The sequence below is a fragment of the Labrus bergylta genome, chromosome 6, assembly GCF_963930695.1.
Source record: "Labrus bergylta chromosome 6, fLabBer1.1, whole genome shotgun sequence".
Taxonomy (NCBI): Eukaryota; Metazoa; Chordata; class Actinopteri; order Labriformes; family Labridae; genus Labrus; species Labrus bergylta.
In genome coordinates, this window is record NC_089200.1 from 19,653,762 (window position 1) to 19,893,788 (window position 240,027).

General features: G+C 40.2%; 12 protein-coding genes across 18 annotated transcripts; 6 read left to right on the forward strand and 6 right to left on the reverse strand.

Annotated features, from left to right (window-relative positions):
• Positions 1 to 14,599: 14,599 nt before the first annotated feature.
• On the reverse strand, positions 14,600 to 27,812 carry tmem59l (transmembrane protein 59-like). The gene is made up of 8 exons (XM_020632171.3): positions 27,492 to 27,812; positions 26,085 to 26,190; positions 25,255 to 25,349; positions 24,942 to 25,094; positions 19,769 to 19,874; positions 18,302 to 18,416; positions 17,828 to 17,945; positions 14,600 to 16,454 (listed from the first exon to the last, which is right to left on the reverse strand). Exons 1-8 carry the CDS (start codon positions 27,801 to 27,803, stop codon positions 16,296 to 16,298), a joined length of 1,164 nt encoding a protein of 387 aa, XP_020487827.1. The 5' UTR covers positions 27,804 to 27,812; the 3' UTR covers positions 14,600 to 16,295.
• Positions 27,813 to 29,107: 1,295 nt separating this feature from the next.
• crlf1b (cytokine receptor-like factor 1b) lies at positions 29,108 to 40,987 on the forward strand. 2 transcript variants are annotated; one of them, XM_020632045.2, is made up of 8 exons: positions 29,108 to 29,498; positions 31,569 to 31,847; positions 32,694 to 32,823; positions 33,032 to 33,207; positions 34,569 to 34,726; positions 35,800 to 35,968; positions 38,840 to 39,025; positions 39,854 to 40,987. In XM_020632045.2, the coding sequence occupies exons 1-8, from the start codon at positions 29,438 to 29,440 to the stop codon at positions 39,868 to 39,870; spliced, it is 1,176 nt and encodes a 391-aa protein (XP_020487701.1). In that variant the 5' UTR covers positions 29,108 to 29,437; the 3' UTR covers positions 39,871 to 40,987. The 2 variants fall into 2 exon arrangements, with proteins under 2 accessions (XP_020487701.1, XP_065812012.1); XM_065955940.1 differs by having other exon boundaries at positions 38,840 to 39,021; positions 39,854 to 40,986.
• A 7-nt stretch (positions 40,988 to 40,994) lies between these two features.
• Positions 40,995 to 44,815, reverse strand: rex1bd (required for excision 1-B domain containing). The gene is made up of 5 exons (XM_020632146.3): positions 44,655 to 44,815; positions 44,066 to 44,148; positions 43,673 to 43,877; positions 41,571 to 41,659; positions 40,995 to 41,413 (listed from the first exon to the last, which is right to left on the reverse strand). Exons 1-5 carry the CDS (start codon positions 44,655 to 44,657, stop codon positions 41,341 to 41,343), a joined length of 453 nt encoding a protein of 150 aa, XP_020487802.1. The 5' UTR covers positions 44,658 to 44,815; the 3' UTR covers positions 40,995 to 41,340.
• A 239-nt stretch (positions 44,816 to 45,054) lies between these two features.
• Positions 45,055 to 52,527, forward strand: fam78bb (family with sequence similarity 78 member Bb). The gene is made up of 2 exons (XM_020632120.3): positions 45,055 to 47,843; positions 48,930 to 52,527. Exons 1-2 carry the CDS (start codon positions 47,467 to 47,469, stop codon positions 49,450 to 49,452), a joined length of 900 nt encoding a protein of 299 aa, XP_020487776.1. The 5' UTR covers positions 45,055 to 47,466; the 3' UTR covers positions 49,453 to 52,527.
• Positions 52,528 to 53,096: 569 nt separating this feature from the next.
• On the reverse strand, positions 53,097 to 62,392 carry slc35a3a (solute carrier family 35 member A3a). Its single transcript, XM_020632119.3, has 8 exons — positions 61,980 to 62,392; positions 61,643 to 61,870; positions 60,101 to 60,255; positions 59,831 to 59,953; positions 56,908 to 57,082; positions 55,132 to 55,250; positions 54,836 to 54,969; positions 53,097 to 54,726 (listed from the first exon to the last, which is right to left on the reverse strand). The coding sequence occupies exons 2-8, from the start codon at positions 61,830 to 61,832 to the stop codon at positions 54,636 to 54,638; spliced, it is 987 nt and encodes a 328-aa protein (XP_020487775.1). The 5' UTR covers positions 61,833 to 61,870; positions 61,980 to 62,392; the 3' UTR covers positions 53,097 to 54,635.
• Positions 62,393 to 63,539: 1,147 nt separating this feature from the next.
• Positions 63,540 to 106,534, reverse strand: notch2 (notch receptor 2). Of its 2 annotated transcripts, none has more exons than XM_065955942.1 (35): positions 106,197 to 106,534; positions 93,304 to 93,385; positions 82,512 to 82,777; positions 81,759 to 81,966; positions 81,443 to 81,576; positions 80,875 to 80,997; positions 80,261 to 80,494; positions 79,972 to 80,127; positions 79,709 to 79,894; positions 79,139 to 79,252; positions 78,873 to 78,986; positions 78,488 to 78,721; positions 77,137 to 77,247; positions 76,765 to 76,957; positions 76,278 to 76,423; positions 76,045 to 76,158; positions 75,764 to 75,883; positions 75,490 to 75,642; positions 74,983 to 75,211; positions 74,379 to 74,580; positions 73,896 to 74,049; positions 73,430 to 73,614; positions 73,159 to 73,291; positions 72,809 to 73,060; positions 72,522 to 72,634; positions 71,214 to 71,743; positions 70,759 to 71,100; positions 70,500 to 70,642; positions 70,204 to 70,405; positions 69,889 to 69,976; positions 69,584 to 69,737; positions 69,162 to 69,481; positions 68,788 to 68,935; positions 68,540 to 68,637; positions 63,540 to 67,030 (listed from the first exon to the last, which is right to left on the reverse strand). In XM_065955942.1, exons 1-35 carry the CDS (start codon positions 106,267 to 106,269, stop codon positions 65,588 to 65,590), a joined length of 7,497 nt encoding a protein of 2,498 aa, XP_065812014.1. In that variant the 5' UTR covers positions 106,270 to 106,534; the 3' UTR covers positions 63,540 to 65,587. The 2 variants fall into 2 exon arrangements, with proteins under 2 accessions (XP_065812014.1, XP_065812013.1); XM_065955941.1 differs by having other exon boundaries at positions 70,204 to 70,417.
• An 11,470-nt stretch (positions 106,535 to 118,004) lies between these two features.
• Positions 118,005 to 125,034, reverse strand: sec22bb (SEC22 homolog B, vesicle trafficking protein b). The gene is made up of 5 exons (XM_065955945.1): positions 124,818 to 125,034; positions 122,271 to 122,380; positions 121,206 to 121,366; positions 119,821 to 119,967; positions 118,005 to 119,557 (listed from the first exon to the last, which is right to left on the reverse strand). Exons 1-5 carry the CDS (start codon positions 124,890 to 124,892, stop codon positions 119,403 to 119,405), a joined length of 648 nt encoding a protein of 215 aa, XP_065812017.1. The 5' UTR covers positions 124,893 to 125,034; the 3' UTR covers positions 118,005 to 119,402.
• Positions 125,035 to 126,383: 1,349 nt separating this feature from the next.
• On the reverse strand, positions 126,384 to 132,855 carry npl (N-acetylneuraminate pyruvate lyase (dihydrodipicolinate synthase)). Of its 3 annotated transcripts, XM_065955943.1 has the most exons (13): positions 132,697 to 132,855; positions 132,338 to 132,416; positions 132,019 to 132,092; positions 130,848 to 130,895; positions 130,123 to 130,210; positions 129,948 to 130,005; positions 129,549 to 129,624; positions 129,287 to 129,379; positions 129,030 to 129,175; positions 128,866 to 128,912; positions 128,709 to 128,793; positions 128,581 to 128,620; positions 126,384 to 127,413 (listed from the first exon to the last, which is right to left on the reverse strand). In XM_065955943.1, the coding sequence occupies exons 2-13, from the start codon at positions 132,400 to 132,402 to the stop codon at positions 127,247 to 127,249; spliced, it is 987 nt and encodes a 328-aa protein (XP_065812015.1). In that variant the 5' UTR covers positions 132,403 to 132,416; positions 132,697 to 132,855; the 3' UTR covers positions 126,384 to 127,246. The 3 variants fall into 3 exon arrangements, with proteins under 3 accessions (XP_065812015.1, XP_020487844.1, XP_065812016.1); XM_020632188.3 differs by lacking the exon at positions 130,848 to 130,895; XM_065955944.1 differs by lacking the exons at positions 130,848 to 130,895; positions 132,019 to 132,092; positions 132,697 to 132,855 and having other exon boundaries at positions 132,338 to 132,396.
• A 638-nt stretch (positions 132,856 to 133,493) lies between these two features.
• On the forward strand, positions 133,494 to 145,950 carry edem3 (ER degradation enhancer, mannosidase alpha-like 3). The gene is made up of 20 exons (XM_020632115.2): positions 133,494 to 134,702; positions 134,806 to 134,851; positions 135,417 to 135,517; positions 135,719 to 135,758; positions 136,207 to 136,319; positions 136,513 to 136,666; positions 137,319 to 137,453; positions 138,842 to 138,947; positions 139,184 to 139,281; positions 139,633 to 139,758; positions 139,852 to 139,935; positions 140,201 to 140,284; positions 140,722 to 140,846; positions 141,343 to 141,514; positions 141,632 to 141,777; positions 141,859 to 142,003; positions 142,177 to 142,368; positions 142,574 to 142,739; positions 143,150 to 143,329; positions 144,685 to 145,950. Exons 1-20 carry the CDS (start codon positions 134,614 to 134,616, stop codon positions 145,065 to 145,067), a joined length of 2,685 nt encoding a protein of 894 aa, XP_020487771.2. The 5' UTR covers positions 133,494 to 134,613; the 3' UTR covers positions 145,068 to 145,950.
• Positions 145,951 to 146,734: 784 nt separating this feature from the next.
• On the forward strand, positions 146,735 to 174,133 carry zgc:92140 (uncharacterized protein LOC447854 homolog). 2 transcript variants are annotated; one of them, XM_020632118.3, is made up of 7 exons: positions 146,735 to 147,047; positions 148,712 to 148,791; positions 160,738 to 160,867; positions 169,002 to 169,087; positions 170,714 to 170,781; positions 171,175 to 171,235; positions 172,650 to 174,133. In XM_020632118.3, exons 3-7 carry the CDS (start codon positions 160,777 to 160,779, stop codon positions 172,701 to 172,703), a joined length of 360 nt encoding a protein of 119 aa, XP_020487774.1. In that variant the 5' UTR covers positions 146,735 to 147,047; positions 148,712 to 148,791; positions 160,738 to 160,776; the 3' UTR covers positions 172,704 to 174,133. The 2 variants fall into 2 exon arrangements, with proteins under 2 accessions (XP_020487774.1, XP_020487772.1); XM_020632116.3 differs by lacking the exon at positions 148,712 to 148,791 and having other exon boundaries at positions 146,738 to 147,047.
• Positions 174,134 to 181,391: 7,258 nt separating this feature from the next.
• Positions 181,392 to 206,546, forward strand: colgalt2b (collagen beta(1-O)galactosyltransferase 2b). The gene is made up of 12 exons (XM_029277036.2): positions 181,392 to 181,735; positions 197,046 to 197,156; positions 197,316 to 197,433; positions 198,426 to 198,560; positions 198,642 to 198,846; positions 199,630 to 199,749; positions 200,119 to 200,192; positions 200,437 to 200,543; positions 200,999 to 201,131; positions 201,271 to 201,398; positions 201,508 to 201,714; positions 205,426 to 206,546. Exons 1-12 carry the CDS (start codon positions 181,500 to 181,502, stop codon positions 205,697 to 205,699), a joined length of 1,848 nt encoding a protein of 615 aa, XP_029132869.2. The 5' UTR covers positions 181,392 to 181,499; the 3' UTR covers positions 205,700 to 206,546.
• A 7,852-nt stretch (positions 206,547 to 214,398) lies between these two features.
• On the forward strand, positions 214,399 to 236,289 carry rgl1 (ral guanine nucleotide dissociation stimulator-like 1). 2 transcript variants are annotated; one of them, XM_020632127.3, is made up of 18 exons: positions 214,399 to 214,937; positions 227,358 to 227,468; positions 229,253 to 229,461; positions 229,558 to 229,632; positions 229,762 to 229,952; positions 230,067 to 230,191; positions 230,315 to 230,530; positions 230,626 to 230,729; positions 230,872 to 230,956; positions 231,144 to 231,233; positions 231,570 to 231,656; positions 231,920 to 231,952; positions 232,052 to 232,173; positions 232,461 to 232,550; positions 232,718 to 232,901; positions 233,646 to 233,897; positions 234,017 to 234,131; positions 234,459 to 236,289. In XM_020632127.3, the coding sequence occupies exons 1-18, from the start codon at positions 214,776 to 214,778 to the stop codon at positions 234,644 to 234,646; spliced, it is 2,439 nt and encodes an 812-aa protein (XP_020487783.1). In that variant the 5' UTR covers positions 214,399 to 214,775; the 3' UTR covers positions 234,647 to 236,289. The 2 variants fall into 2 exon arrangements, with proteins under 2 accessions (XP_020487783.1, XP_020487784.1); XM_020632128.3 differs by lacking the exon at positions 214,399 to 214,937 and adding an exon at positions 224,783 to 225,018.
• Positions 236,290 to 240,027: the final 3,738 nt, after the last annotated feature.

Sequence of the window (240,027 nt, forward strand, 5' to 3'; positions counted from 1 at the left end):
CAGTTGATTGATTGCCTACATGAGCCTGGTTCCAAAAGCCAAGGAATCCCCATTAGGTCCCATTAAAAGTAGAGTCAGTAACAATGTTGCACAGCATTCATACTGGGCCTCTCCTCCTGGGTTTATCACCACCAGAAGCACTTGCCCACTGCATGATTAGCGTTTATGTTTGCTGCTTGTACTTACAGTGCAAGCTACCTGAGAATATTACATTTATTGTAATGGAAAAGCCAATAATTCAGCAAGCTAGCACAAGCTAACCACCAGCGTTTGGCATCTACCATCTACCGTTTGGCAACAGCTGTTCTTGAGAGTTCTAATCAGCATTAACACCATCCTAAATATCGTCATCGTCATTATCAAACAAAACTATCATCAACATCATCATCATCATCAATACCATTCATTGTGTAGGTGTTCATGAGAGAGCTCGGTCTAAGGCTGCATTAAGACAAACTGCATAAAAAAACCTTATATTTCGCAATTGAACTCATCTTTTAGAGGACAATATTACCAAACGTTGCAACAGTTTTTCAGTAAAATAATTTAACTTAGCTCCACTTTTCCAACAATAGCATAGAATCACTTTACTAATTAAAAAAACATACTTTCCTGGTATGAATCTGTAACGAAGACACAATATACTATTTAGCCCATGTATCCAGAGATAAAATGACTGACATCAATTACTTTAATATTTATAAGCATCTTCTGAGGATTTAACACGTGACTGGATGCTCTGGTTTGTATTTCATTTGGTTGGTGTTGCCTGAAACAAGACACTTCCACTAACCCATGCATTTATTAAATACAGGGACAAAGACAGTGTAAAGCTAAAGCCCATCACAGATTGTAGTTTTGCCACAGCGCGGTAACAAATTCCGCTGTCATTGCACCTTTGCACGTTAAATTCATCAGTAATGGGGTAATATTGGTCTCCCTTGACGAGAGAAGCATGACGACAGAACCATAGACTGTCTATGGTCTGAACACACAAAATCAAAAAATGATTCTTGCCCAGAAATAACTCTATGAAAGAGAGACTGAATGTGAAGATATAGAAACAGGGCAGGGCTGCTTACATGCATCACAGCTGAAAGACAACCATATTTCGTCTGCAGTCTCTGCACTGATTGGCTAAGAGTATCCACTGGGCCAAATGGGGCAGGGGCTTCACATGAATACAACCTAAATATGTGGAACTGCAGACAATATCTCTCAAAGCTAGGATTTGACATAAAAATAAAAATATGTAAATCTGTGAGCTTATCAACACTGTAAGAGTTTGTTCATTAACCCTCTGTCGACGCTGTCGTATACGACTGAACAGGTCGTGTTGACATCCTCAACACTAAAAACAGAACGGAACGACAGAGCAGCTTACTGTCAAATCCACTTGCTTTGTCAGATCGGCAGCTTTCCGCTGATAAACTCTGTGTGTTTTTGCGACATCCAGAAGCTTTTCTTTCCCTCTGAGAAGATCAGTGTATATTCAGTGACTGTCCGGATCCAACCTCCCAAAATGAATGTAATCTGTGATGATTTATGTATATATTTTAATGCAATAGTGTATCTTCTGTTAGCTCACTCGGGTAACAAGGACGCTGCCATCTTGTTTTGGTCTGTTGACCAATCAAAGCTTTATCTGCGATCAGCTGACATGTAAGGGCCAATGAGAAGCCAGTGCAGCCTGAAACAGATAAAGGTGTTGTCTTGTTTCATGCCCTCTTGTCTGGTGCCCTCTCGGCCTGGTGTCTTGAAGCCACACCCCCTGGAGCTACGTGAACTTCTGATTACCAAAATTGTACTACAGGGTAACGCTATTGAAGAATCCCCAATAGAACACTTAAAAAATATACGTCTAACATAATACAGATGATTAACTGGTTTTAGATAGATAGATAGATAGATCTACAACAGCATCTGGAACCTGAAATGAATTACTTATTACTGTAATAGCGTGACATCTTTACACAAATCTTTACACTAAATGGGTACCCTAGCTGTTTTTGTGCTGTATTTTTGAATGTAATGCTATAGAGAGAGAGCACGGTAAGATTCCTAACCCTAACCTGCTCAATAGGTATACAGAGAAGGCTGCAGATACCTAAACAGACTTGGAAGTTTATCCAAACTGAATATTTTACCAGTCCTAAGTAAGGACCTCCTCATCAGTTTATAGCCCCATCCCACCAGTCTATGTAAAAGCAAAATATCAGACTCCAGTTAATTGAATTGCCAATTTCAATGAGGCCTCAATACAACAAATGCAAATTGGCTGTAAAGAGGCTGTATATCGAAACACTTTCCACAGTGCACTGACTTTTGAGTTGCATTACAAGATGCATTAAAAGTGACATTGTTCTAATATCCACCCATCCATCCTTCTAAAATCCATATCTCTTATCCTGTTAGAGGTCAGAGTGGAATGGAGCAGATCCCAGCTGTCATTGGATGAGAGGTGGGTTATATCCTAGACAAGTTGCCAGTCTATCACAAACAGCCATATACACTCACATTCACACTTTAGAGTTACAAATATTAACTAAACAAGAATGCTTTGGATTGTTGGAGGAGGCTGGAGTACCTGGACAGAACCCATGTATGCAAGGAGAAAACATTGAGGCCCACACAATAAGGCTCCTGTCCATCTGGGTAATAAAAATCCAGGATCCAGAAAATTTGGTCATAGGGGACATATATTTTATGAAAATGTATCCTGGATAACATAAAAGACTGCAGCCCTGGAAATGATATAGCTACTGTTTTGTGTTTTTTTACGTAAAGTAGAATAAGTGATTCACAAGGACAACATCACAGACTGAATAATAAAACCAAAAATATTCAAGTTGTATTATCTTTATGTGATGCTATTGTGGAACAGAAAGAATAGATGCTACTAAAGCATTTTCGGCAGCCTTTTTTACCATGACTGCAAAGTCATCATAGCATAGTGGTAAGTGGGTTATCGTAACAGTGACATATGTTGGAGAGGCACCAAATGTTCCCTGTTCACGTGTCATCACAACCTCTCATCACTTCTGATTATATCAGCCTCGGGATCATGCCAGGCTCGTGTAATATAAACCCTGCCTTGTGCCTTGTTCGAGAGCCGCAATTCATTAATGAACGAGATAGTAAGAGCCTGTGTGTGTGTGTGTGTGTGTGTGTGTGTGTGTGTGTGTGTGTGTGTGTGTGTGTGTAGAAGCATTTCTATACCTTGAAAGTTAAAGATAAAGTTCATGTCTGCATACGTGTGTAACTGTGGGTATTCTGAGGCAGTTAAATGCTTTCCTCTGTTCTCTTCTGCCTGTGTCTGAAAAAACAGCACAGCTCGTAGTCATCCTTCACTATTGAACAAAACCAAAACAGAAAACACCTCTCCAGCTTTATTTCTTCTGATGCAACAAACCAAAATACTGTACAAGCAGCCACCTACCATGATGATTTCATTTCAGTATTTTCTGTTAATGTCCCGCTCGTTATCTTTACGTCAAACCCTCTTGTTCCAGTTTCATGAAATGATCATCTTATTCGTATGATTAGCATACACAATAGTCTGGTTTGAATTCATATGCATCATGTGCCGTTTCCTGCAGGGAAAAGGCCAGCTAACTACCTTCAGCTTTTCTGTCTTCTCCCTTACAGGGCCCCTTCAACCCCCACCCCCTGTTCTTACACACAAACACACTAAATCTCTCGCTCCCTCATTCCCTCACTCTCTACCTCCCTCTCTCTCTCTCTCCCTCTCTCTCTCTCTCACTCTCTCTTTCTCCCTCTCTCTCACTCTCTCTCTCTCTCTCTCTCTCTCTCTCTCTCTCTCTCGCTCTCACTCTCTCTCACACACATAAATGCACACATTTCTTTGCACACAATCTATATGATACATGAGAACACAGAAATGCTTCTACACACACAAGCGCACACACACACACACACACACACACACACACACACACACACACACACACACACACACACGCACACACACACACACATTCCTACTTGCTTGGCTGAGACGGTATGTGAACAAACCACATGCAGGGAGAGGTAGAGAAGGCTGGGCCTCCACTCTTACTGATTACTGCAGGAGAGACGAAGAAAGACGAGGCTGCTCACAACGACCTGCAAACACAAACACACACATTACATGCTCACACACACACGTTAGAAAAACTATAAATCTATCTGCTGGCTGCTACACTTCAGACTACAGAATATGCATGTTAATACACATAACAGAAGTCATATGCTCAGTCAAAGAGATAGAATTAAAAGAACTGTTACACACCCACACACACCCTTTCAGACGACAGACTCACTCAAACCCACATGTGTGCACCTGGTTCAGTCCTAAAAGCCACACAGTGTGATTTACAATAATCCTTTAACTGCTAATACTTTTGCACAAACATTTACACTGTCTCCCCTTCTTCCACACCTCTGCACCCCCTCTTTAGGTTCTGTTCCAACACCCCTGTGTTTATAGAGCCATGCTCACACACTCATGCTAACATGCAAACAATACAGTCCCTGTCATACAGACATACATTCATACCCAACACAACAGTTTACATCCTCACAGAACAGGTTTTGCTCTATGATGCAAATGCTGAGCACGTCATTTGTGTATAGCGGCCTTAACAGAATTTGAGATTGAATCTAAAACAGACATAATTAAACATTTTATTGTTTTATTCTGAGATTAAGAAGAGTCGTGAGGGGGAAACAAATGTTTCTTTATGTTAACAGTAGTTTGAAATGTAAAATCGCTCTGAAAAGGGAGCAAAGTACTCTCATGCATCTCTTTATTGGAACTGGATCCATAAATAACTGTCTTGCCAATTTAATTTGGTATTGAACAGTTAAAGGTCTGGTAAGTTATAGGCACCAAGATTGGTAAGGGAAAGAAAAAGCACTCATTTAATCCCATTGAAATAAATACTATTCAAATGTAACGTATTCCATTTTAATTATATTCCGAGAGATAGTTTTTTAAAGCATTGATAAATGCAGAGGCGTATCATGCAACACACTGTGTAGACTGAACTCACATCCATTGAAAGAGGGAGGATTTAAATGATAAAGAGATGGATGAAATGCATGGTAGTGTAAGTCACATAATTGTACAGATTTCATCTTAATTGAAATTGAACAGGTCTAACATCCTAACATTAGCCCTACATGAACAGGGCTTTATCGCAAAAGAGTGAAGTTCAAGAGCACACATACACACTTCTTTACAAACCTAGAATTACTGCTTTTGTCCTGTTGCTGGACCATTTTATTGACATGAAGTGGACAGTAACTCATTTGTCCAAATAAAACATCTGCTGCACACAGGTTCTTCCTTCACCCAGCACCCCAAAACAGAGGTTTTGTGTCTCCCTGTGTTTTCCAACTTTACAGTGGTGCTCCTTTGTAGATCTGTGAGCTCTGTGCAAAAATCATAACAAGGTTTGCATTCTCATGAGAACCAGGGGCTATTTGTCTGTCCCTTAGTTTTAGTGTCTCTCTCCAGCTCTACATCTTATTCTTTTCCAAGTTCTGTCAGTTAAAAAAAAGTCTTCAAACACAAGAAATTACTTCAGTTTCAGTCGTTTGTATAGATTTAATAAAACAATACAGATTGGAATTAACAGAGATTAGAGAGAAGAAAGATGAACAGGGAAAATGCCGAATTCAAGAGTTAAATTGTCCAACGTCGTCTGCAGTTCTGTGTGTTTTGTGTTGATGGGTGGAGGTAGGCTGGAGCTTGGCACTGTTCAGGGTAATGTGGCTCTGAAAAAAAAAAGAGAAACATTTTTGCTCCTTGCTTTCCTATCGCTCCTGCATGCAGCCATTTGCATGTATATTGCACACATAGAAATTCATACGGTTGAGAGGTTTCTAAAAATCCTAAACCCTCATCCATCTTCTTTCTTTTTCTTTCACTCCACTCCACATCACCTCATCCCATACAGCTCAAAATCTTTGCAAAATCGCTCCACCGCCATTTTGTCTGATATCTATTTCCCCCCCTTTTGTCTGAAATATATTAACAAACTCCATGTCGTTCTTCCTGTTCTGTCTTGCTTTCCGGCTTGCTTAATGTCTCTCTCTCTCTCTTTACCCCTTTTAGTGTGGGCTATGTTCTTTTTTTATTAGCAGTCTAGAAAGCGTGACAGTTATATGAACCGCTCTTGGAGTTTCTTTTTTCCTTTTGTCTGTCATTAGAGCTGCAGACCCCCTCTTCACCACGACTCAATGCAGGGTCAGCTTCTGCCCTCTGTTGCCATTCATAAATCTCATATCAGCCAGCAATGAAACTTCATATCTTCGTATCAACGGTATGACAAATCCTTTTAATAAGACGGGAAATTGCTGGTCTAGGTAGCTGCTTGCAATGAATATTCCAGCTGGATTCATTAAATCAGAAGAAATTAAGGCGGAAAAAATCTTGTTAACTATTGTTTTATGAAAATATTAAATCAGTGATGTTTCATTTCTCCAGGTACATTTTGCCAACAACAAAACACCTTCATGAAGTGATTTCTCTCACTGTCTCCCTTCTTTTTTTACACAGACTTACACGTGGAACAATGAAGATGAGCCTACAGGAGCATCTTATGACCACTAAATGATCCCCTCCCTTTGCTTAGTCTTCTCATGAGTAAAACCTGGGCGCTGAACATGTATCTGTATGTGTGTGAGTACGTACACGCTTGCTTTAGCAGACACAGCTCCTGATCTGTTTAAAGACACACCAGCCTCTCTGATTACGGTCTCCATAGCCGGCCATAAATAATGAGATTTGGCTCAATTAGAATCCTCTCAAGGTGTAAAACAAGCGAGGAGGCTACAGTTAGCCTCCAGTAATCCACACAGCCCCTGCTCGGCCTGCCAGTGGATTACAACCCTGAGGTCACTGTTTATCCTTTACGTAAACTAGCCGCTGTGTGCAGAGCCCGTCCTGTAGAGCAGACACCTCTTGGCCCGATAGCATCTGATCTATCAGCTACTTGACGAACAACAGGACACTCCCGGCTTCCACCTCCCCCCCCCCAGCAGCAGTACCATCACCGCCGATGCTCCATCCATCTTCCAGCTCTTACATCGGATCTCTATCTCTACTATCCAGACATGAGGACTCGAAGGGCAATTCAATCTAAGTCATATCTGCTGAGAAATGGTGATGCTGCTTCTGCTGCTGTCTTATAAAACGGGGTGGTATAGGCCACAAGTAAAAAGGGGGTAACCCCACAGAGGAAGTACCTCACATGAAGGAACTTTTTGATAAAGTTGTGTGTTTTGGGCTTTTTGCCTTTATTTGGTAGGACAGCTGAAAAGAGACAGGACACATTGAGAATAGAGAGTGTGCGAGGACATGCAGCAGAGGGCTGAGGTCGGATTCAAACCGACAGCCGCTGTGTTGAGGATTGTTAAGTCCTCCATACATGGGGGGGGGGGGGGGGGGGGTGCGGTACAACCACTAGGCCATTTTTAATTAAATAAATATCATAGACTACTTTTTAATTATACACTTTGACCTAAATTACATAGTTTGAAAGGTTTTGGGATTTTATGTGTTTTAATTGGCTTTAAATTGGTCCAATGTGGAATATGGGGGTTACATGTAAAGAGTTTTAAGAGTTAAAATTGTTACTGATCTGCCTGAAGCAAATCTTCCATAGTCCCTGAAGATCATTGTAGCCTCTTCCATAACTTGAAAACACATTTTCAAAGCCAAAACCATGTTTAAGAGATCTATGTGTTGGTATTCTTATAGGTTAGTGGAATGCTGGTCTGGACATAATCTGAGTGTAAGTTATCCACGCTTGGTTCCAACTGGAAGTCAGCATTGTTTTTCATCATTGGCAGACGATGAGCACATTTAATAAGTCAACTAAGGACACCAGGTATGTAACATTACTCTATGTGCAGAACAGACAATCCATGTATTTAGGCAAGAAGGTAGTGCAATAAACAAGAGTATTCGATGTCTTATGAGAATGCCAAAATGATGACCAAATAAGACAGTGGTATTTTTTTCAGGACAAACACTGAAACTTGTAGTTCAACAAATGGCTTGCCAATCATGCTCTTTTCTGATGATTGACAGCTGCAAGCCTTTCTTGGTTAAAAGGCTGCAAACCTCAGACCTCAAAGGTTTGTGCACACCCCAACCAAAATGAAACATTTTTTTAGTCTGTAGTTCGACAGGGGGAGACTGGAATGTCTCCCAGAGAATCGTGGTCTGTCTGTCCTTTGGTCCGTCTGTCCATCCTCCGTCTGTCTGTCCGTCCTCTCGGTCTCTTGGCTTCCATTTTACGGCGTGCTGGTGAGGCCGATACAGATATGGTTTCACTCCCCTTGGCAGAGCCAGGCCCCGCTGCTGACAGCAGGTTTTATTTGATATGGACGTCCCGTGTTGGGTTTCAGAGCTGGCTTCAACATATGATCTTCATTATGACCGGAGGAGCAACGCATGGATGACTGTTGATTCTTGGTGGACAGGAGAGGGTGGTGGAGAAAGAGATGGAGGAATTCCAACAGATGGAGAATGGTGTTGTAGGGAAGAACAATTGGCTCAGGTGGACGTGGCAAGAGAGAAGAAGATAGATGGAAACATTTTAAAAGTGTAAAGGAATGAATCGGACAAGTAAATGGAGTTTGTTAACTTCAATAGCAGCTAGGTCCTGACTTTTCTATGTTTACTTTCACACAATTAAACCTGTGTCATGTCGTCGTTTACATACAGATTTTCCCTCACAACAAACATTTACAAAGATATATTTAAAAAAATGATCATGGCCTTTGCTTTGGTATGGAGTTTAAGGTCTTACATTCGCCCAAACAACAGATGTTAATGACGCCAAAGGAAATGTATATTTTCTCTTAGATATGCAGATTATGAATTTACATCTTCCCACGTCGACATCATACACCATCTGTTCACTTATTACATAAAGTTCGGATATTAATGCCGATGGTGTTCTTGATATTATGCTTAGCATGTCTTTGAAAACGTATACGCTTTGCAATATCACTCTACTTCAATTATTAGTAGCTTACTTCCTTAATAAAGTAAATTAGGCAAGAAATTTGAAGATGTAAACACCCATTACAGTAAAAGTTAAATATGAGAGCAGTTTAGCTAAATGAAATTACATTTGCGTATTCAGTTTAATTAATTTAATTCAGTAATTTTCTGATTATAAGTGACTGATCTTTTTTGATGCCGTTGCCTCTGCTGAATATCCACTGATGCCGTTTTTAGCAGCCGTCTTTATAGGTCACATTTTATAAAACATAGTCTCTAACGTACACTGGCCCTGTGCTCAAATTAAAGCTTATCATTTCACAGGTCTCACAGTAAACTTTATGAACTTTCAGCATTAGTTTCACTGTACTACAATGAGCTGGATGTAATACAGTTGATTTAAGAATGAAATGAAAACAAGAAACAGCTCAGGATACAACATGTTCATCTTTTATGATTCATTTGTAGAATTGTTATTAATTTTACTCAGATTATACACTGGATGACCTTCAGGGGCCTAAAATTTCATTAAAACTAATAAATATATTTACACCATGATATGTGCATTTAAATAACATCCCTTTAAAACAAGGCTTCAAGGTTTTTTATCGCAACCACATATGACAACCTTGAAAATGTTATTCTTCATTATAGTTGTTGCGTATGTTATCCTACAGTCCCCCATCTTTCCTTGTGTTGATAATAAGTTGGCCTAACTCTAACACCATGTGTTTAATAATTTGATGTAGCAGGAGGGGGAAATCATATTTATTGGATTTAAATGTTTTGGGGGCTCTCTCTCCGCCAAATTGTGCCTGCACACTATTCTATAATTCCTTCTTATCGGCCAGAGGCTTTAGTTATTTACTTTAAAATGGACTAATTTCTTATTCCAGCGGAGGGGGGACAGGCTGCTGACTTGAACAGCTGCTTCATGACCCAAAAAACTGTCAGTCTTTCCCTGGAATAAATTGTGGGATGTTCCATTTTGCAGCGCGGGGGTGGCGGATCCTCGGTGACACCACGAATTCCTCTGAAGAATTAGTCATTTATCTCGTTTCAGGAAGTACAAACACTAAGACGAACATTTGAAGATACGTGTTCCTAAATGTGTGAAAATATGTGAGTTTCGTAGCCGGATTAGACTCGCTCTTTGTTTATGTTCACCCCTGCTTCTTAGAGGAGAGCTTCGTGTAGGCTCATAGTAGAATCAATTCACAGAGAGGGCAACTTGAAACCGTTCGCTCATGCCTGTGCGCCTAGTTTGGAGAGAGTGGCGTGTCGGGCAGCTTGGAGTTTAATAGTCCGGGTAGCATCCGTGCTGTATGTACATGTCTGCCTCCCCATGTGTACGTGCATGGATGTTACGGCTGTAAAAGAGCGAGAGAGACAGAAAGAAGGATGGAGAGAGAGAGAGAGAGCGAGAAATGTGCTCGGAATTTTGATTTAACATGCTAAAGCTGTGATTGAATCTTTGTTTTAGGCGCAGCGGAGGTTTATGACAGATGTGGTGAAATAAAGTTAGTCCGCTCTGGTGGATGCTCTCCTTTCCCTCTCTTTCTGTGTGTGTGTGTGTGTGTGTGTGTGTGTGTGTGTGTGTGTGTGTGTGTGTGTGTGTGTGTGTGTGTGTGTGTGTGTGTGTGTGTGTGTGTGTGTGTGAGATAAACAAAGCGACTGTCAAAGAGATGAAGAGTGTGTGAACGTTTCCCCTCCCATAAAACCACCAAACTTTTCACCGAGGGAAAGCAGAGCTGACACAGACTCACATTCATTGTGACACTTGTCACACACTAGGCATGACTCAGATGGCTGCAAAGTTGACAGGTTTCATGCCTGGCTACCTCTGTTATTTGTTCTGCTGTGGGCACAAAGAGTCATGGGAAAAAAATACCCCTTAAAGTTGCATTCAAGATTTTGATTTCAAGACTTGGACAAACTATGGAAATAGATAATCGTTACTAGCATCGTCATATAGTTTTAATATCTTGTATGTAAATTAAATGCATTGGCTAAATATATTTTGGTTTTGGTGTAAGGTTGAAAATAAATGTTCTACTGAAGGTATAACTTCACACTTAGCCATCCTTAATGTTAACATTGTTAAGGCCATTTGTCTTGTGCAGCTGTGTTAATCTTCTCAACCTCAGGTCACTTTCTTGCACAGGCTCCACAGAGCAGGAATACATTACATTTTCATCATTTTCTCATGGTGTAATCTCTAAGATAAAGCATTCACAAATACACACTACAATAGATTGTCCAATCAATCCCCCTGATGAACTCTCCTCCTTCCTTTTACTGTCTCTCTGACTGTCGCTCCTCTCTCATTATTCAGTTCGTATCCACGCAGTCAGTCACACACACACACACACTCACACACACACACACACACACACACACACACACACACACACACCTTCACTTGCAGCTCTGTGTGTATTTGTGTGTGTGTGTGTGTGTGTGTGTGTGTGTGTGTGTGTGTGTGTGTGTGGTGGCTTGTTTAATGCACTGCAGGTTGGCTCCTGCAGCATGTCTGGCCAGATAAGAGCAGCACACAGTTTTCTGCTGGGAGGGAGGGAGAAGGAGAGGAACATTGCCTCTTCACTCACATAAACCATTAAATTGTAATAATGGGGCCACCAGCACTCTTACTTAGAGCCAGAGCGCCCCCTGTGGGTGGCTAGCTGAGTGACAGCCAAAGAGCCAGGGTCTTGTTGCTGGCTTTTGTACCCCTCTTTCCGGCCAAATTTGGCATTTAAAAAACATTTATATATATTTTGAGTTCATTATAATGACAGAAAGATGATTAAACTATAACATTTCGCACTGTGGCATGCATTCAAATACAGACTTTGAATGATGGCTGATTTTTATGGTGTTTCTAAAAGTTCTAGTCTATTTTCTTACATTTTCTCAAAATAAAAAAGATTTTAAAACATTTAATGTCAAAACATTGTAGTGGTTATGTTGGGGGATTTCGGGCTGGTTGGTATTGATGCATTCATTTATGGGTTCAAATCAGAATCAGGATCGGTTTTTATTTCCAAGTACATTTACACATACAAGGAATTTGTCTTGGTGTTAAGCTCTAAACAAAACATGCAAAAGATCCTTCCAGCCAATACCATACTCTGAAAACAGATTTTCTTTGTTTAATTGCATCTAAGGTAGGGATAGACCTCTGTCAGGTCATAAATGTCAGCTTGTGTGTGCTTTCCTGAAGGTGAGGCTGCAAGGACCATAAAACCTGCATTTGTCTTTCCCTTCGTCAACATTGAAAGTCTGATTGTGGGAGACAGAGAAAGACTGAGACAACAGTGTTCATTTGCATTAAATGAGTCAACATGTCAGTGTGAAAAGTACAATCTTTTGCTCTTTTTTTAAAATCTTTTTTGCTCTTTTTTTTAAGCTCTTGCTCCTCCACCATGTCTTCACAAATACAGGATCTATCTTTTGCAAGATCACTTAGAAACACACACACACACACACACACACCACACACACACACACACAAACAAGCTCCCTCTCCTTTTTTTTCTCATTGGAAGCCTAACTGCTGCCAAACTCATTCACTGCACACACACACAGGCCGGGTCAAGTTACTAAAGTGGCACTACATGCAGGCAATTTTTTTCTCTTTACCTAAAGTGTGTGAACGTATGGCAGACATAAAAGAGCACTGATCCAGTGTTCACCCTTCGGTGTGGGTAGGAGAGGAAGTAAAAGACACAAATTTGCTCCCTCTGCCCGTACAACAGCTCCAGGAATTGAAATTATGAGAGAAAAAGGATATTTTTTTTTTATTCCGAAGTGTGAAGAGAAACTGAAACTGAAAATAGAGTGTCTTTTCCGATTTTTTGCATTCCAATAAAGTCAGGACAATAAATTCTGGACAATCTCCACTTCATTTTTCTCTTGTCCAAACATCACAGTGTAACATATCATAATGTAATGTAATGTAATGTAACAGCGCCAGCTTCTATCCTTTGATTATATGTCATAGCTGACAAGAAATAGGCTTTTTTTTTCATATTTCCTTCTGTCTGTCTCTCTTTCACACAGCCAGCATGTTATGCTAATTGGACACATGCACTGGATCGCTGTTGTGTTGCCCCTGTTTTGTAATGTTTGATTACATATTCATCATATCTGGTCTGTTTTTGATGCAACAGAAGAGAAGCCAAAGCAAATTTCCATCAATTTTATTTGAACTCTTTTTTTAGTTGTTGCATTTTCTCTTGTTTTGAGTGAATCATGTTTGAGAAGAATCAGTCAGAAACAAAGTATAGTGCTGTGTAATGATGTACACTGATTCCTTTAGCCACAGTACCAGGTTGTATCACAAATGAATCTCTTCTTTGCAGTCTCAGCACATGTTGAGGATCGTTCAGCTGCAGTAAACACAGTTTGAGACTTTGTGAATGACAAACAAATGCATCTGAAGATGCTCTTAGTGTAATATTCATATAACATTTTGTCTCCTGCAGGTGAAGGCAGACATTTGATTCATTTAGTCGATCAACAGTCCCACAATCAAATTTCTTATGATGCAACTCTCATTGTCATGTTTTGGTGACCATTCATAAAATAGCTTTCATCTCATTTATTTTGTAAAGTGAATATCTCAGATGATTTTTTTTTTTAACCATTTCAGCCTATCGGCTCTTTCTGTCCGTAATAGTTTTGTAGTGTAAAGAAGATTTCCTTCAGTGCAAATAAGTAAACAGCAAAGAGCCACACGACCTAGGTATACAGCCATATAACCTTCAATCATTGATATGTTATTATCGTAAATATAACATGAAACACTCCTCTTTCATGCATTAAAGTGTAAAAAATATGACTTTCACTGTCGCTCAGGTGAGCTCTACATCAAGCCACAGCATTCTTCAGCATTAAACGAATCATCATGGTAGCTTAAGGGAAATGCCAAATCTGTGCTGCCACCAAGTGGACCGAAACACTAATTACACATTTAGGATTTGCCATCCAAACTGTAGAGCAGAACGGGGTTGAGAAGAGTTGCTCAAGATAATTTAAAATGTAATGCTAAATTATCCAGGAACATATAGGCCTATGTGTTGTTTTTTTTTTAAACTAAATGGCAAAAGTTTGATGAGGGTAAATGTCTGTTTTGCAGTGACAGAAGAGGGCAGGGGGATGTTATTTTTTTATTTTAGTTTGGTTAAGAAGCACTTTACGGATCTGCACAGAGCCTTGACCTCAACCACAGCAAACACCTATGAGATTACTTCAAGTGCATACAGTGATGTGATGTCTCTAAATCCTGATGCCAGTGTACAAGGTGTTGTGGAAATCTTTCCCTGAAGAGCGGCTTAGGGATAAGGTGTTCAACGATCTACTACACACAAAGATGTGATATTCTGATGTCCCAACATTGCTTTTATATCCAAATACTATTGGAAATATGTTTTTAAATTTTCAGTAAGCTAGTAGTTAAGTTATCCTAAATGCTTTTAATGCTGTAATTCTTTTTTTAATGGTTGCTCATAATGCAAACAGAAGCATTTTTATTTCCTATTTTATGTGAATAAAAAACACGTAGGCCCAACCATCTTATTTACAATGAAAACACTTTATTTCATCATGTTGTAAGTATCATTTCATTGAAAAGAAACAGACGGCGTAAAAAGGAAACAACACATCATATTCCTTGTATTATCAGTTTGAACCAGCACAGATATTGATTGAATGGCTTTTTAATTATTCAGAGTCCTTCCTGTAAATCATGGGAGCGATTTCTCAATCATCGTCACGTCTTCTATTCAGTGTTTACAGTAAATAGTAACACAAAAAAATCACAAGTCTACAGCAGAGGCTTGCCGTACGGGCATGGCGGGCGGTTAAAGATAAACTATCGAAGCGTCACTTGCATGCACGGTTTATTGTCTACACAGCTTGGATGAAAAGAGAGCATTACACACATCAAAAGCATCGAGAGGAAAAGAAAAATCTTCTCTATAAGACTGTGCAATTATCTGGCCGATAACAAAATAATCAAAGCTTTGCAGTACACATTGTTACAGAGGTTATCGTTCAGTGTGTGCTCCTAGGACATACAAAATAGGCAGCTGTTAGAAAGCACATGGCACATATCACAGCTAAGAACTCTTCAATTGATATAAGAGCAATAATATAATTATAGTAGTAATAATACAGTAATAGGTGCAATATCCCCTCTATGCAATCTGTGTTACAATGTATTTTACATACAGAGCGGTTACATTTGTATGATGGTTATATGTACAGTACATGGCACTTCAATAACACTTGAACAGATAACTCATGTGGATGACTGAATAAATACAAAGACAATAAATAAAAGTTTATTTTGGATCAGCATCAAGAAGAGCGCGCAGTTATCTGTCTAGTTCCAGTTATAGGAGTGTTGAGTATTGGCTCCCCTTAAATACATATTGTGTTGTGTTGAAGATGCACGCACACACGCACGCACGCACGCACGCACGCACGCACGCACGCACGCACGCACACACACACACACACACACACCCAGACATACACACAGTGGAATAACGTGACAAAAGACACTATTTTAGTTTGTTTGAGTTAGTGTGCTCTCGTTTAATAATGTGAAGCTCACTAGAAAGTAGTTTCACCTCGTGAGGGGGGAAATATGGTCGTGAATTTCTAGAGCAGTTCATCATTTCATTCTGAGTAAGTAAACAGCCCATAATGCCGATTATGTAAACAGATCATAAACTACTGTGAGCTACATTATCTGCTTCCTGCAGCACTCACAAGCTGAAGTACTTAACCCACCTTCCATTAATCTTCTCAGCTTATTAATGAATCCAAACTTTTATGTGGGAATGTGGAAAAATTTGAGCTAAAATGAACTGACTTGTGTCTCTTTTTTTAGAAAAGAAAAAACATGTTCGAAAATCTCTTACATTAATCTGTCCTCCCTGCTCGTCTCCATTGTAGCTCTGAGACATGCACACCAAGTTATTAATAAGCACTGAGCAGGCTGTGAGTGTTTGTAATCATCTAAAGATGGACTTGGAACAAATCTGGAACAAGGAAGTAAAGTAGCATCAGACCAACAGGAAAAAGCTAGAGGTTTCATTATTGTAATTTTAAATGACAGGAGGGTGCCATGCTCTTAAAAAGATGACTTACAAAAACTCTGGTGACTCAGTGAGTCCTGTGTTGTGTTTGTTTCACACACAGGCCAAGGACTGTGGACAAAGTGACCATGGGAAACAAAACGGCAGCTCCCCATTGGTCCATTCTAAACGCATGTTTTGTTGAGGTCAACCTTCACCGGCAAAGGCCCCGCCTCTTGACTTTCCTCCGATTGTTTGACAGCCACGGCGATCACAGGACTCAGGTGGTATGGGTTGACTTTGACGGAGTTATCCAGAAACTCTTTGTCTCCGTTGATGCTCAACTGGAGAGACAAGAAGAAGAAACAAGTGAAGAAGACTTACAACACCCCACCTTGTCTTTACATATATGCTGAGTTAGATTTGGATTAGAGAGAGGCGTTTGTTTCAGGTGTCATGTTTTATTTTTACACCAAATACCCTGAATGCCAGGATTCAAAACTTACAATCCCTTGATATGGAATTGATGGACTCTAACCAACTTTGGCCCAAATCAACCAAGAAACTGTGGGACGACCAACAAACACAGTGCCAACACTAACTTTCAACACAATTTTGCTTTTTTTTTAATTGAAAGTTAAGATTCATTAAAAAGTATACTTTTTTTTTGTTAAGTTCTTTTTTTGGGCCTCTTGTGAATTTTGCGTTATTTATTTTCATAAGAAAGGACAGCTGGAGAGAGACATGAAATGTCGGGAGGAGAGAGTGGGTGATGACAAGAAACAAAGGGCAGAGCTCGGATTCAAACCCCCGGCCACTGTGATGAGGACTATGGCCTCCGTACATGGGGTGTGCAACATAACCACTGGGCTATCCAGTACCCCCATAAATATATATTTCAAAAAGACTAAATTGACTTCCTATTTGTACAGTGGATTGATCTGAGGATCACATACGGCCCAAACCGAGGGGAATTATCCGAACAGATTATAGACCTGCTGTGATCTGTTTTTTTACCACTACTTGTTAGCATGCTCCTTTTTCCCTGGGTTCAAATAATAAGACGGCTTCATGTTGGTATTTCTGATTATCTGTAAATGTGATACATTATGACAACTAATTCAAGTTTGAATGTCACATTTCTAGCACACATAAAATGCTTTTCACCTGGCTCTTCTCTCATTGGGAAACATTATTATAAGACTCCAAATGTCCAGATTAACTCAAATATGTTACTGACAATGACATTCATTCAATGCTGGTTTCAATTATATAACAGTTTTTACAGTGTTGCAATCTAAAAGGCCTGTTGTTAGTTTGAAGAAAGGAAGAGGATGCACACAACTGTTGCCCTGGTAACTCTGAGTCTTTGATTTAAACAAGATGAACACAAGTGAATCCAGGCTGCATAAACCAGATGTGTCACTCAAACTAGAGACTTCAGACACCAGCAGATGGTTACAAAGGGAGTTTGAATAACACAAAAGAAGAACATTATACCGCGGCTTGCTATTTGTTGCGGATGGAAAATGCTGGTAAGAATCCTATAACACAGAGAAATGTCTCAGTTTAAGTGACATCTTCTCAGGTGGTTGGTGCAGTAGTGTCTTCAGTTTGGGAATAAATGAGGAAAGGTGCATCAGAAAAAGTCTTTGCTTCCCTCACGTGTGCATGTGTCTTTGATGGTGTGGGTACTTTCTGTTTGTGTGATTTGTACCTGTGTCTTGATGTGCTGCTCTGGTGCAGTGACCAGGCTGGCACAGCTGAGCCACAACATGACCATAATGGACAGGAAGAGACAGGCTGCTAAGATCCACCGTGGAAGGCCTGAGCGTCTGTAGAAAAAGAGGGGTTGGGAAAAAAGAGGGAGAAAAGAGTTTGGCGGGATACCGTGATTAAACTTTTCCTACCATACACATCACTTTTAATTTCCTTAATTCACATATAAAATGAGCACCAAGAGGTATGAAACTGTGAGTTAGATAATCTTGGATGCATCTCAATCCAGCATATTTTTGATTGTAATTCGATCATCATGATAATTGTTGAAAGAAATAGATATGAGGTTTGGTGATGACTTAGCTCAGTTTAAAGTCTCTGCAGGTTGATTTTCATAATAACATTAGACTGTGTGTAAAGAATAAAGTTTATCTAAGGAGAAAAGGTTGGTAGGAAGTAAGCTTCATCTCACCTTGACATGCAACCGAGGAAGTCGTGCTCAGCTGTGGGGTCCTCTGGGTGCTGGACGGGGTGTTTGCCTTTCCCCCCTGCTTTGGATGATCCCCTCTCCCCATGTCCCCTCACACCTGAAAAACAATCATTGTAAAAAAAAAAAAAAAATCTGAAAAATATATATAATTGCTGCAAAGGGACAATAAGCAGGTTCCAGCCATTTTTATGTTGCAAACAGCAGTGAGCAGGTTTCAAGTCTCAACACGTTGAAAAGAGTCACTTTCAGCTGATTTCATTCTGATTTCAAAAACAGAAAGAATCACACACTACTTCTGTCACACTAAGCCTGCAGGATTTCAATATATATATATTTTTTAACGATCCACCTTTAAACCCTTGATTTGAATGAGGCTCAGTGTGTGTCATTTGAGGTTTTTTAGTTCAATTCCTGACCAATGAAAAGACTTGCTTCATCTTTAAAGGATGCATGGCTCGGGACAATCCCTCTTCTTTTGCCTCTTTTATTTTCAACACTTAATCTTGTTATGCTCAACAGATAACAGTCCAGTTTGTTTCAGTGAACAAAAAAATCGAGAGTTTTTTAGATTCATAACCTTCAAACAAAGAAAATAATGTATACACAATATCATCAACTTTAAATTAAATACATTACCTATTCTAATTGTTAATTCTAATGAATTATTATTATTTTTAATTAAATATTGACAGTCTCTTATATACATACCTATTCATTCTAAACAGGGTTTAAATCTAATCAACTCTCTGATCCCAAACACAGACAACAAACTTGAATCAACATTAATTAAGTCCAGCTCATACACCACAGCCCTCTGAATCCCTGCTGCCCCAGAAGAATTTGATTTCCTTTTTTTTTTTTTTTTTTTTAACAAAGCAGTGTGTATGTTCAGGGAATAGCCAAAGATGTCTCCAGTCAGTTTCATCAAAACTGATTAAAGGCATCTTGAGTTAGTTAGCAGAAAGGTGATAGGCCGCGCCTCCTTTCATATAACACATGGGATATTGACTATAGCTCACCCCCAGAGCATACACACCAATTTTAGTGAAAATCTGCCCACCCAATTTTGGGGTACACATTTTTGGCGCCCCCTATGGGCCAGAATCAAAATGCTTTGGTAGGCCTATTTACAGACACGCCCTGAAAATCTGCACAACAACCCTTAAAAAATATTTAATAAGCGTCGTCAAATGAGCATCAACAGCAGATTTGGACACAACTGGGCCTACGGTTTAGGAGATGTCAAAAATGTGATTTGCAAAATGAGCTGAACCTGTGTGTTAGATTTCAAGTTGATCTGCCTTAAGGAATGAAAAAAAAAAATCATGTTTTATTCCTTTTATTACAGCGCCACCGTCTGGCTGATTGGGTTGATTTTGCTTTGGAAGCTAATGTTCATCATTTACAGTTGTTGTGCCAAGTTTGGTGTATGTGTGTTGTGTATCTCACCGTGGGGCCTTTGGGTGTGAGAGTGGATCTGAGGCCAGGGTTTGTCTGCAACATTTGAGCGAGGGGCCTGAAGCTCGGGTAAAGAGTACTCCATCTCTGGCTGGCTCTGAGGATAAAATACAACAACAAAGGTGCTCAACAACCCAAACAGCAACTGACAACTTTAACTCAAAATGGATGGCAGAGATGCACAGAGAGAAACACCGCAGCAGTTAGATCAGATACAGGATGTGAAAAGTGGATACGAGATTTAATTTTGTATATTTAAAGAAATAGTTCAAAACAGTTTTTCCTCTGTTGTGAAGATTTCTCTTTAAGGATTGATACCTCTATCATGTTGGAAGAAGCTGAAGTAGTTAGCCTTGGTTAGCATAAATGACATAAGCAGGAATATAGAGCTAGCCAAAAATCTAACTGGAAAAAGGACACAGTGGGGTTTTTAATTACCTAATTGCTAAACTGGGCTAATTGCGTATGCAACCTTTGTACATGAGAGTGCTATCAAACTGATTTGAATTAATTAAATATTGCATAAACTCTGAACTACTTTCATAGTGAACAATCCCCTCATAGACTGTTACCTTCTTGATTTGTAAAATAAGTGATTAAATGTTGATTTTGGTATTTTTTCTTACCTTAGACCAATATGTCTAATAATCTTATCTGACCTTTCTTACCAACCCCAAACCGTTCTCTAAAACCTTTAACTGAGACAGCACCACTGAAAAAAATATAGAAAAAACGTATTCACAAACAGCCCGCTGTCAGTATTTGCACTATTGTGTGTTTTTTTATTATGTGCACAGTGTTCCTGGTTCCCTTGGAGAACTCATTAAACAAGGATTTAGGTTCCCCACCGCTGAGTCCCCAACAACAGCAGCTGTAGACGGTTGTAACAATACTACTGCTGGCCTCAGCACACACACACGCGCACACACACACAAAAATACCATAACATTTGCTTTTCTAAAGTTACAAAACCTTCAGTCCTCTCCTGCAGTTATTTCACAGCCGGGTTTATTCCCCTTTGCAAGCAATGTTTTCTAACAGTGCATTAAGACCAGATGCAGCACCAGGGTAAAGATCTCAGAGACTAGGGGAGATGTGAGGGGGGCGCCTCTTATTGGCTACAGACTGAAGGGATTTAACCATCAGAACAAGCGCAGCCTGATCAGCATCTGTAATGCATTATGAGGGGAATGTAAAGGTGCTTACAGAGAAACAGAATGAGGAATTTGAGCCACAGAAACATCTAGGTCATACAGAGACAAATTTAGTTGATTTTGTGTTTAAATGGTTTCTAGCTCTCAGCCTGTCGTCAGGTTGACTGAAAGTTAGGTTGAGACAGCATTTCCATCATGGTGGCTGCTGCCGATGAGCCTCCACAGCCCCGTGCTGTAACTGATGGCTGATGTCACTTAGGCTTCGTCCATTAACAGTCAGTCATGTGTAAAACATGTTTGGCTGCATGGGGTAAATATTAGGGCTGTCAGCATTAACTAGTAAATCACAATTTATGAAGGTCTGAAATAAATGCATACATTTTTTAATTCATGATTTATAGCATGCTATTTTTATACCGTTCCTTTTAGCTGCTTTGATTTAGGTTTTGATCCGTAACTACTTTCTTTTTCAGTGGTAAAGTTCACGTTGTTACCTTCAATCTACCAGAAGGTCTTGACTTTATTTCAAAATAAAAGCAAGGTTGAATTCAAACAGCAATTAAAGCATTCTCAGTTTAAGACAAAAATCAAATAAAGCCTACATTTTTTTTATTTGAAATGCAAAATAATCACTTCATCCGACACCCACTCGGCCAAAAATCTACTCACAGAGGCTTTGATGGTGTTACAATACACATATTTACACACATTTTCTGCTTTTGTTTTTCATTGTTACTGTATGCAGTTACTACATTTTTCCTACATATCTGTGTACATATTGGTTTCTGCATCTTAATTATGTTTTGTTTAGTAGTTTTTTTTAATTTGGTGATATTTTAGCATTTTTCTGCCTCTCCCTGCACTGAATGTTGTCTATTTTGTTATTTGTTTTTTTCCCTTAGTGTGCAAATAAATAAATACTAAAATACTAAATACTAATACTAAATAATCATGGCCTTCGACCTGGGTGCTTCATATTTGAACTTTACAGCACCCCCATGGTGTCACTTAAGACCGTTCCATTGATCTCTCAGGTGTGGCTTTCAGAAATCAGAAAATGAATTGCGATGACAAAAGGCACATATAAAGGCTTCAGTATCTTAGCCTGAAATTGTCTGTGGTTGGAAGACATAGCCTTTTGTATGTTAAGGAATTTTAATTATAATAAGAAACACACAGAATATTATCTTTCTTATTCAAACAAAATATGGACCAACAGACAATAAAACTGAAAAGCTGTTTTTTCTCATGTATGAGTCCATGAAGCTCACTCATTTCGGTGTAGCATCATCAGCACACTACTTTCCAACTCTACTTTTCCACCAGTACTCCCTGTTCTCTTCAGCCTTTTAGTTTCTTTAAAATTCAGCCGGGTAGAGTGACTAATACAATTGTCAGGAGAAATGGGTTGGGGATTTCTCTCTTTGTACTCAGCCTCGAACCAAGTTCAATTTGTTCTGCAGGGCCGCTTGCGAACAGAACCTCGGCTTGGTGGGAGGAATTGACTCACTTTTGCCCTGAATGCTCGCACTGTCACACTGACATGGGCGGATTTCTCAAGATAACAAGGTTACAGTGCAAAAAGAACGGCCGTGTTTTACCAATATGTCCTCATAATTACACATTTCCTTGATTTTATTTTCTCCTTCCCTGGGGACAAACCACATTTGTGGCCTTAGAGTGACTTACGCCACCTGCAAAATCTCAACTATCTGCTGCCACTGTCTGGTGGTGGTTTCTATTGTTTGAGAGATGCTCAGACTGAACATAACTAGTTATTCTTACATGTCTGGGTCCAACAAACACACATATGGACAGATGGATGTGTTTACATAGCTTATTATGGACATCTACATACATTTGTATCTTTGTTTTCCCTCTACTGCTGTCCCTCAACTTGTTCTGTTGTTTCAACGCTCAGAGAGACAATCTGTCAAGTTGGTGGCGGTTTGCCAGCTGCCCACTAAACACAGGCCTGATGGTCTCCTCACAGCCCCGTGGAGCCTCATGCAGCTCCGGCCTGCACGTCACTGCCATAAAGAGCAACCATCCATCACAAAGTCCCAAAGAAATGTTTCATGTTCTGCAGCTGCTGCATCTCAGACTCCAGTCCGCACTAAAATCTTTATAACCAAAAGAGAGTTTCAGCATATAAATGACTCCTCTGTTATACAGACACTCTTCTGTATGTGTTAGCTGGAATCATGTCCCTTTAAACCCTTTAATTACATCGCTAAAAATGTCAAAATGACTCATTATGCAAACAGGAAAACCTCTAACGAGGATGTTGGTATCTGACCAGCTTTTGAAATTTGGAGGATACGGTTAGGTCTGTCTAGACAGGTCATTTCCTTTTATAGCTTCAATGTATAGGTGGTTGCATTGACTTTGGTAATATGTTCTCTAAGAATTCAGATGTATTGTCAAGGCTGCAATAATGTCTACATCTGCCATTAAAGTAAAAGGAAAAAAAGAAAAGCAATGTTGTGATAAGGAAATCGTTTGAATGGATAACCACAGCCAAACTTAAACAAAATTAAATGTATTTTTTTTTCAACACAAGACAGACCAATGAAGCCCAAGTATAACCTGCTTGGGGGTTGGAATAATTTCATAAGTTACATGTTTAACATGTGATAACTGTTGTTGTATTTATCCAACAGTTGGAGGTTTTGCGAACAACTGTAAAAATATGCATCCTGTCAAGATTCAGGGAAAATCTCACGTGAGTCCTTCAAATCTGGGATATGGAGGAGGTTGTAAAAATGTAAAAAAAAATTGTAAAAATAAATGTTATAATTTAAAATGATTTTTTTCCTCTGTCATGATTCTTTTGATGTTGTGTGAAGCTCTTTGAATTGCCTTGTTGTTGAAATGTGCTTTATAAATAAACTTGCCTTGCATAGCAAGAACCATGACTCCTTCAGCTCCAATCAATTCGCTGTTTATATTTAAGAAATGTATTGATTAAAAGCCATAATTAAGCGCAGTCAAGGCTTTCTTCATTCCTGCATTGTTTCTGTCCTGATGTGTGTTCACCACAGCTAACCCTGCCAGGTATCAAATTTTCATATTACAGATGGCTTGTGATATAATTTAAAAGGACATTTACAAACAATTAAAGTGCTGCAATGAATGAATCTAACCACCTTGTTCCCACCCTGCTGTGTGCCCTTGCTCACTCAACCTTCACAAATGCATTGACTGGAGTATGAGCACTGAGTTATTTTGGCAGGAACCCAAGCTCTACAACACCATATAACAGTGTAGGTATATATTATCTATCATAAAAGGGAGCAGAGGTTAGCTCCACTAATCATCTATTAAGGTTCAGTGGCATGCTTTTAACCTCCAATTAAAATATAGAATGTGAAAATAAAAGCTCTGGGTATAATTTTCCAATATCAGAACTCAGTCAGCCACAATAAAGTTTATGAGACTGGTTCAATTATGGAGATTTCACAGTCAATGTGTCGACATCTTTTGCAGCAAAGCCCTCCAGATTTCAACCTTATTGTCAGTGAAGACATTAAGCATGATAAGGTGAAAATTTACAGTGCTAAGAATAACTTATAAAAGGCTTTATATGTCCGTTGTTGGTGCAGTTGACTTTGTTGCTGTTGTTGAAGTTGACTCTTCATCTTGCTTTCTTACATTTTTGGTATGGAAGTTATACAGAGGTAGGTGGAATTGTTGTACTTTTTTAGTATGGCAACTATTGCTGCTCAACAAAAACCACATATACGTTTGACTTTTTCATTTCTTGTAAAGTAGGTAGTGCTGCTTCTGCCAGAAACACATTTGAAAAAATGAAGCTTCTGTGATTGTTTAAAAAACAGCCCAGAACAATTTCCTTAAGATAACTCCTTTGTTAATTTCAACTTTGACTATTTCAACTTATAAACGTTTACCTTATCAGAGATAGATGCTTATTGCAAAGCTAAAGAATGAACCCTAACTGGGCACCCAAAGCGCAGAGCCTACTTTCCCAGGACAAACACTTAGCTTACCTGAAAAACTACAACCTTGCCATCATCGGCCTGCAGGTAGAAGGTCCAGGTAGAGGAGATGAAGCTCTGGGCAGAGCTAACGATGTCGTTGCACCAGCTGGATACGGCCTCCATCACAGAGGGGGGCTTAGGACGAAGAGTCATGGCCCTGAGCTGCAGAAGAGAGAGCATGAGACTATTAACGTGTGAATGCTTTATTGAGTACATTTTTGTATTCTGAGTTGTGATATTATTTTGTCAGTCATCCTATGTCACTTTGGCACTTGGAGCCCAGTTTGCTGTATTTGTGTGTGCAGCTGGTGGCCTTTCTCACCTTCCTCCTCTTGATCTCTGGTTCAGAGGGTTGGCTGGCACAGCCAGTGCTGCAGGCCTCCTGCTCCAGCAGCTTGATATACGCCTCCTGGCAGGCTGCAGAGAGAGAGAGAGGGGGGGGGGGGGGGGTTAGGAAGCAAAAAAAGATGTAAAAAATAATGACGATAAAAAAGAAAGAGAAGAAGTGACCATGGAGCACTACACTCAGCTGGAAGACAATAAGGGAAGAAAAAAAACAGTGAACACATTTCATGTGGGAACAAAGATAAGGATGCTGGTGAGATGTATCTTTTGGACTCCACAGAGATGATTCATCTTATGTTGTCTTTATTGAAACTGGGGGCGACGGGGCATTTGCTGTCTGGACGGTAAATCATGCATTGATTTCCAATACAGCAGTTCAAACAGGAAGTGGCGCCTTTACCCAGAAAATACTCAGAGTCTTCCAGCTTAGAGGAAACAATGCAATATTTAACAGAGATTTCAGCCTGCAATTGTTCTGCTAATCCGTGAGACAGAATGTAGCTGCTATCTTCTCTGCCTTTGAAGTAGATGTATCTATTTCATTCCACCTTAAATTATCTTTTCTCAAAGGCACCAAAAGACACACTCCTTTGGGAAACACTTAGGGTAGAAATTACTAGAATAAGAGTTTGAATCTACAGCAGGCAGACATAGGGTCCAAATGAAAAACTCTGGCTACATTTCAAATGTATTCTTATGAGGATTTGTTCCTCTGCCTTTCATTTTGACATGACATATTGAGGCCTCTGCTGCTTAAACTTTGGTCTCTGCTAGCTCAGCAGGGCTGTAAGTGACACAATCACTCACCTCCCTGACACTCCTCTCTGCTGGTGTTAAAGCCAGCGTTGCCATTGACGAACTGGCAAATAGAGTAGAGGCGGCAGCCGCGGTGGCAGGCATTCATTATGGAGTCCTAAAAGACAGACAGATACAAAATTAGAGAGGCCTCCTGAACTCAAGATAACATTGATAGAATGAGTGACAAAAAAGATTCTGGCATTTCTTAATGACACGGCGCGGCATGCTGCATTATAGCCTGCCTTTACACAGTTGTTATGATGCTTTCTGTCTCTACAAATGAGCACGCTGTTAACATTAGACCTTTGACTACAACTTTGCAGGGGGGTAAAAATGTGGTTTCAAAAGGGATTGATGCAACTGTAACTAACATTCTGACATAATGCCCTTATTCTCTGTTTAAAATGAGGAAACAGCCCCCTCTAGTGACATCTCTGGGAATAGGAGACACAAAGAGATTCCCTGACCGCCACCATGAACGCTTTATTTGAGCCTTGTGCTTGTCATCATCCTCAGTGCGTCTGCCTGTTTGCTCCATGCAGGGAGGAGAGATTACCCCCAAACCATTAAACGGCAATTTAGAGATTACATGTGCTGTACTAGACCCTAAACGTTTCAATACAAAGTCTAGTTCTCAATCACAATCTTAAAATCCAGGTGACTGTGCACCGCTTTGCAGCTCTGCTTCTCCCCCCCCCCCACCCTCTGCAGGATACTTTTAACCACACCTGAAGGCAGCAGATGAGAAGGAGGAGGAGGAGGAGGAGGCGAAAGGAAGGGGGGGGGGGGGGTATCCGAAGCTTGAAATATATAGGCTCTAAGGCACAGCAACTCCTGCTGTAATTCAAACCATAATCTACCGTCTTGCAAGGGTCCAGTTCGGCCTAGTGCAAGATGGCAGGCGCTGTGTGGTCCAATCCAGGATAATTGTTTTCTTAGATTTCAACAGTCCGGCTGATTCTTCATTTCTAACGCGCCCTCTGGTCTATAGATAGGCCAATCTTAATGTTGGCCTATAAACGATCAATTAGCCTATTGGTGCAGTTATTTGCATACCAAAGATGAGCTGGATGAAAACAGCTCACTTCTTGGACGAGTCTTCAAGGTGCACAAGAAATGCAGCTGCATCCATTTTTGGCCTAATTTTGCACGGTAGCATCTCAAAGGATGCAGCGAAATATCGGAGCACCAATGATGTTGCGCTGCGATCATTACGCACCAACCTTTCCTCGTAGCCTGCCTTTCGTTTATCTCATATCACAACAGAGGCTTTTTTTACTCGACTGCAGCTTGTTAAGAGTAATTCTGTGTGTCGATGCAGCTGCTGAAATGTCGGACAGCAGAATGTGCTCACCATCGACGTTAACGCGCCTTCTGCAGAGCCAGCCTACGCTACGGCACACAAGAATAACTTACTTTAGCAGGGCTTTTGTTTTTGATGGTGAGCTGGCATTGCTTTTTGCAGTAATTGATGTCGCCCAGTTGGTTGTCGAACAGGTCCGAAGACGCAGCCACGAGCCCGGCGAAGAGCATCGAGAGCAGGGCCGATAAGCCGCACATCGTGCCGCCGAGCCAGAGCATCTCAAACCCTGAAGAAGAGGAGTGAAGAGTCGAGCCTGAAGCAGCACTGAGCTCTCTTTGTGGCGGCGCTGCTGCTGCTGCGGATGCTGCTGCTGCTGCTACTGCTGCTGCTGCTGCTTCAGCCTGCCTCCTGTCTGCTCCACTCATCCGCTGCTGCTCGTGGCGTCACGCGCATCAATATCATCATCACGCACGAGCTGCCCCCCCCCCAACCCCCCAATACACAAACATACATAGTCTGCAGACAGAGAAGCCCTCACTGCATAGTGTGGCAGTGATGATAGTCATTTAAAGGTGGCGGACAGTTGATGAGGGCCGAGCTGTGAGGACAGATGCATATGCACAGAGCAGGAAGATACAATGTGTTTTCAATTGTTGGCTCACCGTTCAGAAACAATCAATCTCAATTAGGCTAAATATATCCTTCTATAATAATATAATAATATATTAACAACTGATATAACATTAGAGGCTAATTGTTTCCCCTTTTTCTTAAATCAACAAAAAGTGCACACTTGATAGATGTTCAGTGCCTTTTCATTGTGTCGCTGTGTGGGAGATGTTTTATTTGTTATGCACAACTTTGCTATAAAAGTAGGCTACCCCAGCAATCATTAGGTTATTTAACATGATGACGTTTTATTTGAACGAGATTCTTCTTAATGCAATAGAAGTGCGAGTTTGGCATCTTACCAGAAGTGAAAAAAAATCGGTATTTTATTTATGTTGTGAATATATAGAAAAAGAGAGTTTGCACATTGTTAAAGTAGGATATGCAGTAAGCCTGATGACAATTTGACTGTCTGTTGTGAGCAGTTTGGTTGTATAGCCTATCAGACAGCAGTAAACCATAAACTATCCTCAGATATCCTATCAAATTACCAGAATGCATAAAGGAAAAATAAATACATATCAGCTTGTTTTAGGGGTTGTGTAAGGTAAGTGCAGACCATGGTGCAAACATATAGCCTATAAGTAGACATTTTGCATTAGGCTACTGATGTATAGGAAAATCCTATCATTTAAATAGCCTACACTTGGACAGTAAGATAATATATTCACAAAGTGTTGTTGTTTGTAAATAGATTTTTCGCAAAATAATGGAATTTCAAACATGCGGTTAAAATGGGATTGATCCTGATTTGAAATTCAGTGATTCATCACAAATAAACATTTTGATCGTTTGACAGCCCTTATCATATAGTATTTAAATACATCACATCTTTATCTATTTTATTTTATTTATACAATATTAGGATGAAATTCTCCACAATTAGCTTTCAAAGATGTTTATGGGTCAGGACCTCACTTGTAGCCTTCCACTGTCTCTAATTGATAAAAGACCAGGATGTAGATTACAGAGTTGATCTCTAATTGTGCTTAATTGTTAGTTGTCGTTGTGTGTAGGTTGTGTGTAGGTTGTGTGTAGGTTGTGTGTAGGTTGTGGGCTATGTAGTGGGACTGTGTAGTGGGAGTGTCAGGGAGGGGACAGACTGAGGAGCACTGATGACTCGGGTCTGTGTGGTAAAGCGAGGGTGGAGCTGACAGTATGAACCTGAGTGTCACAGCAGTAGCAGAGAGAGAGAGGAGTTTCAAAAGGAGCATACACAGTGTTTCGTTTTGTTTTGCTGTCTGGTTTCACTGAAGAGTCACCGAGAGTCGCCTGAGAGAAGCTGCGAAATTCTTCCTACAACTTTAACCCTGCTGGTCTTCATGTCCAGGAAACACGAAAGGGACAGGGACAGAGAGAAATAAACACAAAGAAACATAGCAGAAGAACAATGTTTTCCTTCATGCCTCTCCTCCTACTACTTGTTTCAAGTGTGTTTTTGTCTTCGACACGTAAGTACCAAACTTTATTTTTAAATGACAAGCTGACAGACCGATGGGCATAACGATGATGTATGTGTCAGTGTAGAGTAGCAGAGTTAACTAAAGATATTATCAGAGCTTCCAGGAGTGAACAGCTCGAAGCTCCAAACATGGTTCATATATGAATTCAGTTATTTCACACCTACAAAAAGGTTGTGATGGCTCCAACATGAATTGCAGTTTGTGAGTCCGACCAAATGGCATTTTGTAGCCCATGTTATTCATTATATGGGCTCTGAGAGTTTACAATACTGTATGAGCCAATATTCTTTCTGATTACATAGGCCTAATAAAAAATGTCTGTGCCCTTTAAGAGACTATTTTCAATTACCTTTAAAGTATGTTTGACCTTAATGTACTGCAAATTCTTGTTATTTATTTCTTAGATATACCTTTATATCATTGCAGGAAAATAATGTCAACTGATGTATCAACAGTCTGATTTTGCCAGCTCTTCTAAAAGTACATTACTGCAAGAAGTGACCTTGTGTATCCAGGGGGATATGTATTATAGTATAAACTGAAGGGCAAAATCTCTGACACTTGACAAATGTGTATTTATGTAGCTTATAATATCATTAAATCTCGTTAAAAAAAACACAACTCCAGATATTAATGGATTTCTTTTTTTCTTGGCAAAACCTTGCTGAATGTTGTTAAAAGGTATTTTGGAAAACATTTCTTAGATGACAAATTAGGCTACCAGCGTATGACTATACCAACAAGTTATTGTCTATTACATTATCCACTTTAATAAACCCAGATGTGTTTGATACCAAAATCAGAAGACATGGTGCTGATGATGTAGCTATTGTAGCTATGCAGACAAAATACAATAAACAACGTTCATGCTGCTGTTATATGAAGGGAATGCAAAAAAGACGAGAATATTCCAAGAAACAAGTCGTCTTTATGATTTGTAACTAAAAAACACATGTATGTTTTTTATTTTTCTCCAGTTTATTTCAGACACACTTTATATTGACACCACTGACTAAGCCTTTAAGTGATCTCATCTGCTAACACTTTTATCTCTGTATGTGTTCTTCACATGAGATGTTAAAAGGACATGTGTTGGAAAGGTTGTTCACCGCACACCTGGACCAAAGTTAATAAAAATCTACACAATGAAGCACAGTTGTAACATTCAGACTCATAGCAGAAGCGTTCTCAGGGGATTCAATCATAAAGGCTGAGGCGTTATGTATATGGGAAAGTGTTCAAGGGTTTTACCGACACACCAGGGTGACCTCTGTGACTGATCCCTCTGAGGCTTCATAAATCCACTTCATTCCAGGGTCATAAATAAGTGCTGAGCTCCTGCTCTGTGCTGATGCATTACTGCTGCTGTGGTTCTCCTTCTCTTCACACAAACAAAGTTTTCTTGAGGTTTGAATGACATTTAAACACTATAGAACCTTGTCTTCAATGCCTACAAAAATGAAACTGCACACATGAGCAGTTTCCAAGGACTTAATGCATGTTACACATAAAAAAAGGGGGGGGGGGGCGAGAGTGGACCAGCTCCTCAAATCATGTAAATAGTGAAGGGGTACTAGAAACAGTTGGCACTTTAAGTGTATTTAAAAAGAAATGTGGACACTGACCTAATGAGACATCCAACATAAAACACAATAGTGGCAAAAGCTAGAGAAAGACAAAAACTTTGGGGATGCAGTAACAAAAACATAAAACAAATCCCCATTAATTAATTAGTCAAACTAGAGTTTAAACAAGTAGTGGTTCAAACATTTCCCCTTGAAATATATTTTGTAATGAATTTGTATATATTAAAGTTATTCATCAGACGAGATTAAAAAAAAAAGTGCAGGTTCTTGTGTCTTAATTTTGATGACCTTGTTTTTTGTTTTTGAGAAATGTGGTTGGACTAGACCTTAGCTTGGGCTCTGGAATTTCATTATAGACATTTTTTCAATAGAATGTAATAAAAACGTTGGGAAAAGAAAAGGCATGTTAGAAGATAAATAAGTGTACTTTAAAAATTCTTAGTGTTTTTTGATGTTTGTCTCCACCACATAGATGTAGCAGTGATCTCCCCTCAGGATCCCGTCCTGCAGATCGGCTCCTCTCTAACAGCCACCTGCACGCTGAATCCCGAGCTTGGCAGCCGCACCGGCTCGTTGTACTGGACTCTAAACGGCATGATTCTGTCCAACAGCACCTACAGCATGCTGGGCCCTGACGCATTGAGTGTCACTCTTCACAACCTCAACGGCTCCCAGCAGCAGTCTGGAGACAACCTGGTGTGTCATAGAGCAGATGGACACGTCCTGGCCGGCTCGTGTCTCTACGTGGGCAGTAAGTTTAATCTGCAAAGACTCATACGGAGATTTGTCATTCAGATTCACTTTTGCTGAGAACGCTGGCTGTTAATATGGCATAGGGCTTTTAGGAGTTTGTAGTGTGTATGTAAAAATGTAAATGAATACCATACAGTATATTCTCGCTTCTAAAGCAGTTTTTGTATATCCCTAATTAAATCCCAAATGCTGCCCTTGTTTCTAACTAACTTCAACATTTATTTCCATTTGAAACCATTAAAAGAAAATGAACTTGCATTGAAATAAACTCAATCCAAAGTGAAATCATAAAACCTTCTATAAGGGGAGATTTTCTTTTACCTGTAAGATGATATTTAAAAAATATAAAATACATTTCAGTAGAATTATTCACATGAAGAAACCTCTAAAGATTGTTATTTAATAAGTGTGTTTCTCAACGACACAGTTGTATAATGTATAAGTCTATTTATACTTTAATAATTTGTATAAAAAAACCACAAGACTTAAAATGATGTTTGTTGTTTACTTATTATAGTTTTTAAGTCTTGAAAAAGCCCTTTTCATTTGAGTCGGTCAGTGATAAAGTATGAGCTGCTTTAATGTAAAGGCTAAACAGTTTGAATACTTAAAACCAAAGAAAAGTAAACTGGCCTCATGCTGTTTTAATCACTCTTAAATTTGAGACTTAAATTATTGATTAAATCACAAGTTTATTTGACTTCCCTCTTTGGTCAACCCCACCTTTAGCTCATTTTCAACGTCCAACCAGAAGAGTTAGTTTGCCATTTTTATCTTTAAAACAATCATCTATACATACTATAAATTATATAACTCTCCAAGTTGTTTTGTATTTTAATTTCAGTGCCTCCAGAAAAGCCTGTCAATATAACATGTTGGTCCCGTAACACAAAAGACCTGAGCTGCAAGTGGAGCCCAGGGGGGCGGGGGGAGACCCACATCCAAACCAAATACATCCTCAAGTACAAATTGAGGTGAGCGCCCCCGACCCGCTGCAGCTCACAGGTGATCACCTCATCCAGCGCCACTCTGGTGGACAGGCAATAAATGCATCAGTGCCGCAACATACTACACTAACAGACTGCTGTTTCCTTTTTGTTTTTTAAGGGAATTAAACAACTGTTAAAATTGCCTTTCAGAAATGAAAGCAGAAACAAAATATGATTTTCTTTTCTGTTTTAGGTGGTATGGCAAGGAGAAGGAATGTGAAAATGACGGCACAGCAGGGAAGCTGCGTTACTCCTGTTACATCCCCCGCAACCTGGCTCTCTTCACGCCCTATGAGATCTGGGTGGAGGCAGCCAATCAGCTGGGCTCTGCCACCTCCGACATCACCACCCTGGACATCCTCAATGTAGGTGAGTAAGCAAACCTCTCCTTTCCTGTCCTTCATTTACCTGCCCTTGCTCTCATGTCTTTTCCTCTCTTTGAAATGTGTCTTTTTCTCTGCGGCTCTCCTGCATAAGGCAATCCCACTTCTCTTGGAGTGAGGGCATATATTCTTATGGTTTGCTTCCTTTGATGTGCCGCTGTAGAAACATTATGGGTTCAGGCTGAAACTCTCCAAGATAAACTGTGCTGTTTTAAAAGTTGACCGCACATCAGATGCCTCTCAGGCATTGGCTTTAAGGGCCTCTAAATGAGAAATTCAGGAAATTATAAATTAGCAAAAGCAGGTGTTCCTCACAATTTATCCAGTGGTAATTTAATAACGTACCGTAGTTCTGTGTACTACAGTGACGGCCACATTTTAAAATCAGTGTATATTGTTCCTGAGGGAGTGCTGCCTCCTTCCTGTCCTCACTGCACACTGAGGAGCGGATAACTTGGAGCTGTAAATGGGTAGGACGAGAAAGAGGAGCTCTGCCATACGTGTGATGCATTGCCTCTATGACAGAAACAATAAGCTGAAGAATATTTTGGGTTTTCCTCGCTCCCTTGGGCTGAATAGAGTGGAAGAAAAGGAGAACGTCCGCTGAATAACTGCATCTCAAACAGCAGTGAAGGACGTCTGAAGCAGGAAACACTTTTACGAGACATTTAATGAGTTGTTTAATAAGTTCCCCTCTTTGTTTTTGGTGCTGCCGTCCCCTTTATCGTTCCTCCAATCTTTCCTTCCATCTTTCTCTCCTTCAAAGAGCTGGATCAGTCAGAAGGTAAACTGTTTGGTTCTTGAGGAAGTACAGACAGACCTGAACCCAAACCTGCGATCCAGGCTGCGATCTAAGTCAAGATACATTATATACGTTTAAATTAGAATAAATAAATATTCATTATATAACTTGTTGTTTTAACAGCAAGTTAGGGCTCTATATACTTATGGTATGGGAATGTCAAAGATTTGCTGAGATTTACTTTTTTTTTGACACTTTTTGTCATTCTAAAGGGAAAGAAGGAAACAAAGACAAATCATAAAAACAAGTAAAATAGAAGAACATCTGTACTTATATATATATTTGTATTGCTTAGCTAGCTATCTAAAAATTCCATGGGAAATTGAAGGACTAAACTTACTATGCAGAGCCAGATAGCAGGTAGTCATCTTCACCATGAAGAATAATGAGATGTGATGTTCGTCTTCCATTTGTGTATTCTCAAAATATTTACTGTTAGGAGTTTAATCATTTAAAACTCTTGTATCCTTTTATCCTCGAACCACACACTGTACATCTGCTGTATACAAACCTTGTCATACTTTTTGTTTTCTTTGTGAGTGCAGTGACCACCGACCCTCCTGCCAACGTTCAGGTGAGCCGCGTCGGCGACCTCGACGACCAGCTGACAATCCGCTGGGCCAGCTCCCACGAGCTCAAGGACGTCCTATTTCAGGCCAAATATCAGATCCGCTACAGACTGGAGGAGAGCGTTGAATGGAAGGTGGTCATTATAACTATTCCAGAAATCAGCAGACTAATCTACACACATTTTCTCTGCAGTTTGGGAAATATAGGAGGTGAAAGCTGAGTGATCTATTAAATGATGAAGGCAAAAAGTATCTCCAGCTGCATCTCGAGCAAATTCTTTTTGCATTGAAGCAAATAATACTCTTGTTGAAGTCTTGACGGCTGCAAGTGATCCTTTCAGAAAGCTGGCTTTGCTGCAGAAACTGTCATTCTTTCAAAACAGCCTCTTTGATGTTTTCTACCCACTGCTTCTTTTTTCTCTTTTCTGTGTATGGACAGACAGTACATCTTTGATTTCTGTATTCACTCTTTATCTAATAATGTTAATGTAAGTGTGATGCCACTGTTATTCAGGAATCACTCAAAAGGAACTCAAAACAAAGTAAGAAGACATTCAGAAAGATGCAGCAGAAACATCTCTTTGACAATGATTTGACTAAAATGATTCTGATTTTATCACATCATCTATGTAACTATACTGGTCATAAAAGACTCCATGCATCTTACAGACGTCCACTTTTATGTTTATTTTCATTAAAGTATCATGAAAACTAGAGAGCAAAGGCAATTTCATGCACAAAACAAAAAGGAAACATATTGTGCCATATCTTTATGAAACAAAGTCTAACAGTATTTAATAAGGTAACTAAATCACTTAGAGTCGTGTTTGCCTGGTAGAAAAGCAGCGGGATCATTAAAAAGAGCTCCCCCTCATTTTCTCTCTCTCCCTGTCCATACATTACCCGACTTCAAAGCCATATGGTCATACACAAATGTCTTTCAGCATGAACATAATAAAAGCAACATAACAGAACAATGACTTTGACTGACAAAATACAGGAAATATCTGTAAACAGGTTGCCTGCATACGCTTTAAAAAACAAGAATCATCACAGGTAACAGCCATGACTTTCTTTTGTATGTCAATTAGAGCTGTAGAGGCTAATTTCAGTCTGTTTCATAACCAGCTAAAAACTCCTCACAGAAGCTTTACATTCTTTAAAAAAGTCTGATTAAACCTCTCTGTGGTTTTATTCCCTCTCACAGGTGGTGGATGATGTTGGTAACCAGACATCATGTCGGCTGGCAGGTCTTCGGTCCGGGACCGTCTATTTTGTCCAGGTGAGGTGCAATCCAGTGGGCATCTATGGCTCCAGAAAGGCTGGCATCTGGAGTGACTGGAGTCATCCGGCCGCTGCCTCTACGCCCAGCAGCCGTGAGTACATAAAAGAGGACCCAAGACTTGTTTAATGCAGAATCAAGCTGATGTTTAAAAGAACAACTGAGGTCCTTCATTTCTTTGTGTGCTCGTAACGCAAACAGCTTTCCAAATGTCTCTGGTGCCCACATATCTTGACAATTCATCCCGTCTAATAATGAACCTTTCATCATCAATTAAAGCCAGAAAAACAATGTCCTTATCCCTGTTTCAACATCCTGAACAAGCAGATCCAAACAGCATGTGAACCAGGAGAAAGCAAACATCAATAGGCCAGATATCTTGATAGAGATCTCCCAGCAGAGGATTAGAGGGGACTGCAAAGGGCTGGGGGGACATTTGATAGATTTGTGTCGTCAGCTTCAAAGATTGATCAGGTTAAAGAGCTGCTCGTCTGACTGCGCACACACAGGGCCTATAAAGCCTGAGTGGAAGCAGGTTTGGGAGCAGGAGGAGCAGATAATGAGTTACATTGGTTATGTGGTATTTACTCCCTGGAGGGAGGGAGTCGTTATCAGGCTCCGTAGTTTGCAATAAAGGATTGATTTAAAATGACTTTTAGTAGCTTTTACTGCCCAGAAAGCAGAGTTTGGAGGATCACTTCCACAGTTTTGAACTTTAAATTAAGAAATATTTCTCCATATATGACAATGTTCACTCTTTTGCTAAATGAATTATCGTTAATATGAACCGAGCATATCAGTTTTCTACATAAAACCCCTGTAGTGGAGACAGGCACTTGATGATAGAGGATTATTATTAAGGATTTGAGTATTTTATGAAAAAGTCTATGAATTCTAAGTCATAGTTGTGACTGTCATCAGTTAGTGTTTTTTGGTTTATGAATGATCAAATAAAATAAAAATCTTCAACCATGCTAACATCTCTGTGACTCTATCAGGTTTGGAGCTACTTGCTAATGTCAACCAGCTAACATGTACACAAATGTCAACGCTAACACTAATATTCTGCAGGTCCTTTTTTAACCAAGTTCATTTGGAAAACATCATACCAGTGTTCAATGTTAGCATGTTAGCATTTGCGTATTAGCACTAAACATGAAATGATGATGACGGTAATGTCTTCAGTTTTATAGACGTAACAAACAAATGGAGGACGCAAGATACAAAAGTTGTTTTATTATGTAATTGCAATTTATCCTTTTAATCTCATGGCTCCACATGGGGTAGTTTGTATTTAAAGCTATACTAATCTACATAGACATCCCATGCAGGTCTGAACACTATTTGAATACCTATCGAAGTGTAAAATAAAGACTGAACTATAAAAGTATGAAAGAGGGTAAAACTAAAATGAACTATCTGTTATTTTAAACACCAATAAGTGACTTAAGAGATAAATTAAGTTAAACAAAGGGGTCAGTAGGAATCTGATATAACTTGGAGATTTACAAAAAAATATGTTTTTTAAAAACTTAAATAAAAGGTATTTTATTTTGGTAGACTTCATTCTGTGCCTTAGTTTGTCAGAGTAAAAAAAGGTACAAAGAAGATGATTACGAGCTAGATAGTTTATGTTTCTTTCCATTTTTGATGCGTGTTCACTTCCCTTGACAACATGAGCTAAAAATGACCACAGTGTATCAGGCCTGGTATAGTGTGGGCTTTTCTGAAGCCTGCATGTAGACAGAGATGTTTGTGCAAAGTTGTGTCAAAATCTATACTTTTAACGCAGTGGTTAGTGCGCGCCCCCCATGTATGGAGGCTGTTGTCTCGAGCAGGCGGCCCAGGTTCACATCCCATGGCTTCTTTCCCGCATGTCGTTCCCCACTCTCTCTCCCTCATTTCCACCTCCACTGTCCTATCTCTCCATTAAAGGCACAAAAAGCCCAAAAATAAAAATCTTCAAAAAAATAAAAATCTATACTTTGTTACATCTCTTTCTCTTTAAAATACAAATGTGTTTAAAGATGTATACAACAACACCACATGCCCACACTTAAGACTTTTTTTTTGTAACTTGAGTTTTATAATTTTTCATTTGCACAGACAAAATGGAACAAGCAATTAAACAAACACATACATACATAGCTCATGTCAGTGGGGTACACTTTTTTGAAACATCTCCATCTTCATCCAGGTGTTTAGGTGGTGTCCCTTAAGGGTCTTGTAAGATGTCCTTTTACCCCATTTCTTTGTAAATTCTGACTGTTGAATTCTCAGAACATGTGTGACTCTCCGTGTCATTTATCTCCTCAACAATTTCCACCCAGTTTTTGAAAGTAGGAGCCATTTCCTGGTTACTGCTTTCTTTGTTGCTGCGAGCAAATTTTCACCAGATATTCGTCTTAACTATAAGCAATGTCCCGTGTCAGATTACCTAAAAATAACTCCACAAATTATTTCGGTCATTCATACCCATTGCCTTTGAGTAGTTAAAAACGTATTTTTGGTCTTTGGTGTAATGAAAAATCTAATTATGTTTTTCCGACATAATTCTTTCCACATTCTGGAGCTGGTGGATGTCCGTTGTATGTTGCATATATTATGCCAGTCTTCCGTGGATATTTTTGTTTCACATTCTTTTTACCATTTTTTTAAATATAATTTAGTATGTAGGGGTGTCTTTTTGCTTGCCAGTCCTTGAAACATCACACTAAGACTTTTTAAATGACAATGTGTTTTTTGTTGTGGTAATAAACACAAACACCAGCCTGTGCTTTAATTTATATTACACCTCAAGTAAACCCGTCCTAACTTTAACCTTCACACTGTTCTTCTATCCTCCTGCCTCTCTCCTCTCTCTTACCTCGTACTTTATACATCCTCTCCTCTCCTCTCCTCTCCTCTCCTCTCCTCTCCTCTCCTCTCCTCTCCTCTCCTCTCCTCTCCTCTCCTCCCCTCTTAGAGCAGCTGAAGAGTGGGTCCTGTGATTCAAAGCCCAGCCAACGAAACTCCACCCTGCGACGGGAACTCAAACAGTTCTTCGGCTGGGTCCGCAAGCACGCGAATGGCTGCAGTGGCATGTCGATCAAACTGTATGATCAGTGGAGGGTGTGGCTGCAGAAATCGCACAAAACACGCAACCAGGTAGGTAAGCGCAATCTCTCCCTTTCTTTTTACTATCTCTTCTGAGCTTCTCGCACAATCTGCCTCTGCTGCAGTGGAGTCCTGAAGTGATTCTCTGACCCCTCCTTTCTAAATTCATGTGGTCAGCATTTTTAAAAAACACAGAGGACTGACTTCTTCTGAGCTGGCTCTCTGTGAGGCTTCTTTCTCTGCTTTATTATAAAGGTAAAAATGTGCGGTTTTAACTTTACAGGCCCAGAAGTAGATGTGCTCTCAGTCATGCACTCTGATTTTATGACATATTTAAAACAGAGTAGACTTATGCCTTTCATCTGAGGACCACAACAAAGAGATAGAAACATGTTAATTTAGTTAAAGATGTGCTTCGTTTCTGTATTGTATGTTTCCTATTAGTATGAGAAGTCTTTACCGAAATAACTTAGGCCAAATGTCACGCTGAGCAACATCTTCTATGTGTTTGTTACTTTATGATGAGTTCCGATCTGTCAGCATAATCCTCTCAAACTCACAGAAACCTTCACTCTACCTTACTCAATCAGCTCAGTAGTATCTGTGTTTTTGTGCTTTATAGGGCACACGCTGTCTCCTGAATAATGTCTTTGTTCTCTCACCGTGACAGGTTCCCATTGATCACCTTGAGAGAAATGTAGTAAGAGGGAGTGGGGCTCAAGAGTGATGTACTGAGAATAAAAAAAGAGAGATGATGCAAAGAAGGACACTGAGAAAAAGAGAATGGGGCAGCCAGACTAAGTGATTATTGTAATGATTGTAGATTACATAGTTTGCCACTTTAGTTTATCCCAGTTTGAACCATCTGTTTTTCTCGTTTCAGATTTTTCAAGAAGATAATTCATAGCATCACCACTGAGGATCACTGTGATGCTTAATTCAAGAATAGATTAGTGGCCCCGTGGGTCCCAGCTGTGTGAGAGGTCCAATGCCTCGCCTGAAGGATACCGCAGTGTTTGGTCATAAAGCCTTAACTTGGTTTTAAAGGGCCCGGGTGGAAGATGACTGAAGATAGACAATGCAGCCTTCTTCTGCTGTTTCCGCTGGCCAAATCTGTCTTTTAAATCTGTTGCAAAAACAGTCACATGCAGTCCCTCACTAACTAAATGTGATTCTTTGAAAACGTGAAAAAGTTAGCCGAGACATTTAGACTTAATAATAACCTCCTGCAAAAATATCTCTGATGCTGTAATAATGTCACAGAGGTTAAAGCATTGATAAAGTATCCTAAAAGAAATACAGGCTTATAATGTCAGTATAAATTAATGATTAATCTGTGCAAACATTAACCCAATTTTCATGGGTCAATGTTTAAGGAATTTCCAAATGTGTGAATTCACTGCAATTACAACTATTTTTGATTATTTCTATTACCGATTTAGCTGCTACTTTTTTTTTTTTTTGTAAATCAGTTGATGAATCATTTTATACATGTTTAGATGGTAAAGAATAAATGCAAAAGTTGATATGTGCAGCAGTATTTGTATTCTGTCTCAAATGTCTAAAACCCCAATATGTTTAATTTTCAGTGATTTAAATCTGAGAAAATCAGATGAGTGAATGTCACCACTTTTCTACAAAAGCCCTTTTATCTATTTTGAAAATAGCTTAGCTAGTGAGCTATTTTTTCATCAAACAACTTATCCATTAGGTTTCGGGTCTAACTAAATTCTAACCTAAGTAGCAAACTGTTTAACACGTTGCATAAAAACCTATTCTTAGTACTACTTTAATTTCACATGTTTTTTCACTAATGTTTTTTTTTTTTTTTTTTGATACATCAGTTATTTGATACCCATGAATTAAGGACTCCTCTGTAAAATGTTCATCAAGTCCTGTGTCTAAACAGACTGTTTAATCATATTATCATACTGTTCATATCTGTGTACCTTCATATTTTAAAAATGTTTGTATTCTTTCACGGCCTCTTGTGTTCAGTGTATTAAACAGTAAAAAGTCAAAAATGTCTTGGACAGTGTTTTATTTAAAAATACAATTCATTAAGTAAACAAAAAGCTGGATGGGCCCAAGAAACTATTTACAAATCAAACATGGAAACATAATTTTTGTTTTTTCTGGCATGCATTTTCGTGAACACATGACTACAGATAAAAAACACACTGTGCCAGAATGTGAAAAGTCCCCTGGGTAAAATAACACTGCAGCATCAAGCAGGGTGGGGCCGGAGGGGGATCGATAAGTGAAGCTGAGGAGTCCCAACGTTGAAGTTGCAGCAGAGCCGAGCTGATCCGTCAGTGCTGCTGTCGGGTGATGTGAGAGGGCGGCTCTAGGCCTCTTGGGAGCTGCCCGTCAATCACACTCCTCAGAGTCATACTTAAAGTCCTGCATGATCTCACTCAGTGCCTCTTTGTTCTTGATGATCCTGGAAACAACCCCAAAACAACAATTGTTATTAAACAGTTTTATTATATTACCGTGGTAACAAAGAAAAGTCTGTTACATGAGGAGGAAGCAGGAAGTCCTGCAGCCGACAAACTGATAAACTCAGAAAACGTAGGGGTGGTAAAAGCTGCTCTTACTCATGCTTGATCTCTTGAATCTTTTCTTGACAGTCCTCCTCCTCGGGGTGATCCTGGGCCCGCTGCCTGGCCAGCTGCAGCTTGGCTGTCTGTTGAGAAGCACATCAGATAAGATTTATGCAAACCATTCATCAGCGGAGGACGGGGAGACAGAGGAAGGATTCTGAGATTATAGGGGTTTTATGACATTACTGGCAGAGGGGAAGTTGAGGTTACTTTATTAAACAAGTGTTAAACTTTATAAAACAGTGCTGCACATCACTGCTGAACACCAGATGGATGAGATGTGGACTGTTCAAGGATGTGGGAGGAACTGAAGCATAAAGATTTCAACACCAGTCTCTCTCAAACTGACTGTTCAAACATTAATGAGAATCTCAGACAGACTGCCGATTTCATGGCAGTGAATTGTAACAGGACCAGTTCAAACACAGGCACATCACTTTCTGGTTTAAAGTTAACTCAATTTTTGTTTGGCTTTAAAAAACTAAATAAACCTCTCCAGATACATTGTGCACTCTCCTGACACAAGGACGTTTCACTTCAAACAATAAAACAAAACTTAAGTTTTGATTAAAAAAAAAGAATATCTGAATCTCTCACAATGTCCTGCAGTTATTGAATGTTTTGCATCAGAAGTCTGCCCCCTTGTTGAGAAAATAGGGAACTGTATTCAATGTTAAAGAGAGTGAACTTTTAAGACAGAGCTTAATTTACATTACATTGATTTGAAACTAAAACAAGTTTCACGCCTGTGTTTACTTTCTGGCACCACATACAAAGGGGCAACAGCATGCCCGCCCTGCTGGTAGCAGCCAACAAGTGGTTGAACAGGTCAGAACATGAGATGATTGTAGGGTAAAGGTTCTTTTAACTGCAGCTTCACATTCTTGAAAAGTGTTACATTTTCAAATTGAGAGAATGATAGTCGTCTTTGGAAAGGATAACACTGTTGCACACTAAGAAATATGCAATAGTGCATGTACAAAATGACTTGTGTGTAATGATGATCAGCTTAAACAACAGCATTTACACTTTTTGGGAGTTTGAATACTTCCTCTGCTTCATAAAAGGTCCTATATACTTAAAACTTTTGTTCCTCTGTTATGGTAAAGGCATGGCTGGTCACAACAGGCCAACCTGAGAAAGTCTTCCACAATGTTGACTGGCATGCAGTCAGATGACGGTCATTTAGCAAGCGCTGTCATCAACGTCATGGTTTCATCCACAGGTCTGTGGTGATTTGCACACTCCCAAAAAGTGCCCTGCCAGCTTTGTTGATGCAGTTGGCCGCTGACACCAGCCTGACTAGCTGCACCTGTATGTTTAGCTCATATGTGAAAGCTCAAACTCAAAGTGCTTTAGTGATATTTATTCTCTTTACCACAGGGTGCATATTACTTTTGACGTGTCAACTGAGCCAGGATTTTTTAAAAAAATTTTTTTATTGTCCTTGGAAATGCTTTTTTTTCCCCCAATCACAGCCGCAGCAGGAAGACACTACAGTGGCTTAACTACAATGTGCGGAAAGGGACAAAACAGCATGCGATTAATGGGATTAATAAAGTTTGTGTTATAGTCTGACGTTAATCACGCACGAGTATTGGCTAAAAGTAACAGCCCTAGTTTTATTGCATTTGGATGACTGAATTATTCAGAACACCTTAGCCAGTAAAACTACAAGTTGTTAGAGGCAGTCTGATAGAAAACAGCATGTCCTGCATTTAGCATAATTATGACTATCAGTATCACAGATAACACGCTGAACACTGTCAGCCTGACAGCAGGGCATGAAGGCATATTCATGAAGACATATTCTGCCACAGATTAAATATAATGCCTTCCCTTCCAATAACTTCAGAAACTTCCAGAGATCTTGAGACCATGACTATCTAAAACTAAACATTTTAACACTTTGAATGATCAACACAAACCCAGTTACATACTTGGAAAAATAAAGGTGAGTAACATATTCATCGGACCATCCAACAACACAGCTAATGTAGTTTTAATTTATTAGTGCATACATGTTATTTCAGAAAAGATCCTCATCATGTACTCTGCATCCCTCTCAAAAAGAAAAGAGAAGGGTGTTTGCATACCAAATCCAGTTTCTCCTTCTCTTTGCCCTGCAGCTTGTCAATATGCTCGGTAAGGTCTGGTCGGTCAAAGTCATGATGCAGCCTCGCCTTGATCTCCAGCACCTCCGTGGAGATGCCACAGAAGGCCTGTGTTATCTCGTGGACCAGCTGCCTGTAGTGGTCAAAGTCATATTGAGGCCCTGTCCTCAAGTAGGCCTCGTGACCTCTGGAAGGAAGCCAGCAGCCAAAACAGCAACAAGAAGAAGAAGCAAAAAGACAACACAAGCTGAAGTGAATTTTGAAGGAAAGTTAAGATTACATGTTAACAGGAAACAACATGTGAGCGTACGGGAGCTTAGTTAAATGTATTTACTTATTCATAGTTTAGTAGGTCTAAAAAATATACAAACTCACTCTTCAAAGAGTCGATAGGTCTCTACCCGCTCAGACTGAAGGTGATAAAATCTCTGGATCAGACCTTTAAAGTCTGTAGGGATCTGCAGTGAGGGAGTGACATTTAATTAACAAAGAGGGTGATTTATTTCAGCATTGAGAGGACTGACACAATAGAAATTCACATAATCTACATTGAAAACTATTATAATTAAACATTACTTCATGACACCCCTTTAGTTAAAAAGGGTAAACACTTTTGATGTATCTGTATCCATATGATTACAAATGTATTATGTTTTGGCCTCTGAGTAAGCTTTTAAAAACAGTGATAAACTAACAAAAAAAATCTATAATATTGTTTACTTGAAATAGTAAGTTATACTTTACTTGATAGCCTTATTTTTTTTTTGAGTTTTGAATCAAATAAAGTCTCGTTACTTGGCTCATTTGCTTTACTAATAATTATATGACGAAATAAAAAGCAGCACAACAACTACAGCAACACTATCACGGTTAGCATTAGCCGGTCTTAGCTCAGTACGGCACATGTGGAAGTTTTGGTTTCAAGCTTCCAACATAAACTGCGGCATGAACATCAGATACTCACCATGGTAACCTCCTCTGAAATACTGTCGCTCAGTTTCTATAGTTTATAACAGTGACATGTTTGAATGGTCTGCTCAGGACGCTGTTTCTCGTGTGTTTATGTGAATCAGCAAACAGTCTTCCCTGTTCGCCGGATGTGACGAAGTGCGCAGTTCATGTTTTCAAAATAAAAGCGCTGATATAGAGATCGTGATAGGGATATTATCTATTATTATAGAAACCCGAGTAGGCTAACGAATACAAAACAAATTTAAACAAGACATTAAAAATGTTGCTCAAAATCTTAACTCTTTTAATTATACATTTTGAATGTTTGTAGCCCGCTAAAAAAAAAAAAGATAGAATAGAATAGAATAGAATAGATGTTTATTGCCATTTGCACAGGTACAGGACAGTACAGGTACATTGGAATTTTTGTGCATTTCTCCCTGAGTCAGTTCTACAAATAAGTTAAAAGTAGCCAATGTATAAAATAGGATAGCAATATAAAAAAAGAGTAGAAAAAAAAAGTTGTAGTAACATCTAAAAAAATAAACTGTACAGACGCTATACACTCTATTGAAGCAAAGATATAATACAAAAAATTACAAAGGGAAACACTGTACAATGAAACTAAAATATAAATATGTTTTCTTGTCCCTCAAATTACGTACATCTCTTACATCTGTTATTGCACCTGAGGTTATTGCACACACATTTTCTTACATTATATAATTGCACTGGTTTTTTTTGTTTATAAGGTTAATATTGCACACTTGTATTGCACTGTGAGGTGGTCAGCTGTCCATTTAGTCTGTGAGGTGAAGTACTTCCTTCCCACCTTAATGTCCTGTGCTATAGTCTCACAGCAGCAGGGAAAAAGCTGTTGTGGTAGCGGGCCTTGTGGGTGGAGATGCTCTCTGGCCTGTGGTGTCGCAGGTTATAATGCAGGTGATTGATGCAGGCTTAAAAGGCTTTGTTTGTTGCTATTCAAAAATGATAAGGTGGAGTGTAAGGAAGTTTAAAGGCAGTCAAGTTGCAAAAAAAGTAACAAAAGAAAGCTGCATATTTTGTGAAATCAATATGGCTCATCCGGTACTGTAAAAAAAACCTATACAGTATGAAATTAAGATACAGTTTCAAATATTTATCATTTATCATTCCAATCCAACAATTAAACGGTCTAAGTTAAATATTTTTTTTATCATAATTTGATATTCATAATATGTACAAGGAGAGAAAAGACACAGAAGGCTAACCTGTGTGTTTGTGTGTGTGTGTGTGTGTGTGTGTGTGTGTGTTTGCTTGGTGCATGAACACCTTCTTAGGAGAAGAATGCAAGCACTTAGTTCATTTTTATTGCAATAACTTGTGTTGCTGACAGATATAGGTTCTTTGTCCTGCTACAGGCCAGTCCTTAGAGTGTGATTATGATAAGGGGATATTAACAGGATAAACTGCTGACTTAATATTGTCATTAGAGATCGCTGGATAATCACTTTCTTGTTCTTTCTTTTATTCAATCTTAAACTTTTGTAATTTGTGGAGGGATATCATAGAGGTAGGCTACATGGAACAGTCTATGGGAGACATTGAAAGGTTTTATTTTGAAAGCGTCGTAGAGCAACTGACAGCAGACTGCAACGACCAATCAAATGTTTCTACTGTACATAGCCTACAATTAGCGACGCCTTTTTTTCTAATTAGTTACTGAAGGTGAATGTTAAAATATATGTAAAATGCTAAATCGACTGACGTGATGTTTTATAAGTAGGCTATACGACTTTACCATACGATTATTTCCCCCAAAATACTCTTAGATGTAGCAAAGGGTGGTGAGTCCCATTGAAACATTTGGTGCTTAACTGGAGCTTGTAAGATTATGTTTATGCTGTTTGAAAGTATCATCTCAACATGGAGGAAAGAGGTCGTCAAGCTACTACTGTGCTGACGCGGGCACTCCTACGCCTTAAGTCGCCCTCTGCCGCTCATTGGTCCATTCAGCATCTTCAGCACCACGCAGCTGAACAGCGACACTCAGCCATGCAGCCTTCATCCGAGGAGGATGCCGAGCGGCATACGCTGCCCTACACGGCTACTGTCACACTGTTTATTTGACATTTTTTCTGCCTTATTGCCCTTATATCATTAGTCTATAACAGATGTTGACAGTCGCTTTATTTGCAGCTCATTCTCTACCTCCTCTTCATCAGAAACGACCCGCTTGTGTCGTCTAACCCTGCAGGGGGAAGCCGTTTTTCCCGTCAGAGATGCACCCGTGTTTGGTTGGTTTCTCCGGGTTTCCATCACGTCGAGTCGGTAGGAATGACGGACTGTAACGTCGCCCGTCAAGTTACTAGCAGCAGCATCGTCTCATGTACGACAGTACCGCATCGACGAGTCTCAACGCCCGACCACAGGGTCCCCCTGCCGGCGCCCCGGTGTCCGCCGGTCCCCCGACGCCTCTTATGACATGACAGCTCGGGGAAGGAAGAAGAGGATCAAAGGTTACGGGCTTGGGTCCGAGCAGGAGCGAAGACGGGTCGGATCCTTGAGGAAGGGGCACAAGGAAACCCTGCACTGTTTGAGGATCACACCTGCATCAAAGATTCATGTGATACTTTTTTAATCCATGCAGGTTGTTTTCTCTTGGGAGATGAGAGTGCGGGGTTAGTCCCAGACCAGCGCCCGTGGAGCTGGTGTATGTTGTCCAGGGGGGACACAGGGGGATTGCATCTGGATTATATCATTGGATCCACCTGTCCCCCGCCCTGAAGCCTCTGACTTGGGCCTACAGAGTGGTAGCAACCACCTTTGCCTTACAGTTTACTCTGATGCACGGCCTCATAGTTCTGGTTCTGGTCCAGTCCCGGTCAGCAGCGCTGCTTCACAGGCCCGTAAGGCTTACTTGGCTGCTCCTGACCATCACCTTCACCTGCACCGCCATGGGCTGCATCCAGAGCATAGCCTGTAACAAGTCCCGGATCAAAAGAGAGAACATCGTGGTGTATGACCTGTCAGCCACCATAGACCATTGCTCTACTGTCATCGAGGAGAACTCGCCGATAGTGTTGCGATACAAGACGCCCTATTTTAAAGCCTCCGCGCGGATTGTGATGCCCCCTATCCCGCGCAATGAGACCTGGGTGGTTGGCTGGATCCAGGCGTGTACACAGATGGAATTTTACAACACCTACGGAGACGTCGGCATGTGAGTTCACACCTCTCTCACCTATGTCCCCATAACACCCCTGTGACGTGTGCAGACATAAAAAAAAAGTGCATGCTTGTCCACCCTTGTGCACCACACTGAGCTGCACAAGAGGAGCATTTGTGCACGCAGCAGGTTAACTGTGCTTGTCAGCCTGCTTCATTCAGACGCCCACTGGCAGATTCTGTTCCTGTGACTTTGGCACCTATATGGAAAAACTGCTATTAAGGGAGCTAAACAACAGTTGATACACTCACAGTCAACAGAGACATGTCCTCCCCCTACTCCCCCACACCCCCACATCACACACATTATCTGGAGGGCATATGTGAGGGGGTGTTTAATCCGCCTGGGTTTATAGCAAATGAGTGGGTGTAGGGGTGAGAGGATGGGATAGTGTGGTGTGGCATCAGATTGGGTTTAAAGGCACAACATGGACGAGGGCCACCAGATGACAAAAACTGCTGGGCACAACAAAGAGATGATGATAATCCTCTGCTGACACACTGAACCACTAGATATCATTTTCAGGCGGCTGTTGTGGTCTCACTGTAAGCTTGGAGATAAATTATATAGCCTATCCCGTTAGCCTACTTCTTACACCCTGTTCTTTTAAATGACAATTCATAGATTTTTAAACACATTTTTAAACAATTCTCTATCTAAATTTCAGAAAACATATAGATAATAAAACACTATGACTGTAGGCTCATTTTGTTTGTGTTGACCACTGTAGAAATGTTAAGTATGAATGATTCTTCCATTAACGCCTTTAGTCTATAAATACAAATTGAAAAACACCAGCACCTTTTCTTCAAGATGACCTTCATACAAATGATTCCTTAAAAAGGTTAGTTAAAGATAAGTTTCTGCTGACCAGAACTTTCAGAGCCATGGATACTACACTAGAAGAGTAGTCCAGGGAGTGCTGTAAACTACTTCAAGCTTCAGCTACATTGAAAATACTAGTCGGTTAGATCAATTCATTGTTAATCCATTCATTGTATTTTTTTGGTTGAAAATAAAAAAAAGAATGGCACACAGGTACTCATTGTTCCAGGTCTCATTCTGTCTGTCTAACCTCAGGTCGAGCTGGGAGCTTCCTCAGCTCCGAGAAGGCCTGGTGAGGGCCATCAGTGACTCCGACGGTGTGAGCTACCCCTGGTACGGAAACACAACAGAGACCGTCACCATAGTGGGCCCCACCTCCAAGCCATCCCGCTTCATCGTCAGCATGAATGACAATTTTTACCCCAGTGTCACCTGGGCGGTGCCGGTCAGTGAATCCAACACACCCTTGTTGACGAACATTAAAAGAGACCAGAGCTTCACCACCTGGCTGGTGGCTTTAAACACCACGTCCAGGGAAAAGATCCTGCTTCACACCATCAAGTGGAGGATGAGGGTCGATATCTCTGTGGATCCGTCCCTGCCTCTGGGCTCCAGGGCCAGGCTGGTGGGGCGGGTGCACCAGGACCAGCCGAGGGTGCTGACCCGCATGGAGCCCATCCCTCCTAATGCAATGGGGAGGCCCAACGCCAATGACGCCCAGGTTCTGATGTGGAGGCCAAGGAGAGGGCCTCCACTTGTTGTCATACCACCCAAGTAGAGCAATGAGAGAATCTGTTTGGTGGTTTACTATTTCTGCAGTGCAAACAAAATAATCAGAAGAAAAAAAATGAAGGCTGAGACTTAAACTGTCACTGGCATAAATCTTAGTTGCAGTCTTTGGTGTTGAAAATCTTGAGGTGACAATTGCCTTAATTCCAAAACGCTGCCTTTGACGATCTTGAAAGTTTGTTTGTCGCCACTTCTGGTGCTGATGAGCTGTTTGGCCTTCAACTCAACCCAGCACATCTGAGCAAAACTTTGAAAATCTGCCATTAGTGCTGGGATTTAACACAAACTTGTACTGTAGCTACTCAGGCCCAGAAAAAACAGACCCTGTTTAAGAAGGTTCTTCAGCCTTAATGATGACATAATGCTAGCCTGCTCTGTACTGTACAGTAGAGTGATGTGTAAGAGGCTAACAAAGGAGAGGTAGTAGTATTTATGTGTTAAACAGGACAACACTGCTGCACAGTTTATTTGTAAGGGACAAAGATAAGTTTCATATTAGTGGACATGTTCAAAAATGATATGAGTGTGAGTTTACAAGCATGTGTGCACCTGCTTGTGTGTTTTCTACAATTGAGCCTAAGGGTTGGGTCCTGGCTTGCTGCTTTGTCACACCAGACTGCCTCACATAAACACATATACATGTGGCATTATGCTACAAGGAAGGTAAGTTTTAGGATAACCTAAACACTGAAAGATTGTCAACATACATGCATCCTCAGAGCTACTTTACGTTTTACATATCCCAGAAAATGTAGACACATGGATTTGGTGACATGCACACAGTTTATGCATTTAGAAGAATCTTAAAAGAAGCCCTGCACTGGGATTTTTCTTTTAGAATCACAAATGTCCAGTTCATCAAAGCTGCAGAGCTTCTCCATCCCTGCCTTTTGAAAGCCATGATGCCTGTGTTGATGACAGCCTTTAAAACAATTTTGTCTATACCATGTCCAATGTAACCAGATCTATTGGGTAAAGAAACAAGAATGGTACTGTACAGATCATGAAATTAGTCAGCTTTCATTTGCAAGCAGAGCTTGCAGATTGTAGTAAAAGGGAATTGTATTAATGTGACAAGACTTAAAGAATCAGGTTGTGTGAAGTACAAAAACTTACCTCTTGCAGCATGTAGCCATGCAGATTTTTGGGACTTTATTTGTTGAAGATTTGAGTTGTGTGTCAGTGAAATTTCTGTCTCCCAAACAATACAGTTGAGATGAATTAACTTTTAACACTAGTTACTCTTTTCACTCTAAAACTGCATTTTAACAACACATCAACAAGACAGAGAATGGTTTAAACATATTGTTAACTTGTCATTGTCAACAATGCTAACACCCTCATGTTTGGTTTATTATCCATATATGCTCATATGGATGCATGCTATCAGTTATGAGCACATAAGATAATGCAGATGACACTGATGGGAATCTGCATGTTTGCAGTCTTAAACCAAAGCATTTGACAGTGACATACTGTATATCTTTGGGCAACCTTAAGGTTGGGAAAGGAAAAATGTTAGGATGCTGAGCATACATTTAGGGTAACTGACAAATCCTTATTATTTTCCTGCTCCTTGACTAAATGGCACTGAGTGAAACCCCAAGTTTTAAACAGAACAGATACTTTAAAAGCCTGTGGTGAGACAACAGCTAACATAAGCATTTAAACTTGTATTTTTCAGCCACTTCTTGGCTAACAGTTCCATTATTTGATAAGATTACATTATGGTAGTTACTCGATAAAATTGTAAAGGCCTTAAGTTACTAGCTAATATGTTAGTCAGGGATATACTGCATGGCTCATGCAAATTTAGCTAGGAACTTACTTCAGAAGTAATGTACAAAGAGCTAGGAAATTTCCTAATGCTAGCGTTAGCTGTTGCTCAATGGTAGCTAATGGGTTAAAATAGGTTGTTTGATGCTAAAATATGGCCCCATATCCATTAATTGTAATAGTCTTTCAGTAACCGAACAACCAAGAAGAAATTGTAACAACTTTGTGATAAGGTAACGACTTTTCTAACATTCACATAACTTAAAACTTGGGAGCAGTTCAGTACAACATTATAGCAGCATCTGAGCTACAGGCCCTGAGAGAGACATCAGGGGAAATGGACACTATTTGAATATGGTGAATAGATGGAAATGAAATCTTCCAAAGCTTGAGTATCACAGGTTGCTGTCCATTCATCTACATTGTATAGGACAGAGGCAGACATTTCAGGGGCGGTTGTCTCAAAACCTCAAAATACTAAGTCCAAGTTATCTACGTGGCATGGTATTGATAGAAGTCAAGAAAAGTGTTTTGTTTGTATTTTTGTTGTTGTTGTTGAAGTGATCCTTTAAAGACTGGTGTAGTATTTGGTTTACAGACATGCAGTCTCTCGTGCCATTATGATGTTTGACAAAATGTGTTTTTATGAGGACAAATGAGTGAAATTGAAAACCAGAGTGCAGCTTATAGAATATGAGCATTTCAAAATCATGTTGAATCTGAAAATGTTAATTTTGTATTTTGAGATTGTTCTATATGATGTTTTTCTGTTTGGACACACTCTGAACACATCTGGCCAGTGAAACAGGACGTGCTGAAGTGCTGAGCTGGTCCAGACAAGACAGAGATGAAGAGAGACAGAGGATGCGAACACCTCATCTTACCCATGCTGCTCATTTCTCCTGGTGCAAACCAACGAGCCTTCACACACTCACCTGATCTAGAATGACACAAGAGCTGTGATCAGCTGAAGAAGCGTTGTGCCTCTGTATTGTGCTATAGAGGGAGTACACTCTGGATATTTGAAACATGCATATTGTAGCCATGACACAGGAGCATTTTTGAGGCAGACAGCAGCTGACAATCAAGGGAAACATCCGGAGCAGCACTTTTAACTGGAAAAAAAAATAACTAGAAGATCTATATAAGTCTGTGATTTTATTCAGTGGTTTGGAGCTTTTTTAGGCTGAAACAAAGGGAAAAACTCTTTTTCACGTTGCACAGTTTAAAATAAATTGTCGGCAAAAAAAAAAAAGAATTTATTATTGACCCATGAGGCCACACAGTCTGTCTGTATGAGGACCTCATGTGTGTGTTACAAAAACAGATGTGCCTGAGGAGTGGTGGGTAGAGCAACACACAGCCCCTCATGGGGAGCGAGTCATTTATCCTACTCGTTCTGCTGATTGACTGGAGTTTAATGCAGTTATGGGTTTCAAATGGCTGGGTAATGGTGTTTTACAGTGTCATGATATAAAGACATGAATCCCTGACGTCCTTTCTCTCAGACTGTCTGGCTTTTGCATGCAGTGTTTTTAAACTCATTAAAACAAATGCCAGAAATATCAGTGTGAATTAATTCCTGTTATGTAGTTTGCAGTTCTACAGCGCTGTGCCAAGTACTAAATTAGATTAGAGGTAGACGTGTTGTTGTGCTTCAACGTATTCAAGAATCAGATGTAGGGGGATAAAATGTTGAAAGAATGACAGGTTGCTAGGACAGTTCATGAATTAGAAATGATTAGGAGAAGAATATGTTACTGCAGTCTGAGTTGAGTTTCTCAGCAAGCTAGGGCCCTTTGATTTTACAAGGTCTGACAGGACATACACAATAAACGCAACACAAAAACACATTCAGAAAGTTTTTTTTCCTTTTATAAAATATTCAAATATTGGATATTAAAACAATTAAGTTCTTAATTATACCCGCTTTATCACCAAAACCTCTGCTCTAAAGGAAAAACATTAGTAATCACACAATGCAAGGATTCTTTCTATATGAGAAATGCCTGACGGATGTCTCTTGTAATCAGAATCTAGAAATCAGAATCAGCCCGATCAGATTTCGCTGGGCCATATTCAATTGTTTAATTATTTTATCAAAAAATTTAAATTATTTATTTCTTCATGAGACCCTAACATAATGAGTTGGATGATTAACACCAATGGCTTTGAAAATGTGTTATTTCCTAATGAATGAATAAATAAGTCACAAGGACAATTCATTTGGATTTAAAGATGAAATGGTGCCATTATTTACACCCAAGAGTAACATAATTTCAAGTTTTACTAAAAACTTTTGACCATGTAATGAAAATTTAAAACAAAACAAAAAAAATATGTTCCAAATGAACCCCTGGAAAAGTAGAGAGCAGTATTTCTGACTTGAAGTAACATTTTCCTTTAAACCCAGATTAGTTTTAATCATAAAACCAGATACAGAGACCAGACTCATTCAGTAAAACATATCTGTCACTGAGACACACACTTATCAAAGACGTCCAAGTGATTATATGTTGCCTGGCAACAGAACACATTTCCAAAAATAGCTGAAACAAATGCAACATCAGAGCCATCATTAAGGGCACAATACCTTATGGTCATTATGAATTCTATATAACCAGACTGAAGGCTCCTGGTGAATTGAGTTTTGACTTCCAGGCAGAGATTAATCTTAAGAAGAGTACAAATCTTCCCTCTTCAGCATGGTCTTGATCGTGTAATGTTCACAGCTTTAGAGTATGAAATGGATTGAAGGGCTCATTACTGAGAGGAACAATTGTGCTTTCAGAGCTCAGAGTGGAACAAGAAAGACTCAGACCCATAAATACTGCAACTCTAAGGTGAACTAGCCAACAGTGTGGGCATATTTCCCCCACTTTTTCCCATTTTTAAATAACATGTCCTGCCTGTCTGCCTCTTTTGTCCACTACAGTACAGGTATGATTGATGTGGCATTTACAATGGCAGTCAATTGGGTTCTGAAAAAAACAAAAAAAACAATCAGTAGGTCCCGACCAGAAAACCACTCCAGATCTGGAGCTGTGGCAGCTAGGATTATCTCAATGGCTGCAATTATAGGAAAATGAGAAACACAATCCTATTGCCACAGTTTTCTTTTCTCATTGGTTACCCTTCTTAACGGAGGCACTATTGGTGTGTGAGACCAATCACAGCACTAATCTTGCTTATTTCATTAGCCTTCTTTTTCATTCTCCCTGTTAACAGTCTGCTTACCTCCTCTCCTCCTACTCCCCTGCTCTCTGTTAGTAATCAAAGTATACAATAAAGACCTTTCCCCTTCTTTCTCTCCAGTTCTCTGTCCTCCTTTCCCCTCCACGTCTTGACGCCTCATCAGGACCTCCTCCTGCTGCTGTAGTGTAAGCTGTGAAAGTCCTACGCCCTGCTGGGGTTGGAGGACGGCTTGAATTCGTAGCCGTACAGGAAAGTGGCCATGATAACGAAAATGGCCCCCAGGAAGAACATGCTGTGGAAGACAGAAGACAAAACGGTCAGGTAAAGAAATAATGATTATGCGACAGAAATACCAAACATTCAGAAAAGAGTGAGAGACGTAAGGTCTTATTTATTTCTACCCGGAAGGGTCGAAGTCCTGAAGCAAAAAGTATGATATCAGTGTTGACAGGATGATGGAGAGCGACGTAGCAAAGCCCTTGAGGATGTTGTCTGCATACTTGATGACCGCTGCAATGACCAGACCCCCAAGCGCCTGGAGAAACAACAAACACACAGACACAGATGGACTGAGGCATGACCTGTACTGGCCCACAGAGAGTTTGCTCCAAGAAATAAAAAGCCTGTGCTGTGAGAACTGATTATGTATTGAACATTTTTGATGGGAAACGTGTTGAATCTGTAGAGTGGGCGTTACCTGCAGTGCAACAACAGTCCAGGTGATTGTGTTGTATCCCTGGAACATTCCTGACTCCCTCACCCTCTCGCCATCGTAGGCCAGCATCCCAAAGAGTCCAAACACCAGGCCGAACATACCTGGAAAAATACACCGAAGTAAATGACTGAGCAGAAACTTGGATAAATGTTGCCCCAAAGGTTGTTTCTCTTTTAATATAGGTATGAAATTAAATCAAAAGAACTAAAGAAGGGAAACACATTTGTCAGGGGTTATTCAAAATAAAGTCAAGATTAGTCCTTCCAAAACTTTAAAGAAAATGTAGCAAAGTACAGAGACAAAAAGAAAGCGATAATTTTGAGGGGGGTGGAGACAAGCCCAAAAGTGCTGACAATAAGGAAACTAGCATGTTGATATTCACCAGGAAAGTTTTTTGCATGTTTATATTCTACAATTTGTTATTGCTTTAGTCCTGAAATAGTTAAACAAATTACCATCAAACCCTAATTTAAGGTTTACACATCTACATATTAATAAATAATGAAAAAAAACATGAATTTATGAATTTTAAACATGCTGAAAGTTGGATTCTTTTGTTACTTTTTGGGCGAAGCTAGTTGTTTCCAGAGCACTTTTCTGGCTCAAGCTTCATATTAATGATGTGAGATGTATCAACAGGGCTTTTCAGATTTTGTTATTGCAAAAGCGCCTTAACTAAGCTCAGCCATTATTTAGTCTATTTTGCATTCATACTGATTCTGCAATGGCGTGATATCTTGTTCCCAGTCTAATTCACCCTGCGTTTCGGCGTTGCGGAGCGAGGCACAGCGGGAGCTCCACATAAACACAGAGTCACACACAGCACTGTGTCCCCCGCTGTTGGTTCAGCTGATCCACTTCGTCCCTCCATTACGCCTCTATAACCTTCTTGAAGGTAAAACACCACATGGACCTAAATATGGTGCATTGAAACAGCAGTCTGAAAAGGACTAAAGTTAGCATCAAAATTGAGTAAATAAGATGTTTGTTTTTTTTTTCTTTTAGAAAAATAAAACTATTCCTTATTTGTCTTGCCAAGATGCATACTAAATACTTTGCATTTTCTTAAATTTTCCCTAGTATTATTTTCAGTTTTCATTGTGACTTTGCACTCATTTTAAATCTTGTGGAAAATGCTCACTACATATCTGAGCCCAAAGTGACATCTCCAGATTGTTTCTTTTGTCATATCAACAGCCCAAAAATGTTTAAGAATTAAATCAAATTGAGATATAGCATGTATACTCCAACAGAAATATTTTTAAATTCTTGGTCAATAAATCCATAATTTTTCCAGTATTTCCTCAGTTCCCTCATTTCACATTACTTGTCTCCACATTTACTTCTCAACTCCTATTTGCAGATCTCCAGAATATAATGCAGGTGAAAAAGCTACAATCTCACATCGGGAATCACAGAAGACGCATGGCTCAAATGTCCAGGGTAAAAATAAACTAGACAGGAACATTCATCTCTGCTGAAACATGTCAGAGGTAAAAGCCCAGCTGGCTCTCTAAGGAGAAAACTGTGCACACAGACATACTGTTAGTTTACCTCAGAAACATGGAGGTAGAGCCTTTTTCATCTGTTTTCAATGAAACTCTAAAGAGGGTTTCTTTGAGAGTTGATGTGCTTTTATAAAATTCTGTAAACTTGAACTTTACTTTGCAGTGTATTGAATCAAACTATTAGTTTAAATTGTGCCGTGTTTAAGCCCGATTGATTAATGATTGATTGATTGGATTGACTGGGACTGACCGAGCTGGATGTTGCGAACCCAGACGCTCTGTTTGCTCTCCTTGAGGATCTTCTCGAAGTAGACCCCAGCGAACCCACTGGAGCAGCACGCCACCAGCACAGCTCCCACACCCACAACCTGGGAGCCTGCAGAGAGGGCCTCCTTCTCTGGGGCCTTTTCAGACTCTGAGGGCCACTGCAAACACAAGAGAAACACTAGGATTACAACAAACCTCCACCTTTTAAATGAACCCTTGATCTTAACTGCAGTAAAAGAACAATCACTTGCGAGAACTTAAGTTAAATAACAAAACAAAAAACAACAGTTTTTGGTCATAAATGAAGCCCATTGGTTTAAAAAGAGAACAACACTAAGCTGTTACTGGTTACATGTGTCTTTTAAGAGATGATTTAACCAACGGCCTCGCAAAGAAATGGACTATGGACTAGCACATAACCCAGAATGACAACTTGTTTTTACAAATCAAACAAATGTAACACCATGTGAGGATCAGGGACATTTTTCACCATGAAAAAAAAGGGATGTCTTCTTTTTGGACAATGGCCTTTCAATCATAATGAAACCCTGTTAAATTAGCCTAAACTCTCCTCTTTCATCCTGACCCCGTGAAGACATGACCAGGTAAAGTATTTGAAGCTCTTGTAGAAGTTACCGGACAGAGTAACCCTGATGGGTTTAATACCCCCACTTGGTATCTCATTTCGGGAGACTGCAATGAATAATTGTCTGTATACAAGTATACAACAATACTACAATCATGTTCTTAGTATGACATGAACTCTCTCTCTCATGGTTAACAGAGAAAGTCTCTGAATCCAGAATACTGGATCCATGAAATTCATACAGAGGCATCTGCACATGTTTTCCGAGCAGTAAAAATGCTGCAGAGAGAGTTCATGTGCTATGTGCTGCAGTAAGCAGGAAAATGAGACTTAATGCAAAAAATAACAACAACAAAGGAACAAAAAAAGTGATGATCTCTGGTTGTGCACAGTAAGAACAAATGAAAAGTATTGAAGCTGCACTTTTCCTTGGATAGAGACAAAAATAACAGAACAAGTTAGAAAAAAAAATCCTGAAAGAAATTGGAACATGATTATATTTGTTTTCACCTCTATGTGTATATATATATTTTTTAATGCTAAACAGGCCAATTATTTTTTTTAGCAGATTCATGCTGGGTTTTCAGCTGGTTTACTTGTTAGTGGGTGATACTGTTTGCAAACACAACAGCTGCTGTGGATTTGTGTGATACATCCTTTTTTTGTTTTGTCACCATCATATTCCTGGTTACACTGTTGAAGAGTAAACATTTGCACCGGTCTGATCCTGTAGGTTTATCAAGGTGTTTCTTCATGTTCCCCACCCTCATTGTGCTTCTGTCTGAGACTTTATTGTGCTTCTGTCTGAGACTTCTGTCCACCCCCTCCTCCTCCTCCTCCTCCTCGAGAGGAGGAGGAGGAGGAGGAGGAGGAGGAAGCAACATCACAACTGTCAACACTTCATCCTTTATTAGCACATCCTGTTGAACCACTGGCAGACAGTATTTATTTAGGGTTGTGGCAACGTCTATCTCCATTCTTGCCTTTTTGTAGACTGCACTCTGCTTGGCCTGACTGCTGATCTGTTTATTCTGTTATCTCCCCGAATTCCCGCCTTAGGTTTGTCTATGAAAGTAATTCATACAGATATTTTTTTAAATGTGCTATATAAATAAAGTGGTTATTATTATGATTGTGATTATGTCAGTACCTATTTCACAGAAGCTAAAGGCAGGGTTTGTAATTTTCTCCAGATACACATCATAAGATTTTGGTTAAAATAGTCTTTAGGTCCGGGCAGACATTAATAACTCATGTGATCTGAAAAACGAACAAAGAAAATTTCATCTGTAGCAGTTGTAAGCATGTAAAAACTTTGATCAATGTCTGCCACGAGGTCCCAATCTGATGAACCAATCACGCCTCTCTGTCTCCCTGCTCATTCTCTACCCCATGCATGCACGAGCCCACACTCTGAGCGCACACTAAGGTCCGCTTCTGGACCAACAGCGCCTGTGCATGTAAGTGAGGGGCGTGGCTTTTGAAGGAGAACAGACGGGAGGGGAGGTGGGTGCAGACACAGCACTGAGGGAATGCTACTTTCCAAATCATGCTAGTTTTTTTAAATGACCAACCCTGCCTTTAATCACAAAGAATTGTTCTGTTAGAAAGGCTTCAGAGATGCTGAAAGTGCTGCAAGGACAGAACTGTTGGTTCAACCGCACATCTACTATGCTCTATTAAAACATACATATGCTAATCTAAAATACAAAGTCAACAAGTGATTTATTTTGATCAAAGAGTGCAATACTAAAAGCTTAAGATCGGTAAAATCAGGGCTTGCTGTTTAATCGGAAATATTACTATATTGCACTTTTATTTAATATTGTATTTCTACCTATTGTGTTGTATCATGGCCCCGCAGAAACAAAATTGAATTTCACTTAAGGTTGAAATGACAATAAGGAAACCTGAAATTTGAATGATCCTGTTCATACAGATGTCTATGCAGGCTTTAGCCTCTATATTTCCATTGAATTATGATTTAAAAACAAAATGTTAATTCTGTCAGATTATGAGGCTTGTAAAAAAAAAAAAAGCCTAAACTATTTTAATAATGTGTTGCTATGAAGATATCAGAAAATGTGGTACCACAAAAAACTCATGGCTTCACAAGCATTGAGAGTACTTTGGGCAGCTGAGACTGTGTCTCTTTATAGAGGATATAAACTATACGATGAAATCATCAATTCAAAGCAGCTACTCCCAAGAACAATAACTGGCTCTATGTTTCTACTATCTTCTATTTCTAAAGATGGAGAAGAGAACCACGTGATTTCCATCACCACAAGTTATGAAAATACATGAAGCTGTACTGCACCTGCACAAGAGCCACTCCGGCCATAAGAATAAGTAATGAGAGCCACTGATAGATGCCCAGTCTGCGGCCCAGCATGGACACAGAGAACAGCGCTGTGGTCAGGATCTTTAGCTGGTATGTCACCTGATGGAGAAAAAGTGTCAGGAGTTACATAATCCATGAACAAATGACCAAATGGGTCAACAAGACAGATAAGCTCCTTTGTGTTAAACACTCAGTCATGTTTTGAATCATTCAGGTTTGGATGATCTCCTCTTAGATCTTCTGTACCTGGTAGGTGGCTGCATCCAGGTTGGACAGTGCAACATACAGCAGGTTGTTCTGAAGGGTGTAGATCCCTGAGGGGATGGCCAGCTTCAGTGTTTCTATAGGTTTATGGGCAATTTCCTGACGGAGGACACTGTTGAGAGCTCGCACACTGTACTCTGAGAAGTGAAAAATAGGACAGGAGCAACCTGAATAAACTGATCGAACCCATTTAGAGACTGAGTAGAAATTCAAACCACTGCATATTGTGTTTATTTATTCAGGTAGGTTTGAAACCACGTGTCCAAAGCAATGGCAAGTAATAGAAGCTGACGCTATCCTTCTGATACTAAATAAAACATGTTTCGATTCAAATGTTGATTTAGTCTTTTTTTCTAAATATGTTAGGAAAAAAACTCACATCCAACACATCTGTATTATTTGTTTAAAACAATCCTACACCATAACTGCCATGACTCATCACATTTAAAGCGATACTTCACCCGTTGAAACATGAATCTGTATTGACATTGGGTCATATATGCAGAAGAGATGTGAAATAAATGTTGAAGTTGGTGTCTTCTTGGCTGTGAAAAAGCCGAAAGTGTCTTTTTGGCTCATGTGGATGAAAGACACCAAATCCCAGAATGCACAGCACCGCAGGCCACTCCCACTAAGGTCCTCGATTTCAGAATCAGAAATACTTTATGAATCCCAGAGGGAAATTCGATTGATACAGTTTCTCCAAAATATAGTATAAGCAGTAGAAATATAGTAATAAAAACATTTACAGACATATTTACTTCAACACATGAAGTCATTTCCTCAACAGATTTAGAGATTTCTTCCAGAATTGATCTTGGAAATTCCTGTCAGAAAACAGACTCTATGTCTGTGTCCATAGGGAAACAGTGAGAGCACCGACACTACCAGTCCGCCCCAGATCGGCGGCGGCAATATAGCTGCGAGACGGTTGCTGCCAACAGGACGGTGTTGTGTCGCAGCAAGCTTCCGGTGGCTGGGCTCGTGGCGGCCAAGACCAGCCGGTCGGCAGCAGCCGTCTCTCCGCTATATTTATAATTTTTCGCCATTATCAGCTTTCTCCATAGAGCCTGTTAGCATAGCTTCCAAGCAATATGACGGCCGTTAAGTTTCGATTCTGGGAGTGAGTTCCCACCCACCGATCTGTGATTGGTCTGTAGCTTCAGTGGTCGAAAATAACCGCAACAGCTTCCAGTGACGCAAAAATCGTCATTTTGCGTCACTGGAAGCTCCTTTTCAGACTTAGAAATACAAAGATTTCCCATCTCAGGGGAAAATGAGGGCGTGATGCACGACCATTCAAAAATACTACCAGGTTACTAATGATACAAAGCTTAACGCAAATGGGTGAAGTATCCCTTTAACATTGGTTGGTCTCTTCAAATCATATCTATGTTTCGATAAGGACTATAATTTTATTGGGAGTTTAAACGATGATTCAGTTCTTCTGATTACAACACTAAGCCTTCAATGTGAGGCTCTGCAGCTTTGAGCCACATGTGCATCGCGTCAATGTGCACTCACTGTGCTCTTTGAAGACGAGCAGCACGCAGGTGAAGATCTTCATGACCTCGGCCACCACCACAGCTGAGGAGGCGAGGTACCGCGGGCCCTCGGCCTGCAGGGTGCGGGAGTACCGCATGGTGAGCACCAGGGAGGTGGTCTGGAACACCAGCACGCCCAGGGAGAGGTACTTCAGCCGGGACGACGCCATGACCACTCACCTGCTGGAAGCTACAGGTGAAGGTAGAGCTACAGGAAAGGAAAAAAATACGAAATTGCATTTACAATAAGTGTAGGTGCTGTTGTGATATAATAAAGGAGGTTAATACAGATTCAACAAAAAGAGTTTTATACTCACAAAACAAACACTGCTCTCCTTTCTAACCTGTGAAACCAACTCTTCAGAAAGTAAAACCTTTAAGACTGAAACCCCCCCCTCAGTCTTCTCTGTTATCCACAGTTCTCTCTTCTTCTCTCTCTCAGACACTCGGACCAGGTACTGGGGGCTCAACCCAGCTGTCAAAACAGGACCACTTCAAATCCTGGCGTCCATTGACCCTCTCTGGATCTCAACCATCCGCTCATATCGTCAGATTATCTTCTCACGGTTTCCACTCCGGCTGCCCCATCACTTAGTGTCATTACGGGTTGATTTACCGTTAGAAATGAAAGAAAGGAAAAGAAAAAAGTCTACCAAGTGGAAACAAATGCATGCACGAAAAAGATCCTGGTTGACTTCCGTGTACATGCTTTCTTCCTCGTCCCTGCGTCAAGGCTTCCGGTGCTAACCAGCGCCCCCTGCTGATCTGACGACAAACTGTGAAAACCTTACACCCAGTACCCTATAAAAAGATTATATTCTCTATATTATAAGGCTCTGGTTACACCTACATGAATGGCAGTAAATGGAAAAGATAAGGGATGTTATATAATATAATACGATTTTAAAGTACTGTTTAACGGCCCCAAACCAATAACCATGTGACGTAAACATATAAATGAGGACTTTTCTGAACAGGGATCAGCATCATAAGATTCTAAACTAATTTGAAGGTGTACATGAATGTCTTTTTAGTCTCTCTCCTTCGAACTGGACAAACGACTCCATACTGGGATGAGAAGTGTCATAAACTGTCACCACATACCTGAAGTGTGTATGAACTGTGTTACCTGACGGGGAGCTTTATTTTTTTTTTTTAAGTATTTCTCAGTTGGTGTTCATAGCTCTAATGTGGTGGTACAGTGGCCGACTGGCCGTTGTTGTAAAAAGAAGAAAAGACACTAGAATACTTGAATAGGCTATATTCTGAAAAAAACAAACAAACAGGGTTATCAGTTGTTTTAGAAAGAATACAATATGTATTGTAACTTTGATGCTATTATGACATTTTTGTTATTAATACGTGATGGCCGGGAAATTATGACAAGCGAGGCTATGAGACGAGGATGAGTGAGATGTTGGCAACTTTTTTACTCTTTAGTAAGAGGATCTGGTTTAGTAATTTATCAGACTGTCAATACTTTCAAAATTAAAACAAAGTATTGTTTTCTCCCACCTGTGATGTTTCTATACATCATTGAAGGGTATTTTACTGATGTCGTTCATTAGTAGGCTATAACTTAACATTGTAGATGGGAATGAAAATATTGAAATTTTCAGTCCAAATACACCCTGAGATTGTCAATCAACCTTTCAGTTTAAGTTCAAATAGTTGTATTAGCATTTATTATTTACTCTGAGGAGTCGAGAGGTGTATTCACTGATGAAATCAACTTTTTGTCTTTGAATATTTGTCATTTCAAAACTTTCATACATCTAAGCTTTCAGCCGTTTGATGAAACAAATCAGGATCAATTGAGTCACAGCATCAACATTCAGAAAACATGAAACTTTTCAAATGAAGACACGTGCAAAAAATTCTATGACGATTTGGACTTTATTTCAGTAAGCACATTTGGATGATCATTTGGTTTTCTGCAAAAGACAACTTATTTTTATCATCAGTTTTAGTTCTTCTACCTTATAAAACATGGTGACAACTACTTCATATGACACGTAAATGTTAAGCTATTTGGTTAACAGGAAAGTAAAATAAAAAAAATAAAATATTTTATATACACAACATGGACACGTGGTCTTGCATATGAACGGAAATGACATGCTCAATTCTTTAAAAAAAAGCTGACTGACACCTCAAAGTAGAGTATTTGTATATGCTTTTGAAACATTAGAACAGGCACAATAATGACCTAATGTGTGTGTTCGATAATTGTTGTGTAATTTTCAGACTTGCCAGGGTAATTAATTTAAAAATGATTATTTTTACCAAAATTGTGTCATGTATAATCTTTCTCACCAAACACACTGGAAAGAGGGCAGAAGCTGAAAGAAATTAGGAAATGATTAACATTGTCTGAACATGTTTTATCCGGTCTTAAGGACACTGACGCTTCTTTAAGGAGAATATAAAGCCATTGAATGATTGTCTCTGTTTAAGGAGTGGTCGCACAAAGCTATGACATGTATCATCTCTAAGAAGGAAGAAAAAAAAATACTTTTCTGAACCTTACAAATACCCAGACTTAGTCAATGAATCATGACAATCAAAAAGGTGCAAAGATGCACTGATTGTAGTCGAGCAAAAGGCAAAACTGGTTAAATGATTTTGGAGGACAAAACATTAAGTAAGAGGCAGTTCAAAAGATCAAAACACGCACCTCTGTAACATTCAGAATCATCGAAGAAGTGCGAACAGGATTTATAAAAAAAGAAACATTTTTTTAAAAAAAGTCAACAAATCTTTACCATACTGAGCTCAGTAACAACAAGCAGAATGTGCTGTAAGTCTATGTACATTTCAATACAGAACAATCTAAAACTAATGTATTTATTTGCATAAAGTTTGTCAAGCTTCTGAAAGAATCCCTCCACAACAGATGAAGTATAGTATATGGTCTGTGGCAAAACATCTGCATCCAAACAATATGATTGTAACAGTAACTGCCCTCAAAACAGGGATAACACTCTGCTTTCTTTCTGCACCTATAACATCCAAATTACAAATGCACTTACTAACACTTGTGTGTGTTCAGAGAGATTACTTTAGATGGGAAACACTGATATAAAACTGTAATCAAAAAAGTAAATAAACTAAAGTTTTTTAGTAACATGCTTCTGTTTGCATCTCTTAATTATCTGTGATTTGTTGTTGTCTGTCTTTCTAGTCATGCAACAGCATTTTATAAAAATCCTGCTTTAGCACATTAAAACATAAAGCATGAATAAAAACACAAAAAAAGGGAACGACTAGGTAGTTTTGCTGAAGTAAAGCATCAACTGAAAGTGGCCCATAATTTTAAAATCGAAGAGTGAATGGTTCAACACAAAGTTAGTATTGGCAGGCTTATCACATTAAACATTAAAAAAAAGAGTACAACATATAGCAGTACAAAACGACAATGTCCTCCAAGACAGACAATATCAATGCGGACGCTTCTGTCCCGATCTCAGTGTCCATCTCAACAGTCTGTTTGTTTCAGCTGACAGCTATCCGGTCGGCAGCTCCTTGTTGATCCCACAATCAAACGTTTCCATTTTGGTGTCTAAGGTCGAAAAAGAAAAGTCTGACCTTGCCAACAATGATCATAGGAAGCTCCGCCGAGATCGAAGGAGCTACATGGAAATCTGATGTTCGTTTGTGACCGAGGGCTAACTCCACAGATTTTTGGTTCTGAGAACTTTTGAATGATAAGCTGATAATACTTAATACAGTTGAGAAACTATACACAGTTTTCTTAAGTGCAAAGAGGAGAAAGAAACATAAAAGGGAGGTGACTGATTGCTATAATAAAGAACAAACAAAGAGAATTAATGAGAGAAGAGAGAAAAGCATCAGACGAGTTACTATTTGTTGTTATTTACTCAGTACCCAAAAGTCTGTCTGTTTCTGCTTTTCTGTTTCTAGCTTACGCAAACACCTGCATGTTCCCAAGCTGAGACTGCTGAGATGCTTGCTGCATCTGCTGCGACTGTGGCTGCACCTGCTCTGGAATGTGTGTGTGGTGTGAAGACGGCAGTGCATGGTGGGGGTTCCCCAGAGGGGTGGGGCTCGTGGTGACGTCAGACCAGTCCGAGTTGGAGTGTGGGGAAGAGGACGACCAGGGGTCTGGGGACTCTGGTGAAGGGGTGAGATAGGGGTGCTCACTGGCTGGGTGGGCAGAGTGGCCAGGGGTGGTGCCCTCTGAGCCAGCGGTGGTGTAACTGTGCTGGGAGGGGGGCGTGGGGTATTTATCCACTGGGCTCTGCATGGGCGGGTAGGAGGGCAGCTGCCGAGATTGGCCCTCAATCCCACTATGGCCCCCGTGGGTGATGGTGTGGGGGTGCTGCATGGTGTGGGAGAGGCCATGCGTCATGCTCATCTGCTCTGGCATCTGGTACATCAGACTCTGGGAGCAGTGGAGGTGGCCGGGCCGCTGTTGGGAGTGACCCTGGCTCTGGTTCTGCCCCTGGGACTGTGTCACCTGAACTTGCCCGGGCTGCGGCTGCTTCATCATGGCCTGGCCTCCTCCGGGCGCCATCATCTGGAACGTGACGATCGGCGGTAGCTGCTCTCTGCTCATCGTGACGTTCATGGGGGTGAGCATGGGGCCCTGGCTGTGGTGTTGGCCCATGACAGGGTGAGACCCGCCCATCTGGTGGGGCACAAGGCCGAACATGTGGCCACTGTAGCTGTGCTTTGCCATGCCCACCCAGCCTTGCTGCTGACCCAGCATGTGGCTAACAGGGGGCAGCATGGGTCTGGAGGTGGGGCTGCTCAGGAGGGGAGGGGAGTTTGCTGTGGTGGAGACAGCGCCAGACACGTCAGTTGTGTATGAGTGCGGGGATTCAAGGGAGTCGACAGGTGACATGGTGACGGAGCTCTCTGGAAGTGCACCAGCTGCCTTGACACCATTAGCATTCCCTCCTCCAGTACCTCCTCCATTTCCTCCTCCCACTCCAGCACCCACACCTGGCCCCTCCCCTCCTGCAGGCTTCTTTCTTCTCTTTGCCTTCATGTCTTTCAGATCCTTAGCTCCCCCGCTGACTCCTCCCACCTTCGCTCCGCCTCCCCCTCTCCTGCTCTTCTTTCCCTGTGGCCCGGGACGCATGCCGATGTAACCTGTTCCATTGGCGCACATTACGGAGGAGTTTCCACCTCCGCCCATGTGGTTAGGCCCGTTGTGTGGACTGTGAACCAGGTTGTACTGGTCTAGCAGACGCACTATGTCGTGATGCATACGCTCCTGAGCTGTATCACGGGGCAGCCGATCCAGGTGGTCAGTGATATCACGGTTTGAATAGTGGTCAAGGAGAACCTGAGCCGCCTCAAAGCTGCCTTCTCTCGCTGCAAGAAACAGAGGGGTCTCCTCCTGATGAAACAAGAAGAAAAGAAAGAAAATAATGAATACGCAAATCTGTTTAATCATGATCAACTTGGATTAAATATTATTTTTCCCAAGTTACATTAGACACAGTCCATTCAGTTACTAAAAAAACTTCTTGTACTTAACTCAATATAAATGTAAATATACTTTAAATTGCATTGTATGTAAATATTAGACAGAAAAAAACATTTATAAAGATTCTATGAATTGTATGAAAGCCAATTAAAACAGACTTCATGGCTCATTATTATGATTGTCTTATATTGTTATATTCGGTTTAACAACATGGGGCCAGATTTACTAAGATCCCAATTAAAAAGTACTAAATTGCGTGTTCGTTTCAACAAATTTCATGTTTGGTTGGTGGGCGTTTTGCGGGTGATCTACTAAGAAAATTTGCGTGAATGACACCAGGTGCAAACCTTGAGGAGGCTTGCGCAAAATAGGTATCAGTGGAAGAGGTATTAAACGTACAGTATTTTTGAGTTATAGCAGATAAAACTGAATATTACAAAAAGAAAATATGGCTTAAAGAAACCCTCGGCATTAAACAGGGCTTCTCTTTTCTTCCCTCCATCTTTTGAAGATGAATTGTCATACAGGTGAGGTCCCCCCATCCAAGCGTAGCGGCAGCGGGCTGTAGAGGAAGGAGACCTTCGCACTATGGACAGGAGAGCACCAGAGTGCACGAGCTGGGGGACAGACGCGCAGCCCGAGAAAAAAGAAATCCCCAGTTTAAAATATAATGTTGGCGAAATGAGGGAAATAGGAAGAAATAAATGTCAGTGTTGAAATTCTTTAGAATGAAGAGGCTGTGAATGTTCAACTTTGTTGGCTATACATAGGCAACAATATAGTTTAATCATGGTGTTTCCTGCTCTCGTTCCAAACATATTAACATGTGTGGGGAATAACGCGATCTGTATGCCTTCTTTGATTGTGTCTCCTCCTACAATAACAGCAGCCTGTTGTGCATAACGCTGGTCTCCTGGGTTAGCACGTTCTTTTCAAAGGTGTTAAATTCAGACACCGTCACAATCTCCGCAATTTTTTGCCAGGCTTGGTAAATCGCAATGCGTGTACTAACTTAACTTCTTTGCATTTTCTCCTCCCAGTGTTTTGAACGCTAGAGCGGAAACGCCCCATATCGTATATTCATTAAGGCATTTAGGTACTAAATGGACAATGTGTGTTGTTTTGCTCATATGAAAGACGCAAACCTCACTGCCCGCCGTTAGTAGATCAGATGGTGGTATCAAGTTTGCACACGTTTTAAGACACGCAAACCTTTAGTAAATCTGGCCCATGGTGTGGGAAAAAAGGATGTTGTAAAGAAGTATCACAGAACAAAGTGTCCAGAAAACAAATGATCCTGAAATGTAATGAGGATATCTAGAAAAGGGAATTCAAAACTTAATGCGGTCATGTGAATTTTGAAACAGGGCAGAGATTGTAATGAGAACATGTCAAAAAAAGGAAAACCAAAGAACTGACCTTATTGTCTTGCATGTCACGGTTGGCTCCATTTTTCAAAAGCACAAGAGTGGCCTCCACATTATTAACGGCAGCAGCCCAGTGCAGAGCAGATTTGCCTAAAATAGTGGGACAGAGAGGAAAGACAAAGATAACATTTAGTAAGGAGGTGTATATGCGTATTTGTTTATTGATAACAAAAACACTGTGTTGTTGAGGTTTTAGATCAGAAATGACAGGAGGAGTAAGTATATGAAAAGTCTTCCTACCGTGGTCGTCTACAGCATTGATATCAGCATGGCAGTGGATCAGCTCCTCCACCATGCCCTCAACGGCGAGTCTTGCTGCCAGGATAAGAGGAGTTGTGCCATCATTCATCCGGGCGTCCAGTTCTGTCGCACGATTACGGATTAGAATCTGAGCGAAGGAAAAACAACAGACACACAATATACGATCAATAAAACAAACTATTATGATGCAAATTTCACAAGCATTTATCTCATCATAGGAATTAACTTCACCTCTCTTCATTAAATTAGTACTCCAATGCTTGAAATTGTGTCAATAAAAAGCAACCTTGTAAAAAATGTTTGGATGACCAAATGTCATATTCAGAGAACATCTGTTCAAAAATGTCTCTAACCTGGAAGACTCCCTGGGCATCTGCGGCCACAGCAGCATGCAGAGGTGTTCTACCCATGTTATCGTGCGCGTTGGGATCAGCTCCAGCATCCAGCAATCTCTTTGCTGCATCAGCTCTGGCGTAGCGGGCGGCAAGGTGGAGCGCTGTTTCTCCTGTACGGTCGGTTTGAGCAATTAAAGAAGCTCCCTGAGCGATCAGGTCTGAAATGACACTCGGTCCGGCTTCCTCTCCTCCGCTTTCTTCCTCCTCCTCTCCATGTAGGCCACAGTCCGGGCCTCCGCCGTTACGCAGGGAAGCCAACATCAAGGGTGTGAAGCCATCTGAGAGAGAAGGAAATCATTATGAAAGATATTTAAAAAAATAATAATAATAAAAAAAAAAAAATCAGATGTGAAAATTAAGAATTGCCTATTTTCCCTCACCAGGTCCTTTGACATTGACATCCAGACCGTCAGCATCCAGGTCAGCCTGAGGAGGGGTGAGGGTGATGTCAGCAGCCTTGCGATGCTGCATTGTCCACTCTCTGTGGTCAACACCTCCATCCATGGCCATAGGCAGCAAGGGTTTGTCTTCAGTCTATAGGAAGCAAAACAACATGAAATAGAATCCACAACAACCAAAAATCTTTCTTACAGTTCAAGATGCTCCAAACTAAATTTGATTTGAAATACTCCAATCCGTCCGCTTTATTTGAATCATTCTTTTTCTTCTTTCTGAATTCACTTACTCTTGGTTTCTTGGGTGGGACCTCATCTTCCAGCCATCTCTGACTCTGACCTCCGTCAATCATGGCTCCATCCTGGGTCTTAAAATTCCTGATATGCGAAAACAAAAACAAAATTTAGGGCCATTGACATCTTGGTTTTGCTAACAGGTAAGGTTTATAAAAAATAATATAGACACTACTTTACTTTCAATATTATAATTTCCCCCCAGATCATCCAAGAATCTAAATAAATTACTCTTGTACGAATGCTCATCTACTAGTTTTTCTGGTGTAAATACTCCTTATCATAAACTGATTGTCAGTGTAACCACTCACTTCATGTCAAGGTCATCTTGTCCCACAGGCTCTCTCCTCTTGTCATTTTTATTGGCCATGAAGCCATCAGGCAGCCACAGCAATCCATGTTTATGTTTCCTCTTGGCAGCTAGCATCCCCAGCACCAGGATGAGGAAAATAATAAACACAGACACTCCGACCAGGTATGGCAGCAGTGACGTTGATGGATCTGTTGGTTTACCTGGAGGCACATCTAATACCAGTTATTTGTTTGTTTGTACTTACTAACAAGCCAATTACATTTGATAATCTGCATGAATGACAGGTCGACTTACTATTAACAGACACTAGAGGGTAAGGCAATTCCCCCTTGATGTGTGCCGCTGCGATGAAGGATGCAGCTTCATCGGTGTTGGAGAAACAGTCGTCAGAGCTCTGGACACACTCACGGTTATCGATTTCCAGGTGCACAACAGATCTGCACAGACAAATGTGTTAAACGTGATGGTCAAAGGCAGCATAGCAGCATCAAGTTTTATATCAGAATTTGAAAGAAGAGAAACTATGTGTGTCCCACTCATGAACTATCCTTACCCAACAACCTCCCTCTCTAGCTCCCTCTTGGGTCTGCTCCTCTGTGCCTGTTGACCCTGTTCCTCCTCTGTACCATAGTAAGGCATCACCATTGGCTTCTTGTTTTCATCCAGTTTCACCTTAAGGTTGGTGTGCAACAGGGCTCCCAGGGCACGCAAGAAGCCCCGCAAGTCTCCAAGCAGCTCTTTAGGCTGCAGCCGGACCACGAGAACCAGCGAGCCATCCACTGGTTTGGGTGGAATGTCGGCCGAACAATCCAGACCGTCCCAGCCACAAGCCTCTGTGTAGCAACTCTGGTCACAGTTACCGTTACCATAATGGTCTGCACAGTACTTGTCATACCTGGAAATACAGAGGACAAGGCATGGGTGGTGATTTGGCTTCAGAACAATAATTATTATTTCTATTATTACTATTACTGCAGTAAAAAGGAAATTTGGAGGAGGGTGCCATACTTGCAGGAGGCTGGTTTGGACTCCTGACATTCAAAGCTGTCAAACAGACACCCGGGGTTGTCACACTCCTTATCACAGAGTCCGTTTTTAAAGCGATCCCAGCAGGGAACACTGGCGGCACAGTTCACCCAAGGCTGCTGCCAGTTCAGAGAGCAGTCTCCTCCATCCCACTGACACTCGTGGTTGTTACACTGATCGTCACACACTTTATCCCCTGACTGCCGCTCACATTGCAGATAGGGGCAGGATATAGTGCGTGGTATGACGAGTGTGTTTTCACATTGTCGTCCAGAGAAATGTGTGGGGCAGCGGCAGCTGTACTGGTTGAATTGGTCTTTGATGCAGGTTCCTCCATTTTGGCAGGCCAATGAACACCTCTGTTCATTCTCGCAGTGTGGCCCGCTGAAGCCGGGCTGGCACTGGCAGTACAGGTGCCCGACTTGTGACTCCACACAGTGCCCTCCATGCTGACATCGTAGCTTCTCACAACTGTAACCTTCGATTTCACCACAATTAAATCCAGTAAAGCCCTACAAAACAAAAGATGCTGTTTAGGTTTGAAATCCATAGTTTGGCTTTGCTACAAATATTTCAACACCAAATAAAACTTAATTGATGATGTCCCTGCAGATCAGCTGCTTGTCTACTATACCTGAGCCATGGTGTGGCCCTCTGAAGCAAGCATGAGAACAAGAGGAGGAATAAGAGGTTAGTGGAGAGAATTCCAAGCGTTTAGTATGAAAAGATTGATGTTCTCTGAAGAGAGCAAGAGAAGGAAAACCTGAGGTGGTAAAAGCACCTGTCCACCTGTATATCACTGTATTAACACACAATAAATGAGTTCCTTACTTTGACCCGAGAATAATGAATGGGTTCATTCATGTAAACATTCACTGGACATTCAAACAGACTGGCAAGAACTAGCATTGAAATGGTAGCTTTCCGGATAATTTGACAATTTAAATAAGGAGGAAAATCACTAGTATTTGAAAATTGCACCCCAATCTCTGTCAAAATAACAGTTTGGTTTTCTTGTACCTTGGCCATCTATCACGCTTTATTATTCTGACATTAAGCACAACACTACCAATCATAATGTTAGAAAACTAGTTTAAAAGCATCCACTTTACAGTTGAATAAAAGGTAGCATTCATAGCATAAATAATAAACTGTGAAAGGATGAACAAAAACAGTGAGCTTGTTTGCACTGAGGGGAAAAGTGTGATTCGGGAAGGGACCATAAGAGTCAAAAACTGCTGAAATCATGTTATGAAGCAACAAAAAAAGACAAGAATTAAGGACACTTACAGATGGACAGGAGCAGGTATAGCTGTGAACTGAACTCATGTTCATAGAGCAGACGCCATTGTTGTGACATGGCTTGGACAGACACAGATCTACCATAGACTCACAGTGACGACCTGGAGACACAAGGGGAGAAAAATGAGGAAGTTACACAGGAGAAGAGGTAATAATAATCAAAATCTGAAATATTTGTATGAATGATAACCGAAAAGTTATCGTGCTGGTTCTCTAATTTACAAAATGCTTTCAATGACTCTTGTATGCCCCTTTGACAGATAGTATGAATGTACCCGTGTATCCAAGGCGACAGCGACACTGATAATCGTTGACCAGCTGCACACAGTCAAGGCTTCCAGGGGCGTGGCAGGGCCCAGACAGGCATTCATTCAGATCGCCCTCACAGTGTTCTCCGACATATCCTGGAGGGCAGGAGCATGTGTAACGACCCACACCGTCCACGCACTGTCCTCCGTTCCTACAGCGAGGTTCTGAGGAGCCGGGCTGAGGGGCACAGTCATCCATGTTCACCTCACACTGGAGCCCTACAGAACAGAGAACAGACAAGACATCACTGTATGGGAAGGGGAGTCTCTTAAGTATCCTGTGTGTGTTCAGGAATATATTTTTTATGCAGACCTACCATGGGTTCCAGGTGGGCAGGCGCAGGTAAAGCGGTTGATGAGGTTGATGCAAGTTCCACCATGAAGGCAGGGCTTTGAGTGGCACTCATCAACATCATACTCACAGTTCACCCCCTGGAAGCCCGACTTACACTGGAGCAATGACGCAAGAGACTGATGTTAGCTCGAAAATGCTTTACTAGTTTGACATTACCATTAAAACTTTGAAATGTATGAGCCACGCACACCACTTAAAAACAAACATAAACTAACACGTGAGAAGTTACTCACAACACACTCGTATGTGCTCTGGTAGTCCTTGCATGTCGCTCCGTTGCGGCAAGGGTTTGACTTGCACTCATCGACCTTGTCTTGACAGTAGCTGCCCGTGTATCCTGGCTGGCACTGACACTTGTGAGAATTGCCCTCATTCACGCACCTCCCGGCATTCTCACACACATTCTCCACTTCAATACCTATGGGTGCATTTTTAGGAAGGCCAAAACACTGAATTAACATTATAAACATACCTAATTAAAGTCTATTTTAAGATTTTGACTGAGGAAATAGTATGCAGGATAAGAAAATAATCATTTTCAGTCCGGGGTGAATGACAAAAAAAGTTTATGTTTGTTTAGCTATAGTGCAACTCTGCTTTGATCAATCTCTTAATCCTACAAAACTCTGTCATCATATCAGGAATGATCTCAGTTTACTTTTTGTTGAAGTAACAACACAGCAGGTAAAAACTCCTCACCCTTAGTGGCAGCAAAGTCCTGGCAGGACTGGTACGGGATGTCACAGTACAATCCAGTCCATCCCCATGCACAGTGACAGGTCCAGGAGGTCGCTGTCTGTGAGCAGGAGCCACCGTTGAGACAGCGTACCTGGCTGCACAGGTTCACATAGTTCTGCAAATTAAAAAAAGAAAAAACAGGAAAGAGAGAATTTAAGGTGACTGGAAATTATGGCTGGAGATCTTAACAACTTTACAACCAAGATGGTCAAATACCTTAAGTGTTCTTCAGTTTGTGATTACTTAATTTTTTTGTGGGCTGACAAAATATATTTTTGAGTACTTATATAAACCAGAAATCCCAAATTACCATAAAAGCGGTGTTTAAATTATGCACCTTTAAAACCAGCTATATTTTGAGTTTTTGTGAAGCAAGAACATATACAACTTGTGTCGTAAATGTTACACATTTTTGACACACTGTGATCAAACAAAACACTTTACCTGGCAGTTTCGGCCATTGTATCCTACAGGGCAGGTGCAGCGGTAAGCGTCCAGGCCATCGGTGCAAGTGCCTCCATTCTTACAGGGCTGAGAGTTACACTCATTCCGCTCATACTCACAGAAGGTCCCATAAAAACCAGGACGGCAACGACAAGAGAAAGTGTTGATATCATCGATGCAAGTACCGTTATTCAGACAGGAGCTGGAGGGAAGAGAGGAGAGAGAGGGGGCAAAAGGGTTAAAGAAAAACTACCCCTGTCTAGAGTTCTTTTCTAAAAGTGTGGTGAAGAGGAAAGAAAAAAAGTATAGAAACAGTAAAAACTTAAGCCCAAAAAAATGTCATAGAACTATATTAAGTACTACAAGCACTACTGGTAATAATCCTTCAAATCAGGCATCTTTGTAAACACTAAAATTATTATTTTTTTTAATTCTACGCAGTTAAAAAGTTAACTTTAAGCCCTCTTTCACCCACATTTATTTTAGACACAGCCATGATTCATTCTCACAGGTTACTGCAGGGGAAATGGTAATTCAGGAAAAATGTATTACAAGAGACAAGAGCAATCAAGCCTGCTAATAAAATGTCGGTTTTATGGCTCACCTCTCAGTACATTCGAGGATGTTGTGTTCACACAAGATTCCATCAAACCCTGGACGACACTCGCACACAAAACTGTTGACATAGTCCCTGCAGATGGCACCGTTCCTGCAGGGCTGGCTCGCACACTCGTCTACTTCGATCTCACAGCGATCCCCTTCAAAACCCTGACGACAGTCGCAGGAGAAGCTCCAAACACCATCCACACAGGAGCCTCCGTTCAGGCAGGGGACTGCAGAGGGGAGAAGATTTAAAAGATTATTTAAATAATCATTGTCAATGAACAATGTACAAGCAGGTTTGCGGACATCAATTGAGTACATTGTTTTAAGTTTGCTTTTATCTTGAGGTATCTTGAAATCTTGCTTTGTGTAACTCCAGTATGTGATGATGAATCACAGAATATTACAAAAGTCTCATTACACATAGGTGTCATACATGCAGGGATTTAAAGTCTACATGATGTACAGCCATTAATAAGGTGTCTGAAATAGTCAATGTGAAACTCACTTGGTGAGCAGTCATCAATGTCGGTCTGACAGTTGTGTCCGCTGTATCCAGGTTGACATTTACACGTGTAGCTGCCGGGACTGTTCATGCAACGACCACCATTTTTGCATGGGCTCTTTTTGCATTCATTCACATCCTCACTGCAGCGTGGGCCTATACAATTGTTAACATATTAAATGTATGTACAGTACATTAGAAGAGAGCTTTCAGACTAAATGTAATTTAGTTTCCTTTGATCTTGTATTGACAAAAACACTCTCAGAGAGACACATACCTTGCCAGCCAGCGGGACATTGGCAGGTATAAGAGGTGTAGTCTGCAGATGGACGACACACTCCTCCTCTCTCACATGGATGAGAAGCACAGGGATCCTGTTCCACCTCACAGTGTTTACCTGTTTGACATTGCATCAAATATCAAACCAATTAATTAATATTAAAAAGACAAAGGCAACTGATTTTTTTTTCTAAAGAAACATTCAGGTAGCCTCTATAAACCCTGCAGATGCATGCTAACATGGTGATGTTGATGAGATGGAAATATGGTTTTACTAACCTGTGAATGGGGGGCTGCACTGGCAGGTGTAACTGTTGATTCCATCAATACAAAAGCCCTGATTCAGACAAGGCCCTGATGCACATTCATCTACGTTCTTCTCACAGTTCACACCTAAATGAGAAAGGGGAGTCGATTTATTTTTTATTCAGTCCTGCTTCTTCTATTTAAAAAGAGATTTGTAAGGACTGCTATTTTGAAATAATATAAAAGTAATACTTAAAAATACTAACCTCTGAATCCAGGTTGACACTGACAGGTGTAGCCTTTGTGTCGATCAACACAGTTGCCACTATTTTGGCACGGATTAGGCTGGCACTCATCTTTTTCCTCCTCACAGTGATGTCCCACCCAGCCAGCTTCACACTCACAATGATACCTTTAGACAAAATGAGGAAAAGCACAAGATTGAATGCAAAATAAGTAATGCGTTACCAATATCTGCAGGTAGTCTTTGACATATCCCCAGCATCAGCTAATCTGCTAAAAAATGACTTATCATACAGCTTTATCTGCTGATACTGCAGTTTCAGTGTTGTTCAAGGGAAAATTTTAAAAACAAGAGAGCCTGGAAGAAATTTCCCCAACCTTATGTATCTTCTTAAATTCCTTCTTGAACTATGTAACAAATATGTTCACTCATAGAGTAACATAACATGGAATAAAGACAAATTAATGTTAAAACATTAAACTTAATAGTAGCAGAATAAAATGTCATACCCGTGTTGCTGTTCAACACACTCTCCGTGCACACAGGGCTGAGTAGCACAGTGGTCTCTCCCAGAGAGGCACAGTGGCCCGTGGGTGCTGGGTGGGCACAGGCACTGAAAACTGTTGAGCTTATCCATGCAGGTTCCCCCACTCATACATGGGTTTGAGTCACATTCATTGATCTCCACCTCACATTTAGTTCCTATTAGAGAGTAATTCAGAGAGAGTCAGTTGTATCAAAAGCCTTCACTTGATAACAGTAGAGTGATTGCATCACAATCTTAGGTCAGAGTGCCTTATCTTTTTGGTACATTTCTTCCTAGTTTCTGAAACACAAGCATTTACTACATTCAACTGTCTGAGGTAGCAAACAAACAATACCTGTATATCCTGGGGCACACACACACTTGTACTCGTTGATGCCATCATGGCATTCTCCATATTCACAGGGGCTGCTTGCACAGTCATCTTCATTGATCTCACAGTTCACCCCTGAAGGGAAAAAAATGTTAAGTAACAATTGACTGGTTATATGCTCTTTTCTCATATCTAAAGTGTTTGTTAAGATTTAAAAGTAGCACCCTAAAAATGACCCTTCACATCCCTGTAGAGCTGGTGCCAGTATGGAGGTGAGTTAGAGGTGAAAGAGATCAAGTAGCTCTCACAGAATGTGTAGTTAACTCATTCACCACCAGGGGGAAGTAAGACTCCATGGAGTTCAGTATGAAGTAAGAAATGCTTACAAGTCTGACTGATTTAAACACAGCAGAGGTCTGCTACAAATGTAATGTGGCATGAATTTAGAAAAATGACAAGAATAACATTCAAGACACAGCTGTTAGGCCGGGAGAGAAAAAGAGAGAGGAAATGAACACGAAAAAGAAACAGAAAGAGAGAGAACAAGAGAAGGAACAAGGCCGTGAGGCGAGGGGAAGTGTGGGCATTCTACCAGAAAGGGAGACCTGACAGGGTGACCTGATGCCAGTTTTAGTAAAGTGAGGACAGTACAGACTCCAGTACCAGGCCATAGAGTGGTACAACGTACTCAAGTGAGTCTACTAATCCTCAAAGAAATGTCGTGTCACAGTGCTCGACCCAGACTTGTGACTTCTTCACGCGTGCACACACAAAGGAGTGCTCTACCCTTAACAGCACATTCAGTACATTGGACGCTGTACAGGAAGCTCTATATGTGGGGGATGGATGTCTTTATATTTAATTCAAGCTGTTACCTCAACTATCAAACTTTGAAAGGTCACATAATTGAAATTCAGGAGAAAAAATTAGGAGCTCATTTTATGTAAGCTGTGAGAAGGGTTCGGAATTAGATTTTTGTTTAAATATGATTGTTTAGGCCTTATTTAAACAGAACTTAAATGAAAAGGAACTAAAACTCAGCTTTTTGTGTGTTAAGAGTTCAATCTTTATGGTATCTACAGCAACCACCTGTCAAGCACAGGTTTGTTTAAAATCCTGCAAATGAAGCAACAGCACAAACCTTTGTTTAGTAGATCAAACACTTCATCAGATGAAAAAGTGTATCCGATCAGGTTCTTTATTCTCATGTAATAAAATGTTTATCTCAATTTATAAAGCTACCCCCAAATGTCTAAACAAAACTACACAACTGCTTGCTTTATTTGCATACCACATCAAAAATAATTAAGAATAAATCAGAGTCCACTCATCTGAGTATATAGTCAGTGCATTTTGTTGTACACAGTGAACATACCTGTGGTTCCTGGGGGGCAGTTACACTGGTAGGTGTTGACCCGGTCAATGCAGCGTCCTCGGTTCTGACAAGGGTTGCTGTGGCACTCGTCGACCTGGATGTTACAGATTGAGCCTGTGTATCCAAGTTGGCACTCACAGAAGAAGGTGGCGATGCCGTCTTTACACACACCGTGGTGGCAGGGCTCTGGTACGCAGTCATTGATGTTGTCCTCACAAAGTAGACCATTAAAGCCTGAGGGAAAAATATATTTTTTTAGATAAATACAAAGGCAAGGGTCCAATGTGATGTAGTCTACAGTTTAAGAAAAGTATTACAGCACAATATTAGAGCATGCAAACAAATTAAAATGACTTGAAGTTAACATAGGGTTATTCTCTCTTACCTTCAGCACATTCACAATCGTATCCGTTGGGCCGATCAATACACTTAGCTCCATTTAAACAGGGTGTGCTGGAACATTCGTCTACGTCTATTTGGCACATTTCCCCATTGAAGCCTGGAAAGAGAAGACAGTTCAGATAATAGAAGTAACAGACACTTGCAGGAAAACCAGTTTGAACACAGGCTGGAATTCATAACAAGTTCATTTTCAAGGGGGTGGAAATAAATCAGGAAAAAAAGCACAATTCTAACAGCATGTGTACCAACCTGCTGGGCACTCGCAGATGAAGCGGCTGACCTGGTCCAGACATTTCCCCTGGTTCAGACAGGGCGAACTGAGACATTCATTCACCTCGTTCTCACAGTGAATCCCCTCAAATCCTGCAGGTGGGGAAAGAAACAGGTTTTACTATTGCTCCATCTTTCCAAAGTAAAATAGGCCAAATATTTTTTTCCAATCCCATTTCTTTTTGCAGTTGCAAAGCAGTTTGTCAATCTATGAGGGCAAGATTGAAGATGCAGTAGTATAGATACTCTAACAAGTCCACAGTTACACACTGTGTGCGTGCATGTCTGACTGTGTGTTTATCTGTAGCACCCACTGCTGTGTTTCTGCATTGCTGCAAATTCACAGACTGGGACACCAAATTTACACCGTCACAGAATCAATATGAATTTACACAGACGTGAAGAAGGCTGAGCTTAGTTACAGCACATTCAGCACAGTCTGAAAAGGGCATAATAATGAGAATTGTTGTGCTTTTTCGAGAAAAAAAAATCTAGATGAGAATATCTAATAAAATTGGTTAAAAATGTACAAGAAATGATCTTATGTACCAGGCATGCAGATGCAGGTGTAGTCCCCAATGCGATCCAGGCAAGTGCCATCGTTCTGGCAGGGGTTTGAAGCACACTCGTTGATATCCTGCTCACAGCGAGGCCCATCATAACCTCTAGCACAGTTACAGGTGAAGGAGCCATCAGTGTTCACACACTGACCACCATGCTCACAGGGGTTGGTACCTGATGAAGAGGGAAGGTTTAAAAGCAGAACACATCAGAGTGTGTGTCTCGTGGGTTTAGAATTTTGTCTTGCTCACCAATGCTGCATTCATCTCTGTCAGTCTGGCAGGTGCTGCCTACATATCCTGCTGGACAGTTACAGTTGTACATGCCACTGATGGGGTTGGTGTCACACTGAGAGCCCGCTCTGCAGGGGTTACTAATACAAGCATCATCTCTATGGCAGAGCAAACCTGAAATGAACACCAAGATGACAAGAAGGTGTTTAAGAAATGAATCATTCAGCTGTTTAAATAAGAGACCAAAGTAAGAAGAAGAGCAAAATCATTGTAAAAAAAAGTATTTTGTCTCTCACTACTGGCTTACCTGTCTTTCCATGGGGACAGACACAGACAAAAGACGCAACACGGTCGATGCATGTGGAGCCGGGGCTGCACGCTGCTGTTGCACAGTCATCAATGTTTTCAGAGCAGTCAGGTCCACTCCAGCCGTTAACACACACACAGACGTAGCTGCCAATCAGGTTGCTGCAGGTTCCTCCATTCTGACACGTGTTTGGCTGCAGGCGGCACTCATTTACATCTTCTGTACAGTGCTGACCTGTGGACAATATCCAAAAGGTTTTATTTTTTGCATTTTATGAAAAATGCAGTAGGATAACATTATTTGCCCACATTGTGCCGTAACCTCCTCCTTAAACCTACTGGCCTTATTTTCTCTTGGTACGATTAGTGCTACATAAACTCAGACAGGCCCAAGGAAGCAGATGTATGCATGTTTGCTTTGTAGACAGAAAGCTTACATATGCAACACAAGTGTGCTAGTAGAGACACGCCTTGTGTGAAGTTAGGGCCTCCAGAGGATAGAGAATACAGAGAAATGTTAGAAAACCTAATATCAAGCGGGCAACATGAGGGAGGCATACCACATAGTGTAACTGTGGTCACATGACCACACTTAAGCACACACAAATCCCTTACCAGTCCACTCTGGAGGACACTGGCAGTTGTAGGTGTTCACTCCATCCATACAGGTTCCTCCATTGGCACACTGATGACCGGGACAATCGTCAATGTTGTTCTCACAGTTCGTTCCATTAAAACCTGGCACAAATACAAGAAAGAAACATTTCATTACCGTAGCTTAAACTATGTATCCTTTGGGGCAAAGCATGCACAAAAAAACATCTGCTGTAGTATGATGATCTCTGATGTACATACGTCTTATAACAAGTCCTGGTAATATAAAAACACAACCTGTGTGTTTGTTATGTCCACTGTTTAAGTGTAGCAGAGTGACAGCAGAGTGTCTAACACAACACAGCCAACAGGATGAGGCTGTTTACACTTCAAACAACATTTTGTTACAATAACTCATTATTACAGTAACGCTACATTCTTACATAAACACCAGTTACAGTGTTGCTCCCTTTTTTCCTACTTCAAATGTTCTGCCTTTTGGTGTCCCTCCTCTCCTCCATATCTCTGTTGGCATTGCTTTTGTATCATTACTTTATATTTTTTAAAACAAGTGTATAAATCCTCCTACCTGGAAGGCAGTGGCAAGAGTAGCTGGTTTCAGAGTTCTGGTGGCAGGTGCCTCCATTGAGGCAGGGTGAAGGTGAGCAAGGGATGTATGAGCTTTCACAGTTTCTGCCAGTAAACCCCAGGGCACAGATACACCTATAGCAATGAAAGAGTTTGTTTTATAAAGTCTAACCAATTCAGTCTAAAAAAAACAGATAATTCTCTACGAAGTCATACTCATTTCTAGAAAATCTATATCATAATTTTTAGAAAATATATTATTCAATAGTTGCTCCTAATATAAACTTGACATTTCTTTTCAAGAACTTGATTCTTACTTGTAGGAGCCAGGAGTATTAAGGCATAATCCTTCATTCTGGCATATGGAGGGTGTAACAGCACATTCATTGGTGTCATTAAGGCAGCGAGGACCAATGTAGCCACTCGGACAAGAACATGTGTATCTTCCACCAGACAGGGAACTGCATGTTCCCCCGTTGGCACAGGGACTAGACAGACAGCTATCCTCCTGCTCACACTGCAGCCCTGGGAATTAAAAAAAAAAAAGAGAGAAAAGCTTAGCATTAGTTCCTTACATATTTCCCTTATTTCTACAGAGAATAATATAACAGATACAAGAGGGTCAGCAATATGCATTGGTAGGTATGCATCTATTTTGTAGTGATGTAAGAACTTATTTTCACATTTTGTTTTCAGTAACAACATTTTTAATTGTTAAGAGTCCAGCTTGTTATCCGGTCAAAAAGTGCACGATGAAGTAGTACGAGTATAAACATTTACAAACCTCACAAAAAGCTATTTTTTATCATTTAAATTAATTATAACCTCCTTGATCAACGGTAATTCATCTAAATTCAGATTAGTAGAGAGTTATAGAAACATAAGCAAGATATGTTGGAGACTTTTTTGCAACTTTAGACAATTTTACAGTCATTACAAAACATTTTGATGTGCAAACAATCAGAAAAGAGTTTCAGACATATTTTAACAATAGAGTCTGTTCCTGCATTCATATAGATATGAAGTTTTGTTCCAGTGATAAATAAGTCATATCTCTGCACTTATCTCACCTGTCCATCCTCTGGCACACTCGCACTTGAACTTGTCTAGTGAAAGCAGTGTGCAGACACCTTTGTTGGCACAGGGGTTGCTGGGGTAACATGTCGAGTTCTGGGGCGTTTGGCAGTGTTGTCCGGTGTAGCCGAGAGGACAGGTGCAGACAGTGCTGCCCGCCACAGCTGACATGGACACGGAGCAGTTCCCTCCATTCAGGCAGTAACCAGGTTGACAAGGGTCCTTATGGTGGCAGTACTCACCCAGAAAGCCTGGTGCACACCTGGACACACAAACAAGCAAAAATGTCAACGATGGAGGATCTACACACACACAGTTTGCACAATAAAGATGAAAGTTAAGTTAAACAAAAAGTCATATTTGGTTGTCTGTTAGGGCTTTTTAAGGAGACAAACAAACCAAACAAAAGAGTTAGTTTCATACAGAATCAGGTGCACGTAATGCACCACATCAAACAGAAGCAATGATAGTGAGATCTTACACTGAACAATAGCCTTGTCGTACACACACATCAAGCGGGTTAACCCTACGGTTTAATACACAGTCCTGACTCTGCTATTGAGTGATCTTACCAAGTACGTGGGGAACCACATCCTAAAGTAGGTGTGCCAGTCAAACGTTTGGTTGTGTCTTAAGAGAAAGTAGTTATTCAATCACTCCAACCATCAAGCTGTATGGTTAATAGTTAATGGACTGCATTTATTTAGAGCCTTGTCCCAAGAGAGACTGAAGCTGATCACAGCACAATGCCTCACGTGTTACAGTGACCCTGCAGAAACACACAACCGGGACAGAAGTTGTGGTTTATATTGAAGACAATTTGGTGTTAAGATCAGACATGAGTTGAGCTACAAACCCTCAGCTTACAGTCAAAAACTGCTCTATACTCTTAGCTGTTAAAGGCAATAAGACAAAAGAGGGAAGCTGAGCTTGGTAACAGGGTTAAACAAGGGCCAGTGATGGCAAAGAAGAAGTAAAAATGAAGAAGGATGTGAGGTGGAGTCATCTGGAAGTTGTTGACTGAAGCCTGGCAGAAACAAAAAACAAAAAGGTGGAAAGAAGCAGAAAACATTTTTCTAATGTAATAGACCAACAACATTTGTGCAAAACAGATAAATAGTTTCATTACTTTCTAAAATAAGTCCACAGGAAAGACAAGAAACTTCTATTTCAGTAAAGTGATTCAGCAGCATGCAGAGCACCGGAGAGGAAATTACAATATTACGCAATATGTCCACCAGGATCTCAACAGAGACAATGATCCCCTCCTCGCTTTCTATTCCTCTGTTTTCTCAGCCTCTCCCACTTTCCCTCACTGTCTGACAGTATTTGGTCAGATGTGTTGTTTTTTACTGAGCAAAAAAGGTAATTAGTCAGGTAATTTCCTGTGCACTGCCTGTTGCACTGTATGTTGGGTTTGGTGTGTGTGTGTGTGTGTGTGTGTGTGAGAGTGAAGGGCACATGGCAGACACCCTGTCTAGGGACCATGGGCGACAGAGCAACCCGCTCCCTCTTAAACCAGCTTCTAAACCTGCATCCCTAGAGGGGTTCAGGTAACATAATAGGAGAGCAGAGATACAGAGGACAGCTACTTACACACACACACACACACACACACACACACACACACACACACACACACACACACACACACACACACACACACACACACACACACACACACACACACACACACACACACACACACACACACACACACACACACACAGATAAACTAATATCCTCTTTCATAACCATTTCTAATGAAAAAATTATGCTTATTTCCCAAATAAGCAGCCCCGGAGCATGTGAAAACAGAGCACTGTAGACAGAAGAACAGAGTTCGGTGTTATGAGCCATATAAAACAGTGGAAATGGGAATTATCTGACATGCAGTCCCACGCTTGCTAACTTTATTTATTATTGACCACCCCACCCCAAAGCAGCTTTAAGATATTAGGTTATGAGCGCATGGGAACGAAGGATAGTCATGAATCATGCCAGGCAGAAGTTTCACAGATCAATCACATCTGTGATACGTCTGCCTGCATGATGTGAGTCATCCAGTGTCTCTACAGAATAGACAAACAACATGAAGCAACAGAGGCCAACTCTGACTAAATTATTTGACAAAAAAGTATACAGTTTATGAAATCCACTGCAGTACACAAACAAACAAAAGACACTGAATTTGATCAATATACCATTATATTGAGCAACACATTCATGATTTTTTTTACAGGTTTTTTTAATCAGTAGGCAAGACAGGATATTTATACACAAATATCATTAGTATTTTCTTTAAATTAATGATTATTTCCCTCAAATGTTTTTCTAAAAACTAGCTCTTTCTAAAACAGTGCGGGTGGTAAACAGATAAACCAGATGGTAGATTAGTGATGTATGATCTTCAAAGAAAACACAGACTTCATGCCTCCTGACCTCTCTCAGATTAGACACGGCCACCCTCCCTCTTCTCTGTCTCCTCCCTGAATCAGCATGTCTGCAGTGCAACCCCTCTACACACCCCCAAACACAGGCCTATACACAAACACACGCACACATAAATACACAAACACAAAGACGTCCCTCCTCACTTCAAACACAAACACAGCTTGGTCATGATATCACAACAAGATGGCCGTCCTGGGAATCAGGGCCGCTCTTTTTTCTCTACAGGACGACCTATCCCCCCCCCTCATGGAGTAATGACATGGCCCTCTGCCCTGTGACATACATCATGTTAGAAGGCCGTCACACACAGAACAGCGTGTCCAGGTTAATACCAGGTTTACGTTGCACTGGGAACATTTCACACATTCTCACTTTTAAATCTATGGGACATATGAGACTCATTTTCAAAGTCAAGTATAGCTACTTTAGTGAGAGAGCAGAAACTTGAAACTGGTGCTTAGTCATAATCTTTAGCCTGATTACAAATCTTTTGAGTCTGGAATAGGTCTCTATGTTAGCTTTGTTATTGCTGTAAGGAAAAGCAACAAAAAAAAAGGGGGGGGGGGGGGGGGGGGAGTTATTCCTACACATTTGTTGAACACCACCATTCATTATGTTTTTGTTACTTTGACATTTTTGTAAATTCAATAGTGCAAACAGGAAAGATGCACAATAATCTCACGCAAATTGAGTCATTGCTATCTAGCCAGTGTTGACAGAACCACATGCCAAGGCATCAGGAAGCAATACCACCCTGTCCTTCTGGTTTCACTGCCTGATAGAGAGCTCATTATTAGTCTCTGTCTGTGTCACTAAAGCCCGAAGCAAACAGACAAGGCCATGCATGATTCACATTATTGTCAGGGAGTGGTATCTTGCTGAAGGAAGAGACAACGCAGCACCGAGGGGACAGTCTGTGACTGAAAGCAACTTCAGGAGCAGTGCAATTCTGATGAATTTCCATGCACAGTAAAAAAAAAAGAAGAAAAAAGATTAAGGATTAATGCAAATGTACACCTTGAACCAATGCAGTCAGCTGAACTTTCAAACAACGCAGTAGAGAGAGAACTTCCACAGCCAAATTAATCTATGGGATCCTTTGTGTTGCCTGACTTTTTTTCCTCCTTTTTCTCTCCATCCTTTTCTTACGCTGTGCTATTTCCCGAAGCCCTTCTTTCCCTCTCTTTCTCACTCCTCCACCTCTCATTTCTAAACCCGCTCTCGAGGTGTCAGGTTTCTACAGCTGGTTCACATTAGCGCCCCCATCTCAACTCCCCCCCCCCGCACCCCTTCTCTCTCCCACCTCCTCATACTCTTCTACCTCATGCTGACCTCTGCTTATCCTGGCTAGCCGTCGGGGCTTCACAGAGCAGAGAGGGGTGGATTGATTCTCACTCACTCATGAAATGCCTTTAAACTACATTTTATTCCCAATTCCTAGGTCCCTAACTCCCCTTCGTGCTTATTTTTCTCCTGTCCCCAATCACTACTTCCCCTTTGCCTTTGTGCTAGTTCTCTCCTCCTACTTCTCCACCTTTCTCTCCTCAACTACAACCCCACCACCACCTCCGGCCCCAGTCATTATTCTAGTCTCAGCAACGCTTAATAACTCCATCATGCTCTCACCCTGCAGCCATCACAGATAAACAGCAAGCGAGAGGAGGGGGAGGGGGGGCTCACATTTCAATACCTGGATCATTACCTGTCTTAGCTGGAGCAAAGGTGGCCTAGTCAATGTACTGTATTCCTGTGTGTGCATGCACGGACACCACCAGTCAAGTTCAGAACAAGTTTCTGGCTCTGCTATTGCTTCAATGCATGGCTGTTTGTAAGTATCGTGCTGTAAATGGAGAAATGAGGACTCCTTGGCTTATCATAAAAATGTATTTGCAAGAAGGAAGATCATTTTAAAAATGTGAAAAGCACAAACACTCATGTCTTAGATTGTACTGGCCACTTTAAAAGATCTGCAGCTCTTTAGGCTGTGTCTGCTACTTTAAATCTGCAACAAAAAAAAAAATCACAGGAAGGATGTTCTGAAACTCCGTCTAACACCCAATTCACACATACTACAAGATCCCGCGAGAATAAAGAGAAAAACATGCAAACAACATGTTGCTTTGTCTTTCTGAGGATGCATTGTTGTTAATTCGGTGCCTGTTTTGACGTAATGTTGATAAAGTGATGAAAAATACGATCGCGAGACCCTATATTGTGCTTTATTTTGAAATTGACCGGATGCTCTGTGCGTTGCCTTGTCTGACTTCCTTTCCGGGCTGTCATATTCTGTCCAGCTTGACGCGTGCCTGCAGCGTACTCCGGCGAAAATAGACTCGCTGCGTATTTGAAACGGAGCAGAGCGTAGTGCTGTTGGTGGCACACGCCGGAGAAGGACCGCAGCGCGCCCTGTGCGAACACAATGATTGACTAGAGTGGAACCTAAGTACAAGGTAGTGTGCGGCGCTGACGGACCGTGGCGCGCACAGAGTATGTGTGAATTAGGGGTAAGGCAGAGTAACTTGGTTGAAATCATTGTCACGTTTCTGATATCAATACACTTTAAAGTTTGGCAACCAAACTCTTTACATAAATCATAAACTTTCTTTAGATGTTGCAGCACCTGAATGGCTGAGATGAGCTTTGACAATCATATCAGAGCCAGACGTGACACAAACAGGAAGACACTTTCTAGACTTCAAAGCTGTAGAAGTGCATCCAGAAGCCCCAAAAGACGGGTTTCGATGTGCTCATGTGAATGTATAAATGTAGCTAAACCACGGTGTGATGTTGTTTGTTTCACCTTGACACAAAGTCCACACTGAAGGGGTCTTGCAGGAGAAACTCTGGGTGAAGTCCGTACTATAAAAATGGCTGTTTTTCAGGAGTTTGAAAGTGTGAAAGCCCTACAAGTGTGGAAGTAAGCATTTGTGAAGACAGACTTCCTTCTTCCCTCTCCTTACAGTCTCAATAGTAATTTCTTTTGTAATATACATTTTCAAAAGTGGTAAGCTTGAAAGGAGTATGATACAACCCAAGCACTAGAATATATGAAAGAGGAGTGAGGTTATGGGAGTCTGGGAAACTCTCTATGAAATTAATTTGTCCCAAAACACAATTAATGATAGTTACAGCCCATACATTAGTAGGGACACCGTTCAACATTTGAAATATTCAATGCACACTTCTAATCTACAAGTAAGTAAGTGTTTCTTTGAATTTGTTTTGGGTTTGAGGATGGAAACTATGAATCGTTTACTTAAATTGCTCGACACAGTATAGTTTTAGTGGGTTGGCTTTCTTTTTTGCACACTCCGTCACTTCTCTGAATAGTTTTTTTTTTCTCATTTTCAAAGACAAGAAGAGGTAGCAAAAAAACATCATAGAGGATGTGAGAAGAGGGAGGTGGAAGAGGGATGTCAAAGATAGAAAGAAAGGCATAAAAAAGACAGATTGAGTAAAGAGTGCAATGAGCTGGGAGTTAAAGCCAGAAACGTAATGAGAGAGATAGATGGATAGATGGAGAGAAATGGAAGCCAGACAGCCTGACTGAAAAGCATCTGTGTTGACTGAATAAAGGAGTGCAGAGCAGGGTGGAGTCCGAACTCGGGACATGTGGTAAAATCTGAGACTGTGTTTAGAAACATGTTCAAAAAGACTCATCAGCGGTGACTGTGGTACAGAGCACAGGACCCATTTTCTCTCAGAGAGACATGCACGACGAGCACTCAATGCTGTTCTGTCATTATCCTGTTTCTGTGGTTGTTTAAAGGAGTCTCCTACCATAGGTATGTCAGCCCATTAAACTTACTTACAGAGTTTTATGCTATGGATAGTTCCATCAAGACTGATTTAGAAATTAGCACAATTAACAACTGCAGCCCACCAAAGGAGATTTGCAACTTAACTGTTTCATATTCTCTCAAGTTTATTTTTTCTTTATTTCAAAAGTCTGCATGAAACTGGTATTTAATATTTGTGACAAGACACTTTTGAAATAAGTGACAAAAAAATAAAAGTTTAAGCAAATTTTCACCTTATTAGAGTCCACCTTTGGGTGCATGTCCAGAGAATATGTCAAGTTTTGACAAAGTTGAGGTACTCTTGACCCCATAGTGTCATCATCAGTGTGTGACAGAGTTCCACTTGTCACCTCACTGTATGCGGGTTTATGGTCTGGTTGCTACATTCCTCACTGTTTTGTAAGGCTTCCTCTTTCTGAGAGTGGGCTTGAATCTCAAAATGTCTTGTGTGCATCTGTGTGTTTTATCCTTTGTTTGTTTGTTTGTTTGCTTTTGGGACTATGTATTTAAGGTGGTGTAAAAAAAAAGATAGTCATATCAAAAGTTACTTAGAAGATCATTGCACATTATTTGTTGGGTTTGACCATCAGCCCAGACAATAGCTCAAAATCTGGGAAATTGTGATAATTTTCCCAAAAAAACAATAATAAAATGGTAAAAAAAATAGTTGATTAATAGCTATTGAAAAACACTCTTTAGTCAGAGTCATGACAAGCACTGATGAATGATCTACTGTACTAACCTCATAATGTTCAAAATACACATTGAGCTCCTATCTATCTCCCAAATACTGAACGTACATAAAAACTGAACTATGCCAGCATGTGAACTTGCCTTAGGCTCAAGGTACCCCTGACTTTTCAGGAGAACTTGTCAGAGCACATACACCAGCATGTGCACAAAGAAACTCTTATCATCGTTGTTCCAGTCTTGACCACATGTACAGCGTTGGTAGCTGAGCTGTGGGAAGCAGATAAGTCTTTGGAGAGTAAGGGTGGGAAATCACTGCAGAGGGTGACTATCTGTTAGTGTTAGTTGACTTTAGTTTTAATCACAAGCCAATCCCAGTTAAAATCTGTGGATGACCAGTTACTGGTTAAAACCATTTTTCCGCATCTTCTTTTCCCCCCCAACTACTTCATATACTGCCTTACTAACCAAAAGAGACTAAGATGTGGACGAGAAAACACACCACAGATTCCTGTGTCAATAACAAGAGAACACAACGTTGCTGAGACTGATAGATAACAACAGACAGAGCAAAAGAATCTTAACAAAACTCCCTAAACCTGTAGATATCAATGTGAAGAGCATGTATTGGTAGAATAACGCAAATGGGAAAAGATCTCAACAATAACAGGCTTTAGGGACAAGGATTAAGAGGCCTGGTGAGCTGTGTTTAGAGGCATCCCCCTGAAGCAGAGGCATGGATGGATGAATGACAGTTTGATGAAGGAGGCGTAGCAAGAGGGAAATTACACTCCTCTCTCTGCTCCACTTCTTTTACGCCCCCCCTCGCTGCTCTCTCATCAAGTGAAGAGCTGTGCTCTAAGGGATTCCTCCTCAAATTACCTGCAAAAAGACATCCTCTTTTCTTTTGGCCCTTTCTCTTCCTCTGTCTGCCCTGCAGACAAATTTTACCTGTCAGATCAAACAAGCAGCAGGTCTACACAACACAGTAACTGTCTTCCCTTGCCTTTATGTTTTAAATAAACACAAAGGCATGACAGTGACTGTGGGAGAAAGAGGTGAAAAAAATAGCAATGAAGGGGAAGGTGTGTTAATCATTTTCACTGTGACCACAGTAGACAAAGAGATGTTGTTCCTGAGAAAATAGGGTTTCAACGACATAGTGTTGCCTCTTTCTTGTTCCAACTGATCAGTTATTAAATCAGTGAGTCAGACTCCTTATGGTCAGGAATCCCCTGTGGCACACAAACTGGACTTCTGTTTCTACTAGCCAATACCTCATCAAGAAGTAATGCATCCCTTAACAGGGATGTCGGCTACAAAGACCAACCACATCAAACTTGTGACATGCACAAATCTACAGAGACACTCTCTTAAAACACACCTCTTTCTCACACCCAAGGCTGATGGCTTGCAGTGTCACCGGCTTGACTGCTTCTCTGCAGCCAGCCCTGCAAGTCAGCTAGTCAACCTCTCCCATAAACTCTCTCTTCTACAACATTGCTTTGTAAAAAATGACACACCTTAAGGTCCTTAGCATGAACAAAGACAGACACATTTTAAAAATAGTTTTTTTTGTCTGCATTTACCCTAGTTTTTGTTCTAAAATGTATGTAAGCACATACACCTAATAAAACATCCTACACAACCCAAACCCCTTAAAATAATTAAGTAGAAAAAAAAAAACAATGTCTGTACATATGCTCAGGGCATATATGAGTTTAAAAGATGTAAAGGAACTTTGCAGAGGGAGCGTTAGTGGCAAGTTGAAGGATGGCAACATGCACAGAAGCACGTTTGGTTGCCAATCAAAACAGTCCCTGTCTCCACTGTGGAGCTGTTTTATTGTGGAAACCAAAATATAAACTAAACAGTTCTCATTACTTAAAATTATGAACATTGTTCTCCTGTTACAACATCAGCTCGAAAACATTTATGAAACAAAGACATTTGCACTTTCTTTCCACTGTAAGCATTATTGTGAACTCCCAGGGAATCACTTAAAATTGTCCTTGCCAACAGATGTAACCGTTTTTACTGCTTTCAATGGTGTTACTGTCACTGAAAGAAAACATGAATCGTGTGTTTTAATCAAACAGTTACTCCAAGCCCCGGACCAACCCAAGGCGTGAAACCATGTGACTTAATTAGGAAGGTCCGCGCCAAAAAGCCAAAGTGACTGTTTACTTACAACCGGCTGCCTTTAATACACTGAGCAGACTAATGAACACATAATTCGATTTGAAACAATGAGCCTTTTCACCAGCAGCACAGAGCAGACTGGGCCAGACAGGGGCAAGCGCGTCCTTTGTGTGCACATATGAGTGTGTAAGTATGGGCATGTGTAGCTGTTTATGTTTGCTCAAGAAGGCAGAAAAATTGACTGACGAGTTAATGAGTCCAACAGTAGGCCTGCGCTCTGTCAGCTGACTTTTCTAAACTGAGAGGCTCCTCTCTGTGTGTCTTCAGGGCACGAAGTCTCTTTGCTATCGCTCTCTTTTATCACCAATTTCATCTTTAAATTCAGAATAAGAACCAGAAATACTTTATAAATTCCCTCCATCTTTAAGAGCTGTCTAACGTGAGCTAACTTTGAAAAGGTCATTGGAGCCAATGATTCATCACGTCTTTATTACTGACTTGAACTACACACAGCTATCCCCCACAATGCTACAGTAGTTAAAAATACAGCCGCTCCTCTGTTAGCTTTATTCAGCAAGATCACAAAATATCACATCCACTTCGAGTCAATTAAATGGTTGTCTTTAAGGTTAGACTTTCTGTCTAGAGTAAAGCAAAAGCTAACTCTGAAGAGATGAACACAGTAGGTCAAGGCTTTTCCTCATCTTGAAAAGTCTCATTAAATAACTCTTACTTTCGTACTCACTCACACACATGCACATAAACAGGGAGTCTCTTTACACCTACATTACAATCTGAAACAATGATTGAGGAACGCTTCTTTCTTGCTCTTTACACAAGTAGCAGAGTGTTGAAATTCCTAAAGCTCTGGGAACAGACGCACAGTGTGATTCACATAACATTTGATGAAATATGATCAGGTTCATGAACCAGCTATGGTGTGTTTTCGTTAGGAATTTGGCTCAGGAGTGGCAGTGCAATTATAAAGATAGCTTAGTGTTAATTACAAACTACTAGTCTAAGATGTCAGAAAGGGAAGGCATACATCAAACTGGCCACTGCGACAGCATTTTTCTTTAAAGGTCTGGCTGCACCACTGTTCAAAGAAGAGACTCACATGTAGGTTCTTTCAATTTTCCACCACAGCATGCGCCAAGAACACAAAGCCAGCACTAAAAAATCTGGAAATAATGATAAGCTTACCTGTCATTTAGATCTAATCAACCAAATTTCAGATTGTTTTTATCATCAATCTCACTGAGTAGGTTACTTTTCCGTAATAAAGTATGGTGTAAAAATGTCTTATAGCTCTATTGACATCCACCAGAAACATCACATCATTGGGCTGTAAATATGTTGACAACACGTAAGAGTGTAAGTAACAAAACCCTTGAAATGTCCTAAATAACATCATGGAGGTGGAGGTGTGTTTATTGGTTTTGTTCCCAGTACTGATGTACTTTGTCAGACAGAGGAGGCTTTTATTCCCTCTTCCGTGCCTGAGCAAACCTCATGGTCCCGTGGACAGACTGTGGTTGATATAAAAAAAAGCTATTTCTGCTCTGGCTTTCACATCCAGTAATGTCCTCATGAGGTGTTTCTGCTGTCGGTGCTGTACATAGTACATGTTGTTACACTGTGGCTGTGACAGGATGACTTTAAATCGAAAGTGTGTGTTTGATCAAAGAACAATAAATCTTACCTGCAGTACTCAGTGCCATTGCTAAAAGTCAGACATGTGGCGTTGTTCACACAAGGAGCCTTATCATCCATACATTGCAGAGCTGAAAGAGACCAAAGACAAGTTAGAGAGTAGGGAATAAGACAGGTTTTTATCTGCTCCATGTCCAGTCAAAATATCATCAATGTTTAAAGTTTGTGCATTTATTAACATGTAAAATGATTTTCCTTAATAATCATACCACTGTTTATAACCCTTTTCAAATTGTTGTCTTCAACACTGTTCCACATGATGTTATATATGGACATTGTTCAGACCATTACACCGTTACAAGGTGATACATACTCAAATGCGTCAGTTTCTTTTTTTAAATGGATGTTTTTGCTCATTGTGAAAGTCTGTGGTGTGCACAATGTTTTGTTTTTGTTCTAGTACACTTATTCTAGTACGTACTTATTCTAATGCTATGATGTTGGCTAAGCGTGGACTGCCTTAAAATGTAGATCCCAATATTGAAAAGTACCCTTTTTTGTTTTTGCTTGTATTGGTGTTTGCTTCAACCTATGACAGTTTCCCTTAAAAGAATATGCGATTTTTCACACTTAAATGTAGCAGAAATCAAATCTATCCTCTGAAAATAACTCTGTGAGTCATGACTGTCTGTGATGCTTTCCGAGCCATATCTACACTTTGTTTACGTTGCTTGGACGGCCGGCCGGCTCATTACCTTGCGTATAAAAGTTGTTTAACTGAGGGACTAGAGAAAAGAAGAATAACATACTGTACTCACTGCTTATTTGAATGTCTTTAGATCACGGTCATTTCGTGTAAATTTACATGCAGTGTGAAGATACAAGCAAAAAAATTATCGCTAGCATTAGCATGCTAACACAACAATGCAGCGTGAGTTGTTTTGGTTTCATGCTGGTGATCAAGGGCGACATCTACTGGATCAAAAAGTTGCATATTCTTCCTTTAAACTAAGATTTTATAAATGTCATACATTTCTTCTGAACAGTATTGCAATATGTATTAATCAACCCTGTATCATGATGTATATCCCATGGCCAGATTTACGGCGCTATGTAATAGTCTTCACGTTCTCCTGAAGAAGGCTTGCCACCTATCTTGCCAAATATGAAAGGCCAGCCTGAAATCACCCAGTCTTGGGGCGGCTGCATCTGAAGGCAGACAGAAATGAGTCTTGAAGAAGATAACAAAGCCCAACTATCTACCCACCACAATAGCCAAACAAATTGGCTATTGTGTGGCCTTAAAGCTGCCAGAGACACATGGCTCAAGTGGTCTTCACACACACTATGCTGACCCTACTTGCCAGCTTAAAGTGTGGTGTATCTGGGTCTTTATTAATCAATATGATATGGTAGTCAAATGAAAGACTGTTAAGAGTGTGTGATCAACTAACCAAAACTATCATTAATCCTAAGTAATGGTTGTACAATTTTCACTGTTTAAACTTTTATATTCATGGTCTCTTGTGTTTAAGTATGTAAAATGTGATGCATACCCCCACTGTAGAATAAAGCTCTTTTTTTCAAAACTGAGGTCAGCTGATTTCAAGGAAATGGCAACAATGTCTTCACAAAACAGTCATTGCATTACAAGGAAGTGCACTCAGCAATCTTGTTACTTCCTGCCTCTAGGTTATCACAGTGTCACTCAAATTCAGATTTTAATCCAATTTGATGTTGATGTTTTCTTGCAGTGTACAATTGTTGAACTCACATGTTTAATTTAAGTGTAGTGTATTCTAAGTCTAGTTTTTGAACTGGTCTGCTTAGAGAGTGAGGACAAGCTAATTCCATAAAGCCTGGCTAACAGACAGAGTCCATTAGACATGGGGATACCAAACATAAACTACTGTGAAATCCATAATCCCAACAAGCATGCACACACACACACACACACACACACACCCAAACACATGCACACAAACACGTGCTCACGCACACACACAGTCCTCTATGTGTGCAAGTGCACAACCTCCACAGTAATAAAGTATCAGATGTGTCAGACGACTGCTGCAGAATAAGAGACCACAGAAAATACTGTTCTATTTTGGGACTATTTCTATACTGAACAGACTCACTTGCCAGGAAGCTACACATGAAAATCACGCACACAATTTCACATTGTAGTCAATGTAGAATACTGATACATATTTGTACTGCTTTGAAAAAGGCAACCAAAAAACATCCAATTTGATTGCTGTCCAGTAAATCAGTGTAATGCACCATATGGTTTTGTCAGGATACTAGCATCTACTGAAGCAGCAAGAAAACATCTGCAAAATTCATAAGCAAGAGTACAGTAAATGGAAGGAGGAAGGGGTAGAAAAAGTGAATTATACAGAGGGAGGGATAAGATGGAAGTAAGAAAGCAGAGACAGGAAAGATATTTTCTCCCAAATTTGAAGAGTTTCCCATGCATGCTGTCGTAATGCCAGACACAATGATCTTGCCAGAATTGGGACAGCTTGTCTCCTATTATGCCATTTTGAGACACCCCCCCACACACACACGCACGCATGCAAGGGTCACCAATTCCCCAATACAATTTTGGAAATAATATTCTTATGATTGACCAGTGAAAAGTTTTTCTGGATCCTTTCTACCTGATGGTTCTCACACTTCATTATCAATGAGCCATGGAGAGAAAAAATTCCCAGGAATGATAGCCTTGATAAACCCAATCAACAAAGTCAACAGTGAAACTACAGACAGATAGTGTGAGCTGGGAAGCAATACGAAGCTAGCTGACCAACTAAGCAGCATTTCTTTACCCTTCCTGATCAAAAATCCACTTTCCTTTACTGCAAACTTCTACTGCATCTTCTGATCATGTGTGTGTATGTGTGTGGTGTGTGTGTGTGTATGTGTGAAGTGTAAGTGGAAAACAAAAGCTGAATAAAGGAAGTTTGTTAAACAGAATTAAATAAATACCTATGAACTGAATAGATTAGCCCAATCTGCCCCAAAATGTTGGTAAGACTTTCAATGGCATCACATCCCTCTGCTGTCCCAGGGAAACCTTGTTGACTACAAACTACATTGTATGGGCAAAGGCGCATTTAAATACAAAACAAACACTCATAAAAACCATCAAATTAATATTATAAATGCGTATAATAATGCAACAATTTAGATAAACCTGAACTCCCTGTTTTATTTAGTAACGAGTACAACTTAATGTAATATGAAGCTGCACCATCATTATTAGTAATTGTTCACTCCCATCAGGGACTTCAACTTCACAAAGGCGGAGCCTCGAAGGGTAAACCAACAACAAAGCTCATATTGATATACTATGTGGATTATATGAATTATTTCATGTTGTTTGATCCACACTATAGTTCTCGATTGAGGCTATGACCTGAAATAATCTATATTGTTATGATTAGTCATGTGACCATATGTATTTATCACACCCGTGTATGCCCATGTACTTATGCTGGGCGAACCTGAGGAAGCTACAGGCGATATGTGACGTTCGCTCACAATGAAGAGAAACTAAAGTAATTTTAAAATTGCTCCAGTAGTCACTGGTTTTTGTTTTTTTATGAAAATACAGACCTCCCGGTGGTCCTATATGTTTTTTTCAGTGTGTCACTCATCAGTACTGTGTGTCTGTAGGACAGCGGTCTTCAAATCCAAGTTCTGAATGAAGAAATGAGTGATGGTAACATAAAACTCAGTGCTGAGAGCTGTCCATGGGTTTGTAGTAACAGTGTGTGGGTGATTAAAATAAGATCAATAAGCTGATCAAAAAAGCTGGCTCTGTGACTGGCATTACCCCAGACTCACTTGAGAAGAGAACAAACCAATTCTCATTATTATTTGTGTGTGTCAGTCATTGTACAGTACTGCAGCCCTCACACACAGCAAACAGCCTGCAGGTAAGGACTGCAGGAAAACAACATGACCAGGTGACATCACTGTCTCTCTTGAGCTGGAGAGGTATTTGACATTGATATAATAAAAATGCTATGAAACAATCAAAAATTAAGTCTTGTTTCTTTCTTTTGCCATATTTACAATCACATGTATTTGCATTAGCTGTGCTGGTTTGCTCAGTTTCTCTCAATCTGATAACCATTGCTCTCATTCTTGTTGTCTTTGTAATTACAGGAATTTCAGGGAAATAAAAGGACATTTTTAATCCGTTAAATGTATAAATGTGGGATTAATGAATGGAGTCTGTGAAAACAGATATAGCTATATTTTTGCTCAGCTAGCTATGACAAGTGGTAATGAGCCAATGATTGCATGACTTAACATTGAGTGACCAATAATGTATTAATATTATATTTATAAAAATAAATACTAAATGATAAATCTTCTAATATAAAAGGTGAAAGCCAAAAGAACGAATAGTTTACAGCTGATAAAAATGAATGCAATCTTTGAGAACAAGTAACAACAGTCAATGAACACCAAAATGATCAACCCACTGAGTGCCGGATTCAAAATCACATTGAAATCAATATCTGATCCAATTGCATTCATTTCGTCATCTCATAATGCGTCTGCCGAGTCATGGTTGGCTAATCGTTTGGGGATGGTGTGTGCCAAAAATGCCATTGGTACATTTTTGTTTCAATCCAGACGTTACAATTGGTGAGTAGTAGGCCTGTCAAGTTTCAATCCAGACGTTACAATTGGTGAGTAGTAGGCCTTATGACCCTTATCCGTGTAAAATGTATTTTTCAGTTTTCAACTGAACAGCCTTCCTTTGTGTACAAACTATCTCCTTGGCACCTGACATGGCAGTAACTCAGCACATGGATTTTGCACCAGTTCATTAATTTTACACAATGACGATAAACATTACAACAGCCTGCCGATCACAAGCAGTCCCAACCATAGGGGTTGATTCAAACAGATTTACGGTACTTTTAACTGAACCAGAGAGAGATATTCTGCAGCTATATTACATGATGTTTGATATTCTGCAGCTGACCAGCTAATTACAATGCTTAATGAAGCTTTACCACTAAATTAGTTCTCATTTTTTGTGGCATTTGAGCAAGTGTGAAGGCATATCTTCTTTTTCTCTTTGCCATTTTTCAATTGCCCTGCACCTACGTGATCCAGCCCTTTCAATGATAGCCTGTTAAAGAAGCTTAGGTGCAGGACAAAATGTAGGTTGAGGTTCTTGAGTTATAGATGAGAACATTGACGTTACTGTTTTGAAGTTTGCCGGTTGTATTGATAATATGTCTCAACAGATCTGGACAGATATCCTATGAATGTTATTATAAAACAAGAAAAAGCAAAACAGTTGTGACCATACAGGTAAGAACTAAGTGTTAATCTGCAATAACCTACTCTGAGTTCAATAATACAAGACCCTCTCTAGTTAACAGTGTGTTTAAAGTTTTGACAAAACTCATCACTGGTGAGACAGCTGGCCTTCTTCCACTTCATCAGGTCGAAGAGTATGACGAAAATTGCTAAAAGTTTTAAAGGTGTATTGCCTGACCTTCAGTGTCAATTTCCAGTAGATTTTACCCTCCATCATTAGTCTCTCAGACCAAGACAAACTTTTCTTTTTCCAAAGAGGACCGTTTTTTAATAAAGTGGTTAATAACAGCAACAACATTATTAACAATTATTATTATTAATGTTATTGAACCTTTTTAAATCAGTCCAAATCCATTGAGATTGAAATCTCTTATTGTTCAAAACCAAATCTGAGAATTTTCGTTATAGTCTGTCAAAATGAATACTGAGCTGTGTGAGCAAAATACAGAAATAAAAGCCCTTATATAAAAGGCTTTATATGCGATTTTTCACACTTAAATATAATAGAAATCAAGTATATCCTCTGAAAATAACTCTGTGAGTCATGACTGTCAATGGGTGTAACACACGAGTACCACTGTCTGCGATGCTTTCCGAGTCCTATCTTCAGTTTGTTTACATCGCCAGGACGGCCGGCCGGCTCATCCCCTCGCGTATAAAAGCTGTTTAATTGAGGGACTAGAGAAGAATAACATACTGTACTCATTGCTTAATTGAATGTCACGTAAGCGTTTCTAGATCACGGTCATTTTGGGTAAATTTACATGCAGTGTGACGATACGAGCATAATAAAGATCGCTAGCATTAGCATGCTAACACAACAATGCAGCGCAAGCTGTTTTGGTTTCATGCTGACATCTGCTGGATCAAAAAAATCGCATATAAAGCCTTTAATGATTCAAGTAGACAGTGATCAAAATCAGAGGGCAAGTCTGGTTGTTGCGTTTAGCTGGCTTCCTCCCTCAGCACTCGCCGCTGCTATGTCACCAACACCACAGAGGGTCCCTCGAGAGATGTAGCCATGTCATGAGAAGAAAAAAAAGACAGTCAAAGAGGGAGGGAGGTGGATGGGCTTTGAACTAATAGCTGAGGATTGAGACGGGGAAGTAATTATGAAACTGCAGACAAAGACTGCACACGAATGGGTGTCCCCAAGCCCTGGCACACATCCATACTGCAGAGGCAGGAAGTAGTTCGCGCTGAGTGAGGAAGTAACCCCATTTCCTGGAATTGCTGTACAAGCCTCGACATCCAGCAGGCTAAATAGTTGTCATAGCAACTTGCAATAAAATACCCTTAGCTCAGCATGGAAGGAGGGAGATGAGGCTCAAACTAAATACTATTACCCTGAGGGAAGCTTTGCTGGCCCACACAAACAGCAGACAAACCAAGCAGAGGCTTTAATGCTTCAGTATCTCAGGTCAGCTTCAGTGTAGAGGGTGGGGACAAGCTGTAAGACTCAGATCAGTGCCAACAGAAACAGCTAAAGTTTGTGATTAGTTGGGATATTTCAAGCCAGTCCGTTTGATTTTATTGGGTAAAACAGTCCCTGCATTACTTAACATAATCCAACCTTGATACTTTGTTAATGTTAACCCTTTGCACATCTGTAACACCAGCTGTAGACCTGCCCCACTGTGTGATGAAACAGAAAACAGAGATTTGAAAGCGGGAGAGAAACACAGACTTGCTGTGTTGCAATTTGATTTAAAACAAAAAAGACGAAGGTGGTGAACATCCCCAGAGACAGAAATCCCACTGAAAGCCCTCAAACAGTAACAATTGCTTGATAATTGTCACAAAGTTATAAGAGTCTCATTTGAAACTGAAAGCTGACATACCAGCTCAAAGTTTGTGTGTTTTTGTTTTTTTGCTTGGGAAGAATCAGGACTTAAGTTTGCTCATTCATATCCATGTTTTACTAATTTAAAACCAAAACTTTAAATCTTGATTAAAATGTTTATAATTTAATTTAAAATATTGATATAACAAACATTTATCCAAAGACACAAAACAATGAAAAACATACTTAAATCTTCTCCATGAAATACAGTTCAACCTACTCTGCTTTGTAAGTGAGATGATAAATAAGTATCACAGCATATCGGTCCATATCAATATTTTGGTATTACAAGTCAAGACACACATGGTGCGCAAAAACTGCCTTTTTCTGTTGAGTCAAATGTTTATCATATCAAGTGCTGGGACAGACTTATTACAATTACTTAGTTAAGATGTGATTTACTTTTAGAGAAATTACGGTAACCACTACTAGTATCTGAACAACAATGAACAATGATTAAATTGAAAACAAACATCAATGCCACTTTTTTTTCTCATATTAAGATGCATGATTACATTAACATCCCAAGAGGTTGGGCCTGGCCTGGTTTGATGAAACAAACACTTGTCTCTGTACAACTTTTTAAGAGCTAATAGGCTCTGACTTTTAAAAACAAGAGGTTAAAAATAAATGGACTGCAGCCTTCCCAGAGCCAATGTCTTTCTACACACAGGGTTTTGTGTTTTTTGCAAACACTGAATTCACTAGATAATCATGTGCTCTACTTTAAATCTTCCAGGTATTCAAGCTTGTCTTGGTTATAATCTGCTCTGTTTCAAATTTCAATTTATAGTATTTTCTAAACATTAAAAATGAAAAAAAATGAAAAAAAACAGTGAAATTATATTCAATTAATATTAAATTCCAAGTACTAAATGAGACCAAATAATAGCAAGAAATTAAACAGGGTTGCTAAACCAGAGTTAACTAATACTGCAAGTCCTTAACAAAGTACTTTCCTCCCCTCTCCAGCCTAATGTGACCTGCTTGCTTCATTACTTCATGCGCCCTGCCTGAATGTCTCCAGGATTACAGGGCTGTGTTGGCCAAGGAATGCAGGCTGCAGTAATTCCCTGTTAATTTGCTAACCTGTTCAACAGTGCATACACAGCGCTCTGTAATCCCCTCGACCTTCACAGCCGCAAACACCCCCTCCTATAGTAACAGAGCATATGGTTCATGCAGGGCATGCACCTCGCTTCATTCACATTTTCACTGGTATTTATTTAATGCTTGTGGATCAAAGCAAGTAAGAGAAAACTGGTCAAGCATGCCTACTGATGCATTTGAATTTGAATTTCCCTCGGGATCAATAAAGTATCTATCTATCTATCTATCTATCTATCTATCTATCTATCTATCTATCTATCTATTAGCACTGTGAAATTAAAAGGTCAATAGTGACTCTCAACTTGTCTGCTATGCATGTCAACTTCAGCTGCTATATCACAGTTTAACTTTAAATCAATCATAAACCAACACGGCTTCAGATACAGACACACATGCACTGTATGTGTGCATCCAGATTCAGACAACTACATCTGGACTGCAGCCTCCCAAAACGCCACCCTCTGACAAGCAGTTCACGTTATTTACTATTTCTATCCCTTGGCAACCAACAAGAAGATAAACATATGGGCGAACACACTGGTATTTTTTAACTATACTACTCAACAGGCTGAAGAGAATATAACCTGAAATATGAACACACTGAAGCAGCACAAATTGAACAACACAGAGACTGCATGGAGCAGATGAGAAGAGAAAAGATTGAAATAAAAGGAAAATCTCACAGAGAAGATGTCTAAGGCCACATCAATAAAACAGCCACACGGCAGTGGGCAGAGCTGGTGGTCAGAAACTAATGCAGTGTTGTGGGCAGCTCAATAAATATCTTTGTCTTCAGTGCACAGGGTGAAGCATGGCGGAGATAAATCACATTTCACACCAGGCTTCAGCTTGGGTCAGATGCAAGTAAACCACGGACTGCACAATCGCTAGCCTTTGTCAGTTTGTATCCACAATACAATAAATACCCACACACAAATACATACACACACGCATGTCAGCAGTCTGCTGTTTGCACAGGGTAAATATATGCAACCATCCACATGCCCACATCATAGGGGTAACACTATGATGTCGTGTGCCACCAAGATGACACCCACACTTCCTCAAGAATCAGATTCACATTCAAATGGTCTGCAGCACTGAGAGGGATTCATTGTCTTCAACAGCTCTTAAAGGTAGAGCCAGTAGCATTGTTCGTTGCAGCTTGTAAACACAACATTCAAACTGGGCCCCTCCTCCTGGGCTCATTGCCCCCAAAAGCGCACATTCAATGCAGGACTTGGTGTGACCGTGTGTACATTTACTGCTTGTTCCTACACTACAAGTTACCGCACACTAGCACAAGCTTACCACTGGGGCTTGGCACATGCCTGTCCAACATTAAAGAGGCTCTGTGTTCGCGTGGAAAAGGCAACCCTAAGTTCACCCTTGGAAAAGCTGAATTTTGCCTCACTATAATTATATTTTATCATCTTTAGTGCTACACCCATGTCCGTCATATTCGCCGGTTTGAATATTGTCCAATCACTGAATTGTATCCATTCCTGAACTCACCTGTGTGCTGTCATTGGCTGGGTGAATCATACCAGCTCCCTGGCCAAAAAATGCCCAGTGTCAACCAAAACACAAAAATATCAAAATACAGGCAGAGAGCAAGTCTATATTTCTTTTACAAAAACGCTACTGACTATCTTTAAAATTATTACTGAGCAAACCTTTTTTAACAGAAAGTATAAAATAAACGGATGAAAAGTGTAAACGAATGCCAATGTACCCTCTGATATGTTGTTTAGGAATGTGCCATACCACCAATTACCATCTAGAGCTTAGTAACACTGAACAAAACAGACAAATCATCTACTTCAGACAATATAATGTCAATATTATGGTAATATTGATCTACTTGAAGTGGATCAGGCAAGTTGTGAGATGCAAAGCATTTTATTTCCTGTTCAAGTGTCAGATTTAGATACTGCTAATAGAAACCTACTGCTTCCTTGAACAAGAAATCATCTCGCAGTAAGTTACTAACGTTGCACCATGTTGCAGTTTGTAGCTGTAATTAAGCCAAACAAACTCTGATACAGAGTGCTGTGTTGGGCCCAAAAAACTGAAGAAATATTCGCTAAACAGACACGCCGGACGTTTGTTGTTCATCTGACTCACAAAAGCGGTTGCAGCAGTGCATCGATACACAAATCCGCTAAATGAACAGTGTGTGATAATTAGGTGTTTGACATTGCCAAAGTTAATGCAAGAAAAATAAATGTTTTCATGGATTACAGCAAACTTGATACTTACATAAGATTTCTATATTTTGTTTGTAAAGTTGATGTCCTTGATGGGGAATAATAATTACTTTGCTATTCAAATTATGCAGCTTTTTATATTTCAGTCTGTTATACTCAGATTTATAAAAGCGCTTTCTAAATAATCAGGTTTATCTGACTGCTTGTCTTAATAATCACCATTGTTGCAATGTTTTTTTTATAGTAGGGATTCAACAATTCTCAATATTGAATATTGAACTGTTCTGCACAACATCCATTTGTCTCTCATTAAAAGAGGTTGCAGAGGACAAGAATTGGTTGCCATGCCATTTTCTCATGTCAGTTGCAAATAGCACCCTGTTACCCGATACTGTAAAGCACTATGGAAAATCATTTTTAAATATTAAAGAATTAGTAATAAAGACCCTGCTGCAGGCTACAGGAGCTCTACTATGCTAGGGTAAAACCTCACTGTGTCATCAAGGTAAGCAACACCTTTTACCGCGCCATCCTGTCAAATAAAAAAACAAAAAAACACTCTGGCCTTGCACGCAACATACTCTACTATCACATAGTAGGCAAAGAAAATCATGGTGCACAAAGTGTGAGTGCGTGCATGCGCGTGTGCGTTTAATAGAGAGGCTGAACAGAGAGGGGGGAGGAATGTCAAACACCAACAACATTCCACTGCCTCTCCTTGCACTGCCTGCAGCACTTCACATTGTCTTTTCACTTCTTTTGTGTAACTTTCCTGTTCACAAGTCACCTGTGGTCCATGAAAAACTTGAGAAAGAAGAGTAGAGCTGCATCTATCAACTCTGAGACTATGCCTCATTTCTAAGAGCAGCCAAAGAAACATATAATGTCTCTACAACGGTAAAGACAAACATTAAAATGTCTATGACAGTGGTAGTTAACAATGCCAAACACACTTCAAAAGATGTTTTAACATAGGATTCAATTCAATAACGCATGCTTATTTACTTGGAATAAACATGCATCGATGCAGTGAGACTCAAGGAGAAATACACATGCATAACCAAATGACGGTGATTAGGCCTATCAGACAAAGTTTGAAAATACATATACATATATTTATAAGTGTTAACACTCTTATTTAAGCAATGCAAGTTTCATAACTTCAGACTTCCGTGAAAAACAAACAGTGCACACAGACAATCAAGCCTTTTTGATGTAATAAATATTCTACTAAGGTATATCAGTCTCAGTGCTCCAATCTAGTTCCATTTTTTTTATATGCAAGACAACAATGCTTTCTTCAGAGTACTTCCTGATCTCCTGTCAGCTGACCCAATATCTAACACCATAATGACCCAATAATTGGCTGTGGAAACTAATAAGGCCTTAATTAAAGACAGGTGCCAAACAGTTTTTATACCTGCTTTTTTAAATAGCATTCAGTGCTATTTAGTGCTAGAGTTCTTGGACATATGCACAGTTCCTGTGCCTCATTTAATGCCAAACTGTCAATTGAAGTTTAACACTCTTTCCTTCACAATTTTGAGCATCCCCAGAATGTGCAGTTGTTTCACTGACAACAAATTCTGAACAACAGGGCAGTTCAAAAAACTTGATCATCATTGATAGTTCTTTTTATTTTTTTTTAAGTTGTATGCAGATAAAATCTTGTAAAGAAAAATCTGTGTTTGTTTCCTCATGAAACTCATTTAACCACAATGATGATGTTAGTTTGTTCTCCCCAAATCCACCCTCCTTCATTACAGTCAGAGCAGTCTTGTTAATGTAGGTGTCCATTTTGAATTCTTTCTTGTTCTGCTGCTCAACATCTGGGCAGCGATGTGACAGTCAGAAGAAGCCCACAGTTTCCATATTAACCAGACCAAAGCCCTCTGAATCAGACACAGATACGATTTCAGATAGGCTAGACCAAGTAGCCTGTAGTGCCATTAATTAAAAAGGTAAAACAAATAAAGGCCCATAAATTCAAAGCCATTTAATAGTAAACTAGTCACAATACAAAGCAAAATACAAACTAAGAAAGTCAATAACTGTGAGTTTTACTGTGACACACTCAAACCATATGAGGTATGTATAATATATTTAAATGTTGTGTTTGCAAGCGTGTATTATAGGTGGAAGAACATCTAAGTTTAATGAAACTGTCAGCGTAAAATACACAGTAAGTTCTGTGTATACATTATCTGTCGAGCTAAGGGAACATCCTCTGTCCATCTTCAGATTTAGATATTTCATTTTAACATTTTAGAGTTTCCACACCTTGATAGTGCACGCGCAGAGATGCTACGTCCGCCCCGTGCGCCGCAGATGCAGAGGTGACGAAACGTGATCATGACAAGGTATGAATAATTTGGAAGAACCGTGATGAGGCTTTATCGTTAAAAAGAAACATAAAAAAAAACTTACCCAAAGAGAGTCGGATGAAGCAGAAGACCAGGACTAGTGATCTGCCCGAGGAGAAACCGGGAAACTGCTCCATATTTTTTGTAAAATCCACATAAGGTCGCCAGCACCGAAGTTGAGTTCTCCCCTGAAGCAGTTCGCTAGTTCTCAAAAATGTCTCGCTGAAAATGGGTCACACACAATTAAGAGGGAAAGTTCTGTAGTGCCAAACTACAACATTTCAGCCGTATTTCACGAGTTCTACGCGTTGTTCCATTAAACCGCTTCAAATACACATTAATTTATCCTCAACTAAGTTACAGACGGCGATAGAAAAGTCCTCCACCTCTCCTCTCAGCAGTCACTGAAGTCACACTGAGCGGAGACACAAAAACACATATCCTTCCGCTGAAGTCAGCGCGGATCTATCGGTCGGCTGAAAAGATAGTAAAAACTTTGTAAAGCTGTTATCAAACTGATGGTTTCTTTAGTCGCTTTAAAAGATCGCATTCCTTGCCACGGCTGCTTAATCAACCCTGAACACCACACAAATTCACACAAAAAGTTTACGTTTTCTTTTCTCTCAGACGCTTAGGCGGAGGAATTTTTTTTCTTCATTTTTCTACTTCTCGGAGCTTGGTATGACTCAAAATTAACCCGTTCAATTATTTGTTTTTTCTCTCCTCCTCCCGTGAACTAGGCTACATGTTTTTTTTTTCCCGATACGACTTTTTTACACCCACTCTACTTATTTTTGTTCGTTACTATAACTGTTCTGGGCCAGATTAAGTGGTTAGGTTCTCCAGTGTTGAGTTTTCAGGTAATTTATGGGCATGTGAATCTTGACTTCGAAAACCAAAAAGGTTGTTGCAGAATGACTCCCAGTGAGCTTTAAAGCCACGTATTGAGCATTTAACCTTTTCTGATTTTGTATGTAAAATAGCCTACCCATAGGCCTAATGTGATATATATTGAGAGTAGGCTGTGCACCATAAAATAGCCTATGTGGGAGAACAGCCTAATTCAAGGCGAGACCTAAAGTGTTTAGGCTTTAGTTTCAAAATAAATGCCGTTTTCAGAGGTTACCAATATGTATATCCCACTGATCTAATTAAAATCACAATCACCAGAGCTAGGATCACTTTGGTTTTACATAGGGTTTTTTTTTAAGTCTACCTGTAGGCCACAAAAAATAAATAATTTAACCTTCTTTACTGATTGACAAAAAAATATGCAAAAAAGTATTACAGCAATAAACCTAGTACGGTTATTTAATGTTTTTTCAGCAAAAAAGAAATCTGCAAATGCTGGTCCCTTGTCCTCAACTGCTGAAATCAGCCATTTGGGATTTTATTTTACCTTTTTTAACGTGTGAAAGTGAAACGATTGTGAAACGATTATTACCTAATGAATCTCTTAAGTTTAAGACTTAGCAAGAGGATTTTATCTTGTTGTTCAACAGAGGAAATGTATTACGCAATAGTTTGTTTTTCTTTATTAGTGCTAATGTCTAAAACACACGCGAACCCCAACACTGCCCTTTACATTTCTTCAATCATCCACAGACTGACACACTATCTTACCAAAACTCTAGAGTAATCCCAAACTAATTATCTGTTATCAGCTGGAATGATCCAGGTGTAAATCACAGGCTCATCACAATAACAAGGCCTCGTCTCATCCCTGTGATTTGTTTGTCTTTACACCCCGTTAGAGAAACACTGCCAAGCCTCCTGCTGCTGCGACCGGCCCTCTGTCCTCTATTCAACCCTGCTGAAAGGCCTGGAAACGGGGGGAGCAAATTGATCTCTTCAGGGGTCCGTACTGACAAAGCTTTGGTTGCCGTGGCCAATGTCAAACTCTCGCCTTCATGCTTGGTTGGGGGTCAGGTGCTGGCTCCACAACAAATGCAGTTCAGTCATTTGGTCAGATGCTGTTTTTGTTGATTTACCACTTCTTGCGTCTTCCTTTTTCTTCTTATCTATCACCAAAACATATAGTTCTACCCGATATATTTCCCCGTTTTTGTTGACAATAGTTTGGCTATCAATTTAAATTGATCCACACTTAACCACACTTTGACAACTCTCTTATTTCATGACAAAGCCTTGATCATGTGAGCCAATAGCAATGGAATATAAATCACAGCAGAGGATCACATTTTCTGCAGTTCTGCTTTCCTTATGATGTCACTCCAGATGTGGGCCTCTGTACTTCAGGAAACATGGGGTAAAAAAGGGCGTGGATGCCTCATGAGCAGAAAACGCTGATTAGTTCCTCTTAGCCATTGTGCTGAAGAACGACTGCTACCACATGAATCTGAAACAGTCTTAAATAATAAAAAAGAACATTAGAAAACAAAGCTAAGTGTCACTGATGCTTTAAATCCCTTTGAACCACACTTAAATTCATCCACCACTCAAACTTCAAATGTTTAAGATGACAACAAGTTTGTTATCTTTGAAAGCATTTACAAAGCCATAAAAAATCTATTCAATGAGGAGCATAGAATCCAAATGAAATCATTGTGTTTTATATGGACTTTAAAGTTCCTGTCGGGAAATGCTGCTTTGCCGATTCTGACAGCCCCTGAGGACACACTCAAATGTGTCACTCACTGTGAATCTTTGGTATAAAGCAAGATATAAAGCAACATGTCAATGACCAGTCATTTCGTATGACACCTACAAGATGGTAGTTCACAAGCATTAAAATAACGTAGCAATAATCAATCTCGTCACCCATGGTCTTGGTTACATTTTTTTTTAACAGCACATAGAGGTCAGTATTATGATCTTTAATATATCATATGGTCTGTTTCTATTTTTTTCTATTTAGATACTTTATTAATCACTGAGGGAAATTCTGGTTTACAGCCAGCTAAAAACTACTAACAGAAGCTTTAATGCAGCATATTTTGGATCCACTGCAAAAATATTCTGTGTGTTAGGTATACCAGAGTGGTGATAAAGCTTGACCTGGATCAGAGCCATCTCCCTCTGCCATGCTGGTGGGAGACATTGCATTTTATCACTGTTGGGACTCTTCACACTGATTTGGAGCTCATCTGTCAAAGTGACTCGCCTGTCAGCTAGTAGATTTATACTGCAAAACACGTTCAGGGGTTAGATAGTAATGACTGATTACACTAGAGGGAGTGTGTGTATTATTGTGCACCCCCCTGAACCATAAACACACCATCCTCCAGCTTGAAAGCCATGGGAAACCAAATCAGCGTCTGTCATTTCAGTAGTCACATGGCCTTTACATTCTGAGATGGCGAGTGTATATACGATGCCTTTCTATAATTAGTAATGGCAGGGCCTTATTTGCTAGCATAAACAGTTGCACATTACTAAGGCAGATCTTGTTAAGTGGTTTCTGGTTTTTTTTGAAGGCATCAGAGACTTTTAAAATCTAATCTTTCTCTAAGCACCATTTTGCACTTTTAACCTTACATGCAGCTTTTGAATGCTTCACTGATATCAGGTTTTGTTAAGTGTTGGCTTGCAGGCATCTGGTGCTGGCTTCTCTGAGGTGAGTATGCATGCCCAGCAGTCATTGGGTGTGAAGTGCTGATGCCCCCATGTGCCCTGCTCAAGACGCTTGCACATGTTGTGAAGGAAGCATCGTCTATCTAATGTGGACTTTACTGTGTAAGCAGATCTGTGGGACAGGAAGCTAACGGGTATTTTTAGGGTTGATTATCACCTTCATTTCTACTGACCTGTTGTGACTGCTGTAAAAGAAGCTTGCCACAGACAGATAACATATTTGTTATGTGTGCCCCATTCTTCTTTGCAGGCTAAAAGACTTGTAGATTTAATAATTTAAGCTCTGAATCAAATCAGTAGAGCTAAGAGCTGTGTTGATGGGGTGTTCATGCTCCGTGTCCCTCACCATGATAACTAGCAAATATATAAGACGTAAGACGCTCATTAGATCAACTCAACTATTTATATTATTTTGTATATACATCTTATTGTTGTTTCTATCTGTATTTATCTTATCTATCCTGTGAATTTTGTATTACTTCTTTCTCTGTCTTGCTGCTGCAATGCCCAAATTTCCCCTCTGGGGATCAATAAAGTATTATCCTATCCTATCCTATTCAGATCAGTTTAGTTTCACATCTTGTTGACACAAGCATCAAGCACTAAAGTTTGGCCACTACAGCGGGGTCATTGAGGATGAGAAACCACACAGTGCCTTATTTACAGAGACACTGTTTTATGAGTATTTAATCACAGTAAATCATTTTCCTGTGTGAACTTGAATTTATATCAGCCATGTGTCAACATCAGGGTAGATAATGCAAGCATAATTCTTAAAAAGCACTAAAGTGAGCACTAAAACAATGTAATCATTTACTTGGTTTGACATGGGATCTTTTTTGAAGAGTGTAAACATGCCCACAATTTTGTTGTTGTTGCTGTTTTATTATAATAAAATAGAGAAAGATGCATGTTGCAGAATAGCCAATGATGACATAAAAGTTATTTCACAGCATTAGTTTTGCATGCTGTCCCACAACAGTGTTTTTTTTGTCACAATGCAGTTCATTAATGTTCAGCCTTAAGTTGTAATCAGTTGATTTATAGGTCTATTGTGTGTAAGATGGTGTGAAAAAATCATGATAGTGTGTGTGAGTGTGAGTGTGTGTGTGCGTGTGAGTGTGCGTCATTGCGTGCCTGAGAGGTCAAAGGTGGAGAGTTGGCGAGCGTGAGGACCCGATGTGACCATGCGTGATGTGGGGCAGAGGCCTCGACCAGGGGGTCCCTATCTGATGAGGAGAGAAGGGGGAGTTGGCAGAGAGGCGAGGAAACAGGTGATGAAGGAAAGGTGTGAAGTGGATGAAGGAGGAGGCATGTGTACGTGTGTGTGTGTGTGTGTGTGTGTGTGTGTGTGTGTGTGTGTGTGTGTGTGTGTGCGTGTGTGCGTGCGTGCGTGTGTGTGTTTGACTTCTAACACATCCTGTAAGGTGACCTCGGTCTCTGGAACAGGCCAGGTGGACAGGAATGTGCTGTTGTGTGTGGATGGGATCCTCCCTTGAGCGCCCCAGCCTGCCCACTGTCACCCCACACTAGCAAGCTATTTATATTGCACTGTGGGAAAATAACGGCCCAGGCTGTGTCATCTGGATTCTGCAAGGTTTATACCCATCAAGCACACACACACAAGCATACACACACCCAAACCACGCTTTTCTACTCCTTCAGTCACAAACTACTCCAAGACAAATAGAGCATAAAGCTTACCTTGCACATTAGCCTTGTACACTAGCATTACCACCCATAATGGATGGTTGTGATTTGACTGCAGAGGAGCTCATTGTTAACCTAGAAACACAACGAATCACTATAGTTTCTAATGCCTGACAAAGACACAGATTTTGAATACTTTGACAAGATTTTAAATACACAGAATAAACATGCACAAATACACACACACACACAATACAGATGCACTCATGCATGCAGGATTGACATTTGTAGTGTGCAAACATTCCTCATGCACTTCAGGGGTGAGAAAAGTTTTACTGTCTGTAGCAGAAAGCAACATTTGAGCTCTAAAAATAAGAACATATACGGTAATTAAATAATTACAAAAACATGTAAACAAGCTGCACTGCAGCTTCTCTTTTCTGACTTTTTCTGACAAACATTTTTTCTCTCAAAAGAGCAGATGATTGGGAAAATGACAGATCGTTTGGTAAATGTGATTTAAAATGGAAACATTACTGACCAATTACTGGTCACTGTGCTGAGACCATAATTTGGTGATTTCAAATGTAACTCAGAACAATTTTGCAATGAGATCTTGAATGCCATTAGTTGGAGAGATGGACCAATAACTTTTCATTGAAGAAAACATACTTTGACCTTCATATGATTGTGGTTATTAACTGCAAGATGATGGGTATTGGAGGTTTTTAATTTAGTTGAGAGAGTTTTTGTGGGAGATCGTAACACCCTGACCCTTGGCTTACTCTCAACCAGGGTCGTCTCGGTCATTCTCACATACATTGAGCCTGACGCATTCAATTGCAGATGTATGCATGTGAGCAGCTGCAGGAAACAACACAAAATACTGATGTGCTCATTTGCACACCGCACCACCAGTGCACCAGTGTGCAGTAGGTCAAACTAACCTGCCACAGTCCATGATGTTTGCTATACAGATGGGATGACAGGAGAAGACATAAACAAAGACACATGATTAACAAAGCATTATATGAGTTGAAGATTTATGCAAGTCAATAAATGATTAGTTTGGTGTTTTTCAGTCACAAAGAAGACTAAAACAGTTCATCTCGACAAAGTCATTTGGTTGCATAAGAGGCATTCTGTGAGCACTGATAACGATATACTACAGCATTGGGACTTTTAATCACGGGTCACTTGACCATAGGTGTCCATAACACTTTTCATGACTGTGGTTATTTGACATTGGTTATCGTCTAAGAACGATATAACCTGTGGTTATGGAGGGTGAATTATTCAGGGCTTCCGGTGTGACCAGCAGTCAGCGAAAAACCACTTTCAACTACATTTTTTTAATTCTGTTTGTTTACATTGGTTGCATATAAAAAGCAACTTGAGAAGAAAGAATTAAATGTGTGGGGCGATGGTGGCGTAGTGGTTGAGTCCTTGTATAGATTGTTGAACAAACTTGTAACCCAAAGTACCTGTAAAAAGAAATAAATGCAAACACACAGATGAATGAACGTAATACAAAGTTTCCTTGTTTGCAATAACATGCTGATATACACAAAGTGGAATGGGTTGCTAGGCAACAGTGTAACAGTGTTCTGTCAAGCTGCTGAACTAGTTAGTTAAGAACTCAATGGATGTTTAAATAAACAAAGAAATTATGTTTTCGTCTTTATTGTTACTTTTACATTCTGCTTGGCGAACTATTCTATAAATCAATATTACATTCAAGGTTGAGTTTCATAATTATCAGCCAGCGTATGACCTATACCCTCCTGTGAGGTATTGCTTAAATAAAGACTTAGTGATTAAAAGTATTACGCACTGTCACAAAGAGTCTGTCTTAAAGTGCTCGGGATAAATAGAATACATTCAGTCATGTTTACTCTTTTCTAATTCAAGGCTTTTCTTCCTGTGAAAAAATATTCAGATCGTCTGAAACATTCTGGGGGTTGACTTGTTTGAAAAACAAAACAGGTTTAGTCTGTTCCAGTGATATTTAGCATTTTTCCATGCTCAGTTCACAGCATGTGTGCAGAGCTTGTTTTTCTCCGAATATTTGTGTGTTTTTAACTCACATGCTAACAGCTATGCAGAGTGTAAAGTGAGCACTCTAAGCATATCTTCAGGGTTAATTGTATCATAAATTCACGAGCCGCTAAAAGACAGGCATGGTTGGAATTCACAGTTAAGCCTTCCCTTTCTCACGGGGACAATTTGGCATTGAGTGTGTCTACAATTCTTCAATTGATTGAGCAGTGTGTGTGTGTGTCCTTGTTTGTCTGATATGTCACTATTAATAAACTGTAAAATACAATATTACCTGTCGGGATAAATGGAGAAACACTGGGAAGTTGAAGACAATTTTGAGGTTAATATTTACCCAGTACTTTAAATTGAATCAGTATTAATCAGGGACATTCACAAATCTAGAGCACTCAGTATAACATGCGTCTATTAATGTATCGATGGGGAAAAAAAGTGTGACTGAGTGACACAGAGTGAAGGGCATGTCCAGGCCTGTGGAAACCACTCCACAAGTTCTCCCCCCGTGAGAAGTTCTCCGTTCCCAGGACCCGATGTGTACGTTTGGGGGGCAATAACTCACCAGGTCTCTTGACTTCCTCTTTCGGCCTTCTGCGTTTTATGACCCTCTCCTCTGCCGTACAGCTGCTGTCTCCTCCGCAGCTTCCTTTCACTCTGATTGGATTAGACGGGAAGAAGATGAAGTGAAAGAGACAGGGAAGCAGCTGGGATGAGGTGGGAAGTTTATTTGATATGGGATGGAGAGGTTTTTTTTTTATCATGGCAATTACTGGGTGACTTGGATGAAACAACTAGCCTTGTTGATGTCCACATCTCACTGTGCTTTACCAGTGGGAAACAAGAAGTCAGATAATCCCATATTGTTTACATATGTTTCTATTTGAACAGATTCAAAAACGAGATGTGGGACTGAGAAGTCAAGAAAAAACACTTACATTTTTTTAACCAAACTTTCAGTCCTAAACAAAAGCAAACCATTGTTATAACTCCAATAACTTTGGTAAATGTTATAAGTTAGAAGAGCTTTCATAGTATAAATATGCCCAAGTCAACCCACCTCTGATCAAAACCATTTTCAACCAAATAATTTGTCTCTAAATGTTTGCACTTCTTTTTTTGTTGTTGATTTTTTCTGCCAATGGTGTTTGTTGAAATAAATGTAAAAAGTCCCTTTGTGTACCTATATATCTTGTGCCAGTGTATTTTGAGAACCACCTTCTATCACAGGCTTAGATACATATAATAAAATAATCAATATACCGTAACTAAATAATCAGGTAATTTAGCCAATTGCAAATTGATAGAAACCACAATAACAAGGTCTATATAATAGTAATGGCAATGCAAGTCTTTCATTCCAGACTGAAATATCTTAACGTCTTCAAAATATAGTTCTGTAAAGTTCTGTATAAAAATCACAAAGGGTCTATCTTTAGAGGATGAATCCTTATAGGTCTTTTGATACAAAGCAGCTGTAGTGCCACAGGGATCTGTTAGCATGCTTGTAGACTCCCTTGTTCCATGTTTAAATAAAGGGAAATGATCTAAATTCACTTCTATAATGCACTATTACTCACAAACATGTTACTATTTGTTGCACACTTGAAGTGGTTTTTCATTAAATACAGAAAACTAGGACGGGGCCTGACTGACCTGATCACAGTGATCTAAACTAGAACAGTTCAAACACAGTGGTTTTTGGTAGGTTGGTTCATATGTCTGAGGGTGTCTGAGTTTCTTTCTTTTTGTCACATCCTGTCTAAGAATGAGCTCGACTTGTCAGAGAGCAGAGGGACAGACCCTTTTTAACAAGGCTTTAGAGGGACCTCCCATTGATTTCATAGTATCAGCACACCGGGCAATCATCAATGAAATTTCATGTCATCTCGTAGGATGTTGTAACTTTGCCACACACACGACGGAAAGTCCCAGCCTGGGCGTGAATTTGCACAATGGACTGTTCCAGTGACTTTGAGACAAAGTGGCTGAAGGTTGGGGTCAAGGTCGCGTTTTGTATTTTTTAAATGTCCTGTTTCTTTAAGATCACACGGGACTCAGGAGACGTCAAGTGTGGGTGGACGGTCTTGTGGTTTTGTGTGCGTCTGTGTCTATGACAGGAAATCTAATCAAGATTGGGTAACATGAGTTGGCAACAGAGCACACAGCAGGTTTTGTTCTTGAAAACGGATAAATGTGTGGAAGCCTCAGAGACCCTTTTACACATTTTCTGTTTGTGACAAAGTGTGTACGTGTGTGTGTGTGTACGTGTGTGTGTGTGTGTGTGTGTGTGTGTGTGTGTGTGTGTGTTTAAATCAGGCTATGTGTGTTTAGTACATGCGTCGTATTCCTGACCCCTGATCACACAAAGTATTTTAATCCAATCAGCTTCGTTTTCACATGACTGTCACACACTTGCTGCTGCTATGGTAACCTAGGGATAGAGAGAGGTTCCGAGTCCTATCTTTAATCACTGTGACATTTACACACACAATCACACCCGAGGATTTTGTTCTTTGTCTGCGCATTACTCAGGTTTCTCTTCCTTGTTTCTGACTTAGAGAAAATACAAACCCTGACTTTCATAGGAACTCTGATTTCCCTTGATGAAAAAGTGAGGTTTTAATGTTCAGTGAAGGCAGACAAAGGTGCAAATTACAAAAAACAAGTACAATTTATCCAAAGATTATTCAGTATTAGTCATTTATGATTTCTATGTCATTTAGTATGAATGAAAGTGACAGATAATAGACACAATAGATAAGGCTGCAAGGTCACAGCTTAAACATGCAACTTAAAAAGAGGAAGGTTTGCAAAAAAGCATCTCAGGATAGTGACTAAGATAAGCGTCACTAAAGAGACAACTTTCATCACATCTTAGGCCAAACTTTCAAATACCCACTTCCCCTGAGAGGTGAAAAGGTTAGTCTGTGCCCTGTGGTTTACTTTTGGCACGCTACCCTCCGCTGCTTCTCATTTTTTCGCTGACATTTCCTGTTCTACCTAAAGTAGAAGAATCACACTGCTGCTGCAAAACAAATTGTTTTTGCATTAAACATGCAACCGAAGGAGCTGCTTTCTGTTTTTAATCTCTCATTCCGATGGATGCTGCAGCCTGTAATTGTTTTAACCGTCTTTTACAACAAACCTATGATTTGGAGTTCAGCTAAAAGCAGGACACAGTCAGTAACATGAGTTGCAAGTCTTTGGAGTTTGGAGTAACTTTCTGTGCAACAGTGAGATAAGTACTCCACCTTCTGGCCAAGAGTGGTACCTGCAACACCACGAAAAAGCAAAGGTAAAAAAGGTCAAAGTATTTCTGGAAAATTGGTTCTCTTACAGCTGTTAGGATAACTTAAATAGAGGTGCCAGTTTAGCTCAGTTGTAGAGCAGGTGCCACATGTGCAGAAGTTGGTTCAACTCTCTATCTAAATCATTTGGGGCATCTCATCCAACACTCTCTCACCCACGTTTCCCCTCTCTCTCTTCGGCTTTATAATAAAGGAGAAAGGCCAAAATAAATTAGACTGGGTAGGGCTGGCAAATAAAATGAGTTTCAATTGTATTTACAATTTTGGTTTCCCGCGATCATGAAAACAAGATCATGGAGATTAAACGATAAATGGGCTGAATGACGTGTTGAGCTCGTTTCGTGTACTGAATGTTTCAAAGTGTTTGTTGTTATATTTTAGCCAAAAGAGTACATCACTACTGCACAAAAAACATAGTGTATTCATTTATATTTATTATTATTATCATTATCATTATTATTATTGTTATATTAATTGTATATATTTATATTTTTTCACTTGTGTATTTATGAATTGCTTGTTTTTCAAACTGTGGAAGTGTTCAGAGTGTTACATTTAATCAATGCCTGTGATCCAGATGTTGTGAAATCAATGAGTCATCATGTTTAATAACTGTAAACTCAATATCAATCAAAATAATCGTGATTATGATTTTTGCCATCGAGCAAAACCTCCTCACCGACCTTGTTTAATATTAGAACAAGAAACATTGAATAAACTTATTCTGACTAACAATGGAGGATTTCCTCCAAACTTTATAACAAAAGCATATCAACCAATCAATCCATGTCCAAAAATATCTGGGCTGAGTTTTTCAAAGAGTTAAATATAGAAAAGAATGATCACCACTTCTTTCTTATCCAGGATCAGTCTTTCATTTTTACTTAATTCCCCTTTAGGGTTCAAATGGATCCAGATAGACTTTTGAGATTAATTAAAATTAAGAGTGATCTAATATCTAATAAAAATCATCTCTAAATAGGACGTTATGCTCCATAGTCTATAGGGGGCTCCAACTTCCAAACAAATTAAAAGTTCACAGCTGCTTTTAAATTCAAAAGCAACTACTACTCGTATTTTTGATCAACATATTATTCAATGTTTATTAAACATTAGTATTATTAATCTGATTTTAACTTTTTTGAACCACCAGATTTCAAGGTTTGTCAAAATCCTGTTGGTCCCCTCTTCTTGTAATACTTGCACTGTATATTACAACTATACCTGGTAATCGTCGGTCTAACTGAAGGTGCTCTGACAGAAAGGAGGTTTGTTGTGTGCAAATGATTTTATTCATAGCAGACAGAACAGAAACAGAGAAAGTGTCCTTTGAACACACCTCTTACTCTCAGCCTGGAAACAATTTTAAACGGAGTCTACACGTAAACCTTATACAAAATAAAAGGACCCAACCAGACACAAGTTTGTCTTTACAATGTGTGTGTGTTTTGACAGAGAGATGCTGATCCACACAGTCACAATGCAAGAGGAACAGAATAGGAGAGTTGGGGGTTAATTTATAGGGACAGCTGGAAGATTATTGAGCTGCTTTATTGAGCTGGGTGGAAGAGTTGAATGTTGAATTTTAATCTTAAAAAAAAAGAAAAGAAAAAGAAAAGCCATCCCACTTATGACATCATGCCTTCTTTTGGCTCATCCTTTAGACGCAAAAGTCTACAATAAGAATAATTTAATCAATTAATCATTATCATTCCTATTGATGAACACTTTCATTGTATTTTTTTATTGATGCATTGGTTATATGAGCTCGTAAAATTAAACAGTGCCAGGATTGTTGTTCTCTGCCTTTTCAAACAATAATTTAACGGTTCACCGTCTTAACTAAATTTAGGATTAGTGAGAAATTAATCCCCCTTAAAAGAAAATCTCTCAGAGGTGGATTTATAAATAATTTTCCTCCCTAGATATCCAAAAGAAGCAGTATTTACCCATCTCACACAAAGAAACAGTCCCCTCCTCTTTCCCAAATCAATTAAAATAGCAAGTTGAAATACATATATTTAAAAAAGAAAGTCTACTTAACGTTATTTATTTGGTTGTTGAGCCTTTTAACCTGCTTTAGTTTTAATGTAAGTTTTTTATTAACTGTTGAACTTATGTCCAGGCCCAACAAGTGCTTCCTGTAATGATTCTAATGTTTATGAGTGCATGATACATACAGATGTGCTCAGGATAAATAACATGATGTTTTTTGTTTCTCTTTCTTGTATGATCAGACTTCTATACAAGATGAAATCAGTCTGGTTACAGTACAGTACAACTTTGGAAAGTCACCAAAACAGAAATGTCTTTTTCTCTTCATTTTGCCTCCGAACTTCAAAACCAATCATTAAAAATTGACCTCAAGAACAAAGCAAACAATCCACACACACACACACACACTCACTCATTCCTTTTAATCTATCCCTTGGACCAACGATGACCGCATTTGTGTATATGTGTTAATAATAGAACTATGTATTATGACATCATTTATATTCAGATCAGACATCCATGGACAGGCAAGGACAAAACGAGCGGTCGGCAAAGTCTCATTCAGAGCAGGGATCCTGTGTTTTAGTCAAAAGTGGCAGCTTTTTCTTAATGTCTGCAGGCTCGTTTTTCACTTCAATACCTCCTTCTTTTCCTTTGCTTTCTTTCTTTCAGAGCCACCAGAAGCGGACATAGACAATGAGCATGATGAAAAAGACACCACCGGCTGCCAGCTTGGCATAGGTGGAGCGAGTGTTGAGATACTTGGCGTCGCTCCGGTATTTCTTCGACAGGCTGGACAGGTTGCTGGCCTTGGAGTCGAGCGCTGCAAGGAGGAGAAACCGGAGGAAAGAGAAAAGTCCATAACAAGAATTTTAAAAAAAAATCAGGGGCAAAAGGAGCGTGGGGAAAAAAAAAAAAAGAGTAGGATGACATAAAGAGAAGAACAAAATCAGTTCTATTCCTATGTTTGCCTTCCAACTCTGGGGATTCAAAGTAGATCTCGAGGAAACAACCGGACAATACTCGTTATCACAGGAAAACAGAGTAATTAAAATGTATGGACACATGCTTCCATAGATAACCTACCAGAGAGCGCCTCTCCCCTCTGCAGCACCTCCTCTATGTTTGCCACCATGATCCTCTGGACGTCCTGGAGCTCTGTATTGATGCTGCCCAGATTCCTCCGTGCTCGACTGTCGATGTACGATTTCTTGGTTTTTTGGATGTAGGTGTCTGGGGAGAGAGCAATGCAAATAAATGAATTAATGGAAACTTGTGGATGATTTAACCTGCCAAATTTAAATGACCTTTGTCATCTATTATTCCACAGTCCTGGTAGACAATTTCTGTTCTCTCAATGGAGACAAAATAAACTAAAATTGAAGATCTACTTGATGCATTTGAGCATTTAAAAAGAGCACTTCTTCCTCCCCCTTCTCAACATTGTTTTTCAAGGCACAGTGAGATAGTAGGTGATGCAGAACTCACCTGAAATGCAAAAAAAAAAAAGAAATTCAAAAGTAAAAAAAAATGCAAACTTTTCACAAAGTTGCATGAGGCTCTCCTGTGATTTGCCTCGTATGGACAAACTAAGCGGTATGTCTTCTGTCCTTGTGGATTTTGGCCAGTACATGTTTAAGTAGTGTTGTTTGACATAAAATCTCACCCTGCTTTTTTTCAACAGCCAAACAGATCACGCCTTATGATTTTTTGATGTTTGAAAATTAAAGAGGCTATTTCTGTTGCATTTGTCACTTTATCTGACACCTACCCTGTGGCAGTGGTTTCAGGCATCAAAAATAACTACTGTATATAGATCTGATCAACCTTGTCGCTGATGGTCTTGTTTGCTTTTGTAGGTCATTTAGAGGCTTCAATATTTATTTTATTTTGTTTCATACTCAGCTAAAAACTCCTCACAGCAGCTTTAATAGTTTCTCTATGAAATGCCATACTCTATTATGTCATTGATAATCGACATCATTAAGCAAATCCCATTCAAATACACTGGACAGACCTCCATTCAATACAGTTTTTGTTTACAATGTCATTATTAATCAAATCTGTACACTATCCATGTCCTTCAATAATTCTGATGAACTCAGTATTAGTAGTAGGTTTAAGTTTCAGGAGAAAGAAAGTCAGATGAGTGGATTCCTAAAATGAGTTGTTTTCCTTATTGTCAGGAGTCATTACAAAACATGCTCATAAATATATTATGAATAAATATTGCAGGACTACTCCTACAGCCACAAATTTAAAATCTTATTCAGTTGACTCCTTCTCTCAGTCAGAGATAAATAAATTCACATTAAAAAAACCTCCATTTGGGGAGTTGCTGAAGCGGAACAGTTTCCTTCAACTTTGCTAGGTTTGTATTTAACTTCAGCGACATGACCAGAAGTGCAACATAAACTTAAACAGGAAATCAAGCAGTGTCTTTGTTGTTCCTGCCTTTCGGGTTTTCTCACCAAATTCAATGAAGGAGTAAGGCCGGGACACTGTGGGCACCTTCTTTCCATGCTGCTCATGAAACTCGGCCTGCAGGTCTTCAAGGTAAGCAAAGGCCAGCTTCTTTGGAAAGCTGGCTTCACACAGCACAAGGTAGCACACTCCTTTCTCTATGAAATAGCTGCAAGTTGAACAGTCAAATGTGAGAAATGAAACATGAGGCTGGTATGAGCATTTCAAGGGTGCAGGCTCAAGTTAAAAGGAGATTAATTGTGTTTTTTTTTTTTTTTTCAAAGCGTCTCTGTTGTGTAATCACTTACACTCTGCACACCCTACTGGACAAACAGCGGAGCAGCTTCTCCAACAGACTGATACAACTCCGCTGTCACAAGGACCGATACAAGAAAGCTTTCTTACCGAAAGCCATAAATCTGTACAACAGCTCACCTCATACGAGCAGAGAACTGTCATCATGATAATATCTGTCTCTCCATACTGTAATCTGTTCTGCACATGTTAAATTTACAAATTATCCCTGCACTCATGTTCACTTCATTTGGCTGTCTACTCACCGTTATATTGTATAGTTTCTGCTTATAATATGTCTACACTCATGCACTTTAACTTATGTCAATACTGTCCATTTACTACTCTGTTTTTGCACATTTACATTTAATCTTTCATATTTAATTTATAATCATCTGCGACTCTGTTTTTGCACATGTACATTCAATCTTCCATTATTAATCTTCATATTTAAGACTAGTAATGCTTAGTTAAATCCTGGTTGTATATATTCACATTCTTATTTTTGATATCTTTCAGTACTTATTTACTTTGTAGTTAATATTATATTATGTTTAGATTTGCTAACATTGTGTTTTTTTACTCATATTGTGTGTTTGGATAACCTGCTGCTGTAACGCCACAATTTCCCAGTTTGGGATCAATAAAGTAATTCTATTCTATTCTATTCTATTAAAAACAGACATTGATCAGTAAAAGTGTTGACATTGTTTTCTTGGTGAAATTTGGTGAAATTCTTGAGTAATTCATTTCTTTAACTGGACTCGTTTCATACTCACTGAAATGCCATGGAACCAGCCTCTAAAGTGCAGCGTGTTGGACTCTGATCATTGAGTTTCCTGAAGAGCTGCTTTGCTTGACTCTGATACTGCTGAAGGTCCCGACCCAGCTAAAACACACACACACACCCACACAAAAAAAAAAGTCAGTTACCATGAATTTCTCTCACTTCTGTTACAAAACAATATACTTTCTAAACTTGGGGCAGGTGATTTACTTGGGTGTGCTACATTCAAAGGGAGCTCAGAAGCAAAGTTCAATGTCTAACCTCCAATAAGGTGACAAATAAATAAAATAAAGATGTATGGGAATTTGTTCATGAGTTTGACAAAACAGACAAAAACAGAAACCGTCCAAATTGTTTTCTATTTGGTTGTTGGTGATCTTTTCTGGCACAGAATGTGTGCAGAAAATAACTAGCTGGCATAAGCACACACAGAGACTCTCAGACTGGATCTGAGACTGCATGCCATGTTTTAAAACAACAACAACAACAACAACAACAGAAAAGTGTTTATGACAGCATTTGGCTGACGGATGGGATTTGTCTCTTCATTTGCTTGATGATGACTCTAGCGAATGGTTCTTTACAGCAACACTGTAGCATCACACACACATGTAAGATGTTGAAGCACACAACAGAGACTCAACAAACCTTTTCACTTCCCTTTGTGTGAGCAAATGAGAGAGTGAGGGAAAGATGTTAGAATTAGAGCAACTTCACATCTTAAAATGCCATCCATTTGAATATGTTGCACATGTTGAGGTTGTGTTTGTGTCACAGGTTGCAATAGAACATTTTATTAAGAAGTAAACAGTCTTTCTAAAGTCAGCATCAGAGGAAGCATACTGACATTTTGGATGTGTGAATTAATCAATCAAATGTGACTGCTAAGCCATGTTACAGGCAGTTAGTTGTCTCATGAACAAGCCTTGCATTGGACCAGTCACAGAAATACAACAATAAATAATTTGTCCCGATAGGCCTAGAGTCAGCACTATTATGTGACCGTTCAAAAAGAGATACTGGACTTTTAAGCCAGTCATCAACTTCCCAGTTGCTCTAGAACCAGTGACGTTGCAGTTTTAGTACAGTATGCACAGAAACTCTTGGCCAGTAAGAAATGTTTAAGAGAAAAAAAAAACGATATAATACCTTTATATTTAAAGACTTTTTTTAACACCAAAAGAAATTATAAACAAACTTTTATTGCAAAAATCCCAGACACTTGGTTATTCAAATATTCCAAGCAAACTATTATCTGAAAATCATGTGCCAGCGCCACCTGGTGGATAAAGTAATGGGACATATCATTTAAAGCTCCTGTGAGGAACTTTAAGATTGTGTCGATTTTGGCGCCCCCTGTGGACAAAGCAGTTTGTCCTATGTCTACGGATTCTGTTTAATCCGGGATAAGTTGTTTTTTTGTTTTTAAACAAAATTCACATCTTGCTTACTTTTAACGGTAAGTTCATTGCTCATCAAGAATCTGTACAGTGGAAAATGTTACAAAAAGAGGGGGATTCACAGCATGCAGCTTTAACGCCTAGCTCTCACCCTCCAGCGGTTTTAGGCATTCGACAATTAATATGTAGAAATAATCAATATTGTGGCTGACAGTCTGAGGGTCATATAAAGACATCAGTGTTCATTTCTGTTTTGTGCCATAACCAGACAAAAAACCCTTATAATGTAGCTTTAAGGCTTGTTATTTTGTATACAAACACGGAGAAGCAGTGTTCAGTTTCTATGCTCCTTACATCTTGGAACAAACTCCCAGAAAAAACTGCAGGTGTGCTGAAACTCTCTCGGCTCTTTGAAATCCAGGTTGAAGACACACCTGTTTACAGCTGCATTTCATTAAACAATTTTAATAAGATTTTAAATTTTAACTCTGCACTGTAACTTTTAACTCTTTTTATATTTTTTTACTTTATTTATTTCAATTAATTTAATTTGAATTAATTATTTTTATTTGAACATATTTTCAGATTTAATAATTCCAGTGATTTATTTGTTTTATTATTATTATTTTTTTTGTTATATTTGAATGTTTCTTTTCTTTCCTCTGTCATGATGCTTTTGATGTCTTGTGTGAAGCACTTTGAATTGCCTTGTTGTTGAAATGTGCGACATAAATAATTTTGCCTTGCCTTACAACAGTCCTTGCAACAGACTTGTGCGCCAACATACATGTATCCAGATGATTTATATGATAACTATAAAAATGTATGTAATTCCGGTAACAAATAGTTGAATTTGATACACGATGTCAGACAATACATGCACGTCTTCATGTGACAAAGACCAATGTTAGGCTTATTAAAAAGCAGCAGGCTACCTTCAGGAAGCCTGGTCTGCACTTCTGAAGAATTAGTCAGAAACTGAACATTACGCTGCCCCCCTGAGTTCATGTAGACAGGCCTACAAGTAGTTTGAGCTAACGTGTCAGTATGTCATTTGATCATCTCAGAGGTAATGCACAGGTGATGACAGCAAACACACAGCTAGCAACCACAAAGAAAAAGATAGCTTAAATGTTAACCTGCTCGTCCTCCTGCATCGAGGCGGCTAAAGGCAGGCCGTCAGCCAGCCGCGCGATCATCGTCAGCAGCACCATCTCTCCGCAGTGCCCGGGGTGTTTCTCCGCCGCCCTCTGAACCGTGCAGGTAACTGGGACCAGAGTTTGACAGGCTCTAAAGTGACAACACCACAGGGCTGATGCGCTGAGCTGGCCGGAAACGCAAGAGCTTTGGGTGTCACGGCTAAATAATTCCGTCCTCCCATTGGGTCAAAGAAAAGAAATGTTCCGCAAGACGTAGACTTGAATGTTCACCTCGAATTTAATCTTCAGTGCATTAATGAACTAATTTTTGTTTCATTGGGAATTTTCACGTATATGTATAGGTCTATTATTGTTGTTATTGGTGTAATGTTATTGCAAAGTGTTTTTTAACACTAACTATTTAACAAAAAAAGTTTCATATCAGGACAAGATGCCGTTTTAATTGACATTTTGTAGACCTTTACCGCTGTTTCTGCTTGTGTTGAGTCATTAAAGACGCCATCTCTATATTTTTCATCTCATTATTGCGCAGAATGATGTCATTCTTGCTCCACACATTTTCTGATCATCTTTCCCCCCTGTAGCAAAGATCAAAATGACTCAGGTTATTGATTCGCTGTAGGCGCAGATTTAAGCAGCAGGGGTCAGCCATGTTCACTTTTAGTCTTAGCATCTATGACACCTTCATCACATGCTGTTATCCAGTAACTATCCGACTGGGTTTCTGTAAAGTTATTTATCCTAAAAATCCTTTTTATTAACTGCAAATGGCTCTACAGAATTACCTACATCAAAACATGACAATGTTTTTCCATGTTACACTGGGACAGAACAACACAAAGCCCTGTGAGTATCCAGCCTAACAAGCATTAGAATTGTAGTGTGACAACCACTTACTAAATCCATGCATATGTAAACACTTAAGAAATACACAACTTACACACATTCATAACTAAGAGACAACATATTCACGAGGCCTATCATTTAATAACATAGTGTGAGGCTCCTCCTCCTAACTCCATACAGACTTCCACAATGGTTTACCAGACCTCTCACAACCTCTCAGTCTTGTGACTCCAAAAGAGTCTGGCGGCGTGTCCATAGGGAGTCGCTGTCACAGGCTGCAGTCTGAAGGCGTGACACAGCAGACCGCCACTGAATGAACCCTGATGTGTGCCACACAGAAAGTCTGCTGTCCGCCTAAAATGTTATGGTAGCAAGACAAGGCCCGAGCTATGATGAGTAGATCAAATATGCCAAGTATATATATAATAGAACCAGCCATCTTTAGCATGGTTAGATGTTTTAGTTAAAATCACATATACTGCATACTTCAAGGCTAGAAAGCTTAGAGGTGTGCCCAAAAGATAGACTAAATATCAAAAGAGATTTTTAGTAAGTTTGAAATAATACAAACTAGGGATGGGAATCGTAGGATAACTCATGATACAATACGATTTGATATGGTACATTACTTTACTGTATACTATAATATCGTATCTTAATATGATGTGACAATAAACCAAAAAAAGACACAAACAAAAATCAGTTTGAACAAACAAATGGATCAGCACATTTATTTGTGAGAATTAGAAATTAATCTTTTTAAAAAATCTGAGATTATAAAAACACAATTCAAAGATTATCTTAATACACATATTTCCCTTTATGGGTGACATTTATAAAGTCTATATTGAATATAATTGAATGAATTTTCACTTAAAAGAAGTCTGCATCCTATTTGAAAGTGTTCTGTGCTCCCTTGTAACAATTTGGGTGTATTATCCAAACACCTTTTTTATTGGAGTGTCAGTAACTTGTGTTCATCAAACAGTGATCAATGCCTCCTCTGTCTCTCTGTCTGTGTTATCCTCACTCTGATTGAATCAGTTTAAAGGTCCAACCTTTCCCAAAACAGCCTTTTATTTCCCAATTGGAACAGTTGACATTTAACAAACCAGAACAATAAAATCAACTAGGAAGTTAGAGATTTAACTCCTTTTTTCAAGTAGTTCACTGTGATCGTTTCTATGAATGTTATTTTCTATGACTAACCAAACAGGGCTTGGAGACTTAAATTGAGTAAATTATATTTAGTAGTGTTTGTAAATACAACAGGTTTATAATACTGCCTTTTTGTGAAAGTGTATGCCACCTTTTGTGAAGCAATGTGTGATTCACACACATCACACAATGAAGTCTTAATAAAAACGATTAACACATTAAAATACTCTTATCTGGTGTGTCTTCAGTACGAGGAGTAGTGACTCAGTAAAATGTTGTCACTCAAAAAATTTCCCATTAAAAAAGTATCAAATCAAGAACACATAGCCTTGAGAGGCAGTTCCAGATTATCTCAGATTTAAAGTATAACATTGCCAAAAGATTATTTAGCAATGATTTTTGCACTAAGTGTTCAGTTCAGATTGATCTCGCTCAGGAAAGATACTTTGAAATTTGTGTGCGATGGACAGAGCGTCTGCAGGAGGACATGGCTTCACAGGTAGACGAGGAGGACCCAGAGACAAGCCTGACAGCTGGATCATCAGCTGCTTGTTCACTCCCAGATCGAAACCTGCAAATGACAAATTCACCTTATTTACAAGACGGCCACTTCGCCCTTGACATCCTACTCAGAGTGGGAAGCTGTACCAGCTAAGTGTAACAGGTTGATATAGAAAGCTTAAGAAACTCACCAAACATAGGCATATCGCTATGTTCTAAGTTGTAGCCTGAGTCCTATAAACGTAGAGAATTATAGGCTACACATTATCTTTAGACTGCGTGTCAATTGAATATCTGGTGAATATCTGACCATATGTCATGTAAAATAACAAACATATTGAAGTCTTAGCTAAGGTCTGAGTTAGCATTGGATAACAGCTAATTTGCATTCTGCCCCGGCCACCTAATTTAACTGTTGACTAGAAAGTGGATGAATGTCAATATTACTTTTGGAATGGGTTGTACAACAAGACAAGAAGGGTGTAAATTCCTTTGTAACGGTTAGCAAGGAAGAGGTAAAATGCTTACCAACGCTGTTACCTGATGATAGCTTAAGAGCTAAAATAACTTTACAGTGGCTAATGGGTAATTCAACATGTTTGTTTACTTTTGAAATATAGCCCCATGACACGTTCCCCTGACACCTCACTCAGAGTGGGAGCTGGATTTCCTTTACAATGCTATACAGCTGTGATCCATTGTTAAAGGAATCATGCTAATTATTAATATCGCTGCATTATTACATTAATTTAATTGTTATAGCAAATGAAATACATTAAAAAGAGAATTGCTGGATGGACATCTGGCCATATTTCAAGTAAAAAAAACCCTGCAATGATAGGAAAGGCATACATGTACAGTATGTGTAATGGTAAGAAAGGAAGTGGTAAAATGCCACCATGGTGTTTGCTGGTGATTGCCACTCAGCTACCCTTAACATTAACTGTGGTCCAATGGGACCTTGTGGGTTATTAAAAATATCTTTGTGGTTGGAAATATAGCCCAGTGTCTCTTCAGAATCCAATAAAGAAGTAATGAAATAATTGCTTTTGTCAGATATCCTTAATTTATACGGTAGTAAATGATTATATCTGCATTAGAGACTCCTACCCTGAGTGTGATGTCAGAGAAATATGGCCACTGTGTGTCAACGATAGAGAAAAGACTGGTATAATAGAAGAGCATCGATAAATCTACATAGTTGGGTAGAATAAATCACAACACAGCAATTACTTACCAAATTTACTGGCATATTTCAGAAGATCCTGCAGCTTGAACTGCTCGTGGAAATCATACAAAGATGTCAGTCAACAAAATTGTCAGAAAATATCAAAGCTTGGAAATTAGAAAGTAGAAAAACAGCACCTGTATTGTCCTTGCTTCTACAAGATCACCTTTCTCAAATGCAGATACAAGCTTGTTGATATGAGATCCTAGGTAGTTATAAGTGCTGAAATAAAAAAAAAAGGAATTTAACTGTTGAGGACAGAGAATGAAAAGAGAAAAAGGATCACACACTGACCTGCCAACTGCTCCCTGAGCTCCCATCACCAGGGCTGATAGCAGTTGCTGTGAAAAAAAGACAGAGCGCTGTTTAAGGTTTTCAAGCGGGGTCACACAACATCATTTTGCAAATAAGCACAAATTTAATGGACCAAAGCAGATCGAGAGGACGAAAATGCTGACCTCATCCACGCCGTAAAATATTGTCCAGTTAGGCGGACTGTAGCTAACACAAAGGCCGAAGTCCATCAGGTCAGTCCCGCTGAACTTCACACCTCTGAAGGAGGGGATGACATTCTGAATATCTTCCAACAGATCTCTCACAGGCACTGTCAAAAAAAAAAAAACCCACAACATCTCAGACAGGATAATATGGTCTGGTATTTTACATTAATAAACTCTCGCTGTTTATCGATCAATGTATGTTAAATGACACTAACCATTTACACCAGTGAGACTTGGGATGTGATAATAATAGAAAGGCAGAGTTGGGGCAGCTGAAGCCACTTCCTTCAGGAACATCCTCAACACATCTGAGGCAGGATGAGAGAGAGAGAGAAATGTATAGTTTAAGAATTTACGTTTGGTTTTGCTTAATAATCAAGCTTGACATGTACAATTCTGACGATGTTGTTATTTTTTATGTGCATGAACGTTTTACAAAAATTGTATTGCATGCATCCCACTGAAACCATCACGTGCCTGCATTGCTGGGCTTGAAGAAGAAGGGGGCCATGGCTGCAATTGCATCAGCCTTAATTTCTGCTGCATGACTAGCCTGAATAGGGAAATGAACATTGGGAGAAGGACAATGAAAACTAAGTATCTCTTCTTTTTTGAAAATGGCAGGCACATAATAGCGGCTTGTGAGTCAAACCTGTGACCAGTGCAATGAGGACGTTAGCCTCTGTTCAAGAAGTGCCTGCTCCACCATCTGAGCTCAGCCAGCATCCAAAACTAAGTATCTCTAAAGCTCATTAACTAACAAATTATCAATCTCTGTTGAGCCATAATAATGCTATGCCTTAAAACCCTATGAAGTCATAGATTTTCATGCTGAATGTTCAATTGACTGTATACCACATGAAAGCAGCAACTCACCAGTTCTTGGGAATCTTTAAGACTCAAGCAGCCAACATTCACAATCACATGTTCCATTCTGTAGTGACCAAAACATAAATACATTTGACAAGTTGTCATCTATTCCCTCTGCATTGGAGAAATAAATGATAAATCATTTGAAAAATTCAGGCAAAAAGACAGTGTCATGACTCACTTTCCCTTTGCTTTACTACACCACTCCTCTGCCAGTTTCTTCCTCTCTGCAACACTGAGGGCCATGCTCTCTCCGGTGGTGCCATTGACTGAATGCAAGGGAAGTATGTTCTTATTTACAGAGTAATTTAATAATTAAATAATTTAAGAAATAATTAAAGCATATCTGAAGGCAAGAAAAGAAAACAAAAAAGAATGCATTACAGGGCAGTCTAACATACAACATTAAAAAGAAACAATGGAAACAAAGCAAAGTGAAAGCCATAACCAAGCATGGTGTTAAGACATATGTGTATATCTGATACCTTCAGACCCTCAGCCAAGCAAAGGAAAACAAGGTTTTTAAAGAAATATAAAACCTGGGGCCTATTTAAAGACTACAATTTTGGGTAATAAGGGGTAACGCAAACAATTATCATGAGATGAGAAAAGACATAAAACACACAAAGAGGAAGAACTAGCATGAACATCCTCTTGTTGTGCAAGTACACACACACACACACACACACACACACACACACACACACACACACACACACACACACACACACACACACACACACACACACACACACACACACACACACACACACACACACACACACACACACACACACACACACACACACACACACACACACACACACACACACACACACACACACACACACACACACACACACACTGTCAATAGAGACAAGAATGTATACGTAGCTCAGCACAAACTTGAATGATTCATTGGTTGGGAGAGAAGTGTAAATGGCGCAGTCATCACTTTTGACACAAAGAAAACACTGATTAGCCTTGATGAATGCAAAGAAAAGGGCAGCCTTCATATCACTTTGCCTTATCTAAGCTGAGTTTCTTTTTGAAGTTGTTAATATAAAAAGTGAAACAAAAAAGGATTTAGAAAGAAGAATGTATTTCTTATAAGCAGAAAGTTTAGTTATGAGTGAGAGGTAATTTGAGTTGCATTATGGAGAAATGTTTATTCGAGTGGATCCCGGTTTAGTTTCTAACTAGTAAAAGACAACATACTTAAAGCAACAATGTGCAACTATTTCTACCTTTAAAAATATCCCATAAAATCGTTTTTAAGCTCTAAGACTGAATCGGGAAAATGTCTTTCAACTTAACATTGTATTGGATTCATGTGTATTTTTTTTTTAAGAGAACCAAAGGAAGAAATGATTTGATTGATAAGTCAATTGAAAGACAAAGAGGCCAAACCTTTGGTCCAAGGTTTTAAAAATGAATTGAACTTTTATTTAAATTTGAATTTGTTGAATTTTTGTTGGTTGGACTGAAGTAGACTTTTAAAGATGCCACTTTAGGCTCTGGTACCATGTTACAGACAATTTCAGCTATTTAAAAAATAAAAAAATAAAAACTAATTACAGATGTAAAAATGTATAACCTGTTGCAGGACTTGATGAAGTGTCCTTATTTTGTATCTTATCAAGATCAATACACTTTAGACACAACTCAAATAAAAACTGCTGATGTAGGCTATGGATTTAGGACAAAGTGATAAATGTTTACAATGCATTTATTTAAAAGAAATAATTTAAAAAAATGGCTGTTGTGACTGTTGTGCTGTTGTTTTAAATGGAAGGTTTTGCACTGTGCATGCTTTTTAGGTAATAAATGATACACTGGGTTTGGTTTTGGGGGTTGATAGGGAAACAATACTATTGGGATTATCATTTTAAAAAATCTCAAATGAAAGCTGGTATTTTTATGAAGTTCTTTAAATAAATGGACAATTCCATTAGTTTTCATTTTCTTGGAAATGACACTCAAGCGCAATACAAAATCAATGAATGTGTGAATTGCACACTATGCAGCTCTTCAGAGATTAATTATAACAGAAAAAAAAAAGGTCACATAAGCTTACCAAATATGTTACGTACACCTTGCTTCTGTGTCAAGTAGTCAATATAAGGTCCAATTTCTGATAGGATGATTTCACTGTTTTGGGAAATGTTTAAAAAATACAGGCAATGTTTTGCACACAAAAAAAAAAAAATGAATGATGTCATAGTTGATGTATACTACAGAGATTGGAAAGAAGGCCCATTATGGCCACATTTTATAATTTACACTTTTAAACTTTGTACAGAGGAACCGAATGTTTCATCTTACACAGTAGACACATTAATGCTGTCATGATAGAAAAACAGGCAGAACAAGGAAGTGGCTTAAAAAATGCTTACCCCTGTGTAGTTAGTGGAGTAAATGTGGCTGCAACAAGTCCTGTAGGCTTTTTAGCAGCAGACATGACTGCCTTGAAATCTAAAAAAAAAAATTCGGGCATGTCATATGAAATAAATAAAAGAGAGAAAAGGAAGGTGAGAGACAGTAAATAACATACAAGTTAGGCTACAAATACATGGCACGCGTAAGACAATGTTTTCGTAAAAAGTTTAAATCTGAAATGTTGCATGATGCACCGACACGAAAGACTATTTAATAAAAATAATCAAGACATTTATCGATCCATGTCGGCCTATATAAGAGGGAATAAAACACATCCTTGAACATTTTAGTAGTAATTATTAAATTTCAAGCCTACCTGTTACGGACCGGTGCTGTTAATAGTACTCTCTGCAGACTACAATTATCTCTAAAGGCAAACTTGTCGTCTCAGATACCGGTTTGGGGTTTAATAATGTAGCTGTCACGTGAAATCTCGGCGTCAAGTGATGCCGCAAAGTTATCTGGGACATGTAGTTAACAAATAAAGAAATAAGAATATAATAAAAAAAAAAAGCAAGCTTAAAATTAACGTTGTGCATGAATTAAAAAAAAACAGATACATGCTCATGTATCGACTGTATGTAATGTGGTTCTGAGAACATATACAGAGGTTAAGATTTGCTTTTATTTACTAAATATTAACGGTGCGTTCACAACGTGTCGTAAACAGCTTTTATACAAGAACAGCAATAATAATTGCAGGAGCCCCTGTTAGCAGCAAGGATACATTTGGAGCTTATTTAAATTTTAAAATCAACACAAATATTATATTATCAGAAATAACATGCAGCTACTTCTTAAGAATTAACTAAAGAAGCGTTTAGCGAACTTTTTCCGAGCCTACTGGAAGACATCATAAATGACATCATAAGATAGTTGGTATTTTTTCCCTCGTAGTAGACTTATAGGTGATTGCTTCGGCTGCATTGCAACCTATATACAGCTATTAAGCGACTTCTTATGAGTAGGTTCGTGTTATATTTTCTTACCAGACCAATATAGGTCTGCAAATCCTTAAAAACAGAAAATATTTTTTCAGCCTGCCTACGAGGGAACAGATTGCAACCTGAGAGGTAAACTCAGGGCAAAAATAACACACACAATGACACAGGAAGCGGATGTGTTGACGTTTTCGTCGCAACGGTATCCGTTGGGAAGGCAGGCTAGCTCGGCGAAAGTGTATTGCTTACGGTGAGATTATCCAATTTATGCCGCAAAGGACAAAAAATATAGTCTGTTTAGGCCCGCTGCCCTTAAATGGAGGCGTTTTCTGTTAATTTGCCATGTGTTTTGGTTTGTCCGTCGTCGTCAGCCGGTCTATTTAGCACAGGAGGCTAAGTGGCTAATTAAAGCCTGTAAAGTGGAAGAGGCTTCTTCTTGGTCGAGCTGAGAAATAGAGCTGTCATGATGAGGAAATAATTAACTTAATGAATGGTTACAGTAAGCAGGGTGATAACAGGAGCTGGTGTGAACTTGAACTTTTCTCTTGAATGTGCTTTGGCGTTAGATTGTGTGGAGTAAATCATTTGAGGAGTGGGATTAGTATCATAAATAATAAGACAACAGGGACTCTTCAATCTGCGTCGCTTTGTTTGCGTTACAGAAACTCTCAAATATGACGACGTGGCTGGAAAACTTCAACGCTGAAAGTCGTAGTTTGTCGATTCATTTATCTCTAACATTATTGTGTTGTTGTACATGTTTAGATATCATTGCTGCAGAGTAACATGTAGTGTCCGTCACACGTGGGGTTAGGTCCGGGTTACAGCTTGGAAAAGTAAACAGGTTACCAAACAGCTTTTTCTGGGACAGGGTTTGGATCAACTTTGAGGTGCAGATGCTGCCTGCTACATCTCTGTAAGTTACACATTGACATATCGTTACTTGAATTAGCAACATTCCTGCAAACGTCGTTTTCGTTTCGACGACTTGACCTTTTTAAAGCTTCTTTTTTTTTGCTCTTTGACTCATAGTTCTGTTTGCTGATACGAATAGTTGGAGATTAAGTTGCATCGACTTTAACTCAGCAATAATGTGTCTATGATGCTCTCCAGTATCAGTTGTTGATGAGGTGGTACATCTGAAAGAAAAGCTATAAGGAGCTTCAAACATGATCTCTGATATAAAGCCTTAATGGAAGTGTGTAGGATCGGATTCTTGGGTGGTTTTGTAAGTTTGAGCTGAGAGCCAAACTGTAGTTGTAGATTTTTGAGATCCTTGCACAGCTGCCGCTATGACAGCTGTACTGTTCATATTGGTGCTGCTTGGAGCATTGTGCAGCCCTGGACATACCATGTCACAGGAGGAAAAAAGCAAGTTGAGGTGAGTAAAGAAAAACACATCTCCAGAGCTTTGAGCGAGACAAACACTTTCCCTCCAGAGAATATGTTCTGAAAGTGTGCATCTATGTTTTCCCTCATCAAAGGAACCAAGTGGTTGAGATGTTTGACCATGCGTATCAGAATTATATGGTAAGTTGTTTATTTTAATACTGCTGTATATTAAAAAAAAACCCTCTTTTTAGTTTGGGCTATTATTTTTTTTAACAGAACCGCTGTGTACTTGACTTGCTTGTGCACACACCTATCGGCTTGATTCTGCTTGCTTTTATGCTCATATTTTAAGTTTATGTGTGTTTTTGCTCCTGTGAAGTACATCTAGTAACTTTCTGTATGAAATGTCCTTCTTCTATTTTCACCGAGTGCTTCACAGGAATGTAAAAAGGTTTTTGCTGCAGCCTGCCCTTGATATACTTATTTGATTCTGGACAATTTAGCAGCTTATTCCTTGTCTTGGGAGAACATTTTGAAATGGTCTGGTTATAGTTGAGTAGGTAAGGTGTAAAAACACTTCTGATTTGCTTTTTTATTATTCTTTTAAAATCACTCGTCAAATGCCTTTAGCAATATGTTTTCATGTTGGATTCCCTGAAATATCAAGCAGAATTTTAAAGATCCAAGGTCTCATCACACTCCTAAGAAGAAAAACAGCATTCAGTGTCAAAACATGTTGTTGAAGTTTGTTTGTATCTTTCAGGACCATGCGTACCCAGCAGACGAGCTGATGCCACTAACATGCAGAGGAAGAGTACGTGGGCTTGAACCTAGTCGAGGTGACGTAGACGATGCTCTGGGAATGTGAGTTGCTCCTTGCGATGTAATGCAATAATGGACCATTGATGACGTGGGTTCAGATATGTTAACGCATTGCTTTGAGAACGTGGCAGGGATGTATGATGTACAATGAGGAATACTTGTAATTCTGTTGAACAAGATGAACTTGATTATCGTGTGGGCAGTCCACACCGTTGGTAAACAGCTTCTGTCTCCCTCTGATAGGTTCTCTCTAACCCTCATAGACACTCTGGATACTCTTGTGGTGAGGATTTTTGTTTGTTGGTTTTGGGGTTTAGTTTCTTTTAAACACATTTGTGAGGTTATTCATATCAGGCTGATTTTTTTTATTTAACATGACATCAGATTGTGAGAAATCTCGGTGGAGAAAGTTTGATGTTTTATAAGCATGGTACAAGGAAAGGTCCCATTACATTCTTGTCTGGATTCTGAACACATTTTTTAGGAACACATAAATTACAAATATCAAAGGCTTTTACAAAATCATTCTAAAGTCAAACTTATGCAACATATTCTGGGTTTTCTTTGGCATTGTGCTTTTCACTGTTTGTAAATTTTGTCTGTCTGCTTGTTTGTTGGTTCATTTCTCTTTTTTACCTGTTCAAATTCAAATTTTAAAATAAAATGAAATCAAACATAAAATGTTCTTTATTTACTCCTGGTTTTAATGCTCATGTTAATTCCAACCGCAGCTTTTGAACAAGACGACAGAGTTTGAGGCTGCTGTGAGGAGGGTGCTGAAGGACGTTAGACTGGACAACGACATTGTTGTGTCGGTCTTCGAAACCAACATTCGAGTCCTTGGGTGAGATTGGACTGCACTATCAATATACTTAAAAATAAACTGTAAATCAGCATTGCCTTGTTTTACGCTGTATGTTCTTTCTGGCAGGCAGAAAACCAAACAGCTGTCTAAAAGACTTTGATGATTGATACTCTGAATTCTGTAGTTCTCAATTCATAATTTTTGTCGTTTGGTTTGTACGGTGTGTGTTCAGAGGCCTTCTGGGAGGGCACTCCATGGCTGTGATGCTGAAGGAGGGAGGACAGAACATGCAGTGGTACCAGGATGAGCTCCTGCACATGGCCAAAGATCTGGGTCTCCGACTTCTGCCAGCCTTCAATACCAGCAGTGGCTTACCTTACCCCAGGGTGAGACACATGTACACAGGCAAAAATACACTATCACCAGTCCCTTGATATCTCAATAGCTATCTGTCCCTTCAAAACAAACCTTCACATGTTATAATTTTGATTGGGAATAATGATGGGGAATAGTAAACCTGTTTCAAATAAATGCTTGATGTGTCTCGTCATGGAAAGTCAAATATTTTTCTGTTTTTTATAAATTTGTTTTTTAGAAATAGAATAAAAATACTCCTCCTGCTCTATCACAAAGATGTGTTATTTTAGTTAAGATTATTGTTGTCTCTGTATCATCATTGTAAAACAATATCTTCTACGTTACCTGAATGTAGGGAAACATCAAGTTTTTAAATAAAGTGTCTACTTGTCATAATACATTTAATCTGTATGTCATAGAAGCAAATCCCCTTGAATAAAATCTTGCTAAAACAAAAGTTATAATAAATATAACGCTAAGAGATACAGTAGTAACATGACATATTATCTGCTCTGATCATGACCACATTCTTTAATTTCCTGCTTCACTGATCACAGTTGTCACATCTTTTGAACGCAGACATTTTCATGTCTGACTAGGTTTCACGCATCATCTCTTGCAATCTAAATGTGTCTCAAACCAGCAGATTGTGTCATTTCATTATTTCTTTTTGCTTGACAGGTGAACTTGAAATATGGTGTCAGGGGTCCTGAAACAAGAACAGGCACAGAAACAGACACCTGCACTGCCTGTGCAGGAACCATCATCCTGGAATTTGCCGCCTTAAGTCGCTTCACCGGTGACCCTGTGTTTGAGGTATCCCATTTTCATCAGATAATAAGATATTTACTTACTTACAAACTGTAGTTCATTACTATTTAGTGGAGCTCTTTTTTTAAACAGATGTCCAAAAAGCTAACATTTGGCTTGAATTATTTGTGATTTTCAACTTATCATATTATAGGTAATAAAAATAGAGAAGCAAAACATTTAAGTTAACCAGCAAAAACAAATATAGCAACAGAATACATTTTTTTGTTAATAAAAGATTGTAACCTTAAAATCTAATCTGAATTCTAAGCTGTTGCTGTATCAAGAGAACAAACTCTAAAATACCATTTCTGTATTTGTATTATTGCACCAAACTGGCTTTACACTTTGTGCTAGCATATCAGTGATCCATTGATCCCATACAGTGACAAATATTATCACCATTGTCAAACATTCAGAAGCCATCTGCTGTTTGAACAGCCACGTAATCAGCACTGAGCAGACACACCCTGCAGGTGTCTCAACTCTGTTTATCAAATCCATGTGACTGTTGTTATTTAACCTTTGTATTTTTAGATCAGGATGGAGACACTAATTCTTTTTTAAAAACACCCTGTTTTTTTTTTTTACATTGAATAATCAGCATTACGTTTAATTTTCTCAAAATATAACTCTGTACCTCTAGTGGTCGTATCACCATAGCATATGAATCATTTTGACCACTAAGACCCTTATGAAGAGTTGATGTATTTGTGACACAAATCCATTGATCTTAAATCACAAATGATTTGTTTTCGTTAAGTGTGCCGATCCTCTGAGTTGTATTTATACATCACTCACAAGTGTATGCAGTTCTTCTGTTTGTCTGTTTGTAAATGTCTTTGTGTGAATCTGATCTAATCTTGTTCATTAGGAATCATCGTTTTTAAGATCGCTCTCTTTGCAACTTTAGTTCCATGTAAGTGTCTCAGTAAGCCAGCATAGACAGTGAGGCAGTATGCACAAAGGAGGAAAATGAAGTTAATAAATGGAAGTCAGTCATCTTTAATTACATTATTTCTACTTATGTATTTCCTAGTTGTTACTATATGAGGCTTAAAATAAGCCAAACACCATCAACTTTATGAAAGGGAAATTGATGTTCTCTTGAGTATTATCGATCAAGCTGTTAAAAATGTGGAAAAACTGCTGTATTCTATATATTATTTATAAAGATATAGTGAGTGGGTCTGCAGCAGTATCGTGAAATATTAAACATTTGTGAGATTTCTTGATATTTTTCCTGTCCTACGGTATAAGAGCCTGGCAGTGGTGGACTGCTGATCAAGCTCAGACTCAGTCACTGTAATCTTTCTCACAGTTGACAGCTACCACATATTGATTTTTCCATTTCTTAATCAATAATGCACCTCTCCTTTTCCTCTCACACACAGGCCCATGCCCGGAGAGCCCTGGACTTTTTGTGGGAGAAGAGACAAAGAAACAGCAACCTTGTGGGCACCACCATCAACATCCACTCTGGAGAGTGGGTGCGCAGGGGTAAGAGACGGGGGAAGGAGAGAGGAGCATGATAGGTGGAAGGGAATGAAATATGAAGAGGGTGGATTTAGGAGGAGGAAAAGCAGGGTGTGATGAGGAGACAAGGAAAGACAAATTGGATTACAATTTTAGCAGTCTGGGTGTCTTTTGTTCTGTTTGTGTAAAAAGCAGATTTTTTGTTTGCCAACTGATTTCTCTGTATTGAAAGAGGGATCTTTGATCGTGTCTTTCTTCAGACAGTGGAGTCGGAGCAGGAATTGACTCATACTATGAATACCTGCTGAAAGCCTACGTCCTCTTGGGAGATGATCAGTTTCTGCAGCGCTTCAACATTGTGAGGACACACACACACACACACACACACACACACACACACACACACACACACACACACACACACACGGGATGAGAGTAATTTGATGCCTCTGTTTCTTAGACACTTGGGCAGCATCTCCAATTGAAAGCAGTTTTGTGCTCTTAATTTTTTAATTTCAGGACTCTGTTAAGTTATCAGTACAGAAGATAATATTGAAATAATTATTTAAAAAGTTTTTAATTATTAGTTTCTTAACCTGTTCTTTGAACCAAAGGGCCACGTTGATTATTTTTCACTTCTGTTTATTTCACAAGCACCTTAAGACTGTTATTGTATCTTCAATCCTTCCACTTGCTTTGTCCCATTTAGCACTATGCATCTATAATGAAATACATAAGCCAGCCTCCACTGCTGCTGGATGTCCACATCCACAAACCTCTCCTCCCTGCTCGCACCTGGATGGACGCTCTGCTTGCCTTCTTCCCAGGACTGCAGGTCAGATTAAATATATGAATTCAACCTGCAATTTAATTATATTTTCTTGTTAATTTTGTCTATAATGTCTATAAAAAAAACATCATGTCCCAGGTTTTGAAGGGAGATATTCGACCTGCGATCGAGACTCATGAGATGTTGTATCAAGTTACGAAGAAACACAACTTCCTCCCAGAGGTGATCTCTCTCTCTCTCTCTCTCTCTCTCTCTCTCTCTCCATCCACCTGTTCAATATATAAACTTTTAGCTTTAACTGATTCACAAAATAATAACTTGTTATGTTTGACAATGGCCTAAAATAACCCATATGGCTTATGTGGTCAACCAGAAATCTTGCCTTTCACGCACTACAATTCCTTATTATTTTTCATCCAACTGTTCTGACTACAATGCTTAGGATGGATGTGCTGACCCGTTCGTCCTTTTCTCCATTTCTCCTCAGGCCTTCACTACTGATTTCAGGGTACACTGGGCGCAGCATCCCCTGAGGCCTGAGTTTGCAGAGAGCACCTATTTCCTTTACAAGGTAATTTTTCAAGGAACTTGACACGACGCAGATGTTTTTATTTTACTGCGACAGACTGGTAAATGTATTTCATCATGCACTCGATTGTGGTTATGTTGATAAGATAGACTTTGATTTCAATTATTTTACATTGACTACAGTCTCAAAGGGCACTAGGACTCCTCTTTTTCAATATTTTAGAAACACCATCTCCATTTCTGCAGTAATGAAGCAGCCGTCAGCATAGTGAGCCCTAATTACAGTCCATAATTATCACATTATAATAATCTGCCTTTGGCATTGTGGTGTCTGGTAAAAATGTAAGAAGGAGCATAATATGATAAAACTCTGTGATCACTTGCCTTAGGAGTTAAATCTTAGTGTCTGACTTTATCTCATTGAAGCCTTCCCAATGTACTGTCCTCTGAAGTGATCTCACTGTCCTCTCTTCTACCCAGGCCACAGGAGACCCGTATTACCTGGAGGCAGGTCGCACCATCCTGGATAACCTCAACCGCTTTGCCCGTGTCCCCTGCGGTTTCGCTGCCATGAAGGACGTACGCACCGGGAGCCACGAAGACAGGTGAGGATCAAAAGACTTTTATTTGTACAGATTGCTGAACCAACTTCAGACATCTTTCAGACATTTTTCACATGTGGGGAATTTGAGCTGCTTTATTCGCTCATTTATTTCAGCGTGTCACAAACAACTTTGATCTGCTCGTCTTCCCTTTCATTCTTTTATCTACACACAAACACACCTGCACTTCTCTTCTCTCAGTGATCAGTGCATTTACAGGAGGGACATACCTCTCTCTTGTGCTTTGTCTCTCTATGTCTCCTTTCCCTCTCTCTCGCTCGGATCACAATTACAGAAGAACAGCTGGCAAATATGCTTGTCTGGCCGTTTATATACCTCGGCCCACCTGAGTATCGTCTATGAGTGGAAAACATTGGCTTATGATGTGACTAAATGTCAGCCTGCTATTATCTCAGGCTTCTGATAAATGAACCACCAGTTAATAGGATCTCTAAATTAGCCCTGTGAAAATCATTTAAGCCCTCTTCTCTCCTGTCAGGATGGATTCATTCTTCCTTGCTGAGATGTTCAAATATCTCTTCCTGCTGTTTGCTGATGCGGAGGACTTAGTGTTTGATGTGGAGGACTACGTCTTCACAACCGAGGCCCACCTGCTACCCCTGTCCCTCTCCACAGCCCCTCACTCATCATCTATTCCCTCAAACAAAACGGTAATGCCATGAACTACTACTATGAAAATTGGCAAATTGATGAACCAATTATACACATTCCAACTCTTAACAAAATCTGCATTCTAAAAGTATGATCATCTGTATCTGATTCTGCAGTCAGAGGAGGAGCTGGATGACTCTAACTTTGATTGGACATGCCCGAACACCCGCCTTCTATTTCCGGACCCCGCCTTCCCTCGTAACCTGAGAGATCCGATCCGAAGTGCTGTGGACAAGAGCTGCCCCCGTCCTGTCCCCAACAGGTATTTATTCATTAAAATTTGACCAGGTTAAAAGTTTATCAGATCAAAAATGTATAACTTCAATGTATTACTTCCCCCTAGGGAGCCCGGTATGGGCCGTCCTCCTCTGAGGGCTCAGGACTTCATGGCAAACAACCCCGAACATCTTGAGCTGCTTAGGAGGATGGGAGTCAGTCTCATTCACCTGAAAGATGGCCGGGTGCAGCTGGTCCAGCACGCTACACAGGTAAACAGTTTAGCAAAAAAAGCATAGAAAACACACATAATCCAATGCTTAAATATATCAGTTTCTTAATAGTATATTAGTTCTTAGCTCTGTTTTTTTTAAATGAAAAGGGGTACAATGTACAATCCTGTTCCTTTTTCTCTCTTCTCCTACTCTTACACCACCACACCTAGGCGGTGAGTGCGGTGGCAGCAGAGGATGGCGTGCGCTTCATGCAAGAGATGATGGAGCTGTCCAGCCAGCAGCAGAAAGAGCAGCTTCCTCCCAGAGCCATTCAGATTGTCTCACATCCGTTCTTTGGCAGGGTTGTGCTGACTGCAGGCCCGGCACAGTTTGGCACAGACCTATCCAAAAGTTCCACCGGGGTGAGTGGATTTGTAGCTGCCAGGTTTCCAGTTTGTTTTTCCTAAGAAAGCCCTTCCTCTCATATAATATGTTTTCTTATTCAAACTGGATAAAATACAAGTGAACAGGACATTAAGGAGTATATGGAAACACTGCACACCCCATATAGCACCAAACATATTCATTAATAGTATTTGTTAACCCATTCTTTATTCATGCGTGCAGGTACGGGGCTTTGTGACTGTGGCTGAACCGTACAGCGGCTGTTCTGAGATCACCAACAAAGAGTATGTTCAGGGCCACATCGCTCTGCTTCAGAGAGGTCAGTGTATGTTTGCGGAGAAGGCCAGAAACATCCAGAAGGCTGGCGCCATCGGAGGCATAGTCATCGGTGAGTGAATGCAACAACGCAACAAGACACAGAAGATGACTACCCAATGAATAAATAAAGGAATTATCTTGTAAACTGCATAGGGTCTTGCACAAGAAACTCTCACTGCATAGTAAAGTAGAACTCAATAATGTCGATAATAATAACATGCATTTATATATGACCTTAGTAGTTGTGAATCATTTAGCATCACATAAACAGGGTGTTCAAATCTATTATCAAGACTACTTGTTTTAATAATAAGCAATCCCCGTCATATTCTGGTACCTGCAATTGACAGACATGTTTCCTTGATTCAGGACTCCATTGATCAGTCCCAAGTCAGTCGATTCATGTGCTGCTTGCTTCAGCTCTTCTATCTCTCACTTTTCTCCTTTTCTTTTTTTTTTCTCCCCTTCTTCTCCTTCCAGACGATAACGAGGGCAGCAGCAGTGACACAGCTCCTCTGTTTCAAATGGCCGGGGATGGCCGCAACACAGAAGACGTCACCTTGCCTATCCTCTTTCTCTTCCACAAGGAGGGCAACATCCTGTTGGAGTCGCTGAAGGAGTACAGGGAGGTGGAGGTGCTGCTGAGCGACAGAGACAGAGGTGTGACAACCTTCCCTCATATACCTCCTAAATTGTTAAAACTCCTGTCTTTGTTCTAATCAGTTTTTTGTATGAGAATGATCTTATCGGTCTTTGGCGCCTGAGCCTCATTATGTGCTCTGCTTCATAAAATAAAGACGAGCTGCAGGGATTCAGGCAGTTTTTGTAGATCATGACTCATTTCGCAGCCACCCACCAGCTGTTATTGTGATGGTGGATGTTGGAGGTTTTCACCCATATCAATATTTCATCTTCATCCTTTCCTCTTTATCCTCATTTGCCAAATCCCTCTGTTCCCTGTGGTGGACTGTAACTATGGCTTTCCTCTCCTCTCTTTCTTGGTATTTCTTCTTTTTTCATCTCCCTCTCAACTTTGGATAAGTAGCAGCCATATTCAAAGGTAAACCTCTTCCAGGCAGCCTGATTGAGGGCAGTAAGTATTCTTTTTCTTCTTTCTTTGCATGTCATTCACATTTTTGAGCCCTGCATTTGTGCGTATCTTTGTTTTTTTTGTCCTTGCAATAATTCTTTCGTCTCTGCATCCCCTTACTCCTGCTCTACTCTCTGACTACAGCATTGTTGTTGTTGTTGTGGTTGTTTAAAAGAAAAGGTTATGGCAGTCTCAGCTCTGTCATTAGTCATCTTTCTCATCATAGCTTGGGACATTACTTTTTTTAGACTGGAGAAAACCAATGGCTAGGTTTCCACCGAATGTCTTTTTACTACATTTACGTCTTTATCTCAGTTGAGTTGGCTAGACTTCATAACAAGTGCCTCGAAACCTGAAAACTGTGAAGCATACAGAGCAGTAGGTCCATGATCGACTTTGTAAAGGCACTTGTCAACAAATTGTTTGATACCAGGCTTGAGACTGTATCCAAAAATGCCAAAAGCCATATTGCTACATTCATTAATTGCTTGTTGTCTTTACGACCTACCACAATGTAGTTCCGTTAACTCTTTAATAAATCGCAAATTTTTCCATAACACCTTCCCACTCTGCAGTTTAGGAAGCAGTTACATTTTAAGAAACTATAACAGAAACCTTTTTTAATCACATCCGTGCAAAATTCACACTTTTGCTTCATGCCAGATTTCTTTTCTCAGTCGACTCTCAGTTTGGTTGTGCAGATATGTGAGAAAGACTTTATCCTGTGGGAAACATGACTCACCATCAGCATCATGCTGCTGTAGTTGACAGCCGCTGAAAGCAGGTCTATTTTTGACTAGAATGGCGACCAGAGGGCATGTTGTACAGATTACTGACTGAGGAGGAGGAGAGGGGTTTGTGCATCTGTGGTTGCACATCTATTTGTATAAAGCTGTTCCGTCACACGCCCCTGCTTTCCTTTCAGGTGTGGTCGTGCCAGAAGCGGAGGAAGGCCGCGAAACTGAGGCAACAACTCCCACCTCTTTTGAACCGGTTAGCCAATCCCAAATGAGCACACTGGAGTTGGAAGAACTGGCTCCGGAGGAGGTCACTCCATCACAGGAGGAAGTCGGCGCTATAGAAGAAGAAACTAGTCCCGCAGAAGAAGTTGCATCACCGGAGGAGGAAGCCAGTCCAACAGAGGAGGAGGAGGCTGATGTGGCTCAGCTCGGCGAGGAGAGAGACTCTGAGGAGGGAGAGGAGCCAGACCGCGACACAGACTCAAGCAGCCAGTCAGTTGACCAACTCCTGGCTGATTGGCAGGAAGACTTGGAGGCATTCAAGCAAATGGAGAAAGATGAACTCTGACAGTCATCTGGTACGATGTGACCTGTGACTGCAGGTTCATACCCACTGTGGGGGGGGGAACTTGATGGAAACACATCTTCACACCAGCCTCGATGTGATGAAGGCTAAGTAGACTGTGGAGGTGTCTTTCACGTGTCAAGAAAGCCCACGTACTGTATCTCTTGACTATAAGGGAGTCCATTTCAGCCTGGTAGATGATGCCTGAGAGCCCAGAGTTCTTACCTCACTTTCTCATACAATTTCTGTTAATCTGTGGTAACAATAACATCAATGGAACGGACCAGACTTTTGAAACAGCTTCTCAGTTTTCACTTTAATCTCACACTGTTGTTCTTTCTATGCATTTCTGTCTCTTTTAACTGAAATCAGTGCTGGTCCAAAATCTACATTCTAACTACTTAATCCATCGACCAATTAATTTTATTCAAATGTGATGATGAGGCATTTACTTTCGTCATGGTCTTGGGCCTAATCATATGTACACATTGATGTGTGATAAGGAATGATTCATGTGGGGGGGGGGGGGGAAATGGCAGAGTTTTTTTAATGGCTTTATAGAGGACAGACTCAACACCAAACTCTCTCTGGAGGATATATGAAGTCATATATCAATGTAAATATGTATTTGTCAAGATATATTGACTGAAACATAAAGTGCTGCATTGCTCAGGTTCTGGTTCATCCCACAGACTACAACTTCTGGACCACAACGGGTGGAGCAGACACACCCTCAGCAGCACTGTGAGATAGATCACACATCTGCAGACAGCCACAGGAGGGCGCTGTATGATCTGTCTGTCATGCTGTAGCTGTCGACCGATTGGAAGTGTGGAGAACTAAGCCAATAAGTTCACAAAAAATTAAAATAAAACTTGAGGGAAGACTTGTGTGATTCTTTGACATTATGGGATGCTACTTGAACACTGAATGTGGGATTTTGATGTTGGGGGGGAAAAAAAATGTCATGGAGGAGATCATTAAATTCCCATATTTTAATTTCCTGTGATTTAAGCATGATTGATTTATTCGACTTGTCGTATTGGAAAATGAAACTACCACCTTTTTCCCTCAGAATAATTAGAACCGAGCATGTTTCAAGGGAGATGGTAACAGCAAGAAAACAGAATAGGCCTCTTTAAAAAAATGTCAGGTGAGAATTACTTTTCCCTGTAACAGACATGCTTGGAAAAACAGCAGGAGGATACCCAATAATTTGACAAATGACAAAGATATCTAATTGGAAAACTCAGGAAGCAGCAAAGCATTACCGTCAATCTGATAGCAGGGATGAAAAGGGCATTAATCTTCAATTAAGTAAAAATAGGAGCTATGAGTCACAGTGGACTGACACTGACGTTAACAGAAGTTTTCTACTGTTACCAGGTACTGATTTTCATCTGTAGTAGACCTATGCACAATTTGAATCTGCAAGAAAACTACATATAGCTTTTGGAAAAGTGTATCAAGTATTCAATCTAGAAAATGTATTGAAGTATGGCCTATTTGAATAAAGCAGCCTTCTTAGTTATTTTCCACCACTCGTAGAAAGTAACATGAAACAGATATTTTCCTGCGGGGGGGGGGGAAGGAAATGAAACTGATTTTTTTTTTTTTTGCGTTGACACAATTCCCTCAGATATTCTTCATTTCAAATAGTCAACGCCACAGGCTGTCTTTGCTCATCTTTGCTCACGTGGGTCACTTCAATTTCTGAGAATCATAAAAAAAAAAAAAAAGAAAGCAGTCCAGTGTCAGGTCCAGCAGAGGTTGCTGGGGTTGGTGGGGCACTCCTCAGCAAGATGGCTGCATTGCTGCGCGCAATAGTGGCATCCTGGTGAAATGACGCAAGCCACAGTTTACGTTCAGTCCTCGAGGCTCTGAGCTGCTCTCCAGTCTCCATAGCGCAGATCCCGCCCGACTCGCAGCCCGGAAGACTGACCGGCTATCCTTCAGTGGACCGAGCGGAACCGGTTCATCTGAGTAAGTACCAGGGTGTAATACTTGTTAATCGTCTCCCACCGGTGTCATTTATCCACGAGTGTTAACTGCACTCCTGGTCTGTGGTTTCTTTTCTCTCTTTACTCCAATCTTTTGTTGTTGTTTCCTGAGTGTACCGTGATTAGCCGGCGCTTTGCCTTCCTGCACACCTCCGTCGATGTTTTGTTGTTGTTTTTTTGGGGCTGTGGTGATCTTTTGCAGCGCTGAAACAGCTTTAATCAAAGCATTATGTGTTCGCTTAAATTGAGACGCATGCATATTCCTCGCTTGGAGTGTGTCAATATGCTCGCTCGGCTCGGGCTCTTGTTGGCTCAGCGCATTTCAAATTTTCCACACATCCTGGTTGGCTCGTGCCAACTCTTCCCTCCCTGCCCTGCCGCCGCTGGGAGGCCGTTTGCTGGAAGGGGAAACACTCAACTGAAGAAAGACTAGACCTGAGTTTACGGATGCTATGGGGCCGTGAACCTTTTCTGGATATGAAACTATGTATACAAAGGGAGAATGTTTGCCTGAGAGTCAGCCTATAGGGAACAAAGCGCACAGCTGGAAACAGCTGTTGAGCCGCAGCTCGAGCCCCGGGACTGGACTGAGCTCTGTGGCCTGACCTACAGCTGTTCATCTCGTGTGTGATAGGAGGAAACCATTGCCTTCGGTTAACCTACAGGCTTTTTTGGGTTAGAAGCTATAGGTTGCTCATTCCATCTGTCTGCATCTGAGGGAAGACATGGTCTGCTGCTGGGTAACATCAGAAAAGTCAAAGGAGCCAGAATTACATTTGAAATACAGACTCACTTTCAGGCAGCTCATAAACTGAAACTTAGCCTGAGTCCAAATGTATTCTTTTTATATTCAGACACCATCACATTACACCATCACATTAGCATATGTGACTCCATGCCTTCCTGCTTGGCTCGCTGCTGCGTTCAAATGTGCCATATGGCCATTTGCTATTGTAGATTTCCTCATGTGATCAACAACACCAGACCATTACATCCATTTGGGGGCTGTGCAGCACCCTGGTGTGAAAGTAGGTTGGTGGAACTGAGCATTACAGATCACAACATCCTGTCACCCAGCAGCTTATATAGGTTATATAGGTTATCATCAAGTGACAGCAATCCTGTGAGTGGATGCTTTATGTCCCCCTCCCTGCTTGATTTATGTGACCATCTTTCTTCATCTATCTACCGCCATCTCTCTCTCTCCATCTCTCTCTCTCTCTCTCATCCTCCTGCACTATCATTGTTGGTGTGCATGTGCATGCTCTTTTGGCTGCAACAAGAAAGACAGAAATGTGAATTTTCTCCTCCCCTTTAGCTGATTGACCAGCAGTTCAGGTGGTTATTTGGCGCCTGTTTTGGGCCATGATGCAACACCTGTGATGTCACAGCTTGAGGAGGTGGAGGGTTTCCATGGTTACCAGTATGTCTCCTCCGTCTGTCTATGGGTGTGCGTTTGTGGGTGTAGGAGGGAGTTCCCATGGCTGTATCTAACATCAACTTTATTTGCTCTGTGTGCACTGTGTGCCCTGCGTAGCAGTGCTTATTGCTGTCAGGTGTGATGAGGCAGTCGATATATTGCATAAAGCTTTTGGACAGCGCAACACGATCCCCCTGGCTTATGTGTGTGTGTGTGTGTGTGTGTAGGTTACTGGCCTATCATATTTTACCACCTGACTGAAACATCAGAACTCAAGCAACAAAAGATGAAGCAAAAAACCTTCAAGGTATTTGTTTTGTTTTTATTATCTGCGTCACTATTTGTTTTTGCGTGACTATATTTGTCTATCTGCACTGCAGTTGACATGCAGATCAGTGGTTGTGGGCTTTTTCTAATATTGGTGGTCTTCTGACTGTCATCTTCTGAGTCAGAAGGCTGTGCAGCCTGCATGCCTGATTTGTGTATTTGTGTCTGTCCCATGATAAAGCAGTGGGTCTCCGTGTCCCTGACTGTGTTTACAGTGCAGTTTGTGTTCATAGTCCAGTTGGGATGGGATATGGAGACAGGGTCCAGCAATGAGTTAGCTTCAATAGCTTGCCAGGTTTTTCTTATCTTTCTCACTTGTACACTAACTCTGAAGTGCTGTGTGAATCTCTGTACAGTGATACAAAACTTGAATTAAAGACCATACATTCAATAAAAAGACTGGTGAAAGTTCAAATGGAACAACAAACGGTCTACTTGGGTTCTGTATCTAAAAGTTGTTGAGTCTAATTAATGATGCAGATCGTAACGTGAACGTGTGGGTTTGCCTTCACAGTTTTTGTCTACAAAGATGACAAGACTACAGCTAATTATCTCATGTGCTGTGGAAGTGAATTGGTTACATTTGGGCAATGCAGTTTTCTTTTCTGGGATAAGTGTATCACTTGAGCAGAAGTTTTGTCATGTCATTGCAGAATCATAAAATGCAGGAAACATGTACAGTTCTGATTTTGCTTGACGCCTGAACAATGATTTCTTGTAACAGCTATGATAGTGATTGATGACTGGGGTCAGGCAATAATTAAATTGTCTATTGATGTCGAGCTGAATTATCATTTTTAGGGAAAAGAATAACCCCTACCCGAGCAGATCCCAAAACTACAGGTTAGTTTTCTGTGATATAAAACCCAAAAAACAATACAATTGTCTTTGTTTGTTTTGATTTGTTTTCTCCCTCAAGTTCAAGCTATGATTCAAAAATCAAGAACGAGTATTTTTTTTTTGTGCCAAATAACAAATGCAAAAGAAGTAGGCTTTTGCTTAATAGTCAAATAACTCCATTTGTCAAGATAATGTAAATGTGGTTTTTTTTGCATACATTTATATTGTGATACGTTTAAATCCACAAAACTGCTGTAGTGTTGGTGGACTGTGAATAACAATGACCTCATGTTCGTTGTCATTAGTCTCTCAGATAGCTGATTTAAACCTGTTGAAAAATCTAATGCATTAAATGTTTCCTCGTGTTCCTGTGGCATGTGCGTCACTGTGTGCCAGATGATGGACATAGAAAAGAGCTGGTTTGCATCTGAAAGAGTAGCATTGTGGGTGTTGTATCACACCAGCAGCGTAGAGCAATCAAACACAGACTCACCTGCAGATCCTCTGTAAAGCACCCCTAACATTTCAATGCTTCATTCACTCACAGGCTGACATCTGAAACAGCTTTGCCAATTATCCTGCTGCATGCCTGCCAATTACACACAGATTGATACGTATTTTCTTCAGCTCTGGTAATTTTGAATGAATATTAATGCTGTTATTCTTCTATTTTGCGGGTTGGTTTGTTTGCAATTCAGATGGTTTTGGATTAGAAGACATAAACATGCTTGACCTTGTATGTCGGCTGTATTGAAGTAGGACAGCTCTATCAGCCATGTGAGGCTGTCTGATAGCAAATGTGATGAACAAGCACTTACTCCCACATACTAAGTACATAAAAGCAATGATGGTAAAAACATAAAAGTAGAACACCTTTTAAAGCTTTACTGTCAGCAATTACAAGCCGTCCTTTTACGTATGAGGAACCACAGCCAGCACAGACTTATATGATTCTTCTTCAGACCACAGTAACTGTCAAGGCTAAAAATACACCACTTAACTTCATCTGAAGAATAACATGTCCTCCAGTCCAAGGTTAGACAGAACTTTGCAATCTGTGTGTTAGAAGAGTGCAACTATTAAACTTAAAGCTGGCTTAATGTTCCACATGATGCTATTCTCTTCCTGAATTTGTTGGTGTTTCTGGCCAGTCAAAATTTTAACAAAGCATTGCTTCACTCACTTTTCCACCCTTTTGATCGTGTTCTTCACCCACCAATCACCTCGGGCTCTGACCTGCTTTTACCTCAGTCACAAACTGGAAGCTGCGGAACAGAGCAGTAGTTTTCAGAGCCAATGAAACAGGCATGACAACTTGCTTTTTTTGCTCTTTCAGGGAATCTGTCTCGCTCTCGAGAAGCCAGGGCTACAAAAAGCCAATGGCCATCAGAGGGGACATCTTATCCTCTAGGACAGACTCTGTTTAGTGGAACAATCCGTTTTTGTGTGGTTTGGTTCTACCTGGCTGCGCCGAGTTGTGGCCTAATAATGCTCAGATTTCAGTTAGACTAGCGTGCTGGGCTAGGGTACTTATTAGTAATCTTCGCATCCACGACTTTATGTTGTCACTCTTTTGTCGGCCATGCAGATCTCTTAATTTAATCTCCACTTTTTGTCTTCTCCACTTTGTGGGCCTGAAGTCAAAACACAGGCCTCTTGTCAAAGATCATGTTTGTAACAACTTGTCTAAAAGCTGCTCTTATTCCTGCACCAGTGCATGTTTCAGCTATGTGCAATGTATTCTTCGCTGTCAGTCACACGGCCAGGCTACATTTTTACCCCCCCAGAACAGAGGAGCTCCTGTATCTGCCTCCAACACCCCGACTTCACTCTGTCTCTACATCCATCCCTCCCTCTGTAACCACTTGTCCCCCCTCTGTGCAACAGTAAGAAATACCAAAGAGCAACAGCAAAGTCAGTGAAAGACAGGGGAGCTTTAAGGAACAGCACACACTCAGGAGAAACCTTAACCGTCCACTGTCGTGTGTGTTGGCGCGGCGGTCCCAGGCTTGTCAGACTGATGGAGTGCTTAAACTGGGACAAGAGGAGAGGTGCAGCATTTGCTGCCTGGCTAGAGTAAATATTATGGCCTGTTGGCCCAGGAGTTGTACTGAAGATCTGCTCTGTCACAGAGAGAGGCAGACACACAGTGGACAAACTGCAGCACACAGCAGTGATTCTACTTCAGGTATGACATTTAGATTTTTGCTTGAATGAAAGCAAATATAAAGATTTTTTTGTGGTTAGTAAATTGGAAAGTACTTATTTGATGTTATACACAGATTGGGAGTTATACAGAGCTATTCTATTTTATTATTATTTTTTCTTTCTCTTTATTGACTAATGACAACACAGATTTTATGACATGAATACTGAGCCATGGCAAGGGGCAGCTGTAGCTCAGTTGTTAGAGTCGGTAGGTCGGGGGTTCGATCCCCAGCTCCTGCAGCCACATGTCCGATGTGTCCTTGGGCAAGACACTTAACCCCAAGTTGCTCCTGCTGCTTCATCTGTGGCGTGTGAATGTGTATGAATGGGATTAGTTAATACGGATGGACACTTTACAGAGCAGCCTTTACTATCGGTGTGTGGGTGTGAATGGGTGATTGTGACATGCAGTGTAAAAGTGCTTTGAGTAGTCTAGAAAAACGTTATACAAGCTCAAGTCCATTTACCATTTTAAAAATACAAGCTGAAAACATAACATAAACGCACATTTCCAGGAGAATGCTTTTGACCTTTTTCTTTAGAATATTGAAAGAAAAAAATAAGTGTGGTGGTGAATATGATCAATTTATTTTATGGTTAATAAAAAAAATGTATGGCAATGTTTAGTGTGGATTTGTTTCTTGAAAACTGATGGTAATGTCTTTTTGAATGAAATCTAGCGATAAAAAGTAGTATATGACTTTTTGGTGTATTAAAAAATCCTCCAATTTTAAATTTGCAATTTAAAAATGTCCCTTTCATCGATTAACATACAATATTGCCAAGATTATAGCTTAATACCAGTGGATATAATAAAGGGATATACTGTTTTATTATCTTTTGTGGTGCATCATTTGATCATATTGACCAGCCCCTTCGAGTAGTGTTGTATACCGGAGTCGACCTCCCCCTTCCAACATCATAAAATGTTTTTATGAAATCAAGCATTAACTTCTGCTGCACTAGTTCCCATGTCGTCGTGTTATTTAGGAATCGACTATGAGTCATCCTACTAACTGATACCAAACTTTGCTGTAACAAAAGCACTGCAGTATATTGTAATGCACTGACCAGCACAGCCTGGCTTAACACTCAGTAGTTCAGCATGATGAAACAGAGGATGAATCTCTGCTCTCTGTCACAGGTGGCTGTTCTGCACGTCTCCCTGTGGCTTTGACCACACGCTGATGTCATCACTAACCTTCCCATGGTTTCAAATCTCTTTTCCTTACCACGATGCTGAATCACAGTCAGCCACTCCTACTGCAGCAGCAGTAACTGACAAAAACTGACGAGCAAATCCATCCGCTAAAAGATTACCTGTTACACCTCCCCGAAACTCTGCTCGGCCAGTTTTTCAAGCTCTGTGGTCGTTTGCTCTGCCTCTGGCACAAACCTGTGCTTCAGAAACCCTTGCACTGATGCACACTGCTGAGCCTATGCGTGCTTTGTGTGTTTATGCAAGCATATACACTCGCATCCCCCTGCACAGTCCTGTTGAGTTCCACCTTTGACAAACTGACTAGTAAATAAAGGCTTATTCACTCAACTGAGAGTAGGTCACGTCCCCACCTCGAGATATTCAGGCATGGGTAAGCCAGTGTGTTTGCCAAATTGTTCTCATTTTAAGGCCTTGGTCTTCTGCCATGTGTTAATTATTTCTTTTTAGCCTCAGTGTGCATGTAAGAGAGTTGAGAGCTTTTTGAGTTGCAGAGGTTTATACTTTTGATTTTCCGTATTTAAGGTTACACATGGAAAAACATGAACAGAAGACGCTGCCAAATCTGGGGTAAGTTTAGCTGGAAATGAAGGTTGACCTGCAGGCTGACATCACTCTTATTTATATCTAAATTAGGCTACTACTTTGCTTTGCCTTGGCAAGCGTGTCCGTGATGAATGTTACGCATTTGGAAAGAGTTGTGTGTATCCTGAGGTGGATGTGTGTGCCAGTTGGTATTAAGAGCTCTTATCCCCTTCAGACGATGAAGTGATTTATCAGATCATGCAGGCTCATCTTGTGTTTGTGTATGCGTTTATGTGTGTTTGTGACAGAAGGAGCCCAAGATAGTTGGTAGATATGAGGTCTTAGCTGACTTCCCCGACTAAGCCTGCCCCATTGACACACTTCCACATCTACAGGAGTAGGCAAACTGCGAGTAGCACACAGCAGCTGTCCTGTGGGTTAAATCAACACTGTGCAACGCCCCTCTGTGGGCTAACATGTGGCACCGCTGAGCGGCTGCACAGAGCAGAGCTTAGTGTTACCAACCTTTGCCAACAGTGTATGCACTGATCGTATGGAAACACATGCAAAAGACTAAGAGGATGCAAAGGTGTCTTAAGCATTGGCACTCTGGAATATTCCAGTTTTACATCTCTTTTGTGTTTCAGAGGGTTTTTTTTTTTTTAAATACAAAACAGTGTGCGAGTTATCAAAAAGCAAATTTTCCCTTTCTGACTGTTCATTTAAAGACTTGAAAAGGTAAAAGAAACAAGTGTTTGTCAATAAAACAAGCCAAAAACCAATGTAGTCACAAAAGATACACAAGTTTATTGCAGAAAAGTTTGTGTTTTCTCACATCCTTCTTTGGTAATCATTTCATGATTTTGTAGGATGGGAGTCACTGCCTTATTGAAGCACTTGAGAGAAAAAAGTTGAAAATGAATCGTATATTTCTGAGAAATATGGAGCTTTCTGCAATGCTACTGTGAGGAGTTTTTATCTGGTTGTGAAACAGACTGAATTAAAAATGATGCCTAAAAAGTTACAAAAGCAAACCAGACTATTAGGTATACAATCAAATTTCATCTAGTGTGTTTAACATGCCCAGGATTCTGTATCAATTAAGTTCAACTCAATTTGCTTTTTTAGCATGGATGATTGTCAAGACGATATTGCCAAGGTATCAACAATACAAATACAATTGCAACAATTATATTAAAGAACAAGATACAACTGAGTAAAGTGATTTCTACACACAAAACCCATCTAAACCTTAACAATGACACACATGATTTGAGCGGTGTAACCGATTTGACCATATCAAAGTCTAATTAATTTATTGAGTTGACTTAAAATGTGATGATCCCTAAAGACTAATCAATTGCAGTGTCTGTGTTTTGCTGGGAAACCAGCCATGTTAAACAGTTTATCAGTCTTTAACAGTGATCTGCCTATGTTAAAAGTGTGACTTTGACATGAAACAGGATGTTAAAAAATGAGAGAGACTGGGGTTGGGTTGGGGGAGGAAGATCAATAACCTAATGCATAGGCTGTGATGTAAGGCCTTTGTGTTACTGTAATTGCATGGCTTCGGTCTGTGACATTACACACTTAACATTATGATTCCAAAAATATATTGCCCTAAACTACTTTAGAATCAACATTCCCACTTCACCCTCTAATCTTGCCTCGTGGTACACCTCCTTGGATGGTTTTAGACAATTTGTTATTGTTGTTGTTGACATCTCTGCACAAAAGACTTTTACAGTGATTGATGCGTTTGACTGTTTAACACTGTAAGATGAGTTTGTTTTTTTCAGAAAACACGACTGACACATGTACAAGAAAGATCAGCAAAAGATAGGATTTAACGCATTGTTCACAGTGGGCAACAAAATCGACACAGATCAAGTCCCTAAAATGAGTGAATATTTGATTGAAGTAAAATGCAAACATTGAACTGTGTGTTGGGCTATTTGTGCATTTCATTTGATCTCAGAAGTCGGAAATTTTGGAGTTTCCGTCTGTTAAGTCATCAGGAACGCCCCCCTGAAGTCGTAATTCTGACTCAGAAACTAGTAGCCACTCCATAGTCTGAGATACAATCCAACATGCCTTCTACATGCATCAACAGTAACGATTAATCTGTAACTATTGTTTTTATTAGGAGCCTAGTCCTCTTTTTGTGTAATTAAATCAGTCACACTGAGATGTATCATGCATGATCTATCTTTAGACATGTTTTCATGTTAATTTTGTATGCAAACTATCACGTTGTGTGTTGTAATTGTCAGGTATTAGCGAACAAAAGAAAGGGACTCCTGGTAGCGTCCATGTTGCTTGTCCGACGTGCAAATGGAACATGGTTGACTTGGGTGTGGCGTCATTACCAGCTCTGAGATCTGAGGAAAATGGAACGCCACCTTAACTCTCATTAAACCAGACACCACCCCCCACCCCACCAATAAAAGAAAAAAACTTACGATGAGGATTCTAACTATGATTTCTTGGGTTTAAGACCATGAGTAATTCAAGGTGTTGGTAATCACTAGCATCTTTAAAAACACACAAGTTTGACCAGTTGACCTGACTACTTGTACTTCAACAGATAACTGATTGTTGTGTCTTTGTAGCCGTACCCTCCCCTTATTACAGGCCTACTTATTTATTTAAAGGTGTATTTAGCTTTGACCTACTAGCCATAGCTTATATATATATATAAGCCAAGTGATAGCAGCTTGGTTTACAGATTCAGACAGCCTAACATTATCCCTGCACACAACAATAGCTCTGGGCTTGCTTGGCCTATTTATAGCCTGTTCCTATTCACAAATTGAAGTTTCAATTCACACAAAGCTCTTCAAACAGATGCTGCCCACGCACTGCAGACCCCTTTGAGACGTCAAATCTATCAAGGCTGCTCACATTTCTCAATGCAGTTCCTTCAGTGGTTTCAGAGGGAAATCTGCGCTTTGCTGATCTAATATTCATATCAGTTTTACGCTCAAAGTCCAGAGTAAAAAGGGATAATCAACTGTCTGCTGTCTGCCAGTGCATGGCTATAAGTTATTTTTCTCTGTCTCTTTCAGTGTCCGTAGTCCTCTCAGGCTCTTGCTCGTATCTGCTTCACTGTGCTGTGATTCTCTGACAGGTAGCATGTGGCCCCGCCTCAGTGTTTCCGGGTACAAACCTCGCCCACCACGTCGCAGAATCCTCGCTTGAAGCGGCTCTGTCACAAGATTATGCCGGATGAGCTTATTTTTTTAAACTTTGCCGCTAGTGTCTTTGTGAGATGACGCGGCTGAGACTGCATTAAGACCTTCCAGCTGTGCTTGTGCGAGTCAGTGAGTGAGTGTGCAAGTGTGTGTGAGCCGCAATTGAGTTGCTCCAGAGCGGCAGTTGTAATAAGAGGTGTCCCAGGCTGCCTGGAATGAGCTGATAAGCTGCTTGCTAGACCGGGACGCATGCTGCAGGCCACAGGTGACACACACTGCTATGCACAACCACACACACTCCAAGCTTGTGTGTGATTCCATCTCCCTTGGTACAGCCTCCTCTCACCTGCAGCCCTGTGAGAAATTCATGTGTAAACTCAGTTTAGGCTCCAGAGATTACTGTCATTTAACCTGAAGAGCTGAGAAAGAGATACACACTCCCTATTCCTAAAACACACACCTCCAATATCCACAGCGGAATTAAAGTATGATTGAACTAATCTTGAATCTTTTATTCATAGTTTTGCTTTCAGTTATTACAATGTAATTTCCAATATTGATTTTAAAACTATCCAATTTCAATATTATTTAAACATATAATTTACTGGATGCTCGTAAACAAACTCTGAACTACAGTAATTAATGAAGTTGTCTTTCATATACCTTCCGATAAGGCTGGAGTTATAAAGTAACACATCATTTCTGTCGCTAGTTACTGAATGGTACATTTGAAAAGAGGCAAGAAGTCATACCTCTTCAGGATTTTTTTTCTGTACAGGGACATTTCCAATCTTCATCCATCCAGTTTTGGTACCTCTTATCAAATGTGAGGTTGTTGTGAGGTCGAGCCAATCCCATGACCAGAAATGATCAGTCACACAGGTTGACATCCTTTAAAACCATACTAACATACAGTATGGTCACAAACATCTATATAATAAATACAGCTCCCATCACACCAGCCCATACCCCCTCCCTGCGCCCAGTACACCTGGTGCTTTGTGTCCTGTCCAGAGAGGTGGAGGCTGGTTTTCCGCAGCCTAAACACAGGAGTAAACACTGGCCTCATGTCAACTTCAAACGCTCTGAGGATCACTGAAGGAGGGAGGACGAGCAGGCGGCGCTCTTTTGAAGCTCTACACTTGTCTTTTCTCTGGCTTCTCTCTATCCCACCTATTTTCCATCCTTACTTGAACCCTGTCCCTGCCCCCCTTCCTCCCTTTCTTTGTTTTTCTGCCCCCTTAAAAGCCTCTCTAGCCTCCTCTACTTGCTTCATCTAAGACTCCCTCTCCCCTTAGCACAGCGAATTTCATTTTGTTGATTGATAATCAGTGGCTGCCTGAATCCGGTTTGAGTGTCCATTTTTGGAACTGGCAGCAGTCAGATGGGCTCTGTCAAAGACAGCATATGGCATGTGTGAGTGACATGGCATAGTGTGTTGTGCCAGACAGTGATTGAAAAACAGTCCAGTCTCTGTTCCTCTGTGTGGGAGGGCTTTCCTCTTTTCTGAACATAAATTAAGTGTTATGTTATTGTCATGATGGAAAAGGTAGTTGTGATTTATGCCACTGTTGGTAAAAAAAAAGAGCAGTTTTCAAAGTTGATTTATTCAATTAACCACTGATAAAATTTGATTTAAAATGTGTTTTTGGTCTGCTAAATCTCTCCAGTGATAAAGAGCATTTTTAAGAGTGAGAGATTGTCTTTTTAGCATCTTCTTTAGCCTTGCACCACCTGAATAATTCACATAAATAGTATGTCATGTAACTGGATAGACATACAGATATATTATATGTATATAATAGCATTGATATTAATCCTGCACTTTACAGCAGGCAATTTGAAGCTTTGATAAACCCACTGAACCTAGGTGCCACTCCTGTGTGAAAGGTCACTCCTGAAAATATCAGGAAGTGAATGTCTTGAAATTGTCTGGATAATGTCAGAGTGCATGTGTGAAAGGGCCTTCAGGTATCATATTAAGCCATTGTAGCGGATAAACACGGATTGGCTAACACAGAGATCAGACTCTTCTGCCAGAGTCATATAAACACGAGTTTGTTCTGGTCCCCAGGCTTGCATCTTATGTTTCTTTGATTTCCGGACAGCAACTTCTCAAACTAATTTACAGCAGGCAATTTGAAGCTTTGATAAACCCACTGAACAATGTAAACTGTATACCCAATGTATCCACACCTCAAAACAATAGAGGGTACATTTAAGACACTCATTTGTAAACATAGTTTACCTGTAAAGTACTTATGAGCCATGTTCAGGTAAATGCTAGTGTAGCTGCATGTCTGCTGGATTTATAAATCTGACAGCTGTTTGCTAACATGTTAGCTGTATCAACTAAACAGATTGAAATCATGTCAGTGTTGTGTTGACAGACTATTATTTGGCTTGAGTGAACAAAAAACCCAAGTCTTAAAATTGTCCATGTAATGAAATATCAAGTAATTAGGATGTCAAATGACTTAAAATTTTTGCACATAGATGTGCCTAAACATGCACAGGACACATGGAAAACACACTAAAGAGCATATAAAACCAGAAAAAGCATAATATGACCCCTTTAAGAAAATACTGTTTGTTTGCTTCGGCAGCTTTGCAAATGAATCCTTGTGTTTTCACACACTAGCCTTCAGTTATAAAAACAACAAGCCAGTTAGCCCGTCTCTGTAGGGTTTGATTCAATAGCTGAGGCTAAGAGACAGCAGAGAACAGTGATGGAGGAAGCAATATAAAAAGAGTGACCGAGCAAGAAGCAGAGTGTACATCCCAGCAGATATTATTCATAACAGATTGCAATGTAAGATTAGGCTGTATTGTTATCTGTGTCATCTTTGTCTCATTTTAATCAGCTTTACAAAGTGCAGATGTTCATCTATCGTCATCAAATTATGTCTCAAGCTTACATATAAATAAATATAGAAGTAAATCCCTCTTACGTCAAAGAGTTGTCTCTTTCCTTCTTGATCTTCAAGTTAGCTTTATAAGTTCAGAACTTTACTAACCTGCCTCCTTAACTAGCAACTAATGAATTACTCTTTCCACTGTAGCCATTTAGCCACAGCACATAGATGTCATGGCAACAGTTGGATTACAGATACACAAACTTCACATGCAGTTTGCAAAAAACAGGCTGAAGCCACGTGCAGAATCATATTTATACAGATTTTGGTAATATTGCTGTATCTCTGTGTGACAGAAACTGAGCGGAGGCCTAACGCTGTGAGTGTTTTGCCACAGTTCAGTCTTAACGCCCTTCGGTGGGCGTCAAAGCGCACAAAACCAAATTCCTACATATTGTTGATTTAATTGTATAAGTTATAAATGAGAAATTAAAACATTTGTGGTAAACAGAGTATTTTGCTCCAACTATAATGTGAATATAACAGAACTGCTTATTTATTTTCAACTTTATTCAAGCCTAGTTATCTAGTTTATTTACAAACCCACCCCTATCGCTCCCTCTCTCCACATGTAATGTTGTTATTCTCAGCCAGCAAAAGAAACACTTGCAAGGATAATTTTATAATCAACAACACTTTCATAAAAATGCCCACGTTACTTTCCACTAATGTTTTATGACTCACTCAACCCACATTTATGACTTGAACACAAGGTGTGAGAAAGATACCACTGCGAGGAAATAATGTGTTCAAGGCCTTTCTGCCTCAAAGTCAGAAATAGGATGCCTTAAACAAAGCTGAATGTAAGGCTTTTTTCCAACACATGCATGTAGCTTTTAAAACCCCCCTCGGAAGTGTTATACTGTATGTGTGGAATAAAATAGATTTGACATACTAAGTTTTTGAGCATTTTACATTGACTGACCCTGTTTGTTTGGGATAATGAAGAAGGAAGAATGTTCAAAGAATGCTGTAAAACAGAACAATATTGTTAATTCTTTGCTGGTTCTTTCTGTCTTGCGCAGGTGAGAGTGCGATGAGGAGAGCTTTCAGAGTGTGAGGCCATGGGCTGCACCTCGGCCAAGCAGGTGTCGGCCGTGCCCAACGATGAGGAGGGACGCGGCAAGGCCTATAGCAATGGAGACCTCTTCAGTGGTCAGTATGCACACACACAGATGTCAATAAAAGATTCACTGCTCCATTTAAGTCAGTTAATCACTCAGTGCGGACCCATCACCCCATCTGCCGTTGCAATAGATTCTCTTCATTATGGCTCATAGGCAGAGTGTTAAGTTCTCCATTTCCCACAATAACTGTCAACACTGCAGTTTTATGGGAGTCATATGTGAAAGTTCATGAAAGAGAGAGGAACTTACCAGTTAGTGAGAGTGCAACAATTACTCTGTGCTGGCTCAGTTGATGTGAAGCTCAGTGTTTTAGAGTTTGGAACTGCATGTTTCTGTGGAGAAAGGTTTCTAAAGTTTGAAAACTGTATATCTCCTCTCATAATGAGCAGGAGATTTAACATTTTAAAAGACAATCTATGTTTAAGACTGGAACTGTGTGTTTGAAAGGTGTGTGGATTCAGACGGCAGTGAGGGCTTGCTAAAATACGCCTATGAGTTGCATCAAGAGAATCTGGAGATTTCTTGTTGTTGAAGTTTGTCATTTGTCAGTCTTTGTATAAATATATACACACAATATGCAGAAAATGTAGGAAGAGCGATTGGGGATGATGTGCAATAAATTGTGATAGGTCAGAGTCGTGATCTGTGTGTCGAGGATTTAGCCTCCAAATGTTGAGCAGAAACTGAGCTGAACCTGCAACTACATGTTGAAATAAAACTGAACCAAAGGAAAACAAATGTTTGATTATTTACAAATCTGACATGAAATCACAGCAAGGTTCAAAAGTAGACCCCGCTCCAAAGTCAAAGAGTATTGACCCCATGGATTATTCACTGGATTAGATTGACAAACAATCAACCCCCTAAAATTTCAATGATCCATTATTCATTCTTCAAGAAACGGTCTCTACCTGAGTCCTCTCCTTTTTTACTCCAGGAAGTTGCTTCCACTTTTTTTTTTTTTTTTTTTTTTACATATTTTAAACAGAATATTAAGGGTTTTTTTATTTTTTATTCTGTCTGAATAAAGTGTTAGATGTGAAGATGTCACCTTTGCCTTTGGGAGTCATTTTTAACATACTTCTTACATTTCATCCTGCTGTAGTTTGGACAGTTATGAGGGTCATCCATTAATTGTAGGGCACGGTTTTATGGTTCAGTCCTCCTCCTATTCATAAGTGTCTATGAAGAAGTCACACTGTAGTCGTAGCCAACATGATGTCATTTTACAGGATTGATTAATGTGATTAATCCGTAACAAATATAATGGTTCACTGCAGCTCTAGCTTTATTAATTGCTTGCTGGCTGTAGTGCAGTGAGGTACAGAAATATAAAAGTGAAAGGCTAAAGAAGGAGAGAGAGAGAGAGAGATGATGGGTGGTGGAGGGATTAACAGCGATTAAGAATTAGGAGCAACACTCTGGTATGACTGCACACAAGCCGATGGACGTGGCAGATGACGATCCACAGGAGGTCTCTCTCTATCATCCCTCTTTCCCTCTGACCCGTCATTCTCCCTCTTCTTCACCCTCTTTCTGGACCTCTCTCTGATTCCTTTCTCGTCCCGGCTATTCACTCTACTGCATGCCCTCATCCAACCTCACCCAACCACACCCCTCCTTGGGATATCTCTGTCTGCTCTACTATTTCCTCATCTTTTTAGAGAGCCACAGAATGATACAGCAGACGAGAGGAGAGATAGGAGGAGTGGAGCATTTTCCTAGAGAGGATAAAAAAATGACGTGTTTTGACACTGCTGCTCGTCTCTTTTTCTCTCTCTCTCTCTCCACAACTCAAGGCTTGTTCTCCTCTTCCTCTTCCTCTCTCTCTCTTTCTGTCTCTCTATTTTGGGTTCCCGTACCCCCCTCTCTTCCTCCTCTTTCCTCCTCCCTCTCTTCCTGCCTCCATCTCTTAGTGTTTCAACTCCCCAGTTCTTTTTTCTCTCTTCTCTGGCACAACATTAGGTCACAACCTTTTGTCCTTTCACCGCCCCTCTCTCTATTTTCCTCCCTCTTCCTCCCGTCCTATCCCATGCTCTCGATGTTGGTTAAAGGGGAATTCAGCTTAGTGAAGGCTGGTTCAGACTACTATTTATGTGTGTGTGTGTGTGTGTGTGTGTGTGTGTGCGTGTGTAGGTGGAAGACCAAAGTGACCTGGATAGCGTGGATTAGAGATAATAACATCCTTTCTTGATGCCCCGTTTCCTTCATCTCATCTTTATCCCCCTCTTATCTTTCTATCTTCTTCACTTCTAGCTTTCTATTTCCTCTTTTTGTTTTCATTATTTCAATCAGTGTCACAAACTGTGTCGTCATTCTGTCCTGCCAAACTCGTCACCCTTTCCAACCTGGGTCAAACTGCCCTACTGCATTCGGTGTACTTTCTCATGATGGAGGGCGGAAAAGATTAGTTGGCTTGCCTTCACAAACATCTAAACCCACAGCAGACTGTGTGTGTGTATTTGTGTTTATAAATGTTTGCATGGTGTAGATCAGTCTATGTATTAAGACACTTCTCGCCCTCTTCTCTCTCACACTGATCCACCTCAAACATAATTGTCTGCCCTTGTGTGCGTGTGTGTGTGTGTGTCCCAATTTTTCTTACGGCCTGCTCCTTGTCCACCAATAACCCCCCCCCCCACCAGTCTCTTTGCACAATTACCGGAAGAGTCTGAGCTCCATTACACAAACATTGAAGGATGCAGAAGGAAAATAGCAACACTTTCCACAACTTCATGCTATTGATGTCTACAATCAACAGAGTCAGAGCAGATTGGAGGGGGCATAGGGAGTGTGTGTGGTTCTGTATGTTTATCTGATTGCATAATAACATTTACACACAACATGGTGGCGTACAGATTTCACTATTTGTTCAAGGATTTGTGCTGAGCAGCTGGGTGATTTTAAGGTCTGTTCTGTTTACAGAATCCACTGCTACTGCCTGCCTCATTTTGAATATAGTGTTAAAACAAAGCAGGTATTTTTCATTGATTATTAAAGCAAAGGCACCTGCTAAAGGATCTATGGCTTGTTTTATACTCCCAGAGAATGAAAACAGGATGGCTCAACAATGATTTATTAGTGCCAGGCAGAACAGCTGACACTTGAATGAACTGAGATTTCTTTTATCGGTCTGCAGAGTCCTTGGAAATATTTTCACACACAAATGAAAGAGAGCAGTTATACATCCTTGAATGAACTTCTAACGCATAACATTTCAGAGGATTCTCTCTCAGTCAGTCAGACATGAAAAGAAAGAACTAAGTAAAAAAAAAAATGGTTCAAAGCTAAACAATTAATTATAATTCTATCGTTAATTATAAATCTATTGTTAACCCAATATGAATTATCGTTCATATTAGTTCAAAAAACCCTCCCTGAATGTCAACAGAGTGACATACGTGTTCAAGTACGTATGTACACTACGGTATGCACTTAATAAGTTTACACACAGACCTCTCCTTCATGTAAAAAACTGGAGCCTGTTTTTTTTTTTAACCACAGCTTTTAAAGTATAGGAATCGTTTACCCATTCATAATAATCATGTTAAGCTCTTGACCATCCTTGATTGTATTTGTTGTCAGCTCGGTTGGCGTTTCATGTTCCCTGAGCAGTAAGAGACTTCTGCATCTCCATCTGATATCTGTGACTTGTTAAATACTTTTACAATTACAATCAAAGCTATTATACCAGATGCATGCTAACATCCTCTGTATCCAACAAAACGTCATCCCATTGGCTCAGACACCAGTCATCATCATATTTAGAATGGGCTGCTTTCATTGACATTTTTAGGTTACAGATCCAGCCGGCCCAAGTCTTTTTATGTTTGACTGAAACTCAAGATGTAACTAATTCCATTTCTGAGGAATTATTTGCCCCTTACCCTTGCGCAGAGCATTTAGACCATAATCATCTTATTTATTGATGCTACTGTACCATGGAGGCAGCTAAATGTGTCCAGCAATTCAGTACAAAAGAAATTACACCTAGAGGACAACATATCGTATTGTATTGTGTCCTATTGTATCTTAAAACACTTGGGGGCCTTAATATCAGCCTGAGATATCAGGCTATTCACAAGGGACGAGTCTTCTATGTTGCAGTGAGCACTTCTCAAAGTAATGGTGTCATATTTATGTGCATATTTTAGATATTTGTTTCTGAACTGATTCCCCCTCGACGGATGTGATTGTGTGTTTAATTTAGTCAGAGATGAGACTTGTGTTCAGGTGTAAATGTCACTAACAGGCGGGGGATGATGGACTGGAGCCAGAGTGGCTGGGACAGAGGACACTCAGCAGGAAGGACAGAATGACATAGCCACAGGCCAGGCAGGCTGGCTACAGCACACACACACATACACACACACACACACACACACACACACAAATACACAAATACAATCGCACAAAGATAGAAATACATCGACACTACCACACACACCCAAAGATGGCTATTGAAAATTTGCTGATTCATAGACCCAGCGTTATCTAATATAGAAACATACTTGTACACACACACACACACACACACACACACACACACACACACACTCCTGTGCATAATGCACTGACTGTTAATACCTTCAGGTCAGTATGTAGCTTTGGTCTTTAATCAGAGATAAAAAAAAAAACATGTCCACATCACAAAATCACAGCTTCTTAAAATAGTACTTGACTCCCAAAAACCCTTGTCTGGCGTGATGGTGTGACGAAACACCCTTGTCGTGACAGTGCCTCCAGTGCAAACACACACGCACACAGCATGACCACTTTTTGCTCCTGTTGAAACTTAAGAAAGCCTGTGATGTGATGAGTGTTGATTGGCGTAAGCTGGGTCACTTTGATCTCTGTACGCCCGTCACATTAAGCGCAGTGACGATCCTTAAACATTCAGCTTTTTATAGCGAATCAGGAAGAAGCTCACCCAAATCACAAGATGACTCTTTTTTTTGAAAAGTCCTCTTAAACAGCCTTTTAGATTTATTAATGTGGCCCACCGCAGCAGCTAATTGTACACCTCCCTAATCATATGCATCCACCTTAATGTTCAGGTTGTATAGCTTTAAATTTATGTGGATTGCCCCTATTATAAACGGGCTCTTAATTCTGTTTCCTTCTGCAGTAACTGAATGTGCTGCATGTTTACAGAAGAGGACTCACTTTGGAGGGCCTGCGTAGTGTAATAAAACCGTTTGTGTGTGTGTCGGCGTGTTCGGACAGGAGCTGTTTTGCTCTGACACGTTTACATTCCTGACACAAACAGAACGGCAGAAAGTTGCCAGCATTTGTTTCTTCTCTTTCCCTTAAATGAGCCAACTTTTATCCCTTCTCTTTCACTCTCTCTTTCAAATGATTTCACATGCGCAGACCTGTGCAGCCCATGTTTGGCTTTACAGTGAGGTTTTTGCACATGCAAGAGTTAGACACACAGGTGACTTCACACATGGGAAGCCAAACACACACACACACACACACACACACACATGATCCAGGTGGATTGTAACAAACAGAGTAGAAGGAGGAGGGGGTGCGGCTTCAGCTGGGTACAAAGTGGCACAGACAGACTCATTGATAAACAAACAGACTGCTGATAGAGTGAGGGCAAAATACAAGAGTGCAGCAGATAAGGCAGAGAGGTGGCAGTGTGTATCAGTGTCTCAGCTTCTTTATCGGGTAAATGTCCAGCATCCAGGTAGTCAGCAGAAAGCCACTGTGCTGTTATTGTTCAAGGTTAGCTGGGGTTTGTTCTTACGTAAAGGTGCTGTATGCAGAGCTTTTAGACTTTCATATCCATTACATTGCTGTCAGATTTAAGGTGGTTTTGCTGATTATTGTGTGACATAAGCACCTGTGGGAGTTGTTCTTCCTGTTGTCGCTCTTCTAGGTCTGTTATGCGTAGTAATGCAGTTGTGTCAGGAGCAATAGGGATATGCCAGTTATCACTCCCTGAATTATAGTTCTGCCACTTCATTTGTCTGTCTAAACTTTAGTGTGGATGTTTTGTATTATACAATAGAGCTGGGGAAAACGTTATTATTATTATACATGTCAGTGTATATTGTCTCCTTGACTTGTGTGATACAATTATTGAATCACTTGGGCTAAATATAGACATTTTACAGAAAAAATATGGCATGATAAACATTGTTCCCTGCCAATTTGACTTACTGTGTCACTCCACACAGGGGCATTTATGACATGAATGGAAGTTTACTGGCAAAAGAAGTTGACAGCAGGATAAAAGAAGAAGACAGCAGGGCGATGTTAGACAGCAGGGAAAAGTAGTAAAGAGATGAAAAGTGATAAGAGGTCAAACACTTTGACAAGTTGCAGCTAATAAGTAGCCAAGCCCTCCAGAGAGGGGTGTGGTCAGACACAGATCACTCGCATTTAAAGCTATATAGATACAGAAACAGCTGGGCTGAATTAGAGGGGTTTGTAGGCATGATAAAATACAGGAGTGAATTAACATACATGTGTTGGGGACCTCTCAGACGTATTTAAACTTGTTGAAAAAGAGTATAATTTGTGACCTAACTTTAAGTCTTAATCAATTAAACTTTAAATAACAATAAAAGTGCTTTTGATGCATCTGTGCATTCTCACTCAAGACATGTTTGTCCTGATCAATTTTGTCCAAAGATATCCTGTTCTGTTGACAAACTGATTAGTTGACCGCAAAATAAATCAAAAGTCTGTGGAACACTGAAAAGAACTTTACTACATGTTATTTTGAACAAACAACACGTTTTGCCTGCAGCTTCCTCAGGATCGCCCAGCACCAGCAGTTGAACCTCTTGCTATATGTAACTGGTTGTTGCGTCTATTTGAGCTATATGGGTTCAAAACACTGAATTGCACAGTGTAATGCAAGTAACCAGAACTATGTGAAAGACGCAGAATTGTTTTGGGGGTTGTGCCGTGCATATTTGCAGACGTGTTACCTTTCATGCCACTGAGTTTGTCTTGAAAACTCTGTCTTAGCTTTCTATGTAGTCTAGCAGCTTTTTAACTGATCTTTAATCCCCTCAAGCTTCCTCCTTCTTATCTGTCCCATTTTTTTCAAATACATTTGTATTCCCTCTAACTGTCTCTCTGTTCATACTTTTTCTTCGCTCAGATATAAAGCTGTAGCTAAAAAGGAAAGGAGATGACTTGTGTCCTTTGTATACCTCAGCTGTCATGTTCCCTTTCTGTATTTTCAGGTTTTAGTCATCAGGTTACCTTGGGTAAATTATGTTTTAATTCAATAGTATAGTCATCATGTCTGTGACAAAATGCAGTGAGAATAAAGGCAAAACAAAATGACAAAGTGTGAAACACTTCTACAAAGAGACAAATTTACATTTTGAAAAACATTTTTACATTTTATAAAACAAAATGAACAAACCCAAAACCCTTTTACCAAGCGCAAGACAAATTTACAAGATGTGAAGTACTTTTACAAGCGCAAAACAAATTTACAAGAGGCAGAACACTTTTAACGTTACAAATGACAGAATCTTGACAGAAAGGGAATGTACCAAATGCTGGACGTGACCAGGAAGTGCATATCTGGTCCTTCCGTCTCATTGCTGTCCTTTAAAAGTTCTAGAGACCATCCACACGTAAAGGAAAGCTGACTAATCTGGCTTAAATGAGTTCCACAAAACGGGCAAAACATCTTTCTGTCACCACAAACTCTGTATCACTCCATATCACTGTTCGCCAAGTCTTTCCACCAAAACAATCAAATGACCCCTCACTCAATCACTTCCGGGTCACTTCCGGCATTTGGTACATTCCCTTTCCGCCAATATTCTGTCGTTTGCAAATTTGTTTGGGGGCTGGTAAAAATGTTCAGCCACTTGAAAATTTATCTCAGCACTAAAAGTGTTTCACATCTTGTAAATTGGATTTTAAAAAAATGTTAATTTGTTTTGTCCATGGTAAAGGTGATTTGTTTTTTAATTTTGTTTATAAATTGTAAATTTGTAAAAAAAAAAAATGTAAATTTGTCTCACATTTTGTAAAAGTGTTTCACACTTTTGTAAAAGTGTTTGCACTTCCCAGCCACCATGAAGGAGACCTGATTTGACTTTTTTTTGTTTTTTCTGAACCTCTCTCTCTCTCTCTCTCTCTCTCTCTCTCTCTCTCTCTCTCTCTCTCTCTCTCAGATGAATACAAGATGAAGGGAGTGGAGGAGGTGAAGTACATGAGAGGGGATGAAAACCGGGTGAATGCACGCAACCAGGAGAACCTGGTGAGAGACACACACACACACACACACACACACACACACACACACACACACACACACACTAACTCCAACTCCACTGACAACCTGTCATCCAAACATAGCCTCAGACCTTTTCCTGACAGTTTATCAGCTGAAGCAAACAGGCTCGTGTTTGTGTCCACAGGCAGCTCCGTCAGCCTCGACAGCTCCCACATACACACTTATTCTCTGTTCTACACAAGAGAAAACACACAAAGAAGGCACATCACACGCAGGTAGGGACAACATGCCGGCGTGTGTGGAATGTGGGGGCCGATCTCTTGGTTGGTTTGACTCCATCCTGTAACCCATGGACTCTTTATCTTCAGTGAGAAGTATTTTTTAAGATTTAAAACTTGCATAAGTAAACTAGTAATCCAATCCATCTTGCACATTTTACACTAAATTTATAAAGCTTTTGCATATTAACCTCCTTTTTTGACGCACAAAATGGCTTGAAAGTACAGTTTTGTTAGACACTGTTTGTGTCCAGAAACAGACTGACTAGCGTCTCAGAAAGCAGTAAAACAATGACCAAAGTAACTTTAAATCCTGATGATAAAGAAAAGTTGTCTTGCACTATCACTGATTTTCACTACCACATTTTAAAACCTGGCTTTATTACAGTTACAAGCTACAACCATGAGGGTCTGCACCTCCTGTCCTCTAAAATTCAAGGCCAAATCAAAGATTAACCATAGGAAAATTAGAATAGATAGTACTTTAATTATATCATGCTTTTGAGTTTTTTTTATATATCTTGAATTCAGCAGACACACACACACACATGTCAGCTGCCCAAGTTGTTGAAATAGTTGTTGTTGAATGAAATACTGGAAGACCCAACAACATTCTACACAGACAGGAAGGAGGCCAGCACAGCTTCCACATGTGGTCCGACCTGTATTTGTTGCCTAACACTTCATCACTGTTGTTTCCTTTAAAAGATTTAAAAATCGCCAGCAGAAACGAACACACACACACACACACACACACACACACACTCACACTCACACTCACACTCACACTCACACTCACACTCACACTCACACTCACACTCACTTAACACATACACAGAACGAGGGGTGAAGGTCCACATTGCAATATTTGGGGTTGGTGCATCAGCATATTGTTTATAATATTTTTATTTTACTGTTGCAATACGCTGTGTATGACCCTGAAGAAGGCCACAAGCCGAAACGCATCAGTCTAATTTGTTAATTGAGTTGATCCTTAAATAATACAAGTGTTGCTTGAGCATTTTGACCTCTTCAAGCCTTTCGCTCTTCATGCACCTTGTTAGTTGGTGAAGTTGTGACAGAGCATCCTGCTCTGCTTCTGCAGGACACTGTGCACAAAGCTTTAACCAACACGGAAGGTTTGGTAGCAAACCATCATCAGATCTGACGCAACAGTTTTATCAGATCCACATGAGCTATATTTGTGCTTGATGTCTTAAAGCTGTTGTGCAATCAGTACCAGCTGGGCGAGGACATCATCTGATAATGCAGATGTGACGTTTGGAGCTGGGCTGTTGGATGACATAAGTTGTTTTTTTCCCTGAATTATCAGCTGATAATGAAAACTAATGGTGTTTTTGTGTCTTTTCAGGAGAAGAGTAATGTGCATTACAAAGGCAAACAGCAGAAAGAGGTCAATGCTGCCAACATCAAGTCTAAGTAAGTGGACTAGAATCTAATGTAAATTTAAAAAACAGCTGTGTTCTGTGTCCATTAGTATACTTCTGTGGTGTGCTAATATTAAAATGTCTTTTTGTGTGTGTATATTTGGATGTTGTTTGCTGCAGAGTAATTAGCCATTGCACGAAAGGCTGGGTTAATACTGTATATAGTAATAATTTAAGTTCCCCCACAGGCTCATAACAAAGACAGATTTCTTATACTGCAGAGAGTTGTGTGTGTGCGTGTGTGTGAACACACTGATGTGCTGTGTTGGGGGTGTAATGGAAAATTCTCATGATGTATTTGTTGCCCTCCTTCTCTTCTTCATCTCCTAACTACAAACTTCCTCTGCCCCTCCTCTCTCTCTCTCTCTCTCTCTCTCTCTCCCAGTATCCACACATCAGAGAGCCAGCAGGAATTCTTCAGGATGCTGGATGAGAAGATTGAGAAGGTGAGGTTGGGTGTGTTTAAATATATATATATACATGTGCATGTATCTGGTTAGCACGCCTATTAGAAGTGGCCGAGGGGGTCTCAGAGCGTTTAAGGAAACAGCTGCATCTTAACATTTAAAGAGACAGGCTAGTATAGAAACATCCATCAGTTCACATATTCAGCAGTCCATTCCTCATGTGTGAGGGGGAGGAAGAGATCAACACTGCAGTAATGAGCCCTCATTCTTCTTACTAAGCCACTTGAATTACAACACGTGTTTCTGACTCTAGATGTAGTTGAACAGTGAAATGACATTCAGCTCTTCTTTGTTTTTGAACCCTGCAATCAATCAAGTATTTATTTGTGGTGGTGGGAGATGTATTCAGTTTTTCATAGCTTGAATTAAGTAATACAAGCGTTGCAGAAAGAGAGTCATTTTAGCTTATTATTTTAAGGAATAGATACTTGCATATGTTTTTATTTTTATTTTGACATGTGGAGTAGTCCTGGTTATGAAACTGTAGACAAATATAAACTGTTCCCCAGTTCAATAACATCTACGAGGTGTTCAGCTTCTTTCAGCTAATTAGTTAGAGTTTTATCCATCAACTTCAGCCATTGAAAAAAACTCTGGAAACTCTCTCGAGTCAGTAAAGGTCAAAAACAGAGATAAGATGTTTATTGCCATTTGCACATGTACAGGACAGTACAGGTACATGGGGTTCTACAAAAGTAAAAAAATAATAATAATAATAATTAATTAGAAAATTATTCAAACACCTGGAGATATATGATTTCCCTGATGGCGGCTTAAGCCCTTATTTGCAAAATGACATCTAAATATAGCTGTCAGAAACATGTGGTGCAGAGTTAAAAAGGAACGATCCTCTCTATAAAAAAAATGTCATTGTTGAATACATTTTTAATTCCAATTACGGTGAAATTGATGTGAAATGAAGCTCACGATAAACGCAAACTTTATGTCTCAAAGGCAGTCTTCTACTTTTGGAGCAGCATCTTTATTTTTTAACTACCTTCAAACACTGTTTAATAGTGTATTACTAATGCAGACTGTTTGAATGCTTTGTTTAAGAGAGGAAGAGTGTAGAGTTAAACATGCTGTTAGTCCGCCCCTGGAGAGGAAGGGAAGGCAGTAAAGTTGTCTCCTCTTGATGGAAGAAAAAAAAACAACAGAACTGCCCACCTGTCAGCACTTTCCTGCCTCATCCAGAGTTTTTTTTTTTTCTATGCCAGAACTTGCAAATAGACGAGAGTTTGTGTAGAGATGACTGGAGTAACAGGTGCATGGTTTTCTTTAGCATGCAGACAGATCAGTCAATTCAAGAAGATTATTACTGACTACACTCAGCTGGATTAAGTTAGATGACAGAAAACATGCCAATTATCCACCTTTCTTTATTTCTCTGCAGGGGCGAGACTACTGTTCGGAGGAGGAGGAGGAGGAGGAGGAAGATGGGACATAGCACAGAGGCCCCCCAAGATATACCCCTACAGAGAGCCTCACAAGTGTGTGTGTGAGTGTGTGAGTGTTTGCGAATGAGTACATGTGTGCTTATGTGTGCCTGCGAGAGAGAAAGAGAGCGCGAGAGAGAGAATTTAATCAGTGTTTTACCAATGGGGCGCTGATGTGATGAGACACTTTATGTGTTGGTATGAGCATGTGTGTGATTTTGAACGTATGGTAAAGATAGTATTTTAATAGAAAGATAGAGAGTTGGAGTGTGAGAGAGAGAGACAAAATGGGATAAAGGACACTTACTTCAGAGTCTCAAGCCCTCCCTTTTTAAGAGTGTCAGGCCTTCAGGCCCCTGGCAGACAGATGGAGGTGGAAGTGCGATGATGGGTTCTTACAGATGAGGGAGAGATGGAGGAGGATGTGACGGCGGAAGGGCACACATCGACATGACTAGACACTGTCACAGAGTTATATCCTCAAGCAGGACATCCCTCCAACTGTCCCTCCATATCCCTCTGTCTGTCCAACCCTGAAAATATAATCCCAGCTATTGGACAAAGGAAGGCCCAAAAACGGAGGCCCGGGAAGTACAAAAGTCTTTGTGCGATATGTGGTGAAGCCCCTCAGAGGAGGCAGAGGAGTTACCTACATCACTAGGATCCACTCTGAACTTTTTGGCCTGCCTTCCAACAGCCATGGAGGAGGAAATATGAGTGTGTGGAGAAGACATCTGTGATATTTTAATAAGAGAGAATAAAGAGCAAGCTGGCCATTTAGAAACTTTAAAACTCTTCCTGCCTTCTGAAGTCAAGGACTTTTTTTAAAAATTCTGTTCTGCATTCACTTTTTCAGTTGTTTGCCTCCTATTTTGTGATGTTCTTTTCTCTTCAGTTTCTTTTTTCTTCTTGGCTTCTTTCTTAATGTATCATCATAATGTTATTATCATCCCCATCACCGCAGCAGGCAGACTGAAGCTGCAGTAAGTTCAGAGCGTCTGTGTCTCAGCTCCATGCGTCCTCCTTCACAAACCCGACACGAACACATACGTGAGTCTTTTTTTATTGTATATACGTCAACACACACTCATTCAAACATCAACCTGAGCATGTACATTTACAACAAGCAAGCACACACATTATATCATCCATTTCATTTCACCAGCAGCCTGTTATGTGCATCTATCAGAAGTGTTCTGTATAGATCTACTTCTGCTTTGGTTCAGTGTTCTCCAACATAAACCCACAGAGACACACACACACACACACACACACACACACACACATGCATACACTCCTGAGCACTGAAGAGGAGGGTGTGTGGACGCCATGTAGACACAGACCTCGTCACATTTTTTTGTTGTCATCTTTACTGGATACTTCCTGTTGTATTATTTTGAATACTTTTTTCTATTAAAAAATAAAAACAAAGATGCTCCTATTTTGTGTGTCTGACTGTGTATTGTGTGACTGTGTGTGTGTGTGCTCGCGTGTGTGTGTGTGCGCGCGCGCTGTAATAAGCTGAGTAATGGAGAGGTGTAATGCTGGCAGTGTAATAAGGAGTGTGAAGGCATTCTATTTTCCTGTGGTTCTGCTGCCTAGGGCTGTGCAGCCAAAGCAGAAGAGTGACTCAGAGCACACCGAGACTTCAATTCGCCACCTGCTGGCACAATATGAGTACTGCAGTCTAGTTGACAAGTCAAAAAAGTTTAATTCCAGCCATAACTGAATACATTATTTTAAATGATCTATTCGTTTTTTTTGTGAGTTAGATTAGGATTGCATATTTCTTTATAAACTAATGAAAAAAGATGGGGAAATTAACTAACTTTTTTTTTTAAATATAACTTTTGAAAGTTCTGTTTCACCTAAGGGTAATAATTTTTACATGTTTATATAAACTTTATCTGGGGAATGAATGTCATCTAGATCAGGCCATCCTTAAAGCGCAGGCAATGCAAAGCGCTTTTCACCAACCAATATTTTTATATTGGCAATGGATCAAATGAATATATTTTTTGTAGAGGGAGTAACTTGTAGTGGAAAACTCACAGACAGTTATCAACCTGAAATGTGCTTGTCTCCTCAGCTCTGTATACCAGTATGGCATCTTTAGCGTATTGTTTTGGTTTGTTTATCAGGCCTGCAGGTTTAATGTGTAATAATCAACAATTACAGATCAAAATATATGGCTCAGAAATTGTGTGGGTTATTGTTGGAAATCCTTTTTTGTTTTATGGCCCCTTATAGGAATACATTTGATACCCATAAGAAAAAGGTATGAACAAAAGTTAAAAGTAGATCAATTTCCCTTCAGTTCAATATTTGATTTGGAAAACTCCATCTATGGAGCCAGCATAGTTGTAATCTTTCATAATAAATACAGATGCCAATATTTTTTTATGGCTATGACAAATTTGACAATCAGGGAATTGATAACTGAGCTACTTTATTGCACAAATGACTGAGTGATGATGTGTTCGTAGTCTATGTAAAAGCTCTTCTATTTGAATCCATATCTGCTGCAAAGCTCAATCTTATCTGCACCCTGTGGGACTGGATGCCACAAATGCTCTCATTTTGTGTCAATGTTGATTTCCACATTATGAAAGCCACACTTAGTAGCCTGGCTGTTATACTCTTAAACTGCTTTTTTACCTTGCATGACTCACTAGCAGGGGCACATCAGGTTACAATCTGCAGCCGCTGTGCTCAGCAGCAGCATGAAAGGGTCCCTGTGGGCCAATGCTCGCAGCAAGGCTCTCCCACACAGAGAAATAAATGTGTGCTGAAGGCAGACAGAAAGAGAGGGAGGTGGGCGAGGTATGAGCAAGAAAATTAAGCCGATGGAGGAGGGAAAGTGAGAATGTGGGAGGGAGGGAGCGAGGAGGAGACGGATGTTGCCCGTTAACCTCAGACAGGAATATGGGCAAGGAAATGTTCTTTCCACCCTGACGCAAGTACCAATAAAGATCCCCCTCCTCCCTGCTTTCTATGTTTGTGAGTGAAATAGAACCCAAAGTGTTAAGAGTCCTTATTAGGGTACAACATGTTCTTGGCTGCTAGCATGATAAAAATCTAAGTCTTTAACTAAATCCCAGCCACACTTACATCAATAACTTAAATTTGTCCCATTTATATCATTTTGTTTTTCCTGCTAAAACTTTGCTGACGTCACTGATGCAATTTATAGATATATAGCCTATATATTGTATTTAAATTGTTTAGAAATCACTTTGGTTTTGTGTTTGCTATACTACAATACACTCTATAATTGTTCCTATTGTTCACTGTTATCTATGATGCCCTTTAGCTTAGCTCCAAGGTACTTTAGCCCAGGAGCTATTAGCTAGGCTAACATGCATCTACTTTAAGCAAGGCTACCTTTGAGCAGGACTCTATGTGATTATATTAACATAATATATGGATTCAACAATTCTTATTTATGTGGTCCACTGAAGCTTACAGCACATTTAAAGAGAACAGGTTGGAGAGACTCTGTTTTTTTTTTTTTTTACTACTGAAGAAAGCTGTGACTGCAGTCAAAGCGTTGTCACACTCAGTTGACATTTCTTACTTTTTTTTGTCATTTCTACAAATCTGACACATTTCTTAAGTCATTGTATCAAGATAAAATGAATCAAAGTGAAATAATAAGAGATAATATAGTTCAAAGTTTAATGTAAAATATATATTTAATATGATTTGTACAGAAGCCCACAGTGGCAGTTCTTTCTATTATCCGAGCTGATACATCTACATGAACAGTTGGTTACTGTTTTTTTTTCATGAATGTAAAGATGTCTTGTCTTGACCTTATCTACCCATACCTCGTTACTGAGGAAGCTCGTGGGGTTGGGTGTTGTTTTGTGTTGTGGGATGGAGACTCCCTCTTCTGTGATGGAGGAGAGCTCATCTTGGACAAAGTATAAATTGATCACACCTGTGGATGTTTGAAAAAAAAAAAAAAAAAGCCTGTTCACACGCTGAAGAAGAGCCTTGGCTCGAAACGTTCGTGTGGCAATTAAAATACAAAATTTGGAGTGCTGTCCTTATCGCTGTTCTTGTCTTGACCCATTATTGCGAGGCAGCTAAAACAAAGGTTTTTTTCTGTTACTTTAAATAACAGATCGGAATTTAATTCCAGCATGCCAACATGATTTCTATAAATGATAACAAAGGATTTAAGCTGAATGTGTCAGAACAAGTACCATTATTGATAATAAACCAAATATGAGGCAATACATGAGTCACTGCTCTGTTGTGGATTCTCTCAGTCCCTACAGACATGAAGGATTAAATCAGAAGTGATCAAATTCTCTTCAATCTAAAATAATAATTGCAAACACAGTCATCCTCTGCTTCTGCATTAGTGTGTGAATGTGCAGTAAGAAAAAGACAAATGTGGGAGCAGTAAAATGTTCCTGGCTGGTTAGTGAGACTGAATCAACAGAATTGTGCTCATCTGATAATTAAATACTCACTTTTAATTAGCTGGCAATTGCATTAATCCAAAATGTTGCTTCTTTTATATTGCCAGGTTTACATAATGAGGGGGAAAATCTGTGTCTTTCCCTGTGTGCGCATACATGCAAACATTGCCCACATAGAGAGAATGAGTCAACTGAGAGGCAAAGGGATGGATCTGTGCCTGAATGCCCAGCAGGCCTCTGTTCAGTGTCTTAACTCTCTCCAGCAGCTCATAGCTGCCTAAACTTCCTCTTGCAGCTCCTAACACATTTATTTAGAAATGTGGCAGCAGCAGCCTCTTTACCATTCTGCCCTAACTCAGGGTGGAGAAGTATAATTTCCCCATCCATTTACAGCAAGGATATTCTTGAGTGTTTTGAATCAGCCTAAGAGCTTCTGTCTCTCTCTCTCTCTCTCCTCAGCACCCATTTGTATGTAAAGCCTCTTCATGCAGATCCATACTGTGGATTACCTTGGCAGAGAAGCAGCTCACATGAGGCCAACGCTTTAAGTAGTATAGATGCATTTGCATTCGTAGTGCACATCTACAAGAAGTGACCTACTTAAATAAGACGATGCCAATTTTCAAGTGTGAACACATCTTATTTCATGTATGTACAATCATGCAACCATGTAATTACAGGTGCAAACATTTGACAACTCTGATAAATTAAAAGCTCGCTTGTGTGGATTCCCTGCATCACTGAAGTGGTCTGCAGAGTAGGAAGGATTGAAATGGATTCCCGGAGATACTGATTGCTTTATGGCTTTGCAGTCATATTGTATTATACTGCATTGTGCCAAACTCACATTCTAGCAGTCAGCAGGAGGAGTACAAACGGTCCTGAGGATACTGAGGCAGGAGATATTTAGTCACTTGCATTGGACAGACTCAACAATCAATCATCTGACAAGGGTGAGTGTTTTTTTTTCCTCAAACCGCTCGCCAGAAGACAAGACATTGTTTGTGATGAATGGGTTTGGGAGTGAGGAAAGAGAGACATCTCCAAGGATAAAACAAGAGCACCATCTGCTGGTTTTGTTTCCCATGACGCTGACACACATGTAATGGGTCTCTCAGAGAGATCTCTGTATGATCAAGCACTTTCAGTTGGAGATATACATCACTCTGGCAGTATTGAAGGAGGCATGAGGTCATGAGGTCCTTCTCCACCAAACAACCAACCCCTCACTGACACATGTGCATAAATCAGTTCGTGTGAATTACAGCAAGACCAGGCCTTTCCTTACCTGAGATTATTTCTTTCCACTTAGCCACACTGAGAGATTCTCAACCTAGATTGTCTGACTTTTGACACTCAGAGTGTTTTTGTTCATTAGGTTTCCATTACGCATGTTAGTGCATGTAAGGAAACAGCCTTGACACTGGCTCAGTGTCTGTAAAACCTTAGATATCCTAAAAAAAAAGAACAAATCTTTTAATTATTGACGTTTTTTCACAACTACACTTTTGCAAAAATGTTTCACATACTTTTGTTGGAGTTTTCCTTATTATTTTGTCATTTTGAACTTAGGAATGAAAGATTTACCCTGCTATTTAGAGCTTGAAGCTATGCTTTCTTTATAACCACAGTTCCACTGAGCGAAAGCTTGGCAGGTCTTAAAACATACATTTATCCCAAACATATCTAAAAATGAAACACTTCTGCTCCATAGTTCAGTTGCAGAGAGACAAATGGCTGCATGTCAAATCATAACCACAATTACAAAGCAGATGTTTATCTATAACAGAAAAAGGAGTGCATGAGCCATTTGAATAATGAAGATGTATAATAGATGTCCCGGTGTTGAAGACTGATGCTGGGCCAACAGGGTGAGGCAGTTATTTTGAGAACTGAGAACTAACTGCAGAGTGGAGTGACTAACACAAGACATAAAGTCATTTATTTATTTTCATTTTGGTTGAGAGCTAAACATTCTGTGTCTAGTTTGATCAGTCTGTGGCCCTCAAAGATTCTGTTTTTGTGCCATCAGCTGTTGGCTACAATTCTACAATTCACTTTGCAGACGCTTTTATCCAAAGTGACGTACATCAGAGAGTAAGTACAACACAAGCAAGGATCTAGAAAAAAAGGGAACAATGTCAGTAAGAGCAAACGATCAGCTTTGAGTCCGATTGGACACACAGGTGCTGACAGGCATTGCACAGAGGCAAAGCACAACATTGACGGCAGTTCTTGAGAGCTCTAATCAGTATAGAAACCATCTTATAAGTCATCGTTATCAAACAAAAACAATCATCACAACCATCATCATCATCAATAATATTGAGACCATCATCATTAAGTTAGTAGGTATTCATGAAAGAGCTGGCTCTTGTTGATATTGACCTTCGGCCTTAATTTGAAAGCTTTATATTGAGAACCTAGACTATAGTTTAAAAATGTTAATGTCAGAAACCTTAACACAGGCAGAGATTTTTTGTGATGTATTGCCATTGTTCAAGCTGTTATTTTTTTGGGCAAGTCTGTGTAAGCGTTTGTGGAGGGTTGTGAATATGTGGTGGCTTTCTTGTGTCGTTTTAACTTTCTGTTGGAAAGCACTAGAGGGAGCTAATGGATTACTGGGACAGATTGTAATCATTACTCTCACTTGCCCTCTGCCTGTCTGTCATCTGTGGTGACTTTAAACACAAAATAACTGCGACCATGGCAGAGTCTTCTCTGTACCTCAAAGAACAAGGTAAGCATTACCAGCTGGCAGATCCTGACTTAAATAAACAAAGTTCAGCTGAGACCTGGACAGAAGTGACCTGGCTACGATTTCTGCTATACATGGTCATTAAAAAAGATTTCTCCAGGGTTACCATAATCATATGAACACAGAGTATAATGTTATTACTTCATGCAATGCATAGACAGCAATCTTTCAAAGTGGGGGGGTATATCATCTGGGACGTGCCTACATATCCTACATAATTACAAGAAATATTTACAATGTTTTAATTTGATTATGTTTTGGTTATACTGTATATGTGTGTTTTACATGCCGTAGTGTTGTGTGTGTGGTTTTGTGTTTTCTCTCCTTCCCTCTCTCTCCTGTGTGTGCTCCCCAGGTGTTGCTCCTCAACCTGAGTGTGCCCGGCCATACCTGTGGCGACTTAAAAATCAGCAGCCAAACTATAAAGAGCAGGAGAGGAGGTGGCCTGTGGGTCGTTGGACTGTGTGTGTCCGAAATGTGTTTAAGATAGATTGGCTTCTCTTTTATTTGGTGTTTTAGAAGAAGCTTGTTTTGTGTTGCCCATTTTGCTGTAGTTTGTTAATAAATCCCTTTTAACTTTGCTTATATTTAGTTCCTATTTATTGTCCGTGGGTTTTAATTTATTGTTACTCCCCTCATCCCCTAGCCATCTTGGGGAACGTAACAGTGTGTCACGGTGTCATATGGGTATTTTGCATGTTTCCGTTGCTCATGCACTAGTTATTTGATTAGTTATGATGCCATCATTTTAGGTTTTCAGTTTCTGCTGCCGCAGACAGTTTTTTGCTTGTTGCATTTAGCAAAAATAGACACTGTTATTTTTTTTCATTCATCATAAATTACCTTTTCATTTTCATTCTGCAAAACAAAGAGAATGACAATATGACACATGTAATTACACATGATCTTATTGCTGCTTATTATCTCATTGTGTTCTTGTTTGTCTTTTGTTCTAATATGGTTTGCTGTTTCAAAGAGTTACAGCTTTGTCAGTACATATGGAAAGAACATCATTGAAACAAAAGAGTGAGAGCTGATGTCAGAGAGGTGATTTCATGGTCTGTGGCTCTGCATCACGAGAGTCTATCAAGACGCAAGGCATGGAAAAGGAAAGAAATATTCAGAAACCAGTAGGAAGAACGATAAGAAAAAATAACTAACTGATACATTATTATCATTAATACTACTGTTTTCATTGTTGTTCTTCTTATTATTAGGCTATTATTATCATTAATGTTATTAGTGGAACTAGAAGAACACGTAGTTGTGGTAGTGTTTAAGGTCATTATTAGTAGCATATTGAAAGCAGTTGTAGTTTAGTAGTAGTGATATTATTTGGGGCTGTGAAAGTTGGTGTCCCTGGTGCAACCATAGGTGCAACACTCCTTGCCAGCCAAGAGTTCAGCAGGGGTGTGGGAGGGGTTAAAGATTTAGGACGCTCTCCACCCACCCTATCTCTCCTCTCTTACCTTCCTTCCGCCCTCCCCCTCCCACCTAGGCTCGCTCCCTCTTTCTCTACCCTCTCTCAAAAGCCTCACACACTACTCTCTCGCTCAGTGTCAGGCTCTGTTGTGGGTCCAGGTTGCGTGGACTCACGGCGAAAACTTGTGGCGAAGATGCGGGCGCTCGGGGCCGTGGGAGTCGGGGTACTGTGGGCACTGCTTGGCGCTCTGGTGCCCGGCGGTGCGTCGGAGCTGGTGACGCTGGTGCAGGAGCTGGTCAAGCCAGAATCTGTCCTGCTGAAGCCAAAGGTTATGATCGCCATTCTGGCTCGAAACGCTGCGCATAGCCTGCCGCATCACCTGGGCTGCATAGAGAGGCTGGACTACCCAAAGGAGCGCATAGCGATCTGGTAAGAGACACACGGTTAGGGATGAAAAAGGATGAGGTTTGTATTTTTGGCTCTACGAGACTCAATAATAAGATACATTTAAAACACTATTGTACAAAGATGTATCCCAGTATAACACGTAGGCTATAAAGAGAGTGTTACCGGACAGTTATTCTAAAGTTTAGAAATTTCACTTTCAGTGCGTAATCTGAAGTGGACAATGATGTGCCCTGGAGCGTGTTGTGGTCTAAAGAAAAGCAGCGTGTGTCCGCGCTAATTATAATAACACATAGTCAGAATCTGCACACAGACCTGTTGCTGCGTTTTACGATGCACTTACCTCGCGTGTCTGCCGGCGTCCAAATTGCACGCTGTGGGAGAAGATGAAAGAGCCTCTGTGCATGTTGGTTTAGGCTTCACCCTTAATCATGGATCCCTTCGTCTGATTCAGCACAAAGCTGCGAAAACTGGGCTTTAAAACAGCAGGGCAGGCAGGTATGAAAGGGTCTCAAACTCAGGTTGGGTCCCGTAGTGTGTTTGGGTCTCATACTGCGATAATATGAAGCTATCAAAGAGGGAGTCTGCAGGTGGGGGGGATGAAAGGAGACATTGAGTTGGTCTGACAGCAGGCCTGGGGGGTGTTGGAGTTCTGGAAAGTCATGCGTAAAAAGTGTGTGCTTGCGTTTTGTGTGTCTGCAGAGTTTTGATAGAATCACTCGCAAGCTGAGAGATGTGTGACTACAGGCAGGTTGGTAATCAGAGTTCAGATTTGAAGAATGTTAGATGGAGGGAATAAATATCACATGCAGATCATAGATCTGTTACCCAGAGCTCCTTTAGTTGTTTACCCAGGCTGGCATTCTTCTTCTGTTTTGTTTTCCACCTTTCTCTTTGCTGAGTATCTTGCTTTTGTTTACAGAGTGACTGTCTGTTTCCAATTCAGAGACCCTCACCAAAACACTCACAAATGCACGCCAGACAAACTCTATCTGCGGAGAGGGGCCCTTCTCTCTGAAACAAAGTGCCTAAGTGGATGAGCTAACACGGCTTTGTGAGCGTTTTAACTAACAGGAGAGAGGGCCGAATCAGATATGAGCAGCATCTCCCCACCTCTAAAAACAGTTCAGCCAGGGGGGAAAAAGTCAATGTCTGTATTTGAGGCCTATCAAACCTAAGTGTCTCACAGGTTTGGGGTTATACAGCAAAGTTTCACTGAAAAGACAATTGAAGGAGAAGCACAGAATGGCCTATAGTCTTCAGCCTTTAATAGTGTTGTAGTCAAGACCAAACTAACCGAGACCAAGACATACTAGAGACCACGTGCTGCGAGACCAAGTAAAGACCAAGACATTTAGGGAACTGATTTTGCTGATTTTCTTTTACAAGAATGAGACCTTTAAAAAGTGGTCTTGAGACCGGTCTTGACACCAAGACTGAATTTGAGTACTACAACACTATTATAAAATCATATAAAACACGATTGTTTTATTCAGGCAAGAGATTTTTTTTCATATTTGCCACAGCTCTACATTGTTTTTTGAAACTATCTGGGCCTTTCTCTGATGTTAATAACAAATTTCATGATGATGCACCTCCCTTTGAATCCAGTACTGTAAGAAGTTAACACGTACTGTATAAGCCTACTTAGGAAATGGAGAAGGATGGTGCAGGCAGCACGAGCGCTGTCCAGTTGGGAACAGTGAAACTACATTCTTCTTGTAAGTGTGATTTTAAATGTTTAAAACTTAGTTGGACTTTTGCTGCCAAATTGGTTAACTTAATGACACATTATGTACCACATAACTCGTGAAGCTCTGCGCCTATTTGTTTCTCTTTGTCTTCATTATTTCTATCCAACATGTAAGCTACGAGAGCCCAATAAATGCTAAATCACAATGCAGCTCTCACCACCAACAAGGCATTTATCCACATTATAGCATTTTACAGTGTGCTGCAGACCACTTAATCACTGTTAAAATGTCAGGACAACTACAAAATACCAACAACCACTGACAAGTAGTAAAGCATATACAATTTCTTAACTACTTATAGATCCCCTTCATACTCCGGCAAATGATTTGAGCTTTTTTTATAAAGGAAATTTTTGCATTTATTTGAGAGCACAGAAAAGCTTTGGAGAAGCAAAGAGAGGGGGTTGATGTGAGACAAGGGTCTCCATCTGGACTCAAGCCAAGGACTTTGTGGTTACATGATACACATCTTCCTCAAAGCAGCCAGGTTTCTCTACTTTACTGCCATCCACAGCTCGTCTGAATAGATCATACACACACTGATGTAAAGAACTTGAGGAAACAATCAGGAAGACATTATATCAAGAGCGTCTGGTCGTAAAGCTCCAGTTTGTGTGTGGGGACAAAATGTTCTTCACTAAAGAAGTTCCTCTCAAGAACCACAGGTTGAGCAAAACAGAGGATTGTTTTTCCTATTCATCTCCTCTCTACTCATTTAAACTATTGCAATTCAAGAGACATAGCAAGAAGAAGCGGAGAAGAAGGATAAAGATGATTTAACATAATAATAAGGGTGTTTTCTTTATCGTGTAGCAGCAGCAGTGGGAACCCAGCTCCTCTTTCAACCCCACCCACTGGATCATGGAAACTTGTGTTAACATGTGGTTCTCCAGCATCTTTTAGAATGAGCATGTATATGGCAGCATAAGACAACATTTGAAACATAGGGAAAGCCTATTGGGATGAAGCTGTGGGAGATTTGTTCAGTTAGAAAAGTCTACTTAACTGTTTTCACATATGTTCTCCTGAAAATTTCAGGGGCAGGCTGGAGATGAGGTACAAAACAACAATGCTTATATAGAGTCCAACGCTTTGAGACAGTTTTTGCCTTGATATCAATGCTACGTTTAGTTCACTTTATTCACCTCATCTACAAATGAGTAGAGGAGAACATACATTACGTACAAACATAATGAAGCAGTTTCATTACTTGCATGGAGATCAAATTGGCTGCGCTTGTCACAGGATATTAGTGTCATCAACCCTGCCCGCTTAATCGTAGTTAACTTTCTTGGACTTAATGCAGAAAATGTATCAAGGGACTGGCGGAAAAATTCTGGGCTAAGTTGGGGTGAAAAACTTTGCGTTCCCAAATGCAGCTCACCCAGAAAATGTCGGGAAATCACACGTGTTGTGTTTGTTATGTTCCAATGAAGGAACATTACACAAGAACTAGGGACTTTCAAAAGTACTCTGTTTGTTTACATCACAAAGACCAGGGTCTTAATAGTAATAAAATACCAGAGAGATTTTTTTGCCATCCTCAAAGGTCCCTGTAGTTTCGCAAAAAAGTACCACTGGCGCAGGGACCTTTGAGGGTGGGCCTTGTTTTGCTGAACATTTCTGATTGGTGGAGCAATTGCAGCACTCAGAAGTCCAGCAGAGCAGCCACTCATTGACCGTCTGGATGTGTTGCCAACCAATGCTTAGATACTTGCAAAACTTTGAATAACTAGTGTCTGTCAGTTTCAGTATTTTATACGAAAAAGCACTTTTTTTCTAATTTGGGAGTGCATGGGATAAGAAATAGTCTTCATGCTGACTTGCAAGAGATGAAATAAGTTAAATCAATAGACATCTGCAGCTGTGAAAACAATAATTGAGTAAAAAGATACATAGGTGAAACTTATGTGATCCTTGTGTAAATTAGGTGCGGCTTTTACGTGTTAGCAGACTAATTTGCCTAATTGTTAAAGTTATTTGTGCTTGTTGGAGATATAAACGAAATATTATGTCAGATCAAAAATAAAGACATCAAATGCAACCCATTTTCACACTACACATTGATCCAGGGCAGTTCATTGAAAATATGCATTCAAGGATTGCAGACACTGAATGTGTTTTTACAAAGCCACATGTGTTGATCCAATAGAAATTCATTGCTATTCTGTTATAGCATTCCTTAAAAACATACAAATAAAATGTAAAACCTTCGCGGGAGCAGTTGTGGTTGTTTGTCATGAGGACAACAGTCTTTAAAAGTTTAAACAGCTAAACAAGCAGCCAGATGACAAAAAATCCCCCAAATCTTGACAGGCTTTGGCCCGTGTGAGGATGCTGGGAGCAACAAAGATTCCAGTGTGAACCTGTTTTCAGGGTAATCTGCATTTAGAGGTCATGTCCCCTCCGCCCTGTTACTTCAGCCCTGACTCACACTGACAGTTGGGATGGTCAGTGAAATCTGCCCTTAGAAGTTTTTCCCTCTGCAAGTGGGCGCAAGTCTGACAGAGAAGTGGCAGAGCAGTGAAAAGGACTAACACACTGCTGTTAAAGAATGAAAGAATGCAGGGTATTCTAGAAAGAGGGGTCTTAAAAGGGTTGGCAAATTACCCAGAGGGCATTGAGCAGGTTGGTTAATCCACATTCCCACAGTAGCTTGACCACAAGTAATCCAGGAAAACAGTGAAATGTGAGGCTTGACGAGGCAGTTCATTATGTTTACAGAGAAGGGTGATATTCTGGACACTGAAAGTTCTGGTACTCAGTTTTCAAAACAAATATTAGCCAAACTCATTGTGACTGAGCTTTGCAGTAGGTCAAAATAGCTGCTTCAAGTAAGGAAAATGTGTCATATCTGTTGCAATAGCAGGAAAACATTAGGCTAAAGATATGTGTCAGTTCTCTTCACACTCTCTGTTTAGGTGACAGGTGAGATTTACGCCGCCTCTGAGGGCACTGTGAAACTGAGGTCAGCATGAAGGCTGAGTGCTTAGTAATGCTTAGCCTGCAGCCAGATGGTCCTATGCTCCTGACGTTGGACCTGACTTGACCTGACTGGCTGGGTTTTGATTTGTTGTTATGTCCAGGTGTTCTGCTCAACTCAAAGCAAATCAAGTGACTTGGAGTTGCCTCTTAGTCTTGATGTGCATTTGAATGCTTTTTGTCTGTCCCGTTGTGTTTGAAGCTAGAGCTAGCAACAACGCAAACAACTTCTCCAAAGGTAAAATAATTTGCCTCCTGACAATGCTAAAGGTAGCTAATGGACCACATCCACGTGACAGACAATTCTCTTTCGTCATGCTCAGTTTGGGGCACTAAAATGCTGTCATAATGACATACATATGAGTTCTACGTTGTAATTCTTTTGAAATTTAGAGTAGCCTATCTAGCTAACTAATAAATTTCACCAGTTCACAATTGAACTACTGAGAAGATAATGTTGGCTACATTAAAAGTATTGAGGGAAATGTGCACACAAACTGGCTGCTGTGTAGTATTAGCCTGTCATTTTGTTTAAAAACACAAAAAAGGATATATTTTTAGGTCATGCTTTTAAAAAGGATTATATGCTGGACTATAAATTCACTTGCACCTAGAGTTTTGTTGACATTAAGACATTACCAGGCAATTAGCACAACGTTTTTACTAAGCTAAGCTAGCTGCTACAAGTAGCTTTATAGTTATGGTGTCAATGTGTATTATTCTTTTTCTGAAGCTGCTTGTTGCTGGTTGCCTGCTGCTCAATGCCTACAGGCTGCGTTCAGGTGGTGAAGTGCTTCCCCAGGTGCTGAGTCGGAGGTCTAGATGATGATTTGTGAACCTGTCAGAGAAACACTGAAACTGAAATAGGATGACACAGCGCTGACATCATCATCCTTCCCCGTAAGACTGCTTTTCTTTTTTTTATAACGTTAATTTGTGTTTGCCCGTTAATCACATAGACTCTTATTTCACACATAGAACTGCTGTTGAACTTTATACTTAAACATCACGCAGGGATATGGATAGGTTCATGGTATGAAGTTTTTTTCTGGTCAATTTTATCAACCAGCCAAATCTTTTATTTTACAACCACTGTAAATCCTGATGCACCCTAAGGTACGATGTGACTTTGTAAGGAAAGAATTTTCCACAGCTGCTGAAATACGCACACTATAAGCTGAATATTTCAGTGACAGATGCAGCATGTATACACTGTCAGGCATGTGGAGAAGTGTTATGTAATTGTATCTTCTATCTACTATATCATTTCATGAGGAGATTGATGTGAGTTTATTTGATCCTTCATGAATCATACTATGGGCCGCTTCACCCATTGGGTATCCTGTTTGATATGACTTACACAAAACACTTCTTTTTTAAAGCTATTGGTACAAGGGCACTGAGTTAATGAAACATAAAAATTGGACTTGAATGCTGAGTAAAGGTTTTTAAGAATGGATGATTTATGCTGACTCATGTTTCTTGCTTTGTAGTGGCCTGCCTTTCTTGATCCAAGTGCCAGGTTTCATTTTTTTAAATCACTAAACCAGAATAAATCTGAGTTCTAATAGGACACTAAAATGGTTTGTTTGGTCGCTTAAGTGCTGCTTTATTGTGACTTTAGGGCAACTCCTCATGCATTACTCTTAGGAATCATTACATTACTTATCATTCAACAGTAAAACAAGTTACTTTCATCATTAAGCCATCAAATGATCTCATTAACTGCACTACAAATTTCACACATGCCAGATCTTCTATGTCTAACATGTGTGGACGTAGATTAAAGATTTAACAAGAAGTCATACCTCAATAAAGAAAGTATTGCTTTAATTTCTCAAGAGTTCAGAAAGCTGGTTTCAGCCCTGGCACAGTGTATTTTCCTGCTAATCTAAAGGGGTATTTAAATAGTTTATTTAGCTTTAGAAGTTAGAGAACTTTCTCAACCAAGAAAGGATCACATAATCAGAAAAATTAAGACCTAATCACAAAATTTGAACGTAAATGATTTTGCTGAACAGAAAAAAGAAGGTATGAAAAAAAGAGTAATGAGAAAAAGAGTCATCTAAAAAGTAGCCTAAACTGACAGATTTATGTAGAGCAGGAAACAGTGAAACATTAACCTCTGACATGTAGTGTAGAGGTATAAAGCAACAACAAAAACCTCCAATACATACGTCACAGGTTTAAATGTTTCATGTTGTCTATCTTGCTGTTGGATTCTTTCCAAACTGTTCCAGAAAGTTATCGCCTCTGTTAGTTTATCATGAACATACACATGTGCTGAGGGCAAGCATGCATTCAGGTAACCTCACCGACTGAAAATGTGATCCTTCTTTCATACTTGTGCATGCCACAGGTGCCTCTGTTAGTTTCTTGGACACCACTGATGGTTTGATCTGGTTTCACTTACTGAGCAGATCTACTGTTTCTTATCTACATTCACTGAGAATTACAGATCCTTAAAAAGTCATGAAATGATGGAAATAATTAAACAGGCTTTGAGGTCTATTAGTGTTGTGATCTTCCATTATTGCACCAAAGGATTCCACATGCCAGGTGTGTAACCTTAGGCTCTGTTTCTCTATGGGAGTACATGTTGTCCTTTGTTCTGTATCACAGGGAGTTTGGAGTGAAGTATTTCCAAGTGAATGGGATAAATTATCGCAAGGCTATTGTGCGTTATCTGGGGAAGACAACACGGCCATTGTGAATCATTAGCAGCATATGCCTTTGCTGTGTGTCACATTTTATAAGATCAAAGTTATGGCACTATGTACTAACATGAATGGGTTTGATTATCATGGTCTAGTACAAGTATAAATTGCAAGAAAAAGCATCTTTTTTCACTTATCTGTGTTCTTTTGTTGAATGCTAAACACATGATAAGTGTGTGTTTCTGCACTGCTCTGCTCTGCTCTGCTGGCTCAGTCCCTGTATTGAATTTACTTTCATTATTACTTCATGGTTAAGGCCCACAGTGAGCCTGGACTTCATGTTCACATTAATCCATGGGAAATCTGAAAAGCTCTTTTAATATCTGCTCAATTTGACATGATCTAAAAAAAAAGTGAAAGTTTGCAGATATGCAGCTTCTAGCTTGTTATGGGAAAAAGACACAGGCACAGAGACATGTATTCTATCTACTCTCTGGACTGGATCCCAACTTATTACAAAAAAGAAAACTTCCCAAAACACAAGATAGCATCTTGCAATTAAAGGAAGTTTTACAGGACAAAGCCACAGAAAGCCAGAGACTCCTTAACAGAAATAGCTTTGTTTAAGTTGAGTCTCAGATGGCTCCAAATGAACTAGGCAGAATACATCTGGCAGTGCCTAACTGCCTCCCTGCTGAGGCAAAACCAGTCATAGAGATGAAGCTACAACTGAAGTATGTTCCCTCTGGAACATATGATACTTGAGACACTTTGCTTGTGTTTTTCTGGAGTGCAATAATTCAGAACAGAAAATATAAAAGTATTGTTCTTTAAAATGAAATATTACTACAATGAAAGAACAAACAAAGAAAACATAATGAATTAAAATGTTTCTTACCAAGTCCAATTAAAACATCAAAAAAAGCAATGTGTAAGTCAGGAAAAAAATTTCAGTGAAGTAACAAATCTTGGGGAAAAAAAATATTTGGTGTTGCTTTAAATTTCCCAACAGTTACTTTAAAACAGCTGGGAAGTGTAGTTTGAAGTATATGTTACTTAAAGTTTGTGTCGATTTTGGCGCCCCCTCTGAACAAATGGTACATCTTGTGTCTTTGCTGACATGAAATTCGTAAGAAGTATTTTCAACATAAAATATCATCCTAAAGTATTTTAACAGTCGATGGTTCCGTTCTCTCATTTAGAATGGAAAATGTAAACAAGGGCTGTTTGCATCTACACTTCTTCCAAAACCTGTCCCTATGGTCACAGACATTGAAAACAGCCTCTATCTTTATGCTGATGTTCTTGTTTCCTTATGTAGGTCATATAGAGGCATCAGTAGTATTAATTTCATTCTGTTGAATATCCAGCTAAAACTCCTCACAGGAGCGTTAAACAGAAATAAAAAAGTGCATCTGTTTTTGGCTATTTGCTCTATAGAGTGGTAACTGCAGCAGGACAGGAACTTTGTGATTGTCTCTAATAAATAGATAAACAGACAGTCTGTCTTCATAGCGATGACAAAAGCTTTCATTGGGCAGCTCAGTGATGTGTTTTTTACAGTTCTGGCATCAAGTGCAAACCAAGCAGCTACCCCGAGGTTGTTGACACATCACTTTAAAATGTTAAGTGTAACAACAGCTGTAATGAGTCACGTTTTTATTATACTGCTTGAACACCTGCAAGGTATCTGTTGAAATTTAGAGATTCACGCCTAATGATGACGTATTATGAGTAGAAATTACTTTGTGGCCCAGTGTACAAACACAGTGACTTCAGATGTTGCTTTCTGCCAACCTTTCACTGAGCCTCTCTACCAGCAAACTCTCTGTAAAGCTAAAGGGATTGAGCTGATAGTTTTTACCTGCCAGTAAGTCCATTGTGTCTGCCCTTTAGCTAGAAGGTAATCATGGGAAAAATTTCGCAGTAGACCCAACATATTGGTTCAATTATAGGGTTGTAAACAAAAAGAATTGATTTTCCGATCCCTGTGCCTTTTTGAGCTCTCCTTCACTGAGTTTGGTAATGGCTGTTCCTGGACTTGGCACTGGACTATGAATTCCTGCTAAGATGCCCCATGTGTTCTAGTCCATTTCCAGCTGCATTTTCAGAAGGTAGCATCACACCGAGAATGGAGTTGGCGAACATTAAAACAATGGTATCTTGGTATGAGCCCTCTCATCTGGAAAAGGGGAGGCAGAAGTTAAGCTGAGGCAGAAACTGGTCTTGTTCATCAGACCACAGTGTGTAGAGAAAAGTTCTCATGAATAGTTTAGTATTCATTAAAAGAGACTGGTTGTCATGTTGTCATAGAGGAAATATAATTTTAGCACCTGTCTGCCCATATGTCTGTTTATGTCATGAATTTCCTTGTATTCCCTCTATTTCCCCTCCCTCCCCCTTCTCTCATATCCTCCATCTTTCCCGACATCCCTCTGCTCCTCCATCACTTCTTCCATCTGTTTTTTCTCTGTCCTTTTTACACAAGTGAGTTTGTTTCAAATAATGAGTTTCTTAAGTGCAAGACAGATGTTTTTGGATGTTGACTGAATTATTCCTCTTGCCCCTGAAAAACACTGAAAAAGAAAACTATGAAATACATGTTAAGGACTTTAGTGTCTAAAAAGCAATAGGGTCCAAGTGTATAAGGCAGTAGATTAGGATGTTGGTGCCAAGAAGACATGGTATTCCTCTCATGTGATTTTCTTGTTTATTTTTTCTAGAACAGCAGGGAAACAGGTACTAAACTGGAGAAATACAGAACAATATCATCAGCATATTGGCCTATCTTTCCAATGAAAATCTGTTAAAATTGAATGTAACTACACTAAAATTGCCCCATTTCAATTTTGAAACCCCACCTGTGCTTTACAATGCTGTCCATCAATCACATATGCAAGGTTGTAAAAAAAGGTAAGGGCCAGATTCTTGTTTCAGCCAAGGCTTCACAAAAAATCCCTTCAAAGTAAAATACAAAATGACTTACCTCCAAGGAAAATATTGTGTTAAAAGTTGGAGGTGGTGAATATCTTAACAATAGTCAACGCCTAACTTCTCATCTTGACTCCATCTGACAGTCAACACTTTAACCACAATGAATATCTCCTCCAAGTCTTGAATATGAATACTAAATATTACACTTTATTGCTGGTCTGCTAGCCTTAGCTATCTTTGTTTACCATGAGAGTCATGAGGAATTTCAGTCAAGAGGTATAATCTCACCAACCCCTCCCACCACTTTTTCTCCACTCCTCTTGTCCCTTTCCCTCCATCTCTCTATCCATAATCCCTCCTCTTTCTCTTTTGCCCCACTAGGCCATCAAAAGGCTCACAGCCACGTCAGCCTATAGTGCAAAGTCAACACACACACACAAGCATGGTTATTATGTTTTATAGGCATCTATGCTCAGGTCTGAAAGAGGCATTCTTGCTTCTTAATTATATGCAGCAACCGGTCATTATTGGCAGGGATATTAGATAGTTTATTTGATAAACTGTCAGTTGACACTGGCCTGCTGGAGCCATTCAGAGGTGTGTTTACCTAAAAGGGCCAGACTCAAGACAAGCCTCTGTGTTTAAGGCCAGATGTCTGCCTTCACCACCTTCCCTGTTATCTGACACGCTCCTGCCGTGAAAAGCATGAAAGAGAGGGAGGGAGAGAGCAAGAGAGAGTGAGGAAGTGGGCTGATTATCATTAAGGTGAAGGAGATGCCGGTGTGACCAATGTAAGTGTATATTTTACTGCATAATTACTGCAGTTCAATACGACCAAACTAAATATTTTTACTGCAGTATTTTCTGGTGATCAACATTTTTAGTGAATATCTGGCATAAAAAGCTGTTGGACTCAAGGTACAGCAAACAGGGATTCTTGCACGAACATCCTTAAGCACAGAATGGGACATGGGTCATAACATTTAAAAAAAACATCAAATACTGTACATTTTCCTGAAATTTGCTTTCTGTCTTTTAGTTTCTTCTTATGGTGCTGATTTATAGTGTTAATATTTATGAAAACTTTCGTTTTGTATGCCTCTATAAGGGAGAGACTGGACAAAAGAGAGAGTGGGGAAAAGCTGGTCTGCTTGGAACTGGGCCTCCCACTTCGAGGACAACAGCCTCTGTACATGTGACTAGACCACTGGGGCACCATAAGTTTTTTAATTCTAAAAATATAGTATAACATCATGATTGACAGCTCTCCTGACAAATGCAGCGTCTGCAGTGTTAACGTGCGCCTTGATAGCAGAGTAGAGGAGGACAGTGAGAGAAAATGTAACAACAGAAGAGTCATTGAATTTACCTCAAGTGTCTGCTTCAGACCAACACAAGAATCTGTTCTGCTGTGGTCTGTACTGACCTGAGGGATCTTTGGTGTTTTATCTGTAACTTAAATGGGATTTCTAGTTAGCGGAAAGGGCAATCCTAAATGGCTTTAATACATGTAAACTGTGGGATATGTTAGTGCCTGTCAATATGTAGTATTGCTTTTTATCAAATCAGATAAAAGATGTGCCTTTCAAAATTAACTGATCAGGGGGACAGTCTTCCAATTTAGTATTAATTATGCTTCATAATCTTGACACTAAAACTCTACACTAAAGGTACATTACTGAATAACGTGGAAAAAATAAACAGATGGTTGTAGGCAGGTGAGTGAGGGAACAAATGTTCTAATCTTTTTTTTAAAGATTAAAAAAAAAAAAAAGATAAAGATTTTAAAGGAAATAGAAGGATAGAGGGAGTGGTGGGGTGTGTAGGTGAGGATGGGGGAAGCATGTGTTGTCCAGATGCTGATGATAAAGATATAGGAGGGGAGAGGAAGCCCCACCCTGATCCTACAGAATAATGAGGCTGCAGTGCACTGTAAACTTCAAAACAGAACAGAGACGCAGCTCAAGGAATAAACGAGGAGGGAAGAATGAGCCCAAGAGCCTAGATTAATGCATTGTTCTATTATTTGAGTATTGTGATAGACAAATATAAAACTCTAACTTTATAGATGTTGACTTTTCCCGTAGTTAGGTGGACAAATATTCTCAATCTGGCAGTTTCAGAGACATGAGGTTGGCACAGTTGAAGTATTTGGCAGGACTGTGAAAGCTCTTTGACTTGGCCCTATGGTTCATCTTCAGTTGCTGATCCTGCCTGAAGGTAGAGGAAATTGAGGAAAAGAAACACATTGCTGCCTCTAAAGTAGGAAAGAAGTGTCTAAAATCGCAGAGATAGAAGGGGATGCCACATAGAAATTCAGATTCATTATGCTACTTTGATGTATAAATCAGAACACGTTGTTATTTTGTAAATCAAACAGAACACTGGGATGAAATGTTTGTAATAAAAAAATCACAGAGTCCTGAGAGCCGAGACGGTTTGGGAAGATGGAGGTGTGGGCATGTAGAATTTGCTTGTGAAAAACCCTGAAACTAAGGAGGTTAGTATCATCCCTAATAAAGGCTGTGTGATACAGCCTAACCTGTGAAGTTGTGATATGTGTGTACAGTGTACATTTACCAATGTTGTAACCCCCAAATCTTCCTAACATCCATACAGTAAGATGTGAAGATACAACTTCCTTTTAATCAGCTAAATCTGCTTCCCAAATTTATTTTTGATCCATTCCTAAGACACTTGTCTTTAGTATACCAAATCTTTGACCTTCAGCGATTCATGACCTGGCCACAGTTAGCTCATTTTCTGCCAAGAACAGCCTGTAAAAATCAGGGGGAAAGTACTTTCCTACTTATTTTGTGGGCAAAGTAAAAATCCTAATTAGCATTTTAATGTGATGTTTTTAAAACATTAGTTAATGCAACCATTTTAAAGTTTAGAGGAGTTTTAATGAGCTGTTGGTGTATTAGATGAGACTTTGTTTTTTTACAATCCTTTCCTTCACCCTCTCCCCCCCCTCTCCCACACTCCTCTTTGCTATCTTATATGCCTCAAATCATCCACATGCTCATAGATACACACTTCACAGTTCCTACAAACTTTACCACGTCTTTTCAAACTGCCCAGAAGTTCCCTGATTTTAAATCCCTTCCTGAAGCTCAGTCTGTCATTGGGAGAGACTGCATGTAGAAACACATTTATTTCCCCCAGCGATGTGCTGATAAGCAGTTTAAAAAGCGTGTTAACGTGACCACATCTGCTCATTACCAGCCACTCAGGTGTGTCACTGTGTTTCAAGCTTACAATAAAAAAACAACAGGTAGTTTTCATGTCCTTTATTACTGTCATAGGCATTTATACACACATGCATGTGCTTGCATACACAGGTTTTTTTTTCTTTTTACACACATTCTCATAACCTTTTACACACAGTCCAACAGATATAGTTAAAGTGGAAAACCTCTACTTGGGGCGATAGATAAATCCCCAGACATGCTGCTGCTAAACCAACATTCTCGAGACAGAAAAATAAACGGCCTTATGTGTTGTCACACACCTGCATGTGTAGGCATGTACACACTTACATGCTTTTAAAATTATTGACCACATGGTCTCCTTCAGGCTTACAGTTCATCTCCAGCTGCTGGTTCTGTCTAATGAGCTGTTTATCAGTCTGACTGAAGGTTGTTGTTATGAAAACACAAGAAATCTGCCTCTTTTTGACTCATTCTCTGCGTGAAATGTAAGAGTGTGTTTGCTTGTGTCAGATTTTTGAAAGTGTGAAGTTTTTAGCTTTTCTTTTGCGTGATGACAAAAGCATTTCAGTGCACGTCTCTGTGAAACAGGTGTTTCTGTATTGCTGTTTGTGTTAAATCGGGTAAATGAAGAGTGTCCACACTGTTATCTTCTATGATGAGAGTGTATTCACCTAAGACCCGCTGCTCATCAATTGTATGTTTATGTGTGTGTTTCTAATGCCATCCGGCTAGTCTAAAATTGGGTGTTATTTTGGAGAGAGTGCAGCGAGGAATATTACAGCAAGCAGTGGAAAACTCCAACTCAATAAGTTTATGTGTGTGTGTTTTTGTGCATACTGATTTGTGTACAGAATCACATTTTGTTGATCTTTCCTCTTTAAAGAGAAAGTTTAAGACAGATGGTATTTAATTTTATAAACTTGAATGTGTAGATATGATCGCAAATTGGTTCAGGACTTTTATATTACAGTTTTAATTTTATGTAGACACACACTCTCACCCACACACACAGTAGTCACAGTGTGTTCTCTGAGTCAGCTCTGGGAGCTGAGGTGGAAATGTCTTGCAGAGTGAAAAACCTCAAGGATGACAAATAAGCTTCTGCAGCTTTCCTTGCTTTTACGCTGACATCATTTGCTTACAGGTATGAGTGTGTGTGTATTCTGGTGCCCTGTCTGTGCAATATTTCTGTGTTCAGTAATCGACACGTTCAATTTTCAAATAAGTAAGTAAGACAACTTTCAATGGCACACCAAGAACGTGTGAGAGACATATTGTAGTCCATTTGAAAACCTCTGTTCAGCTTGTTCTCAATATATCTATCTTGAGTATTCTTTTACCCAGTGTGCCTGGTGTCTGCTGTGACTCTTCAGACTGTGAGCACTTAATGAACCAGTTAGGAGACTTGGTAAAGATGATGCTTCCTGTTGTAGCATCAGACAGTAATTGGACGAATCTGGGCGTCTGAACATCTTCTTCATAACATGCTGTTTGTAATTTACGACTTCTCCTGTTACCTCCACTAATGACAGTTTGCTGCTGTTGTGTGCAACATGTTCAGCTCAGCTTTACATCCTCTTATTTTTCCAGAGGGTCTCATGCTTGAAAACAGTCCCGACACACCAACAGGCAGCTGTTTACAAGTCAAGTTTATTTTAATAGCACATTGCATATGACGAGCATGGACTCAGTGTGCCTATCAAGTATTAAGCAGATGCACTACAACAGGAAGTGATGTTCTTACAGGGACTAACACGGCTGCTTTTTTATCACATGACGTCCTGTGTTTCAGGGCTGCAACCGACCATAATATGGACAACACTACTGCTATGCTGAGGGATTGGCTAAAGAGAGCTCAGCATGTGTACCACTATGTGGAGTGGAGACCCATGGAGGAGCCAAAGTGAGTCACAGTTTCCACAGGAATTATTTGTTAGCAATTATTCAGAGTCCTTCAGACTTAATTCTGTACCTGATCTGTTCTTGTTCCCTCACATATATAGTATTTATTAATATTGTGTGCAGACAAAATAAGAATACATTTTATCCCTGTCTATCTTAGGACCTACACAGATGAATGGGGTCCCAAGCACTGGCCGCCTTCAAGGTTCAACCATCTGATGAAGCTGCGACAGGCGGCACTGAAGGCAGCCAGGGAAAGATGGGCCGACTACATACTAGTGAGAAAGATACTTTTTTAAATCTCCCACATGCATGAACACCAAACTTTAGCAGATAAGGATAACATTTTGCTTACCAAATACAATTCTGATATATCTGTATATATAGAGGCAGTATGGGCCTAGTACATACTTACCATTCAGATAATAGTGTTGTTAAACAATATGCTTCAGTGTATTATTAGTTAGCTTTCGGCTACTCAGCACACTTTTGACGTATGTCATATGATTGCCTGGTTCACTGTACACTGAAGTAATCATTATTTTAAAATAATAAGCTCCTAGAAAGCCTCTCCTGATGTCCTTTTGAGACTGAAACTCAGAGAAACACCGATATATGACATGATACTGCTTTATTTTGTGATTCAAGGTTTTAATCATCTTTAATTTAAATAAAACTATAACCCTTAAGTTGTCAATCCATCAATCAATCTTTATTTGTATAGCGCCAATTCATAACAAGTGTTATCTCGAGTCACTTTACAAAAAGTACTTACTTATTGCTATATAACAAAGACCCAGCTTAATCCATCATGACCGTAGCACTTTAGCAACATTTAGCAAAAGTTGTGTGATTATAGCTAACACAGTTTGCTTGCTATGACTTACGTTAACTCACTCTGCTACCAGTACAGTCTTGTTCTTTGCTATTCTATATAAAAGATGCTGGAGGAAGTCCATGTAGGCTACATATAATTCCAGTGTAGGTTACAGGGATCAAAGAGAGGTAGGTTTGGTTTGTTTCTAGGCAGTATTGGAGGCATTTCCATTACTAGTATGGCTATCTGCTCAACTCTACTTCTCAATTTTTAAGTTGAGATGAATACAAAAAATTTGCGAAAAGTTGGAGGTGGAGCATGCGGAATACTGTATATCGAATAACAGCCTATCATTTGTAATTTGTGTTTACTAATTCACCAGTACTAATTAAGATAGACTTGTTGAACAGTTTTATGATATGCATATGATAATTTACCCTCTCCCTGCTTTAGTTTGTAGACAGTGACAACCTGTTGACCAACCCACATGTTCTCAACCTGATGATGGCTGAAAACATGACTCTGGTGGCTCCAATGTTAGAGTCTCGCTCGCTTTACTCTAACTTCTGGTGCGGCATTACTCCACAGGTACAGTATGTGGTTTAATCCTTAAAGCTGCTCTTTCATTTAGCTAGTATCTTTCATTAACGTGGCGCTCTTCTTATTCAGGGTTACTATAAGAGAACCCCAGACTATCAGCCAATCAGGGAGTGGAAGCGGCTCGGCTGTTTCCCTGTTCCCATGGTGCACAGCACCTTCTTAGTAGACCTACGTCGTGAATCCAGCAGGGACCTGGCTTTCTACCCTCCTCACCCAGACTACAGCTGGGCGTTTGATGACATCATGGTGTTTGCTTTCTCGGCCCGTCAAGCAGGTCAGTCTGAAAGCTCGACTCGACTAACAACAAACTGCTACATTTTTAACAGAGCTGCAAATGGCACAGGAACTGAGGAATGTCAGTGACGTAGTGATTCACTTGTATTCAGCCTGGTTTTAATCTAAATGTACTGCTTTGTAACACTGAGGGCTTTTTATTGGTTCATGCACATGTTTGAGATTAAAAAAGATGAACAAGAGCAGAGAGAAACGGAGCCATGTGTTTGTCCTGACATTGCATCTGTTTATTTGTAAGAACGAGATGTTTGTAGGTTTTTGAGTTTGAGATAAATATTCATCTAAATAGATCACAACTTTTAATGCTATACACATCATGCATGTCTACCATAACAAAGCACCCATAGTTTCATTTTCTATTATCCTGTGTGTACAACAGTTAAATTAAGGATATTTCTCACAGTAAAAACAGTTCTCACGCATTGAAACTTCCCACAAATTGAAGAGCGGTACAGCACATAAGTGTCATTTTGAAATGACATAAAAGCCCCCTCATATTTCAACTGTCTATCACATTTTACTAACCCTATCTGTTCTTAATTGTCTGGATAAGCTCTATGCCTCAAAATGACTCAGTAAGGAAAATCAGGCTGTTTATCTGTTTTGGAAAATGTACTTTTATGTAGCATTACTTCTCCAATTTAAATACATATGAGGCAAGAAGGAGACACTTGGGTGGTCTAATTAGCGTGTTTATTTGAAATGATGGGTCAAATGGTTGTATTTACAGAAGTGAGTGTGTGTTTATGTGTGTGTTTTCCAGGTGTGCAGATGTATGTGTGTAACAGAGAGCACTATGGTTTCCTGCCTGTCCCTCTCAAAGCACAGCAGAATGTGGAAGATGAAAGAGAGAGTTTCATACACACCATCACAGAGGCTTTGAGTGAGTACACACACACACACACACACACACACACACACACACACACACACACACACACACACACACACACTCTCTATCCCACTATCTGTGTCCCTCCCTGGTTATTTTACCTTTCAAGTTTGTTTCTTCTCCTCCTCAACCTCCTCGACCCTCCATGATTGCATCCTGTCAACAATCTGCTCCGTTACCCTCCTCCTCCCTCTCTCTTTTTTTCATCCCCCTACTCCTTCCTCACTTTCTCTCTATTTTGCCCCTCTTTCTGTACTCCCTGTTTAAGCTTTAAATAAAACAACTCAAATACACCACACTGGAAATTGAGCTGTACTCTAATCTTGTTGTTGTTTTAACCTTTCCCCTTCTTGTCAACAGTCGACCACGACATTGAGCCCTCTGAGCACCTCTCCTTTCCGCCGTCATCACAGGACACAATTGGCTTTGATAAAGTGAGTTATGAGGGTATCCTCCTTGAGTACTACTTTGTGTTTACTGTTTAAAAATAATTCCCTCTTCCTGTTTTTGTAGCAGTTTCTCTGCTTTCATTGTGTGTCAAGTTCATCTCCTGAACTAATAATCTGATCATCTTCTTCTGTTTCATGTTCCCTCATGTTTTTGTTTTGTCAATATGCATTAATAAGGAAACGATTCCCCTTAAATAAAAATCTCCTTATACTCTATTTCAATGTTGAGGTTTTGCTGATCAACCTGAAGCGTCGGCTAGACAGAAGAACCAGGATGTTGAAAACAATGGCTTCTCTGGGTTTACATGCCACGCTGACAGATGCAGTGGATGGCAAGTAGGTCCCAAACACACAACCCTGTATGCGCTCCATGAACTGACATGAAGGCTGATTAAATCTTGAAAAAACAACATTCCCGCACTCTCCTTTGAGGTCTAGACTTTGACTGTGGTCCCCCAATAAGCTTCAGAGAAAGAATGTCTTCTGTTTCCCATCTGTAGCTACTTCTTCTGACGCTCATATCCCAACATCTACTGTTTGTAGAAATGTTCTTGACTTGTTTATCCCCCCCCCACCATTGCTTACTTTAATCCACTGTTGAGAATGTCCTAATCCTTCTTCAGCCTTTGTGTATCTGGCTAAATGTGTAACTTGTTGCAGCTTGCTAAGATTTACAATGAAGCTGTACTCACTGATGAGAGATTCAGATACGTTGTGGCAAATGCAGTTATAACAAGTATACTTCTTTCTCATGTCTTCTCTTATATACCACTTTTCCCTCTCCATCACAGGGCTCTGAATACGTCCCAGCTGCAGGCACTCGGAATAGAAATGATGCCAGGCTACAAGGACCCGTACTCTGGTAGAGTGCTGACGCGAGGGGAGATTGGTTGCTTCCTCAGCCATCACTCCATATGGACACAGGTGAGATCAGTAAAGAATGCACTAGTATGGGGTAGAGGGTTTGTGGTTGGATACCTTGTAATCAGCAGAAAAAAATTGCCTTCAGGTGAAAAGTTGCAAAATCCCACAGCTGTTATGACATTACTTTTTTTCCCACCAGATGTTGGAGCAGGGCCTCCAGAGAGTTCTAGTGTTAGAGGACGATGTGAGGTTTGAGCCCAGGTTTAAACGTCGACTCCAGGCCATAATGGATGACATAGACAAAACCAAGCTGAACTGGGACCTCATGTAAGAAAATCCACATGCATGTTCTCAAATTTTATTCCAAAAACACGTGTGCAAAACTAAAGGTTTCGTGTGGAGGCTAATAAACGCAATCTTTCTGCCTCTGTTCTAGCTACGTGGGGCGTAAGCGTATGCAGGTGCAGCAGCCGGAGCAGTCGGTGGATGGTGTAAACAACCTGGTGAAGGCCGACTACTCCTATTGGACGCTAGGCTATGCGCTTTCACAGCAAGGAGCCAGGAAGTTACTGGCTGCAGATCCATTAACAAAGATGCTGCCTGTTGATGAGTTTCTGCCTGTCATGTTCAACAAACACCCCAAGTAAGTCTTTTTTTTTTTTTTTTTAGCTGTCTTCCTTTTAAAATGACAGTGCTGCATACATGCAATACATGACCACAGTAATGTGCACATGCACTACAAAGGAATGTATTGAAGGCATGTCGTGCAGAAAATCACAAGGCCACAGAAATAACGTTTTTCTGTGGGGAAAGACCCTTTTAGACAGTCTGGTTTGCAAATATTTACTATAGACTACAAATAGATGATTGCAGGTGCACTCTTACATAAGTATGAATAAATCAGAAAATTCAAATTTAGATTAACAGTTGCAAAAAACGTTGGAGTTGCAAAATTGATAGTTATATTTAAAGTAGATAGTCAGAGTAATGGAGGCATGCATGGATCCTGTAGATGCACAAAAACAGATTCTACAGCCATAAACCAGTGCAGAAATACTATAGGACCTACTTTACAGTAATTATCTATACATAGACACAAACATGCATATTTGGAGTCCCATTTAGACTCTGGGGTAGTGTGTGATGTTAAAGTTTGCTCTCTCCGGTGGTAGACCACAACGTCTGTGGAGTTTTACTCCACGATTTGTTCCCTATATTTCTCCAACTCCATCTTTTTTTAACCTCTCTTTCCCCCTGATTGTGTCCCTCTTTCCCTTGCACTTTCTGTCTGGACGACCCCCACTTCTGCTTCTGCTTCTTCTTCTACTTCTTTTTCTGAGCTAGCTCACACACAGGGCAGGGATTGTTCTCAGGGGTTCAGTGGGTACGGTGCACACAATGCAAGCTTTTCTGTTTTCTTTCTCCGCTGGGATTCCTGCTGTACCCTGTTCTCCTACACCTACACCTCCACCTTCTTGCTCTTTTTCACATCTTTATACTTAGTCTTTCCCCAACTTTCCTAGCTCTCCTTGAATTCTTTATTCTCTTTTATTTCTTTTTTTTTTGCAAATTTACGCACACCAATTCTTCTCAACAGTACTTTTTTGCATGCCTATTCCCTCCTGTGTCACCCTCTTCTCCTCCCCCTCCTCCTCTCTCTTTGAGGAATGTGGGCCAGCACAGCTCTTCCTGCTGGTTGGAGAAGGGGACAGGATTCCCATTGATAGAGGTTTGGGTAGGGGGGTTGGGTAGAGATGGACACTGGGTGAGTGTGTGTGTGTGTGTGTGAGTGTGTGTGTGTGTGTGTGTGTGTGTGTGTGTGTGTGTGTGTTACTATACAAATACATGGAGATGTGGGTCTGTATATAGATTACTGATGAATACACTGCGTGTGTATTTAACAGTGAGAGAAAGCTTGTATAAAAGTGCAAGAGAAGGAAAATATGGAAAGCTGGGAGGGAAAATACATTAAATGTGCATTTCATAAATGTGTTCTGTTTAAACTGTGAAAATTATGACATGTGTTGCTGTTTTTTTATTTTTTTGAGGGGGGGGGTGTTATGGTATCTCATCTGTTTGTCTTTTTGGGCTAAAAGGGCCTTGGTTATTATTGTAAAAAGTTGTATGTGTATATAATTGTGTGAGGATGTGTTTCTTTATGGATGAATTCAGTTCTGTTAAAGGTGCTCAAAAAAGGGTATGGGGTTGCAGTCTTCTTGGCGCGCCGACAGGCTTTAAACAAGCGATGGGCTGCAGGGAGTTGACCTCTGTGGTGACCTCTGTCTGCAGGAGTGTGACTCCTCATGGCTGACGTGTCAGACCCTCACAGCCCTCATTCCTGCGTTTGACTATACACTACGATACAATTTGTTTGTCATAGCTTTGCACAGTTGTTACACAGGTATACATATATGATAACACGGCACATGAAGAAAACATATAAACAAACAGAAAGAAACACATAGGCAATGGAAAATTGGCCAGTCAGCAGGGATGCTTATTTAGAGCTTCAATAGCCAAGGGAACAAAGCTCTTTCTAAAGCGTGCCCTCTTCCTGGTCAGAGTCCTGTATCGCCGACCTGAGGGAAAAGAAAAGAGTGGATTGAGTGGGTGAGAGGGGGGCCTGGGCTATGGTGAGTGCTCTGTGAGTCAGTGCTTTGTAGTCGAGGTGTGAGAGGTTTTGGGTAGGTTGGCCAATGATTTTTGAAGTGATATTTGTGATACGGGTGAGTTTATTTTTGTTCGCTACAGTTAGCATGTTGAAGAGGTTGGATGATGCTTTTATACAGATGTAATAGGAGCTGAGGTGAAACAGACAGTGCTGCTGCAGGCTGATAAAAAATTAGTTAGAGTAGAGAGAACATACCTGGTACTTGTAGTACACTGTGATATCAGAATCGGAGTCAGAATCTGTTTTATTTCCAAGTACATTTAGATAAAATAGTAAACTACTGAACCAGGTAAAAATGCAATAATGCAATCAAATGCAATTGTAGGGTGGTTTGCTTGTACTGTGAGTACTTGATTTTTCAAATGTTGTCTCTATTTATGGTTTATGCATTAATCTGCAGATCTCATTTTGTCCATAAAGCATGCCTGAAACATGCTCATTATAACTTGCATAACAACAATAATCTCTTCAGGTCACTAGTTTTATCTTTAAAAAATCATCTAATCCTTCCATTTTGAAATCACTATAAGTATCAGATCTACAAACTTTCAAGAAAAAGTGTTTCTTTAATTAGCCTACATATTTTTGATCACTTAAACTATTGGTTTCTTACAGCTTCAAGTTTTATTATTGAACTTATGATCTGCATATGAAATACAAAACATTGCAACACAATAGCAATTGTGCTGCAGAAGAGGACATTGACCTGTTCCCTTATTTGATATCCTGTGAATTTTCTGTCAGTGGTAAAATTGAATTCCTGTACACTGAGTTTGAACGCCCTAATCCCAGTTCACAGGATCTGATGTGTCAGACTCGAAACACAAAACGTGTCAAGTCAATAGCAACTAGTGACTGATGCTCTGTTTCTGTTTCACCACCCTTCCTCTTCTTCTTGGTGACAATTAGATCAGTCACAGAAATATAATTAATCATTAATTAATCATTAATCAGCTTTTTTTGTTTACTGACGTCCATTTTCTAGATGTCAGTACCAATACTTACTGGAAGCAAAATGAAGCAAACTCCTTGCTTGACAATTGATTAAGATTTACTTTATTGATACCAGCAACAGGATCCTATGAACATGCACTAATGGAGAGAAGCCGGAGTGACGGAGCGGCCCACAGCGGGCGCTCCTGAGCTGATGGTGGGGAGGGGGTTTGGTGTCTTGCTCAGGGGCACCTTGGCAGTGCCCAGGAGGTGATCTGGCACCTCTCCAGCTGCCAGACCAACTTCCATATTTGGTCCACACTGGGTCTTGAACCAGCTACCCTCCGGTTCCCAACTGAAGTCCCTACAGACTGAGCTACTGCCGCCTAAGGATGTGATCGCAAGCTTAAATCCATTTGCCTTTTTACCATCCTCTTGGTCTTTCATCCTGCGTTCTTTAGGTGTTCCCTATCACTGCAGATTCTCCTCCATCAGATCTAACTGAACTATGAATGCTAAATTTGTTGATTTCCTGACATGAACCATTCCCAGGTCTGAAATGTGTTTGCCGGGGTCTTGTACTGCTTTTGATGGTACAAGACATCACCCTGGCCTTTTAAAGGTTAAAGACATATTTTTAGCACTCCATGTCTGAGTGGATTTAACCAGAACATAACTAATAACGAATATAATCATGTTTTGATGTAATATTCACAATCAAGTTAATTTATCATTTTTTCACCCCCTCAGCACCCAGTTCTTGTCTCACTTTGAGCCAAGGGACCTGCTGGCCTTCTCCGTGGAGCCTCTGCTAATCTACCCTACACACTACACCGGAGAGCCTGGCTACATCAGCGACACAGAAACCTCCACCATCTGGGACGACGAAGCCGTTGCGACAGACTGGGACCGGCAGCACGCTCGCAAGACAGCCCAACAGGGCACAATCCGGTCTGTGGCACAGAACAGCGTCACTGGAGACTCCCCGCCTCCCGCAGCTCGAGCCTCACGGGATGAACTCTGATACACACACCTGAGACTGATAGACTCCTGTTAACTGTGCAGTGTACACACGGTTGGATGTCAGGTGTACAGACACAGAAAGAAAAAACTACAAGCTGACATACTGTACATTGACTCTTGGATAAAAGTGGAGTTCTGATGTAGATAAAGGGACACTGAGGAGAGGAAGAGGAAAAGTCACTGGGACGAGGGCCCGCAGGCCTTTGACAAAACCTTTTATTTATTCCCCATGTGCCTCCTCTGGGCATGTAGAGAGACAAACACCCAACACATGGATGGAAGCTAACATTATTTTTAGGATGTGAAAGAGAAAAAAAAACCCTCAAAATCAAGTTTTATATTGTTTAAGAGGAATTATTGTTATTTAAAAAGAAAAACATGTGTTCTGTTTGTTGGACAGCCGAGGAATAAAGACACTTTTTTGCTGTTAGAAAACAACTCTTTAGTGTGTGTGTGGACATACGCATGTGATTAAAGAATTGAACATGTGTGGGAGGAGGGAGGCTGACATGCTGCACCCAAGAGTGTCACTACTTCCTATGACATCGCACGCACACACACATAAATACAATATTGTTTCTTTAGATGTTATTAAGCTCAGTGTTATACCTCATTCACGCAGCAGGCTGGCCCTGCTCATAAGCATTTCACAGCATTAGTCATACAAGCAACACATGTAGCCTGTTGGATGTATGATAGACACGAATATGTCCACCTCAGACCTCTGCTTTCAGAATATATCTGTGTTATAGATTTAGCAAAGACTGAATTATTGATTTATTAATGTCCTCAGGCTCTCAGTTTAGCTTTGGTGCTGGGTTGAACCAATAAAAGAAATTCTCTTTAAATGTGTTTTTACTCAATCTGCAGCAGAGAATTACAGATTGTAATTATTATTGTTTGTATTTTTTCATTGCAGAGAGTTTGTAGATGGGGGGGAGAAAACATAGAAGATTGAAACAACAACAAAAGCGCACTATTAATATCTTTGGGATCTCAAGCCACAGCATTCATTAAGTAATGTATATTATTGTTTAGTTTCATGCACAAACTTGCTGCAGCTATTCACATGACCTTCTGATATCCCTTACAATTGAAGCCACCTGAAAAGAAGTCCTGTGACATTCAGTTAAATGATGGTGAAACATGAAAGGAGCTTAAGCCTCCCAATAAAGACGAGCTTTAAAATGTTATCACAGAGAGGACACTCAGTGGGGGTGTTGGCTCCCACTGTTCACTGGCTGACTGAAACTGCTCACTTTTTTTATAGTTCCTGTCTGCTGTGGGTTCTGACAGAGAGAGCGATTAAGTCAGCGGGGTTACTAAAGTAGGGATTGGGAACTGTACAGATAGAAGAATCATTTAAAAAAAGATTAAAGATATGAGAGATCTATTAAAATACGATATCGTACATTGTATCACTCTTATACCAAGAAATAAAGTTATCATCACAGGTTTGTTTTCTCAGCATATTCACTTTTTAGATGCTGTAGCAAGAGGGTTGATGCTGCCACCTGCTGGCCATGTTTTGAATAGCAACTTTATCATTCTGCTTTTGCATTACGATGCCTGTAAAATAACACCTCTCATATAATATGATGCATGATAGCGTACATTATGCTGGTCCATTTAAATAATACAATAGATAATAGGAAATTAGTTTCGGGTGAATGTTGAGCAGTAGCTCTGTCTCTCTCTCTCTCTTACCCACACACACACACACACACACACACACACACACACACACACACACACACACACACACACACACACAAACACACAAACACACACAAACACTCTGATACCAACACATTTCTTTTGGGATGAAGAGATGAAGAGAATATGATGTCCAGAGCAGGTTAGTACATTTGATTTGCAAAATAATTAACAAATTTCAATATTCTTCTGTATGCACAAACAAATACAGACACAACTCATTTTCTCAGCTCAGAAACTGCACATACTTCCATATAAATATTTACAAGAAAATAAAGGGCCTTTTCCAATTCATCATCTGGAAACTCCTATTTCTCCTAAGCAGCAAATAAAGTATAAGTGAGATTTACAAATAAAAGACAGAATGAACATGCAACTCGTGGACAAGTTGGTGCAGAATTACTGTATCAACTTTCTCCCTTCCCCAGGCTCCCAATCCCCCATACTGACTTAAAATCAACTCAGAGGAGATTTACCTTTGCCAAAGCAATAGACCCATCACGCTGCACTTTAAGATAACATTTATAATAGTTTGTTATTGCAATGCGATAATGATTGCATAAATGTGACTGAAACCTTTCGTACAAATCAGTACAAAACTCAATGAACTAACAAGAAAAACCCAAGCTGACTGATTTTTCACATCCATGTCAAAGCTTGTAGAGGGTCTTCAGGTTCTCATTTGACCAACTGGTGTGACGCTTAGTTTATTTGATTTAAGATATGCTTAGATAAAAGGTAAATGTCTACTCCACGTGATTTTATTCTGATTATTCAATCATTTAAAAGAGAGAAAACAGTCAGTTTCATTACTAGCAGGAGGAGAGACGAAACAGTCAGTGACTCAGCGTCACTCTTAAAGACTGCAGCCTAAATACTCCACATGTCACAGGATGAAGATCTGTGTGCTTAGTCCACAGGGCCTGTATGCAGCCTACCCAGCCTGCAAACAGAGACACACCGAAGAATAAACAGAATTTATTTTCTCTGCTCTTATCTTCACTTAAATCTTCTGCGTGTGGCAGTATCAGCTAATGTTTGAGTCTTCATCCAGATCAACCTTTGACATTTAAGGGTCATGAATGCAAAAACTGACTGGCGGCTTCAAAAACTGTGAAATGTTCTAAAAGGCAATTATTCTAAAGACTGTTGGTCTATTAGATTTATATAACTTAATGTCACACGTCACATTTGACAAATAAAATGTCAAAGTCTGTACAACATGCAACATCCTTAATGAGACCCTATACTCTGGATGAGAGGGGAAAACATAGGGGCCACATTCGTAACACCTATCTATCTAAATGAAGCATGCTCTTTAGATTTTGGATAAAGCTGAAATAATTTTTCATAGTTGAAAGAATTCAGTGTTAAACCAGGAAGCACCAAAGTTTAATTCACTGACAAAGGTCACAAAGGTCACATTTGAAACTATAGGGACCCCAATAACAAAGCTGTACTCTAAACAGAGTGGAATAAACCTTCTGTCCTGCTACTTTCACATCACAGAGTCTTTCAGGTTAAATCATTGACCTCGTTTTTTTTTTTTTTTAAATCATTGAAGGAAGGTGTCTACCTGAGATTCATTTTTTTATTTGGTTGTATTTAGTGTTAACACCATCAGCTAAAGGGTTAATGAAATTGGGGGAATCCTGTAGTTAGAAAAAAGAGTCAGCTTGAATAAAACGAGGCCCTTTACAACCTCTCAAAGGGGGCCTTTATAGTTTGGGAACATTCATGCATATATGTAGTGTAGATGATTAGCATAATATGATGAGGATATGAACAGATGGATGAGATCTTTAATGAAATGTAAGAGGACTAATCTGCTATTCTTTACAGTTCTGAAATGTGACATTTTTTATTTTATTTTGCTTGTCTTAAGGAGTCTGTGTAATTCATGGGTACGTGTTTTGTTCAGCGTTCTTCTATTATTCTTTATGTAATAACAGTCATATCATTGTGCAAGTGGATGAAATGATTCAGAGATGCTGCTGACTGAGCAGGGAAGTGGCTGGTGACTAACACTGCTGTTGTAAGGCCGTGTCCTTTTGACAGACAAACATACTCGCACATACGCACATATTCATGTATGGACATCATACAAAAACATGCACATGAGTTTTGAAAGGAAGCAAAAAAAGGAGAAGGAAATGTAGAATAAAAACATTGTTTATGAAACACTCAGAGAGCCTCTGCCTCCTACTCCTCTTGTTTTTCTGTGGGTCAGTGATCCAGAGAAAGTGTCCATTGTCTCCTTCTGTTCTCTTCCTCTCACTGATAATGAGTAACTGTTCAGTGTCAACAACAGCGCCCTGAGACCTCCACTCACTGACTGAATAAGTGTGTGTGTGTTTGTGAGAAAAGCACAAACACACTTATTCAGGGTTGTGCTATCTGTACAGAAAAGGGCCCGGCTGCACTAAAGCAGCTTTACTCACGGACAATAGAAAAACAAAGAGTGGGCCTTCTTGTAAACAAACTAATCTCCTGATTTGAGTTTGCTTCATGCAAATTCCCCAAAATGAACCCTGGAAAGGATTAAGCAGTCTTATTCTTTAGTTTTGGATAATTTGTGTGTTTTGTGTTCCTATATCAACCAGCAGAGAGCAGTGTGGGGTTGAAAAAAAATGGAAGAAGCTTTACTGGATTTCTGATGCCAATATATTAGAGAAGAGACACCCTTTATGAGAACATGTTTGAACTTTAACATTCTGAGCCATTATTGCATAGTCTTTCAGTTCAAGAAAAAAGTCCAAACGTAGAGAAGAAAGCTGAAATATCGAGAGAAAAAAGTTGAAATGTCAAGGAAAAAGTCAGAATATAGAGAATTGAGTTGAAATGTGAAATGTCAACTTTGTTCCCAAAATTGTATTTGAATTTGTAATGTTTCCTTTTTCTCTAAATGTCCATGTTTTTCTTGAAGTGCAAAATGGAAATTATCCTGCATTTCTCATTACTGGCCCTAATCCTGTTCTTTAGATCCTTCACTTGTGTTAAATGAGTTTGTTTTTAGGGGTATACATTTATTAACTTTATATGTTGGGATTCTGTGCTCAGATGTGCACAATGTGTACAGAAGCAGTCTTTTTGTTTTTTATTTTATAATCATCATCAACAACAGCATCGTGAACTAGCTCCTCCCAAACTATATTTAGCATTCAAATGCTACATACACAATAATTCATCAGTAAAATGATCCAATTATATTGCATATCAAAAAACACAGCACAGACAGAGGCTGAAAAAACGTTTGTACTCTTACTTTCATAAAAAAAGGCACGCTCTGTTGTTGGCCTGGAACTGGACAGCTTGGAGACGGTGGCTGAAAGGAGGATGGGGTACAAAATCACAGCCATCCTGGACAACTCCTCTCACCCCCGCCATGATGAAAACTCAGCTCTTCTTTGTGCCTACTGCCATCAGACTGTACAGCAGCAGTGGGTCCTACAGTCTGTCTTCATCATGAACATTCCCCACAGTGACTGTCACACTGCCATAGCTTGGAGTCTGACACTCATGTTATATTACTTCTAGATGCTTATTTTGATATTTATTGCTTACTTTTGTCACCTCATTTTAACTCTGTCACTTTATCTGATAACTGTCACTTTAACTTAAACTTGCCACTTAATATGCCTCAATGTCCTGTATCGTTTTTAGTGTATAGTTAAGATCTTAATTGGTGCATCATAAACATAATACTTTCTAAGTAATAGTTTTAAATACATTGTATCATTTATTCCTATATATTCTTATTTTATTTGTTCTCATATGCATGCTCTTCTTCTTATCCTTTACTTCTGATACACTAGAATTTCCCCACCTGGGATCAATAAACGATAATCTTATCTTATCTATAAAAGATTATGCACTGGACCGAAAAAACCTGTTTTCCTTTTTTGGTATAGCTACTTTAAAATAAATGAAAACTTCTTCTACCAGTTGCTGTTTTACTCTCAAGTATCAGCATGCAAGATTCAACTCAGTTATTGTGTATATTAAGTATTGTGTGCAACGGAGATTTCTTATTTTGCGTGCCACTGTGTGTGTGTGTGTGTGTGTGTGTGTGTGTGAGAGAGAGAGATAAATGAGATTAAGAGGGAGAGGTTTCCTTTCTGTTCCCCCTCAACAGACTTGACTGTCGAGAGTGTATATAAGTGTGCATGTACAGTATGTTGTCTGAGTTAGAGAGCGTTGGCTTCCAGCGGCTGAGTAACCTTTATATAGACTGTGTCAGAACACTCACACAGTTCAGAGGACAAAAAGGCAGGAAAGTGAAGGATTTTACTGAACAATGAAAACAAGTTACTCTGAGGGGTAATATATACCTGTTTAAAAAACAAGGGATAAGACAATGCTCCTGCTCTTTCTGTGCAGATTGCTCATAGCGTACATGTCGGGCAGAAGTCAAGAGAATTGGGCTAAAGTTAAGTGGAGGGAAGTGGAAAGCTAAAAAAACAGAGAAAGGAAACAGAGGAAAGAGGAGGAGAGGAAGGCAGAGAGTGGAGGCTGGTTCACTGGAAGTCCATCCACATGTCAAGAAGACATGCAATGGGTTAACTCACTCTTCCTGCCTATGCTCCCATACATTCCCAGCAGTCACACACACAAACACCCGAAAACACACACACTGCCACGCTCATGTAATGCTTTCCTCCTCTTCAGACACTTCAGCTGTGCTTGATTTATCTGGTTTGATTACAGAGGCATTTTAATGTTTGATGTTTTTGAATACTTGGCCTCCAACCATGAGTCAGTGCTAAATATAAACATATTTTAGGTGGAGGCTCATTGCATTTTTCTGCGATAAAGGTTTCAGAGGAATTTTCTCTCGCTGAGTCAGACTGAAGGTCTGAATCATGGCCGCAGCACTACTCTGGAACCAGGAGAGGTAGACTGATGCTGCACCAGAGTTTATATTACTCATGGAAAGAGGACTCTCGTTAGATGATCCAGTAGTGGAAGATCTTTTATTATTTTTTTTATATAGGAATAAAAATGAAACATGATGTGATCAAAATACAATGCTTTTCTATCCATGTGAAAATACAATTAATCACACATATGGAGTCAGGAAGTATAGTTGTTGATGTTGGGCTTTACAGTAATAGAGCAATCTGAAAAGTTTAGGGCTGATTTTTCTGAGAAGGAAACGTGTAACGTGAAGTGTAACTAGAAGCCCCATACAGACAGAATTTGTTTGTAAGACACCAAAGCAAAAAGGGCAGAAATGTTTTTTATGATTTGTTTTTTTATCAGACGATTTCTTCTTTATGTAAACTTGATCTAAAAAGTAACTTATGACTACAGTTATCGAGTCAATGACGTAGAAGTACAATTTTCCCTCTGCAATGTAGTGCAGTATGACAGCGTAAAAAAAACAGAACAACTTGTGGTGAAGTACATGAAAATTGCACCTCACTACAGCTCTTTACTGTGTGTGTATTTGTGTGATATGTGTGTGTGTGCAATTCAGTCAATTCAATCAAGAATTGTTATTTTCATCGTGCCAAATCATGATGAACGTTATCTCCAGACACTTTACAAAAAAGCAGAGTTAGACTTTATTTGTTATTTGAGATGTGCAACATGAATCCATCATGAGCAAGCACTTGGGAGCATTTGGCATCAGGAGCAAGGAAAAACTCTTTTAAACAGTTATATAAAAGCCTCGAGCAGAACCAGACTCCTTATCTGCAGCTAACTGCATGGGCTGACAATATGGAACAGAGGGAAATGCAGAAAGAGAGAGATGCAAAGAGACGGACAGAGACAAACACACACACACACACACACACACACACACACACACACACACACACACATAGAGAGAGACAAACACAGGTAATAGAGACTTATGGTTGCATGTGAGTGAGTGAGTGTGTCTAATGTCCCTCCACTGTGGAGTAACTTCACCGGATGCTTCTCTGTCATTTGTGTTTTCACAGTGGCTGTTTATTTACTAAAGAAAACAGGATTCAATGTCTGACTTCATACTTTGTACCACATTAACTACTCAACCTACTGCTACAGTTGGCGCGTGTGTGTGTGTGTGTCTGTGTGTGTGTGTGTGTGTGTGTGTGTGTGTGAGCACTGCCTGGTCCTAGATAATCCTCTTCCCCCTGAAATCCCAGTGTTTCACACATGGGTTCTCTGAGTCTTCCTCTGAACCCAATCACACACTCAAAAAGTAACACATACAAAGAACACACACACACACACACACACACACACACACACACACACACACACACACACACACACTTGCGCAGACATGCTCTCTGTATTGTTTACACATTTATTATGGTTTGACTTTTGCCCTGCTGTCACAGTTGTCACCAAGCTGTAACGTGTAACAGAGAGCTGAATAAGTGACTTTATCAAGCATCCACATGTCTTTACATCTGAACTTTATTGAGTTGTTATACTTATATATGTATGCTTCTTGATTTACCGTTCAATATAAATCAAAGTTTTAATACAAATTAAAAAACGGAATAATCCAAACCATACACAAAAACAGCAACAACAACAGCAGAGGAACTTGACAAGTCTGTGTATGACATTTTTATTCACACAGAAATGTCTAATTCTGGTAATCCATTTCAAAAGAATTAAGGGATTGCTTAACAGATTATGTCAAAATTCAGCAAAATGTGTGCTCAACACAATGAGAATACCATCTGAGAAGTGTTGGCAGATTTAATGAGCATAGTTTGGTAATCAGAATTCTTCTATCAAGGAAAATGCCCTCTATTGTTTGTAATTCTTAGAACCTCTTCGCTAACATCCTTGTCTCTATCTCAGCTTTCCTGACCTTCTTTCCTTTTCTCCACATTCTTCCAGTCAGTGGGTACTGTTTTTAAAAAAGGTGGGGGGTGGGGAGGGCTAACTAGTTTTAACTCCTCCTCCTTCTCCTCCTCCTCCTGGCTGGGATGAATGTAGGGGGCAGGAGAGAGAGAAGGAGGGAGAAAGACAATAGACTTTAATCACTCATGTGGTTGAGAGCTGTTGGCAAGCTAAGTTATACGCGTGGAGAGAGAACAGAAAAAAAAAAACATAAGAGAGTAGATAGAAACTCTACAAGGAAGGCAGAGAGGAGAGAAAGCGGAAGAGAGGAGACTAAGGATAGGAAAGTTATTATTACTGAGACCTCTGTGTGAAGACCAATACAGACCAAGGAGAGAGAAGAAGAAGAAAATCAACACTTCAAGGAGGCCTAAGTGATCCTTGATCTTCCTCATCTTCATCCTCAACACCCGAAGACCCCCTGCTCTCATTCTCCATTCACTCTGAGGTCCAAACAGGAGTATGCCCTGGTCTCCCCGTCCCCCCTGCCACTGAGCCGGGCGGCCAGCATGATCTCCCACTACCCTCTGGCTACCCTGCTTCCCTGGCCCTCTGCGCCCCACTACAACACCTGTCCTGACCTGGACTGCGCCCTGCTGCTGGACGGGGAGGGTGGCGTCTCCCTGCAGAGGTACCAGCCTCGCTCCCCAGAGAGCAGCCCACGCCACTGGGTCAGTACACAGCAGAATATACTCTCTGTTTTTAAAGAAATGTGTTATTTTGTGGCAAATGTACTTCCAGTCCTGCTTTACAGTCTGGCAGATGTTAGATGACCTTCCTATGTTGTTTAGAGCTGATGTCTTGTTTTGTGTCAACGGTTTAGTCTGTTTTGTGAGATACAAGGATAGGAATTGATAGGACTTGAGAAGTGAAATAGAAAGCGTTTGGGGGCAGTAAGATTACAAAGAATGAACTAAAAACACACACGCACACACACACTATTAACTCAAAACATGAGCTAAGAGATTTGGAAGTGTTCGTGACTCTTCCAAGGTCTGTTAATGTGAGAGACAGGGTAAGGTGAGAGCAGAGACAAACTGTGGAGATTGTTTTTGCACATTCTTATGTGTTTGCATGTGGTATTTGATTACAGCTGAGGAATAAATCACAGCAAATCTCAGGCTGCTTTGGACGTCATTGTTCTGGCCCATCTTGTGGTCACATGGACATCCAATTACAGTGTTAGTCACCTATCCTATAAACCTCTAGTGTAATGTACAGTTTCTGATGGTCATTTAAAAACCAAAAACATCAGCAAATTATAAAGATCACTCAGTAATTGCTTTGCCATTTCTTCAATATTTGGATTTCAGTTCCTGTGTTTGACCTTGATTCAATGGTATTTTATGCAATAATTTGAAAACTCATATAATGCAATAATGCAAGTAATACAGGAACCTTTGGCTGCACAGACAGGAGGACAGCTGACCCTCTTATGAAAGGCAGTAATTCACACTGTAACTACCGCTTATTGGTCACAGAGAGAGAGTGTGTGTGTGTGTGTGCGTGTGTGTGTGTGTGTGTGTGTGTGTGTGTGTGTGTGTGTGTGTGTGTGTGTGTGTGTGTGTGTGCGTACGTGTGTGTGTGTGTGTGTGCATACGTGTGTGTGTGTGTGTGTGTGCACTGCTTTGCTGACTGGTCAGAGTTCACAGAAGAGGCATGACTCACTTAACTTCAGAACCCATACGCAAAACAACTTTAATGTGCATCAACCAAAAAGCAGAGCATTTCCAGACCTTTGCTTACATTACTCACATCAGTGTGTCTTCACATTTTTGTTTATTTACCTTCCTTTAATTCATCTGTGAGGTCACAGATTCTTCATAACAGTGTGATTACCAGTATTGCAGTGGCGGATTATCCCAGCTTAGTTTGTAGCTAATTGTTTGCATGTGCACACTTGTGGTATCGAGGCCAAACTGGAAATATTTCTGGTGTTTACATCCGGCACGTTTCGATTTAATGGGTAGGTGGTGAGGTAAAAGAAAAGGCGATGAGGTGACACTTAGCTCACACTGAACCCCCACCTGCTCCAAAACTAATATCTAATAACAATGAACATACTATACCAGAAGGGATCTATTTAACTACAGACATTTTTATTAACAGCAAGTTTGTATTTTCTTTTGTCTGATTAGTGTTAGACTAAAACTATAAGATATTGCAGAGATATTGGGGGATTGTAGACTTCCTCTCTTCCCATCTGACATCCTAGTTAACGTGTCCTTCAGTCTAACAGCACCGCTTCCTCCAATTGTTCTTAAGAGTAACAGACTGGAGGTTAGCTTACAGATGCCGATGCTCTCTGGATGTGAAGGCCCAGATGAGGCTCAGCTTACATGAATCACTGTGTCAGGAACAGATCCTGGTGACTGTTTTTTTTACAATATTGAGCTGTTATTGCCCTCAGCTTGGCAATACGGCAATAAGGGTGATTATAAAAAAACAAGGCTTGAAGCCTTCAGTGAAGTTATGTTAGAAAAAACAATGCATCATGGGACTTGAAGTTAAATTACTTTGGTTACAACACATAGATGACATAAAATCCAAGAAAACAAAAATAAAACGATCTCGCCAAAGCCCCATCAGCCGGCTCACACTATCTCAGATGTTCCAGGAGCTCGCTCTCCTGTGAGATAACTGAGCCTAACCAGCATGCAGTTATGAAACCATGCAAGTCATAAAGCTTGATAAGGTGTCTGTGATCACGCTGCTGTGTGGTTACAGATGGTTGTCGGGTCCACAGTTCAGGTCAGAGACAAAGAATGAGTGCTGAGGTGTCAGTCATTATCTTCAGTCCACTGAGGACGACAAAACCCGATCATGCACACACATAATCGCCCAAGCACAAGACTGACAGAAAGATGAAGAGACTGAAATGATTGATGATAAACTACATCTGATAAAAAAAAGTCCCTTTTTTTTTATCAGATGCTGCAACATGTGTCACAAGGAGGAAAACCACTTGACTGTGTTTGAACCCACTTTACCTGAAGTAACAGTGACACATACTCACATCTTTGGATGTTATTTAACTCTATTTGTAAACATCTAAAACATTTTTATACTCTTCTCATCATGTAAGCGATTGTTGAATAAAATCAAGCACAGGCCAATCAATTACAACTCCAGAGAGAATGTCAGCCACCACCTCGCACCAGTTGGCCTTCAACACCCAGCAGAGCAGTTCAATAACCTCAGTGGGTCGGTTGATGGAAATGCAGAAGTGACTTTAAAAGAGGGAAAACAGGGACAAAGGAAACGATGATGGTGGTGGGAGGGAGTTTTGATGATATGCGTGTTTTCCATTGAAAAAAGCAAAGAAAGCTGAGTGTGCACTCCTCCTTCCTCTTTCTCGTCTTTTTGAACAGAGAAGTGCACGTTTCAGTCAAATGCTCAGTGACGTCTCAGTGTTTCCGTGTTCAGAGTTGACATTGTCACTTGTCTTGTGTTTTTTTGTTCAGTGATTCATTCGTGTTGCTGAGAATCGTTCTTTTGCTTTAACCTCAAAGTCAACTTTGCATGAGCTTTTGTACCACGAACACTTTCATGAAATACTTTTATAAAAAGTTGGTTTGAATGGCTCAAAGATCTTTGGGGTCATTAATTAACCCAATAAGCACCAACAATACAAGACACATAAGAGGGACTGTAAAGTCCTTCTCTCTGGTCGGTGTCGTCCTTTCTTTTGTCTAAAATTGCACAATTTATTAAGCTCCAAACTTTTCTTTTCTCCAAAAATGCACTTCTCTGTCATCCCTTTGTTGAGTCCACCACTTAAGTTGTTGTTTACACACTCGGCTGACTTATAGCATGGCAAGTTGTCTCATTCCCCGAGGGTCTGTGGAGCTTCATACTGTGATTTTGGGACAAATTAGGTCACATAATAGAACTGGTGTGAAAAGTCAATATTGTGGGTATTGTCCCTGTCACCCGAGCATCCATCCCAGTGGGACAACCCCACAGGAGCAGCTTGCTCAACTGGAGCAGAAACTCATTGTGCCATATGCCTATGGATGTGTGTGTTTTGGGGTCAAGTGTTTGTGTGTGTGTTTGTAGGGGCTGCTCAAAAGGAGGCAGACGGCAATGCATGCAGCAGCAACACTTTTGATTTGGTTTTGGCCTCTATGGTGTGTGTGTGTGTGTGTGAGTGTGTGCATTTAATGTGTGTATGACAAAAAACCCGCTCTCTACACACCCACAAACAAACACTCACACACACTCTCCATTTCCCGCTCAGGCAGAGTTTGCAGTAATAGCCCTGACACATGACTAGGATCAAGCTGACATTATGATGTGTGTATTAGCCCGTGTATGTGTGTGTGTGTGTGTGTGTGTGTGGGCTACAGTTATTAATATGAGAGGTCAGCACTCACCACTCACACATTCTGTATGTTAGTAGATTATAATAGACACATAAACAACCTTATATAACAATAAATATATCCTATAACTCTTTAAATAAAACAGTAAACTATTTTTTTTAACCTATTACAAGTGTAAACAGTATGTAATGTCTCCATTTTGCTTGCAAAGATATTAAGTTCTTATTGTGCCCAAATGTATACACTGCCTCTTTTTTGCAGCCGTGCAAAAAAAAAGGGGCAGTTGCAGAATGTGCATTGCTTATATTCAATTTAATTTCCTGCAATGCTGATGCTTCAGACTTTATTTAATACTATATAATATAACTTCCAGTCAGAACTATTTTATAAAAAGTAAAAAAGTAAAGTAAAAACTCTTTATGGTACAAGAGTGTGTGATTTTTCACTTTCTCTCATAGCGTCATGAGAGTCTGCTGAGTAGTTCTCTGGTGTGATTGTCACCAGCTTGCCACCAGCTCCATTGATACTGCGTGTTGTTTTTGTTGCGTATGTGACAACTAGAGGAGTAGCATGTCTCTGGTGGGCAACAGATGGTCTATGTCTCATTAGCAGGAGGTCAGACAGACAACAGATCCAGTCCAGACCGATTCATTCAAGGCTTAGCAGGGCTTAGATCTTGTTGGGGTCAGATTTGGGGCCTCAGAAGGGGTCTGTGTGTTTGTGTGAATGTGTGTGCTGGGATCTCTCTTATTTATCTTCCAAATGCAGGAACACCTGAAAGCACCTCTGCTACGGTTAACTGATCCCATATGAATCCTGTTAAAAGAAAATAAATTACATTTAGTTCAAGCTTAAATATGTCTGTATTGGAATAAGATATGGTGGATTTGTTCTTAATAAAACTATTGGCCGCTCCGCCTTGAAGTCTGTCTCGGTTTGCAGGGTCAGCTGTGTTGGAGTGTGCAGGATGAGGAGGAGGGGTGTCAAGACAGCGGCTTCAGACTTTACTGGAAACTCATGATGTCACCCATCCAGAGAAAGAGAGGGAGAGAGAGAAGGGGGGGGGAGAGAGGGAGAGCTCAACAACAATAGATGTGAGGAGCAGAGACATGACATAAGAAAGTAGGGTGAGTGAGAAGGAGACAGAGCTGTAATGTTTGAACAAAGGGTTCTGTTTAAAGAAGAAGAGAGGGAAACAGACAGAAAGAGGAGAAGAATATGCAGCTGTCAGTTATATAAGAGAAGACCTGACATGTCCTTGTCCATCTGAATTTCATTAATTTTACTACTGGAGACGCAGACACTCATCTGTTACCTTATCAAATAAACAAAAGTAACTAGTAAGTGGGTTTCCACTGCTTCACTGCTCTTCAAGGCCTGATTTAAGCTACTTTTATTCTCCTGCTCGTTGGTTTTATTAGGTTACAGCAGATCATTCCAACCCTGCACCATAAATCCAAACCTCTCTGCTTTTGTATCTGTGGCCTGCTTCGGCTCTGAAACCTCTGCTGACTCTGGATAAACACTGCGGTTTTTGAACTCTGCCCTCTACTGGGCAGTATGCTTTGGAAACACAAACCCACCAACCACACACAAACATACTGAGAAAAGACTGTGCAAACAGGATCCAAGTATGAATGTTCTGACACATTTAGTTCTGATATGGAGGCAGGAAAGATGACATTTTGAAAATGAACTTTCCTCTAGAGACAGAGTTTTGGCTCCAGTCTGAGCTGGTACTCCTCTGACTGGATGAAATGACGCGTCTGCCCGTACTGTTCACTCGTTTCCAGCAGAGAAGAAAGCATGTCTCTTTCCACTTCGATAAAAAAATGAAGTCAGTCGTTCTTTGGAATTGCAAGATGGTTCTGTTGCATCATGTTTGTCTCTAAGCCAGTACGGGTCTTCTCACTTTCTGACTGTACTGTGAACTCTCCCACTCCTACTCTGTCTCTGCATCTCACACTCAAAGAGGAGATAATGTCCTTTCAAGTTAATCTCCAAAGGGTCCTACACTTTCTCTGATGCACGACCTTCTTATCTTGGATGTAAACACTGAGATGTTAAACATGCTACATAAGACACATGCCAACATTTACAGCCCTCTCTTTTGTTTTGGCTTGGTCCTGTTTCTTCTGCATCAACATCTCCTTTTATCATCTCTCCTATCTTCCCCTCTCCTCCTTCTACGTATTAGTCTGATTTTATGACCGTGCTCCAAGCCAGAGAGTCTCCCCTCAGCCAGTCAGGTATGAGGACAGCAGGCCCGCTGGAGTCAGGAGGCTGGAGGCAGGAAGTGGGAGATTTCCTGGAATGTGCGTTTTTTCCCCACACTGGTGCAATAACAGTGCGAGCGGCACTCCTCCTGTTTTTGTCCCCTTGCTGTCTGTACTGAAGCTGCCTGTTCGGACATAGTGGAACGGACTGAAGAGGATACTTGGGATGTTTAATAATAGCAGGAACTCATTATAACAAATGGCCGTGTACTTGTCGAGGGCTTTCCTAAGAGTTATTACGTCATTAGTCTTCCAAGAGAAAGGAAAACGTCCAGGATTGGTCTGGATTACGTACATTGAAGGAGCTGTACACTTTAACTTTTACTGTACCACATTTACTTATAATTGCACGGACTGCAGACCTGGTCACATTTACATCCCACTCCATTTTAATGCTCACAGATGTGATGAGACTAGCAGCTTGACTTTCCGACCTTGCAGACTCAAGACTCAAGGAAGTCCCTGCTTCCTCTCCAAGAAACAGTCTCCCATGACGCAAACATGTACACCTAAAACTTTATTCTTACTCTTTTATTTTTCTTAAGCAGATTAAACCAATGAAACATGGTGTTGTAATAAATGAGCTTTGGAGGTTTTGGATGGAGGATTTTGTTACCTTTGGTCAGAGGCAGGCAGATTGTTTCCTCCTGTTTCAAGTCTTCACATGATCTAAGCTTTTACCACATGCTAGATTTAGCTTTCGTGTAAGGACAGGAGAGCAGACTGTATCTTTTTGTCTTTGTATGAAGGGGGAATTAATGTATTTCCCAAAAGATATCGCACTGATTATGTAAAGCTCCTGTGAGGAGTATTGAGGGGTTATGTAACAGACTAAAATTGATAGTAACGCACAAAGGCAAACGAGAGCGTCAGCAACAAGATTATATTCTATATAATAATAATAATAATATATGAGCTTTACACTGTCCACAGCAAGGATTCACATTTAGTGATTTTTTTTTTTTTTTAAACAACAGGATGAGTTTTTCTGTCAGACAATTCTACTTACACACATACTTGTTAAGAACAGCAAAGAGATAAGATGTACGGCTTTGTCCACAGGGAGCAGACCAAGATTAACACAAAATCAAAACTCCTCACAGGAGCTTAATATTTCTTTATTAGAACATTAGATTATAGGCCGAAACTGGTTGAAGACTGTTTCCTTATTCCTCTATTATGACACTATAGTCTACAATCATCACACAGAGCAGAAGCTGTCACATTTGTCTGACATTTTGTTTGGGCGGAGATATGACATCACTCCCACTGTGAGACCAACACTCTAATACCCCAGGGGGCTGAGCTCGGGGTCTTGCGGGGTCACAACCTTCCCACTGCCACTCTGGGCTTCCCAGAGCTCCAGAGACCCGAGTGGACACCGGGGCAGCTTGGCCTGGGAACTGGAGCCCGTCCAGATATACATCCTGATAAAGAGTCACACTGATAAAACAGATAACCACACATGGAGAAGAAATGACCAAGATGTGTGTTGGGCTTCCCTGACCTTAGTGACCCCCACGCAAATCTAATAGGGAGCAATGATAACAAAAATTGGGACCTTGTGTGTAGGTGCATGTGTGTACGTGTGTTACTCTGCCTGCCAGCGTGGTGTGTGACAGTCAGTGACGCTGAGTGTGACGTTGGAGTAACATGATGGTGTTGTGGGAGCCCGAAGAGTGGGTAGGAATATCTCATGCACTTGCTCACACACACAATATTGAAAAGGGGGCCACAGCAGGTTTATCTGTCCCGTCCACCGAGCCATATGACAATAAGCGTCATAACCTCCACGCTGTCTCCTGACTTTGAATCAGCAAGTTAGTTCTTTCATGGACAACACACTGCATGACCCCCTCATTGGTCACTTTTGATTTCATTTATGATACAAATTTTTGTACAAAAGACCCTCACAGAGACCAAACTTTGATTCATATCTTCTCGTTTATTCACACAAGTGGGCAGTTTGAGTACGTGTGTAGGAACATTCACAGGAGAACAGTGTTGTCCATTCTCACACTTGGCCTATTCTCCTCTCTCTGACAATGCACAGCACAGTGACGGCATCTACGGTCTTCCTTGTATTGTCCCACGCAGGGGCCTGTAGGCTGCAGCTGCTTCACACAGGACCTCCATCATTCATGAGTATATGAAATCTGAATGTTATTGAATATTTACAGATACAATGCTGCTGTATGCAGGTAAATAACTCAAGGAATACTATTGAATATGTAGAGAAAGAAAAGTTGTTAACAGCCCTCCTCAGGTGATGTCTTGTGATTCAACGTTGTTGGATGGGTTGAGGACTTCTATATGAACATTAAAAACCTCTGGGGTTTGGGGTGAGAAAGAATTGTTCTTATTTCACTGTCAGACGTCTCAAATGGTTTCGTAAGTAATACCAATGAAGAGGTTTTGTCATTGTTATCTCCTGACAATCAAAAATAAAACATAAATAATAACCTTCGTGTAGCCTATAACACTGCCTCTCCCAGCTTGAAAATGTGAAATAAGTTTCTAGACAAACTAGGAATTAAATTTAGTTTAAAACTTTAAACAAGTGCTTCACGGTTTAAATGACACACTAACAGGTGAAGGCAGACTTTTTGTATGATTATGAATGGATATAAGAATGACAGAAGTTTTCTGCAGAAGAAGAATTGTAGAAAGGGGAGAGGGGAGTGTGGACTTTTTCTTTGCGGGGACTACAAGAAGACATAAAGGAGACTTTAAACTTGAACATTTCAGATATACTCCAAACATAGATTTGGAGGCCTTCCTGTTAATCAAATATCTTAAATATAATTTAGTGTAAATGGGTTATCAAGAAGTTAATGTTTTTTTTATTTTATTTACCTGTCCTCAATGCACATCTGGAAATGATAGCAACGGTTTGAATTGGTTTCAACAGATACAATGAGTAGATGAAAACAATGTTTCCAACGGTTCTCCACCAACACAAATGTTTTTAGCCAACAGTTTTAACATTAAATAAGGGGAATTGCAACTCTTTGACAGGATGTATTGACACTTCTGTGACTTCTGTTTTTAAAGTGGGTATCTTCCAAAGTTATGGCCTTTTATCGTTGACTTTCTCTTCATGTGTTACCATGACTTAACAATACACTCTGTCAGGGGACACATAAAGCTATCACAAACTTTTGACTTAGCTAAATGTAAGAATTTAGCATTTTCACATTGAAAAAGTATCGAGGATTTCCCATTTCCCATAAAGAAACCACACTGATCTTAACCTGATATTACATTTGAGCTTTTAGTGAAACAAAATACAAATGTGGAACTAAACTAAACTTAGTGACAAACAGAACATTTTAAATGACGTTTACTGTCAATCACAGACATATTGAAAATCACCAGGGAAGTTCAGAGATATTTTTTCTGTTTCTTTAAAGTGCATGTGTAACAAAACAGGAAAAGAAAAACACCCACGTGTGGAAAAAGTGTTCACTAAACCGCCTACTAGTATTTAAAACTAGGCAACAACAGTGTAAAGAATACAGCTTATATGAATAATGATATAAAATAATTTTCAAAACAAGTAGGCCTACTTTAAATATACATAGGCCTACAAGGATTAATGTCCAGTTCATTTTAATAGGAGGAAAATGGTTGAACATTGACATATTTCTTTGTAAAATCAGTATAAAACTAAGCAACAAAACACGTAGATCGTCCATGCCAGCCAATAAAATGTGTTATGATTCCCTTGGATTTCATAAGACTTTTGATTTATGCTTCCTGTGAGTTCATTCATTGCGCAAACAGAAATCACAAGCCTGCGTTCTTCGCCTGTGTGAGCGCGCACAATGTTGTCAGTCTGATGAAAGTCGGACAAAACAGGAGGAGGAGGAGTTTAAACGGGACTGTTGTGAGTGCAAGTAGGAGGAGTTTGGTCATTCACTAGAAGAAAGGCGAGCCTTCTGACATACAGAGGAGGAGGATTTGGAGTTTGAAGCGGGCAGAAGTGTGTGCGGTGAAGGAGAAGGAATTATTTTAGCGAGGATCCAGGATTTCTTATTTAAGGGAACATATCTTCTTCTTTCCTTGGCGGATTTACTCCCGAGCTCTGATGCTGTCCCCGGATCATGAAAGAAACGCTCACCATGAAATTCGCCTGGAAAACTAAAATGGTAAATCCAAAAACAGAAAAACTCGCATGCTTTTCCATCAGTCGCTCTGTTGGTGTTTTGGGGGTTTGAAGAGGGGGAGAATTGGTAGAGAAAAGGAAGGGAGGAGGGGGGGGGGGGGGGGGTGTTTGAAGCCTTGGGAAAGTAGCGGAGAAAGGGGGGAGAAAAGGAAGAGGAGGGGGAGTTGGGGGGACCAGTTGAACTCTGCATTTTAATTTGGTGTGCTGAGCTTTAAATCCAGTTTAGCCTACATTGTATGATCTGCGTAAAGATGTCGCGTAAAGTTTGGAAAGGAAGGGGGGGGGAGGATAAAACAAAAACAAAAAAATCCCCTGCAGACTCCGCCAAATATGATCTCGATCCGCTAGCTTTCCCCTCCCTGATGGTGGATATGAAAACTTTTGTCTGGGAGCCAGCAGCGAAACAGAGAGGGAACAATTGGCGTGGCCCCGGGGCCATCAGTGCGTCTGCACGGGTCCCAGCTGCGTGCAGGGGAGGTAAACACAAAAGCCAACAGATCAGCAGTGTCAAAGATTTAACACAACTGTTGTTGCTCTTGTTATCTTTTGAGTATTGTTTCACACACAGGTGATAGGCTGATAAGCAGATTAGCACTATTTGATCTGAGATAGGGTACTAATGGCCTCTTCTTGGTGTCATCCCCGTGCACGTATTGAGCATCATCTGACGTGTCCAATTTGTGCAGAGTAAACAACTCATGTCCTGTTTACACCATTACCCAGGCTCATTTGATGCCATGTACTCTCTGTTATCCCACTCCTGTCTACTTATTTCTATTTCTCATCCCTCTTCTGTATAGAAATCTCACAGTGACAGACTGTTTTTGGTTTCTGTTTTCATGCAGGCTCATGGAACTTTGTCCCTCAATAAGCCCTAACATGGTGCACAAAGCTGGCAGAGCTTTTTTTTCTAAAACCCTGCTCTGAAAAACATCTCCAGCTCTTTGGCTGACAAAAAGCAGGCTGTGTGTGCAGACTGTGAACTCAGCAACGCGGCCGGCCAGCACAGAGACCTCCTGCTATTGTTTTGGGAGTGTGTGGACTGCATGACTCATGATGTATTTATCTGTGACTGTGCCAGCCATCCAGCCAGCCAGCAGCAGCAGCTACAGAGAGAGGGAGCGAGGCAGAGAGACTTGCACTTATAGGCCGATGACCTTATAACAAGATGCTGAACAGGGTAGGGGGACAGACAGACATATTTCAGACAAATTCAGCAGAAAAGGGCTCAGACTGCTTGCTAGTTTTATTCCCCAGGGCCACTTGAAATCCCTTTTTGCTCCTCCTCTCCCGTTCTCTCTCTTTGTTTTACTCTTATGGTGTGGGCTTTCTTTTCTTTCTCAGCATCACATGTTTCTTTTCAAACTCTAACACGGCCTGGTCATGGCTGAGTGCCATCCGCCTCCAGGACCGTCCGCTGAGGGTGTTAATGGCGACTTTGGCCTTCGACCTCCTCTCTAGCAGCCCTTGTGTTTTGGGGTCGAGTGTGGACTTTGCCATTGAGCTGATCAAAAGTGGGGAACGAGTGAAAGTGATCTTGGCCATTACAGTTTGTGTGTGAGAAGGGTTGGCCATAATACTGCTTGGTGTTTATATTTGCATCCCCCCCCCCCTTTCCGTCTGTGCCTCTGTTTTCATCTCCATGTGTTGACGTCTCAGCACATTTGTAGTTTGATACCCCTTTGTTTGTTTCTTCTGCTTGTCAGTGATTTACAACCAGAGATAGACACTGTACATGAACGGCAAGATGTGCACAAATCCATGTAGACTTTCAAGGCCCAGATTTGTAATCAAACTCTTTAGGTGTGTATAGTTAGGCAGGCAAACAGACAAAGAAAAGTTCTGTAAATGCTCTGTTTTATTATGTGGAGGCTTGTTTGAGAGACTTCATCCATTCTGGCTCTTATCTTCAGGAACGCCATCCAGCTCTGACTTCAGCTGCAGAGAGAGAGGCTGTGACAGGGTGAAGGAGATGGATAGAGGAATAAAAGAGGGAGTAAATACAGGGAGGGAGGACTGGCAGGCTGCAGCTGTGGGGGTTGGGGAGTCGGCCAGTCTAGATGTTTTACTGCACTTAAGTTGTTTTTTTTAAATAGTTGGAGTACTGTGGTGTGTCTTTTGTTTTTGTTTTTTTTAAGATTCTTTCATCTGCTTTTCTCTAAGAGGATCCCAAAAAAATCCCAAATACTATTGAAGTGTCACTTGTTGATTCAGTCTGCAGCCTGCCGTCATTAACAGGAAATTGTTATGTCCTTTTATCCCAATCGCAAAATCTTCTTTCGTCTTTTCTCGAGGTCTCTAACGCGCTCCCTCTCTTTTCAGAGCTCGGTCCAGGATTGGGGGGAGGAAGTCGAGGAAGGAGCCATTTACAATGTGACGCTGAAGAGGGTTCAGATCCAGCAGGCGGCTAACAAGGGAGCAAGATGGCTTGGGGTGAGTCACTATAAACACTGACAAAGCAGTTTTCAAGAAGAAACACATTTAACAGATCTAATGTATTACCATATGATTGTTTTTTCCATTCTTAACCTGTTGCATTGCTCTTTATTTACCCCCAAGTGGAAAAGTTTCAACCTTGGACTGTTTAGATGACTTGTAAAGCAATCCAGCTGCTTTGTGTGCAAAGTGCTGAGCGTTTAAACCTAAAATCTAATCTCCATTGTTTACAGCACATTGTGTCTTTTTTTTTTATTGTTGGGGCGTCTCTCTCTCTCTCTGCATTGTGCAGCACCAGGCCTGTTGTTTTAACATTTGGGCTTTAAATCTCCCAGTTTTGACGACACCTTTTAGCTGCATGTTGAAAATCAACAGTTTCTCCAGACGTGGACTGTTTAGCCAAAGCATGTGATTTCCTGACTTCCCCGGCTGCCAACAAAACGGCTCGCTCCCCCTGTGTAGCCGTGTTTTACAAAACGCTGGTATGACAAAACAAAAAAAGGGGTATTAAAGGATTTTACTGGAGTTGTGCATTTTTTTTTTTCACTGCGCATGAAGCATTGCTGTTTCCTCCGCTGCGCTGTTTAAATCAGCATAATACCATGTTATACAGTCTGTTATTAGTCTGCACAGAAGGGCCAGTTAGCTGCATTATCCTACATCTATCTTGTGTGTTTTTCTCATAAACAACTGAATGTACAAAATCAGTGAAACTGAAATCACACATCACATGTATGGGGTTTCCCCTTTTGTTTCCAAGAAGTAAACTCAGGGTCTTGTGTTTTTATCTCTGTTGTATTTGTGTATGAAGTGGAGGATGGCATATAAAAAAAATGAACAGAAAACAGCACTGAGGCTTTAAAACTGTGTTGATAAGTGCGTGAGCAGCCAACTGTATGCAAGCTAATTAAAACACCATGGCTACTTAATACAGTGCTGTCTGTTGAGTAGATAGAATGGAGAGCAATCCCTATTGAGAAATCTTTGTGTTCACTATAAAAAGACTATTGTCAGTGAATAATAGCAATTCTTTTCACTTGGATTGTAGGTCTTTAATCAATTACTGTTTACAGTTTGGGTAGTTTTTGCCTTTGTTTACCCCTCATTTATTGCAAATCATTTCATCTAAACTTCCTCTATGTGGGACTTAACCTTAAGTTGCTTCACACAGATAAAAAGTGGAATTTGTAAGGGCTATTATCAAACAAGAAGAGGTGGGCGAACCCAGTTCCACTGCTGTCCTTTTCTCCGTGTGTGTTTTTGTGTGTGTGTGTGTGTGTGTGTGTGTGTGTGTGTGTGTGTTGGGGGCTGTGGTGATTAAAAGCAGATTGCCGCGTTTCCTGTTGTAGCGTGCTTACTTCAGTAAGGTCTCTTTCTCTCCATGTTTGTGCCACTTCTTCTTCTGCTTGTTTTGTAACCTGTCATTCCCTTTCAATTGTCGGACACATCTTGGGACATAGAAATTAAATAATAGTTAGATTGTCCTTACCCTTTTCTTCTTATCATTTCTGCCTTTTCGAAAGGAATTGTTTCGACCTTATCAAATCACATTTTAAAGCCTTACTGAGAAACATGATTGAGTCTCTAAATGATTTTCATGTTCGGTAATTTACACAAGGTAACATCCAAACCAACCTGACATATTGAAAGCATTGTTCTCTACTGACGTGGACCCGAAGCCAAAGAAGAAGTTACCTGCCAAATAATAACAAAGGTGCCTCTGAGCTCAGTTCCCACAGGTTGAACGGGGTAAAATAATAAGCGTTTGTGTGTGTTTGCAGGCGGAGGGCGATCGTCTGCCTCCAGGCCACACAGTGAGCCAGCTGGAGACGTGCAAAATCCGAAGCATCCGCGCAGGAACACTGGAGCGTCTGGTAGAAACATTACTGACGGCGTTCGGAGACAACGACCTCACCTACACCTCAATCTTCCTTTCCACCTACAGAGCTTTCGCCAGCACACAGACTGTACTGCAAATGCTGCTAGACAGGTGGGAATGGAGTCAAGTGTAGCATAAAAATGAAAGAGTGCACTGATTTTATGATTTTTGTGTTTTTAAATGTACTCTGCTCGTTTTCTGCTGAAGGTATGGAAGTGTGGGAGAAAATGAACAAGCCACAGGAAAATGCCAAGGCTCTGAAACCAATGGAGCCATCAGAAAGTGAGACACATTTTTATATGTCAACAATCACAACATTCTTGGTGACAAACAGCAGAACTTTAAACACCTGCCCACCTATCATTTCAAGCCCTCCTAACACCCACTGTTCTTTTCCTGCTGTCTCCCCAGTGCCCTGGCCTCCACCCTGCGAGCCTGGCTGGACCAGTGTCCTGAAGACTTCCAGGAGCCTCCTGACTACCCCTGTCTCCACAGACTCATGGACTACCTGAGGAGGACTCTGCCAGGCTCTGAGGCTCTTAGACGGGCTGAGGGATTGCTGGAGCAGCTGCAGAGTCAGGCCGGCATGGATGAAACTGATGGTGAATAAAAAAGTGTTTTTGTTTTTTTTTCTACCCTTTTCTTAAAACATAAAGTTCATTGTTCAGTAATAATAATAATAATGTTTAAAATAATCTGTGTTTGCCTTCCTCCAGCTGGTTTTCAAGGTAACAGCTCTTTCTGCCTGGGAGAGGAAGAGGAAGTGGAGATCGAGCTGCAGGAGGACTTTGTGTCGTTTGATGCAGACTTAGTGGCAGAACAGCTGACCTACATGGATGCAGTAAGTAGACTAAAAAAAGAGCCAGAAACAGGGGCTGAATGTTGGTGTGACATTTATAGCTGGCAGACGTTACACAGGATACATCCCTGAAATATTTAACATCAGCTCATTGTTCTTCTCTAGCTGCTGTTTAAAAAGGTGGTACCCCACCACTGTCTCGGCTCCATCTGGTCCCAGAGGGATAAGAAGCACAACAAGCACAGCGCGCCAACCATTCGTGCCACTATCACACAGTTCAACGCCGTGGCAGCCTGCGTGGTCAGCACAGTGCTGAAGCACAGACAGATCAGACCACACGTCAGAGCGCGGGTCATCCAGCGCTGGATAGACATCGCTCAGGTTGGCAGAAAGACACAGACACACAGGTTCATCTATAAACGTCCTTCTGAAATGTTCCAAGGAATGACAGGCCCTGTGTTAATTTTCTCTAACAGGAGTGTCGCATACGCAAAAACTTTTCCTCTCTGCGAGCCATTGTGTCTGCGCTGCAGTCCAACCCCCTGTACAGGCTGAAAAGAGCCTGGGCCTGTGTGCACAAGTAAGACCTCAATTTTGCATTTATGCAGATAACGTCAATAAATCTTGTTAGAAGAATCAGCGTTAAATCAACCGTTTTTTGCACATTTGTTCCGTCTTATATGTTGATTGCCGTTGCTAACACGAGTCTTTGCTTGACACAGAGACAGCATGCAAACATTTGAAGAACTCTCAGATATTTTCTCTGATCACAACAACTACCTGACCAGCAGAGAGCTCCTCATGAGGGTGAGTTTTCCAACCTATAACATTTGTTTTATTTTTTAATATGTCAAATTCTGAGTAAATTTAGATGTAGTTTCTGCTTTAGTAACCCTTTTTTTAAAGATTCTAAATTTATTCGGGAAATCCTGAAAACTTTCCTTCTTGGACTGGAGCCCTGAATCTGCGTTTTTTTGTTTGTTTCCCCCTACAGGAAGGCACTTCAAAGTTTGCCAGTCTAGAGAGTTGTGCCAAAGAGCACCAGAAACGCACACACAAGAGACTCCAGCTGCAGAAGGAAATGGTGAGACAAAAAACTTCAAAACTCAGGGCTTATGCCAAATCTTCTTTTTTTTTTCTCAGAGAATGCTGAAACAGAACTGTATAACTTTAAACAACACATTCTAAAGCAATGCACCGTAAAGTGAGTCCTAGCCTCTCCAGTATGATGAAGCCACATGCTTAGCTTTGTTTACTCAGCACACTATGTGGAGAACTTGCATTAAGCCTCTGTTGTATTTTACAAAAACCCACAATGGAATGTATAAACCATGAGCTGTTTGTCTTTTTTTTTTGCGGCATACAAACTCAGTGTGGCATCGGAGATTTTAAAAAGTGTCTTTCTTTTTTTTTTTTTCAGGGAGCAATGCAAGGAACAATACCGTACTTGGGGACTTTTCTAACAGACCTGACGATGTTGGATACAGCTCTGCCTGACCTAGTGGAGGTATGAAAAAAATCTGTAACACCTGCTGAATGTGTGTATGTGTTCCAATGTTTGAGAGCATGTGTCTGTGAGTTTGCGCAGCGCTGCAGATCTGAGAGTCGGTCTGTGTAACCACTGTCAGAAAGTGAGGCGTAAGTTTCCATGAGTGCGTGAGGAATTTTGTTGGTCCATTTTCGGAGTGGTCCACCTAATGCTGTTTGTCTAAGCCGCCGCTGGTATGTGATGTCCCGGGTCTGACAGCACTCTCTTTGTGTCCTCTGCAGGGTGGTCTGATCAACTTTGAGAAGAGACGAAGGGTGAGCCACATCATGACATGATTACTCTCCGATAATGATCACATGATGGTGTTTGAAGTGGAACAGATCTCACATTGGACACTCTTTCTTTTTCTGCAGGAGTTTGAGGTGATTGCTCAGATCAAGCTGCTCCAGTCGGCCTGTAACAGCTACTGTCTGACTCCAGAGCCAGTGTTCCTGCGCTGGTTTAAGAGCCAGCCTCAGCTCAGTGAAGAGGAGAGGTACTGCTGCTTCTCATTGCACCGTTATCCATTAGATAAGAAGCAAATTAGTGCATGAGGTCATACTCTATTGAACCTATTGTTCACACAATAGAAGCTTCTTTCCAAGTTTCCTCTCAGCTTCCCCTGCTGTTCTTGTGTCATGTCTTCACTCCCTACTGATCTTTTGTACTTGTTTTTTCTGCTCTCATTTATCACTTCTCAAAATGCATGGCTCTAAATACCAACAGACACATGATTTGGCAATGTATGATGATTTTAAAGGTTTTTATTGTTCTCTCTTGCAGCTACACTTTGTCCTGTGAGGTTGAAGGTCTTGGTGACAGCAGCCCAACCTTGCCCAAACCTCGAAAAAGCATGGTGAAGAGACTGAGTCTGTGAGTACATCCAGAAAAGAGGCTTAAAAATATCGTTAAAAGTGGGGCTTCTCTCTAAATGTCGGAAAATTTATTTTCAAATATGCCTTCTTCTCCTATTCAAGCGCTGAATTACTGTGACCTATTTTTGTTTTATTATCTAATAACCGACTTCCTTTATTTTCCAGTCTGTTCCTTGGAGCTGACAGCAGTGCAGCCAGTTCTCCGGTCAGAGAGACGCCACGATCGCCCCCAACTGGCAGCTCAGGGGAGAGCATGGATTCAGTCAGCGTGTCGTCCAGTGACTCCAGCAGCCCATCAGATAACGAGGGCCTCACCCCAACACACAGCTCTGACTCCCAGCACAACAAGGTGGGACACTAAACTAAGACTGCAGAGAAAGTGTTACTTAAAGTGTAAACTTTTTTAACAGAAAGGGTTTCTCCAGAGTGAAAAATTAATTCTTTGACTGTAGGTCTGCTCTCTTTGCAGAATAAAGTTAACTTAGGAGTTTCTTCAGCAATCAGTGGAAAGGAGCACCTTCTCTGCAAAGACATGCTTCATAATGAATTTCTAAAGATCTATGTCTATTTATTGTCACTTGACTGACATACTACTAGCTTATTGTTGAATATACAAAAATAATGCACTACTGTTTCTGATGTTTGATGCAAAAAGCCAAAACCATCCTTCTGATAGAAATATTTTCAGCTTTTATTTCTTTGAAAGATAATTTTTTTATAGAAAAAACATAACTCCTGGATGAATGAGAAGGCTGCAAACTATCCTCTAAATCTTGTCCCTTAACCAAAAGAAAAACATAAAGAACATTCCCCCTTGTCTGGTACAACTATTATTTAATAATGGTCATTCATCCCTTATGTCCTAATGCTTTTATTTGGAGTAAAGGTTCATTTTCAAGCAATTCTGATTATCGCATTTGAGCCTTGCAGGTGCCACTTTCTTCTTGTCCTTTAAAGTCATGTTGCATCTTTTTCTCAAATATCTGAAAATCAAATATCAATATCCTGAATTAATTAATTTCTTCATTACATTTGTGTCATCCACTGATTGTTATTTAAGCCTGTTTGTAACTCCTGATTATGATTCCCTCAGCTATCAGAATCCTCCTCATGTACTTCACTCCACTCAATGGACACCAGCTCATCAACAGCAAGTGTCTCCATGACTCCTGTGTCTCCTTCAAATCCTGGGCCCCCCTGCACCCACAGACGCTCCATCTCCCTTACTGCCATGTCCCCCTGTTCCCCGAGTCAGACCCCAGCTTATAACACCCAGGCCCAGGACACATGCATCATCAGAGTCAGTCTGGAGCAGGGCAACGGGAATCTCTACAAGAGCATACTGGTAAAATAATACACATGTTTGTATTCCTTGTGTACGAGAAAGTGTTCTGATTTAACACTTCTACTACATTATACATGTTATACCTTTTATGACTAAATGTATGTCTCCTCTCCAAATAGTTGACCAATCAAGACAAGACTCCGGCTGTAATTTCACGAGCAATGGCAAAGCACAACCTGGAAGTGGAGCCTGAGGAGGGATATGAGCTGGTGCAAGTCATCTCTGAGGAGAGAGGTAAAAACAAAACATGTTTTAACATTTAACATTTCTCCATAAGCGCTACCTTGCTTAAGATTGGGCCCTCCAAAATGTAAACACATTTAGGGTTAGGGTTAGGGTTGAAAGGCACACTGTCAGATTTTTTTAACAGTAAATACAGTAGATGAAATTTCCATTATATATTCAACTCAGCATTCTTGTAATTTTTCCTACTGATCATCTGTTATCTAAACTGAACAAACCCCAGTAACCCATGTATTCTGACTCATAGTATAATAGGACTATAACAGCAAGATCTGAAACATTACTCTTGTTTTCTCTGTCTGATTCATCTTCCTCCAGAGCTTGTGATCCCAGACAACGCCAACGTCTTTTACGCTATGAACACCTCAGCCAACTTTGACTTCCTGCTGCGGGTGCGAGGTTCATCAGGTCGGACCGTGCAGCTCAGAAGCAGGTGTAGCTCCACACTCCCTCGTGCCCAGCACCGGGCGACCATGTCACTCCGACTCAGCAAAGTCACACTGTGACACTGACCTGCAGGGATGCCGCTGTTTCCCCTTGCGCCACTAGTCCAGGACAATACAAGGTGTAGACTTTTTGGTTTGTGGAAGAAGAGACTGGATGAGAAGCTCTGTGGATGATGGATTTCCAGAAGTTTTTAGACACTTGAAGAGCTTACCCTGGACTGTGCCATCTTCTCATCCCTTTCATCCCTTTATCGTGCCTAAACATTGAACATGGACATGTAGCGTGACTGCTGTGCCAGTGGGACTTGACTTTTAATAGTGATGCCTGTAACAGAGCAGAACAGCGACCCCTTGTGGACTCTGCTCTTTGCAACTATAGGTTTTTGCACATGTAATGGGAGCTGCCAAACTCCTGACCTCCAACAGTATTCTTATATTGAATGGACTTATTATTTCTGTCCTGTGATGTCTGTGTAGCTGAATATTTTTTTTTGGTAACAGAAGTGTGATGAATGCAGAAAGAGAAGAAGGATGGAAGGAAGATTGGACTGCGCGTCAAGTCCTGTTGCCTTTTCACAGAATGAATGGACCTCTTGCAGTATTCTGAATGACATGATTTGATTGACGGGAGCTGTGAAGTCATTGTTTTCCCCAGTCGGACACATTAAGAAGTGTTCAACCCCTCTCATATTGTGAGCTGTGTGACGAATGCTGTGTGCGTTCTGATTGGTTCCATTACTTGGTTTTAACAAGTTCTTATCCCATTTGGAACAGCCTTACTGACCCTGTCTTCAGGGTGCAGAGACAACTTTTTTTTTTTGCTGCTTTCTGATCCAGGAAAAGTTTTCCTCACATCCTTGCATTTTCAGCATGTTTGGATAAAAAGAAATGAATAGATGTACAAGAACAGAGAGGAGGAGAGAACTGCTTCCTGGAATAGAAAACACCTTAAAAGTGTCTCTTGCTGCATACTTGTACCTCTTTGCCCTTCATTATATGAACTATAGAGTTGCACTTGTCCGTTGGTAACAAAAGCCGATGGGATGTGAATACAGAAGAATGAGCCAGCCGCTATGTAAGTGGTTTCTCCCTCTTCACGTAATGAATAATAGTCATTTGTGTTTGTTATTGTTGCTTTTTTGTATTTGTTTTTGTAACACAACTCGGGCCAGAAAAATCTGTGTCAGACTTGAGAGTGATGAAGGACTTTTTGAAGTAAATGTTCAAATTCAGAGTGTCATAAAACAAAAAGCCTGTGCCAGAATCAACTGTGATACATTTGGAAACCTGTTCTGAGGGACACTTCACTTAATCATGCAAACAAAAGCCAAACAGCTCTTCACACAGTAAAAAACCATCTGTTTTGTGTCATAGGCACACTCCACCGTCATCAGTAACACTTCTCACCTGACACATAACAGCAGATAAACACCATGAGAAACTGTTTTTCTCTATTAGTTTCACTTCACTCCTGCAGTTCTCACAGTGCCGATCTAATGTGCCAAAAGCAAACGTGTGTGTAACCAGTTAATGCCCCTTGGTTGATGTTGTAGTCCTGGGAGAGCTGGTTCACTTATGTTAATTACCCATTTGGACTAATCATTTGTCTCCATGCAGCACTTCACTCTAAATGTTCACAGTCCCTGTTCTTCACTGCCAAAGACTCTTGCTCTACCTGAATAAATAAATTATTATCATTATTACGATGGATCCACTGTGAGTTTTTGATTTCCTCTTATCTTTAGAAAAGCACCTTGAAAGGGCGCTGGTGCCGCAGTGGTTAGTGCGAGCGCCCCATGTATGGAGGCTATAGTCCTCAAAGCGGGCGGCCCAAGTTCAAATCCAGCCTGTGGCTCCTTTCCCGCATGTCATTCCCCTCTCTCTCAGATTTCTGACTCTATCCACTGTCCTATCTCTCCATAAAGGCACAAAAAGCCCAAAAATAAATCTTAAAAAAATAAAAGAGAAGCACCTTGAAACCATTACATGTTTTTTTTATGATTTCTGACAGTTCATTATTCTAGTTTTGTTACATTTTTCTGGTAGACCTATTTTGGTTCAGTTTCCTATATAGTTTAAAGCGACAGCATTTGAAAGAACCAAGCAGCTCTGTGCCTTTTCTTTTCAACCTTGAACTTGTGATGGACGGCATGCTTCTTAAGATTGACGTTATCAATAAAACGTCCAGAGGCCGGTCTGGACCGAGCCCAAGTTATTTTGCTGAGTGGAAGACATTTATGCTGACTTGAATACAGCAGTCACGACCTTACTTCCCTGACACTCAGTGTGCTGTGCTGGTCAAAACACTTTTGCAGGAATTCAAAGACAAACGCATTTCTGCCATCCATAGAACATTTCAAACATACAACCTCAGGAAATTTACCTTTTTAATTACAGGCTTATGAGATAACCTTTTCCTTAACACAACAAAATATGTGAACTGTTTCCAGCCATACACTCTCTCTGTGAGATGTGTATGTGTAAGTGCATTTTGCATTTTGCATTTAAGTGAGCAATTTAAATATCCATACCCATATTAGTTGAACTTTCTTTATAATTTAAGACAATAAACTCACAAGTCTAATTAAATACTTAAATTTGACATTTCAAAATCAAACAGCAAGCATACTGTACATACTGTACACTGTTCTTAGTGATAAACATAAGAAAGAAAAATACATTAAATGGAACAAAGTGGAAAATCAAAGGATAAAAATGTACCTAATGCCTCCAAGGTAAATTCCTCTTGCTTGAAGTCAAATCTCATGCTAACAAGAATTTCACTTGTAAACTTGTAATCATCAGAATAAACCAAAAAAATGTTCTGTTCAGTCCTCTTGCTCAACTCTGCAGCTCTAGCTAGTGACAAATGCTCCTTCTTTTGCCATATTTCTTTCATAACTAACAAAACACACAGTTGTTACCTGCTGCTACATTGTTAAAGTGTGCAGCAGTGGTAGATTACTCAGCATACAGTTACAGAGTGTGTAGTCTCAACTCTAGTCTGTAGCAGGTTTACTTTGATGAAACCTGCTGTAATAAAAATGCTGGTGTCTCACTGTATGACAGGTTTCACTTGTGGAAGTCTGTGGAGTTTAAATGCCTCTCTTTAGGCTATATGCTAACCTCCTCTGACTTTATTTTTCTTTTCTAATTTCTAAACTGAGAATTTTTTTGTTTAACAGCTTCTTTTTTTATTTTATTTTCCCTGATGGGTCAGGTGTTAAAGGTTTGGTGCATGGTCTTTTCATTTGATGTCATTCTACAAGCTGCAGTGTGTAAAGAACAGTCTGTGCTCAAGATTGCTCAAGAATTTGACTAGTTTGTCAAAGTGAGAAAACCTGTCTTCTTACAACCACACAGGCAGGTACAAATAAATGGCCTCTCACCTCAGGGACAGAAATTGAAACAAACAATATTTATTTTATTTAAAATACTGTCAGAAGCTCTATTAAGAGTGGCTCAACTCCTCCAGTGAATTCAAGCATAACATCTAAAACACTTAGGAGGAAAGTACGAAAGAGTCTAACAGCGACTACAGCCCAAAGAAAAGATAGACAACAGTTTGAGAAACATAATGCAGAGAGCAGATGATGCCATGCCACATCAAAGAAAAGAGATAAACTCAACAGGCATACAACCCAGACTCAAATATAAATGTGAGAAAAAGAAGAAGGAAATACTCTTTACTGCCAGAAGTCACTGTACATGCTGGTGAGTTTCATGAAGGATTCATCAGACTGGTATAAAAGTATGTGTACTAAACATACCCCAGTGATTGACCATACAAGTGCATTCATACTTTTTGTTGCCATACCAAAATTAATTATCTGAGTGTCTGTTGAAAATTTAACTCTGTACCTGAGTATACGACTTCATAATACAAGATCAGATAAATGAAATGACATCCTAACCCAAACAAATGCCCAAACAAAAAGTCCTTTGGTTCCCATGTCGATACAGTCATCAAACTGTGTATTAATCCAACATTGTTTGAATTGAATTCATGTTTTTTGAGCATCTTCATGTGTAAGTAATTAAGTAACATGCACAGAAAAGGAAGCACATACTTTTATAAAAATGAAAAAATTGTGTATCAAAGTGTATTATTATATATCCATACACTGGTCAAGAGCTAAAATATATATGAAAGGGTGCAGATAAATCATACTGTATGTTTATTTATTCTGTTAAATATTAAAATGAAAAATTGATTTTCTGCAGAAAAAATAGGATTTTAGGATTCTAGATATGAGACATGCAGAATAATGATTTTCTTTGAATAATAATAATAATAAAAAAGACTTTCAACTAATAAACTTTGTGTCCACACTGGTGCTATTTGTGTCCCATTTGTGTGGCCAGTCTGTCTTTGAATGTAATCTGCACTGGTGTTACATCAGCCAGGTCATGAGGTCATTCAAGTTGTGAGATTTCTGACTCCACCCGATAAAAAAAGAGACAACATCCTCCCAGCAATGACACAAACCAGCAGGACTTTGTTCCTTTCCATATCCAGGGCCTTTACACTCTCTAGCTGAACAAGGACCTTTGAGCATCAGATGGAATCTAGTTGGCCAGTGTGTGTCTCCATTCCTCGCAGGTATAAAGAAAAGTCTTAATGTCACTACTCTACAATTCTTCAGTTAAAGTCGCCCAAAGGCAACTCTTTGATTCAGCGGCCTTGTTTGAAGTCTCCTGTTCCTGAGCCCAAGCACATCCACACTCCTTTGATACGTGTCAACATAAAAGAGTTTTTGTGCTCAGGGCCGTGTGAGAGTCAGTCTATGTGTGTGTGTGTGTGTGTGTGTGTGTGTGTGTGTGTCGCAGCAGGTCAGGCTGCACTAACTTCGCCTCACACAGGGGGATGTGCTGCTGCAGCTGCTTCTAATCCGTAAGAGCATTTGAGTGGGACACCAGATTGTTTATGTAGTGCTTTGACAAAGAGCAGGCACAAGTGTGGGATTGTGTGTATGTGTGTGTATGTTGTTGGAGTGTGTGTGTGTGTGTGTGTGTGTGTGTGTGTGTGTGTGTGTGTGGGGGGGGGGGGGGGGGGGGGGGCACAGCTTACCATCCATCTGTCCCTGTTTCCCCACAACTCAACATGGTGGCAGACAGTAAGGGGAGGCTGGGACGGACCTGAGTCCTTGTAATGGTTTAATTAAAACACATCATTGAACCTTTTTTTTTTTTTTCTTCTTTTTGGCACAGATGATAACAAGCTCATCGCGACACAAATCCTCTGAGGAGGGGGGGAAAAAATGCACATCAGGCAATTAAAGACTCAATTACTCATCAGCCAATTATTCCCCTGAGCCTTTCTTGGATCCGTCTTGTGCAGGCGTGTGAGGCCTTTCACTACCAGACAGGTCATTATTCACACAGTGCCAGGACCGCCTAGAGTGGGAAATCAGGGACTGAATGAGACACACGTAACATTG

Coding starts and splice junctions, on each gene's coding strand:
- tmem59l (XM_020632171.3), bottom strand. CDS start 27,803: ATGAGTGGAGCAGACAGGAGGCAGGCTGAAGCAGCAGCAGCAGCAGTA. Junction 25,095..25,254: donor CAGAGATCAAGAGGAGGAAG/GTGAGAAAGGCC, acceptor TCTCTTCTGCAG/CTCAGGGCCATGACTCTTCG. Junction 17,946..18,301: donor TTCCTCGGTTGCATGTCAAG/GTGAGATGAAGC, acceptor CTTTTTCTACAG/ACGCTCAGGCCTTCCACGGT.
- crlf1b (XM_065955940.1), top strand. CDS start 29,438: ATGTTTTCCTTCATGCCTCTCCTCCTACTACTTGTTTCAAGTGTGTTT. Junction 31,848..32,693: donor CTCGTGTCTCTACGTGGGCA/GTAAGTTTAATC, acceptor TTTTAATTTCAG/TGCCTCCAGAAAAGCCTGTC. Junction 39,022..39,853: donor CGCACAAAACACGCAACCAG/GTAGGTAAGCGC, acceptor TTCTCGTTTCAG/ATTTTTCAAGAAGATAATTC.
- rex1bd (XM_020632146.3), bottom strand. Junction 41,660..43,672: donor AGAAGGAGAAACTGGATTTG/GTATGCAAACAC, acceptor GCTTCTCAACAG/ACAGCCAAGCTGCAGCTGGC. Junction 41,414..41,570: donor ATTCAAGAGATCAAGCATGA/GTAAGAGCAGCT, acceptor GGTTGTTTCCAG/GATCATCAAGAACAAAGAGG.
- fam78bb (XM_020632120.3), top strand. CDS start 47,467: ATGCACGGCCTCATAGTTCTGGTTCTGGTCCAGTCCCGGTCAGCAGCG. Junction 47,844..48,929: donor ACCTACGGAGACGTCGGCAT/GTGAGTTCACAC, acceptor GTCTAACCTCAG/GTCGAGCTGGGAGCTTCCTC.
- slc35a3a (XM_020632119.3), bottom strand. CDS start 61,832: ATGGCGTCGTCCCGGCTGAAGTACCTCTCCCTGGGCGTGCTGGTGTTC. Junction 60,256..61,642: donor GCTCGTCTTCAAAGAGCACA/GTGAGTGCACAT, acceptor TTCACTTCTCAG/AGTACAGTGTGCGAGCTCTC. Junction 59,954..60,100: donor TGGATGCAGCCACCTACCAG/GTACAGAAGATC, acceptor TTTCTCCATCAG/GTGACATACCAGCTAAAGAT.
- notch2 (XM_065955941.1), bottom strand. CDS start 106,269: ATGGAGCAGTTTCCCGGTTTCTCCTCGGGCAGATCACTAGTCCTGGTC. Junction 75,643..75,763: donor ATGTCCCGCTGGCTGGCAAG/GTATGTGTCTCT, acceptor ACAATTGTATAG/GCCCACGCTGCAGTGAGGAT. Junction 67,031..68,539: donor GTGACATGCAAGACAATAAG/GTCAGTTCTTTG, acceptor TTGTTTCATCAG/GAGGAGACCCCTCTGTTTCT.
- sec22bb (XM_065955945.1), bottom strand. CDS start 124,892: ATGGTGCTGCTGACGATGATCGCGCGGCTGGCTGACGGCCTGCCTTTA. Junction 122,381..124,817: donor CGATGCAGGAGGACGAGCAG/GTTAACATTTAA, acceptor TGTGTGTTTTAG/CTGGGTCGGGACCTTCAGCA. Junction 121,367..122,270: donor GCTGGTTCCATGGCATTTCA/GTGAGTATGAAA, acceptor TTCAACTTGCAG/CTATTTCATAGAGAAAGGAG.
- npl (XM_065955943.1), bottom strand. CDS start 132,402: ATGTCTGCTGCTAAAAAGCCTACAGGACTTGTTGCAGCCACATTTACT. Junction 129,176..129,286: donor AAGTCTCACTGGTGTAAATG/GTTAGTGTCATT, acceptor TTTTTTTGACAG/TGCCTGTGAGAGATCTGTTG. Junction 127,414..128,580: donor GAAATATGCCAGTAAATTTG/GTAAGTAATTGC, acceptor TGTCATTTGCAG/GTTTCGATCTGGGAGTGAAC.
- edem3 (XM_020632115.2), top strand. CDS start 134,614: ATGACAGCTGTACTGTTCATATTGGTGCTGCTTGGAGCATTGTGCAGC. Junction 142,004..142,176: donor TGGTCCAGCACGCTACACAG/GTAAACAGTTTA, acceptor CACCACACCTAG/GCGGTGAGTGCGGTGGCAGC. Junction 142,369..142,573: donor TATCCAAAAGTTCCACCGGG/GTGAGTGGATTT, acceptor TCATGCGTGCAG/GTACGGGGCTTTGTGACTGT.
- zgc:92140 (XM_020632118.3), top strand. CDS start 160,777: ATGGGCTGCACCTCGGCCAAGCAGGTGTCGGCCGTGCCCAACGATGAG. Junction 169,088..170,713: donor CACGCAACCAGGAGAACCTG/GTGAGAGACACA, acceptor GTGTCTTTTCAG/GAGAAGAGTAATGTGCATTA. Junction 170,782..171,174: donor GCTGCCAACATCAAGTCTAA/GTAAGTGGACTA, acceptor TCTCTCTCCCAG/TATCCACACATCAGAGAGCC.
- colgalt2b (XM_029277036.2), top strand. CDS start 181,500: ATGCGGGCGCTCGGGGCCGTGGGAGTCGGGGTACTGTGGGCACTGCTT. Junction 200,544..200,998: donor ACAGATGCAGTGGATGGCAA/GTAGGTCCCAAA, acceptor TCTCCATCACAG/GGCTCTGAATACGTCCCAGC. Junction 201,715..205,425: donor ATGTTCAACAAACACCCCAA/GTAAGTCTTTTT, acceptor TCACCCCCTCAG/CACCCAGTTCTTGTCTCACT.
- rgl1 (XM_020632127.3), top strand. CDS start 214,776: ATGATCTCCCACTACCCTCTGGCTACCCTGCTTCCCTGGCCCTCTGCG. Junction 227,469..229,252: donor AGGGAGCAAGATGGCTTGGG/GTGAGTCACTAT, acceptor GTGTGTTTGCAG/GCGGAGGGCGATCGTCTGCC. Junction 229,953..230,066: donor CGGCATGGATGAAACTGATG/GTGAATAAAAAA, acceptor GCCTTCCTCCAG/CTGGTTTTCAAGGTAACAGC.